General features: G+C 38.1%; 1 protein-coding gene across 1 annotated transcript; it reads right to left on the bottom strand.

Moving 5' to 3' along the window:
- Positions 1 to 3,564: 3,564 nt before the first annotated feature.
- SPRED1 (sprouty related EVH1 domain containing 1) lies at positions 3,565 to 124,306 on the bottom strand. Its single transcript, XM_047737637.1, has 7 exons — positions 123,107 to 124,306; positions 58,559 to 58,733; positions 44,295 to 44,463; positions 40,933 to 40,982; positions 25,695 to 25,847; positions 12,246 to 12,347; positions 3,565 to 9,042 (listed from the first exon to the last, which is right to left on the bottom strand). The coding sequence occupies exons 1-7, from the start codon at positions 123,136 to 123,138 to the stop codon at positions 8,392 to 8,394; spliced, it is 1,332 nt and encodes a 443-aa protein (XP_047593593.1). The 5' UTR covers positions 123,139 to 124,306; the 3' UTR covers positions 3,565 to 8,391.
- Between the last annotated feature and the right edge of the window lie 119,487 nt (positions 124,307 to 243,793).

Raw genomic sequence — 243,793 nt, 5'->3', positions numbered from 1 at the left:
TTAGAAATGTAGAGTTGGCAGGGACTTTATTGGGAGCGTATCAGTGAAATGGTCAGGACAAAACGAGGTAATACATGAAAGCCCAACATCTGAAGCCAGTATTGGGTTTTCTATTAAAAAAAAAAATTCATTGGGGTGCCTGGGTGGCTCAGTCAGTTAAGCGTCTGCCTTTGGCTCAGGTCATGATCCCAAGGTCCTGGGATCAAACCCCACATCTGGTTCCTTGCTCAGTAGGGAGTCTGTTTCTCCCTCTTCTCCTCCCACCTACCCCACTCACCCCCCGCCCACCTCTCTTCCCCCACTCCTGCACGCTCAAAAAAAAATCTTAAAAAAAAAGTCACAGCAGATCATTAAGTTTCCCTTACAAAAGCTTCCAGTGGATTTCTGTCATCCACAGAATAAAATCTGAAATCCTTTCCATGAGCTTCAGGTTCCCAGAAGATCTGGCACTTGCTATCTCTGTGACTTTATCTCCTTTCATGAGCTCCTGCAGGCTGCCCACTCTAGTCATACCAACCTTGCTGTTCCTTCCACAGGCCAAGCTCCTTTCTATGGAGAGCCTTTGCATTTGCTCTTCCTTTAACCGGGATGGCTCCATTCCAATGATCTTTTAAGTAATCAGCTTTGCCTGGAGACATGACCTTGTGACCTTCGAAAGGGAAATCTGTACCAGGTAGGCTACTTTTGATGTTTCTTTAGGAAAAAACAGGTTGTAAAAAGCAAAGAAACCTTTTGAATATGGGCTCACCTGATTATGGAGCTACTGATTTACTTACAATGCTAACAGCAACAGGATCTCATAGGTTTCCAGCAATGGATTCTTCTTTTACCTAAGCTCTTAGAAAACAACCACCACTACCACAATTAGACAAGCTTGTATTAATGGGAATTGGGACTGGGGAAGAGGGGAGGAATGGCTTTAAGGAAAGGTGAACATACAGTTTAAAGCCCATCATTTTTTGTAAGTTTGTACCATACATTTCAAGTTGCTTTTAATTCCATAACCGGTCCTAAGTGCTGAACTATTCTTCAAAGTCACTATCATTTGACCCCTCAATCCCACCATAAACCATTCCTTTTGTTTGTATCTGGGTATATATCAGTCTGAAGATGTCTACTTTTTATCATCACCCTGTTGTAGTCTAAAGTGCTTTCACCTTTCAATCATATTTAAAATATAGACCATCCTTTGGTAAATACAAAAATGTACAAGTGACTCAATGCCTAATCCCCAGCATTAGTACTGAGATTACTTGTAGTAGGATAGCAGCAGTGAGGATAAAGGAACACAGATTTAAGGGACATGCAGGAAAGAGAACTGTAAAAAACTGGGAATTAATGGTGAAAAGTAAGAGAAAAAGAGAAACTGATGATGACCAGGTTTCTGAGACTACTGCATAGACTGTGGTATCACTATCCATCAAGATAGAGGCGAAAAAAAGGTTTGAGGAATGGTGGGGGGACGGGAGGAATTAGTTTGGCACTTACTGAATTTGAGGTGCCTGCAAGAGATGTATGCATTTAAAAATGCAGGCTGTGTTATCAAATGAATGACCCCGCATTAGTATCTTAACCTCCTTAGGACTGTTTCTAAATTTGCAAAATAAGGGTGGTGTGTAAATCTCTAAAGAGAGGTTAGGATAGACCCAGTCCTAAAACTTTAGTTTTATCGACTTTATCGGCAATCTTAATTTGGCTTGGATCCTTATTTCTTTCTTAGAAGTTTAGAGTATCATCCTATCTGTGTGCATTTCACTTAGAAAATTTAACAAGAACTTTCATAAGAACTGTTAACTAGCTAGGAATTCACAAATTCATGCAACTTGTTTTCTCTTAAATTTTAAGTGATAGTCAAACAGTAGTTTCCCTTACTGATGAAAGACACACATTTAAGCTTGTTGTTCATTCCTGGGAATAATGCAGGCACTTTTAAAAGAATTATAATACACTGATGAAATTTCTTCTCCATGTATTTTTCACCTAATGGATTTGGAGAGATTGGAGACATTCCTCTAACAGGGAAAAGGAGGGAGGAAAATACAAAGGAGGCAAAAGGGGCTTAAGTTGGACAAGTAATATCCATAAGATCTACACCACATTTTAAAAAGAAAGAAATCACTTAAATTACTATCTTGCAATTTCACAATACAAAATTAAGAATTAGTAAGAAATGGAAATTAAACAGGTCTCCTTAAGTTTTATCATCTAGAATGATCTTATTTCAATATTAGGAATTCTGGAATTCTTCCTTTTTCAAATTGCACATAACCTCTTGGTTATTGTAAATTACTTCTAGGTTAAAATTAAGTTTGAGGGAAGGGGGACACCAACCTCATTGTGACATGGGTATAAGGTGCCCTGACACTAAATGCAACTCGGTTCAAATACAGACTTTGTGGAATAGCTGACATACAAATGGCTAACTATTTTAAATAAAGAGTCCAGAATCCAGGAGAAGACTCATTTGAGAATATTGTTTCCTACTGCCTCAACAGGAAGTATCACTGCTTTGGTGATAAAGAATCCCTCATAATCTTCAAGGAAATGACATCCAATTGGGCAAAATGAACAATACCACACACTGGACAGCATGTATGTCTTCAGTACTTTCTGTTGGATCAGCACCAACTGATAAATCTTGGTACGTTGAAGTATTACCACAATCTTATTCTCCCAGTTTTAAGGACCCCCACAAGCCAGACAGTGCATCACAACTTAGTAAGACAGATGAATAGGGGAACCAGAATTGAAACAAAAAGGAGTGGGAATTAAGAAGTTATTCCCTTATATAATTTTCCAGCTTAAATAAAATTTCATTTTAACAGAATAGTATTATTCTGTTAAGTACATCCATAACCCATGTAATAAAACATAAAATTGTATTGTGACTAAAAGCATAGATTTTGAAGTAAGGCAATTTGGTTCAAATCCTGGTGCTTCTAATGCGATGTTGGGAATATTTTTTAATCTCTTGAAGCCTAAACCTCCTCTTTAATTAAAAAAAAAAAAAAGGAAGGCAATACTTCATTATGGTGTTGAGAACTGAAAGTGATCATTTAAAATATATTACATAACAAAAATAAAACCTGAGAGACAAAAGAAAACACCATTTCAACTATGATTTTGTTAGACTTTTATTGTTAATATATTTTTTGAGCCATCATTTCAAAGGATCCCTATAAAACTGCAAATCTTAAAGCAGTTAATTTTAAAGGAGTCAACTCCAGTTTTTATTAATACCAGTGTTTTTTTCTTTTAGGACCACTGTGAGCATGACACTATACTGATGGCCAAGCAGAAACCCTAGTTTGAATTCTCGATGTAAAAACTATTCTACTTACTTGTGGATATTAACTTGACTGTGAAGAATATAAAGCAAATTTCTGAAAACCTGTAAATAAGCACATAAAACTACATTTCATAATCCATGGCAAACAGTTAATTCTCGATTCTTCAAGTAAATGTAACTGTAATACAGTAATCTAAAAGTTACTCTGGTGTTGAAATATGCTATCATTTTTGAGTACTGTCCTATTAATTTTTCATCCAGAATAGTTCTTTTTGTTTATATTACAGATGAAACTCTGAAACCAAGTAGGACACACAAAAAATCAGTAGTAGTCTTGGGTTAAAAATATCCCACATATCATTCAATCCAGATTTAGTGGTAACATGTTCCCAAACCAATAAATATAACATGTTTATATTTATTGTATTTACCTACTTATAAGTAACAGACCATTAAAAAAATCTGGATACAATCAAGGGTGAATAAAATGTCAATAAGATGAACTATACACATGAACTTTCAGTTTTTACCTTAAAAAATTACCCAAAAAGTCCATTTCTACTGCTTTCTCCTTGAGAAATTACTCTCTTATGTGAGTTTGTTATCCTCTAGAAGATTAAGAAAAAGTCCTTTTGTATTTCATGATAGGTTTAATCAGGTAATTAAAAACAAATTCTTATATCATCTGATATGTCCAATTACATGGGTATGATGTAACAAAAACAGTTACAAACTTATATATGCATATTTACATTATATATCCAAACTATCAAGCTAATCAACTATATCTAAAGAGATACATTAGGACATGAGTTAAACAATTTTTCATTGCTTATTAGGAAGAATGCAGTCAAGCTTTTAATGGAATATACAAGTGAGGCACTTTTGAGGTCAAGAATAGAAAGCAAATGACACTACATACTGGCAATGTTCACAAAAATCTATGTGAATCTTTAATACAAAGGTTTTTCAACTAGATTATTCTTGAAAAGTTTCAAAACTAGCAACTTACGCAATTTAAGGAGCTTTCAGGAACAATGGCTAACATCAGTGTATCAAAGCATATGAAAGTTTTATAACCACCTGGCTGCTAGGCAAACAGTACCTTAATACCTTAAAGCCCTTTTTAGGTTGTTGTTTTTTGGTTTATATAAATCACCTCAGGTTGTGATTTCTTAATGTTTTGAGTCACTGCAAAACACCTTAAGGTACTATTATTATCATGGTTTATAGACCAATTTTTTTTTAAGTGCAACAACAATGCAAGTTTCTAGTGCTTTCCGTTCTACTTAGAAATGTGATCCTGGAGGTCAAATTAAGAATGAGAATATTTAGTGAAGAATCTGTTTTCTAGGTAACTGAAGTTTTCAAAGTTTTATATTGAAAAATGTTACACTTACTTAATGCATCTTTGGGCTAAAATTAGAAACTCAGTCTTACCCACATATTCCAAAGAGTAATCACAAAGCCTAAAGTTTCAACAAAAATTTCAACAAAAGAAAAAAATTTCAACAAAAGAAACATCCTTTAAATTGCCCATCTGGAGGAAAGGACATGTTTCCTGTACTTTGAAGACATGTGGATATTAGAAAACATTTCTGTGGCATTCAGTTAAGGGGGTGGGGTGGGGAATAAAAGAAAAAATGCAAGACTTACCCAAGATATCAGATGGCACTCTACACATGAATTGAAAGTGCATTTGTATTACTTCAAAAGTTCTTTTTAGGCACTGCTGAATAACCAATGAAAATAGGTAGTTTCAAGTTTTCCCCTTTAAATTTTAACCCCTGTCCCAACATCATCCCAGAGACATACACACATTCTCTGAAGTTGTCATGATCAAATATAGGTGCTGTTTATTTATTTATTTTTTTAAAAAACTCCCTGGTTGGTAATGGGAGGAAAATCAGAATACCATTTTGGTAATGGCTTTTGCACGTTAAAAGAATTAGTTTTATAAATGCTTCGGCACATCCATTAAGTTTGATTGCCAGTTCCAAATATCAAGAAATATTTTAAGACAGGATATGTAAGAAAAAAGTGCTTAAAATCTTTCAGTGACCAAAAGACACATTAGAGAAAACGTTCGTTTTACAGTTCCTTTAAGGTATTTCTTACTCTTGCTTTCTCTGTTTGGAGGTGACCACTACTTAAATAGCCCTTTTTATTGGTAGTAGTGATGAACCCTATTAGATCCTGATTGCCACCTCATGTCTCTGGTCTATAAATCATCCAGTAGGTGGTGCTGAAGTTCCATACCGTGTATTTCTTCAGCCTCAAATGATTCCCCTGTCAAGGCAGGAGAAAAATCACTTAATTAGCAGTTCTGAACACAACGAGCCATCAGACCAAAGTCTTTCTTGTTATGCCATCTAGAGGATTTCATTTTCAATATTTACTATAACTTAAGCTGGTTTAGCCATTTGCTTATACTGCCAGATTAAAAAGCAGAGAAAGGTTTCAGAGGAAAAGCCAGTTGGCAGTGCCAAGTCTGTACGCAGAAGAAAATGTTCCTGAACATACCTATACACATTTTAAAAATGAGAAATTTAAACTATCCTTCCCCCCCACCCCCACATAGTCCTAATTTACTCAAAAGAACATTTCCACATAGGGATTCAGATAACATTATATTATCAGTCTTCTAGACTGGGTTGGAATTTGAGTGTATTATCTATAAAGATCCAAGGTGAAATAAAAACCATTTCATCACCATAGTTTTTAATGAAGAAACTTGTTTAAAATTGTAAAGGAAAAAATGGGAATGGGATGGCAAAATCTTAGCAGCAAAGTGGTTAAACAAATTGAAAATATTAATGCACAAACATTAAAATATTAAAGCATATATGTTGCATATAAAATACAGTACAGAACCAGGAGTTGCACTATACTGATTAGTGCTTAACAGAAGAAATGATTAAATTTGTTCTTCCCAGAAGTATATACACAGTTCATTTCCACAGCATTTTCCTATAGAGCCAGCAAGTTATTTTCTTCAGTTATTCACACCTTGCTCAAACCTGAATTATGAACTCAGCACTTACAAATATGAAAATTCACTCACAAGGAAAACCAATATTTCCATTTTACCAGTAAAAAGTAATTTTGAAAGTTAACAGTCTATTCTAGGAAACCAAGTTTAGCTGAAAACTTCAAGGATGAAGATCATCTGGTGTAGCAGTGTTCAATTATATAAACAGTAAAAATAAGTCTTAAAACTGCTGCTACAGTGTCATATTTTGGATTTAGTTCATCCAATTGATTTTTAGTACAAAACTAGAAATAACCTCTTCTTCATAACATCTATAGTTATCAATATATTTTTCTTCTTTTCAATGTGAAATAATACTTCAAGATGATCTATATACACAATGTTGTCAGTTCAAGCTGTCATATAAATATAAATGCTTTCTTTAAAAAAAGTATTTTACAGACAGATAGTGTTATATACATTGTTCAGTTTGATCTGGGGCAAAAGAAGAAAGCTAACACAAGCTTAAGTGTGATATGTAAAAAGAATGATACATAAATGACATTTTAAAACCTGCATAGAAATGAGCTTCAAATGGTAGTGTGATTTTAATTTTACCACTTCTGAAACTTCAAGCCATTAAAAAAAAGGCACACTTCTCAACTTTATCCCTCTAAGGGAATGTTCTTAAAGAACCCTTTACTTGTTAGAGTTTTAATGTAACACTTAAAAAGACAAAGAAAACAAAAAACAGAAAACAACAAAAAAACAAACCAACCAGACAAATTGACCCCAACTACTTTAAACCATTTGTTGGAACATTTATCCAACTACTTAGTAAATAAAACATCCAGTAATACAATGCTCTGCAAAAGAAATAAAATTATATGTACAAGACATTTCATTCACAATGTTGGATTAAATACGTTCCTGGGGCAGTTTAGTATATACTTTAACATAAATTTTGCTTTTGGCAAGTTTAAATAAAGTAAAATGCAACTGGGAAAAGTTATTGTTATGTGAATAATAAGCACTGAAAATTAAGCTTAAAAATTATTAATTACAGCTGAACATATTCTAGTTTAGCAGAATGATAAATGGAGATCTCAGGAGGAAACTTTTACATGAACTATCCAGTTACACTTTTTGCCTTGTAAAACATTTGTAAATGCAATATGATTTTTTTGAAGGAGGAAACTCTGAAAGAAAACAACTTGCTGGTTGAATACCACAAAAAAACAAAAGAACCCAAAACCTCACTTTTTTCTATAATGTTTACTCAGTCTCTTTTTATATAAAAATAAGTGTTACGTTCCCATCAGAACATTAGGCAATTACATCTGTGCTTTAAAAAAAAATTGGTCACTCAAGGCTATTAGGATATTTTTTAAAGATTTTAGATTACCAGAATGTACAGACAGAACTCAATATAAACTGTAGCCAAAGGGAAATGAGGATGAAAATAGCAAATCATTCACATGGAATAAAAACATGATTAACTAGATGAGTAAAATATTCAAAACATAATGGAATGTGACAGTAGATATATGTACATCTACTTGAGAACTAGGAAGGGGAAGAAAAGTTTAATATGTGATAATTCGTACCTTATATTTAGTTAAATATAAACATTTGTTATTTATACATAAAACCACTTTCAAAAAACAACTAATAAATGATTTAGTTGTACTTGTTTTATTTCTTGTAATTCCCAAGTGTTAACTTTCTTAGATTGATATCAACTGTCCCTTAGTGCACTTTTAGTTTATGTCTTAATGAATTCAAAACTTTAAAAGTCCCATCACCTAATGCATAAATATACAAAAAAGCCAAAAATTAATCCCTTTTAGGTTGGATATTTTATGCTCACTTTTTATAGCCAATAACCAGAAATGGTTTCCTTTTGCAAATACTCTTTACAACCTGTAACAAAACATGCCATGCACTGAAGGGAAAAAGTTAGGCATGGCTAGCATTTGTGAAATGCCAAGAACTAACAAGTTCTGCTTCCTCCACGTGTGGCCCCAGACACCAGGCAAGATTTCATATTGCTTGCCAAAAGCTTCCACAAATCCAAGTTAGCTAATTCCTGGAAACAAAGAATTTAAGCTCATTTTGGCACTGGATCCTTTCATCCAGCAGCTTTATGTTTCCCACCACAGCACCCACATGCCTCACCACAACGATGGCACATTCTCAAGGGGACATAGCAGCACATACATGGTACAATGAAAGACAAAGCTACTAGGGCTAACCATCGTAAGCAGAACTTGTCATCACTAGTGTCACATGAACAGGGATCAGAAAAATCTCCCTCTGAGTCTGACATACAATGATATAACATGCTCTCTGCACAGAGCATGCAACTAACTTGATATATGCATCTTTTAATAGGGTCTGGAGCATCCTGACATTTTCCCCTGCCATTTTCTTCATGATTAAACCTTTCTTGGCAGTATACACAGCGGGAACGTTCACCATCTTCTTTTCTTCGTTTTGACTTCTTAAATTTTAATGAGGAAGGCTGTGTCTTAAATACCACAGAGTCTTTGAGTGAACTTAACTTAGTCTCATCTCCACAAGAGTACAGATAGTCTGATTTTTTACTGTCTGGTTTAGAAAATTGAATATTGGAATCAGTATCATCTCTCTCTAAGTCATTTTTCCACATGTCAGGATGTCTGTAGTCTGCATACCGACGTATTAAGATATCTCGAGGGTTTATTCTGACAATCTCATCCTCATCTTGAAAGCTGACGTGACGGATTGATTTCAAAGGGACCTAAAAAGGAAAAAGATGAAGACGGCAATAAGAACAGTGAAGGTTAATTTTGTATGTCAATTTGGCTAGGCTGTAGTGCCCAAATATTTGATCAAACGTTATTCTGGATGTTTAAGTGAAGATGTTTCTTGGATGAGATTAATCTTTAAGATGGTGAATTATGAATGAAACAGATTATCTTCCACAACACAGACTGATTTCATCAATTAGCTGAAGGCCTTAATAGTATAAAGACTGAGCACCCCAAGGCAAGACAGAATTCTGCTAGCAGACCGCCTCTGGATGGGACTGCAACTCTTCCCTGGGTCTCAAGCCTGATAGCCTACTTCATATTTTGCCTATGTATCTTCATTATTCCATGAACCAATTCCTTAAAATAAATCTCTCTCTGTGTATATATATATATATACACAACTAGTTGGTTCTGTTTCTCAGGAGAACCCTGACTCATACAGATTCTAGTACCAAGAATTGGAGTATTGCTGTTAGTAAGTACCTAAAAAAGTGGAAATGCCTGTAGAAATGGGTAGAGGCAAACAGAGTTTTGAAGTGCATGTTACAAAAAGCCTTGAAGAGACTATTGTTAGAAATACATTAGGGACGCCTGGGTGGCTCAGTCAGTTGAGCCGATGCCTTCAGCTCAGGTCATGATCCCAGGGTCCTGGGATGGAGTCCCACATCTGGCTCCTTGCTCGGCAGGGAGCCTGCTTCCTTCTCAGCCTCTGCCTGCCACTCTGCCTGCTTGTGCGAATGCATGCTCTCTCTCTCTCTCTCTGACAAATAAATAAATAAAATCTTAAAAAAAAAAAAAAAGAAATACAGACATTAAAAGTGCTTCTGGTGAAGGCTCAGATGGAAATGAAGAACACACTAGAAAATGGAGGAAAGGTGATACTTGTTATGAAATGGTAAAGAATGTGGATGAACTGTATGTTAGTGTTTTGTGGAAGACAGAACCTATGAATGACGGACTTGGATATTCGGCAGAGATTTTAAGCAAAGTGTTGAAGGTGCCCAGTTTCTTCTTGTGGCGAACACTAAAATGTGAGAGGAAAGGGATAACTGAAGTAGAAAATTTCAGTCAGAAAGGAAAGAGATCTTAAAGAATTGGAAAATTCTCCAGGGATGGGTAGTGCAAAAATTGAGAAAGCAAGTTCTAGAGAGAATATCAAAGGTATGGCTGACCAATCATATAATAAAGAGATTATGATGTGCTTCCTGAATCCAATCAACTATCTTAGCTACAGCACTGCCACAATGGACTACAGGGAACAGAGGTAGCATGGAACCAAGAAAGGCTTTTTTGGACTTCTCGGATTTATAGGACTAGCAAATAAAGCTTTCTGAATGAAAACATGTGTTATCTTTTAAGAAAAGGAAAAATGATCCCAAGGGTGAGACTCTCTCCTCAGTTTCATAGGGCAATTCCTCAGTTTCAGTGGGCCAGAACACCTGCAACCTAGGTGTGAGGCTATCATCCACTGCTAAAGATTTAAAGATTTGGGGTCACCAAATTGGGGATTTAAAGATTTGGGGTCACCACTCTGCTGGGCCCATAGGACAAAACACTGAGCCAAAGCCAGAGGATTATTCCCAGGCCTTAAAATTTCAAAGAATTTGCCCTGCTAAGGTTTTAGACTTGCTTAGGACTCATAACTGCTTTCTTCTTTCTAAGATTTCTCCCTTTTCAAAATGAAGTATCTCCTCTATGCCTTTCCCATCACGGTATTTTGGAAGCAGGTAATTTATCTCCCTTAACAGGTTCCCAGATAGAGAGGAATTTTGCTTTTAGGATGAATCACACCTTGCAACTCACCCACACTCAACTTAGAGGATACTGAGATAAGATGCAGGACTTAGAACTGATGCTAGAATGGGTTAAGATGTTTGGGCTGTTGTGATGGGATAAATTTATTTTGCATGTAAGAAGGGATGAATGTGAGGAAGCAGAGGGCGGAATGTCAGGGGCTGAACCATGTACTCCCAAATTCATGTGTTGAGACCAATACTTCAGAATGTGACATTTACATATAAGGCCTTTAAAGGGTGATTACATTAAAGTAAGGTCGTTAGCATGGGTCTTAATCCAATCTGGTATACTTTTAAGAAAAGGAAATTTGGGGGGCTTGGGTGGCTTAGTCAGTTAAGCTTCTGACTCTTGATTTTAGCTCAGATTATGATCTTGGGATCGTAGGATCTCCGTCCAGCCAAGAGTCTGCTGGAGATTCTCTCCCTCTCCCTTTGCCACTCCCCCTGATTACACGCGTTCTCTCTCACTCTCTAAAATATAAATAAATAAAATTTTTTTTAGAAGGAGGTAGGGGAGCAGAAGTGAAGGGAGGGGAAGGGAAAAGGAAAGGAAATTTGGACATACAGAGAGGCACCAGGGGTGTGGATGTACAAAAGAAAGACCATGTGAGGACACGGCCAAGAAGCAGACATTTACAAGCCAGGAAGAGAAGGCTCAGAAGAAACCAAATGTGCCAACATCTTGATTTTGTGACAAAATAATTTTGTTTTATTAAGCCACTTGATCTGATACTTTGCTATGACAGCCCTAGCAAACTAACACACAGATACACATATATATAGCTTGGCTATATGAGTCTCTGAAAATGACTTAAAACACATTACACCCACTTATTCTCATTCTCTCCCCTTCTAACCTTCTCCCACCCCCTTTCTGGGTATATTGTCTTCCTAGGCCCAGGAGCAAATTAAATCTTTCTGGAGATAAACCAAATGGGGTCTAAATCAAAATGACCTTTTCCCCTTTACCTATACAAGTGGGCTTCTTGTAGTCACATTTCCTAGTCCTAGCCCTTGGACACAGTGATCGGTCTACAGGAAAGCACCTGATCCAGGTTGAGGCAAACTTCCATTCTCAAGATATTATGGAAATGGGGCTAAAAAAAACCCTCCAGATCTGGGCTACAGGAATGGTGGATACAGTCTATTAAATTACCAATATATAATTCCTATCAGCTTTATCCAGTGATAAACACACAGGGGCAATCCCCAGACTCAAACCAGAAACTTGGATTGAGTTTAAATAATGTTTATAATCATAAATGTAGCAAATGTACACATGAAAAAAATTTTCTAGTATAATTCAGCTACATGGAAAATGAGAAGGACTAAAAAATTTCACCTATTTGTTAATTAGTTATATTCTATATCAGAAGATAAAACTAAGAACTTACCCTATTTTGGGACTTCAGACTTCCACATTCCTTGGATATTTGCCGTTGTACATATTCTATACTTCTGCTCTGAATGTCTAGGCCTGGATGACTGAACGTTATCTAAAAAATAAACAATTTCTACTTAAGTGATAAGAGAATGTATTTATTTTTAATAAAACCATGTGCAGTATGTATTCCAAAACTTCATAGCCTATTAGTAGTGAAGCTTTTCAAAACAGTTTTAAGAAAAAAACATCACTTGAATTATCCTATTTTTTAAACTTAGGTCATTCCTCACACATTTATTTTTATTTTATTTTTATTTTTACTTTTTTTAAGATTTTATTTATTTATTTGGAGAGAGACAGTGAGAGAGAGAGCATGAGCAAGGAGAAGGTCAGAGGGAGAAGCAGACTCCCCATGGAGCTGGGAGCCCGATGTGGGACTCGATCCTGGAACCCCGGGATCATGACCTGAGCCGAAGACAGTCGTCCAACCAACTGAGCCACCCAGGCATCCCTATTTTTTATTTTTAAGATTTTATTTTTTATTTGAAAGAGAGAGCAAGAGTGAGCACGAGAAGGGGGAGGGTCAGAGAAGCAGACTCCCTGCTCAGCAGGGAACTCAATGGGGGACTCAATCCTGGGATTCCAGGATCATGACCGGGGCTGAAGGCAGTCACTTAACCAACTGAGCCACTGAGGCACCCTTCCTTACACATTAAAATTTTAATTTCCAAAGTAACACGAACTTCTGGTTTCTGATTCTGCATGTGAGGAACTTAGTAATTGCCATTCTGTCCTAACAAGCAAAAAACCTAAACAGAAAAAATATCACCAACTCTTCTCAGATCTGTGAGAGAGAGGATGACACAGTATGAACCACTGCCTCCAAGATTGGAAACAGACAGGAAAATAAAGGGAGTCACAGCTCACCAGAGTAGGTTCATGAGCAGAAACTGCAACAGAAACCAGTGCTGAGGTAGGAAAACCTGAACTATAATAGATGAGGTTCCAGAGCTCAGTGTACATACTGAGTTAAAAACTCCAAGTGAAGCTCCCGAAGTTTTGTTGGGGGTTTACCTCCAAGAGCTCAACCAGGTTCTTGCAGTAAATACCAGAGAAATCCCTGCATGCTTTCAGAAGGAGGAGGGGAAAATGAACCTTTTGTAACTATGTCGTAATACTCCTTTTTTGTTTGTTTTTTAACAAGGTCTGCCCTCAGGAGAAACTAGTTAACCAGAGCCTGACCTAGGATATTATCAGAGCCTACTTGACCTAGGAAAAGTGAAAGAGCCAACTTTAGTCAACTCTAACCATGTGACCCAACTAAAAAGTTAGAAAAAAACTGTGAAATACTTGTGGAGTTCACAGTCCAGAAGCATAGGCTCATTCTAAAAGACAGACTTAATCAAAGGACTATGGAATGCTTCCCCTCCCCAACACATACTAAAGGCCTATTTATAGCAGTTCCTTTTACCCAGTACATCATATGTCTAGCTTTAAGAAAAAAAAAAAATTGTAAAACATACTGAAAGGCAAAAACACAATTTGAAAAGATAGAATAAGCATCAGAACCAGACATAGCAGGGCTGTTGGGATTAGCAGACTAGGAATGTAAAACAACTATGATTAATATGTTAAAAGCTCTAATGGATAGACAGCATGCAAAAATAAATGAGCAATACAAGGAAAGAGACAGAAACTAATAAGGAATCAAAAGAAATGCTAGAAGTCACAAACATTAAGAGAAATGGAGAACGCCTTTGCTGAACTTATTAGACTGGACATGACTGAGGAAAAAAAAAAATCTCTGAGCTATTTAAAATAGTAGCGACTGAGAATTCACAACTAAATTAATGTCGGACATCAAACCACAGACCCAGGAAACTCAAAGAACACCAAGCAGAATAAATGCCAAAAAACACACTACACTCAAGAATATCATTTTCAAACTATAAAAACTCAAAGATAAAAAATCCTGAAAAATGAACAAAAACAAAAGTTCCTCACAGAAGAGCAAAGAATTATATCTGACTTATCCTCAGAAACCATGTATGTCAGAAGACAGTGGAGTGAAATACTTAAAGTGGTGAAAGAAAAAAATCTGTCAGACTAGAATTCTGTACCTTGCCAAAAAACAAACTTCAGAAAAGATAAAGACTTTCTCAGGCAAATAAAAACTAAAGAAATTTGTTGTCAGTAGACCTGCTTTGTAAGAAATGTTATGAGGTTATGAAGAAATGTTATGAAGGAAAATGATACAGATCAGAAACTCAGATCTATGTAAGAGTAAAGGAGCACTGAGGAAAAAAAAATAATTTATTTTCGCAATAAAATACAATTTCATTTTCTTATTCTTAACTGAGCTGCAAATAGGTTATTTAAAAACAGTAACAATGTGTTCAATCATTTATGATTATATGTATATATATATACATACACACACACTCACACATATAAAATGAAATAAATGAAAGCAATGATGTAAGACATGGGAAGGAGGAGTTAGGGTTATTTTGTTATAAGATAATCCCAGTATCTGTAAAGTGATTTAGTGTTCTTTGAAAATGGACACAGATGCAAACCACAGGGTGACAATAAAAAGTAAAAACAAACAAATAAATATAATTTATATGCTAAAAAGGAGAGAAAATGAAACCATATAAAATGTTGAATTAAACCACAATAGAGGGACGCCTGGGTGGCTCAGTTGGTTAAGCGGCTGCCTTCGGCTCAGGTCATGATCCCGGCGTCCTGGGATCGAGTCCCACATCAGGCTCCTTGCTCGGCAGGAAGCCTGCTTCTCCCTCTGCCTCTGCCTACCACTCTGTCTACCTGTGCTTGCTTTCTCCCTCTCTCTCTCTGACAAAAAAAAAAAAAGAAAAACTAAACCACAATAGACAGAAAACAAGTGAAAGACAAAAAAGAGAAACAGAAAACAAGGGCAACAAATAGAAAACTAAAAAATATATAGATATTAATTCCACTGTATCAATAATCACTTTGAATGTTAATGCCCTAAAGTTACCAATTAAAAAATACAGACTGTTAGAATGAATAAAAAAGTTAAAACCCAATTACAAGAAACCTGCTGTAAGTGTAAAGATACATACAGAGTAAAAAAGTAAACAGAAGGGGAATAATACACTATGCTAATAACACTAATCAAAGAAAGCAAATTTAATTCATTTCAGACAAGGCATACTTCAAAGCAAACAAAGTTACTGGTCATAAAGAGGGGCACTAAGGAAACCCTGGGTGGGTCGGACGGTTAAGCATCTGCCTTTGGCTCAGGTCACGATCCTGGGGTCCTGGGATCGAAGCCCACATTGAGCAGGGAGCCTGCTTCTTTGTCTCCCTCTGCCTCTTCCCCTGCTTGTGCACACTCTCTCTCTCAAAGGATTACATTAAATCTTAAAATAAAGAGGGCATTACATAATGTTATGAGATTAATTTTCTAAGACCTGTAATCCTTAATGTGTACGTGCTTAAGAAGAGAGCATTAACTTACACAAGGCAAAACCTGATAGAACTGCAAAGAGAAATATAGGTACCTATTACCACAGCTGGAGACTTCAACACCCTTCTATCATAAAAGAACAGATCCAACAGGCAGAAAATCAGTAAGGACATAGTGAATTCAACACAATCAATCAAGTGAATATAAATGACATCTACAGACTACTTAATAGCAGAATACATATTTTCTCAAGCTCACATGAACATTAACCAAGACAGACCACATTCTGGGCCATAAAACAGACTGCTAAATTTAGAAGAATAGAAATTACACAGTGCCTGCTCTTACACCACAAAGGAATTAAACTAGAACTCAGCAACAGAAGGGTAAGCGAAAAATCCCCCCAAATACAGAGATTAAACAAAACAACACACTTTTAAATAACATATAGATCAAAGAAGAAAGCAACAGAAAATAAGTAGTATTTTGAACATAACAGAAATGAAAATTGTTGGACAGAGTGAAGGAAGTCCAAATCCAAATATATTAGAAAAGAATCAGTAATCTAAGTTTTCACCACTGGAAATTAGAAAAAGAAGATTAAATCCAAAGGTAGAGTTCTAGCTAATGCAATAAGACAAGAAAAGGAAATAAAAGGCATATAGATTGAGAAGGGAGAAATAAAACTGTCCTTGTTCACAGATGACATAATCATCTATGTAGAAAATCTGAAAGAACTGATAAAGTAACTCCTAGAATAAGCAATTATAAGGCCATAGGATACAAGATTTATATATAAAAGACAATCACTTTCCTATATATGAACAATAAACATACAGCGTTTGACATTAAAAACATAGTACTATTCACATTAGCACTCCACAAAATGAAATACTTGGGCACACATCTAACAAAATATGTATGTAACATCTGTATGAGGAAAACGATAAAATGCTGATGAACAAAATAAAAGAAAATAAATGCAGAGATATTCCACATTCAAGGATTGGGAGACTCAATACCATCAAGACCTCAATTCTTTCCAAATTGGTCTACAGAGTCAATGCAATCCTAATTAAACCCCAGCATATTCTTTTGTGGATACTGACAAACTGATTCTAAAGTTTACAGAAAGAGGTAAAAGACCCAATATACCCAATACAATACTGAAGGAGAATTAAAGCCGGTAGAGTGACATTACCTGACTTCCAGGCATATTAATCAAGACAGTGTGGTATCAGCAAAAGAACAAATAGATCAGTGGAACAGAAGATATGACCCTGGTAATGGTGATAACTTCTTAGATACAACACTAAAGGCACAACCCATGAAAGAAAGAACTGACAATGTGGACTTCATTAAAAATTAAAAACTTCTGTTCTGCAAAATACAATGTCAAAATAATAATAAGACAAGCCACAGACTGGAGAAAATATTTGTAAAAGATATCTGATAAAGGACTGTTATCGAAAATATACAAAGAACTGTTAAAAACCAACAATAAAAAAACCAAACAACCCAATTTTAAAAATGGGCCAAGATCTCAAAAGGTATTTCACCAAGGAAGGTACACAAATGGAAAGTAAGCAAATGAGAAGATGCTGCATACCTTAAGTCATCAAGGAAATGCAAATTAAAATAATGAGATACCGCTACACAACTAGTAGAATGGCCAGTATTCAGAACACTTAGAATGCCAAATGCTGGGGAGGACATGGAGCAAGAGGAGCCCTTACCGACTGCTGGTGGGAATTCAAAATGGTACGGCTACTTTGGAAGACAATTTACTAATTTCTTACAACACTAAACATACTCTTCCCACATGATCCAGCAATTGTGCTCCTTGATATTTACTTGAAAGATTCAAAATCTTATGTCCAGGCAAAAATCTGCACAGCAATGTTTATAGCAGCTTTGAAGGGATAAAGTGTAGTATACCCAGACAATAGAGAGTATTATTCAGTATTTAAAAAAAAAAAAAGAAAAAGTCTTGGAAGAATTTTACATGTATATTACTAACTGAAAGAAACCAATCTGAAAAGGCTATACACGTTATGAGCCCAACTATATGACTTTCTGATCCAGGCAAACTATTAATATAGTAAAAAGATAAGTGTTTGCCAGGAGTTGTGTTTTGGTGGGGTGGAGTAGAGGTGAATAGAAGGAACACAGAGAATTTTTAGGGCAATAAAAAAACTCCATGATACCATAATAATGGATACACATCATACATTTGTACTTGTAGTATAGGGAGAAAATCTTTTGAGGAAATAATAAGGAGGAATTTGTAGAAACACCATCAGGAAAAGAATGATAAATTCAGTTGCATTAAAATTTAGAGTATCTATTCATCAAAACACCCTTTAAGAGAGTGAAAAACTACCAGAAACTAAGAGATATTGACCATAAATAAAACTAAAAATGGAGAAATGCTACTGAAAATTTTATTATTCAGATTACTCATAAACAAGGTCATAGAAGACCACTTAGTTAAAATCATTTTATAAAGGAAAAATCACAGCTATTTCTATAATCTCACAAATGCTCAATATCTCTTATTCCTAGAACACGTGAATCCTATGGACTAATTTGTCTAATTTGTTCAGAGTCTTCTGTACACATCAATGTCAATGTTTCCTATACATGCTAAAGAAAGTCTTGCATATGAATAGTTAGAACAGGAAAGTTTGTATTAGCAGTACGCCTAATAACAACAAAAACATGCAAACAACTGAAATACCCACTGGCTAGAGAAGAAGTAAGTGATTGAGCTACCAAGAAAAGCACAGGAATGCAAAGCAAATAAAACCCAAGGTAATGGTTACCTCTAGAATGAAAAGCAAGGAGATGGGACTGGGGGTGCTCTTTAAGTTGTTTGCTGTTTTCTCAGGTGTTCATTATATATATTGTTTTCTATGTATTAAATATGTCATAAATCTTCCATCAGAAGCTCACTGATACATGTTGCCTTTATTTGTCCACAATGAAATGACCTTCAGGAACTTGAAAGTAAGCAAAATTGAGTACAAGAGCTATAATGGCTTCTAGGCCTATTAGATCTTACTGACCTAATACCTGACTGAGAGCATTAACATTTTGAAAGAATGTACCTATCCATCAAAAGGATTTAAATAGCCTATAGAAGCACAGAAAATGAGTCAAAGACAAATACTTACAATGCCTATCTATGCATATCTTGAGGAAAAACCTAGTGTTTTTTTCAGCTAGTGTTAAGTAACAATTCTTCAGAGGTCTCATATCTGCAGATCTGGTGAGGAGAGGCACTGTTTGCCTTTGTTTCAGACTATTTCTATGCCAAGATGTGTGTAAAGTGAAACCACTGAAGTATATAGTGTCTTCCCAGTTTTCAGTTAGGTTTGTTTAGTATCCAGTATGACTACAAGACTGTCTCCCTCCCTGGCGAAAGTCAGGCAAAACTTACTGTCCTTTAAAAAAGACTTGGGTTCCTTAAGCCCAGGGTTCCAATGCTGTGATGCAAACTCACTGAGTATGCAACATCTACCGAGCATCTCAGCACCAACCCAAGGGGGCCTAGAAGGCCAGGGGACCAACGCAATCATGAAGCTCATGCTACTTTAATGTGCTGTTAGTAATAATGCCCTTTGTCTCTCATCTACCAGTCTTATCTTCTGTCAGCATCCATAGAAACGGCAGGTTAACCTATTAGCCAGGATGAAAATCTCAGACTCTTTGTACTTTTTGTCTAGTCCTTATGGCAAGATCATTCTGTTGCAGGGAAAGATCCATCAAGCTATCCAGTCAAAGGCAATTAAACATCCAAAGCATGTAAGTACTCTGTTGAGCATGTGTGCATGAAGCTAGATTCTGGCAATCATCTAGTATCTCACGAAGATCTATTTTCTGTAGACAATGTACTAAAACAAGCTACCACTAGTACTACAGTCCACATGATAGCTTAAATTAAATTTTCCATTCTAATTTTTATTAAACATTTTTCTTAAATTTGATTATTTTATGCCATGGAAGATGACGCATGTCTTAACATCCTGACAAAATATGGTTTCTGACCTTCAAGTTTAAGGCCAGACTCTGTAATATGGGTAATTCATTCTGTGAGGCCTATTGGGGGACATCCAAATGGACAAGTGGTATACCACTATAACAGGACTGTGCCAAATCTAAGTGTGCATTATTCCTGTTAAGAAACTCTGTAATTACTTATTAAATGCATAGTTAATATCTACTGTAGCTTTAAAGGAGGATACCTACTCCACTCTAATCCCTAATAAACCGAGTTCACTTATTTTAACATCAGCAAATGTGTAATTAAATGTCTAGTTATACAAACTCATAAAACATAACCCTCGTTTCTCTATGTCACATCAATCTTAGAGATAAGGAAAAGCTGTAAAGAAGCTGGAATTTAGATCCTAACAGTCTGGCTCCAGAAGCCATGTTCAAAATCCCCATGCTAAGAGCTGCCTGGCAAATGTTGTTAACTTCCCTCTCTGCAGTGACGTAGCATTATTTTGTAGTTTTCTGCAAGGCCACTATATTCTTCAACCAGTCCACTACTACCATCATTGCCATGCTGGGAGAAGGGCTCAGTTCTTTTCTCTTCCATCAGGCAAAAGAGTATCTTAAAGTTTATAGTTCTCCCAGCCAAAAAAGGTAGGCCAGATAAGTTCCCAGGGTCTGGAATGATATTAGTATTGTAACTTTGTGTCAGAGTCACCAAGTTTTTTCCCACTGCTCAACTATATGAATCACAGGTCTACTTCAGAATGTTTGTATATCCCACTCTCCTCCACTAGTGAGTTTTTCTGCCCATCACTCAAGATATTGGAACATATTTTGTATTTAATAGTATTAAACTGGATACCCCCAATCTTAACTATCTTATTTCCTAGGATGCCTAGATGCTAATGAGCAAATAAGGACTCCAGATGGATTGTTTTGATTCCAAAATCCCTGGAGAAGGTATGCAAACTATTTTCAGCCTCTATTTTTGCTATTATTTTTCTCAAAGTGAAACTGGCTTAAAATTACTTTTTCCTTCTTGTACCAATTAATTTTTCTTGCATTTCTTATAAAATTTCATAGTAAACTTAGACAAAAACATGCATAAACTATAGATAATTTCTATCCCCCATGAGGCAGTTTGTCATGGAGGTTGCTGTGAAGAGAAATATGAGTTATAGAAGTGCTTTCAATAGTACTCAGCATACAGTAGAGACCAGCTATGATAAGGTTCAAGGGGCCCATACTTAATCAGATTTAATGAAATATAAAGCTGCCTGGTTACCATAAAAGGAAATACTTTAATCTAAGTTAGAATAAAAAAGGAAGAGAAGGAGAAGAGGAAGAAGGTAGAAGGAAGAAACATTTAACATTTGTAAATAACCTCAGAATTCTTACAGTCAACAAGTATCAATCTAATGACATTCAGAGTTACTTAATGATTCTATGCATGAATTTCTTCACTGACAAAAACTAAAGATATTGTTTCTGCTCAAGTGTAATATTGGAATCAAAAGCACTTGATGAAAGACCAAAAGACTATAAAAATCTCATTTTAAATAGTCTTCTTGATTTCCTAAGACAATTACAGAGGTCAGATAAAATTATTAAACATGAAAACACATATAATACTTCTAACAACTAATCTGAAAATAATTAAATATGAGAATGAAAGTCATCCTCCAAAGTAAAAGCAGAACGATTCTCTGAAATTAGTGTGTTGCTTTCAGTAATTTTTTAATTTATGATAAACACCAGGAAGAAATACTACCAGGTTTCTTTATGCCACCTTCATATACCATGATATTAGAGGGGAAAACATGAAGAATATCAATATAAACTGCAGTTCTAGGTACTGGGGGAACACTCATATGTTTGACAGAACAAATCAAGACAATCAAACACTATCAAAGAAAAGAGTCTCATCTTCTGAGAAGGAGGGAAAAAAAGCCTTGCAATAGATGACAATACCAATGTGTTTGAAAAATGGCCAACATGAAAATGAAAGGGGCTATAAATTCTGAGGACAGTGGGGAAAGTGGAACTTCAGTTAAGTAAACAATTAAAAACTATCTGATCCCAAGAAAGATTAGAGATTCATCTTTTTCACCATGAAATAATCACGAGTTTATTTAATGATGATATACATCATTCAGAACAGAAGAGACCACATGTCCTAACATACAACCTCTGGATATTAGGTAAGTCTTTCACTCTGTGCTAATAGGAGTGGGAAGTGGGAGTGGTCCTATATTGGTGGTGACAGAGGTAACTGTCTTAGTCTTGCCCATCTCAGATAATGGCATCGTTACTCATTCTCTTGCTTAGACCTCAAACTTAGAAGGCATCCTGGGCTCTATTATCCAGACTCCTTTGGCTCTTCCTTCCAGAATTTACTCCTTATCTAACCATTTCTCATCATTTCTATCTAGTCCAAATCACCAAAATCTTTCACCTGGATGAAAACAGTAGCTTCAAAATTGGTCTTAATTCCACTCATGACCACATCCTAACCATCCATTCTCCACACAGAAGCCATAATAATGCTTTAAAAATGCAACTGGGACCTTAATTGGAGATTTAAAACCTTCCAATTGCTTCTCATTGAAACTAGAACAAAATTCCTATTCCTCCCAATAGCCTACTCTATCCAAACTCTACTAAATTCTCTAACTATAACTTGCAGTATATTACCACCTTTACTCACTAAACTGCAGGTCTATCAGACTGTTTCTCTGACATAACAAGCTGCTGCTCGGATACCCGTCCCTCACCCCTGGATTTTCACATGACTATTATGTTTTGTTTTGATATTATTCATATCTTCATATAAATAGCTCCCCAGAGGACTTTCCCTATCACCTTATAGCTCTATGTAAGTCCCCCTCTATATTCCTACTATTCTATTTCCCATTACTTTGTTTCATAACACCATTACTATCTGAAATATTATTGCTTTAACTTATTTATTGTCTATCTCCCTTACTAGCATTTATATCCTTCATGAGGCTAGGGATCTTATTTTTCTTGTTCACAGCTACTGTCAGGACTTAGAATAGGGCCTGGCACATAGTAGGTGCTCTAGCATTTATCGCATGTATATATTTCAAAAGCATATCAATGTCTGCATGAATGAATTATCTTCCTTAATCCCTAAAATAACACTATGGGAGTAAGTTTTATTATCATTGATATTTACATATGAGGAAACAGTAAGACGGAGAGCATTAGTTTTGTAATCTGAAGTAAATTAAAAGGACAGGATTTAAAACTAGATCTGCCTTTGTCTGAAGTCCAAGATCTCACCCACTGGTGGAAAAATTTCCATCCAGGGAATAATTTTTCTCCCAGTGCCTAGCTTGGTTCTATTAAGCAAACAAGACCTTATGAAAAACAGCAAAGTAACAAGTTTAGGCAGGAAATATAAAACATACAGATTAAATTTACACAAGGCAAAAAGAAACATCTCTTTGCTCAAGGGTTGCCATGATTAGCCTTGCCACTCTCTTGTCAATCAGCCATAAGTATGATTAAACCAGGATCTGGCACGTGACACAAAGGCAAGCCATATACTTAAAAGACAGCCTAGAACAGGAGCTCTGCCCAAAAGTGGCAATGTTGGATAGTGTGCAACATTTTATTTCTTCTTTGCCTAACTGGCCCATCCTGTAACCTTGGAATGGAGAGCTATGTAGCATATATAAATAAACCTTCCCTGAGCTGAACCAATCGGCTTCCTTCTTATAAGAATATGGAATTGGTTTGGGACTATAGGGATCCAGGATGGAATGTCATGTTGACTGAAGAGCTAAGCCTGACATTCTAATAGTCATAATGCACTACTAATCAATGAGGAAACAAAGAACCTAGACCCCAGAAAAAAAGAATGAAATGGATATGTAAAGAGAAACAGAGATAAAGGGTCATGCTGAGTTTGTATGAATAAGACAGAGGGAAAGAGTGGGAATGGGGAAAGAGAGAAGCTACTTAACGCCTAGCATCTCAAAAGTCCTAGCTGTATTTATTCTCAAAATGAATTCTGAGGAATGCCACTGAGTCATTAAAATAAAGTCACACACCGCGCTGCCCTCCCCCCACCCCCATTGGGTAAATATATACAATGAAACATTATGCACCCAACAAAAATATGAAATCTTGCCATTTGCAAGGACAAGGATGGAACTAGAGGGTATTACGCTAAGTGAAAAAAGTCAGGAGAAAGACAATTATCTTAAAATCTTTCTGATACGTGGAATTTAAGAAACAAGGCAGAGGATCATAGGGGAAGAGAGGAAAAAATGAAACAAGACAAAACCAGAGAGGGAGACAAACTATAAGAGACTTATAGGAAACAAGGGTTGCTGGATGGGGAGAGGGGGTGGAGGGATGGGGTAACTGGGTGATGGATACTGGGGAGGGTGTTGTACTGAGCACTGGTTATTATATAAGATGGATGAACCACACACCCTGTACCTCTGAAGCAAATACATTGTGTGTAAAATTAAAAAATTATAATATAATGAAGTAAAGTCACCAAGTGATCCTAAATTAATCAAGTTCCCAGCACTGAATAAGACCAGGAATAAACCGAACCAAAACATCATTTGCTTCCAAGCTGATGCTGTTAGCATTTACCCATTCTCTCATTCAATAAATGTTAACTAGAGGCTCATTTTATTCAGAAACTTCTAGGTTTCTGAAGATATCAGGGAACAAACTAAAATAGAAAAATTAAATACATTAAAGTTAGGAAGTGATAAATGTTATGAAGAAAAATAAAGCAGAATAAAGATATAGTAGTGATAGAAAAGTTGTTATTTTATTTAGAGTACCCAGGGAAGGGTTCATAGAAAAGGTGACCTCAAATGAGGGGTAAACCGCATGAAAATCTAGGAGAAAAATGTTCCAGATAGAAGGAAGAGCAAATGCAAAGCAAATTTCTTCCCTAACATGTTTGAGATCCTCAGGTTAAAATGAGAATCATGAAATGAGAAGCTGCATGTTTGAGATCCTCAGGTTAAAATGAGAATCATGAAATGAGAATCAGGTGGGCTTTAGTCATAGCCACAATCCCAACAGACAGTAATACATCTTATAAATAACATCTATCAAGAAGAGTATTTTAAAACGTTTTTAATTTTTTTTTTTTTAAGATTTTATTTACTTATTTGACAGAGATCACAAATAGGCAGAGAGGCAGGCAGAGAGAGAGAGGAAGAAGCACGCTCCCCGCTGAGGAGAAAGCCCAACAGTGGGCTCGATCCCAGAACCCTGAGATCATGACCTGAGCAGAGGCTTAACCTAAAGGTGCCCCTAAAACGTTTTTTAAAAAAGCACTTTGATTGGCTTCTGATTTTGTAGACATATACTGGGTATGGTTTAAACCACATGACTTCATATTGAAACAGTTAAAATGCTTATTTAACAATGAAAGCATTTGTTTCTATCACTAAGACAAATGGGGTCATGAATGGTCTAACAGATTTGATAACATTTGTGAGTGACAGAAAAACAGGGTTACAGCCTACTATTAAGGTCTCATTTTTAGACCAACTGGAACAATTAGAAGATTGTATACTGAGTACCCAAAGGAAACACTTTCACTAAGTTGATTTAGGAGTACATTACTAGTATCTGAGGTAAGCTACAAGAAAGAACTCAATGAAATTTATCAGTCTAGTTGCCAAAACAGGTATGTTTGCTCAGGATATTTTTCATAATATCTCTAATCTGAGAAGCTTCATGTAAAGTTAGGGAAACTTTTGGTTCCTAAGAGGCTAAAATGGCTTTTCCTCCCAGATAATAAAACCATAACATACTTTCCCTTTTCACCTTTGTAATAAAAAAATGTAAAGTCAAATTTATGGTTTAATTTAATCACATTCTCCTAGATTTCTGTTGTTTATTTTGTCTGACAAAGGCAGATAGTCTTAATGTTCTTCTCCAATATATCCAATTTCTATACATATGAATAACACACTGAAAAATATTTAATCTTCTCACCTGATTGGCTTGGCTTTGCAAGTAAACTCTTCTGGCATTCAGATCTTCAAAGGCAGAAGGTCTTGAGCTTCTATAAGGCTCACTGGTAACAACTGTCTCTTGCTGGAAAAGATGATCTTTCACTAGGGAACTGGAAGTGTCCTCTTCAGTTGCCTAATGGGAATAATCCCCCAAATTCATTAGTTGCCAGAATATAAACAAAAACAAAGTAAGAGAGTTTCAGTCTAGCAAGTATTTAGCAAATCATTAAGTACCACTACCATCACTATAAATGGCAATTCCCCAAACTCAAATAATTATGATTAGGGAGCCAGGTCAAAATAAAATAACAATAATATTAATAATAAACCAATTTTATGAGCAAAATGGGCTTCCTTCTAGACACAACTTAGGAAGAATCAAAAGCGTAATCATGCCACGTGAGAGAGATAATCTAATTAAAATGAAGCTTTAAATTTAAATGAGAAGTGACATACATACATAGAAATGAAGAAATTATTACAGAGAAGAAACATATCAATATAAGTGTGTCTTGTAAGTTTAAAAAGCATGTACCAAGGACAGTGCTGTGCTATATGATACAGGGGATCAAAAGAAATCCACAGTCCATGATCTTACTGAATGAATGAAAGAATTAATTAGCCTGAACATGCTGATTCAACTCAGGCACACGAGACTTAGGTAGGGGATAGGCTCAATGATAGGCCCTAATGACATGTTTTTGAAATTTCATAATTTGTTTAAAGAAATGCAGTAATTATTTGCCATTACTTTTCCTGTTACTGTGTAATTATTTGAAAAGATTGTGAAAGCCAAATAAAAATGACAGAAATACTTTCACTGCCTTAACTTAAAATAATACTTTGGAATAATCACTACAGGGCTAAAAATCTTAAAGGTGCAAACCTTTATGAACTTAAAAAAAAAACAAACCATTTAAAAATTTGGTGCTCTAAAACTAAGTAATAAGATTAATAAAATAGCTACCATATTTTAGTTTATAAATGCAGGTTCTAGTCCTTGCCCTGGAACAAAGTAGTCTTGTGACATTTAATTTCTGTGGAATTGGTTTCTTCAATTATCAAATACTTTTAATACCTATGCTATTTTATCACATGGATTTTCTTAAGGATTTAGTGAGATGATAATATATGTGAAAATGCCCTGAAAACTAAAAGCAACTGAACTTTAAAAAAAATATTTGAGGGGTGCCTGAGTGGCTCAGTCGTTAAGGGTCTGTCTTTGGCTCAGTTTGTGATCCTGGGATCCAGCCCGGAGTCAGGGTCCCTACTTGGCAGGGAGCCTGCTTCTCCCTCTCCCACTCCCCGCTTGTATCCCTCTTTTGCCTTCTCTCTTTCTGTCAAATAAATCAATGAAATTGTTAAAAAATAATAAATAAAAATATATTTGAGAATGTAATATCACTTAAAACTAAATGTCAAGGGATGCCTGGGTGGCTCAGTTGGTTAAGTAGCTGCCTTCGGCTCAGGTCATGATCCCAGCATCCTGGGATGGAGTCCCACATCGGGCTCCTTGTTCTGTGGGGAGCCTGCTTCTCCCTCTGCCTCTGCCTGCCACTCTGCCTGTGCTCGCTCTCTCTCTCGAAAAAGAAAAAGAAAAAAAAAAAAAAAAGGAAAAGAAAAGAAAAAAAACTAAATGTCAAACTCAGTTAATTGTTCTTTTTAGCTAATTTCCATTACAATTATTCCAGTGAGTTATGATAGTTAATGCTAAATTAATTACTAGAAATAAGTTAGTTAAATACTAGTAACCAGCAAACATTCTTTCAAAATGTAAGATGAAAATTGGAAAGAGTTAAAAGTTTCAAGAGAGGTATTAAAATGTTCTAGACAGTTTTTAAAATAAAATAATTCAAGTAACTATCAAAAATCATAAGCAGGGACGCCTGGGTGGCTCAGTTGGTTAAGCAGCTGCCTTCGGCTCAGGTCATGATCCCGGCATCCTGGGATCGAGTCCCACATCGGGCTCCTTGCTTGGCAGGGAGCCTGCTTCTCCCTCTGCCTCTGCCTGCCACTCTGTCTGCCTGTGCTCACTCTCGCTTCTCTCTCTATGACAAATAAATAAATAAAAAAAAATCTAAAAAAAAAAAAAAAAATCATAAGCAGACTGAATAGAAGAAAACATGGGGGACTGGGAGGAGGTTTAGAGAAAGGGCCTAAGTTAAAAACTTGTCTCATCCAACTCAGGTATAAAATTTAAGCAATTCACTTCTCTAAATTATGGTTTTATTATAAACTGGATATATTTGCACCAATAACTTTGGGGTTAATTGGAATACTCAAAATATTAAAATTTGTAAACAAGCATGAATTGCTCCAGTAGCAGCAGTAGTGGTGGCAGAAGTAGTACTAATACCAGCAGTAACTACAAAGTAATTATCCTTATAATGGTGACAACTATCCTTATAATGGTGACAACTATTTGGACCAGGTTGTTTTTACTGAATTCCAATCTAATTGAAAAGTATTTTAAGATTTAAGATAAGCCTACTGAAAAATTTGTATCTGAACAAACATAAACTTGTTATATAATACAAGTATTTTACTCTACTGACTTGGGTTTATTCTATTTATATTCTGTACATGATGCAAAAACACATTTCATTTTGATTAAGAACACATTTATTTTTACTTTTTGTTAAGATTTTATTTATTTATTTGACAGACAGAGATCACAAGTAGGCAGAGAGGCAGGCAGAGAGGAAGGGAAGCAGGCTCCCTGCTGAGCAGAGAGCCCAATGTGGGGCTCGTTCCCAGGACCCCGGGATCATGACCTGAGCCAAAGGCAGAGGCTTAACTCACTGAGCCACCCAGGTGCCCCAAGAACAAGCATTTCTTTTTTATTTTTTTTTTATTTTTTATTTTTTTTTTTAAAGATTTTTATTTATTTATTTGACAGAGAGATCACAAGCAGGCAGAGAGGCAGGTAGAGAGAGAGGAGAAAGCAGGCTCCCTGCTGAGCAGAGAGCCCGATGCGGGACTCGATCCCAGGACCCTGAGATCATGACCTGAGCCGAAGGCAGCGGCTTAACCCACTGAGCCACCCAGGCGCCCCAAGCATTTCTTTTTTAAAGGGAACTATCTTTTTTAAAGGGAACTATCAAGAGTGTTGATTATTTCATTATTAAATAAAAATGTGTTTATTATTTGGGTAACAAATAATTTAGTTCTACTTAAAAATGTTTACCAAAACAGCTAGAATTAACCTAATAACTGTAGTTACTGTATACTATAATTACTATAGTAAATTACTGAATTTATAACTACACCTAAATGGGTCTCAGCTAGTAAAATAAGGAAAACATTCTTCAGGTGTCTTATATGGTAAGAACAATCAACTCCCCTCCCCCATCTATTACAGAGTCTACAATCTACAATAAGGCCAATTATCCCTGAACTGTGAGAAACAAACTAACATTTTTATAGAATCACAAACTAGGAGAGTATTTTCCTACTACTTAATTATATCTCCTTCAGCAAGTTATAAATTTTGATGTATATTGGAAGAGTTTTTAAAAAAGCAGTAATAAGTAAAAATGCCATTCTTATTCACTGCTAATTCTATATACATGAGTAAAATCTCGAACAACCATTTGTGAAAAGTAGAATGTATAAAAGTTTTTAAAATATTCAAACATTTTGACAAATTCTTGAATCTTACAAAGAAAAAAGGACGAAGCTTTAGGCAAAAGTATTTTTTTCAGAATTACTTTTAATAGTAAAAGTAAAAATGAAGAAATAACCCTAATATCCCAAAATATGGCAATCATTACATAAATTATGGTATCTCCACTTAATGGAATATTGAGCAGTTATTTGAAATTAGGCTTATGACTAATATCCACTATATGGGGAAACACTTAGTTTTTAGAAGCCAGTATATAAAATTTTATTTATAGTATTATCATGACCATAAAAAAATAATAGAAAGGATATAAAAGGAATGTTAACACTTATCTTTGATGGTTTGATTGAGTAATTTTCCAATTTTTCTAGAGCTTTACTTTTATGCTGGCCACAAACAATATCACAATTGTTTGTGATACAGAATTACAATATCATATATATATATGTGTACACACACACACACACACACACACACACACACACACACATATGCGATTAAAACACTCAAGTAATTTAACTAGGGAATTAGTCATATGCTATTTGGTTTAAATACATTTTCCCCCTACTCTGTATGTGAAATAATGAAATAAGACATTCTTTAACCTTTGCCCCAAACCCATCTGCATTCATGCAAAATATCTTTCTGTCGATTAAAAAAAACTATTTTCTAAACAAGTTCACCTTCTGAGTATCTTTCAAATCCACTTTCTCTCATTATCCTTTTTTGCATATGTTATATCAGCAGGCCTTTAACTGATCTCCTTGTTTCTAGCCTTGGGGAAGGCTATTCATGCAAATCTATTTGTCTTTCTGCTCAGAGCCCTTCTAAGATTTCCAATTATCAAAGCTCTTTTGGGGAATCCTGAACATACTGGAGAGTGGAAGGGAAGAAAATCAGTATTGCCTGAGGAACACCTTCATAAGAAATATAATTTACACAAATCCACAGAAATGGGCCCTCTTCCCCCAGTTAATCTTTTTTTTGTTTTGTTTTGTTTTGCTATTTCAAACAATGTCGCTAAGAACAGTCTTTTACAGACTTTATGGTATTTATGCACATGAGGTTTTTCTGGTAAATATCCAGGAATAAAAATGGTGGATTACAGGATATACCTATGTATGACCCAGTTTACATAATAAAAATTCGTTTCAAAGGTGGTTCTAACAATTCACATATCCATATTCTCACCAAGCCCAGGCATTATCATCACTTGCACTTATATGTACCTATCCGCTATTTAATTTTTACAATAATTAATTTCTATTTAATTTCTTACTGAAAGTTACATAATATTTTCTTTCTGGAAACAAGTAACTCTGAGAATGAACAAAAGAACTAACGAATGGATAGGTTCGTTATTTTACCATGTCTCCTAATACTAATTCATCCTCAAATCTTTTGGTTTCAGAAATACTGATGTGCTTGTTTCTTACCATTCTACACTTCACACTTCTGATTCTTCATACATGTCATTTCCACTGCCCACAATGACTATCTTCAATTTATCCACAAGAAAAACTCTTGACAATGTCAGCTATAAACTCTTTAAAAAGTCTTTGGTGATCCACTCCCCAATTTAATCATTCCCTCCTCTAAAGCTCCTCAAAAACACTTTTATCTATCACCCTATATTCTAAGTGTTCTTTTATTTATATTTCTGCTAAGAGCCAGTAATGCGAGACTTTGCCTACATTTTATCCCTAGGGCTTATAATTATGCCTGTCGTATAGTATCATGTAAATAACCTTTAACATGCAATCATCCACAAATCAGATCACATTATAGTAATATAGACTCTTGGGAGTAAATCTGGTGTAACGGGAACTAAAATGTAGAAAAAAAGACTTTAACAAAAAAATTTTCACCCACAAAAGAAATAATTCTAATAAATGTAAAAGTTCAAATTACACAGAAAAATTCTGCTCATTATCCCAACCCCATGGAATAACACCTACTATAATTTGACAAAGAGCTTTCCAGAGTTCTTAATGCATGTGTATTAGTTCATATCCTACAAAGAATATGGTTTCATTTATACTATAGACAGTCTATCCATGTGGTGCTTTTTCTCACTTCAAAATATATCATGGACCTTTCACCACATCAGTTTATAAAGATGTACCTTGTGTTTTGAAATGGTTGCAAAAAAGTTCAGTATTTGTGTCATCTGTTCTATAAGCAATACTCTAATTGTGTACCTTTAGATTCCTTCCAACTTTCTATTATATATGTTGCAATGCACATCCTTATACACACAACCTGGTGCAGTGCTAATATTATTTCCTTATGATTCATTCCCATAAATACAATCACTGAATAAAGAATATACATATATTTCCATTATATTACCAAGCTATCTTCTAGTAAGCTTATGTATCATTCGAAAACCCCTCAATAGTACATGTCAGAGAGACCATTTCCTCACATCTCTGTTCACACTGGGCTTTACCACTTACCGACCTTTGCCAATCTTATTTGTCAAATAAGAAAAATACTTTATTTTCCAAGAACATATCTGCACTATTTCCATAATTTAAATTAATAAAAACCAAAACTTTAAGTTTTGGTAAAAACTTAAGTTTTTTGAGTAAAAAAGTATTCAGCTTAGTCAAATTTGAATGTTTTTAACAGAATTACAAACCCTTAAAAGTAACAATTACTATGGGAACATGGACATATTCTAAAGTTAGGTGTTGGGAAAAGCCAAAAATCTTTCACAAGAGCAGAAAATTTAACACATGATATACATAAAGACTGTACATACATTTGCATGCTCTCTGGCTTTAAAAAAATTATCTATAGAAGTCCTATACACCCACATTCAATGCTCTTAGGATTGTGCTGGCATAGGCTCATCTGTATTATCTATATAGTAACCGATGCCAATATTTAATGTACAATGGAAATCTGTTTCACTCTCAGAGGCTGGTATAATAATTATTCTCCTATGGTTGCTAAGAGATTGTGTAGCTTTTTCTTTTTCTAAGACTACTAGAGCAATTTAATGTGTAGAGGCAAAAGGATGCTGGGTAAAACAATAAAATAATTCCAGCTGTAGCTCTCTATCAGAACATAAGGCTAGATGACAGCTGCGGAGAAAATAGAAACAGACTTTGCTCCTCTTCTCCCTTTATCCCTTCTTACTGTGTAATTCTGAGTACAGACAACTTAGCGTTGTTCTGCAAACCTTTTAAAAGATGATTCCGAATGAATAATCACATGTGGAAAAAGTGTTATTGGCCTACTTGCTGCTCAAGAACTCTTGTTTTTGTGTATCACAAAACAAAGGTTTGAAAATGTGTGTCTGGGTTATAACCAACAAGAGAAGATTTTAGTAATTATATTATTAGTTAATTTTAGCATGATGGAAGAATTTTAAAATGTTCTTTGATGAAGGAGTCTTACATTTTAGCATTGCATATGTTAAAAATGTTACAAAAACTGTTTTTCTTTTGGCATTTAAAATCATATACTCAAATTATGCAAACTTGGGAAGCATAGAAAAAATTACAATTCCACAAGCCCAGCAAAATCATCATTAATATTTTGGTGTAGCACCCAGTAGCAATTCATTTTAGATTTGACCACAATTATCTCCTATTCTGCTCATTAGATTTCTTTAGTTCCTTTGATTAGTTTAAGAGTAAGAATACACTAACCTGTGAGTTTTTAATCTTGCATTTGTCTGTGAGCTTTGTCTAAAAACATTAATAGCACATAACGAATTTTAAGCAATCTGAACACAGTAATCAGTGATGAAACAATATGGAAGGAATGAGAAATGTACCAAGACATAATGTCCCACAAAAACAGAAAAAAGAAAACAAGTCTTCCACCCTAGGTTAATCAACAAACAAACCAAACTACTTTTCTAATAAAGTCAGTTTGACTTAAATGTGGTGTTAGATTTTCAGGAATTGTTTATTGTCTGTTAATTTATTTTTTAGTTATTTTGTTCCTGGTAACAATATAAATTTATACAATCTTGTAACTGGTAAATCTATTTTTAGGATTTTATCCTAAGGTCACACCTGGAAAAATACCAACAAAAATTAATGTAAGAGGCTGTGGAAAATAAAGGTTCAATAAAACATGAATGGTTAAATAAATTGTCTGGCACAGTTACGTGATTAGAATGGCTAAATGCAAAAACTCATGTCAGACTTTGGGGGTTCACATTTTAGGGTTTATACTACTTAAATTTCAACTACCACCATCACTACCACCACCAATACAAACAGGAATCCTTTCAAAACACAATCAAGGAGTGCCCAGCTGGCTCAGTCCACAGAGCATGACACTCTTGATCTCAGGGCTATAGGTCTGAGCTCCACACTAGGTACAGACATTACTTAAAAATAAAATGTTTAAAACACGCACACAATCATGGTACTTTAAATAAATAAATATGTATTTGAATACAAGCAAAAGAACAAAGAAAAACCTAGGCAGAACTACCTAAATTTTTCCCAGCAGATATGTCTGGGTAGGAATAAATGATTCCTGATTTCTTCTTTATAATTTTCTCACTGCCCAAATATTCTGCTTAAAGATGTATTAGTCGGGGTGCCTGGGTGGCTCAGTGGGTTAAGCCGCTGCCTTCGGCTCAGGTCGTGATCTCAGGGTCCTGGGATCGAGTCCCACGTCGGGCTCTCTGCTCAGCAGGGAGCCTGCTTCCCTCTCTCTCTCTCTCTCTGCCTGCCTCTCTGTCTACTTGTGATCTCTCTCTGTCAAATAAATAAATAAATAATCTTAAAAAAAAAAAAAAAAAGATGTATTAGTCTAAGAGTCAAGAACAAAATGTAGGGGCGCCTGGGTGGCTCAGTGGGTTAAAGCCTCTGCCTTCAGCTCAGGTCATGATTCCAGGGTCCTGGGATCGAGCCCCACATCGGGCTCTCTGCTCGGCAGGGAGCCCGCTTCCTCCTCTCTCTCTCTGCCTGCCTCGCTGCCTACCTGTGATCTCTGTCAAATAAAAGAAAAAAAATCTTAAAAAAAAAAAAAAAAAAGAACAAAATGTAAATGACAAACCATTATGCAAAAAGGTTATATAGTTCTTTTGCTCCCTTGTTAGATAACAAAAACTCAATGTGAAATATACTAAAGTTTTGGGAACTCAACTATGGAACAGTACTTAATGTAGGATGGTGACAGTCAGAGTAACATAGCATCCATTTGCTAGCTAAAGAATATCTTTCCATGGAGGTGCCTTGGTGGCTCTGCTAGTTGGGCATCTGACTCTTGACTCTGGCTTGGGTCATGATCTCTGGGTTGTGAGACTGAGTCCCCCAAGTGTGGCTCTGCACTCAGTGGGTCTGTTGGAGATTCCTTCCCTCTGCCCCACGCTCTGCTCCCATGCTCACACTGTCCCTCCCTCCAAGCACACAAATCTTTAAAAAAGGATAAAAATGCCTATCCACTTAGTTTTCAGAAACAGAGCCTTATTAAAATGTTACCACCTTTGAAAGTTATTGCATGAACACTTCATATCCCCCTTCCTAAACCAAAGTTACATTAAACAATCAATAACTAACTATAAGTCATTATCTCTTAAATGATTTTGGCTAAGAAACGACACTATCAAAAGAGTAAGTTAGTCAAGTATTTCTCAGTGGCCAAAAGGAAAAATAAGACAACCTTCCCCTTGGATCAACTGAGTGTCAACTTTTTTTCTCCCAAAAACATGAAATCTGAGATCTTTTCCTCTTAGAACCACAGCCTCTTGTGAGGTAAGTTTTATGGATTTTGTTACCAATCCAGCATATTTCAACAAGAGCTGTTCTCTGGTCAGAGAAACACTGTAAAAATGATCTTAATAACAAATACGAGATAGCATTTTGAAAAAAAAAAAAAAAAAAAAAAACCACCTTAACTGGCTCATCCCCCCCACCCCCCAACTGGCTCATTATAACCGTCAAAGAAAGAAACCAATGAAAACAACATTCATACTTTTTTACAGCTAGGTTAAAAATCCTAAGTGTGAAGGTTTTTCTTTAAAAAACCTTTCTTGGGTACCACCTAGGTATGTCATCAGCACCGTACTAAAAACATCAGGGATAAAAGATGAGCAAAATGCGATTTTAAATCCAAATGATGATGTATTTTATATAACCCTTCAAAGACAGAAAAATAAAAAGGGAGACATCTTCCTGTTGATTTATGATGACTGATAAAGACACCAAAATTACTGAAAGCAGAAAGGGCCCACCAGCAAATAACCAAATGCCTCGTATAACTTTAGAACAGAAAAGGTGCTCAAATAACTGGTGAATAAATTGTTGAATAAATAATTAAAATGGAGAGGATTTCCACTCTGATATTTTTTTTAAAGATTTTATTTATTTATTTCACAGAGAGAGATCACAAGTAGGCAGAGAGGCAGGCAGAGAGAGAGAGAGAGGAGGAGGAAGCAGGCTCTCCCCTGAGCAGAGAGCCCGATGCGGGACTCGATCCCAGGACCCTGAGATCATGACCTGAGCCGAAGGCAGCGGCTTAACCCACTGAGCCACCCAGGCGCCCTCCACTCTGATATTTTAATGTCTTCAAGACATTTAATGATCTAAATAAAACACAATCATTACCTCTTCTGGTTTAAAAAAAAAAAAAAAAAGATAATGGGTTATTCTTTAAAACCCATTTTCGGGGGCGCCTGGGTGGCTCAGGGGGTTAAGCCTCTGCCTTCGGCTCAGGTCCTGGTCTCAGGGTCCTGGGATCAAGCCCCGCATCAGGCTTTCTGCTCAGCAGGGAGCCTGCTTCCTCCTCTCTCTCTGCCTGCCTCTCTGTCTACTTGTGATCTCTTTCTCTGTGTCAAACAAATAAATAAAATCTTTAAAAAAAGAAACAAAAAACCATTTTCGTTGCCTTTGCTAATAATCACCAATGAAGTAAACCTGACATAACTACTACTACGAATCACAACCAAGTTGTATTTGAAAAAATTTCAAAATGTTTAGTTATGCCAAGCTCAAAGGTGAATTACAAAACAATGATATAGTTTATTTCTGATACAGTGATTAAATTAAAATATTTTATAATCTCTAATATATTATGAAGTAAGAATGACAGTAAAAACTTTGGCCTATCATGAAATCAATGGCACTAAGGTATATTTATGAGTTTTCTTCTATAGTTCTAATTCTGGATATCGATTCTTTAAAAATTTTTCAAACAGGAAGTTCAGAAAAATTTATCTCACATATTTGCTAGCATCTCAGTATCCCCCACTCCTTTCTTGATATAATTAAGGTTAATGTATATATAATCAGGTTAGACTTTTTTAAACAATAAAGATGATTTTTTTCCTACCTGAACATATTCTCTGTTACAAAAGGGCTATAAAACTAAGATATAATACACTCTTCTACTGAAAGACAGAATTTACCCTAAGCTAGACATCATCTGAAAAACTGAGAACTGATGAATATTAGGGATTAAAGGAACAGGACTACAGGTGTTAACTTTCATTCTCATCATATTCCCTCCTGCTCGTGTACTGGTTAGCTATCCCTGCACAATAAATTACCAGAAAACAGCAGCTTCAAAGAACATACATTTATTATCCCCCAGTTTCTGTGAGTGAGAAATTTTGAAGCACCTTAGCTGAATGGCTGTGGCTTACAGTCCTTTAGGACATCACAGTAAAGATACTAGCCATGGCTGCAGTTATCTGAAGGCTTGTTTCAGGCAGGAAGACTTTTGTCTAAGATCAACCCATTTCCTTGCTGGCTGCTGAAAAAGGGTCTTAGTTCCTCACCACATGGATCTCCTCACAGAACCTCTCAAGTATCCTTGCACACAGCAGCAAGCTTCTCCCAAAGTGAGTAATCCAAGAAAAAGAGCAAGATGGAAGCCACAAATTTTCTTAGGACCTACTCTCACTTCCTCCACATTCTATTTGTTAGAAGTGAGTCATAAGCACAGTGACACTCCAAGAGAGGGGAATTAGACTAGAATGAAGTCAGGAGTATGAAAGAATTTGTGGACATATTTTAAAATCACTACTGTTCACCACTTTTTGGACAAATAATTTACAGTTTTCTCATATACAAAATACACACACTCATCCCCCTCCCAAGGCTCCCCAGAAGTCTCATCTCTTTAGAGCAACAACTTCACATCCAGGATGATGTGATCGAAATAGATCCATGTACAGATGAAACTTCTCAGGTATAGTTCCTTAAGTACAGTCATCTGAGTATAATTTCTCCCAACGTGAAGACCTGGGAACTAAAGTGACAAATTATCTGCCCTACACATACCCAAAATACAAGGGCAGGATAGGGAGGAAAACTGTTTTAACACCATCGTGTACAGAAGAAAATAGGGAGGCACAATGGAGTCAGATCCAAAGTAATTCTGAAATCAAGGTGGACACATCTTACAAGTTGCATGAAGAGAACTTAGGACCTAGGAAGAATTCTCCATGGCTCCTGGCTCTGGCCTTGGAGATTTGGTCTCTGATTTCTGAGTCACCCTTCCATTTTTTGAAAGGTAGCCCATGTTTACCTTCATGTGTATAGAATGTTTTAACCTGACTCCTACCAGAATTTTGGGAACCTATATTGGCCACTCTTCGGTCCAAGGTGGTGATACTTCTGCCAAAATAACTCTTTTGAAAACACTGTGGGTCTCTTGTGATTCTTATCGGGGTCCACACCATTAGACATAAAGCAGAGTCACAAATCCAAGATAAAACGCTTCTCTACTTTAAATTTTTGCTAACGGACACCCTAATCTGATAATAAGCCCCATCAGTTTGATTGAAAGGTTCTTGGAGGCATACCTTAGATCTTTCTGAGGTCTTAAGAATGGATTTTATAAATCACACACTTGGCTTCATCTTTAGACAAAGCTATTCTGAGAGTGGCCTGGATCTGATCTTTGCCTAGAAGCCATTTCCTAATTTTGGCATAGTCTGATATACTAAGAGGATGAGAATTTTCAAACCAGCAGGTCCTGGCTCCATTTTGTTTAGGAGCCCTTCCTTACCCCATTTCCTATAAGCAGAAAGAAGAAACCAAGCAACACTTTTTACCTTCTGCTTGAAAAATCTTCTTAGCTAGGTCACCTAGCTCCTTACTCTCTCTTTTTCTTTTTTTAAAGATTTTTATTTATTTATTTGACAGATGGAGATCACAAGTAGGCAGAGAAGCAGGCAGAGAGGAGGAAGCAGGCTCCCTGCTGAGCAGAGAGCTCAATGCGGGGCATGGACCCGGGATCATGACCTGAGTCAAAGGCAGAGGCTTTAACCCACTGAACCACCCATGCGTCCCCTTGGATACATTTTCTAAGGCCCATATTACTGCAAGTGACAGTGTTGCTAACCCTTCTGTGCCACTACGTAGCAACTCCCTTTCTCCCAGCTTCCAATATGGTTTTCTTCATGAAAATGTAAAATGTAAGCCTTTACTGGCTTTTAAAGTATGTGTTACAGTAGCACCCCATTTATGGGTACCTAAATCTGTATTAGTTACAAATTACCCCCAAACTTAACAGCTTCAATTGACACTTAACATAAACGATTTCTGTAGGTCAGAAATTAAGAATTTTGACTGTTAACTGAAAGGGTTCTGGCTCACAGTCTCCAGTGAGTTACAATCAAAACATCAACTATGGCTACAGTCATCTAAAGGCTTGTTTGGGAGTAAATGACTGGCTTCCCAGATGGCTCACTAACACTGTATATTGTCACAAGACTTCAGTTCCTTACCACATGGACATCTCCACTGGGTTGAGTATCCTAATCCTGTGAGAATTGTCATTTTTAGTACAAGCAATCCAAGAGCATCAGAAAGAAGCTGCAATGTCTTTTATGATCAACCCTTGGAATTCACATTTTGTCACTTCTACCATAAGTCTCTTTGGTAAGAAAGAACTAAGTATAATGTATACTCAGGGAGAGGAGAATTAGGTTCTATCAAAAGGAATATAATTTAATAATCTATTTTAAAAACACCAAAGAATATAAAGCCAAAAGTTAAAACTTGATATGAAAATCGCTTAGTAAAATTGCATTTAAATGGAAGCCTACTACTATAATCTCTAGTGACATTGCATATTTTTTATTTTATTATGAAAATAAAAAAAAACAAGCAAGTGCTTTAGTGTCTAATGAAGCTAAAGTATAAATAACTCTTTAAGGGTTTGAGTGTGTGTGTGTAACATTTTGGACTGAGGGCACTGGAGATACCTTACTATGAAGTTGCCATCCTAAGGAGCTAACAGAATAACTACTCTTGCTGCTCTTTATACTACAGTAATTCTCTTCACTAGCCTCCTCCTAATTCTAACTTTTCATTCTTTTGTCTGCTCCTGAAATAAATTTATTATTCTTCGTTAATATCATCCCCATTTTTAACTCTATACCAAAGCCTTGATATAAACAGTACTAATAGCAAATACAATGATGGAAACAACAGTTTTTTACAAAATCCACTGACTTTTTTTTTTTTAAGAAATGCACCTTTTATTTATTTTTTTTAAAAGATTTTGTTTATTTGACAGAGATAGATCACAAGTAGGCAGAGAGGCAGGCAGAGAGAGAGAGAGAGAGGGAAGCAGGCTCCCCGCTGAGCTGAGAGCCCGATGCGGAACTGGATCCCAGGACCCTGAGATCATGACCTGAGCTGAAATCAAGAGTTGGACACTTAACCATCTGAGTCACCCAGACACCCTGGGGTGTGGGGGGGGGGGGTGTTGTCAATTTTTAAACCTTTCTTCCTTTGATAACTAAAAAATGTTAATTTATACTACCTGCTGCTTACCACTGTTCATATACGCTTACTAACAATATGCAATTCTTTTTTTGTGAATTCTTTATACAAGTACCTTGCCTATATTTGATGGTTAATTTTATCTGTCAACTTGGCTAGGCTATAGTGCCAAGCTGTTCAGTCAAACACCAGTCCAAACATTGTGGAGGCACTTTCAGATGTGACTAACATTTAAATCAGTATATTTTAAGTAAAGGAGATTACCCTCCATAAAGCAGACAGGTCTCATTATGAAAAGACTTAAAAAAAAAAAAAAAAAAAAAGACTTAGGTCCCCCAAAGAGGAAGTCTGCCATGAGACAGCATTCCAACTCAAAACTGAGACATCAAAGTGTGTCAAAACTGCCATACATGCCTGCCTACCTACCCTGTGCATTTCTGACTTGTCAGTCCCCACAATGACTAAGCCCATTCCTTTAAAAAAACAAACCAAAAAAACGAACCACCACCACCAACAAACCAATCCAAGGAAACCAAACAAAAACAAACTCTCTATAACACATGCATACCTATATCATGCCCACACATCCTACTGCTTCTGTTTCTCTGTGTTTGTTAATAAATACAGTGTTGAGGGGGCGGGGGTTGGGTGAGTCTGGTGGTGGGTATTAAGGAGGGCACATATTGCATGGAGCACTGGGTGAGGTGCATAAACAATGAATTCTGGAACACACACACACACACAATTAAATTAAATTAAATTTAAAAAAAAATACAGTGTCAAGAAATTTTCTTAGACATTTATGTAAGTTTGTTTCTTAAGGTTAGTGATTTCCTCCCTATCCTTACATTCAGAAATTCCTTTCAAGGCAAACTACTTACTTGTAAGTCATCTTCTGTTCCTTCAGCTTCATTTTTAAATGTTGGGCATCCTAAGAAAACAGGTAGATGTTACTTACGCAAAGAATTTTTGTCTTAGGTTTTAATAATTGACTAACTGATTAAATCATTACAATACTATGGAACTGATCAGAGATCATTCTGGGCTGCCTGGCAACAAGTCAGATGTTGGCCACTCATACCTGCCTCTTTGTTAGGAGAATAAAGTGAATGTTTTCCTCTTTTATGGGTATATTTCCAGTAATTTTCTAACGAGATGTTCTCTGTGAAAGTGTACTATCTCTAGTAAGCCGTACTCTTTCTAAAATGCTCTTTCTAAAATGCTCAAACTGCTAGGCAGGGTATATGCGTTAAAATTTCTCTGGTGTTACCCACATGTGATTTATTCAATTTTCTAAATATTCTTACCCAGAAAACAATATTTAATACCCCAAACAAAGATTTTAGTTGCTTTTGCAAGAAAGAAAACAAATAAGCCTTAAACCACTGTTTACAGCCAATAGCCAGTTGTTGCTATTGATCTTTGTGTATCAATGTCTCTCTGTATATTTTCCTAGTGTTCAAGAGGCTCTTTAGTTTTAATAAATTAATAAGGAAGGATGTCTTAGCAAAGTATTCTTAGTTTATGCTACCCTTGAGAGATATAGCTGACATGGAGATGAGCAGAAATTTGTCCTTCCGAAAGGGTTGCATATTTTATTCTTATTGTCATGGAAGACTAAGTAAAAGAAATATAATGGGACTGGTGGAAGTCTATACAGTGGCTGGTAATAACACTAACCAGTATGTTTTAAAAAATGCTCAAAAATAACAAGATAGATTAGTACTGTAGTCTATTCTACCTGGCAAGGAGTTTGTAGGCTTCTCTACATATATAAACTGTCCTTTAAAACATGAAATTTAATCCTAATCTATTTGATCCCAGTTAAAGAAGTATCCTTTTATGGAGCCATGAGTGTGGCTTCAAAGTAATAACACTTTAGGGAATGCAACTGGTGCACAGCCACTGTGGAAAACAGTATGGAAGTTCCTCAGAAAGTAATCACATTACTATTTACACAAAAAAATACAAGAACACTAATTCAAAGGGATACATACACCTCTATGTTTATTGCAGCATTATTTACAATAGTCAAATATGGAAGCAGCCCAAGTGTCCACTGATAGATGAATGGATAAAGAAGAGGTGGTATATATATACAGTGGAATACTATCCAGCCATAAAGAATGAAACCTTGCCATTTGCAACACCATGGACAGAATCAGAGAGTATAATGCTAAGCAAAGTCAGAGAATGACAGATACCATATGATTTCATTCACATGAGGAATTTAAGAAACAAAACAAAAGAGCAAATGAAAAAGAGAGACAGAAATCAAGAATGAGACTCTTAACTATAAAGAATAAACTGATGGTTATGACAGGGGAGGTGCTTGGGGGTGGGTGAAATATGTGAGGGGAATAAGAATACACTTATGATGAACACTGAGTAATGTATAGTATTGCTGAATCATTGTATCATACACCTGAAACTAATGTAACACTATATGTGCTATATATACATATACTGGAATGAAGATAAAAAGCTTAATAAAAAAAGGAAAAAGTAAAAATAAATTAAAAATTCTAGCAGCCATAGATAATGATTATCTTTTTAAAGTAGCAGTACTTGAGCAATAGCTAAATATCAGAATCAACTGGGGAAATTTCAGAAAAGATGCTGGTACCACAGTATATTCTCAAACCAGTATTGCCAGAATCTATGGGATGAGGCATAGGGCTTCATGTCTTTTTTATTTCTTGCAGTGGTTTGAGAGCCACAGCCACTACCACAGGACCTCAGGGACTTTTTTCCCCCTCTAAATTCATAATAGAATCATTTCACAATTCTTCATCACATTTGAAATAGGAGGAACTTCAAAAACAAACAAACAAACAAAAAATGGATGCCTCAGCTCCTGTCCCTAGGCAGACAGATTCAAATAGTCAGAGTAGGGACCAGTTATTCTATTTTGCAAAGTATCCCAGGTGACTAAAATGTGCAGCCAACATTGAGAACAATGATCTAGAAAGAACTTACAGGTTCTTGTAATAAAGATAAAATGAATGTTATCATTCCACAAAAATTTTTCTGAACTGGAAATCACTGTTTATCAATCTCTCATCTTTTAAAATAGCTAAATAAATTACTTAAGCACAGTTTCATGGACTATCAGTACAGATCTGTACTAAGCATTTCCAGGTTCTTGCCTATGGTCAGTCTCATTCATTTTTTCTAATTTTCCTAGTAAGATGTTATTTTCAAAATACAACAAATCACAATGCTGCTAATATATTTTGATTCAGTTACTTTATATAGAAGTTGATTTCTATTTATAGAGACAATTTTCCTTCTTAGAAAAACAAATCAAGTCTTAATTATAACTTCATTTTGGGGATGAAATGGGCTTTAAAGTGGTTTCTTTTTCCTTAATTAAGCAGAGGCCAGTCTTACATCTAAATATATTCTTTTTCCCTTTAAAACCTGCAGGCTTTAGAGTTAACAATCTTAACAGACTGGCAACATATACAAAGAGATGCATGGGACTCTGGTCTCTACCAACCCTCAATAATGAAATCAGGTGAAGAGTTTCAAGAAAAGGTTTGGCATAGGAAAAATAGAGTCTACATATGAAATAATAACCAAATACAGTGGAACCATGAACAACACAGGGGTCAGGGACATTAACCCCTGCCCCACCCCAATGCTGTTAAAAATCCACATACCACTTTTCATTCCCCAAACACTTAACTACCATTGCTGACTGAAGCATTACCAATAATATAAATAGTTTCAACATATACTTTGTATGTTATATGTATTGTATTCTTAGAATAAAATAGAGAAAAGAAAACATTAGCAAGCAAATTATAAGGAAGAGAAAAATATATTCATGGTACTGTATTGTAAAATAATCCACATCTAGTAGACTGGCACAGTTCAAGCCCATGTTGTTCAAGGGTCAACTATATTTGATTATTAGGAATGTTCTTTTTTATGACCAAAACAAGGATATGACTGATAATAATAACACACAAGGATTTTGAAAGTTCTGCCTATTCCCTCTTCACACTCCTACTTAAAAACATTTGCATTATCTGATGGCTGCTATTAATGGGTTCAAGAAAACACATGTAAGTAGCATATGTGACAAATATAAAACAGATTTAAAAACCTATTATTTTATCTTTGCCTACAGTGAGCTTTCAAAACTAATCACATATATCACAAAAGATGACCTCCTTAAAGTCACTCTACTCTACTACATATACGATAAATTAAGAAAATAGTCAAGAAAACCTACCTTGAGAAATATCTTCTATAGCTCTTCGAATGCCTCTATCAAAAGCCCTAGCATCAGCAGGACTTTGAAAGGTAAGGCCAAATTTCTTGTCATCAATCTTCCAGTGGTGAAATGTTGGAGTGACCTTATTGTAAATGAGGTCTTTTTTAAGCATACATTCCAAAACCACCTGCCAAAAGTTAAATGCCAAAGATTACTATACATATATCAAATAATCTAATGTAGCTCTTAAATACAAACTGAGGTGAGAATAAGAGCTATTATATTTCAGTAAATGCATTTCCTCCCCTCTATTACCCCCCTAATAATGTAGAGGTCTTGCTATTTAATCTATTTCATAAAGTCACTCAATACAGAAATTTTTTTTTTAAGATTTTATTTATTTATTTGACAGAGAGAGAGAGATCACAAGTAGGCAGAAAGGCAGGCAGAGAGAGGGGGTAAGTAGGATCCCTGCTGAGCGGAGAGCCCGATGCAGGGCTTGATCCCAGGACCCTGGGATCATGACCCGAGCTGAAGGCAGAGGCTTTAACCCACTGAGCCACCCAGGCGCCCCTCAATACAGAAATTTTTAAATGCGATTAAAGAGGATTTTGGGAAGATGACAAAGTAAGAAGGAAACTTTCTCCCCACCTAAACAACAATTACACTGGCAGAATCTGTCTGACAGAACTATGTTGGAACTCTGAAGTCTGTTAGGTTTGCAATTCCCAAAGGAAGACACAGACAGTAAATTGAGGTTAATTGGTCAATTTCAGCATTAGTACAGTAGCAGCTACCCAAACCCCATGGCAGGGAGGTATATACAACATGTTCCTTAGAGCAGCTCACACAAATCACAGAAGCCAGGGTGGGTAAAAAGGACCGTGTCCTCCAAGTATCAGCAATCCGTGTGCTCTGATTACTGATAGCTGAGAGATGCAGATGAAGGAGAGGACAGCCATAGTTGTTATACCTTCCCTTACTGTTGCAAGTCCCTCCTCGACAAATGGAAGAGATGTCCAGGTTATTTAAAGGATCAGCATCCTTTTTTAGCTATCTTTTTTTTTTTTTTAAACTTTTTCCCATTTTGGGTGCCAAACACTAAAAGAGGAGGACATTCAAAAACAATTACATTCATGGGGAAAATCAGAAAGTGACTATTCATATCCAAGGAAATACTCAGAAAAGACATGAGAAGACCTAAATTTACACTTCAGGCAGATCCTCAGCAGAGACAACCTACAACAATTTAAAAGGGGAAAAAAAGCGCAAATCTTATGGAAGGGGGACAATGTGATTTCCAGAGTTACCACATAATTAGACTCAATGTTCAACAAAAAAGCTCAAGGTACACAAACGGTAAATTCATTTTTTTCATTTTCCCACTGTAAGTAAAAAGAAAACCAACAGAAACTGTCCCTAAAAAAGGCAGAGCACATCTATTAGACAAAGGCTTTAAAAAAAACCCCACAAAACTGTTTTAAGGAAAAAGTCAAGAAAATGACCTACAAACAAAATGAAAGTATTAATAAAGAGAAAATCTAAAAAGAAATGAAACTCTGGAGCTGTAAAGTACAACAAATAAAACAAAAAATTCACTACAGAGATTCAAAAGCAGATTTGAACAGGCAGAAAAAGATCTATGAACTTAAAAATAGACAATGGACATTATTGAGTCTGAAGAATAGAAAGAAAAAAGATTAAAGAAAAGCAAACAGCTTAAAGGACCTGTGGGACAGCATCAAGAGGACTAACGTGGGGGTGTTTTAGTTGGTTAAGCGTTAGAGCCTTGATTTTGGCTCTATGATCTTAGGGTCATGAGCTCGAGCCTGCGTAGGGCTCTGCTCTCAGGATGAAGTCTGCTTGGGATTCTCTCTCCTTCTCCCTTTGCCCCTCTGCATTGCTCCACCCCCCACCTCACTCTCAAAATAAATCAATCAATCTTTAAAAGAAAAAAAAAAAGAACCAATATACATTGTGGGAGCTTTAGAAAGAGAAAAGGAAAAGGGGCAAAGAGAATATGTGAAGAAACAATAATTTAAAACTTCATAAATTTGATGAAAGACATCAATATAAACATCAAAGAAGCTCAACGAACTCCAAATAAGATGAATTCAAAAGACAGCCACACATCAGACAGAGAGAGAATCTTGAAAGCAGCAAGATACACATGAACCACCACATTCAAGGGATCCTAAAAAAAAGTATTAGCAGATTTATCTTTAGAAACTTTGGGGGCCAGAAGACAGTGGGCACATATATTCAAAGTACTAAAAGAAAAAACAAAGTCAATCCTTTATTCTGGGCAAAACTGCCCCTTGAAAGTAGGATAGAAATTAAGACATTCTCAGATAAACAAAAGCTGAGAGAATGTTCCCACTAGATCTATCCTGCAAAAAAAAAAAAGCTCAAAGAAATCCTACAAAGTGAAATGAAATGAGACTAGACAGTAACTTGAAGCTGTATGGAGAAATAAAGATCTCAATAAAGGTAAGTGCGTGAGCATTTTAAGAAGCAGTAGAATTTTAACACTGTTTTGAAACTGACACATAGTAAACCTTCAATAAACAGTAGTAGTAATGGTGATGTTGGTCATGAGGTGACAGCACTAATCCATAATACAATAACTGCTATGAAAAACTAGATCAGCATTTGTGAGAAGACTTTTTTTTTAATAAAGAAGGAGGAGAAATTTGAATGATAAATAAAAAGCACTCAGGAGCTCAAAGAGCTTATGGATAGATTCTGAGAAGCTAAAGTTAATGGATTCTAAAGGCAGTGAAAAATTTCAATCTCCAATGTTTTTCTTCCTTCTGAAAGAAATTCTAGGGTATTTTATAAAAGGGGGAAGAGGAAAATGCCACAGTCACTAAATAACTAAAACTTCTGAAGATATATTCCAAGTTATTTTGGGAAATATAGAGCAAAACTCTCATTATAAAATTACTGGACTGTTTGCCAGAAGTACTTAAAATAGACCAAGTCAAAAATGGGTACAAGTGCATTTCTGTTTTCATTAATAACAACTAACAATTTGGGAGAGCAGAGTAAAATTAAATATGTACTTTCAAACTACTATGTACTTTATTATAGCTGCTACCTTACAAAGAGCTAATTACAGGTTTACAAATTGTATTATCTAAGAAGTAGTACAGCTGGCAACCAGGCTTAAGTTTTTTCACGAGTAACTTTATGAACTATCTTTGACTCCGAGGAAAAATCATTTCATTTTTGAAATAAAAATGCCAAATTCAAATTAGATTACTTCTAACCAAAATCAATAATTATTATCTCAAACAGTTGCTTCATTTCTAGTTTTCTGGAGGATATAAAATCCTTTATAAAAACACCAAGAAATATCAAATACTGTATTATCAAATACAGTATTTTACTAATTATCTATTAATAAAAATTTGTCTTTCATGGCATGTTCTGAGCTGAGTGGAATTTAGACATTTTTAAAAAGGAACAGGAGAAACAATGACAGTGTTTCTGACATAACAGCAGTTCAGCTACAACAGAAGGGAGGGAGTCAATATTCTTTAAATACATGTATGTCATAAAGAAAAGACTGAGGATCTGCTCTAGATTAAAGGAGAATAAAGTCGTTACATCTAAGTACTATGTAATCTCATACTGAAGGAACAAAAATGTTCTAAGAACATTTTTAGGACAGTTGACAAAACTGGAAAATGGATGGTAGATTCAAGTACCATATTTATGTTAAACTTCCTAAATAGGATAATTAAACTGTGACTAAGAAAATATCCCTGTTCTCAGGAAAAATACACTGAGGTACTAAGAGGTAAAGGGCAGAATATATGCAACCTACTTCAAATAGTTCAGAAACTGTGTGTGTGTGTGTGTGTGTGTGTGTGTCCTGGGGGAGGGAGAGAGAGTAACAAAACCAACAGGCCAAAATGTTAAAGAATTGGTATATGGAAGGGGGGGTGGATTTCATGAATTTGGGTAAAAGATGTACAGGAGATCTTATCCTATTCTTGCTAAAAGTTGACTCTTTGCAAAGAAATGAAATAGACAAACAAAAAAAGGCATAAAAGCACAAATAAATGGGGGCACTTGAGTAGCACAGTCAGTTAAGTGTCAGACTCTTGGTTTCAGCTCAGGTCATGATCTCAGGGTTGTGAGACTGAGCCCCACCTTGGGTCCCCACTCAGTGTGGAGTCTGCTTAAGATTCTCTCTCCCCCTCCCTCTGTCTGGCCCTCCCCTCTCCCCTGCACATTCTCTTTAAATAAAATCTTTTTTTTTAAAGTATAAATAAACAGAATTAGGAATCAAAGTGGAACAAAACTGAAACCACGGCAAAACTTTAGAAAGTAACAAAGAATACAGTGTAAGGTTTTATAAACCCAAATTTTAAAAAGTGAAATAGCCAATTTCCTAGAAAAACTTAATCAAAACTGACTGAAAACAGAAAACCACCAGAGACTTGTAACCATCAGAGAAACTGAATCAGTAGGAAGAGTAAAAGGGGATGAGGAAATGGAAAATGAGATACATTGTCATTCCTTCAGCACCTGAGAGATATGAAGACCACCAGCAAGAAGATTATCCCCTGTAGAGAATTTAGAAGAGACTGCTACCAGCAGAAATTGGAGAAAACTGGTCACTGACTTCTAATTAAGACACTGTTCTAACTCCTGGTGGCTGCACAAACAACCACCTAAAATTCTTGGGAACAGGCAATAACCCCTGCTTCTTTACTTGGCTCTTTCCCAAGCTCCCATAGGCTGTTAGATCTCCGAATTGCCAAACTAAAACAAAACAACCTTAAAGGAAATGTAACATGGCAGAGCCATTCTGGGAAAAAGTCTGGCAGTTTCTTATGAAACTATCATACATTCAACAACTGCACTCTTGGTCATTTATTCCAGAGAAATAAAACTTGGATTCAAAAAAAAAAAAAAAAAAACTAGTACATGAATGTTCAGAGCAGCTTTATTTGCAATAGCCCAAAATTGCAAACAGCCTGCATGTCCTTCAATGAATCAACGGTTAAACAAATTTGGTACAAAGACATCACAGAACACTAGCCAGTAATAAGAAGGAACAAACTACTGGTATACAACCTGAATGAACCCTCAGGGAACAACAGTCAATGAAAAAAGCCAATCCTGAAAGGTTACTTACTTATGATTCCAATTATATAACATTTTTGAAATTACAGAAGTAGCGAAGTGGAGAACAGATGGGTGGTTGCCAGGGGAAAGAGGAAGAGGATGTAGTTATAAAGGAGTAACAGGAGGGAGGATTCTCGTGATTACTGAATTGTTCTGTATCTTTTCTGTGGATGGTAAAACTGTATAGTTCTACACCCAAATAAGTACTAGTAAAAGTAGGGAAACCTAAAGATCATGGTTTTTACCAATGTGAATATATATTCTGACTGTAATACTATAGTTTTGAAAATGTTACCTAAGTAACAGGATCTCTTCATATTATTCCTTACAGTAACAACTAGTAATCTATAATTTTCACAATAAAAATATTAATTAAAAAGTCTACAGAACATCTGCACAACTAGATTTCAGAAAAATGAGCATCAACTTCTGGAAGGGGAACCTAAGAGACATTAAGGACACTTTCTTATAATAAAGGACATCTCAAAGCAATAGCTAAATTATACTTGTGTCTGCAACACCAGAAATCCCATTAAATTCACAAAGAAGCCAACATTAGCACCAACATTTAATATTATTCTGAAGTTCTAGCTAATGCTATACAAAAGAAAGGTAAGTTTCATGAATGAGCTTTAAAGGATACCAGAAATGACTCCCCCTGCTCCCCAAAATAGCATTTACAGTCAAACATTTTTGATGTGCCTAGGGAAAAAAAATGAGTGTACCTATACAAAAAAAAAAAAAGACAAATTGTTCAGTGTTTTTGAATGAGCAGAGATATACCAATAAAAAAGGGTAAAAACTGCTAACAAGGGGAAAACTAGTATTAGCAGATATTAAACTACATAAAACTAAAACTAAAAAGTGAAATATTCACTTAGCAATCAACAGACAAACCAGTGGAACTGAATAGGAACTGTAATGGATTGAACTGCATCGTTCTGAAATCTAGGAAGAAAAGTTCTCATCAGAAAATGAACCAGTTAGCACCTAGATCTTGGACTTCACAATGAATTTCCACTGTTTAAAGCAGCCAATCTGTGGCATTTTCTTATGGCTGCCCAAGCAGACTATTGTAAGAAGTCTAAATCAAACCATCATACTATATTATAAACTTAAAAAGTCTAGCACACAGAAGGCACTCAAATATCTGTTGATCAATTAAAGGAATAATATCAATCAACTAATCTATTAAAGACATGCCACATTCTATTTAGATTCTAATAAAGCAAAAGTAGTGAAAAAATATAAAGTTAAAAAAAATAATTTGGGGTCAAAGAGTTTGGGCTTTAATTTAGCTATCAGGGAGACTACTAACTATCATTAGCAGTTTAATGGCAGTTGGAATGTAATGTGCAATATATCACAATGAGATATGGATGTGCAATATATCACAATGAGATATAAAACAGAAACATCAAGGGGCGCCTGGGTGGCTCAGTGGGATAAGCCTCTGCCTTCGGCTCAGGTCATGATCTCAGGGTCCTAGGATTAAGCCCCGCATCGGGCTCTCTGCTTGCTGGGGAGCCTGCTTCCTCCTCTCTCTGCCTACTTGTGATCTCTGTCAAGTAAATAAATAAAATCTTAAAAGAAAACCACACAAAACAGAAACATCAAGCCAAGACAATTCTGATGAGCCTGATAGACCAAATCAGCCAGTATAAATCAATCATTAAACAAATATTACTTTAAAATTAATAATTAAATATTAAAGAGGAAGTATAATATAATAAAGAGAGTGCTGAAGCAAGTGTTATGCTGGTTTTCTAAAAAGACAAAATAAAAGTAACCAGAAAGGTAACATGGGACATATTCCAGGTATTAAATTTCAAGAAACAGCTATTGCATGGCTCTAGAAGAAAGAGCATAGTCACAAAATTTACAGCTATCCAGAAAGCCATTCATAGTATAATTTATTACAGTCTAAAGATAATAACAAATTGGTAATTTTGGACTAGATGAATGTTATTAATTAGTATTTCTTCCATTCTAGGAATACTGGTTTGCCCAAGGTGCCTTCTCTAACTCAGTTTTCCTATTTTTCCCTGTTACTTACCAGTGACAGGCAACTGTTCCTTCCATTCTCATTTCCTCATGAGTAGCAAGAGCAAGCTGTCTGCCTACATTCGCTATTCCACATAAACTTTCAACATGCAATCTTTACAGTTATTTCGTTAATGTAAAAGAGGGGAAGCCATTTCCATAAGTTCAACACATGCTTTTGGTGAATCACGAATGAATAATTCACTAAGGCAACATCATGGAAAGCACTGCTTTGGTAAACATTCAAGACAAATAAAAAGAGCAGTGACCAGACTGTAAGTTTTTCGTGTTGAGATAAGAAGACAGCACTGTCTTAAGGAAATTTCTGGAAACTACTAAAGAAATATTAGATCCAGGTTTTAGAAAGTTCAGTACGATAAGCACTATAGAAGCCAGAGAAAGTTAGGTAAAACTGGGCCATGAAAAATATTAGGAGACTTATCTGCAGTAATACAGGCAAGAAAGGAGAGATGTACAGAAGAAAGGAATGAAACAATCAAAAACAAAGAGCACTTGTTTGAAGAAATGGAAGAATCACAAATTCCTAGGTCTATGACTATTATCGTTGCACTATTTGATACCATTCACCACGTCCACAAAAAGTTCAAGATCTTACATAGTGTAGCATAAAATCTTAGCCAAAATTACAGATTAGCTCTACTTTAAGGATACTCAAGATTTAAAAGTCCAAACATATAAACTAAAAGGCCTTATCCAAATAGAAATCTTAACTCAAATGTTACCTACTTCTCCTCAGTAAAACCTTCCTTGGCTATCCAATCTAGTTTTAACAAACCTCCCTACAAAAAACTCCCTACCTCTTTTTCCCTGACTTGTTTTTTTCCCCTTAGCACTTAGAACTGTCTAGCATTTTATTGCATTTATTCTATTTCTTCGTCCCTCACCAGAATGTTGCCTTACAAACTGGGACTTATTTATTTACATATCCCCAGTGTGTAGAACAATGTCTAGCACACAGTAGCTACTCAATAAATACTTGTGACATGAAAGACTCACCTTTAAAAAGGGAGTATTCCCTTTTGATAATGTGGGATTCAATGAATTTCCTTTAGTGCAAGGTAAGTCAAAAACTCATCACATACTGGCAACTGAAATATGAATGAGAGTGGTATGAATGACTGACAAGAAAAATTCAGACTGGATTAAAAAAGAAAACAATAGGAAAGATACTGAAGCCCGAAGGAGTCTAGTGAAATTGGGAGAAAATTGGAGGTACAAAGTGATAGATTAAGCAGGACACTCTAAGAGCAAGAAAAGGGGAATAAAATAGTAATGACATATGCAAAGAAAAGCAGCCAAAAATGATGATGAGGCTCAGAGGTGTAAAGGTTGGCTACAGGAAGGAACTGCTACGGAACAGATGAAAATGAAAGCTAGAGGATGGTGATCTAAATGGCACAGTGTCAACAGAGGGATGTATATACATGGGTGATAGAGGAATATCCTGTAAGAGGAGTAAGGACAAGAAAAATCCTGAACTATCTCTACTCCCACTGCCACTTTTCCCCCAACTCTGTGGTATTATGGTGACAGAACCATTATCTTCCAAGAGACAGAGCTGCTGAATCCTAAGCAGAAAGTTAGTTAATGCAATTGGTTTTCAGTGGAGGAAGAGTTCTGTAGGACTGAAGTTTCACAAAGGAATAATTCACTGAGGTACAGTGGGAAAGGCTAAGCAGAAAACTGTTGTTCTGTACTTTTATAAAGTTCAATCCAAGACAGAAAGATGATCCCTGATCTTCTAAGGTTTCCAATGGTGGAGAGTGGGTAAGTTTCATTTTTTAAAAAGTCACTGCTATATTTTAACTATTTTATTTTCTTCCTAGAAATAAATATTCTAATTTTGTTTTAGGTTCTGGCAACTTAACTGGAAAGAAGTCCCATTTTTAAAATGTGCCTTTTTAAACAACAGAACTATTATCTTACAGGCATTTTAACTTTTATAACCATTTTTATCCACAACCCAATTACTTATTAATCCAAAAAACAATTCCTTTAATATCTGGCAAATTCTTAAAACTTAAAATGCTTCTTATTTTTCCTTTCTTCATTTTAATATTACTTTGTCACTTTAAGCTTTTAGTTATATCTATAACTTTGCTTTGACATAGCAGTGTCTTTTTCTTGATTTCACAGTGTTTTTAAGTAATCTAGATGTTGTAAGAATCCTACGTTATCTTTCTATATAGCCTACCCCATTTCTTGTTATCTCATAGTATATAAGCTTTTAATAGCATAATACATTTAAATTAAATTTGTAGTATTTTTATTGTATACTACATAAAATATTCTAAATAGTTGTTTCAGAATCCATAACTTAAAACTGTGTTGAGTAATATTTGAGCAAAATTTTAAATACTACTGATAGTTTGTCCAAGTACTCATAAAGACTAAAGGTATATATAATTTAGTGTTCAAATTTATATATCACATGCAATTTAGCTAAAATGGTCAAATAATACAATCTATACATATGGTAAATACTTTAATAAAATGTTTGCCTATAAAATAGGACTGTCATATTAACAGAGAAGGGTCACTATATCCAGTGAAAACTGTGAATGCAAAAGAGAAAGTTTCTATCATGGGAAATGTGAAGCTCGACAGTTAAGTTAAGCCAAATTAACAGTTAAATTTTAGTTAGCATTTTTTAAAATGTGATCCAAGATAACACTAACTTTTACTGAAGAAACCAAGGCTATAAAGATTTAGAAGGAAATGGAGGCTACAATTCATATTAAAAGAAAAAAAAAAAAAGCAGTTCTGAGAATCCATCCTTGTCAAAAACTATTCCACCCATCCCCAAGTGTCATTATTACCTAATTAAAGGTAGTATTTCATTACCTTAGGCTGTAACACCAAAGCCTGGTGTTTCTTTTGAGTTCCTTCTCAATCATCAATAAAGTATAAAAGTCGATATAGAGCAGAACTTTCCAACTTTTTCCTCATGCACACTTAGAAAAAGAACATTTGTACGGCAACAAGGAAAGAGGAGGAACTGCTAGTGGTGAAGAGGCAAGCAGTTTGGGAGCTCCAGCCACTTTTACTTATTCATGAGCTCTAATTTACAGTATGAAAGGGTAGGCTGAGAAATAAATTCAACCTTTGTAAGCATCATAAAAACAGGCAAGTTATAGGTAAGAATCAGAGGAAATAACTTCTAATCTCTCTGAATGAATGAATGAATGAGCACTGACCTAATTATACAAAAGGCCATCTTCCTGAAAAAAATCCCAGGGAGCCTGCTCTTTATCTGAGCTCCCTTTCTTGTAAAAGAAGAAGAGGAAGACAAAGAAGAAGAAGAAGAAGAAGAAGAAGAAGAAGAAGTAGGAGCAGCAGCAGCAGTCGTAGTGAAATATAACCCTTTGGGAAATGTAACAAGACATTTTTAGTATAGTAACTGTAAATCAAAGACTAGAAAAAGTCTTCTACCTAAGTGCCTATATTTTACCTTTGAGAAAAGCCACCTTTCTTCTTCACTATTGTTAACCAGTATTCTGACTAACATACACTCTTTAAAGTATTATCTAGTATTTCTTTTTTAGCTACCCAAGTATTTCTTTATTATTTCTTTATTAGCTATCAGATTACTAACTACTGATCATTTCTTAGAGGGCACAAGTTTTCTCGTAGGTATGAAAGGCAGGTATCTCACTTCATTTCTAGAATTCATCTAAGGTAGAAAATTCTAAGATGTGACTCACATTAAAAAAATGGGTACAGAACACAGTTTTTACCAAGTATCTTTTACATGAATTGCATGGAGATAAGTTAGTTGCAGTTTACTCACCAAGGATTTTAAAGAAAACCATCATTAACTTGGGAAGACCTTTGTAAACTTACAGGCAGTCATAAGTTACTTCTTTTTTTAGATAAATCATGAAACTCAAATCCAGAAAAATGGATTAAAATAAAAACCAATTAATGAAAACATCAATAGATAAGGACATTAATGATCTCAAAATGCAGTGATAATGAAAAACGTATACACTTCAATTCTGTTATTGCTTCAGAATTATCTTGGTCAGATGTGCATTACCCAAGAAAGGGGGCCAAATAATGTGCTTATTTCAATGTCCCTGTCCCATTTATCTTGAGATTCCATAAGACTGCTATTTTCAATTCATCTCCAGGTATTACTGCCACTGCCTTTGATCACAGAAGTCCCCATCACCTAAACTCTTCACTATTGCTAATCCCTACAAGAAAAATGGCAACCTTTCAACTGAAAGTAATTTTCCTTTTATGTCTACACAGAGATATACTTATCATCCTTGTTCACAAAGAAGATTCCTCTAGGCAAAATGGTCAGGTGAAACAAGAGATGTTCTGATTCCTAGGTCAGTGCTTCTATCAGGAAAACCTATCTTCTTGTTAATCTATTATGATTCTATACCCTAGGATTAGGTTATGGGCTCAAATTAAGTCCTGACAAGGAAATAAGTTTTTGTGTGCTCCTTCTGAATCCCAGTTTTATTCTCACTAGCTTTATGTCAAAGCCACACTATAAGCAACCACCTAATCCATCAATCTGAGCTTTCTCTGACCAGCTTCACTCCTAGTTAATGCAGATTTGGTCCTGTATTTAATTATCCTAAAGTACCCTGTCCACCATCATTAATATAACTAATATTCTGTTTCACTCTGATATTCCTTTTCTCTCCTTCACATCTAGGTCATCCTTTCCTTGTTTTTATGCTTTTTCTAGCAACTATTTTCTCCAACTCTTTCTCCACCTTTGACTTGCTTTTTTCCTATTTTTACGAAATTAAAACATGCCTTAAATCTTCACTCTTTCATTCAGTTCCTAAAATCTACAACCTCTCCTCCAACATTTCCATTATTATTTGCTCAGAAAGAAGCATAAAATTCCAGGACAGGTCACCATATGCTCTTTCTTAGAAGTTTACAAGTTTTATTTAAATAAGCATTAGTATGCCATCCACCATCTTATGCAAACTCAAAACCACCTTTAAATATTTAAACTTTTAGACACAGTATGTTAAATTTATTATATACACTTATGACTTCAACTGGGGTTTCCTACAATCCTAAAACCACATTCTGGTTAACTGAGATACCTTGTCAGGAATGAATCATAAACTCAAAAAACAGAGTTGGGGGGCGCCTGGGTGGCTCAGTGGGTTAAAGCCTCTGCCTTCAGCTCAGGTCATGATCTCAGGGTCCTGGGATCGAGCCCCGCATCAGGCTCTCTGCTCCGTGGGGAGTCTGCTTCCTCCTCTCTCTGCCTGCCTCTCTGCCTACTTGTGATTTCTGTCAAATAAATAAATAAAACTAAAAAACAAACAAACAAACAAACAAACAGAGTTGGAAAGCTTTCAAGAAGATTTAGGGTAACTCCATTTAACTGAGGCAAAAACTGGGGCATAATTTGGGCAACTTTCTAAATTACTAAAAATAACGCAGTAATAAAAATACCCAGAAACCAAACCAGAATTAAAAGTAGATTTAATCAAAATGTTCGTGTATTGAAAGAATTATTTGGAACTTAAAACACATTTTCAATAGAAATAACATTACTAAGTAAATGGGCTTACAAACTAGTCCACAATTACATATTTGAAGGGAATTCTAGCTACTTTCAAGAATCTTGGAAATTTTTGGCATTTTATTCTCCTTTTGCTTCTAAGTGTGTGCTTTCCTTTTGCTTGATGCAGAAATGACATTAACAACACTCAGCTTCTCAGGTATGACTGCACTTGTTTTTTGGCTCACAAATGAAATAAAAAAGAGCTTTACATACCAATTAAAAGAGAGTAAATATCTAACATTATCAAAGTTTAGATTCAAATTTTAAAATATATAGATGGAAGGAAACTCATCTGGGTAAAAAATAGTAGTGTTAAAAACTAGTCTGGCAAACAGGTAGACTTAGGAGCCCAAAATAACTAGATTCATAGAGAATGAAGAGAAAGAACCTGAGAAAAGAACCTGCAGAATAGGAGCCAGTAAAATTTTCTGTAAGGTTCCAGATACTTATGGTCTCTACAGCAACTACTCAGCTCGGTCACTGTAGTATGAAAGGGACCATAGAAAAAATTAAATGAACAAGCTAGGCTGTATTTCAAGAAAACTTATTTATGGACACTGAAATTTGAATTTTACGTAATTTTCATGTGTCACAAAATTATTCTTCTTTTTTTTTTATTTTTTTTTAAATTTTTTTTTTTTAAGATTTTATTTATTTATTTGTCAGGGACAGAGGGAGAGAGAGCCAGCGAGCACAGGCAGACAGAGAGGCAGGCAGAGGCAGAGGGAGAAGCAGGTTCCCTGCCAAGCAAGGAGCCTGATGTGGGACTCGATCCCAGGACACTGGGATCATGACCTGAGCCGAAGGCAGCCGCTTAACCAACTGAGCCACCCAGGCGTCCCAAAATTATTCTTCTTTAGCTTTTTTTTTTCAATCATTAAAAAAATGTAAAAACCATTCCTCTTTTTTTAAACTTGAAGTTGTTGTTTTGGTGTTTTTTTTTTTTTTTTAAAGTTTAATTTATTTGTCAGAGAGAGAGAGAGAGAGCATGAGAGTGAGCATAAACAGGGGGGAGTGGCAGGCAGAGGGGAAAGTAGGTTCTCTGCTGAGAAAGGAGCCCGAGGTGGAACTTCATCCCAGGACCCTGGGATCATGACTTGAGCCCAAGGCAGGTGGTTAACAGATCGAGCCACACAGCTGTCCCTATAAAAATGATTAACTCGTAGGTCTTAAAAAAACAACATGGTAGGCTCGGGTATTCCCTGTGGATTATAGTTTGTCAACCACTAGTCTAGGGGAGAGTGAGAAAGAAGGCAGGCAGATTATACTTGGTTTAATAAATGGGGGGACTATTCATGATTAAACCTAATAAAAAATGCAGCTCCTTTCTAACACAATACATTAATGAGTCCCAGCTGCAAAGAAACAGGCATATTTCACTGTCCTAACATTAAAAAAGCTTAGAAATATAATCACTGATCCTGGGCAAAAATCATTCTCCTAATGGTACGCTAATGAAAACTTTAAGTAGATAATTCATTCTACAGAATCTTAAAATTATAGCAGTAGATAAATTACTCATTACCATTTTGTCCCTGAGTCGCTCTCCACGGATAAAAAAGTCAGCACAGCCATTCTCTTCCTGGTGAGGGACTTTGAAGACAGTGACGCAGCTCAGTCCACTCCCTCCAAGTGGTAGCCATCCACCACTTGAGTCATCCCGGGTCATCACCACAGCTCGCACTCGTGCATAACTATTACTAAAACAGATGCAAAGATTAGAAATTAGGTTTTCCATAAACAAGAAACAGCCAAGCTGTCAGTCTTATTTGAAGAAATAAAAAACCACATTAGTTAATGTGTGGTAACTAAAATGTTTCCTATTTCCATGACAATCCACAAAGTAACCTACTTGAAGAGAGGTAAAAAACCACAAACTAACTTAAAAGATCAACCTTTATCTTGAAGACTAACCTTACAATAAAAGACTGCAAATACTGTATTTCAATTCATCATCTGAGTAGTTCAAGCACATCTGATTGCTGTGGAACAAGTCATAAAGGACCCCAGAGACAAATATTGTCAATCTACACAGACCACCATCAAACTTGTCTATTTATGTCCACCTGTTGCAATATAACCAGGACAAATTAATGCTATATTTTAGCACATTTCATTGTGATATCTCTAAGTTTCTAACATTTCTAGATTATAAAAAAAAGAGCTGAAACAAACACAGTACAGATACCACATTTTTTATTTCCGCTTTAAATCACACAAATCATATAAAGACAAATGTTCTGTTTCAAGAACTTATCAAGAAAACTCATCTATAGAAACTTTTCATGCTCTCTTTTTAGCAGTCTCTAAAGAGACCACATTCTAGTTCTATCCAGAATCATTTCCCAACATTAACCACAACTGTTCTTTACATAAAATCTAAGAAATGTGTCACATAAGCTAATATTCTAGATTATTGATATCTAAGCATTTTAGTTCCAAACTTTCAATATAATAATTAATAACTCCTTTTTAAAAGTAGCACACCTTGATAACTTCTTAAAAATTGTATTAAATAAAACTTAAACTTGTCTTGGTTACTATGACGATCAATTGAGGTTCTACGTAACAGTTCTGTGCTACTTAGTATCTTTACATGTTCCAAGTGTTAGGCTGCCAGTTGTCATTTCTGTTGTCCTAGTGCTTGTCTGAAATCCCCCCAGTTGGGTTTTTTTCTCACTTTGCATATTTATTTTGTTGAGGTATACTTTATATATAATATGTTGATCTTAAATATAAAATTCAACAAATTCTGACAAACGTACACATCTGCATAACCAACATGATCATCAAGATATGAAACATTTTCATAACTCCAGAAAATTCCTTTAAGCCTGCTTCCTATCCAACAAATAGGTAACCACTGTTGTGTTTCTAAACAAATAATTAGCTTTGACTGTTATGGGGTTTCAATACCCATGGAATCAACAGAATCACCATTTGTACCCTTTTCTTTCTTTCTTTTTTTTTTTTTTTTTTACTTATTTCACTCATTATGCTGTTATATTAGAAGTTCACGCTTTTTTACTGCTAAGTAGTCCTTTCACTGAATAAATACATCACAATTCACTTATTCTTTCTTGCGTTGATGGGCAATTTGGATTGTTCCTAGTTACTAGCTATTATGAATAAAGCTGTTATATAAATATTCTTGTACAAGCCCTTCTGTAGACATATTGCTTTCATTTCTCTTAATATAGAAGAATGGAATTGATGGTTTACAGGATAGTATGTTTAACTATAAAAGAAATTAACAAACTGTTTTCCAGAGTGGTTTTATCATTACACATTCCCATCAGTAATATATGATAATTTCAGTTGCTCCATATCCTTGCTAAAATTTGGTGTTTCCAGTCTTTTAAATTCTACTCATTATACTGAATTTACAGTGGCAACCCATTATGATTTTAGTATCAATTTCCCTGATGACTCATGGCGTTGAACAACTTTTCATGTGGCAATGGGCCATTTATATGCCATCCTCTTTTTAAGTCTTTGGTCATTTTTTTTATTATGCTTTTATTATTGATTTTTAGACATTCTTTATATATTCCTGGCCCAAGTCTTTTGTCAGAAAGCTGTATTTTTTTTTAATATTTTTTATTTATTTAACAGACAAAGATCACAAGTAGGTGGAGAGGCAGGCAGAGAGAGAGGGGGGAAGCAGGCTCCCTGCTGAGCAGAGAGTCTGATGTGGGGCTCGATCCCAGGACCCCGAGACCATGACCCAAGCCAAAGGCAGAGGCTTAACCCACTGAGCAACCCAGGCGCCCTGAAAGCTGTATACTTTTAAGGATCACTGTGTTGTGGTTGAGGAGTTTAAAGTCATATTTTCACAAGTTGGATCCTGGCTCAGCAACTTACTAGCTGTGCGTCCTTGAGAAAGTTACGGTATATACCTTTAATAATTGTAAACAATGCCTGACACATAATAAACAATATTTAAGCATGAATTATTATTATTACTAAGACAAAGAACTAAAATTGTAGTAATCATCCTGGTAATTCAAAGCCAAGAAGGACCTGGGAAAAGATAAAATTTACACAACCATAATTCTCTATTATTGGTGTCAAAATGAATTCTTTAAGGGAAGCACTATAACTTTTTAGCTTTACAGGTTACTGTTCTAAGCTTTTTATTACTCAGTTACTCTGAGGCTCTGATTCTTGTCTGGACCCCATTTTTATCAATCTTCATCTCAGAGAACTGGTCAGAAGAAGTATGAGTGCATAGCATAGAAGTTGGTATAACGCACGTATCAAATTGGAGTCTTCCTCTTAGGACAGGCTGGAACAAGTACCTCTACTATAAACATGACATGTATACCCAGAAGCCAGGGAAGCTTGTTACACTGAGAACCAGCTTGGAGGTAAAGAATCAATACTAGACAAAGGTCATTTGGTTAGTCAAGAATTTATTAGGATACCCCAAAAGCACAGCACATAACTTGGACATATTAGGTTCAGATTAAATGTTTGTGAACTGAACTCCTTCATTTAAAGGTCAATATTTGAAGTTCAATGAAGTCACAAAGGTAGAACTTGGATTAAAACCAAAAATTCAAGTTCCCAACAAGCACTTAAGTATTTATTTTACTGTAAGATCCTGACTCTTCGTTCTCATCTAATGTTGTAGTAAACTGGGAAGTTTAAGAACTTTATCCTAGGTTCTACAAGACTTAGAAACCCCAAAGAGTAAAATAACCCGTATGTAGAAAGAAGCTCAGGTACATTTTGACTTCAGAGTGTAAGAGTAGTTAAACTCTTTAAGGCATAAACTCTTATTTTTTCATCTTTGAACTTTATTAATTCTCATTTACAATTTGTGTAATGCTTCTCAGCATTATTTTATACTTTAAAAATATAAAAATATCCATAAATAACAGTATGAGAAAGCATATTAAAAACCCTAAGTAGTTATTTTAGGATGGTGAAGTTTGGCATTTTCCCTTAATTTCTGTTTCTTCAAGATAATTTTATAATTAATATTTACAAGATGAGTGATTTAAATATAGAACTTACATTTTAACTACATCTTGGCTTTATTCAAGATACTGTAAAAATAGAATGTCCTGTGTATGAACGCTTTTTCAAAAAAAGCATCCCTAACATAATTCTCTTTGTTAACCCAATTACTTTGTTTTCTATTTTATAAAGTGCCACCTAGAAGAGACATATTGTCCTCTCTAGAAAAATCAGATAAAACAAAGATCTCTTTAGGAGAAGAGTAATAAGGCTGCCTGATTCACTGTTCACTTTAATACAATAAAAGAAGTTTTCAGCTGACCAGTAATTTATATACTTTTTTAATCTCACTATACCAAATACGTCATTGTCTCCCTTATTCAAGCTGATCCTTCAAGCTTTAAACTATCCCAGAAGCTTATGTAAGTAAATCTGTATTCCCCCTACCAGAGCCTTCATTAGTTTATAATTTAATAACTCAGCTTCCAACTTTAAGACCTAAGACTAGAATCTGTACCATAAAATGTTTCAAGTCGTTCCATAAATGTGTGGGGTGGGGCTTTGGTGTTTGTTTTTAAAGACAGACCTTCCTTCCTGCCAAAGTTAATCTTCTCACCTGTGCTCTCAATTATTATAATCTCTTTACCTTCAAATGTCTTCTTTTCCCAAATGAAAGTAGTTAACTTTTATCTAAAACATGCGACCTCATCTAAAGACTGACCTCATCTAAAGACTAATGGCAGTTCTTACAAATTGTCATATCTGCCTTTCAGTATAATAAAATTTATACTCGTAATCCCCTCTTTCTTTAGATAAAAGTAATTTTAGAGCAAGGAACCAAAGTGTATTGTTCTATTTAAAATAATAATAAACATTTCCCCCTGATCCTGTAAACAACAGAAGCCCATTTTAGTAAATGGGGAAAATAAAGAAAAATAATACTCGCCATCATACAATTAAAATCTTTTTTTTTTAAGATTTTTTATTTATTTATTTGACAGACAGATCACAAGTAGGCAGAGAGGCAGGCAGAGAGAGGAGGAAGCAGAGTCCCTGCTGAGCAGAGAGCCCGATGTAGGGCTCGATCCCAGGACACTGGGATCACAACCTGAGTCGGAGGCAGAGGCTTTAACCCACTGAGCCACCCAGGTGCCCCCATACAATTAAAATCTCAAGAACTTGTTGGATTTTACTCTGTGTCTCATATTTGTAATCTATTAGTCTATTAGTGTAAGACAACAGCTATTTATGATGACAATTTGTTGTTACTGCTAAGAATCCAACAATTTCCCTCTTGAGCTGCTTTAAATATTTAGTTGAAAGGCACTTGTTCTCAGTGATTTATTTAAAAAAGTCAAATTTGACAATAACTACTTCTATAATTTTCTGAAATAGTTCAAACTAAAGCTCTATTCTTCCCTGTGGTAGTGGACTACACAATAACCACTTTTCATCCTAGCTTTTATTCTAGTAAAACGAAGAGGCTCTTATTGTAAAACCTAGCTGGGTTTCATTTATCTTATTCAAAATCTAAATCGTATCTCAACTGCTAATCTCTGATCTCATCTGAACAACTGTTATCAAATATATCCTTTCACCTATAGTCAGCAAATTAGAAAACAAATGAACAGGGGCGCCTGGGTGGCTCAGTGGGTTAAGCCGCTGCCTTCGGCTCAGGTCATGATCCCAGAGTCCTGGGATCGAGTCCTGGGATCGAGTCCCGGGATCGAGTCCCGCATCGGGCTCGCTGCTCAGCGGGAAGCCTGCTTCCCTTCCTCTCTCTCTGCCTGCCTCTCTGCCTACTTGTGATCTCTCTCTGTCAAATAAATAAATAAAAAACCTTTAAAAAAAAAAAAGAAAAGAAAACAAATGAACAAGTACAGGTGAGAGGTAATGTTGGATTGGCCTTGGGTGATAATAATACACACAAGAGGAAAGAATTGATTTGGGTCTGTTTTGGTGGAAGAGCCAGGAGATTTATTGATGGGATTAAGCAAGTGTTCTAAATTACCTAAAATTCTTAGTCACCATGACCTTTATTTTCTAAAATTTTCAACTGGTACTTCAGTAAAGTTAAAGGGAAAAGAAGAGGACCAAACATGAAGATAAATTTTGCCTCTCTTATATTGTTCCATGTAGTTTCTTTTGAAATAGCAGTACTCTATTATACATAATCCAGAATAACTCTAAAGCTGTACATTATTGTATTTTGTGGCAAATGCCTATTTTGGTTGCATTTTCAAATGTGCACATTGGTAAAACATTTCTTATCAAATCAGAGTACAGTTACAGAAAATTCTACAAGCCCCAATACTCTAATATGTAAAATGTCCTTGGCCTAAATATGGCTGTCATTTTGTTTCTTTTCTCCCTTATACCATACTCTTGCCCCGTTATTACCAAGCCTATTATATACATCTACCCAAATACCTACTTGCTCTCTTCATTCTTTCTATATTATCTAATTTTCAACTGAGTTGTCCTTCTATTGATTTGCATAAAGTCTTTATATTAGCGATGTTAATCCTCTGCCAGTTATGTGAATTATAAGCATCTTCTGATCTGTGGCTGCTTTTATTTTTGTAAGGTCTTTCGAAGAACAGAGCTTTTCTTTCACCATGGTGAAATGTATTTCTTTTCCTTTATGATTTGTGCTGGGGACTTTCTATAAGATCTCGTACAAACTTATTTTAAACCTTTTACATTCTATTAAGAGATAAAACTTCTTTTTCTTATATTTTGCTTATTTATTTGACAGAGAGAGGGAGAGAGATCACAAGTAGGCAGAGAGGCAGGCAGAGAGAGAGAGGGAAGCAGGCTCCCCGCTGAGCAGAGAGTCCCACATGGGACTCGATCCTAGGACCCTGAGATCATGACCTGAGCTGAAGGCAGAGGCTTAACCCACTGAGCCACCCAGGCGCCCCAAAACTTCTATTTCTTTTAAAAATCATTTCAGCAAACAGAATTCTCTACTTTCTCTGAAAGTAAAAAAGTCCTTAATATCACCATGTCTGGCAGAACAAATACTCATGCACCTACTGAATTATACCCTATGATCACTCACGAGAAATTAAATCCAGTTTGGTCTTTGTTTCTCAGCTCTACATGATTCGGTTTCCCCTGGGCATGGCAATCAAGTCTGCTATACATACTGCTGGTGAACTGAGACCCATTTTCATTAACTTCTTTTTCTATTTAGGGTACACTATGGTCCAGTATGGATTTATACCAGAAAACATCCCTATCCCATTCCAAAGCCTAACCCAACCTCTAAACCTTCCTACCCTTCCATGCTTTAACACTTCTAGGTGTATCTTTTTTTTTTTTTAATTTCACAAAATATTGAATATTACTTCAAACAGACCTCAATTATATTTTCACCAAAACACTGCCAAATTATTACAGCGATGTTGCCAATACACCTCATTTACGCTCTTACCTAAGAAGTTCCCTACCTAAAGAGGATTTTTTTGTGTGTTGTGCGCTGATCTTTATTTTTTTAAATTAACATATATTAATTGTTTTAGGGGTACAGGTCTGATTCATCAGTCCTATATAATACCCAAAACTCATTACAACACATACCCTCTCCAATCTCCATCACCCCGTTACCCCATTCCCACCCACCTCCCCTTCAGCAACCTAAGAGTATTTTTAATATAGATTTACAAAGCTTGGAAGTACAGACAATTTTATAACAAGGAGAGAGTGGTCAGAAATTACTTAGAAAGTCATAACAAATTTAAAATATATTTATACAGACAATTCTGATTATCACTACGTCACAATACCACAACTATCTGTAATGGAAGCTGGGAAATACAGCCTATATTTCCAGGCAACCATGTGCCCATCTAAAAACTGGGAACACTATTACTAGTAAAACAGAAAAGATACTCAGGACTAATTAGCAGTCTCTGGCAAATAGGTAAAAGGAAAAAATTACAAATAAAAACTTAAGACCTTGGAACCAAACTGCTCTCAGAATGAAGTACAGAGGTATGCTGGGATAGGACCATTATTTAATGACCAGTAGGCAATGAGAAATGTATACATTTAGGAAACAGATTCAAGAAAAAACCAGAACTGTACAAGTCATTTTGTTGTTTTGTACAGTAATGGTTCTTAAATTGGAGGCTCAGGATAATCATTGATACTACTGAAATTGTGATTAAAGCTACAAACTATCTCCCCTGAAGAAAATACACATAAGACTTAGAAAAAAAAATCACATTTGAATACAATTTTGGGGATTCACAGTCCTTGCAAATGAGTTACCTGAACACTGGCTGGAGTGGAGTTACATCATCCTCTCTTAAATAAAAAAATTATTACATTTCCAAGGAAATGAAATATACTAATATCCAGAAAACAAAAATAAAGCTAATAGAAGATCAATTAAAGAGGATAAGGGAGGCAGGCAAGGAGGTCAGAATCAGAGACTTGATGCTATACTGCTTGGCTTTGAAGATGCAAAAAGGGGTCATGAGCCAATGAATGCAGGCCTCTAGAAGCTGGAGAAGGCAAGAAAACGATTCCCTAGATCCTCCAAAAGGAGTGCAGTCTTATCACCACCTTGATTTCAGCCCAACAAGATCTAGTTGGATATCTGACCTCCAGACTACAATATAACAAAACTGTGTTATTTTAAGCCACCAAGTCTGTAGTAATTTGTTATAGTAGCATCAGGAAAGATGAGGGCAGACTTTCCTGAGGATATGAAAGCAATCCAGATACAGGAGGCAAAGATAACTATTTTTCATTTCTAACTACAATAGTACCAAACAAAATTGCTAGAAATACTAAAACAAAACAAAACTTAGAATCCCTTAAGGTTTGTTCAGTACAATAAGAATTTATATTTTTCCATAAGGAGATATTTACTGTGACAAAACATTCCATGTCCTCAACAGTATATTTAAGGTAAGTATTACCATCCAGGTATTAAATATTATTACAGAGAGTGGGTAAAGAGAAAAAGGAAGCATTAAACAGAAGTAAATCGGAACGATATAGCATTTCACAGTATAAGTACTTATTTTCTCACCCATAAAAAATACAGATGGTATTCAGAAGATAACCGCATTACTACCCATTCATCTATTCAATTATCCAGGGAACATTTATTTATATGCTTCATACAGAGACAAAATTTAGAAGTTATGGTCTCTTCCTCAAAGCTCATAATTTAGTGAGAAATATAAATAGTGGGATATGTTAACACAAAATGGGGAGTATAGGAGATGACTAAAATTTACATTTGATGTGGGTTCTGAACAGCATTATATCAGGTGGAAGAAAAGCTAAGAACACTCCATGGAGGGAGCATGACACAACAAGTACACCACATTTAAGGACAAACATCAAGTTAACTTACTGGATCTTATTTATCAGGTCTTTCATACCATGGTCTAAGTTAGTACTCTATTTTATCACAATAAAGAGACCACAAGATAAAAATCTATCAAGGGAGTAGAATACTCTGATTTGTATTTTTAAAAATCTCTCTATGTACGACCAAGTGCAGTAACAGAACTTGACTGCATCAACACTAATGAGACAGATTATTTCAAAATTTTACAGATAGGAGCACCTGGGTTGCTCAGTGGGTTAAGCAGCTGCTTTTGGCTCAGGTCATGATCCCAGGGTCCTGGGATAGAGCCCTACGTTGAGCTCTCTGCTCAGCAGGAAGCCTGCTTTTCCCTTTTCCTCTGCCTGCCACTCTGCCTACTTGTGCTCTCTATCTCTCTGTCAAATAAATAAATAAAATCTTTTTAAAAAATTTTACAGATAAAGATATAAAAGACTGAGTTTGATTATAAAAGTAAAGGTCTTAAATTTCTCATTTTGTATTGGCAACTATAAACTTGGAGCAAATATTATTTCCCACACAGTAATCGCCAAAGCATCATATGGCATTGGGTTTAACAGCAAGTCAGACTTCCTAGATTCCAAAGGCAGGTGCATCATTTAAAAGTTATAATCTTGGGCAAATTAAATTACTTTGCTCTCTGTACCCCCATTCTCCTACTCTGTAAATGGGGATAATAACTATCTAACTGCAGTGTTTGAATGAAAAGTGAATGAGGAAATGCAAGTAAAGTGCTGAATATTGTACCTGGCTCACAGTTTGGTACCCAATGAATGTTACTATTATAATGCCTTCATATATTAAATCAACTTTATGATATTATAATATCTGCATTCTGAAATTGTCTAAATTTATCTCTATCTGTCTTTATGATGGCTTTGTATAATAAACCCAGGAGACAGCTTTTTACTTTCAGTAAGAATTGTTAGCCACACCTAAGTATCAAATATCAGTTCTCTAACTCTTCCACATACTGCTTACATGATGAAGACCCTTCTAACCAAGTCATAAGCATCTGGAAAGTCTTCCAAAAGAAGGAGGAATAAAACTAAAATCTAAAAAGAATAAATAAAGAGGTAGTCACAAACTATCCCTTAAGAGTCAACAAATCTAGGTTCTGCTAGGCAGTATCATCAACCAACCAAAGTCTGGTTTAAAACTCTACAACTTTGTATGTCCCATGCCATCTGGCCCCATTACTGTTAATTCCCCGATTCCTTAATTACCAGCACTGATTACATGATTTCATCTTTGGAAGTACTCTTGGTCTATGTTAGAAAAGCTGAAGTATAAAAATATTCATTGTCAATAAGAAACCAGAACGTAGAAGACAGGGAACCAACATTAATATCAGAGTTTGTAATGAGATAAAAGCATCAGATGAAATATAGTAGTTTCAAAATAATCCCACAGTAGGAAAGGCCTAAGATCCAGGCCTTTAAAAAATAAAGGCAATTAAAAAATAAGAGGCAATTAAAAAATAAAGGGATAGGGGCGCCTGGGTGGCTCAGTAGGTTAAAGCCTCTGCCTTCAGCTCAGGTCATGATCCCAGGGTCCTGGGATCGAGCTGAGCCCCACATCGGGCTCTCTGCTCAGTGGGGAGCCTGCTTCCCCCTCTCTCTCTGCCTGCCTCTCTGCCTACCTGTGATTTCTGTCTGTCAAATAAATAAATAAAATCTTAAAAAAAATAAAATAAAATAAAGGGATAAATTCAACTATATGAAACACATTCCTGTATAGCAAAAATACCATAAACAATACTGTAAAAAAGGAGTAACAAATTGAGAAAAAGAATGTACAGCATATATCTATTAGTTTTCTATTGTTGCCATAACAAATTACTGAAAACAGCCGATTAAAACAACAGAAATTTATACGGTTCTGTGCACTGGAAGTCCAAAGGGCTTCCCTGGGCTACAATTAAGGTGCAAGCAGTGTTGCATTCTTTTCAGGGTAATACAGAAGAGAATACGTTTCTTTGTCTTTTCCAATTTCTAAAAGTCATCCACTTCTTGGACTGTGGCCTTCTTCCATTCTGAAAGCCAAGGACATTGCTTCCCTCTCACCCTTTTGTAGCACATCTCTTTCTTACCAGAGTCCCACCATCAGGAAAAGTTCTCCACTTCTAAGAATGCAATGCTGTGTAGCCAGGATAAATATGAAGAAGTTCTTTATAGTGTCAAGTGAGCAGATCTCCAGGTTTTATTAGGTTTTAATTTTTTTTTTAAGGTACATGAAATATGTCTAGTATGCTATCATTTGTGGGGAAAACACACCACACACACAGATAAATGCATACGAATAGAATCTTTATGCAACAGATTAACTTTCTTTAGCAAGAGAGAAAGAGAGGTACAAGAGTAATTTTCCTTTCATTAAATGCTCTTATGTTTTTTTTTAATTTTGTACCATATGTATGTATTACCCTTTATTCAAAAATGTATTTACCAAACTCTTACACACACACTTCTTGATGGGCTATGATCTCAAAATGGTACCTGTCTCTGTAACAAGAGCTAGCAGTTTTTGTACACTTGTCATTTATACTACAACAATGAATTTTAAGTGGAATGCAGATTGATTTTAACAGCCTTCTTGCCCTCCCTGATGTTAAAACCTGCCCCATCCTGCACACTGAATCCCTCCCAAGAACCTGAAAGGACCAGTATCACTGCTCCCACCTATTTACAATGTGTAATTCTCCCTAATAACAGAGACTTGTTTAAATATAGCCTAGCATGGAGCGCCTGGGTGGCTCAGTGGGTTAAGCCGCTGCCTTCGGCTCAGGTCATGATCTCAGGGTCCTGGGATCGAGCCCCGCGTCGGGCTCTCTGCTAGGCAGGGAGCCTGCTTCCTCCTCTCTCTCTGCCTGCCTCTCTGCCTGCTTGTGATCTCTCTCTGTCAAATAAATAAATAAAATCTTTAAAAAAAAAATATAGCCTAGCATCTTAGCCCTCTCTACATTCCATAGAACATCCCACAAACTACATCATATGCATGTATTTCTTCTAAAGATACCTGGCTCGTTAAGGAAATAACGACATGCCTGAAGAAAGTTGGATATTCTCATGTTCGAAGTACAAATAATGAGTTTTATAAAGACATACAACCAGAGAAGATGAAAGGCAAGGAGGGAATTTCTTAGTCTTCCTAAGTCTTACACCTCAGATCAAGGTTTTGAAGAGGGAAGGCCTGAGAGGGATTCCTGCGTGGTAGAAGAAAAATGATTTCTATCCTTTGAAAGCAGACATAGGTTTAGCAGAGAGGTATTCTTATAGAATCCAAAGTGAACATGGATTATCTCTAAATTATAATACATTATCTAGTTTTATTTCTTACTTTCCAGAAAGTCTCCCCTGATGCCTATCATTGGGTTAAGTTTCTCTTATAAATGCTTCCATCATGTAAAGTGTGAGTAGAAGACTCAAAATAATTCATACTTGATAGTTAGCTGTGGTTAATAATTCCTCTTTAAAACAAAAAAGGGACACTGATTTAGGTAAGGTACTTGATATCCTTGTGTATACCACTATGTAATTACATGATTAGTTCCTTTGTACCAGGTTGGAAGGCATAGTAATCTGTATCTCTTGTTTCTTGGCATCTTTAGTAAAATTTTATTGCCTGATCTTATCAGTGCTACCAGAAATACTAATGAAAAATTTGTGGGTTTATGACAAAGATGAAGTAATTCTCATCTAAGTGTATCAGGTCAATACCAAGAACATTTGATGAGAGATTATCCATCTCTCCGGTCAGAGAACAGATGCATGGAGATTCAAATGACACTCATGAGGAAGTAATTCTTTCACTGTCAACACAAATAATATGTTTTCACTAAGAAATCCAGCAGAATCCTTTATATTTAGTACCCCCAACCTTTGAATATGTTGCCAACTCCTTCTATATGGTTTTATACATGTAACCTCACTTAGTAGAGATGATGAGCATTTACTTTTTCAAATACACCAGGAAGCAAGAATTGAGAGTAAAGCTTTTACCCATGCTGAGAAGGTATACAGTGCCTTGGCACTGAAGGGCAAGGAACAGAGGAATAATGAGGGTAAGCTGACAAGCCTGCATATCTAGGATGCCAATTTTTTACTGATTAGGCAAACAAGCTGAGGATGCTGAAAAGATATGGAGTCAGTGGCAGAGACCAAAACTAATCAGCAGATTAATCTCCTGAGAAAAAGGAAATATCTCTCCATACAGTATTTAAGAAAATCACCAACATGAGTATCTGGTAGTCCTGGATATGCCCAACACTTGAAAGTCCAGGAGTACCTCCATAAAATATGTATTTAATAAATGCTTGTAAAATTGAATCCAGAAATAGAAAAGAAAATCAGATGAAGAAGCATGAAGAATGCTCAACAATTCTTACAAATATATATGAAGAGTGCTTTGGGAAAAAAAAGCTCAAAGCCCAAGATGATTTAAACACTTAATCATATGAGAATCTAGTCAAAATTTAGGAGTCTTCAATGATGTAGGTACATAATTACACAATGTTAGTAATACTTCATCCTATAGAAGGATGTTTAGAGATTCTCTAAAGATGCCACACTAATCTGAAAATAAAAAGTATAATGGCAAATAGCTATTCCTAATTGTGCAACTGCAGGATCTTTGAGGATTTCAGGTATTATTCCTTCCAAATGCAACATAAAGGAACTCAATTTCTACTGAAAATGCAATACCCTACAACAGTGTGGTCTAATAGAAATATAATCCAAGCCATGTATGTAATTATTAATTTTCTGGTAGTTAGTTACATTAAAAAAGTAGAAAAGTAGGCCAACAGTGAAAATACGAGAGAAGGTTAGCTTCAAAGGCCCATCCCTCAACAGAAATACTAAAAAGCAGAGCAAACAGAATCAACTTTGTCAGAACTCTAGAAAATAGTCAAAGATTTACAGTGACCAAGCAAATTTTAAATCTAAGGGCAACTTGAGAATGGTAGGAAAGCTTTGTGGCACTTGTCCTTGGCCTAAACCCACTCCTCAACCCCACCCTCAGAGGTAATCTTAAACAGGGCAACCTGTGTTCTCAGCATGAGATCCTGGTCCCTGGTTCTGGAGAAAGCAGAGCCAGACTGCAGCATCAAAGAACTGTATCAGGCGCTCTCTGAAGGACTGACATAAGGTGCCTGCATTCCTCGAACACATCATAAGACAAACAAACAGCCAGCTGCTGCGAAGGGCAAAATATTACAGATGGCCAGCAAAATATGTACCAAGAGTCTGGGAGGAAAAGTTGGGAGAGTTTCTTTAAGGAATTAGAACAATCAAAAACAGTTATAGACTGGGAGATATAGAAAGCCCCATGCATAGCCAGGACAAAGTTCCAAAAGACTCTCTGGGGCTGACCTCTAAGCTCAGCACAAGTGGGAAGGAAAGGGTAAGGCAGCTATAAATAGCTTGGCTAAGCACTGAAGGAGTGCTGTGATACAGAGATGATCTGTTAAGACTGGGAGAGTTTTCCTTTGTTTCTTTCTTTCTTTTTAGCTCCTGGAGTTCAAGGAAATCTCTGTCAAAACATGAGATGACCCCAGGTTATAAGAAGAGAGACTACAGAGACCACACATGGCAAAGAATAAAGACTTCAGAGTTCAGAAAATTAAAATACAGCCCATGACCAGCCACAAACCTTGAAGAGTGGGAAGAATCTGATTTCCAGAGTTATTTCATTCTAATATTCAAACTCTTCAGTTTTCACCAAAAGAATTTACAAAGCATATAAAAAACAAGAAAGTCTGGGCCATTCACAGATGAAATTAACAAAAACGGTCCCTGAAGCAGTAAAGACATTGGAGTTACTTATGGACTTACATAAACTGTCACATACTCAGAGTAAAGAAAACCATGAAAATGATGTTTAAGCAAAGAGAAAGTATTAATAAGGAAACAAATTATAAGGGGTGCCTGTGTAGCTCAGTCAGTTAAGCGTCTGACAGTTGGCTTCAGCTAACTTCATAATCTCAGGATCCTGGGATCAAGCCCCATATCAGGCTCCACACTCAGGAGAGTCTGCTTGACTCCCACTCTCTCTCTAAAATAAATAAATAAACCTTAAAAAAAAAAAAAAAAGGAAAGAAAGAAAGAAAAGAAAAATTACAGGAATGAACCCAATAGAAATTCTGGAATTGTTAAGAATAGTAACTGAAGGGGCGCCTGGGTGGCTCAGTGGGTTAAAGCCTCTGCCTTCGGCTCAGGTCATGATCCCAGGGTCCTGGGATCGAGCCCCGCATCGGGCTCTCTGCTCAGCGGGGAGCCTGCTTCCTCCTCTCTCTGCCTGCCTCTCAGCCTATCTCTATCTGTCAAATAAATAAATAAAATCTTAAAAAAAAAAAAAAAAGAATAGTAACTGAAATGAAAAAATTCTAATACCAGGTTTGATCAGGAGTAAGAATCAGTGAGATTCAACCAAAATGATCCAGTCAGAGTTGTAGAAAGAAAAATAAAGAAAAATGAACAGAGCTTAAGAAATCTGTGAGGCAGTATCAAATGTACCAACACACATGCATCAGAGAACCTCAGAAAGACAAAAGGGAAACAGGCAGAAAGAGTATTTGGAGAAATGGAAAAAAAAGATAAAAAAGAAAAACCTTTACAAATTTGATAAAAGACATAAATCTACACATCCAAGAAGTTAAACTCCAAAAAAAAGATAAATAGTTTTGAAACTGAGACACATTATAATCAAGTTGTTAAGAGACAAAAAGTCTTGAAAAGCAGCAAGAGAAAAACTACTCATCATATTCAAGGGATTCCCAATAGGATTAGCAGTCCATTTCTCATAGAAAACAATGGAGGCCAGAGGTAGTAGAATGAAGTAAAGTGCTGGGGGGAAAATGTCAAATTAAGAACTCTATATATAAACTATCCTTCAAAAATGAAGAAGAAATTAAGATAACTAAAAGTTGAGGTGGTTGCCACTAGTAGATCAGTTGTACAAGAAGTGCTAAAAAGAATCCTTCAGGATGAAATAAAGGACACTAGACAATAATTCAAAGCCATATGAAGAAATAAAGAATTGTGGTAGGGTTAAAGAGGGAAATACAAAGCCATTATTATTCTATTTTTTGGTTTGTAGATTTTTCTTGTTTCCAATAATTATAAATCTGTATTAATGGGCACATTAATGTATGAAGATGTAAACTGTGACAATAACAACATACAGTGGACCTGTATAGGAGTACAGCTTTTGTGTGCTATTAGAGCTAAGCTAGTATCAATTTAAACTAAGTTGTTATAAATTTAAGGTATTAACTGTAATTTCCACGATAACCAATAAGGAAGTATCACACACACACACACACACAGATATATACAAAAGAGAATTGAAAATACACTATAAAAAATGCACAAAAGAGGGGAAAAAAAGAGAAATGAGAAACAGAAAAGGTGTAAAGTATACAGAAAACAAATGGCAAACAGGCAGAAGTACTTCATTAACAGTAATCACATGTAAATGAATGAAGTGCTGCTGACCAACTGGCACAAAGGATTTTAAAAAAACATCATCCAACCGTATACGGTCTACAGAAGACTCGCTTCACATCAAAAACTACCAACAGGTTGAAAAGAACAGATGGGAAAAAATATTCCATGAAACAATAACCAAAAGAGAGCTGGAATGGATGTATTAATATCAGAGAAAATAGTCTTAAAGTAAAAAAAAAAAAAAGTTACAAGAGAAAAAGAAGGTCATTATATATTGATAAAAGGGTCATTAATATGGTGTATGGACCAGAGTCCCAAACTATACAAAGTAAACCCTGAAAAAAATGAAGAGAGAAGTAGATCTGCAGTAATAGTTGGGGACCTGAATACCACACTTTAAATAATGACTATAACATTATCTATAAAAAACGATTAAGCACTGATATGCAATAACACGCAACCTTACAAATATTACTCATACAAGTTAAAGAAGCTATACACAGGTGGCCACATATTATTTGATTCCATTTATATAAAATAACTACAATAGGTAAATCTATAAACAGAAAATAGGCTGTTGGTCTGCAGGTTGGGGAGTAACTCTTTAATGTATATGAGGTATGTTTTTAGGATGATGAAACTATTCTGAACTAGATAGAGATGGTGGTTGCACAACACTGTGACTGCACTAAATACCATTATATTGTACAATTTAAAATGGTTAAATATGTTATGTGACTTTTGCCTCAATTAAAAAAAAAGGAAAAGGAGGTAAAATAATAGCATATTTTAATTAATCCAATTTTAATTATCCAACATAATGTCATTTTAATAGATGCTCAATATAAAATAATGGGAATCTTCCACTTGTTTCATACTAAGTCTTTGAAATTTGGTGCACATTTTATACACAGCACATATCAATTCTGATTGGTGCTCTATAGTCATATGTAGCTAACAGCTACCATGTTGGAAAGGAAATCTAACAAAAAGATTACAAAAATAACTTGTCAGGTGAGCATATATTGAAAGAAAACATTCTTAAAATCTGGAATGCTCACTTTCTCTCATATAATACTTGGAGCTAATCCCTGATACCTTCTACTTATTATAAACTGAAGTAGCCACCAAAGAAATAAATATATGTATATTCCTACCTTTCATTTCATTTCCTCTTCTGGAATGCTCTTTACACCAATATAAAAGACCCATAGCTAATACTTGTCTTACCTTTTAGAGGCTATAAAGGCTTCTCCTTCTGGTGAATTCAGTGTATTTATAATCTCTTTCATTATGCAGTTACTAGTTATGATTCCTCTAGCATTGCCTTGTATCATCTAGTTTTAACCTTCTCCCATTTACATCTTAAATTTCCTATACCATCCATAGCACCTTGAATAGACCAAGAACTTGATTTGACATTAAACATTGTATTGTTCCATCACAATTCTCTTCTACTACAACTAATGAGCACTATCACATCTGCATGTCATAATAAAAGCAAAAGAACATCTGTAACATCTACCCTCTAATCAAAATCCACACAATGTGAATTAGCTACCTAGCATCTTTAACTCAAGAAAACACAGCACAGGACACCCAGCAGAGCAACTTCAAGACTCCTCTTCAGCAGGTGTCCTCATAGCAATTCACAGGCTATTCTTTAGCTCCTTAACTGATAGTTCAGTTGTGAGGGAATAAAACCCTACGGTATGAAATCATGAGTGTATAGAATCATTCCTGGCTTAAAAGCCCCAAACGGGAACCAAAATATCTGATACTACTACCATGGACATAGCTTCTTGAAGTCCTGGAAAGGGATACACGCAGGTAAAAGAATACACCACGCTCAGGACAGGGTAAAGCTCTGGCTTTCCACCCAATATATAGCTCATTCACAATTGTCCCAGTCCACATGCTGTTAACCAATTAGCAATGCTGCCTAATAACACACTCACATTCCACTTTTATCAGGATTCCAAAGAACCAGAGCTTAAAAAATTAACCCCAAATCATTTTCCATAAAAAAGGAGAATGGAGGGGGCACCTGGCTGGCTAAGTCAGAAAAGCGTGCAACTCCTGATCTTGAGGTCATGAGTTCCAGCCCTACATTGGGTGTGGAGATTACTTAAATAAATAAAACTTAAAAAAAAAAAAGAAGAAGAAGAATGGATTTGGTTAAGTTTTTACTATTATCTAAAACAGATTAACTGCCAATTAGATGGGACACATTTACATAAATATTTTATTTAAAGAAGTGTTCAGTCATTATAATTCATTCTATTACTTTCAGCTATCAGAATATGAATATTGCCTCATTATATGTAACTTATTCATTACAACTAAGAATAAAATCAATAAAAAAATGACCTTAGTATTTCTAACACATATACTTTTTAACAATGTGGGTTGTAAATCTGAAAAGTATTGCTGCCTTTAACAAATAAGATATATTCCAACAATACATCCTCTAAAATCTCATTCATAAAGGCAGAAAAAATTCTAGTAGTATCTTATTTAAAAAGTGGACTATGGTTCAGCAGGTGAAGCATTTGCCTTCAGCTAAGCTTATGGTTCCAGGGTCCTGGGATCGAGTGTGGCATTGGGCTCCCTGCTCAACTGGCAGACTCCTTCTCCCTCTTCCTCTGCCTGCCTCTCTGCTTACTTATGCTCTCTCCCTCTGTGTCAAATAAATAATAATATCTTTAAAAAAATTAAAATAATATAAAATAAAAAGTGGACTGTGAAGGAACATTTTGAAATAACATCAAAAATGTACCTGGAGTTGTGGGGAGAGAAAGCAGGAGAGGAAGTTTCCAAGACCTGTCAGTCAATTTGTACTGGCACTAAGTAGATTTTAAAAGTGGAAAGGCAGGACATATGCTCCTCTGAATCAAGCATTCTGAGGAGAAAGTCTGGCAGCTGACAATGAATCAAAAGAACAGGGATCCCTTTGGGGATCAAAACAAAGACATTTGATAACATTTCTCCAAATAAGATTAAAATTAAAATAACTGAGATTCAGTTGCAGAGCTAGTTTTTCTTTCAGTGAGATTTCCTCAAACCCTCATTTTTTTCATACCTAATTACATAGATAATAAGTGATAGAGCAAGTGTTCAAATAAAGGTCTGAATAGAAAGCCTACTGTTTATCATCATTTACAACCAAGCCAATGCATGGTTGATATAACTCACTGAAAAAAAATAGTATTCACATTTTAAGTATACATCTACTGAATAATAAATTTTTATCTCAAGGTTCCAAGAAGCTTTAGGATTCTCACAGAATAAGTTAAGATGCTATCTATACCTCTTGCACATTTCCATGTATACACAACCCCTGCCTGCATGTGGACACAATATACAACTGCCGATATGGGAAATTTAGCAGGATTCCTGCTATTATGCTGTTTGAAGTGTACTGACAATGCTTCAAACTAAAAGCATTTTAATTTTAAATACAGTTAACTTCATTGTAAAGTTGGCTCTAAAGGTGCCTGGGTGGCACAGTTGGTAAAGCGTCCAACTCTTGGTTTCTGTTCAAGTCGTGATCTCAAAGTCGTGAGATGGAACCTTGCATTGGGCTCCGTACCCAGCGCTTTGTCTAAGACTCTCTCCCTCTCCTTCTGCCCCTCCCCAACCATGCTCATTTGCTCGTGCTCTAAAATAAATAAATAAATCTTTAAAAAAAAAAAAAAAAACATAAAGATGGCTCTGGTTAAGATTCCTTACTTATCTCATTCACCCCATTAGCTCCAAATGCACAAAATCCTCTTGTTACAGCAGAAACAGCCTCTTCTCAGAGTTCAAAAGTCCTGGAATTGAGTCTCACTGTCTCTGATTTGTCTAGCTTGGGTTATTGGATAATTCCTAAACAAATCACACCTATGAAGGGTCGGTCATGCGACTCAAACCAAAGGCCTCAAAGTGAAGAAGGGGTGATTCTCCCCAAACAGTAAGCAGAGCTCTTCTTTTAAAAGAAAAAGAATCAAGCTATGGTTGGCATACTGAAACAAAAGACAGACATTACAATGTTGAGGGAGGAAACACAGGCATGGATTCAAGGTAAAAAAGTCATTTAAAGTAGGCGGAATACAATGAAAGACTAAGAGTATGCAATGTGTATGTTATTCCTGTGTAAGTTGGAAGGTTACTGAGGATAACAAAAATCAGACTCAACAGGAATCCTACTGGTCAACACTTTGCATACTCAAAAGGGAACTATTCTAGGCTTCTGTGCCAGGGGCATATCATTAAATTGGCAGGTAAGAATAATTTTATTAAAAAGTAGGATCAGGAAAGCTTGAAAGAGTCAGGAAGCAATCTTGGCAGCTAAGAAAATGCTATATGAATCCAAGTACTATTTCAGTAATGAACCCTGGGAATATAGCAATGTCTTTACAGAGAGACGTACAAGGCATAGAACAAATACTATGAAATAAATAGGGAATACAAAAAATACAAAGATAATCTCCAGGACTGTAAACTTGTAAAGATTCAGTCTAGTGGTGCTGCACGCAGTGTAAGGGATGTAGAAAAGTCGTCAATCTAAGATAAGAGTTCCGTTGTCAAGTGTAGTAAGAACATTCAAGGGGAATAACTAAAAAGCCATGGAGAGCCAAAGTAATTCAACAGTTCATAGCACATAACAGATTAAAAAAAATTAAATGGATGGATGGACTGGATGCCTTTCACAAGTCAAATAATATACTGAACAAAAAATATCCAAAGATGAATAAAAACACAGTCCTTGTTCTCAAAGAATTTACAATCCAACTAATGAACAGATAATAAGGGAAATGTTTGTTTTAAACAGCCATTAGGGTTCAGAGGAACAACTGGTTAATTCTGGAAATGGAGTTTTGAAAGTGAATTCGAAGCCTTCATAAAAGATAAGTAGAATATGCTACTGAGACTGAGCTTTGGGAGAAATACTACTCCTTTTACAGAAGAGAGGAGTCAGGGATTGGGGTCACAGTACTAAAGGGAGGTAGGAAATGTTGTGGCATAAAGTATAATGAAAGCCAAGAAAATGGTTTCTGTCTTAAAATGTGAAAGAGAAGCCTAGTTTATCCAAAGTACAATATGAATGCAAAAGTACTAATGGACTGATACAATAACTGTCAAACACTCATTTCTCCAGTAACAGAGATTAATTAAAGTAGTAATTTAGATTCTATTTATTATCTATCTTGTTAAACCATATCATTTTAAGATAATCTGCCTTTTATAAAGGAATAGCTGTAAAATAAATGCTTGAATTTTCTATCTCTTCTCCTTTCACAAATGAGACTCAGGTTCAGCCTATACTGATAACCATAACACAGGTCTTGAGCAGATATCAAAAATAAGCCTAAATGAGCAAAGATTACTGCTTTTAAGTGTGTATAATACTTGCAGTGAATGGAGACTATAGCCATCTACTCCAGCAACTACCATACAGGAATGCAGGCTCAATATCATGAGAATGTTCTGATCTTTTTTTAGAGAAGCTGGAAATCATGCCTATAGGAAATCTGAATTCTTAAGTACTGGTTTATTTTGTGTGGACTAATTCTACCTAGTTTGCATCCTCTGTCTTAGACAAATAACTAGTCTTGAGTTCAACAGAAATATAAATTATTTTTATCTATTTTTACCACTACACTTTTCTTTCTTTTTTAAACCAGAAAACTATACAAAACACAGCATGTTTTGGGATCTCCTCAACAGTGTGAGCAACAAGAGTGATTAGCCAATAAGTACTTTATTCTTCATTCCTTAAACTGTCACTTAATATATTTTTTATTTTAAAGCACTGAATACCCTTTGCTCTTAAATATGAAATAAGAAATTTGTATAATCTCAACAACTCATTTAATAAGTTTGTTTATAATGAACAAACTTATACTAGGTAAAAATTTCATTGGTAAAAGATTCCCAAACTCACATCTGAGTACTGGCTCTGAGTATTATCTGGGGAACTTTTAGAAAGAGATTCCCAAGGTCCATTCCCTGATTCCTAAGGGATGAGGCTTAGGAAATCTGTATTTTAAATTTCTAAAGTAGTTCTGCTATGTAGCTGTATTGGGGAATAACTACTTATTCAAAATATTAAACTATAAAACCTTAATTTTGAATAAATTAACTGCAAACATGACACCATAAGATTTTTATCCAGAATTTTTTCTTTCCTATCACTTCAGGCAATATAGACAATTACTCTAATCTTATTTTAATCTTAAAGATTAAATTTCAAAGGAAAGCATTAACAGAGGAACTCAATAGTCAAAGCAAAATCATTCATTTAAGATAGCTTGGCAATCTAAACTCTTTTAGTAGCTCCTTACCATAGTTTCTAAGACTATAACTCTTGATTTCTCTCCTAGCTCACTATCTCCAACAACACCAGCCTTCTTTCCAGTCTTAAACAGCTTCCTTCCACCCCAGAGTCTCTGTATTTATTGCTTCCTTTACTTGGATGCTCCCCTGAGACATTCAGAGACATTAAGCCTTCCCCCCTAAGTACAACTATAAGCTAACATGAATCCTCAAAGCTGATTCACCCAATCTAAAAAGGTCCCAATATCTAGCTTCCCTTCATCCTATTCTATAAATTTTTTTAATGATTTTTTTAATCCATTTATTTGAGAGAGAGAGAGAGAGAAATGCACAGAGCATGCAAGAGAAAACAAGAGTGGAAGGAAGGGGTAAAGGGAGGGGGAGAAACAAATTCCCTGCTGAGCAGGGAGACCAAAATCTCCAGGATGAGAGGCTGACATGCAGGGGCTTGATCCCAGCACCCTGGGATTCTCACCTGAGCACAAGGCAGAAGCTTAACCAACTGAGCCACCCAGATGCCGCCTCCCTTCATCCTATTTTATTACACTCTTATTTCTTTTCCTGGTTTCATTTCCCTCATAATGCTTATGACTATCCGAAATTATCATATTTACTTACTTCTCTAGGTATTTATTGTCTCCCTATTAACAGAGTTTATGTTCCACAAAAGCTGGGATTTGTCTTCCTTACTCCATTTTTATTATATTCTATTATATCGAATAGAGTATTACTGGAAATATAATAAGTACTCAATATGTATGTTATTGTTGAGTAAATGAACAAAAAAATATACAAACTCCTAATCTTGCTCTCAATTTACTGATGTCCCATATCAATGAGCCTCTATGAAAACAAAAAATGTTTTATAAAATTTTAGCCCTAAGCAAGATTAAATGTTCTACCTTCCTCCTCTGAGCTCCCTTCCAACAGAAACAGTCATTCCCCTGTATCCTTCTGGTCAAGTAATTTTGACCTGGGCTAGGTAAACATAAGAGACTCCAGAAGCAGCAACTCTAGTGAAATAGAGAGCTATAAGCAAGTACATTGTTAAAATCTAAGCAAACCCTCCAAAATATAGAACTTTTCTCAATTATGCATCATTCAAAGACGACTACCTGAGATTTCAGAATGATGGGTCTTTCCAGAAACCAGGTGTACTATGGATCGTAGGAGAGTGAAGGATGAGTAAAGGTTAATTAGAGATGGTCGGGGGCAGTGGGGTGGGGGGGGGGGGGGTGGGGGGGGGAGAGACCTGGGGGGTGTAGAGGAAGGGAATGAATGGTTTTCCTGAAAGAAGACTACTTTATGCAAGTGGCACTGCTTTCCTCAAGAAGTTCGCCATCTAAATAGCATTATTAAATAGCATTACAGACAACACAAGGAGCAAAATGACAATGCGCATATGAATGAAAACACACATAGAAACATAGGAAGATGGGGCGCCTGGGTGGCTCAGTGGGTTAAGCCTCTGCCTTCGGCTCAGGTCATGATCTCAGGGTCCTGGGATCGAGCCCCGCAATCGGCTCTCTGCTCAGCACTGAGCCTGCTTCCTCCTCTCTCTGCCTGCCTCTCTGCCTACTTGTGATCTCTCTCTCTCTGTCAAATAAATAAACTCTTAAAAAAAAAAAAAAAAGAAACATAGGAAGAGCTGAATCTTAAATATAAATTTGATAAATTTAAAAAAGTGGAACAATATTATTTTTAAATGGATATTTACCTATTGTTTTATATGCCAAGAGTCAAACACTGAAAAAAGAAACTGAACTGGAAATAAAGGGCCAGTTCCAGAAAAACTTTATTACCTTTACCAATGCTTAGGAAAAAAACTGAAAAACTCCACAGCAGTTCTCAAAAATACACTTGGTAAAGACCTATTAGAAAGGTACTTCCTGGGGCACATGAGTGGTTTGGTCTGTTTAACTGTCTGCCTTCCACTCAGGTGACGATCCCAGTGGGATAGAGCCCTGCCTCTGGCTCCCTGCTCAGCAGGGGAGTCTACTTCTTCCTCTACCAACTTGAGCACTGGTGTGCATGCTCTCTCTCTCTCTCTCAAACAAAATCTTAAAAAAAAGAAGAAAGGTGTTCCCTTTAAAAAATAAATAAATAAAGGTATTTCCTTAACATGGGAAAGGCTATTAAAAACTAATAAGAGTGGAGGGTGGGGGAAAAAAACCTCAATAATTACTACCATACCACAATGAAACACCTAAGGCATTTCTAATATAGCCAGATAAGGGACATTACTGGGGATATTTAAAAAAAATTAAAGTTACAATAATATGATTAAAGAGGAGGGTAGAAAAATAGTGTTGATTAAAAATTAACATTATCTGCAGATTATATGATTGCTCACCTAAAAAATACAAACCAAAATTTTTATTAGAAAAATCAGAAGACTTCTGGTTTCTACCCCAGCCTGAAAGAAGCTTGAAATCCAACGGTGTGTGCATTCGGAAAAGTCAACAACTTTTCTTAGAGCTGTGAAAGAAATGAAGTCACAGAGCAAACCACTGCCCCCAAAATTAGAGACAGGCAGATGAACACAAGGAATCACAACTTACTGGAGCAGAAAACCAAGAGCAGAGAGACAGTCCTCTGCAGGAAAACAGTGGTGGGGTCAGGAAACCTGACCTGAGCTATGACCGACAAATTTCTGGAGGCTCAGTGTGGACAACTCTTGAGATTAAAAACTCCAAAGCGGGGGTACCTGAGTGGCTCAGTGAGTTAAGCCTCTGCCTTCAGCTCAGGTCATGGTCTCATGGTCTCATGGTCTCAGGGTCCTGGGATCGAGCCCCGCATCGGGCTCTCTGCTCAGCGGGGAGCCTGCTTCCTCCCCCCTCTCTCTGCCTACTTGTGATCTCTGTCTGTCAAATAAATAAAATTAAAAAAAAAAAAAAAAAAACTTCAAAGGGAACCAGTCACTGAAGTTCCCCACACTTTTTTGTTTCACCTCTTGGAGCTCTACCGAGTCCTCATGGTGAGTAACAGAGAAAAATCCCCTGATGTGTCCAGAAGAGAAAGAGAAAAGGAAGCAATCTGAAATACACCAGAGCATTCTGTTCTTCCTAATAAAATCTGCTCTCAGGAGAAATTATTTAAGCAGAGCCTACCCTGAAGTTTTATCAGAACCAAAGTAACCTAGGGAAAGGGAAATAACTGACTACAGGTCCCTCCAGTCATTGCCCTACCTAAAAGGGGTGAAGGGTAAAAATCACTTGAGAAGTTCAAGTACACAGAGGACCACAAAAAGATTAAGACCTAAATAAGTTCTGAGGTCAAAGGTATAGCAATGTGATAATTAACAATAATGTATATTATACACCTGAAATTTGCTAAGAGGATATAGCTTTTCTTACCACCAAAAAAAAAAAAAAAAAAAAGTGGTGGGAGAGGAGACCTATATGTAGTGATAGATATGTTAATTAGATTAATTGTAGGGATTATTTCACAATGTATATGTATACCGAAACATTAAACTGCACACTTTAAGTATAAATAATTTTGTCAATTTATACTTTAATAAAGCTGAAGGAAGAAAAGACTGAGCCCTAACAGCTGGACTATAAAACACTTCCCTGACACACACTTCACCACATAACTGAAGGCCTATTTACAGCAGTTCATTTTAGCAAGTACAACATGTCTGGCTATCAAGAAAAAATTACAAGGCATACTAAAAGGCAAGAAAAAATTTTAAGACACAGAACATCAAAACCAGACTCAGCTCTGACAGAAATGTTACAAGTATCAAACCAAGAATTTAAAACAACTATAATACACGAAGTGTTCTAATGGGTAAACAGTATGCAAAACAGATGCGCCAATGAAAGCAGAGATGGAAATCCTAAGAAGGAACTAAAAAGAAATGGTGGGAATCAAAAACACTGAAACAGAAACAAAATATGCCTTTGACAGACTCAAAGACATTAATAGACTAGATGTAGCTAACAAATCTCTAAGTTTGATGATATCTCAGTAGAAATCTCCATAACTAAAAGCAGAGATAAAAGACTGAAACACAAGTTTAAGAACAGTGAGACAACCAAAAACTGTGTAATGAGAATAACAGAAAGAGAAAAGAAAAACAGAAGAAATATTTGAAACACTAATGACTAAGCCTTTACCCAAAATAGTATCAGACACCAAATACAGGTCCAAGAAGCTCAAAGAACACCAAGCAGGACAAATGTGAAAAAAACTATACCTAGGCACATCATTTTCAAACTACAGAAAATCAAAAATAAAGAAAAATAATCCCAAAAGAAGTGAGAGGAAAAAAAAAATTACCTCTTCTACCTCTACAGAAGTGAAGATAAGAACTATGTCTGACTTCTCAGAAACCATGCAAGCAAGAAGAGACTGGAGTGAAATATATATAATGTTGAGAGAAAAGAAATAACTGGCCTAAAATTCTGTACCCTGTGAAATTACCCTTCCAAAGTGAAGGAGATATAAAGACTCTTAGGCAAGGAAAAATTGAGAGAATTTGTTGCCAGAAGACCTGTTTACAAGAAATGTTAAAAAGTTCTTCAGAAAGAAGAAAATTAATAAAGGTCAGGAAAACATAGATCCACATAAAAAAAGAGAACTGAGATAGAATAAATGAAGGTAAACTAAAAACTTTTATTATTATTCTTAACTGATCTAACACTGTTTGTTCAAAACAACATTGTATCCAATTATGTATGTTTATGACTCAGTGAATATGTATATACATGTGTATAGTGTACATACAAAACACAATATACGTCAAAAAAATCTCGACATTTGATCTCAAGATCAAGATAAAAAATTTCAAGACAAAATATTCTGAATTAAATGAATATGAAAATGAATTTGTCAAAACTTAAGAGATGCAGTGAAATCAGTGCCTGAAGGGAAACATACAGCACCAAAGGCATCTCTAAGGAAGTAAATATCTAAAATCAATTACCTAGAAGAGTAACTGAAATCCAGAAAGAGCAGAGGAAAAGAAATTAAGAAAAAAAATTAGGGCAGAAATCAACTAAATTGGATACAGAAAATCATTAGAGAAAAATCTATAATACCAAAAGCTGGTTCTTTGAAAAGATCAATAAAACTGGTAAGTCTCTAGCCAGGCTAACTAAGAAAAAAGAGAAAAAATACAAATGGCCAATAACAGAAATGAAAGGAAAGATGTTACTACAGATTCTATAGACATTAAAAGGATGATAAAGGAACAATATGAACACCTCTATGCCCACAAATCTGACAACCTACATGAGACAGATCTATTCACAGACAGACACAATCTGCCAAAATTCACATCAAAAAGTCCGAAAAGGCCTAGATTTATTTTAAAAATTGAGTCAATAATCAATGACCTTCCAAAACAGAAAGTACCAGGCTTGCTTGGGTTTACTGATGAATTTTCCCTAAAATAAAGGAAACTTTAAGAAAGTATACCAATTTTCTAGTCTCTTTAAGAAAACAGAAAGAAAATTCTTCCTAACTCAACCTTTTTTTTTTAAAAGATTTTATTTATTTATTTAACAGAGATCACAAGTAGGCAGAGAGGCAGAGGCAGGCGGGGGGAAGCAGGCTCCCCACAGAGCAGAAGAGCCGGATGTGGGGCTTGATCCCAGGACCCTGAAATCATGACCTGAGCCAAGGCAGAGGCTTAACCCACTGAGCCACCCAGGCACCCCCTTCCTAACTCAATCTATGACACCAGTGTTACCCTAACATCAACTAATACCTCTCATGAACGTATATGCAATGTGTGTTTAAAAAAAAAAAAAAGTAAAAATTTATATTGTGTGAAAAAAATATTATATACCACCACCAAGGGATTTATTCCAAGTATACAAAGCTGGTTTACCATTTTAAAAAACTCAATTAATATACTATATCATATCAAAGGCTAAAGAAGAAAAATCATGTAATTTTATCAATAGCTACAAAGCATCTGATAAAGTCCAACAGCCATTCATAATAAAAACTGTTAGTAACCTAGAAGTAGATATGGAATATCTTAATAAAGAGTATCTACAAAATACTACAGCTAACATTGTACTTAATGGTACTAGAAACTAGAAACTAGAAGCTTGTGATCTAAGATCAGGAACAGGGCAAGGAAGTCCCCTCTCACCACCCTTTTTCAACAATGCATTTGAGGCCCAAGCCAATGAAGTAAGACAAGAAAATTAAAAAAAAAAAAAAAATGTATACAGATTTCCCAACACTGCACTTGAATTTCTAGCTAATGTAGTAAGCCAAAAAAAAGGAAATAAAAGGCATACAAACTGAGAAGAAAGAAATAAAACCATTTCTATTCACAGATGATATCATATATGTAGAAAATCTGAGAGAATCAACAACTTAAAAACTTCTGGACTAATAAGCAATCATAGCGAAGTCACAGGATACAAGATTAAGCACAAAAGCCAATCACTTATCTATATAATATTAATAAACAATTTGAAAATTAAAAACAGTGCTTTCCACATTAGCACCCCCACCAAATGAAATACTTAGGTGCAAATCTAACAAAACATGTATAAGATCTGTAGGAGAAAAACTACAAATCTCTAATGAAAGAAATCAAAGAATGAAATACATGCAGAAATACTCCATGTTCTTGGGTAGGAAGAATCAACACTGTCAAGATGTCAGCTCTTCCCAATTTGATCTATGAATTGAATGTAATCCCAATCAAAATCCAGCAAATTATTTCACAGTTATCAACCAACTGATTCTAAAGCTTATAACGGAGAGGCAAAAAAACCCAGAAAAGCCAACCCAATACTGAAGGAGAACAAAGTTAAAGGACTGACACTCCTCGATTTCAAGACTTATAAGTTACAATCATCAAGGTATCAGTGAAAGAACAAACAGACCAATGGAACAGAATAGACAACCCCAAAATAGACTCATATAAATAGACTCAACTGATCTATCCTTTGACAAAGATACAAAAGCAATACAATGGAGCAAAGATGGTCTTTTCAACAAATGGTGCTGGAACAACTGGGCATCCACATGCCAAAAAAAGAATCTAGACACATTGCTCAGATCCTTCACAAAAATTAACTGGAAATGGATCACAGACTCAAATATAAAACATAAACTACTAAATTCCTAGAAAAATAATATAGGAGAAAAACCTATGACATGGGTGTGGCAAGAACATTTTAGATACAATACAAAAGGCATGATCCATGAACAGAACAATTAATAAGGTGGGTTTAACTGAAAGTACAATTTTCTGCTTTGCAAAAAGCACTGTCAAAAGAATGAACAGCCCACAGTCTATGAAAAATAATTTGTAAAAGAAATAGCTCATAAAGGACTCTTGTCCTAAATATACATAGAATTATGAAATATACATAGAATTCTTAAAACTCAGTAATAACAAACAATGATTAAATATCAGACCAAAGACTCTGACATCACACCAAAGATACACAGATGGCAAATAAGCACACAATAAGGTTCTCCACATCTTATGTCATCTCATCAAAACAGTAAGACTCAACTACACACCTACTAGAATAACAAAAATAAAAAACACTAACACCACCAAATGCTGGTGAGGATGTGGATCAACAGAACCTCTTTTTTTATTGTTTGTGAGAATGCAGAATGCTACAGCCACTTTGGAAGGCAGTTTGGTGATTTCTTATAAAACTAAACCTACTCCTATCACACAACCAGCAATAGTACTCCTTGGTATTTAACCAAAGGATCTGAAAACTTATGTCCACAATGAAAATCTGCAAATGGATGTTAATAACAGGTTTATGCATAACTGCCAAAACTTGGAAGCAACCAAGATAAACTGTGATACATTCAGACAATGCAATACTCTTCAATGCTGAAAAGAAATGTGCTATCAAGCCATGAAAAGACATGGAAGAACTTTAAAAGCATATTGCTAAGTGAAAGAAGTCAGTCTAAAGAGCTATATACTGTATGATTCCAACTCTGTGACATTCTGGAAAAGCAAAACTATGGAGACAATAAAAAAAGGTCAGTGGTCACTGGGGTTGGCACAGACAAGAGAGAGGAGTAGGCAGAGAAGATTTTTTAAAAAAGTAAAACTACTCTCCATGATACTATAATCGTGAATATATATCATTGTACATTTGTCCAAACCCAAAGTAGACTCTGGGTGATAAGGCTGTATCAACGTAGATTCATCAATGTAGATCTATCAATGTAGATTCATCAGTTTTAACAAAGGTGCCACTCTGATAGGGGATATTGACAATGGTAGAGGTTAGGCATGTGTGAGAGGAGCAGGAGATATAAGAGAAATCTATACCTTCCCTCAATTTTACTGTGAATCTAACATTGCTTTAAAAAATAAAGTCTATTTTTAAAAAAGAGCACAGTAGATGAATATAAGAAATAATTTAAAAAGAAATAATAAAAAAATTAACTGGCTTTCCTAATTACCATGAGTTAGGAAACTGCAATATAAAAAGCCAATTCACAATAAAATATAAAATTACTAGAATAAATGTGCAGATCAACATGAAATCTGTAAAACTTTAATGAAGGGTATATAAAGGACTTGAATGAATAAAGACTTCTGTTTTCCTTTTTTTTTTTTTTTAAGATTTTTATTTGAGAGAGAGAGAAAACAAGCAGGAAGGGAAGAGAGAGAGAAAGAGAGAGGATCTCAAGCCAGCTCAATGGTGAGCACAGAGCCTGACATGGGGCAGATCTCTTGACTATGAGATTAGGACCTGAACAGAAAGGGACCAATGTTTAACCGACTGCACTACCCAGGCACCCCACCTTTTTGTTTTCCAAAAGCAAAACTCAGTATCATAAAGATGACAACTCTCTGAATTCTGTTTATTGGAAATTCAGTTTAAAACACCAAAGGACTTTCTTGGGGAAGAAGAAGTTAGCTTAAAAAAAGAAGTCCTAAGGACACCTAGAAGCCAAGAACTTCTGAATGATCTTTTAAAAACGGAAGTCAGAGGGGCACCTGGGTGACTCAATCGATTAAGCATCAGACTCAGTTTCAGCTAGGGTTGTGATCTCAGGTTTGCGAGACTGAGCCTCATGTCAGGCTAGACAGCACAGAGTTGGCTTCAGATTCTTTCCTTCTTCCTCTGCCCCTCCCCCGACTCCCTTGTGAGTACTCTCTCATAAATAAATAAATTAATTAATAATTAATTAATTAAAATCATTTTTTAAAACACAGTGTAAGTCAGGTCATACAATTCTTGTTCAAAACCCTACAAAAGCTACATATTTCATTCATGGTAACAGGACAAACCCTAAAGACCCAGTTTTGAAGAAATAAAAAGATAAAATGTGTACAATATGCCTTAAACAATGCAGAAAAATTTACAAGCAGTAGAGTTAGAGGTTACCTTTATTTTCCCCTCATAATCACAAAAACAACCAAACCACCTAAAATGAAACAAAGCAATCCAGGCTCTAACAATAAACATTTAACAGTAAACATTTATCTAGCTCTTATTATCTGTGTAGCCTATTGGGTATTTGTTTAAAGATATTTTCCTTAATTCTGAAACTAGCTCTGCAAAATGGTGTTATTCCACATTACAGCTGAGATAACTGAAGTTTCAAAATCTTAAGTGACTTGCACCACTTAAGTGACTGAGCAAGGAATTAAAGCAACTCAGCAAGGAATTAAAACCCATGCTGTCGTGGGCGCCTGGGTGGCTCAGTGGGTTAAGCTGCTGCCTTCGGCTCAGGTCATGATCTCGGGGTCCTGGGATGGAGTCCCGCATCGGGCTCTCTGCTCAGCAGGGAGCCTGCTTCCCTTCCTCTCTCTCTGCCTGCCTCTCTGCCTACTTGTGATCTCTGTCTGTCAAATAAATAAATAAAATCTTAAAAAAAAAAAAACCATGCTGTCATAGTTCTGCTTAGAAACTTAAGTAGCTGTGTCTATAAAGGAAAAAAAAGTCACTCTTTATCCCCAGTTTCATTTATGTAAAAGTAAAAAATACCTGGAGTAAATACTCTTTATCAGTTATGTTTTTCATTTTTCTACAGTTTCGTAAGCCTACATGTAAGCTCACAGCCTCTACTCAAAAAACAGGATTCCATAATGATGACTCCCCCCTTCTGCAGAGGAGCAAATCTCAAAGCCTATAATCCCATTACACAAAGTAAACATCTCCACCTTGACAACGCCTCTTTTATATAATGCTCATTACTCCTTCATCCCCAGCCCAAAAATGTTTAGTAACTAGTACACTCCATGGAAATACACTAAAACTTAGAAAACACTCTTTAACTGTGAGCAATATTGGACTTAAACTGGTATCATGGTCCTCATAGACAACAGTTTAAGAAAACTAACAAAAATAGCAAGCCAGTAATGCCCTTATAAACTTACAGACCATGGTTCCCACACAGAAGAAAAACAGGCAATGGTGAAATAAAAACCATCATCAGACAAATTTTAATCATCAGATAAGTTATAATCTATGAGCTTTCATTTCAAAAGTTGTAATAAGGGGCGCCTGGTGCTAAATGGGTTAATTCTTCATTTCAGCTCAAGCCATGATCTCAGGGTTGTGAGACTGAGCCCTTTCTTACAAGGCTCCATGCTGGCCATGGAGCCTGCTTAAGATTCTCTCTCTCCCTCTTGGCCCTCCCAACAACAACAAACATTCAATGAGTCAAAGACTACAGTGAAGAAGTATAGAACACATTTCCCACAGGCATCAGGAAGGAGGTAAACATAAAAATTTTCAAGTGGTTCCAAAATCTGAAAACGCAAAGCATTAACATCACTTATCAACTTAGTAGCTTTTATATCAGACACAGCTGGAATGAATCACAAATACTATCTATGGCTCCTTGGGCAGAGTAAGGAATGCTTAAAATCTATATAGTAAACCCACACCCTTTCACAAAAAGACCTTATTTATAGACCATGGATGAATATTATAGACCATGGATGATTTCAGCAATGTTGGTGTCCACTGGAACATGACAATTCAGAAAATATCAAGGGTCAATCACTTAAATCAAGAAGTGAAAGCTTTTTATTCCTATAGATAAATTTCACATAGATATGATATGGGTTTCATATAGATACAATAAATTTAAAACAATCACAAAAATGTTCTATTAGTGGGGACTGACAAATTTTACTTCATAAATCTCAAACTATAAGGTTCTTTTTTTTAGTATATGTGCTGCCAAAGTGAGCACTATAAGGTTTTTTTTAAGCTATGCATGTTATGTTTATACAATAAATATGCATTTTTCAGAAGGTGGACTTCAAAAACAGGGTGGTGTATTAAGTGTATAAAAATTAAAACCATGGACCTTAGGAAGTTATAAGGCATCTGAAAGATCTAGACTACCCTGACACACAACATAGCACTCCTTTTTAAGAGATCCACACAGATGGATCCTTTCTGTCTTGGTTTGAAAATAACAAGAAACTCCAGACTTCATGAGACAGTCCATTTCATTATTTATCAAATTACATCATTTAGGAAATTTCTTTTCTGTAAAACAAAAATTTACATCACCCTTTAACTTTCATCCACTGCTTCTAGTTTTACTCAGAGGAACAAGAGTCCAAGTACACTCCTAATATTTTATGAGGTTTACCAATTACTTGGAGACAGCTAATATTTTTCATTGAACAACTCTTCTCCAAGCTCTACCTGGCAAGTACCTACAACTTTTTTTCACCTAACCTAGTTCCTAAATACTTCATCATACTGGTAAATTATGAAGTTATCACAATGGTTATGTGTGTATAGGAAAAAAATAATAACGTTTTAGATATAGATGATAGTGATGGGCTAAGTTCACTCACTAGGCAAAGCATTTCACCTACAACACAGAGAAGAGATCTTGATCCCTCCAGGAGATAGATAACATCTGCTGAAGGATGAGGAGGAGCTTCCTGGGTGAAGGGATTGAGAGGCTTTGGCTGAGCTCGAGAGCCTGGGACCTGATATCAAACAATTTAGTTTTTAAAAACAAGGTACCTACAACTTTCATTGCTTGTTTTGTTCCTTATTATTATTTGTGCCTCATGACATGGCAACAAACTTCTCCAAGAATAAATTATTTGAGAGAGAGAGAGGGAGATCAAGATCACACTTCTAAAACAGAAGCTGAGTATCATTTACAACTTAATCTTAGCAGTGATTTACCATCACTTCTACTGTATTTTTTTTTAAGATTTTATTTATTTATTTGACACAGAGAGAGATCACAAGTAGGCACAGAGAGGCAGGCAGAGAGAGAGAGAGGGAAGCAGGCTCCCCACCGAGCAGAGAGCCCTATGCGGGGCTCGATCCCAGGACCCTGAGACCATGACCTGAGCTGAAGGCAGAGGCTTTAACCCACTGAGCCACCCAGGCACCCCTCTACTATATTTTATTAGCCTCACAGACCAGCCCTGGTCCACTGTGTAAGGGACTACACAAGGGTGTTAATATCAAGAGGTAGGAAGCATTGGGAGCCATTTTGGAGGATGGGCTAAGTTCACTCACTAGGCAAAGCATTTAATGTGTCATCCATTCTATAATTATATTTCTGAATGATGGTCAAGAGATCACAATTTAAGTAGTTCTTTTAGCTTAACAGATACTAAATAGTTTGTACTCGTTTTAACTCATTTGGTTTTGCAAACAATTGTTTTTTCTTATAAAAGAAAATGTAGTTTGCTGGTCCACATACTCATTAACTTCTTAAATAGTGTCCAACCAAATGTCCTAAATAACCAAAGTGAGAAAACAACATCTTTGTCTTTAGACAAAATAGATCTAATAGTGTAACTCAATTATAATTACTATCACAAAAACAATAATGGGTTAAAAAGAAAAAACTGGGACAAAGATGATAATAGTGATTTTGGATAATAAGAATCACATGTATGTTATGTACTCTGTACTTCTGTATTTGACATTTCTTTAAAAAAATAAACAAATAGCATTCACCCAAAAGCTGAATAAACTATTTCTTGCTGAGACCCTATTAGACTAACATGAGGCTCTAAACAGTGCTTTTAGAAAAGTTTTTTCATTGACCTGTTGCTCAAAGGGATTCTTCTGATTGAAAGCATTATTATGCTACCACAGACCCTTAAAAAGGCAAATTAGGTATTTCTCTTCAAACTTACATTGGCTGTATTTTAGCAATCAGTGTTCATTACTAGTATCAATGATTCCTAAGAATAAAGAAAAAAGTTACATCCCCAATAAATTATTTCCTTAACAGAGATTGGGGTTTCCACGGACATTGAGGAAAAACATCAAGAGGGGAAAAAACACTGAACAGTCCCAAAGCCAGAGTTCAACACACTGCAGCTACAATATTTGAGCAAGTTAGTTTATCATTTCAGCCCTTAGTGCCCTAATCCAAGAAACAAACAAACAAACAAAAACAAAAACAAAAACAACAACAAAAAAAACCCAGAGAGACAAGATGCTGTTTAATTAAAATTTTTTCTCATTCTTAATTTCTTGGACTCCATTAACTACCCAAGGCTTGTAACATTTCCCAAGTAGTCCACTATAAATATTTGTCATGTATTGGTGTTTATTCTCTCTTATGAACTTTTAATGTTCCTCGCAATTAATTAATTACTACTTTTCCTGCTAATAATAGTACTAATAGAAGCTAACACTTCAGTATTTGCTATGTACAGACACAGTGCAATGCTTTATATGGGTTACATTTAATCATCCGAGTACCCCTTCAAAACAGGTATGATTATAACAGGGCACCTGGGTGGCTCAGTGGGTTAAAGCCTCTGCCTTCGGCTCAGGTCATGGTCCCAGGGTCCTGGGATTGAGCCCCACATCGGGCTCTCTGCTCCACAGGGAGCCTGCTTCCTCCCCTCTCTCTCTGCCGGCCTCTCTGCCTACTTGCGATCTCGCTCTCTGTCAAATAAATAAATAAATAAATTTAAAAAAAAAAAAAAGAAAAACAGGTATGATTATTATCCTTTTACAGATGTTCACAATCCCAAAGCTGATAAGTGACAGAATTGGGTCATCATCCTTGGCAGAAAGAACTCAAAAGCCCCTGAAGAGGGATACAGAATAGACTTGTTCACCAAATACTCAACATCAGAACAAAGGGACACTCTGAAACCCTGAACAAACCACATATATAACAGAAACAGTACTTCACATAGTAAGCTGAGTAAAAACTGGATTTAAATCCATCTTACTTTTATTAAGCTTTATAATCTCAGGCAAGTCACTCCATTTAAGACTCTCCGCTCACTTGGAATATGAGAGAAAAATAATCCCAATGTAAGATGCTACTTTGAGAATTAAAAGCAACAGCATAAAGTGCTTATGTGTAATTAGCAAGCATGTCATTTAATAGTTGCATATTTTTAAAATTATGAAGTGACAGTACATTAAAAGACACATAAATCTAAATACTACATATTTATGTCATATATATTTATATATAATATACAAATCCCTAAGCCATTTGGAGTCATTGATAATTAATTTACAATAGCCACACCACCTGTCTCTCTCTACCCCTTAACTATAAATTGAGGGGGGGAGGGCGCCTGGGTGGCTCAGTGGGTTAAAGCCTCTGCCTTCGGCTCAGGTCATGGTCCCAGGGTCCTGGGATCGAGGCCCGCATCGGGCTCTCTGCTCAGCGGGGAGCCTGCTTCCTCCTCTCTCTCTCTGACTGCCTCTCTGCCTACTTGTGATCTCTCTGTCAAATAAATAAATAAAATCTTTTTTTTTTTTTTTTTTTTAGAGATTTTATTTATTTATTTGACAGAGAGAGATCACAAGTAGACGGAGAGGAAGGCAGAGAGAGAGAGAGAGAGGGAAGCAGGCTTCTTGCTGAGCAGAGAGCCCGATGCGGGACTCGATCCCAGGACCCTGAGATCATGACCTGAGCCAAAGGCAGCGGCTTAACCCACTGAGCCACCCAGGCGCCCCAAATAAAATCTTTAAAAAAAAAAAAAATTGAGGGGGGGAAATTCACAGTAAACAAACAAAAAGCATTCTCAGCACAATGTCCCCCCAAAACAAGTACACACATACTCAAATACTACCAATGTCTTTGATTGACATTGACTTACTCATACCAAGCATATATTTTTTTTTATTTTTAAAGATTTTATTTATTTATTTGACAGACAGAGATCACAAGTAGGCAGAGAGGCAGGCAGAGAGAGAGAAAGGGAAGCAAGCTCCCTGCTGAGCAGAGAGCCCAATGCGGGGCTCAATCCCAGGACCCTGGGATCATGACCTGAGCCGAAGGCCGAGGCTTTAACCCACTGAGCCACCCAGGCGCCCCAAATAATAAATATTTCTGAAATTATGACGACTATTTTCTGTTTTGAAATAGTTTTACCTATTGCTGGAAAATAATTTTCTTGAATATTAGAATCAGATTGTGCCCTGTCCTTGCCAAGAAAGACAAATAACAAAATTAATGGAAAAGACCAATGTATAAAAGGAATATTATAGTAATAAAAGAGACCAAGTAGAAAGAATCTGAAATCTAGACTGAGAAGGCCTGAGTTTATGTCCCAACTCCATCACTTTTGTCTGGGAGTTATGAACAAAACTTTTAACTTTCATCTTAAGTTTTCTTCATCTGCAAAATGCGTAGCACCAGCCCCATCCTAATGCCAATGAGCACACCTAGCAGTGGGATATTAGTTCCTAAATACAATTCTCCAATAAAAGGAACCAGAGTTCCTTGCATAAATGGAATGACTCTAAAGCTGGAGTGAAGAAAATGTAGATGAGCCTGGACCATTTTGTGAAGCCAAAAAGAAAGTGCTCGAAAAATGAAGAAACATGTCAAAAGGGCACAGAAGCCAACCTCATGGGGCTCCAGTGGCCAAATATGGGCCAAAAAAGCATCAAAATAATGACAGCAATGGATTATTTCCCATATTTATAGAAATATTTAAATAAATGCAAAGAGAAGAGAAAGCTTCTCTACAGAATTCCAATTAATAGTAGCAGAAGGAATGATGGAAATAGAAAATCACCTTTGGCAATCATCACAATTAATTGTTGCAAGCAAAAAACAATGGCTATTTAAAAAAAAAAAAGTAGGCAAGTGTGGGGTAAGAAATAGAATATTTATACAGTCTTAAAGTATCTCTTCCCAGAAGATGCTTATTATAAAAAGAATTTACCAGCTGAGAAACCTTGCAGACCCCACCTTAACCAAATGATCAAAGTTCATTATCATCAATATGGGTTATATCAACATCATGGACCTTCTGATGTGAAGCATGAGGACATCACCACTCTATAAGCATTGTTGTCAGAAATGCTTACCTTGAATTAATAACAAGTGAACATCAGACAAACCTAAACTGAAAAACTCTATAAAATACCTGGCCAGTACTCTTCAAAAATTTCAAAGTTAAAGAAAAACTGAAGAACTGTTCTAGATTAAAAGGGACATAAATACTTAATAAAATACGTGATGTGAGATTGTACCCTTAACTAGAAAAAGGACATCAGTGGCACTAATGAAACTTGAATAATATTATATCAATGTTCATTTCCTGATTTGGCTATGTAAGATGTTAACATCTCGGAAAGCTGACTGAGGAATGTATTTTTGTGTATTTTTTCCTACTTGTAAGTCTAACATTTCAGAGTGAGAGACATACATACATATATATGCATGCGTCAGAATTTTCTGAAAGAACACAGCAATATGAGGACTAGCTTATACTTAATTTACCAGTAGTTGCCACATCTTTGAATGATAGCTCTTCAGTATATAATACTGAAAAACTTCTCAAGATTATATAGGATGGGTCGCCTGGGTGGCTCTGTGGGTTAAAGCCTCTGCCTTCGGCTCAGGTCATGATCTCAGGGTCTTGGGATCAAGCCCTGCATCGGGCTCTCTGCTCAGCAGGGAGCCTTCCCCGCGCACCCCCCCCCCCCCCCCCCCCCCCCCGCCGCCTCTGTGCCTACTTGTGATCTCTGTCAAAATAAATAAATAAAATCTTAAAAAAAAAAAAAGATTATATAGGATGGTAAGAGACAATGACACACCAGCATGTTTATACAATCCTTTCAATGCTCCTACCTTGACGTCTCACCCATAAAATCTCCAATTTTTAGCACAAACAATTGGGAGGAAAGAAAGAAAAATTATAGTTCAGTAGGTTAAGGACAAGTTATTTGAGGAGTTTGGAACCACAACCCTGTACTTCACCTAAAATACCCCTTACTCTTTTAATCAGAAATGAGGGCTTATTTGGACCATTTATCTGATTTAGAATGACACATCTTGTGCTCTTCTTACATTAAAGCCTGACCCAAGAGAGCTAAATAGTTACAAATTACTCATTTCAAAGCTCTTCCTCGTCAAAGAAATTATTTTCTATAAAAAGGTTAAAGTCCTACACATTCTATAAATAATAAAGTATCATTCACATATAAAATTTTATTTATAATAAAGGCTAAAGTTATAAAAACAGTACGTTCACAATATTCATCTGATGCTTAGCTCTAAATTAACCGACACTGTATCTTTTACCTTTCTTACAAAATCTATCCTGCCATACAAACTTCAAAGTTAATCAGTTAAGACTGTAGCTACTTTGTCACATTACAAGACTATTATAGTATATATAAAGTTAAGCATAACACATAAAAATGCCTCTCAAAATGAATAATTTTTACTTCGAGTGGTTTTTCTCACTCTTCTGGGAAAACTATTTTCTCCTAGCAGAAAAATCAGTATTTCTAAGTCCTTCATTACCAAAAAAACACTTACACTACTAGTATCAGATTGAGAAGTCAGTGAGGGCAAAAAATTCAGCGTTTACTCCTCTATTTCCCCAAAGCCTACTGTCTTAACACCTGGAACACACTAAAACTCAAAAATGTTAGTTCCAATCCTTTCTTTGGCACAATATTCAGTAAATGTTTGTTGTAACTACTTCACTCAGTATCAACATTAATGACTGCGCCAAACCTAAGAGCAATGTAAACTTCAGGAGAGGGACTAAATTTGACTAATAAGAAACACTGCAACATCCTGATTTCCATCTCTTTGGTGCTTCTATCAGCCTACTATTCCAAGGCACATGTGTGATTGATCCTCTTGGGCCCACTGCAGTAAAACATTTAACTACCACTCATATATGCAGTATACACATAATGGATTTGAATTAAAAGATTTTTCCTTATTGAAAAAGGCCTAACCACTGTTTTTACAGAACGTAAACATGTTAACATCTGAATAAATAATACCTTACTTTGGCAATATACACGAGTAATTGGGTGTTTATTATGATGTTTGGCACTTTGTCATTCAATAATTATTAAGCCAGTAAATTCTCATCTATCACTAGAATTATAATTTTAAAATAATATTTTATTTTAAAAAACTCAGTACCTAAAAGGTGAAACAAACAAAAAAAAAAACCCAAAACATCTATTAAGCGTGTAAACAGATGATGAAAATGATTGGCTTAATAAAGAACTATCTCAAGGACATTACCTAGAAATGTTAAAGGAAAACATTTCAATCTGTTCAAGGGATATATGTACAAAAGCTTATGTGGAGATCGGTATACAATTCAAGTCCACTCCAGAATTTTTTTAGCTGCTTAATACATTAAAAATAGTCTATGAAAAAAAGTTAATATGGAATTATACAATGATATAAAGCATACCAAATTGTTTCATATTTTAATACTACAAAGACATATAAATTACAGATTATTCTAAAACTAAAATGAACTATACAAAAGAGGGAGTCAAATTATAAAATATTAGAGCCAAAAATGCTATAAATCATCTGAACCATCCTACTCATTCTAGCAATGAGGAAGCTGAGCTTTTGTAGGAAACTGCTTTTTAAAGGAAGACCACATGATAGTGCTAACACAACAGTATAAGGATAGAATACACAATACTCACTATCACAAGCACACATAGGCCAAGAGACTGATGGGAACAGAGGAAAAGGGAAAAAAGAATATAAATGCACAAATATGAGTTTCTGAAGAGGTACAATATCACATCAGTTAAAAGGCTGGGTTCTGCAGCCTGACCTGACCAATCTGAATCTCAACTCTTTTACTAGCTTAACCTCACCATGCCTCAGTTTTTTCATTGGACCTAACAATACCTTCCCAATAGGGATGTTGTGGGATTAAAAGAACTTATCAATTCATGTGTTTAGAACAATATCTGGTACACAGTAAGCACTGAAAAACATTTCAGCAAAAATCATTAAATCACAATAAAGTACAATTTTTTATCTGGTCTCTTCAACTGCTGGTGGGGAGTATAAATTAGAATATGTTGGGACAGGGGTGCCTGGGTGGCTCAGTGGGTTAAAGCCTCTGCCTTCAGCTCAGGTCATGATCCCGGAGTCCTGGGATCGAGCCCCACATCGGGCTATCTGCTCAGCGGGGAGCCTGCTTCCCTTCCTCTCTCTCTGCCTGCCTCTCTGCCTACTTGTGATCTCTCTCTCTGTCAAATAAACAACAACAACAAAAAAATCTTTACAGTTAGAATTTGTATTAGAGAATATATAATATAAAAGGCTAAAAAAAAAAAAAAAAAAAAAAAAAAAGAATATGTTGGGACACAATTTGACATTACCTTGTAAATTTAAAATCCACAACACAACAACAATCCATAATCCAACTATTTTACTCCTAAGTATATACTCAGGAGAACTTTTAGCATATATGTATCCGAAGCATATAACAAAAATGTTCACAGTAGTAATATTCATGATTACAAATATCTGGAAACAGCTCAAATACCCTTAAGAGTATCTAAACTGTGGTCACGTCATTCAAACTATACTACAAAGCTGTAGTCAGCAAGACAGTATGGTTCTGGCACAAAAAATCAGATACACAGATCAACGAAAGAGAATAGAAAACCTAGAAATGGAACCACACACCTCTCTGGTCAACTAATCTTCAACAAAGCAGGAAAGAATATCCAATGGAAAAAAAGACAGTCTCTTCATCAAATGGTGTTGGGAAAACTGGACAGCAACATGCAGAAGAATGAAACTGGACCACCTTCTTATACCATACACAAAAACTCAAAATGGATCAAAGAACTAAATGTGAGAAAAGAATTCATCAAAATCCTAGAGGAGAACACAGGCAACAACCTGTTGGACCTTAGCCAGAGCAACTTCTTCTACACACGTCACTGGAGGAAAGGGAAACAAAAGCAAAAATGACGTATTGGGACTTCATCAAGATAAAAAGCCTCTGCACAGCAAAGGACACAATCAACAAAACTAAAAGGCAGCCTTCGGAATGGGAGAAGGTATTTGCAAATGACATATCTCATAAAAGGTTAGTATCCAATACCCTGTAAAGAACTTAACAAATTCAACACCCAAAATACAAACAATCCAGTTAGGAAATGGGTAGGTATAGAAATGTTTCCAAAGACATACAGATAGCTAATAGACACATGAAAAGATGCTCAGTATCACTCATTATCAGGGAAATACAAACCAAAACCACGAAGAGATATCACATCACACCTGTCAGATGGCTAAAATTAGCACAGGAAACAAGAGATACAGGTGATGTGGAGAATGGGTAATCCTCTTATACTACTATAGTATGCAAACTGGTGCAGCCACTCTGGAGAACAGTATGGAGGTTCCTCAAAAAGGTAAAAATAGAACCACCCTATGACCCAGCATTTGAATATTATCTATTTACCCAAAGGACACAGAACTAAAGATTCAAAGGGGTACATGCATCCTTATGTTTCCAGCAACATTATCAACAACAGCCAAACGAATGTCCATCAACTGATGAATGGATAATGATGTGGTATATATACACAGTGGAATATTACTCAGCCATCAAAAGAATGGCATCTTGCCATTTACAATGACATGAACAGCTAGGAATAAGTCAGAGAAAGACAAAAACCATATGATTTCACTCATGTGGAATTTAAGAAACAAAACAGATGAACATAAGGGATGGTGGGAAAAAAAGAGAGGGAAACAAATCATAAGAAACTCAACAACAGAGAACAAGCTGAAGATTGATGGGAGGGATGTGGATGGGGAATGGGCTACATAGGTAAAAGGCATTAAAGAGAGCACTTGTTATGATAAGCACTGGGTATTATATGTAAGGATGAATCACTCAGCTCTACTCCTGAAACCAAAATTACACTATATATTAACTAACTAGAATTTAAATAAAAATTTGGAAAAGAAAAAAAAAAAAAACTAAAAAAAAAAAAAATTTTCCAGTGTGTGCTAGAGAAGACTAAAAACCAAAAATGACTAAACTTCCTGATCAATAACAATCCTACTAACTTTACTGTCTATGATTCTCATCTTTATTAGCTTCAGTGGATACTGATTCTAATATTTAATTTTAATATTATGATCAAGAAAGTACCTCAAGTTGTAGGTTATGGAGGGGTATAAATATAAAATCTGATGGGATGCATTTTAGTGATATACTTTTCCTGTTTTCTTAGATTTCATTTTATTTATTTGTCAGAGAGAGAGCACGCACACAAGCAGGGGAACAACAAGCAGAGGGAGAAGCAGGATACCTGCTGATGAAGAAAACTGATGCAGGACTTGATTCTAGAACTCTTGGATCACAACCAAAGCCAAAGGCAGATGCTTAACGGACTGAGCCACCCAGGTGTTCCTGGTGTAACTCTTTTCTCCATGTTATACTACTAAACAGACAACTATTTTGACACTTCTCAAAATAGTACGCAGAGAGGATACAGATAGAAAAACTACAATTTAAGGGTCACCTGGGTGGCTCAGCTGGTTAAGCATCTGGTTCTTGGTTTTGGCTCATTCATGATCTCAGGATCCTGAGATCAAGGTCCAGTAGGGCTCTGTGCTCAGTGTGGAGCCTGCTTAAGATTCTCTTCTCTCTCTCTCCCTCTGCCCCTCCAGCATGCACAGGAGCTCTCTTCCTATCTCTCTAAATTAAATGAATAAATCACCTTTTGAAACCCTACAACTTAACAAATTTAAAAATTGCAAAGGTGCATTCTGTACTTTGATCACTATAAGTAACATCACTAAAATTAACATTCACAAAGCATTTTAAAGCTATACTGTAAGTTATTAAACTGTCACTTTTTGTTCTTATACTCATTTGTTCTGTAGATCATCATGGAATCATTTGATTAATCGCCACTAGAATCATCATGCTAAGGTGCTAAAATGAATTATAATCATGATATTTATGATCGTTTCCTTTAAATCAAATATATTCAGTATTCCAAATGCATTTTGTCATTTGACTGCATCAAGCCATCTATTAAAAGCAGTAAAATGTCATCTATTTAAATGGATTTTTCTTTGGGGTGTCTGGGTGGCTCAGTGGGTTAAAGCCTCTGCCTTCAGCTCAGGTCTGATCTCAGGGTCCTGGGATCAAGCCCCACATTGGGCTCTCTGCTCAGCAGGGTGCCTGCTTCCCCTCTCTTTCTGCCTGCTGCTCTGCCTACTGTGATCTCTCTCTCTGTCAAATAAATCAATAAAAATCTTTGAAAAAATAAATAAATGGATTATTCTTTGATATAAAACCTTGTATAAAATGCCTTTGTGCATTTGCATTTACTTTAATTTTTTTAAAGATTTTTATTTATTTATTTGACAGAGAGAGATCACAAGTAGGCAGAGAGGCAGGCGGAGAGTGAGGAGGAAGCAGACTCCCTACTGAGCAGAGAGCCTGATGCCTGGCTCAACCCCAGGACCCTGGGATCATGACTGAGCCAAAGGCAGAGGCCTCAACTCACTGAGCCACCCAGGTTACTTTAAATTTTCATCAGTGAGAAAGCTTCATCTTATTTCTTCCTCACATTCAAAGACCACCTATTGCTGTTAATGTTGTATTATCTTTTATAATTTGGTTATAGAGAAATCAAGAGATAGTATATCACATTTATAAAAGCCAAATATATTAAATTATCTATTGGCCCCTTAAAATGTCCTTTTCTTGTTTTGACCTTTATTCTAGATGTCTTTTATTTCTGTCACTAAAAATTCTTACCTATCTCAGTACTGTTGCCATTCACAGGAGATATGAAATCATGATTCTCACTGTTAGTCAATCTAAATAAAGACTTCCTCACCCTAAACTTTTTTAGAAATGGAAAAGGAATTGGATACTAGTTTTTGGATACTAGTTTTTATTTACTGATTTTATTCCAAATTATGCACTTTTACTTTTCTTAAATCATTTCTGTAATTTTTATGAGATAAATTGTATTTCATTTCCCTATTCCCCAAACTGATCTTATACTGAGTGTTAATAAAAAGCTAGGGCTTGACGTAGAAGACAGAGCTGGGGAAGAAGAATAGAAAGGATTCCTAAAGATTAAAGTTGACGGAGGGGGGAAGGAATCTAGTTGTTCTGGGTTTCATTATTTCTCCTCACTCACCAATTTGAAACATCTACATTTTTAAAATGTCCCCTTTATTCCTCAATTAAATACAAAGACTGAGTGGGGGGTTAAGGTGTGCTAAGTATTTATCACAACCAAGGAAAAGCAGGGGAAATAAATTCAGGTATCTTCAGCTATGTGTAGTTACACATACAAAATTTAGAGATGGTTAAATTTAACTATCACTGATTCTGAAAACAAGAAAACTGATACATAAGAAGATGAATTGATTTCATCATGAGCTACAGACCATCAATGATATCCCCCTGAGTGTTAAATTAAAACTCAGGTGTTATGAGATATGCTAAATATTTGATTATCTTTCAGTCTGGAAAATAAATTTACATTTTAAATAAATAAGTAATTGTGGTCACTTTGCACAATGGAATATTATACAGCAGTACAAATGAATAAAAACCCATGCCAAAAAAATGGATATATCTTAGTATTATTAAGTATAAATAAAGAGTTTAAAATATCAAGTTCCAGGAGTTGATATATAAGTAAATATATTCCCTTTGTTTAAGCATACATATATATGACAACTCTTTTTCTTAAATAGGAAGGGAACAGGAAACACATAACTCAGGATAGAGTAACTTCTGAGAAGAAAGAAGTCAAGAGATTATGACAGAAGCACATTATTAGGTAAATGTTAGTTATCATTAATGTCCTGATCCTTGGATTATACTGTGAGAGGGTATGTCAAGTAAATGAAAAATTAAAATAACAGGTTACAAAGGTTCATACATAAACCAATGATGACAGTATGAAGTAAGATAATGATTAGACCAATTCTGTGCACCAAAGGACTTTTTAAAAAGGAGTGACAGTTATGTGTAAACGGCTTTGGAGTGAAGGATTAACTGAGGTAATTCACGTTTGACATACAGCAAAGTGTTTAATACATCTTAGCTTCTGTCCAAAATGGTATGCTTTATCAGTTACTACAGTATAAAGTATACTTAAAAATGTAAGTCTCTGGAACTAATATAACACTGTATATTAACTATACAAGAAAATTTTAAAAATTTTAAATCTCTTCTCACTCAAAACCAACCTCTTTCCCATTCTGCCAAAGCAGAAGAAACCACACCTAAAAAAGACAGACTGCCTCAGCAAACTAGTGTCACATCAGGACTTCTGATTCTCTACCACTCCAATTCTCCTTCCACTAAATCAGTATGTCACAAATTTGTTGTTTTGACATTCACTACCACCATCAATTTTTTACCTTAAATGTGGTACCACATTTTCAACCAAAAAATACTCCTGAAAGGTTTTTATCACTACAGCCAATTTAAAACAACAACAACAACAAATCACAAGACATAAATAGATGGTAACTATAACATTTAATACAGTTTGGCTTTTACTATATTGGCTGTCTACCAGAGACTAAGGCTGATATTACTCCTTCCTTATTAAACACACACACACACACACACACACACACACACACACACACACACACCTTTTATCTTAATTAAGATGTAGAAAGGAATAGCTTGTCAATTTAATGTCATGTTTATAAAACAGCTAAAATATCTTACATAACACACTTTGGAAGAAGCTTATCTACTACCTTAGCTACCTCCCTATTTAAAAAAATTAGAAATTTCTTCAATAAACTGGCTAAGATTGAACAGAGAACATGTTATTGTTTTCAAAAATTTGCTGGGATTGAAAGATTAGAAATTCTCAGGATCTGTGCTATCTAATACCGGAATTACTAGTTATATGTGGCTATTTAAATTAAAATTTTAGTTCCTCAGTCCCATAAGCCACACTTTAAGTATTCATTAGCCAAAGAGGCATAGAGTGGCTCCCATATTGGACAGGATTTACAAATAAAATCTTTCTACCAGTACAGGAAATTTCACTGGAAATGATGGATGGGTTAGATTCTTAAAAATTCTAGTAAGGGTGAAATGGTAGCAAATGGAAATAAGGAAAATTTTAGGGGAGAAAAAAGTATCTTTGAGTGAAGTAATAGAACCATTTGGAAAGAACTGTGAGACAATGGATTAAAAGCTGGTGGTAAAAATATATTTTCCTTTTCTACAATTCCTTTATAGTCGGATGATTTCAAAGGCTGGAGATGTATTAAAGCAGGCAGGAATCACTCCACAACTAAGAGTTGTTACTGCAAATGAGGAATGAATTTAAAAACTTAAAAAATAAAGTTGAGAATGAGGACATACCTGAATGCATACTGCCAAACACTTAGTGCTTACTGTGTACCAAATACTGTTTTAACATATGAGCCTATGAAAACTCTTAAAATTACCTCAACTTCATGAAAATAGAGCTACTCTATGACCCAGCAATTGCACTACTGGTTATTTACCCTAAAGATACAAATGTAGTGATCCGAAAGGGCATGTGCTCCACAATGTTTATAGCAGCAATGTCCACAACAGCCAAACTATGAAGAGTCTAGATGTCCATCAACAGATGAATGGATAAAGAAGATGTGGTGTGTGTGTGTATATATATATATATATACACACACACATATATATACATACATACAATGGAATATTATATATCCATCAAAAATGGAAATCTTACCATTTGCAAAGTCCATTTGCAAAGACATGGATGGAACTAGAGTGTATTATGCTAAGCAAAATAAGTCAATCAGAGAAAGGCAATTATCGTATGATCTCACTGATACGAGGAATTTGAGAAACAAGACAGAGGATCATAGGGGAAGGAAGAGAAAAATGAAACTAGATGAAACCAGAGAGGGAGACAAACCATAAGAGACAACATCTCAGGAAACAAACAAAGGGTTGCTGGAGGGGTGGAGGGTGGGAGGCATAGTGTATCTGGGTGATGGACACTGGAAAGCATATATACTATGGTAAGAGCTGTGAATTGGGTAAGACTGATGAATCACAGACCTGAACCCCTGAAACAAATACTACATTATATTTAATTTAAAAATTAACTCAACTTCATTAATAAAGCAATAAGGCAAACATGCTCAAATAATAGAATATCGGTATCTTTTAACATAATGAGTCTTGTATAATGAACTCTCATTTACCATCCCCTGATCAACTTAAAAATGTTTAGGAACTCTCCCCTTTCCCTATATGATCTCAAAATCCTTGTGAATTCATTGTTTTGCTGCAAACAGTATCTTAAAAAGCAATTTTCCTAAATCATTTGGTATACCATTCAAATGTTCATAGTCCAATTTTAACTATGCAGATATTTTACAAAGCTTCCCAATATATAGATTATATAATAACATAGCTAACACACTACTTACATAGATTTCATGGGGTTTCCCAAACAGGGCCAGGCTCATTTTCCCCTAGGTTTCTTCCTTTCCCTAAGGTTTTGCTAAAAACCTCTTATTTTTCTGTGTGCCTTCTGCTTTACCTCCCTTTTTTTATTCCAATCCTCTAGAAAACCCTCCTTTTCCCAAGTAAATCAAAACTCATCTATTTATTTACATTTTTCATGAAAAAGTATTTATGGACAGGGAAAGATAACTGTGCTCATTAGCAGAGACACTAAAACATCTAAGTCACATAAGTAAATAGTAAAACTGAGAACAGAATCTGAGTTTTCTTTTCTTTCTATGCAGCTTTGCATATTTTCTAGAGTGCCAGTTAGCACAATTCTGTTCTTCCTAATACAGGTAATTCACTGTCTATATAAACTGTATAATCTACCTAACGTTTTTATAGAAACATTTTTTTTAATTTAAGATCACTTCTATATATTGTTGCCTTTATAATACTTTTACTATAAATAAGTGCAGAAAAGAAAATTTTTCAATGGGTAATTTCCCATTGTCTTCCCAGTTTCCCACAGTGTATATTGTTTTTGTATTTCAGAAAGTTTATATTAATTTCTCCTGGATCCAAAGGTTCCCTACTCATTTGAAAATGGCAGCCACTATAATTACAGGATACCATAATGCCCTCCACTCGGGGGCAAGACGCTGACATACCTCCAATGCTGCCTCCCATCAGAACACACTTCCTCCCAGGAACGTGCCACACGAGCTAGACACACATAATGGCACGGGATATAAATATGCAAAGATCTGATAGTTCAAAAGCTTTCCATTTTTCCATCAAATATAAATAATTAGAAGCATTTCATACAGGAAATACAACTATAGTACTGATTAAAATGTAAGATTTACATAAATCTTTGAGACTGATTACTAGATTTCAAAATAATTTTATACCTTTTTAAGACTGCTGTGGGATGCATTCCCTTATCATCTGGAACCCTTCAGTGAAGAAATGTGAGAAGCAAGGATGTAACACATATTATCTATAATTGACCTACAGCAATTTAAATCTGAATTCCCCTGAAATTCCTCACAACTCGACCTTGAAATACACTCCCCTGAGGATTCTATGCCTTTCAATTTTATCTCTTACTTTCATGAAATAATAAACTGAACATAAATGTAAATCTTTAGTACCAATAGAAGCATCCTTGGAGTACAACATCCCTTACACGCTGTAGTTCAGAAGAGGGGATTTTTAAACTACAAAGTCTTGACCAGCATTATGCTTTTATACAGAATGGGAGTGGGCCCAAAGGGATAAAGGGGAGTGGGAGGTACGGGCTTCCAGTTTCAGAATGACTAAGTCACAGGGATGATAGGTACAGTATAGGGAATCTAGTCAGTGGTATTGTAATAGCAGAGCAGGATGACAGACAGTCACTCCACTTGTGGTGAGCATGACATAACATACAGAATTGTTAAATCACTATGCTGTACACCTGAAATTAATGTATTAACAAAGTTTGTCAACTATACCTCAATTTAAAAAAAAAAATACAAAAATCCTCTTGTGCCATCACAGTATGTCTAAGTTGATCTATGAAATGATGTTTACATATGAATGCATGTATTATGTACTTATGACGGTCACAGTCAAAAGTTTAAAAGCCTGTTTCAGGGGCACATGCTCTAGAGTCTTTACCAGCTATATAATCTTTGTCAAGTTCTTTAACTTTTTGCTAAGCCTCCATTTCCTCATCTTTGTAAATGGAAGCACAGTAATTATAACAATGCTGAAATAGTTGCTATGAAGACTAAATCCACAAGATAATTTTAAGATGATGCTGGTAATCACTCAAATATTAGCTGTCACTTAATTATGGGCTGGGAGCTATATAAAAAAAACTGCAAGATACTAAAAAAAAAAAGGAATCTAAGAAGTCTGAGAATGAATTTCATTTATAAATAATCTACAATAGTAAAAAAAATATGAATTTTTGGAAGCAACAATTCATAAAAAAATTTTTTAAAAACTTAATATTCTTTGACATAGTTATTGGTCTCCTGTAAATTCATCCTAAGAAATTAATTGAAAAGAAAAAAGCAATCACATGTTAAAAAAAAAAAAAAAGAAAAAAAAAGCTCATTACAATGTTATTTACTTATTAAGGCTAAGAGTTGGAAACCAAGTTTTCATGAATAAGGTAATAGCTGTGTAAACTTACAGTACAACTTGATGAACTATTACAAACATTAAAATTATATTACTAAAAAAACTATGCATAAGCATGAAAATTCTCTTAGTATATTAGGTGAAAATGAATAAGCATTTGTACATAAACTGTTAAAACAAGTAAAAATTGTATGTATGGAACTAAAAGCAACTGAAAATTGTGCTGAGTTTTTTTTCTTTCTTTCATTCTTTGAGGTAATTATTGTTCCTTGTCCACCCCCAAACAAAGAAAAGTCAGTATCTTAGTCCATTCAGGCTTCTACAACGAAACTCCACAGACTGGATAGCTTACAAACAAGAGAAATTTGCTTAAGAGTTCTGGAGCCTGGGAAGTCCTAGATCAAGGCGCCAGCATGGTTGGCTCAGGGCCTTCTTCCTGGTTCATAGCAGAAGCCTTTTTGCTTGTGCCCTGAAACGGCAGAAGGGTCTAGGATCTCTCCAAAGCCTCTCTATGGAGTCTTGGAACTGGGAAGGCACAAGGGCTCCAAGCTCAAGATTTAAGCTCCTGGGTGGCTCAGTGGGTTGGGCCTCTGCCTTCGGCTCAGGTCATGATCTCGGGGTCCTGGGATCTAGCGCCGCATCAGGCTCTCTGCTGGGCGGGGAGCCTGCTTCCCCCTCTGTCTCTGCCTGCCTCTCTGCCTACTTGTGATCTCTCTCTCTGTGTCAAATAAATAAATAAAATATTAAAAAAAAAAAAAAAAAGATTTAAGCTCCTGCCAAAGGCCCCACCTCCTAATATCATCTTTGAGGGTTAGGATGTCAATGTGGACTCCCAGGAAGATGAATATTCAGACCATACCAGTCAATTACAAGGATTCAGCTCGGTTTCACTGTTTTCTTCCTACTATCTAGTTACATCTATTTGAGACAGGGTAAATGCAAAAATGGGACTCAAAGTTATCCAGTAATTATAAGTCAAACTATTTTTATGCAGTGTATGTTGTACGCATGATACAGGTTCAGACTCGAAAGCAGTAGGGTCTATATAACTTCAGATTAAATTCTTTTTCTTTTTGGCTCACTTAGAAGCTAAGTTTGCTCTCTCCTAAAGCAGCAAAATGAGGAAAAACTGCTAAGGAAAACTAAGGTGATCAGAGGCTAGCTTGTCTCATTGATCTGTCTCTCCCCTTCCTTTTTAAAGTGATCAAAATAGGGAGTTGAAGAATATCTTAATTTGATATACTTATTAAAGTTATCTGGTATATGTTCTCAACTTTTACTAAGTTAATGAAGTTTGGGTTTTTGGATTAAATAATTCTCAAGAGAAAAAGTACATATAATTTTCATCATATTTTTAGGTTCCTGATTTATGTTCATTTAAGACTTTGATTCATAGACAACTTCAAATTCATTTCTAAATCAAGCTTCAGTAATTATGTATCTAAAGCAACTATTTTTATTAACAAATTAGTTTCAAATTAATAAGCTAATAAGGCTACATGAAAATATAAACAGATTTTTGCTTTAGTTGTTGGTGACTAAAATGAACATTATGTTTACAGACCTTTAGCTGCCCAAATTAAAGTTTACAGACTAAATCCAGAGCAATGAACTGCTAACAGATTTAGCCCATCTCACCTATTAGGTAGAAATCTTAAGTTTGATTACAGCTGCAAAAAAGTAAATGTCTACATCTTTAATAAGCCGAAAAAATCTTCCTCTCTACCTTCTCTCTCACAAAAGTAGATTTTATGTCTTCCATAGGATGCTATTTTTCTGAGAAAGATAACTTTTTCCACTGAAATTGACAGAGAGATGTCAAGCTATTTATACTTCCAAAATATACTCACGTATTAAAATTGCTTTAATTAACAAGCTCTAGAAATACACTCCTTATGTAATTAGTTGTATTAAGTATCAAATAAAAAACTGGCTGGAGTCAGGTCTTTGCCTTATATCTTGTCCAACACTAGTTACTAATCTAGCTACCTCTTCTCTCATTCTTTGATCAGAACATAAAAGAAGGGGTGCCTGGGTGGCTCAGTGGGTTGGGCCGCTGCCTTCGGCTCGGGTCATGATCTCAGGGTCCTGGGATCGAGTCCCACATCGGGCTCTCTGCTCGGCGGGAGGCCTGCTTCCCTCTCTCTCTCTCTCTCTCTGCCTGCCTCTCCATCTACTTGCGATTTCTCTCTGTCAAATAAATAAATAAAAAATCTTAAAAAAAAAAAAAAAAAGAACATAAAAGAAAATACAACATAGATTTGTTATTTTTTGCTTGTTGGAATTTTTAGATTTTAAGTTCTTTCAAAAAGCTCCTTCTTTAACATTTAATTTGAAATACAATTTTTCGGGGTCCCTGGGCTCAGTGGGTTAAAGCCTCTGTCTTCGGCTCAGGTCATGATCTCAGGGTCCTGGGATGGAGCCCCACATTGGGCTCTCTGCTCAGCAGGGAGCCTGCTTCCCTTCCTCTCTGCCTGCCTCTCTGCCTACTTGTGATCTCTGTCAAATCAATAAATAAAATTAAAAAAAAAATTAAAAGGATTATTGACCTCCTGGAAAAATTGTTTCCTCCTGGAAAAAACTATATTCTTTTTTAAGATTTTATTTATTGATTTGACAGACAGAGATTACAAGTAGGCAGAGAGATAGGAGGAAGCAGGCTCCCTGCTGAGCAGAGAGCCCAATGTGGGGCTCTGGGGCTTGATCCCAGGACCCTGGGATCATGACCCCAGCCGAAGGCAGAGGCTTTAACCCACTGAGCCACCCAGGCGCCCCAATAATCCCTTTTTAAAAGTAACCCTACCTTAGGCTAAATGAAATTAAGCACTGATTATTTCATGAACATAGTACCTTTCTTCTCAAGAACCAGAAGTTCTTTTTAATATCCTCTTATCTCTAATCAAAAAATGTTGGGGGGAGGAGGAGGTTTACTTTAACATCCCTTGAAGTAGTGACATATTATCCTGGTTTTACAGATGGAGAATCAAGCACAAAGACATGTTATGTGATTTGCCAAAGTCTTAATGTGGCAGTCACCAGTAACTGCAGGACCCAAGTTAATCACAGAATTGTAATTAGCGAATTTTGTTTTAAAAAGGACTTTCTGATTATAAAAATACAAAACCTTCTCCCAAAGACAGTATAAGGTATCTGGATAAAACCCTACAGTATCAGTCAATATCTTGGTTAGCCTCTCAGAAAACCTTAACGTTCTCTCATTAAAATCCAAATCTGGTTAATTTATTCACATGTCTATCTTCCTTTCTCTAACTCCCAATATCCCTAGTTCCCAACGTCCTTATTCAGGATAAGACCCTTACTAATGAGATCCTATCATTTCCAATACTCTCAACTCTTCCCACAGCTAAACCCTTCCCTCTCTTGTCCTCCCTCCACTGGCATCCTCTATCTTCAACTTCCAATTCCAAAACCCTTATTCCAGTCTCTTCAAATAGTAGAGGCAGACGTCAGCATTCATACTTCCACTCTAAGTCACTCAATCCACATACACATTAAATACATTGGTGCTGGCTCAAGATTCCTTTCCACCTCAACTCCTGATATCATCCAACCTAACAACTTAAACAGCCATATTAACCTTTTTCTATAAATATCCTAGCAGCTCCTGGCTCCTCTATTGCAACAACCTTTTCTACCTTAATATTCTCTCATCTGTCATTACTCTGGAGTCCATCTTTTCTGATCAATATCTATTTTTCAATTTTTCCCCACTTCTACATGCTCTTTAACTTTACCAAAACTTCCAGTCCCTTAAAACAGCCACCAGTTCTATGTGTCTATGTATCACTCCAACCTCACTTTTTTCTTTAAAATCAAGTCTGATTGGTAAACATACTGGCATACGGTATGGTACAAATACAATGCATCTGGATCTCAGTTCTACCACTTACTCCCTTTTGTGGCTGTGGGCAAGTTACTAAACCACTCTTAAGTCTCAGGTATCTCCTCTGTAAACTATGGATAATACTTAGCTCACATGGTCATGAGGATTAAATCTAGCACAGCATATGACAAACAATAAAAGAGTCTGACAGACTTGTCTTTCCTAGACTTTGTTCTACCTTTTACCCAACCCCTCTGTAAATGTTTTTTCTCTTCCTCGCCACTATTAACATCACCTCAACAATAATCTCAACTCCCAATTTTCCCCTGAATGTGTATAACCTTACTCTTTTCTGTCTCTACTTCATTACTTCCTATTTTGTCTTTAATACTTTTCCTCCAAACTCTCCTACCTATCGAGCATTTTCTGTCTTGGGATGCCTGGGTGGCTCAGTTGGTTAAGCCTCTGCCTTCGGTTCAGGTCATGATCCTGGAGTTCCAGGATCGGGTCCCACATCTCCTAGCTCCTTGGGGAGTCTGCTTCTCCCCGCTCATGCTCTCTTTCCCTCTCTCAAATAAGTAAATAAAATCTTTAAAAAAGGAAAAAAAAAGAATTTTCTGTCTTTTGTCTCTCAAAAACATTGCTCTTTCTCACCATTCATCTTCCCACTACTAAATATTCTTCTTGGGCAATTTACCCCTGGTTCAACTATTACATATGTCAAAGACATCGCCTCTAATTCTACCCTCTCAACCTTCTTTGGAATACCAAACCTATATTTAATACACCTTATGAGACATCTTCTACCTTGATGCTTAGAGGAAGGCAAGTTTTAAAAGGCCAAAACTGAGATGTTCTCCCAATAAAAACCTCTGCCTCTTCCCACTTCATTTAAAAGCATCAAGAGGCCCAAATTTAAAATGCTGAAGTCATCCCACACTCTTCCTACTCATCCCTTCACATCCAGTCAAGTAATCATCTGGCCATCTGAACTGCCCCACAAACTCATCCTCAACAGCTTCAAATGCACTATTTCTACCTGTTCTGACTTGGTTATTACATCTTCCTCGTCAACTGTAGTTCATCTTCTCCCTCCAATCAACTGCCCAAATGAATCCCAGCATTCAGCTTTTTACACAAATCTGGGATCACTGCCTCACTTAAATTAGTAGTTCTGCATTGCCTACATGAAAAGACTTAAACTGGTACTTCTCATTAAGTATCCTTACTGACCTAAGACTTGTAGTTGGGAGTGAGGGAGGGTAGCTCAAAGAACAACTTTTCTTTGAACTCAGTGCATTATCTGAAGTATTAATGAGGACCCTGTTCAAAATTATTATCGCTGACCAATTAAAATAAATTTTTTCATCTTGTCAAGACTGACTGACTTTCAGGGCACCTGTGTGGCTCAGTTGGTTGAGCACCCTACTCTTGATCTCAGCTCAGGTTTTGTTTTTTTGGGTTTTTTTTGACAGAGAAAGTGAGAACACATGCACAATCACAAGCACAAACACAGACGGGGAGGAGCAGGCCAAGGGAAGAGAGAGGGAGAAGCAGGCTCCAGAGAGCTGATGTGGGACAGATGTGGGGCTCGATCCCAGAACCCTGGGATCATGATGTGAGCCCCAGACGCTTAACCCTCTGAGCCACCCAGGTGCGCGGTTGGCTCAGGTCTTGATCTCAAGGTGGTGAGTTTGAGCCCCATATTGGGCTCCTGCCTGGGTATGGAGCTTACTAAGGACATGACAAGACAGGAGAGGGGAGGATAGGAGAAGAGAGGGGAGGGGAGAAGAGGAGAAAACAAAAACTGAATTTCAGCAGCTTCTTTCACATTCATCTTGTGGGGGTCATGCTCCAGGGCTAGCCATCACCCTTGCCCCAAGGTTGCTGATAAAACTTAAGCATAAATCTAGACTTCTCACAATTGCCTCCAACAGTCTTTTTTTTTTTAAATTTAAATTCAATCAACCAAAGCACAGTACATCATTAGTTTTTTATATAATGTTCTCCCCCACCACTCCTGCAAATAAGTATATCCAAAAAATTATTACTTTTCTCCTTTTCTCCTTTTCATTTCCCCTTTCATGCTTGTTCTTGTTTTGTTTTCCCCTCCTTTCTTGAAATGCCCTTTCCCTTTCCATCATCCTTATCTCTGGACAGCTCCTAAAATTTGACCTTTTCTGAAGCCTTCCTTCACACAACTCCCACACTGCCATCCGCAGCCAGGAATAATCACTTTCTCCTTGAGCCTTGAAGAACTTCGTATACAGAACACACATCACTTTTCAGAAGGATCTAGTTCCCTTGCTGGACAGTGAAAGCAGTTATCAGGTTTTACCCATCTTTGTATCTCCAGGGCTAAGGAAAAGTGGGAAGTACCTAGAAGACACTCAAATGTCACTGCACTGAAATTCTTGAAGAGAAAGTTACTAATGGTATCTGTCCTGAAAAAAAAAACTAAAAAATCCATATAATTCAAGCAACCAAAATTCTGAGATGCTTTTACATATCATTAAGAGTGCAAACCCAATATTGACCCCTAACTCCAAACTCACAAAGTCAATGTAATTCACAACAACAAAAAAAGTTTGGTGACTTTATACCAGAGCTCTTGTACTAAAAGCTATCCTAAAGTTGACCAAACCCAATACCATCTTTTTAAATGAGAAATATTAAGTCTAAAACTCTAGGAAGTAGAAAAGTAATATAAATCTACATTTATGAACATATACTATAAATCTATAAATTATAAACATTTAGTTCCATATTATGGACAGAGACTGAATGACAATACTGCACTTCTGGCATTTAAGACTGTATTATTTCTCTTCCTTAATCTTTATATGCGATAAAAATACATCAATTTTCTTATGTTGATCCATTAATGCAGTTTCAAGATAAACCCAGTCTGACTATAAAGCTTTGTTTCGTATTTAGTTCACTGAATTGGGTTTGATTTGCTACTTCTTGAAAATTCTCAGCCATTATCTCTTAGTATTTCCTCTCCTCCATGATCTGTTTTGGAACTGTGAGCTGTTACATTGGACTTGTTCCTTTAACCATTCATGTTTCTTAATCTTCCAATTTTATAAACTCTATCTTTGAGTTCAGTCTCTTGTCTATAGCAGAAGATTTTAACCTTTTGTGCCAACAGACTTCTTTGGCTGACTGAAGGCTATGGCCCCCTTCTCAGAATAATTTTAAAGGCCTAAAACAAAATACATAGGATTACAAAAGAATCAATTATACTGAAATAGCTATCAAAATATTTTTAATTTTGACACAGCAATAGCCATGCTTTATTAAGATACATATAAGCTCTACCAATGGCTTAATAACCATAACTTCATTTTTTAATTAATTTATTTATTTTAAAGTAAGCTTTACACCCAAATGGGGGCTTAAACTCACAACCCTGAGATCAAGAGTCACATGTTCTTCTGAATGACCCAGCAAGCCGTCCACTATAACTTCAAAGTAGTAATGACTCAAAGCACTATCTCAATAAATCTGTAACAAATGAACAGCAACTGAACCATAAGAAAAAAAATCTCACTTATTGGTGTTACAGGTTGAATAGTATCCCTCTAAAAAAATATATGTTGTGTTCAAACCCTCTACCTCAAAACGACCTTACTTGGAAATAGGGTCACTACAAGTGTAATTTATTTAGAGGGGGTCATACTGGAGTAGAGGCGGCTCCTAATCCAATAAGACTGGTATCACACGGCCACTTGAAGACACAGAGACACACAGGCAGAACATCATGTGATGATGAAGGCAGGAAATGCAATCAGGCAGCTGCAAGCCAAAAAATGCCAGACTGCCATCAACCACCAAAAGCCAGAATAAGGAAGGATTCCCCTACTGGTTTAATAGGAACATGGCTCTGCCAACACCTTGATTTTCAACTTTCAGCCTCCAAAATTGAAACAACAGATTTCTGTTGTTTTAAGCTATCCAGTTTGTGGTACTTTGTTACATTACAGCAGCCTTAGGAAACTAACTGGGTCACAAGTACCTCTAATGATTCTATGGTTTGTTGGAAATTCTGTCAATTATGAATGTAAACAAATTTCAATTAGAGATTAGTAAAAATACTCTTAATTCTAAGAACCCTATGTCTGAAGCAATTTAATAACTCGGTCTAAGATCCATTACTAATGAACTATGTTTTAACAAAAATAATGAACTACATTTAAACAGAAATACATGAACAGCTCTTTTTCATCTCAAACCATACTGAGTACCACAAAAACATCTCAGGGATCTGTAATGACTTTGGCTCTCAACTCTAAAATGAGATGCAGGGGTGCCTGAGTGGCTCAGTGGGTTAAACCTGTACCTTTGGCTCAGGTCATGATTCCTGGGTTCTGGGATAGAGCCCGCATCGGGCTCTCTGCTCGGCAGGGAGCCTGCTTCCTCCTCTCTCTCTCTGCCTGCCTCTGTCTACTTGTGATCTCTGTCAAATAAATAAATAAAATCTTTAAATAAAATAAAATATAAAATAAAATAAGATGCAGCTAAGACATAAAACTTGTCATAAATAGTGAATTAAATCTAACTATCAAAGAATGAAAAAATTCATTATCTGTGTTAACTTCTTAAACTAATTGCATGTAAAATTATCCCTTAGTCTTAGGTTAATATGATAATTATGAATGACCAAATGAAAAGACTTTTGACACTTCTTAGCCAGTAAATAAAGCATGAGAGAGCTGGTCTCTTGTTATTCCTTTTAGAATACATTCTTTTTAGAACTACTAAAAGTAGTATATTCCTTTTAGAACTACTCAAGTTGGTTTAAGCCCAATAGTCTTTTGCTCACTTATTCATCCAGGGGCCATATTTTTTAAAAGGAAAAAAAAAAAAAAAGAACAGTACAAAGTTCTCTACCTGTGAGGTATATACATTATCAAAGACATGTGGCTATTAAGCCCAAAATAATAAAGTCTTAAAAGATTATGAATGTACTGTCTCCAAATTTTTTTACCTCGGCCCTTCAAAATTCATGCTTTTACTTCAGTATCCTACCAGATCTCTAATGGAAGTCTTTCATTTCCTTAAATATGTCAAAAACAACAACATAATAAAATTAATCAAAAAAATTATTAACAAATACATATGTTTGCCTATCACTGAATTATTTCAGGGTAATTTAGTACAAGAAGGACCTATAATGATGCTTAGTTCAAATTGCCCAAATGAAATGAGCAAACTGAGACCCACAGAAGCTGCACTTGTCCAGAATTACAGATTAGTGACAGCTAGGACAGAAAGGTATCTCCCAATCCCAAGTCCAATGCTCTTTATGTTACACCATACTACATAAAAACTAGTTAAAAGTTAAGTAAATTATCTGCAAAAGCCTTTTGTATGATCACTTTAATTCTATTCATAACATGATATTTAAAAACAGTCTGGTTGCCCAAAACCTAACAAGTTTTGGGGTTTGGGTTTTTTTGTTTTTTGGGTTTTTTTAGTTTGGGGGTTTTTTAAATCAATTTTATTTTACCACCCAGGGCATTTTAAAAATAGGAAAAGGATTTCATTTCCACCTTCAAATTTGGCAAAAATGTTTTCAAAGAGAACTGGACACATATTTCAAGACATAAGCACTCTCATATGAATTTTTCTTTTCTAGAGAGCAATATAGCAGAAAAAACTTAAAATTTACATCCCTTTTAACTCCATTCCTAGACTATCTTAAGGAAAGAGTAAGATTTGGATGATGACAGAGCTAAGGATCAAATGCAGCACTGTTCAGGAATAACAGAATATCCAACGACAGTAGCCTGGTTAAAAATAATGTATGTTATATACTGAACATAAAAACTATGCCATTAAAAACTATGTTCTGAGCCTGAGTGGCTCAGTCATTCGTTAAGCATCTGCCTTCTGCCTTCCACTCAGGTCACCATCCCAGGGTCCTGGGATCTAGCCTTGCATTGTCTGCTTCTATCTCTACCACTCCCCTGATTCTCCCTCTCCCACTCCCGTTGCTTGTGTTACCTCTCTCACTTTGTCAGATAAATAAATGAAATCTTAAAAAAAAAAAGTATACATGTGTGTACATAAAATAATACAGAAAAAAGCCATCATAGTGCATGGTACATAGTAAAAACCCAATAAGTAAAAAGGATTCATCATCAACATCATTGGAAAGGTTTGATTACAGTGTATCAAATGTTAAGACTTGTTATCTGAGAAACAAATAAACAAATAAATTATTATTACTTACTCCCTTTAAGAACTATTTAGTACATTATCGTAAATTACTACTTTTGCAAGAAGGAATTTTTTTTAATTGACTCTTTAAGTTAGTTTCAGTTATTACTAAAGGATGGAAAAGAAAAGCAGACTTTTACAAACCTTTCCCCAAATTTGGCACTGCATAAGATAAAGTCTTACATATAATAGATCCTTCATTAATTATTGATTAAATATACACTCACAATGAACTTTTGAGAGCTATCTCTCCACACCAAACTCTAATTTCAAGTAATACAGTATGTATTAGAGGATTTCAAAATGAGGCCTCTAAAGGCCTTACTGGATTTTTCCACAATGGTTACCTAGAAAAAGTTACTGGTTTCCCAAAATAGTGGTGATTTTCAGTCTTTAAAAAGTTGAAATCAGGTGAATAACATTTAAGTGTTAACAACAGTCTCTAATGTAATTAAATTCCTACTGATTATGGCTTCTAAAAAAGGAAAAAAGGTAAAAAAATATATATATGAAAGGCCCAGATAAAATCCATATTATGGGGGAATTTTACTATGCTGAGGCTTTAAGAATGTCTGCCATAACATATATATATCTTTTGTTGTTTCTTACTATATACAACTATAAGTAATAAATTACCTTTATTAAAGTAATAAATTACCATTTATATATTAAAGATAAGATAAATTATTAGAATAAAAACTACATTCCAAATTAGTTCACACTTTGTGGCTTAGCTAATGAACAATGTTGGCTCTAATAAAACTGATTACCAGATGAACACATCGCTTCCTAAAATTAAAAAATATATATATTTTAAATAAAACCTCTAAGAGTTTGTCCCCATTAACTGTTAACATCTCATTAAAAAATACATATGCTAAAATATTTTTTACTGTTCTACCAAAACTAACATAACAAAGCCCTAGGGAATAACTTTTTAATAATGCAGGAGAAATTGTGAAAACAGAATTCTAAAGGTCTCGGTGAATGAGGTAATCTCCAAGGTGTCCTATATCAAAAACTTTTTATTTTTTTAAGTTAAAAAAAAAAAAGGCAACCCTCTCAACTTGCCTTTTGGTGTCTCAAATATCAACATCTTTGGGATTAAAAGTACTGGGAATTGTTTAGTGATTTTCAGTGTAACAGCAGTATCACCCACCAATATCACTACATGAAAAACCTGCATTCTTAATCTGCCCACAAGTATTAGAAAAAGAGTCCATTTAGAAACAATCTATTTTATGCATGTGTCAATTCACCTTCCCTCATTTTTCTATTAGATGCATCCAGAGAGGAAATATTAACATTTTACTTTAAATATGGTAATTTGTCTTTTCCCATCTCTAAAACAGAATTTGACATTTTGATCCAGGCTACTTTCTTAAAAGATACCAGTAAAAATTATCGTCCTTCCGTTCAGGATTTTTAGCAGTTTTTCCCCTAACTAAGTGTTATCTGAGATACTTCTTGATCTCTCTCAAAGTAGGTCTAATCTGCGGAAGGCAGTGAGACAGTGCACTGCACTGTGAATGGACAGCCAGGTATTTTATGAATGGAGGCGATCACGTGATCCCAGCACCTCCCCGAACTGATATTTCCCACATAACTGTGTCAACATTCTGAGAACAGAGGTAGTTGTTTGTGTGTGCGTATGTTTTTGAATTTAACCTATAACTTCTAATTCTCCTTACTTCCTGATCTCGAAAATCTACATGAAGACAGACAGTCAGGCTTTGAATCTTTGTCCTGGGAAATCCTTTCAAGATGTCCAAGGTGATGGATGTTTAATTATTTTTTTATGAATGAAGAGTGTGCTATGCAAATGAGGGCGATTCACAAAAAGAGAGAGAACATGGCGGCCACTTCTGCTTCTAGACTGCACTGACACTGCAGCAATCTACCTTCTCCCACACCCGCACATCAGAAGAGTGTGTTGGGGGGGGGGGGGTGGAGGTTTGAGGAGAAAAGCTGTTTGGCATTTTCTCAAGCTATTTTACGTTAAACAGGCCTAGGCTTTGGATTTTAAAGTTCTCTCAAAAAGGTCTGACTCGAGGAATGCACTTTATTTAAAGGAATGCATCCAGGACTAGTCCTAACTCTCTTAACTCTTTCCAACCCTCCAAAGATAAACAAAACTTGAGCTTAATTACAAGAGAACGAACGCAAATATTCTGCACGGAATTAAATCCGGTCTCCGTAAAAACTGTTACCGCACCATTATTCTTGCAGGCAGCCGTTACCTTGAAGCAAAATATTTAAAAGGCAACATATTTCGTTTGGAAAGCAAGCCGCCCAAATAAACACAAACTTAAACCATGACACTCTAGAAGTTAATGAATGAAGTCATCAACACATTCAGCAATGTAAATACTGTTAAACCAACGTAAACGGTGTTTCTCAATACAGCCGAAGGATAAAAATTAACATTCAATATTCTTCTATGCCCCTGATAAAGGTATGCCCAGCATTCGCAAAGGTAAAACGTAACAGTTCAACGTCCCCCACACTCCAGATGTCCTTCGTTATTAAATTCTAAAAATGTTTCCCTAGTTCCATTTTCTACATGAAGCTTACAGGTCATAAGTTTAAAAGGGGGGAGGGGGGAGGTTTAATCGGTATTTAAGAGTCACTGACTCATCGAATTAAGATTCAAGAGCAGTTTGCTGCAGGAGGTGCTCCCACACATTAGTTTCCAAGTAAAATAGCTATAAAAGAAGCAGGATGGATATTCAGGGTATGTGGACTGGTATGCTAAAGTGAAAAAGGGCAGGCCAGGGGTCTTCGAGGCAAACAAGTAATTTCTACCCCGCCACCATCCGTCCACGTTAGTCCATCTCATAGGCGTACAATTGCCATCCCACCCCAACACTCAATACCCTCCCCCAGAAGTAAGCAACTAAACGCGGGGGGGGGGGGGGGCGGGGGGGCTGCCATTAAATGGCTAAAGAAATCAAATGTTATCTCCAGAACAAGATGCACCGAGCTCTCCAAGCTTGCAAGCTTTCCGGCACCCAAGTCTCAGAGGGGTCGGAAGGATGGGTGGGGGGGGAGCTACTAATCAAGATCAATGAGGCGCTTACTCGTTGTCAGAAGTCGCCGTCTCCTCGCTCATCTTTCCCTCACCGCGATCCGATCTGGAGATGGAGGAGCAACAGCAGGCGGAGGAGCAGCAGCAGCACCGAGGGGCAGGAGGCAGCGGCGGCCGGGGGGGCGCGGGTGCAGCGGCTCAGGGGCCACACCATGGTGGATGCCTCACCCGGAACGGTGCCCCCCTAGCCGGGAACCCCGGCCACCCCCGCAGGGGGGTGGCGGCAACAACCTCCGCCGTGGCGACCCCAGCCTCTTCCTCCGCCTCAGCGCCCAGCCAAGGGATCCGAGGAGGCCAGGGAGGGTGGGTGGAAAAGAAAAAGAGCAGAGGGGCTGCGAACGCTGACTGGAGAGCTGCTCCTCCCGCCACCGGGGTGGAGCGCGGCGGGGTCCGGCCAGGAAGGAGCGGGCGGGCGGAGAACCCGGGAGCAGAGGCGGCGCTTCCCTCAGGGATGCGGCGAAGAGGAAGCAGAGATCCGTTCGGTGGGGGCCGGCGGGAGGGTGCCGAGCCCAGGCTCCAGGCGGCGGCGGCGCGGTCCTGCCGGAGCCCACCCCACCATCTCCCACCTCGCCGCCGGCTGCCCGCTTAGCGCCGAGAGGCGGCCGGGGTGGTCCTCAGCCACGAGCAGGACCGGGCGAGGGGCCTCGCGGCGGCGGATTCCTCCAGACACGCTCCAGCCGGGACGCCTCCAGGAGGGGGAGGAGGGGGCGGCGGGGAGCGTGTGAGGCCAGGGCAGGCAAGCCGATCTCCCCCACCCGGGTCGGAGAAGAGCAGGCGCACCCAGGAGACAGGGTCCCGGGAAGCAGCGGGATAGCGAGGAGAGCGGACGCAGACCCCCCACCAGCCGGTGCCACCAGCAGCTCGGCGGGCCAGCTCCTCACACCCGCCAGAGGGGAGCCGTGAGGGGGGCGGCGGAAGCGCTCACGCCGCCCGCTCCTTCCGCCGCCGCCGCCGCTGCCCGAACCGGGGGCGCCCAAGGGAGAAGGAGGCGAAGTAGTCCCTGGCGACTTCTCCCGGCCGCCTGCCTCCCCCGGGGGCCAGAGCGGACGCGGGATGCGGTTGCCGAGCGCAGTACCCGGGCTGTGAGGGCGTGTGAGTAGGGCTAAAAGCTGCGGCCTCCGGGCGAATCACTGCAACTCGAAGTCGTGTGCAGCATAGCAAGTTTCAGGAAAGTAGTTCCCTCCTCCCTTCATTTCCCAAATCGTTGTCGAGCCACAGAGCGGGGAAAGGAGGAGGGAGGCGGAGGGATACGCCAGGCACCGTGTTCGGTGTGCGTGCGCGCGCTCCAAACTCTTGGCACGCCGAGAAAGGGGGCGGGGGTGTGAGCTGCACGGGGAGCTGCTTGGGAGGTTGCATTGTTGCGCCGCGTTACTCCCCGTTACACCCCGTTACTCGCTTTGGAATATCCGGGTTGTTAGAACGAGGAGGCTAGAATGACAGTGTGGTCAAGGAGGAAATTGGAGGCTGTTCTGTTTTGCCGTGTGTGTGTGTGTGTGTGTGTTGGAGGCTGCTCTGTTTTGCTGTGTGTGTGTGTGTGTGTGTGTGTGTGTTTTCCTTGCAGAGCAAAGAATGGAGCTGGCATGAGTTCATTTTTAGTTGGTGGGGGTTAGAGGGAGGGACCGTACAAAGAGAGCTCCGCCTGCTGTCCCTCTGGTTGCACTGCTGCAGTCCCCTAGCTGCATGTACAGCGGGAGTGCGTGTGTGTGTGTGTGTGTTAGAGTTAGTTTTAATACCTTGGATTTTTAATGCGCGAGGGGTATGCTGTGCAGGGCATTCATCTCCGAAAGCTAGAGTGGTTGTTAATGGAGAACGACTTCCATTGAAGCCCAGAGTAGGCGTGTTACATGAATCTGGCGCAGCCAGAAGCACAGGAAATAACTCCCGCTGCGAGTGAGGTTGCATAACTATAGCGCAGAAGATGCCTCTGTGGCACGAACTGCTCTAAACGGAGGCGGAATGATTATTGAATAGGCAGCTGTCACTTTTGCATTGTTAGAGGACAATGTATGCATTCATCTCGAAAGGTTTTTGCTCAGAAACCTGCTGGGGTTTCAGCCGGCAGTCTAGGGTCTGCGGGACTAGAGAACTCACGGCCCCTGGCCTCTGCAAATTCTATCATCCCTTCTACCTAGACAGCCAGCCTTACGCCATCCGGCCTGGGGGCTGAGTCCTAAGTTTCTGACGCATCTCTCTAGATATCATCTAGTTTTGTGTGCGGTGTTTTTCTCCTCATTTTCAGGTTTGTGTGGCCTGAGAGTAAATGCTGCTTCTGCCACCTTGAGGGGTAAAACAATTCCTGAGGATGAGGAAAGTGGGGAAAACTCCCAAACCAGCCAGCGCTCCTCACCTGGCATCTGTCTCCAGGAGGTTTCAGGATTGCTGCTTTCTAGAGCGCATACACTAGCCTGTTATTAAACAGTGTTTTGCACATAGTAGGTGCTTAATAAATGAAGAGTAAAGGAGCTAAGCCTCTCAGGCGGCCCCCAAAACCAGCCCACTGATTTCTGAGGTTTCTTTAATGTAATTCTTGCCTCTTCTGGGCAGCAGCATTTCCTTACTCAGAGTGAGGAAGGGGCAGTGTTGGTGGCTGGAAGAGGTGACCTCTCTTACCTCTGAACATGCGTTTTATTGTTGTTGTTGTTGTTGTTTGTTTTGTTTTGTTTTGATCTTGTTCCTGGGAAGACCCTGTTCCGGGAGTGTTGGTACTGGCCTGCTCTCCTTCCTACTACTGCTACCCAGTTTACCTTCTCAGATTTGAATCAAGTCCCATCAGTTATCATTTGTGTGTTCTAGACAGGTTACGTAAACATTGCCTGTGGAAAATGGGGAGAATAGTACCTAATTCATAGAGCTGCTGTGCTGATTCATGAAGTAATAGTATACGTGAAACCCTTAGAACAGATGAAGAGATCAATAAATTCTAGCTCTTCCTCTGATTTTGTAAAATGGATATGATGGTACACTCCATGACAAGGTGGTGGCAGTGACTTGGAAGGTTAAACAGCCTTGCTTGTTCATTCGACAAATAACTATGGGCTTTCTTCTGTTACTGCTCTTGCTAGACACATGGCCTGGCCCTTAGCAAGCCTTATCCATAAATGATTGCTCTCAGTCATTATGGTTAAGTAAGTACAAGGAAAGTTGGGTCATTGGCAAAGGCCTTTTCTTTTGAAGAAGTTTGCATCTGCTTGAGGTTCACCTGCATCAGGGAAAGGACCAATGACAGGCTTTGGGAGATCTGAAAACCATCTTGGCTGTGCTGTGCAAGGCACTGTGCTGGCCACTTTCACACACATTACTTACCGAAAGGGGCAATATATGATCAATAGCCCAACTTCACACTTTTTAGATTGTTCCCAGTCCTATAACCAAGACACAATCACCAAACTGTTCCTCACCTCCAGTGTTCCCCATACCCCTCTCAGGACACATTTGTGCCCTTCTTTTTAAGGGTACATTTCTAGTCCTCCCCTCTCACCCAGTTATTGAAGATCTTACCAGCATTTTAGTAAGCTATCTTGGTCTGAAGAGAGAATTCTACTCTGAAGCAATCAGAAATGATCCTACGTTCAGGTTCAAGGGTCAGGGGTCTTTCAGTCTAACTCACTGTCAGTAGCTACCTTAAACTCAAGAGGCCTCACTGCTCTATCCCAGTGTCTGTACCTTTGCCAGTACAAGAGACAGAATGACCAAATGCAGTATGGGAGACCTTATTTGGATCCTGATTTGAACAAATACTTTTAAATTTGAGATCATCGGGGAAGCAAACACTAACTAGAGATTGATGATAATAAGGGATTTTAAAAAAAAAGTATTAGTGTTATGATTGTGTTTTTTTTAAGTCCTCATCTTCTATAAAAACATACTGAAATATCTATAGATGATATATCTGAGATTTGTTTCAAAATAATTCAGTAGGGTGAGGAGTGGGAAGAAGTAGGTAGGGATAGAGATGAAACAAGATTGGCTACAGAATGATAATGAGCACATTCTCTTTATTATTTCACACATTTGAAATTTTCTATAATAATTTTTTTTTTTTAATATGCTGGAAGTACTGCTTGAAAGCAGATTCCTTAGCCCCACTCCCAAGATTGGGATCAGCAGATCTGTAATGGAACTGACAAATCTGCTTTTCCAGAACGATGCCAGGTTCTTGGTCCTTCTTAACCCTTCACAGTCTTCTACCTTTTTCCCTACAACTACTTTTCATCCCATCTCCAAACACATCCCTACCTAAGAATCTCGATTTCAGCAGCACCCAAAAAAGGGTGGCCCAACATCTATCATAAACTAAGGCAGGTCAAGGCCAAAGGGCTAGTTCAGTCAGGGAAGCTGGATCTAATAAGACTTGAAAAATGGGTGCCTGTGTGGCTCAGTGGGTTAAAACCTGCCTTTGGCTCAGGTCATGATCCCACGGTCCTGGGATTGAGTCCCGCATCAGGCTCTCTGTTCAGCAGGGAGCCTGCTTCCTCCTGCCTCTCTGCCTGCTTGTGATCTCTGTCTGTCAAATAAATAAATAAAATCTTTAAAAAGAAAAGAAAAAAGACTTGAAAAGCTATGTGAAAAGGTAAATACAGATGCAGATCACAGTTTCACCTGAAGTTCCAGATCCATTTAGTTGGCACAGCTATCAATGAGTGCTAGTCAAAGATTCTGTGGCCATGCCAGAGGTCATCCGGGCAGGGGCATGCTTGTATTTACTTGGGTGTGTTTTCTCAGGTGGGTCTGTGGGGGAAAGGCTGGTCACATTCACTGCTGCTCACAGGTCGCTCACATTACTGTTGTCCTCAGTTTTAGGAATTAACCATGGCCACTTACAAAGTTGTTATAGATGATTAGTTATCAAAAGCATTTATGCACCAACAGCACAAGTGCCAAGTGACTCCCACTATAGGACATCATCACAGTTAGGAAGGTACTAGTGGTTTCTGGGTTCCAGGTGGATATCAGACCACAGTTCACAAGGTCGGCAAAGGTGGCCTATCCTCATGGAAGCCCTGGCAGATGGCATGTAGCACTCCGACTCAAGGCCTTCTCCCTCTTTCCAGACCACTCAGTCCCTAGTGATCATCTTTCTGATGAACTCAGACTTTATCTCCTCAAATTCTTTTCTTTTTGCCTTTACTGTTTTACCTTTGTATTGATAATTCTCGCTCTCTGATCCACCTCTTCCTGAGTTTATATTTGTTTTCCCAGTTAAATGTTAAGTGGCTTGAAGGCAGAGGCTGCATTTCGTGTATTTTTGGTGCACTCTTCAGCAATCCTTTTGAATAACAGAGGTTTTTCTAGTGAAATATGATAGCCAAGCCAGTGTATGTATAAAAACAAAGCTTTCATGGGGGCGCCTGGGCGGCTCAGTGGGTTAAAGCCTCTGCCTTGGTCTCAGGTTGTGATCCCAGGGTCCTGGGATCGAGCCCCGTATCAAGCTCTCTGCCTGACTCTCTGCCTACTTGTGATCTCTGTCTGTCAAATAAATAAATAAAATCTTAAAAAAAAAAAAATGAAGCTGTATTGACCAACACTGTGATGGAAATTCAGAGCCCCCTCCAGCTTCTTATTGCAACCTGAACACTACAGCAGCTCAGCATTTCACACATGCTGTCCCTTGCACTAATAAGCTCTCAGCAGAGATTTGTATACTTGAAAAGCCAAAAGAGGAGATAATCATGCCAACATGTGAGGTTCTAGCAATGCATAAAATACATATTCAAATTTCTATTTCTAAACATTACCCCTGAGCACATGTTTCAAAATTTCAAATTTTAAAACTGTAACTAGAGTGTGCCTAGATCAAAGGGGATTGATTCTATTTTCATGCTGTACTTTGTTTAATGAATAATCTTTTTTTCTTTCTTTCTTTCTTTTGTGTGTGTGTGTGTGTGTGTGTGTGTGTGTGTGTGTGTGTAACCAGTCTCTTGGCTAATGAGCTCTGCCTCTCAGAGGAATTACTAAATGGTAACCATGTTTCTAAATAGTTTCCTTGCCTCTGGCACGAGTCTGTTTCTCCATCGCTAGGGTTTCCATGTTCTTCCAAACTAATACAAAGTATAAAGGATAAGTATGCTATTTTATTTTTCTCCCAAAGGACTGCAATTGTTGGTCTGGTAGTATCCGGTGAGTGTGAAATCAGTTTACTTTTAATGCTATAACTACCTTTTACAGGAAGTTTCCACAAGATTACAACCAGTACAAGGGAAATGAGCAGTCTGTGATTTCCTTTATTTTCAGCATAATCTTAGCAGGGAAGATGCTTACCAGGCCCACACTGCTAAATAAAGCACTTCTCCTTACCATCATTCTCCCAAATGGATTTGGCATGCTTGTTCCTTGAAGGTTAGATCCCAACAGTAAATGTGAAGAATTGAAATATCTGTGACATAAAATTTCCAAGGGTGTGTGCATGCAACAAATGCACCACAACGAGAGTCTAGATGATTCCTTGGATTTTGTTTCAAATATGGCGTTTGACTTCCCTTTTAGTGAGTAATACTCGGCCATCGTATACAACTACCAAACTTGGAATGTCTTTTAGAAACTTAACCTTCCTAACCCCCTTGCCCACTAGGTATTATCATCAGTTCCAATTTATAGAAAGAATTAGGAACTGACCAGCAGAGAGGTTAGGTGACTTGCCAAAGTTCACACATTAGCAGGCCTGTGGCTGGAGCTCAAACTAAAATTTTTCTCCTCTACAAACCCGTGTGTGTTTATGTGTGTGCATGCACTTGTGTGTGTGTGTGTGTGTGTGTGTTTTGGTAGTATATATAACTTCTCCAAGATGAGCTCCTTGGTGGCATATACTTTCTATTTCAAATCATTATTGCTGTGGATGATGACTTGGCAGGAGAACTGTACTTTGGAAAAAGGGAGGAGGAGTCATCAGCTGCCTCCTGTGATGCCCAGGTACATAAATGCCCTTATACCATCAGTTCCAGAGGCAACAACATCTGGTTAGTTCTCATGATCATAGTAGCCACTAGCCATGTGTGGCTAAATTAAAATTAAATTAAAATCAATTAAATTTGATAAGATTAAAAATTTATTCTGTAGTCTTACTAGCTACATTTCAGGGGCTTAACTGCCATGGATGGTTGGTGGCTACCATTCTGGACAGTTCAGATATAGAACACTTCTATCACAGAACGTCCTTTTGGGTACTTTCGTGTGCAGATATGTTGCCATAAACAACACAGATAACTATCTTGTTATTAATATAGACATCTAACAATGGTTGTGCTTTCGAATATGTTATTATTGATTTGAACTGAGCATTGTATTCCCTCTTTTTATCTTAGATATGTCTTCATTGCCATCAACTAAGGGTAAAAAAGAGATGAATTTCATAATTAGAGTCTTTGATAAAGCCACAGAAGAGATCTACCTTAGAAGCACTAATGCATTTATTTATTTATGTGTTTATTTATTTGATAAAAATGTTTTAAACGCTCATGTTGCATATTGTAATTCCTTGCTACTCAAAGCAGCATAGCTTCGCCTGGGAGCTTGCTACAAACTCTTGCAGAAATGCAAACTCTTGGGCTCCACGCAAGTCCTACTGAATTATAATCTGCATTTTAACAAGATCCCTAAGTGACTCAACTGTGCATTGAAGTTTAAGAAGCCCTGCTGTAAATAATCTCTGTCTCTGGTAGGTGGCCTTTCCTAACCTTGATTAGGGGTATCATCCTTCAGGCTTGCCTATCCTCCAAGTATATAAAAGTCAGATATTCCCACCATCATTTTCAGCCCTTTTCCTGCCCCCCGCCCCCGACAAAAGGATTTTTGTTCCTATTTCCTTTTATCCTCTTCTTTCTGGTCTAGGATTTAGACCATTCAGCATCTTGACTCTGCTCCTCCTTCCATCAAGTCTACTACACTCAGCTCCATGAAGTCCCAGGTCTCTCCACCAGGGCACTGTGCCCGTAAGGGCTGCCCCTTTCCTCCCACCTCCCCATTTCCCCCTTTTCTCTCAAATCTTCCTACTTCCCTAAAAAGCATTCCTTCTTTTCCCAACTCTCTTTTTCTGACTTACCTGAAAGTTTCCTGCTCTTTCTACTCAACAATATCACACTTTCAGTTGGGCTTCATTACACTCTGTTGGGCATGTGTAAAGCCTGGCAGTTCTCACAAGCCACTCAGGGGACCTTAAAACATTACATTCTTGCTATAACTTCTATTTGCTCTACTTTAATTTAAAAACAAAACTTAAGAGCTTGCATTACATACAGAGTTGGCTCTTCCAGCCCTCTACCTGTGTTGGCAATGTAGATGTGCGATATATATTATTGATATATATATTGATATATATATATATGAGATATATATTGATGATATATATATAATATATATATATAATTTATATAGTTTAGCAGTTATAATTCCAAGAATGTAGAAGTTTAGGTGATGGGGCAGAAGGAGAGCTATAAAGGAATTGTGAGTATTAGAGGGAAAAGGTAGTAATTATTTTTATTATCTGTTTTGTATACCATCTTGTATAGATATAGATATAGATAGATATAGATATAGATACAGATATATTGCAAAATTTTGGAGACCAGTAAAAAGGCTGTTGCAATGGTCTACATGAGAGAAAATTAGGGCGTTGGTCAGGGCCTAGAGAGAGAGGATGGATAAAAGACATGTAGATATGGGGCACGTGGGTGGCTCAGTGGGTTAAAGCCTCTGCCTTTGGCTCAGGTCATGATCCTGGGGTCCTGGGATCGAGTCCCGCATCGGGCTCTCTGCTTGGCAGGGAGCCTGCTTCCTCCTGTCTCTCTGCCTGCCTCTCTGCCTACTTGTGATCTCTCTCTGTCAAATAAATAAATAAAATCTTTAAAAAAAAAAAAAGACATGTAGATAAGAGAATATTCAGGACTACTTTAGGTGCTGGGAGGAAGCCTGCTTTCCAACAATCTACAATCTAGCTAGGAAGACATGGAAAACCAAAAGGAAACATTTAGAAAATACAAGATGTTATCTGAATAAATGCCATGACAAGTAATAAAAATAACTGCTGTTGTTTTCCTCTAATGACACTAATCTTCTTAGCATCCCCAAATACGTCCATTTTGGAATTCTGTGACAGTATCTTCAATAGGTTTGCATAAGAAAATCTAAATATAGGGGCGCCTGGGTGGCTCAGTGGGTTAAGCCGCTGCCTTCGGCTCAGGTCATGATCTCGGAGTCCTGGGATCGAGCCCCGCATGGGGCTCTCTGCTCAGCGGGGAGCCTGCTTCCTCCTCTCTCTCTGCCTGCCTCTCTGCCTGCTTGTGATCTCTCTCTGTCAAATAAATAAATAAAATCTTTAAAAAAAAAAAAAAGAAAATCTAAATATACACTATATTGAAGAATTCTGTGTTTAGAAATTATTAGATGCTGAAAACTTCACTTTCAGTGACTCCTGGCCAGTCCTTACCTTATCAGACAGAGATGTTTTCTTTCTCCGTAAGATTTTTAAATCCTAAGAAGACATTGACCCGTCCTTCATACTAGAGAATGCCACCCTCAGCTCTAAAGCTTTTTATCAGGAAGCTAAAACACTTCACGCCCTTATTGTCTTCTGGGTCTTAGCCAATCTTTGTTTATTTCAAATTTCCTTCCTTTGTTGGATCATCCTAGTCTTCCTTCTGGAGACCCGGCCAAGCTGTGCTAAAGACTTAGGACAGTTTCTCTTAACCTGCCTTATTGTCCCTGCTTAAGTATGTCTCCTAATATTTTCCATAGAGCTTTCTAGAATCGATTTAGGAAAATAAAATTGTTTGCTACACCCTACACTATTTGGTCTAATCTACATCCTAGAAATGTGGTTATTCTTGATACATCCCATGATACTATTCTTAACTGTGTATTTGTTTAATGTCTATATTTAGTCATCCATTGTTTCTAAGTTTTTCTAAAACCCCAGCTTCCATAGGTGTCAAATTATTTTTGTATCATAACTTATAAAGTGAGATGTCTAGTAGGTGCTTAATAAATGCTATTTTATATGGTACTGGTAATTTATGTCTCTCCAAAAAGACAACTTTTATTTATTTGTCAGAGAGAAAGGGAGAACGCAAGCAGGCAGAGTGGCAGGCAGAGGCAGAGGGAGAAGCAGGCTCCCTGCCGAGCAAGGAGCCCAAAGTGGGACTCTATCCCAGCACTCTGGGATCATGACCTGAGCCAAAGGCAGCCACTTAACCAACTGAGCCACCCAGGTGCCCTCACCAAAAGGACAATTTATATTTAATTTATATTTTGAATTTATATCTGTGAAGCTTTTACTCATTCAATTATATAAATGACATGAGATATCTGGCCAAACTTCCATTCAAATTCATAAATTCTATTTATGTATGATCCCAGTTTATCCTTTACTTTTCATTCATTCATTTGAATGTAACTCATTTAATTCTAACAATAATCATCTCTTGGTTTTTTTTAAATTCTTTTTTCAAGGTGTTTACTTCTAATACTGATCTTCTTTTACAAAACCAAAAGTGCTTAGTGAAGGATAAAGAGAACTTTCAGAAAACTGTCATTAGGATTTATTAGAGAGTGGTCCTTAGGGGCAACTCTCAAATGATCCATCTTTGACAAAGTCACAGACAATAACTGTATCAGAAGAATTCATTAACTAATTAGTTACTTAAATATACCAGGCTCAGTAGTAGAGATGAACTGAAAGCAGCACTTGACTGCAAGGAACTTACATCTAGTGAAGATGTAAATAGGTAAATTCCCTTTCCTGTGGTAAGTGCTAGAAGTGTTACAAGTGACATGCTATCGGAGCAACTCACTTGCTTCACATAAAATGGAGGATTAATCATAGGAGAGCATTTAGGAAGAAACTCAGTTTTCCCCCTTTTGTGCAGAGAAACCTCCAGGTCTTTCCTACTGTGTTTCTCCCCTGCGTGTCTCCTTTACTTTTAAAACAGCACACTTCACTTTTGGATACCGAATAGGTGGAGGTTTTTCCCCACATGAAGTATTTCCCTGAAACACCAGCTGGGCATCCTACAATTTAACTCGCTTCTGATACTGTCTATCCGGAGATGGCATCAGATTCCACAAGTTAAGGCCTCAGTCCCATAAAATTGCTCCCCCGTCCCCCGCGCTGCCCCCACTTCTGCCCCAACTTCAGAAGCGGTCACAAGCCCAGTGCTTCTAACCAGCACGCTATAGATCAGAGGTTCCAACGGCCCCTTTCTCAGGTTTAATTAATTTGCTGCAGTGGTTCAGAGAACACAGGGAAACATTACTTAGAGTTACCAATTTATCGTAAAAGGATATATGATAAAGGATACAGGTGAACATCCAGATGGAAGATTTGAGTAGGGCAAGGTATGTGGGAGGGGGCACGGAGCTTCCACGCCCTTTCCAGGCACATCGCTCTCCCAGCTCCCATGTGTGTTCACCAACCTGGGTGCTTCCTGAACCCCCTACTGTTGGGATTTTTTGGAGGCTTCCTCACGTAGACATGATCAATTATTAACTCCGTTTCTAGCCCCTCTCCCGTCTGTGGAGACGAAGGGGTAGGGCTGAAAATTCCAAGCTTCTAATCATGGCTTGGTCTTTCTGATGACCAGACCCCCATCCAGAAGCCATCTAGGAAGCCGCTCTGAGTCACCTCATTAGACCAAAAGATGCTCTTAATGCTCTTATCACTTAGGAATTTACAAGGGTTTTAGGAGGTCGGTGTCAGGGATGGGGTCAAAGACAAATATTAGAGCAAGAGATGCTCCTAGTGTTCTTATCACTTAGGAAATGACAAGGGTTTTAGGAGTTCTGTGCCAAGAACTGGAGGCAGAGGCCAATATATATATATTTTCTACTTTTTCACAGTGAGTTGCCATAAAACATTATTGTGAAACATAAACAAGAACAGTGAAATGGAAAACCATCCTTGAAAATGGCTTCACCCATGTGTTCAAGGAGAGTGTGAATAGGAAAAACAAAATGCTGATGACTGTATATTTGTATAACTTCAGCCTCCAAAGGCACAATTGGAGCTAAGAGAGATTTGATCAATGTCTGGTTCTTTTCTGCACACTTACATAACAACAAGGTCAGCATACTGAAGATGAAGCCGGTGAGGGGGAAGTGCTCACAGCCGCTCCCCAGCACTCAGCCCACTTAAATATGTTACCCCTTTCACCAATACCTATCATCATCTTCCCCAGGAGAGGGTCTGATACTGCACAGTGATCTGATGGATGTTTATGTGGCTGGCTTATTTATATTCACTTGTATTGTCTGACAGTTCTTTACTGTACAGGCCCTGTTGGTTTATTTCCACAATCTACTAATTAATACCAAAATGCTCTGAGAAAATACTCTTTTACATGATGTGCTTTGTTTTGATGCCCAGTTCAAGAACTGTCCACGGTTGCTTGTTGTATACTAAATGCCCAAAGCCACCTGTCCTGCTTCTTATCTCATCCATCCCAGTGTCATTCCCACTGGGCTTTCCACTTCTCTTGTCTCCTCTGAATGCATGTAAAAATGTAAAAAATTCTATACTGGACGTTTTTCCTGTGTTTATTTTAATCTACGAGGTATTCTTAGGTTCCTAATGTGTGTTCTGAATGTTCTGAATATCAAATTAAGAAGACAGGAGTTCTGCTTTCTAAGATTTATTTTGTTTTCCCAAAATGTCTAGTGTTGTACCCTCAACGATGTTGACAGATAGAAGTTGCCTATTGCCTTCCCAAAATATGAAGGGAGCTCATGTGAACCTGGGTCATCATGTGTAATTAAAAGCAGCAATATTAAAAGGCACAAAATAATTAATATCAAGATGAAGAAATCCCAAGACGTAATCAGCTACCTCAAACCAGATACACTGGAGTTGAACTTTAGCACAGACATATGGATAGGTAGATAGGTATGTCATCACAGTAATCCCCCAAGTGCAAAGACAAATATACCAAACTGCGTTTTTTGTTGACTTTTAAAATTAAAACAAGTGCTTCCTGCAAAAACTTAGAACTCTATAATAAAGCAGTACAGAGTAAGAGAACTTCAATTTTACTTGTCTCAAAGGTGACTACTGTTAATAGTTAAGAATACGTAATTTTAGATCCTTTTCTATGTATTTACACACATACATAATAAAAACAAATTTTATATATTATTTTACTTCCTTTTTAACATGCTTTTTAACATATTAGTATTCATTCTTTTAAATGTATTTTATAACATGGGTATATTATAATTTACATACCTATTTCTCTCTATAAATGGATATCAATCATTGATTGTTTCCAGATTTGGGTTTTTTTAGTAGAAACAATGCTTCAGTGAGCACCCTTGTTATTTACCTTTGGCCTTAAGGGTGAAGATTTCTCACAGAAAGATTTGTATAAGTGAAATGGCGAGGTCAAAAAGAATGAACATTTTAAATAATGGAAGATAATGCCAAATTGTCTTCCAAAAACACTCTTCCATTTTTTTAAATCAATTATCTTCCCACCAGTAGTATATGCTGTATATATATATATATATATATATATACCCTTTTCTCTATACCCTCACTCAAAGTGGATATTGACAATCTCTTAATTTTGGCCGGTGTAAGGCCACCCAGTATGGTGCCTTTTTGTTGTTTGTTTTGCATTTCCCTAACCACTAAGTTTCATTTCATTCATGTTTCTTCTTCAGTGAATTCCATAATCCATCTGTTTTTCATTAATTTCTGTCTCAATTTCCTTAGCTGTACCCTTAGCTGAATATTGTTGTGAAGTAACTGTTATGAATGTACTCATTTCTTACACATGGCTTTCCATGGGCCACTTTCTTTTCTAGCAAAAATAATAAAAAGGAAAAGTATAGTTTATAAAGGCTTTTTAAAATTTTCTTTCCTATATTCAATATTCTATTTTTATTTATGTACTTTTAAAGTTTGTCTTTTTTCCAGTCACACAGAAATACTGTACCCGTTGTATTCAGACTAGCAATAGTAATGCATATGCTTTAGGGAGAAATTCAGGGGAAGTGCATATATTCTATGCACTAAAATGTCCATTTGTCCATAATGATCCCCCAGCACAGCTTCCCCAGCACAAAGGTGTTAAACAAAACCAACATTATTCTTAAAAGTGTTATGAGACAGATGCCTAACTTTCTCCTCTCCCAGATCAATAACATACAATAGCCCTCTCGATAAATACAGGTGGCCAAATGTTGCTGCACATTTTTCTTCCCTGGTGGAGGACATGAAGATAATCATAATAGCTAAAATTGGGTGCTTACTGAATGCTAGGCTCTGTTCCATGTGCTTACATATGTTAATACTAATCTCATCATGAGATAGGCGTGATTAGTATCATCTCTGTTTTAGGGATAAAGAAATAAAAGCACATAGTGTTAAATAACTTTAGTTCTCGCAACAAGAACACAGCAGAGGCCTGATTCGAACTCGGGCCTTCTGATTCCAGAGCCCCAGTCATAGCCAGTATGCTTGATTTGGACGACCAGTGTTTGCCTAGAAAAGTAACAGAGGGAAAGAACCAGAAGAAAAAAGGCAGGGACAAGGAGAGAAAACAAAGAAATGATGGATAAGAAAAGAAAGGAAAAGAGAAAAAGAAAGAAGAAAGAGAAATAGAGAAAGAGGGAAGGAGGGTGGGAGAAAGGAAGGAAAAGAAAGAAGCTGAAGCAAAAAGAAGGAAAGGAGATAGATAAGGACCAGGGGAAATCACCACACTCTCGCTGCCAGTTCAATGGCCAACAGAACGGGGTTTGGTCACAGCGAAATGCCCTGCATTGTGGGTCCAGTGTTCCTCCTGCTCCCTGGCCCTTAACCCAGTAACCCGTTCTCCCCCAAATGCAGACTTATTTCTTCTAACTTGGGAGCTTATCCTGGCGTTTTCCCTTTTTGTACTAAACGGATTCACAAAAATTGTAGAGATGGCAGCACTCACAAAGGAAGGTGGGAGGCATCTGCACTGGTTGTCTTACTTGGGCTTTTAGGCATAATACAAGCCAGTGATCAAATGTTGACAAAGTTGCACCCTGAAAAAATCCTAGAAGAAACATTGTAAAAATTGGGTTTGGATTTCAACTTCTCCCTAATTCTTTAGACTCACTTTTTCTTGAACACAATAGAAAAGATCCTGGGGATTATTCTAGGATAGTGGTTCTCAACTGTGGGCGATTTTGCCCCCCAGGGCACATTTAGTGGTGTCTGGAGACATTTTTAGGTCACAGTGTCACAACTGGGGCCGGGGGGTGGGGTGAGGAAGGGAATAGCTCTGGCATCTATGGGTAGAGGCTGTGGATTCTACTAAGAACAACCCGTCACACCAAAGAACAATCCAGCTCAAATAGGTCAACAGCACCATGATTAAGAACCCCTGTTCTGAAAGGCAATGCTACCCAGGTCAGATTACAGCTTCTCTTCAGTGGCATGGGAATTTGTTCTCTAACAGAAATACAAAGACAACTGCAACTTTTCCTTCTAGCCAAACTCTACTTTTTCCTTACAACTCCTTCCTGTCTGGCCTAAGGCCAAGCCATTCATGGAAAAACAAAATGGTGCAAAACAGAAATCGTATAAAGGTCCAATCCAAAATAGTTGAGTACAATTTCTTGCTAGAGTTTTCTACCTCTGGCCATGAAATATTTTGTAGAAGGATTTTATGAATGATGTTATTTGGGTATTTCTTTATAAAGCCATGGATTGAAATGAAACTGAGCATGTGTTTTGGGGACAAGAGTAATAGAAGAAAAGAAAGGGAAACCTTTATTCTAGCGAAACTGCCTAAGGAATAATTATTATTCAATAAGTACACTAGGATATTTGTTGTTTTTTTATTGGTGCATTTTTTATTTTTTTATTTAAATTCAATTAATTAACATATAATGTATTATTAGTTTCAGAGGTAGAATTTATTGATTCATCAGTCTTATATATATGGCCCAGTGCTCATTGTATCACGTGCCCTCCTTAATGTCCATCACCCAGTTACCCCATTCCTCCACCCCTCTCACCTCCAGCAACCCTCTGTTTGTTTTCTATGATTAAGTCTCTATGATGGTTTGTCTCCCGCTCTGATTTTCTCTTGTTTTATTTCTCCCTTCCCTCCCCAACAGTTTCTTAAATTCCATGTATGAGTGGGATCATATGATAATTGTCTTTAACTGACTGACTTATCTCACTTAGCCTAATACCTTTAGACTAGGATAGTTGGATGAATAATCTTTATCTAAAGTGAACTTACTTAACAGATTTGAGTATTGCCTTTTTATGTGTCATTAATAATGTGATATATTTGAAAAGCCCAAGAAAATCAGTGTTTAATAATAAATTTGAGATTTATATGCTATATTTATATAAATAAAATCTTAAAATTTTATGTGCCAGATACTCTGCTCAGTCCTATGTTCATTATCTCCTGCGGCCTCACATACCCAGTTAGCAGATGTGAAAGTGAAAGCTCAAGAAGGTGAACTTATTTGCCTAAGCTTACAAAGCTAGTAAGAAGCAAACCAGGATTTGAATTCATGTTCTCTAGCTCCAACCAAGTCTAGAATTAGTTGCACAATATGATTCTGCTTATCTCATCATCCCTGTTCCTAAGAGCATTCAAGGAATGGATTGTAGTCCTATTGTTGGTTTTTTAAATACAGCCCCAAATAAAATCAATACATCAATTATATACATATGCTGCCATATTAATATATTATGTTCATCATAAAACATTCTAAGATAAAATTTTTAAAATGAATAAGATACAGAACAAGTAAGAATAAAAGTTCTAATATTTTGCTCCTACACCTCCATAGGTCATCATCTTTAACACTTCCTGGGATTCTCCCCCACCCTTTGGAGGCCCCTGGAGTAATGGGGTCAGTTCTTTGCTGTCTGTGTCAAACTAGGAGACCTGGCCTATCAGTGCCTTTTCTGAGATTTCATGAGAAATGGCTTTTGTCAGATCAATATTAGATACCAATTCCAATTCAGATGCACACTTAAAACCAAATAACACAACAGTGACGGGAGAATACAGCTTTTATCCATGAGAAAAGTGCATGCAGAATGTGGCAGGAAGGGGACTTCTGCCCCTTTATCATCACCAAAATCAAAACACTGTATGACAAGGCAGACGGGTCTACGGCACAATAAGATAGAAAGCTTCCCAGCATTGGATCACGAAACCCTTTAATTCAGGGTCCCAAGGAAATATGCTTATAGTTCTTCTCCAGTCCTTCTTGCATAGTAATCATTCAATAAAACATGTACTGGGGTCACTCGGTGAAAATGAAACCTGTTCTACTGTAAAGAAATCTCCGGGATGTGAATTATATGCAGAAAGGCAAATTCTAAACATGCCACTTCGTTACTTGATTTAATTTGACTTAATTTTTTTTTAAGATTTTATTTATTTATTTGACAGAGAGAGAGCACAAGCAGGCAGAGCGGCAGGCTGAGGGAGAGAGAGAGGCTGGTTCCCCACCAAGCAAGGAGCCCAATGTGGGACTCGATCCCAGGACCCTGGGATCATGACTCCAGCCGAAGCCAGACGCTTAACCGACCGAGCCACCCAGGTGTCCCTTAATTTGACTTAAGATGCTACTAAAGCTTCTTGAATTTTCTCCTGTTTTACTCCCTACCAATACCCTCCCTTCTATCATTTGTGCCAATGGAGCTCTATCTCAAGGCTGGGACTGAGGCAAGGTGAACAAAATTCCAAAATTTTTAATGACAGAGGAGTCTGTCATTTAGCTTTCCTGGGATTGTGGAAATAATCCATTTTGTCTTGTTTCTCCAAGACTTAACTTCCCATTTAGGCAAGAAGCTCTTTCATTTAAAATCTGATGTCCTGAGTGAAGGTACTCCTTTGTCCCCACCCCAGGAAGTGCTGTAACAGCCCATCTCGTTTTCCAGGCAGCTCCAATGAAAAACGCTTCCTGTCAAAACACAATGCTCCTATCTGACCACCTCGCAGGCTCCATAATCCTTAAAATCTTCGACTTTTAGAAATGAAAGAGATGGGGCGCCTGGGTGGCTCAGTGGGTTAAGCCGCTGCCTTCGGCTCAGGTCATGATCTCAGGGTCCTGGGATCGAGGCCCGCATCGGGCTCTCTGTGAAGCAGGGAGCCTGCTTCCTCCTCTCTCTCTGCCTGCCTCTCTGCCTGCTTATGATCTCTCTGTCAAATAAATAAATAAAATCTTTAAAAAAAAAAAGAAATGAAAGAGATATTGCACATATTAGATGTAAACATTTTCATCTTGGTTCCTAGATGATTTAATGGCTAAGGGGCTAATTTCGTTTTGTTTTTTTTTTTTTAATGGGGAATATAAGGTGAGGATTCTAAGGTATCTACTTACACAAAGGACAAGAGTGCACTGGGCCTAAGGATGGTGGATTTAAAAATTGTCTTTGTCATTCTGCTCTACTTCTGTGCTGCTTCTTTTCTCTATCTACTGATAGAGAAAATATTTTTTATAGAAAGAGAATAGATATATATAGATAGAGAAATTATTTTCTCTATCTATCTTTTCTCTATTATTTTTTTAAAGATTTTTAAAATTTATTTATTGGACAGACAGAGATCACTACTTTTTTTTTTTTTTAAAGATTTTATTTATTTATTTGACAGAGAGAGATCACAAGTAGACAGAGAGGCAGGCAGAGAGAGAGAGAGAGAGGGAAGCAGGCTCCCTGCTGAGCAGAGAGCCCGATGCGGGACTCGATCCCAGGACCCTGAGATCACGACCTGAGCCGAAGGCAGCGGTTCAACCCACTGAGCCACCCAGGCGCCCAAGAGATCACTACTTTTTAATGGCTGCCCTAAAAGGCAGAGAAGCAGGCAGGGGTGGGGGGGGGGGGGGCGGGAAGCAGGCTCCCCGCCAAGCAGAGAGCCCACTGCAGGGCTCTATCCCAGGAACCTGGGATCATGACCTGAGCTGAAGGCAGAGGCTTTAACCCACTGAGCCACCCAGGTGCCCCTCTATCTGTTATTTCTACCACTCAGATCAAATTCGGGGAATGTGACCAGCAACCAATTGCAGGTTTGTATATTCTCTGTTTCAGCCACCAGAAGGCTGATACTAATGCTTTGTTTCTAATTCTGAAATTCCTTGAGGGGAAAAATCCCTGATATTGGCCCAGCTTGGAAGTTCCTATGCCTGGGCCAATCAATACTGGTTCCCAGATAAGGTTAGATTTTTTTATGGTCCCATTGTAATCTCACAGATGATGGAGTCGAAAGGGGGAAGGTCCCCTACTAAGTGGGAGCTTGGCGGGAAAAAAACTGCCTGTATCTACACAGAAATAATTTAGCCCAAGTCTTTCATGTAATAGATGATGAAAATCTGAGGCTCAGACAGGTGCATTGACCAAGGCTAGTGAGAAAGCCGGAACGGGATCCCAGGCCTTCAGAGTGCCAGACTCATGTTATTTTATTCAACAGAACTTTCCTGAGCATTCAGTGGTGCCAGGCCTGGTTTCAGGTGCTCAGTTTGGTTACAAGAGTCAACAATGGCCATGAAAGTCCTTGTCCTCACTCTACTGCTTGTTAGACGCATCAGATTCTCTCCAGATCTTCCTCCTTCTAAACAGCTTCTTTTTTTAACCACTGCCCCAAACCTTCCTTATCAAAAACTCCAGAAAATATCTCATTCTCTCTGCCTCTTCATTGCTTTCCCACATGCCATTTGCTTCCAACTTTAGTTTTTTTCTAGAATCCACACGAAGAGTGATTGCTTTGACTGACACCCAGACACGAGGTGCACATTTAACATGCACAAGGTCCTTGAAAGGATAGGGATGTTTTCACCATATAGGAAGCTTATTGTAGGTGGGAAGGAAAAAATAAGCACCTTTAGTTAGTAGTTATGATACCTCATTTACTACTTTCCCCCAAAGAAGGAATATGTAAAATGTAACAGTTGCAGATTCTTTGGGAATTTTTTGGCAACTTCAAGAAGAAAAGAAGATTAAGGGATGGACATTATTGAGTCTTGGTTTATAGTCAGACTTCACACCTTCCATTTGCTAGTTATGTGACTTTCAGGAGTTTACTTAACTTCTCTGTGCCTTAGTTTTCTAGTTTATAAGAGTGGGGACTAGACAGTTTATTGAAATTATTTATACTTTGTGCTCTCAGTTTGTTCTTAAAAAGATTGGAGAAGCCAGTGAACTATAAAATCCAATTCCAGTGTTAAAATTCCACATTTTAATGAAAGCCAGTCTTTTAGCTCTACTTTGCAAAGGTGAATAGCCCTTGGACATTTGTAGACAGATCCTAAATAATCTAGTTATGTTCACTGAATCAACCAGATTTCTTTGAAGACAAGACAAGATGGCTTTGTCTCCTAATGCTAGAGTTAGAATGGGTTTCTGCTGTGATTTTAAAAATATCTATTTTGGTAGCCAAGAACATCTCATACTGACTGGTCTTAAAAAGAAAAATACCACCTTTCCAAATAATTTCTTCTCTTCCTCCCTATATTAAAAAGGTAAGATACCACATAAGCAAGTAATTGATATTATTCAGAGTTGTCCACATAGTTCATTCTACAAAAACCTAAGAAAAGAGCAATGGGGAGGAAAGGCATTTCATTTTTACTCATTGGATGACTCCAGGATGCCTACCTGATTAATTTCTTTTAGGTCTGCTTTAATTTTTTTAACCTAATCAATGCATATTATTTTTCATCTAGTATCAAAACATTTTCCTATTGAATTCTACAAAAAATAATCTTGGATCCAGCATTTCCACCCTGCCTTGTGTTCCTTTGACTACCAAAGATAGCTATGCCTTGATGGCCCTAGAAGGGACAGCATGTGAAATGTGCCAGTTCCCAGAAACTGTAGAGCCCCTGTGGCTGGATCCTGGATAGGCATTCCTGGAAGCAACCACTCAGGAGTGCTACTTTTAGCAACAATAGCAGCTAAGATATGATGCACGAGTCAGGACATTGTGCCTTATCTTTTCTAAGTATCTTGAATGAGCCACTGTTTGTGGGTGCCTACTGAGCTGAGAGCTGAATGCTAGTCTTCATATAACATAGCCCTCAGTGTTTTCCCACTCAAAAGTAGCAACAGAGAAAACTTTTGGAGTGACATCTTGGCAACAAGCACCAAAAATCTTAAAAATACACAAAATTTATCTCAGTAATTCTACCACTGAAGAATTTGTCCTAAGGAAATAAATGTATAGTATAGTGGCCAGCACATAGGAAACATGCAATAAATGTTAGATATGATTATAAAGGTAGTCATCACAGCCTGGTTTATGATAATGAAAACTGGATTGAACCTAAACACCCCAGAAAAGGAGATTGATTAAATAAATGGCATCATGTCTACATAATATACTTTTAGGGCAGCCATTAAAAAGTAGGTCAGTGGTTTCCAGATTTGGGTGTGCATCAGAATTGGCCAAGGAACTTGTAAAAAATGAAATTTCCCAGGCCCCATTCAAAATACTCTAAGAACGGGAAATATCTATAGGTAAGAGAGAAATCAGGTTTCATATGAACTCAGTATATATAATTATATAACATATAGTATTAGGAATATAAATTTTGCTTAAAGGATTATTATTTATGTCAAAGACTTGATGACTTTTCTTAATCAGTTTCCCTCACAAAAAAATCCATCTATTTTAAAAGAAGCCATTTAGGGGCACCTGGGTGGCTCAGCGGGTTAAAGCCTCTGCCTTCGGCTCAGGTCATGATCCCAGGGTCCTGGGATCGAGCCCCACATCGGGCTCTCTGTGAAGCAGGGAGCCTGCTTCCCTTCCTCTCTCTCTGCCTGCCTCTCTGTCTACTTGTGATCTCTGTCTGTCAAATAAATAAAATAAAATCTTAAAAAAAAAATCTTAAAAAAAAAACTTAAAAAAATAAAACGTTTGCTTTATTAAAAAATAAATAAATAAATAAAAAATAAAAGAAGCCATTTAAATCCTTCGGGTCATGGAAAATAGCCTTGGCTTGAAGTTCTATCTCATTCAACAAATTTTTCTTTAAATGGGCATTACCATAAAATATTTATTCCCCAATCCTCCAAATTATGTAATCCTCTCTCTATAGATAGGTAGATAAACAGATACCTCTTTAATGAAATAATAAAATTTCCTCCAAGAGCAGAGTCCATTTGGGGTAATATTTCATATTTGGGGCTATCTTTCAATCTGCCTCCTCTGTGTGTGTTTTCATAACATTTGTATTACAATGAAAGGTAGCTGGAAGGCTGTGATTGAGTATAGTGAAAGCATTTAACTGTCAACTCTGAAGGTCATTCCAGCCCTAAGATAAATAACTATTTATCTATAGTGTCTATTGTGCTCAAAGAAAAGTGCACACTAAGAATATGACCAAAACAGTGTTAAATTAATTAAACAAAGAGGCCATTAGACTGAAGTGATTCCAGTGCCGTATAGTAGTAGCCTGCTGAAGCAAACCAAAACCTTAGCCTGAAATGCCTCAAGGTTAAAAAAATCAAAAGCTAAGGACAAACAACTACAAATAGCCAAATCAGCTTTCCCAAATAAAGCAAACACTTAAGCTATAGCCAATCAAACAATTTTCTGGCTTTGCTTTTGCCTCTTCTCTTTAAAGCCTTTCCTCTAGCTCTTGTTGGTAAAGCACTCCTTAACCACTTCCAGTTTGTCTCTGCCCAATCTGAATTGATTTTTTGCTCAAATAAACTCTTAAAAATTTAATATGCTTCAGTTTACCTTTTAACAACAAGAATTGTTTTCTTTCAGATGAACCATTACTCCAAAGATTAATATAATGATTTTATTATCATTGGAAATTCCAGGATATTCCTTTTTTTTTCCTGGGTATTTCTTGCCTGCTTATCGTTACTGTCCCAAAACAGTGAGTTGACCCAACAGCAGCAGAGTGACTCAGTGAGTACTGATTTTTCACGTTTTAAGAAGAGTGTTAAAGTCCTAATTTCTTATTCTTTCCCACACAACAACTTCTGTAATAATGGCAGCTGACGATTACACAATGTTTATTTATGCCAGGCACTGCTCTAATCATTTCACCTAGGTATGTATGATCTAGTTCTCACCCTGTAAGGCAGCATTCCCATTTTACAGATGAGGAAATGTCACCCCAGGAAGGTTAAGGTATTTGCGTAAGATCACACAGTTACACACACATGATCCATAAGTCTTCGAACTCAACCACTTTGACAGTCTACATGCGTAACCTCTAATCCCCAATCTTAGCTATATCACTTTTGGGCTGACTTTTGTTTCAGCTACTGCTGGAGCTATAGATATAGGAGAGATGAGGGACTAAGTGATAGAGGGAAGTGCCTCAGGATGAAAAAGGAGAGCATTCTTAAGGTCACAAAGTGGAACTCTGGGAGAAGCTTGGTTGCAAATGCTGCTCATCTCTGCCTGACTGGCTAAGGACACTTGGAAAAGGTATTTCATTTTTCTGAACTCCGTTTCCTGTTCTGTAAAAAGCTGATAATAATCCCACTCTCATATGTCCTCATAATGAAATAAGAAAATATATGTGCAACAGACACAGAGAAACCTTAGCTGTCATCTATCCCCAATCCCACTCAGAGGAAAGACAGTTGAGATCTTTGAATTAACCAAATTGGAAATCAGGTCTCTGAGTAGACTTTCCTTAGGACTAGAAAAAGCAAAACAAAACAAAGCAACAAAACAAAAAGCAAAAACCTAAAAAGAAGATGGCATTTATTAACAATACTTTTAAATGTGCTTTGACTACTCTTATTATTATTATTATTTTTACTTTCTCCCTTCTCCTTTTCTTCTTCCACCTCCGTCCATGTTCATTTTCCCCTTCATTTCTCAGTGGAATACTTTTTGAAAACCTGCAGCTTTGACTCCATTAAGAGGGAAGAAGTTTTAACTGAGGCCAGAAATCTATGGAAAGCAGAGTGCCCTGGGGGACATCCCAGCTGCAAAACAAAAACACAAATGCTGGCTGAGCTGGGAGATGAATATTCTAGAGGGAGGAAGTGTTGGGGATGACCAAAAATTGCTGATTCTTTCCAGCCTGGGCCTGACTTCCCAAGGTCTACTTTGCGTAGACAGTTGGTTTACTTTATTGGAAAGTGGCCCTCTGCCTAGGCCATCTTACATTTCCTTTTGTATTCCCTTAGAATCATTTCTATTGTTTCAGGCACATGTGGCTCATTTGCCATCCAAATTGCTGGTTAGAATAAGAAAATGCATCTTTTCCTTTAGTTCTATCTTTGCATGTGAACAGGAAATAACTGTGCTTTGGGGTCAAAGAGCCCCGGGCTGAACTTCAGCTCACTGCACAGGCTGGTGAATTTGGGCAAATTCCTTGGCCCTCTAATTTCATTTGTAAGACAGATATAGGAATAGTAACAGCCAGAGGCACCTGGCTGACTCTTGATTTCAGCTCAGGTCATGATATCAGGATCCTGGGATCAAGCCCCATACTGGGCTCTGACACTCAGCCTGGAGTCTGCTTGAGAATTTCTCTCCCTCTTCCCCTCCCCCTCTTTTTTTCCTCTCTCTCAAATAAGGAAGTACATCTTAAAAAGGAAAAAGGATAGTGACAGCCATAGAAGTTTGTTTGATTGAGCTAGTATGTGTAAAACAGTAGAAGAATGGAGCCTGAGAAGTGTTTATTGGATGGTAGCTATATTTTTTTAGTCCATTTTTCTCTATCTTAGGGTACCTAACTATGTACTCAGTTTAATACGAGTTTGTCAGGTGAACTATGTGAATGAAATGAGGATCAGTCAGGGCAAAAGATATAGCAAAAGATATAGCAAAAGAATTTTGATGTTCTAGGCTATGTTTTAGACAAAGGAAGGAGGGCGCCTGGGTAGCTCAGTGGGTTAAGCCTCTGCCTTCCGCTCAGGTCATGATCTCAGGGTCCTGGGATCAAGTCTGGCATGGGGCTCTCTGCACAGCAAGGAGCCTGCTTCCCTCTCTCTCTGCCTGCCTCTCTGCCTACTTGTGATCTCTGTCAAATAAATAAAATAAAAATCTTAAAAAAAAAAAAAAGAAAAAGAAAGGAAACATAGAAACCTGAAAATAAATACAGAGATATCCTGAACAGTTGCCATTGTGGTTAGGACATCTTATTTACATAAATAATTTTTGATTGTCTTAATTACATTAGTAGAATACCATATTATTTGATAGTTAAAACAAACAAAAAACACAGTTCTTGGCTTCCACGAAACTAAAACAAGTAATTTGAAACAGAACTATTCTGTTTTAAAAGATTGAAAGAATACTTAGATTCCTCCCCTTGAATTAGTAGCTTTTTGGATAAATGAGGCTACCTAACAGGTACATTGCTGCCTCTAGGTAACTTGTTATTTTCATTCTAAGTGACTTGTTATTTCATAATATTTAAAATACTAAATAAATATTTTATGCATGCATCATGTACTAGGCACCTGAGATTGAAAAACAAGCCAGCCATAGTCGTAACTCTGGAAAATAAAAATAAGATTGCAATGTATCGAGTACATGGAAATTGCTACTCGAGGAATGTAGATGTGCTCAGTTGTGCTTATTATAATTCTAGAGTGTGATCAGTCTGATCATTCCTACTGTGTCCTCGTTATGGAATCCTGCATCCATATGTACTTTCCAGGTTGTTGGTTCACTAGGTTAGGCGGATATTTATTCTCCAACTTGTGAATGACAGTAAAAATTTATGCCCCAGAGTCAAAAGCTTGGGTGAGCCATTTGCTAGGGCCCTGAAAACCACCTTTCTCTGTCACACAAGCAGTTGTTGTAATCAAATTGGCTCCATGCCTAGAGCAGGCTGTGTGACTCAGTGACAGTTGCAATCAGAGCATGGAGTTGGAGACAAAGAAGTCATAGATCAGGAAATCACAGTGACGATGGCCAATTGGGATTGGATGGTTTTATATGAGTGGAGGGTTTTTTTTTTTTAGGAATTTTTTTTCTTTATATATCATTCATCTAAGACACATTTAATCCTGTTTTGCATGAAATTGAAGCAACTTTTTGTCCTACTAATACTCTGTTCAAGTGATTCTGTGCTAAGGGAGAGTTCCAAATATTATAACAACCATTCAGCATTTCCAGTGATTTCAGATCTGTGCTTGGTAAGGGCATATATGCCTACTCTCATTTGGATTAGATCCACTTTTTAAAGTCACTTTGATTTTAACATCCGCCTCAGGCTAGATCCAACTCATTTTAGTGAAAATATAATTCATTTCCAAGAGAAATCTTAAATCAGAAGTTCTCAAGTATTTTGAAGTCCACAACATGTATATTTTGTTAGAAAATGATCAAGCACGTGACTTTCATCTATCTATCTAGTTATTGTAGTTATAAATGTATATGGCAAGTGAAAATAAAGGTACAGATTTGTAACTATTGATTAACTTAAAGGGGAAGGTGTAAAAAATTAGGGAAAAATGATAAGAGTGGGAAGTTGTGGTGGTTCTAATACAATTTATTTCTTCTCCTCTATAATATCAGTTATATGGTCAAACAATGTGGAACTACTCTGGTGATACCAGAGGCATCATCCTTATGCGGTTGGGTAGAATTGCTACACTATAGGGTAAGGATGAGTGTAACCTGGAGACAATCACAAAGAGACGGCTAGATTCTGAAATAGTCAAATGCTCTCACAGCCCCTTATCATGGAATGCTAAGGTTCTGTAGGGGGTAGATTGAACAAGCCATTGAACAAGGCCAGAAGAATTGTAATACAGTCCAAGACAGATGTAATTGTGTGAAGATTAGAGCACATCACCCCAAAATGAAGAGATATTACTTGGGGAAAGAAATTGGAGTGATCACTGCATGTGATTCCATTGACCAGGTGCTTGAAAAGCCTTGTATGACTGGATCACTATGTTACCATCTCCCAGCCCATGGGATGTATACAATAATAAATTTTATTTTCCATTCCTCCCTCCCAAAGAAATTTGATTTTGTAATGGTTCATTGTTTGAGGATGGAGATTCTGTATTTTATTAGGAACATACCTGTGTGCATTGAGCATGTCTCAATATCATCTGCAGAAGCATCATTTGATGAATATTTACTGAGCACCTATTATGTTCTAGATACTTCTTTAGGGTTTTGGAATACAATGATGAATAAAATGGACAAAGATGCATTTTTCCATTGAATTTACATTTCTGTGTGGATGATTGGCAGTAAATACTAAGTCTAATAAATAAGTAAATTGAATAGTATGGAAAAATAAAACAGTATAGCAGTATAAAGACTGGCACAATGTGCCTTACTGTAAAAGCAACGTGAGCAAAGACTTGAAGGAAGTGAGAGTTAGATATGTAGCTATCTATAAGAAGGGCATTTCTAGAGAGAGGGAATAGTCAATGCGGTCCTTATTTTCACATGGCTCACCATTTTATTTAAGGAGTAGTGTATGCTACTCCCAGGGAGATTATTTTATTCTACGTTATGGGGTTGGAAGAGAGATACACCTTTTCTTAGTTTCCTAACTAGGGTTCATAACCCCTAATGCCTTAAATATCCATAATTTTTGGCTTGGAAAGTAATTGTGACTACTCTTGGCCATACTTTATGGAGCTTGCCTGCCTCTTTCAAATGTATAGCATAGGGAATGAATTCAATTGTGGGGTATTATTATTTTTTTTCTGTTAGAACAATTTGGGAAGGAACAATTGTTGCACACTATCTATATTTATCAACTATAAGATGGATATAGCTTAAGGATAATTCGATCCCCAGAAATTTAACTGAACTTGGCAGCATCATAACTTCATAGTAAATGAATGATATGGAACACACACACACACCCACACACACACATGTACACACACACCCCACACATTTTCTCTATGTGACATTTTGTTACAAGATCTATTCTTTTTGGGGTGCCTGGGTGGCTCAGTGGGTTAAAGCCTCTGCCTTCGGCTCGGGTCATGATCTCAGGGTTCTGGGATCGAGCCCCACATTGGGATCTCTGCTCAGCAGGGAGCCTGCTTCCTCCTCTCTCTCTGCCTGCCTCTCTGCCTGCTTGTGATCTCTTGTCTGTCAAATAAATAAATAAAATCTTTAAAAAAAATCTATTCTTCTTAATCTTCAAAGTACATGTGATGTATTGGTAATATATTTTTTAAAATTTTGTTTATTTATTTGAGAGAGAAAGAATGAGCAGGGGTGGGGAGAGGGAGAGAAGGAGAAGCAGACTCTCCACTGAGCAGGGAGCCTGACACAGGGCTCATGGAGTCCTGGGATTATGACCTGAGCCAAAGGCAGATGCTTAACTGACTGAGCCACCCAGGTGTATTTAATATTAAGTAGTTAATAAGCAATTAATATAATTATTTACATATATTTACAATATAAATTAAGTAATAAGCAATTTCAGATGCAGAAATGCTTTTTCATGCCATATGATATTATGGCATCTTTGATATAAATGAATGAATAATAAAATTATTGACATAAATGATTGAACATACATACATACTATGCATGAGCACACACACGTACAGGGGAAAAAAGAGACTCATTCCAATTTTGGAAATATAAATAAAAATAAAAACACCCATATCACTTGCCCGGACAGAAAATGCATTATTAGGCAAACCACAGAGATCATTAACAAACATTTAGTGGACTGTTGTTGGATCTGTTGGTGGATCCTGTGGCAAGGGTCCTTGTTCTACTGCAGAATTTGAAATGATTCTGCTTCCAGGGGGAGCACAATATAACCCCCACCACCCCCACTCCCACCACATACCGAGTGCATATTACTTGTCAAGGAATGTGCTCAGTGCAGGTACTTGCAAAATTGTATTATTGCAATATTGCATCATTTCACTCCGTGCAGTAAGCACTACTATTATCAACAGGTGAGAAAATAATGATTCAAAGAACCTAAGAAACTTGTGTAAGACCTCAGAACTCATCGATTCTAGAGCAGGGATTTGAAAGCTGGTATTATTTCTAGGGCTTGCAGTCTTAACCACTGCAGTGTGTTGCTTGAGAAGGATCTCAGAAGTAGTGTGAGAAGACTGAAGTCAGATGAAACCCAAGTTTAAATTTTATTTCTGTGTCTTATGTGGCCATTGACAAGTTTCTAATCTTCGAGACTCAGAGATTAACAGTATGCATACTAACGACTAATATAAACTATTTGTAGTGCTATAATATATAGCATTATATATATATAAACATATATAAATATATATAGATGTGGAGATCTATAGCACAGTATTTAATATGATAGATAATATTTACCTTGCCCAAATTGTCCTAAGATTGGAGATAATGGGCGTGCCTGCTGCATAGTTGCTACTCCATAAATGACAATTGTGATTTAACTGTTATCTCTGAGTCTGAACAGAGTCCTAGAAGAAGAAAACCACGCCAAATTCAGAGTGCTCCTACCATTTCCTTTTCTCACTAACCAGAGCGACGACTGGTGATTTACTTGATAATTTGTTTCTAGAATCAAGTGTAACCATTGCCAGAGGGAAGACCAGGGAGTGCATGCTCCTTCTGCATTTTGTACAGCTTAGAAAATGAAGCCCATTAATTTAATTTACACCAGAGTTTTGGCACCATGAAAAGTCTTTCTCTGGAGGAAAGAGACAACAAGCTAATGTCCCAAGGAGGGAGAAACAATTAGCTAATTCATGAACTAAGGTTGTAGTTAGAGTATACGCTTTTAGCCAAAGATAGTCATTTGTTAGCTTAAATAACACCAAACCAAGATTACCAATGTTACTAGAGAAAGTGCTCCTTAATGATGGGTCAAGCCCTAAATAATAAAATTGAAATCCAGAGATGTTTGGGATGCTCAAGGATGTTAGGATTTAAATAGATGATTTTGCAATAAAGATGGGAAATTAAGCCCCAAACAAGTCATTTTCCTGAACAATAGAAGTATAAACAGAATCCTAATTAATGAGTAGTCTAGTAATTTTTGAGGAGATAATATGATGTCAGAGCTGGAAGAGGTTTCAGAGCTCTTTTACACACACACACACCCTTTTTTTTAGGTGCAGAAACTAAAAACCAGAGAAAGGAAATGCTGTAGCCAGTTCCATACGATACAGTAAAATATTTCTCCTCTTGATTTGCTCCTGGGTGAGGTGACAGGGCTTAGTAAGAAGCATAGTTTATAAGGACTCATGAAGCCAGGGGCCTTGCTAAATTTAGATTTGGTTCCTGCTTATGTAATTTTCCTTGTGTTTTCAATTATTTATACAAATACATTATTTATATATGTCTGGAACTTGTGCTTTTAGCACTCAATAAACAGGAATAATTTATAGGATTATGGAGTGCTTCCTGTTCTTACCTTTCAGAATGTGTTCTTTTGCATTGTTAATTAATTGTTGTATTCGGTTGTATGCAACTTCCTTTCCCAGCAGCAGTCTTGTGGTGACATTTAAGTAGAGAGAGCTGTGCTAGAATCCACCTTTACCTTCATACTCCAAAACCCAGGTTAATTATCCTATCAGCCATTTCCCAAACATAGCTATTTGTGGGGGGTGGGGGGTGCTAAGTGACCCCTAGCAGATCACATTCCCTAAGAAGAGAGACCATACTGACAGAGAAAGCAGATTTCCAGTCTTAAATAGAGGTTATTTCTGCTTCGAGTTTCTGCTTCGCCTCTCCCCCCCCCCTTTTTTTTTTAAGTCAAGTTCTTGACATCCTCCTTCCTCTTTCTTCTCTTATCACCTTTTTAAATTCTTGCTGCCTTGCCGTGACTCCAGGTGCTGATACCATCCTGGCTTGTGGACTTGGGTCTAGATTGTCTTCCCAAAAAGGATTCCTGATTTTTGCCTCTTTCCCTGCACTTCCAAGTGTCCTCCTTGACTGACCCCCACCCCCCAACCCCCATCCTCGGTTCTCACCTTGTTTTGGATTTCTGAGGGTTTTGCCCCGTAGTCCACACGGCTGAATGACAGCTGCCAGGAAGAACTTGTATGGAAAGAGGCCTGACAGGGCTGGGTGAGGTGCCAGTGCATGGCCCCCGCTTCGGCCCTTTTTCTTCATTGCCTCCTCAGCGTCTCTAAGAGCCATGTGGGAAGAGGTCCTCAGGTGTTTCTTCCTGAGCCTGGAGGGATATAGGTTTGTAATCCATTTTTAGAAGAGTAAATGGGAGCTACCTAATCTTTCCTCTGTGGAAAGGGAGGACAAAGTGAGATGGGCTGTCTCTTTTGCTACAGACTCTTTAGGGCATGAGGTCTTCAGCTCTGGCTTGGGCCTGGGACCATGGTCTTTCCTGGGTTCCTTCCATCTCTCTCTCTCTCTCTCTCTCTCTCTCTCTTTTTAAAAAAAGATTTTATTTATTTATTTATTTGACAGACAGAGATCACAAGTAGGCAGAGAGGCAGGCAGAGAGAGAGGAGGAAGCAGACTCCCCGGTGAGCAGAGAGCCCGATGCGGGGCTCGATCCCAGGTCCCTGAGATCATGACCTGAGCCAAAGGCAGCCGCTTAACCGACTGAGCCACCCAGGTGCCCCCTGGTCTCTCTCTTTGATGGAGCCACCAGGTGAGCAGCCCACTGTCATACCATTTAATCTGTAGACAAGAAGCAACCTTCCCAGAGTCATGAGTGTTTATGAGGATAGAGAGCAAGTACATCATTGACATGAAAGACTACTGCGATATAAACAAAATAATTCTTAGGAAAAGAGCTATTGAGGGAAATTCCTCTTTCTCTCTCTCTCTCTTTTAAAGATTTATTTATTCATTTTAGAGAGAAGGGGAGGAGGGGCAGGGAGGAGGGAAAGAGAAACATAAGCAGACTCTGCGCTGAGTACAGAACCCAACGAGAGGTTTGATCTCACAACCCTGAGGTCATGACCTGACCAAAACCAAGAGCTGGACGCTCAACCGGCTACGCCACCCAGGTACCCCTCTCTTTTCTAAGCATTGCCAACAATTGGTTTTCTACCTCGTGATGTAAAACATAGTTGTCAGTCATAATACTAGGTGTCCAAATGTATTGAATGAAAGATGGATGGGGAGATGAAAGAGCATCTCATTGAAGATGTGGAACTCTCCAGACCTGAGCTTGTTCACGCTAGGAACTCCCTGTAATACTTCGTATCCGTAGAAGGAGCCCTGAAAGCAGTTTTAAAGCCTTAAGGGACACACCTGGGGATGCCTAGTTGCGTGGGACTGACTGGCCAAGGCGCCGGCTGTTGGGAGCCTACCTCTCCGGACTATTTGTTTTCCAGCGTACTTCAATGGGATAAATGACAGAAGGTTCTGGTGCCCTTTGCGGCCAACTAGGTGGCTGGGGAACTCCACCCAACCTAGTGGATTAGGCCAAGGAGGTGGTAGGTAACTGTGTTAAAGGGGGAGGAGAGGATTCTGAAAAGGATCCTTCAAAAGCCTTGGGGCAAAGAGTTTTCATAAATTAATCTGGCTACACAATGTGTTTTAGCTCCATATTTAAATTTTAAGAGTGATTTATGTTTATCATAAAAGATGCCCAAAAAAAGGGCTGAGTAAAAGCAAAGTCCCCCGCCCCTCCACGTGTGTGAAGCCCCCTCCGCTGACAGTTTCTTGCTGGTCGTTTCAAAAATGTGTAATGTAGGGCACCTGGGTGGCTCATGGGTTAAAGCCTCTACCTTCGGCTCAGGTCATGATCTCAGGGTCCTGGGATCAAGCCCCGCATTGGGCTCTCTGCTCAGCGGGGAGCCTGTTTCCTCCTCTCTCTCTGCCTGCCTGTCTACTTGTGATCTCTGTCTGTCAAATAAATAAATAAAATATTTTTTTAAAAATGTGTAATGTATATAGAACTGGTGTATCCAAGGGGCTGAACTGAATGGGGGTGAAATCAGAAAAGTTCAAAGCATGCTATGAACCCTCTCGGACATTACCTTGGACAGATCCTGTAGCTTTTCCAAACATGTAGAGTTAAAAACAGTCTTTCATTTTCAAAGAGATTGAAAAGGTCAATTTGATCAAAGTCAAAGTTGCCTCTTGGGGCACCTGGGTGTCTCGGTCAGTTAGGCATCTGCCTTCAGCTCAAGTCGTGATCCCAGGGTCCTGGGATCGAGGCCTGAGTCGGACTCCCCACTGAGCCGGGCATTGATTATTGCTTATCCCCCTCCCTCTGGCCCAGTCCCCTGATCTTTCTCACTCGTTCTATCAAATAAATAAATTTTTTTTTTTAAAGTTGCTTCTTTATCCAGTTAGACATTTCTTTCCTTCCCCTGAGTTTAGACCTGGTCCTGGTTCAGAAGCCTCCAGGGAGACAGAGGAATGTGGGATGTGGCTTTTTCCCTTCCTTCACGTTGCTTTTTCACACCCCTGGGCCCCTTGCTGAACCCTGCTGCCCCTGGCCGCTCAGAACTGGGCTGTGGAGGCCAGATGAGAGGTAAAAGGACAGGCCTTGCTTACCGGGTGCTTCGTAATCAGACATCTATGCCCTCTGGGTGGTGGAGAGCTAGTGCCGGCTGCTTCACGCATGGGCTGGTTCTAAGGGCTTTATTCGGACACTCTCTCTGCCCTGTCAGGGACTCTGCTCTTTGTTCTCTGACCTGTTCTCTGTTGTGGAGATGCTCTCTTCGCCTCTTCTCTCGTGACTCCCCCAAATCTCAGATTTCAGCTTGTTCACACTGGGAATGTGGGCAGCAGTGCAATCTTGTGGTTCCTCTCCTCTCCCAGAATGTTTCTGTTAGGGTTATCTTGCCCCAGCAGATAGGGCTCTGGGGCAAGATCTTTTTAAGATGGCATAGCCTGGCTGCCTTCCAGAGCGATCTCTGAGCCTCTGGGTAAAACTGGCATTGTTGCCCTATCGAGCCCTACAAGAATGGCGGCCACTCCCACTGCGGCCCTCTTTCTTTGCTCTGCTGTTCCGTGTTGTTCTAGACAACCTCTGGCCTTTAGCCTTTTCTAGGAAAGAGGCAGGCCCCTCATTCTGTGCCCCTAAGTTCTGGGGGACACAGATTCAGCTCACCCAAGGGCTCTCTCACATTCTATCAAAAGAGAAGCATGGAGGGACCTTCTGAATTTTTGCAGCTTGGCAAGCAAAGAGACGGGAGTGAGAGATTTTGGTTTTTTTCTCCATCTGCCAAGCCCTTTCCACTCTCCAGGGGTTTCTCTTTCTTTCTCCCTCTCTTGGCACTTCATTCAGCCTCCCTCATGAGAAAGGGAATCCATGGAACTAAGTGCTATTAGGCCAAAAACACTTCTCCGAGCTCTCCTTTTCTTTCTCACTCTAACATCCCTTTTTTTTTTTTAAGATTTTATTTATTTATTTGACAGAGAGAGATCACAAGTAGGCAGAGAGGCAGGCAGAGAGAGAGGGGGATGCAGGATCCCTGCTGAGCAGAGAGCCCGATTCGGGGCTCTATCCCAGGACCCTGAGATCATGACCTGACTCGAAGGCGGAGGCTTTAACCCACTGAGCCACCCAGGCGCCCCTCACTCTAACATCCTTGTAGATAGAGATTGAAGATGGGTGATGAGCTAAGAGTCACAATATAGGGTTTTGTTTACCTTTTAGTAAGTTCTGAATGGATAATTCAGATAATAGAGTATCTCTAATTAGAATATGGGGAATATGTCCCTTACTATTATTAATGTTGAAACCTCAGCCCAGATGCTGATAGAATAGGAAGTCAATTTAAGCAACACACACACACACACACACACAACTTCTAGGTATTAGAGATCTTTTCTTAACCTCAAATGGGAGTTGAAATATGTTTATTGTTATACAATGTTTCTTAAGAACATGTCTCAGACAACTTGAATTATCAGTACTTATGGGTCTCCTGAAGGATTGCATTAGATAGCTGTTTCTAGATTTCTGTTACGACAAACAATGCTGGAGTGAAGAGTCTTTGTATACTTTAAGAGCATATCTGCAGAAAAAATTCCTAGAAAAAGAATCCCTTTGAATTCACAAATTAAATTTTAATATATGTTGCCAGTTGCCAACTTTTTATGTTTTCATTCTCACCATTAGAATGTAGAAAGTCCATTTCTCCATACCTCCACTAATCAGGGGGTTTAAGAAGCATTTAAATATGTCAATTAGATAGGTAAAAAAAAAAAAATGGGCATATCAACATTATTTCAGTTTATAATTCTTCAGTTATGAGTGTGGTGGAACATCTTTCTATATATTTGTTGGTCTTTTCAGTCTTTTTTCTGGGTTGCTTATTTATTTCCTTTGCTCGTTTTTGAATTCATGATTTTCATATTGATTTTTAAAGAGTACCTTGTATGTTAAAGACAGTTGCTTCTTTCTGATAAGTGAAATGAAACATTCATTGTTCTTCTTTGACATGTTTATTTTGTGTGTATCTTTTATTTTTTTCTTGTAAAGAAGTTTTACAATTTTATGTAGATAAATCATTCAGTTTTTCCTTTGTAGCATCTGGACCTGATGACATCGTTGAGAAAGTCTCCAAGTTTCTAAAAACATTCCCATTTTCTTCTAGTGTTTTCATGCATCTTTTTTTTTCTTCTTCTTCTTTTTTTAAGATTTTATTTCTTTGACAGAGAGAGATCACAAGTAGGCAGAGAGGCAGGCAGAGAGAGAGGGAAGCAGGCTCCCCACTGAGCAGAGAACCCGACGCAGGACTCAATCCCAGGACCCCGAGACCATGACCCGAGCCAAAGGCAGAGGCTCAACCCACTGAGCCACCCAGGCGCCCCCCCCCCTTTTTTTTAACATTTAAGTCATTGATCCTTGTGGAATATGTCTTAGGCTAAGTCTAAGCTTCTTTTGTATTTAACAAAGCAAACTTTACTTCCTAGATTTCTCTAACTTCTTTTTCTCTTCCTCATATCACTGAATGAAAATTGAAGTTATACTCAAGAATCTCTCTTCAGATGCATAACTTCTCACATAGTTAAACACAAAGACAAATAAAACAGGCAAAAAAAATTTTTTTGTTTGAAAATATGCCCACTGCCCACTTGCCAGGATTCTTAGCCTGTCTTTTTTTCTGGGCATTGGTCCCTTGTACCGGTGTGTATTTTCACAGCAGTTCTAATATATTTTCAAACTCAGTGGTGAAAGAGGTGAACTATTGGCTCCTCCCCATTTTTACAGTGGAAGCCAGGAGAGGGGAAGTAAAAGGCCCAAGGTCACAGAGCAATTTAGGGTGTCGAAATCCAAGGTTCTGAGCCACCTAGCCAGTTGCACTAACCATCAGGCAACATCATGTACAAAGCACAGGTAGAAAGCATTCCTGTTCTGATTGCATCACTCACTAAATTACATAATCCACAACAAAAACAGCTAGAGGGCATTGGATGGGGTAGAGCTTAGCCCATTAAAATGCACAGATGTTTCAGTGAATTGGGAAAATGGCCTGCTCATAGAGATCATATATAATACTTGACAACGTGAGTCAGACTTGGGCATCATTCAAGATTAATCTTGTGCCCTTCATGAAATAGCTGATTGTTTTGACTTGTTCCTCTCTGCCTGTTCCAAGTTGCCTGACAGTGTGTTATAGAGACAGTCTTGCTGTTCTGAAGCTCGATTCTCAAATGCTGAATTATGGAGTCCATTTAGAAGTTCAGAAGTTGTGTTTGGAGAGGCAGGAATCCAGCAAAGCTTCTAATTTTTCCATGATGATTGATGGATTTGGAGCAGTCTTCAGGGGCGGCTGTCTAATGCTAAGTGTTCAGCGTGTGCCAGCTTTGTCACCTTACACGAACCCTGTAACCACCTTTTCTCCCAACCTCATCTTCACAGGCTGCCTCTGAGGGAAGGAGAATGTCTGACTTTGGAAGCTGGGAGAGACCAGAAGGAGGAGGGTGGGCAGGGGCGGTAAGGAGGCACCAAAGAAAACTGGCCTGTGTCTTAATTACCTGGCAGCCTCCCTGCTTCAGTTTCATAGGTCATGGGATTTGTCCCAGAAAAGTTGTTTTGCAAAGGGTGTGTGGAGTAGTGTGGGCCCTCTGGTGAATAGGATACTCCTTCCCAGCAACAGGATATGAGAGAGTTCAGCACCAGGAAGATCCCCGTGTCCAAAATGGTGGGGAGAAGTCGGAAATGGTCTCTGTCTGACCAGCTGCTATTTTCTCTAAACTCAAGTGGCTCTGGGGATTGGCTCCAGCACCTCATCATACTGGGAGACTGTGTTTAATCCTAGGTGCCTGAAGTTCTTCAGTTAGTCTGTGGTTTATGTGGTCAGTGCTGACAGCACCAGCTAAGTTGGTGTTACAAGCAGGGATTGTGTTTGTCATAGAAATGGTTCATTCCTTGATGTGCTTTCAAGCGCTGTGTCCTATGAATCCTGTTGGCAAGAAAACCGTCCTCCACCCTAGCACTTAGTTAATAAATATGGCTTGAAAAGCAGCCAAAAATGCATATGTTTGCTGTGCTGTTAGATTCCTTCTGGAAAGGGAAGAGCTCTTCTGAATGTGATGCACAAAAGATTCTATTAATTAGGAGAACTTTGAATGCCTCCCTATAGAATAAAACAAAAAGAATCGCCTACATTGCTACTCTCCCAGTTTCTTTGGTGGATGAAGTTTATTGCTCTTGCTTTGAGCAGAAAAACCTCCTCTCTGACCCCGGTTGTCTCTCTTGTCCTCGCGCTGTGCACACATAACTATTCATTAATGTCAACAAGACTTATGACTGCATATCCGGTGGGGTGGAGGCGAGGGGACTAGATCCCAAAGTCAACATCTTCGCAATACATCCCAAGATGAAAGCGATCGGAATCCCATTACTCTTTAGTGACTAACAGAAAACAAAGTAGAGCATTCAGGACACAGGTTAAAGACGAAGAAGAAGACTGTCATTTTCTCCGCCTGCATTGTGTTCTATATACGCCAGACTCCAAAGCACTTCAAGTCGAACTTGTCCCTAGGTATAGTTGGATAGGATCATCAGAGCTCACTTGGAAATAGAATTTCTCCAAAGAAGGGTAAGCTCCCGGGAAGCCCAAGGTGAAAAGATCAGCCACCCAGGCAGGAACCAGGTGCTGAAAATTCGGAAGCGCCCATGAGAGAGAATATAATCAGAGAAGGAGATGTGTGTTGGATGAAGGTGCCAGGGAGGGATCTTGATGCCTCTGAGGAGAGAGAGGGATTTCTTAGCTGCTTTCTGCCTTGATGAGTTTGTAGTATACCCAGGAGGGCTCCTAAGAAAACCTAGTCTCAACTCTAAGAACAGTGCCTTCAGCCTCCCATCTTCATTAGAGGGATAGTACACTCCTTTATCCTTTGTTCATTGCACTGTCTATTCTACCTTAAAGGGTACTCTCCACCTTCCTCCACTCTGAGCTCTATGTGGCGGACGTCTGTGGACTAAATCACCTGGGCTCCCTTGCCTCTGGCTTCCGTGTGGGTTTGGCTGACGAGAGAGACTGGCAGGAAGTCAGAGGGCGGCAGGAGAGAGAGGTGGATCTACTTTTTCCCCATGGCCCTTCCTGCCAGGCCTCAGGTGATTCGTGGCTGCGTTCTTCTAGAAAAGGTCACAGCTCCTGTCGAGACCCTTTCCTACCATGTGGGTCTCACTGGGATTCAGCAACCACTTCCTCCCAGTGCCCTTCAGGCCAAGGATGGCTGGTGGTGTTCCTCTCTTGCCAGCCCAGGGATGTTTCACTATCCTCTGTCAATCTTCTTTAACCATAATTATTCTGTGTTACATCCTCAGTGAGTGGGCCATCTGTTTTGTGCAAGCACAATGACATGGACGTCTATCCATATCAGCAAGGCTGCTTAGAATAGGGAGCAAGCTGCCAGCCCCTGACCTGCATCCAGCAGTCATATTCTATAGGAACTGTGGGCTCCTGGTAGTTGCTCTACCTTTGGAGATGTTCCCAGGCCCCCATTTTTGAATCGTCACTTTGTGCGATGCTCTGCTTCTGTCCTCTGGCCACGTTAACTGCTCAGTGGCAGCCTCTCCACTCTCTTCCTTGCTTTTGATGATTAAGTAAGTGATTCCTATGAGGCAGGTGCTGTGCTGAGCTCTTTACCTATGCAGTTTAATCCTCACGATACAGAGTTACTACCTGTATCCTCATTTTGCAAATGAGAAAACTGAAACTCAGGAAAAGTTGCTGAAGATCACCGAGCTGGGAATAACAGGGATTCAAATCCTGTTCTGCTCTCAGCTACAGGCTAGCTGGTCCTTTGACTTGGTTCTCAGAGCCCAGGGTAATTGCATGCCACGTTTCTCTATATACCGGTGCTTTCTCCATGTTTTGCAAACCATGGGGACATTCTAGTGGTTCAGGTTTCTCACTGGGCTTCTAGTCCTGGCCCGTGTCCTGCTCCTCCCGATCTGGAACTTGACCCCTGTTTTAGTCTGCTGGGGCTGTCATAACAAAATACAGCAGACTGGATGGCTTCAACAACAGAAGCTTATCTTCCATAGTTCTTAGAAGTCTAAGATCCAGGTGTTGGCGAGACAGGTTTCACTCCGAGTCCCTCTCTATCAGTGTGCGGGTGGCCGCCAGCTTGCTGTGTGCTCGCATGACCTCTTCTTGATGTGCATGAAGAGAAAGAGTGAGCTCTGTTGCTTGCTCCTCTTCTTATAAGGACATAGATTCTTTAGGATTAGAATGACCTTACATAAACTTTACTACTTCCCTAAAGGCCACATCTACAGATATAATTACATCATGGGGGTTAGGGGTTCAATGTATGAATTTGGGGGTTGCAGCAGGGACCCAAATCAGATCATTATGGCCTCTCTTCCCGGGAACCTGGATTTAACATTCATTCCTGACTCATTGTGTCAAAAATGAAAATCAGACCCTCTTGGGTAGGAAAAAAAATTCCCTATCCCTCATACCTAGAAGGAAATGAATCTTTCCAAATTTTTATAAATGAGCATAAATATTTTTTTAAATGCCAGGATTTGGAAATACCACTTAAATCAAACTCAGTTTAAAGTACACACATATGAGGAGTTTGACAGAATATTCATAGTTAGAGCATTCTACCCCAACTTCAGACAGACCAGCATTACATCATCTTGGGAAGATGTGTTCTATACCATATTTAACCATTCTGTGTTGAATTTATACACTTCTGAAGAATCCAGGGTTTCCTTCTACAAGATGAGAAGGGCATGGAGACAAGAGCTGATAGTCATGCATACAATGGATTGGGGGTGCTCAATTAGGAAAGGAAAACAGTGGAGAGATGGGGTGGATGAAAGGTTTTGTCCTTTGAAAAACCTTTTTTGTGATAAATCATAAGATGAAAAGTGTGGTCATATAAGTTACCTTACATAAGTTTACCTCCCTTTCCCTACTATCGTTCTATTCCTGTAAATCTGGTCAGCTATTTTGTTTGTGCTCAGTTCTACCTCTATAGAAGGAAGTGGATTTGCTATCCACAGTGGACTAGGTTGGAGTGAACTAGTTCCCCAAGTAAAGTAGGCATTTCATGATTAGGAATCTTCAAACTTCAGGTTGTCTTAACTCTAAATAACTGGCTAATCTAGTAGAAATTCTGAGCTTTCCAGAAGAGCAATTTATCACTTGGTTTGGAGAAAGAAAATCAGTATGTTTTTATACATAGAGAAAAGGGGTATAGAACATTTTTTAGAATGATTTGCCATATATGTGTGTGTATGTGTGTGTGTGTGTGTGTGTGTGTGTGTGCACGCTTAAGTCAGCATGTGTGGTTACATGGTATATATCAACACAGATGAGTCCTTATGCTTTGTTTTGCTACAATATACACTGTAGAAAGGAAATTAATTAATACTTAAGGTACTGGCCATTGATATGGGGGCACATTTAAGAGCAGGCCGTCCAAAACATTGGTTTCCCCAAAGTGTTGCATATATTTTGAACCGAGAAAATAATAGAAAGAAGGAAAAAGTTTGAGGTCCCTGGATAGTTACAGGTCTGAGGCAACTGGCTTCCGGGATATGTGAGGCAAAAATCCTTCCTGAGACACATAGATAAGATGTTATCACACTGGTGTGTCCTGGTATTATTACTGGTGTGGAAAATCCTGGTCTGCTATTACTCCAGTTTTTTCAGAAAGCAGAGCCCACGGTCTGTCTCAGACACCCCATTCAGTTTATACTTCTCTCAATCACAGAGCTCACTGTACGTTCTATCACCAATGCTAAGGCGAAGCCATTGTGTCTTGTTCCAACTACAGTGAAGCTAAAAATCAGCTAGTTTGCACAATGACTCTCATCACTGAAAATGTTCTCTTCACTTTTCAAATATGCTGCCTCTCTCCAAGCTATAAAAAGACAAGGAAAAAAAAGAAAACAAAACATGGGTGTGGCCTTAGTTTGAATATCTTTAGAAAGCCTCTGACTTTTACCTTTTGCTCACTTTCTCAAATAAGGGGAAACATGGACACAACATCAGAGCATGTTATCCCCCCCCCCTCATGAGCAGAAGGGAAAGGTTTTGTGAATTAAAAAGTCAAATGCTAATGTTGTGGGGGAAATCATGGCTCATCTCACCAACGCAGCTGGTATGGTTAAACTGTAATACAAAATTCCTATTTCTTCACAGAGGCACAAAAGTATCACGGGGAGGTTGCTTACATGAGATGTCCTTTTTTCCTTTTTTTTTTTCTTTTCTTTTTTAAAAAATGAGTGTGGGAGAAGACTTTCAGTTCTTAGATGTTGGCCTTTATAACTTCCTCGTTGAAATGGTGAAGTTTCAAAGTCAGAGGTTCCCTCGGGGAATTTCCTTGACAAACTAAACAGCTCTTGCCTTATTCTTCTAAGGCAGGAAGTTTTCAAGGGGGGAGGTCTCTCAGCCACACCTCTTCCCAGAACATCTCATCTCTCCACTCTGGAATGTGGGACCTATGGGGCCTGTGATAGGTGGGAATCCTAGAGAACACAAAGCCCATTGTACCTCTTCTGAAACTATTTTGTCTGTTCAGACACTGTCTAGATTGAGCTCGTGTCCCAACAAAGATGCCATGATCTATGGGAGCAAGTGCATTTGGGAGTAGATTCCAAGTATATTTGGATTAAACAATTTGCTATTCAAAACCTGGAAGGGTCAAAACCTCACTTTTTTACCTGTACCAATAGGTGCTTGTGACAGTTAATTTTATGTATCAACTTGACTAGGCTATAGTACCCAGGTATTTGCTTGAACATCATGCTAGATGTTTCTGTGAAGGTGCTTTTTAGATGAGATCAACATTTAAGTCTGTAGATGTTGATTAAACCAGATCACCCTCCTTAACATGGGTGGGCCTCATCTAATCAGTTGAGGGTCTCAGAGGAAAAGAAGATGGACCTCTCCCAAAGAAGAGAAAATTCTGCCAGCAATTGCTTTTGGACTCAAATAGCAACTCTTCCCTGGGTCTCCAGTCTGCCAGCATTCCCTGCAGATTTTGGATTTGCCAAACTTCTATAATCATATGAGCCAATTCCTTAAAAATGTCTATGCCACACACACACACACACACACACACACACACACACACACACACACATATCCTATTGGTTTTGTCTTTCAGGAGAATCCTAATATGGCACTCTATATACCTGAAAACTTGACACCTGTTTGTGGAATGCTTGCATTATACCTTGGTAAATGTAGAATACTGTTTTTTTCAGGCTGTGGTTCCTTATGAGGCTGCTATGAAACATGCAGTCATAGGAGAGACTGCAGGTATTGTGATCAACTCTCACATCTTTCTTGACTTTCTAAAACTGTTATGTTATTCCCAGGCTTAAAATTCTTTACTGCTTTCAAGATAAAGGTCAAAATGAATACGTGGCCCATGAGTAATGTGATCATATGGTTACCCAAAGGGGGGCAGTTTTGAGGATTAAGGAGAGTGAGTCAGTAGGATCACAGTTTCTATAAGACCTTGTTCTGGCTCCTACCTCATCTCCTCTAGCTCCACATAACCCTCCATTCACGCTGCTTGGGCGCCATGCTTCTTCCTGTGACGAGGCCTGTGCACCCGCTGATCTCTCTGCCTGAATTCAACCCCTGCCAAGTACCCCCAACTGTGCCCAGCTAATGCTTCCTCATCCTTCAGATTCAGCTCCACACCATCCGCTTAAGGAGGCCTCCTCGGTTCCCTGAATGAGGCTGATATGATCTCAGAGCAGCATGCACCTTTCTTTGGTGGCACTTTCCATTTTGTAACTACCTTTTAATTTTTATTTAGGTCATTGTTGGATTCAAGTCTGTCTACCTGACTTGGCTATAGACTTCATCAGGACAGGGATTTATTTTATCTGTGGTTCCAATGCTTAGGTGCTGGCACATGGGAAATGTGCCAAATGTTTCTTGAATAAATGAAATAGTAAATCCTAACCCCTTATGAATGAAATGTTATTTTCACAGGCTATAGTTGAGGAGACACAACATCATTAACATGCCTTTGGTCACATGGTGGTAAAAACGGATCTAGGTTCCGTAGACTCAGACTGTGCACTTTCCACTATACCAATCTGCCTTTCTCTGCGGCCTGCAGAAACCAAAGGCAAAATGATTTAAAGGAAACCTTTCAATCCATGGTCTTCTCTCTCTGCTTTATCTCGAAAAACACATCCCAAGTCTCGACACTACTATGAGAAATAAGAAATCTATGTGTGTGGTTTAGTTTGGAACCAAACTTAGAGTAATTTTATGGCAATCGTGGTACCTATTGTCTCTGAATAATCAAGCTTCGTAGTGAAGCATATCACTTGAAGGTGAAAATAAGCATGTGAAAAATTTCCTTCGGCCCAGATTTGAGGAGGCGAAAAACTCGCACAAAGGAAAAAATCAGACAGAACGTATAACACCTTCAGGGGAGCCTGGGTGGCTCCGTGGGTTAAGCCTCTGCCTTTGGCCCAGGTCATGATCCCGGGGTCCTGGGATCGAGCCCCACGTCTGGCTCTCTGCTCAGCGGGGAGCCTGCTTCCCTTCCTCTCTCTCTGCCTGCCTCTCTGCCTACTTGTGATTTCTGTCTGTCAAATAAATGAATAAAATCTTAAAAAAAAAAAAAAGAACGTATAACACCTTCACATTTCATAAAAATAGAGATTGAAAATCACATCTCTCCAAGTTTTATACAACTCCAAGTTGTTACAGATACAATTCCAACAGATCAGAGCAATTGATTTTAATCGATTCCTAAGCAACAATACCAAACGTGTCCAGGGTGGCAGGTGGGTAATTCCATTTCGTTTTAGAAACACAACAGCTTAAGCATTGTGCAAGCTTCCCTGGGTGTCGTGTCCTGAGCAGACAGCTCAGACGGGGAAACGTGCAGAAATCGAATCAAAACCGCCTTATAAGACAGTCTCCTGAATTTCAGACCCACAAGGCGGTCTCACAGCCAAGTCTGAAAGACTTGAAAAAACAGGATAAGATTGGAAGTGCTGACACAAGCCCAGCAGAGAGAACGGCCTCACTTTATTGCGGCAACAATCGGAGCCACAGATGAATAATTTGGGGGCTGCGCATGAATCCTCAAGCCGCTTGTACGTGACTTGAGACTGAGCCACCGAAACCAACAGAACTCGGCCATGTACATCGTGTGTACATTCCTCCTGAACAGGGCCCATGATCACATTCCTAACAATTACACTGTTCTCCAAAAGATCTCAACTAAGTCCTAACATGTTAAGAATGCTCAGGGGGAAAAAAAACAACAACCGTGGAGAATTTTGCTTCTCTGTTACAAAAATAGAAGGAGGGGCTTAGGGCAACAGCAAGTTAAGACTTTTTCAAGCATCTGCTACTGAGGTGAAGGAAACGGGTAAATATGTTATTCTCAGGTGTGTTTAGGGTCAGCATGATGGCAGAGAAGTGCCAGTACTTTAGGAAAAATCGTTTTGGTAATATCCACGCTTCCGCAGGTTATCTCTCTCGAGGCATGTATCTTACCGTGGGCTGAATAACAGACTTTTGTATTTTTGTTTTACTTTCCACGTCTGCACTCCTGCCCCCCAGCCCCCGAGACTCGAGTTGCCTGAGTTGCTTTAGCTCAGGAGATATGTTTTATTATTCTTTCGATCCCATAAAGCACTCAGTAAACAGCAGTGAGCACAGCAAATGCAAAATACTCATTGACTGACCTCAATTCGACTTCGTAACTGGCGACCTATGCAATGTGAGATGTGGGCAGAGGAAATGTATTCTGGCGGATAACATAATGACAACTCTCGAAATTGATAGAGTCACCTGGAGCTGAGATTCTTCGTGTGTTTTATTATTAGCCTCTTGAACGCGAGTGCTCTTAGCCTAGCCCAGGTCACCCGTCACACCAAATCAGCAGCAGTGTTTTTCCCTTTGAAGGAGCACTGAGAGCCTAGAGTTAACAACACGCTCCCCAGAGCGCAGCCTCTGCTGTTCGGGAAACGGAGATTTGAATCCCGGTGTTGCCAGTTCCTGATTGTGTGACCTTGGGCAGATTTCTTCATCTCTCTAAGGGAAACGTCTAGACGAATTCCAAATTTCTATGGCCAGCGGGTGTTTCATGGGCTTGCAACATGAGTTTGCGTGGGTGAGCTGGATTCATTTAAAGGCACCAGGACAGGACCGATTAGAAGCCCTAATCCATCTTTTGGCCACAACAGGGAATTCTCCAGAGGAGTGGGACTTGGAGCTGGGTCTGTGACTTCAGCATTATCTGTTATTCTAATTTTATGTGGGGAAGTAGGGTAGTGACTAGCAGTCAGCCACCGCGCCTGGATTCGGAAATTGTTTCTTGTACATGTAAGGTTCGTGGCCATCCCTATGAAATCCCAAACCTTTGCTGTGGAGGTTGCTGCTGGGAACCGCAGTTTACCTCCACACCCTTGAACTGTGAAAGAACGGTGGAAACCCCCAGATGCTGCTTCTGCTGTAGTGACCCATCCTAGGAAATCACCATGCTCTCTGCCCTTTTAGGCTCTTTAGGATTGGGGAAATGGCATTCACTGACATTTCTGAGAAGTTCCTGTGAATCATTCTAGAAATTCCAGGTTATAGGTTAGATTAGCACCTCACCGTACTAATGCTTTTAAGCTCTAGCCTACACAGTTTGACACTCCGTATACATTTATGCAGTTGACGAAATGTCACCAGTGGTACATAGTTACGGGGGCTGCTCCTGGGAAGAGGTTATCCTTATTTTAGAGACAGTTTGAAAAGGACACCTTGAAGGGAAGCTTCTTGCCGCAGCCCATGTAGTGCGCACACAGTGGGGCAGTGGGATCAGGATTTTAAGTCCTATTTATCTGATGTCCCAGAAAAGTCTTTTCAGGATTAGAAAGTGAGGGAGCAACAACATGGCACAGCCTTCCCGCGGTCACTCTCGCGGAAAGGGGTTGCATCATCTGACTCTCTGGAAGTAAATTTCCTTAAAAAAAAAAAAAAATAGTGGGAATTCTTATGACAAAGGATGCAGCATTTTAACAACACTGCATGATTCGGTGAATCCTTTCAGAGATTACTTACATCACAGGGATTTTCCCTCAGGCCATGCCAGTCATGGGATAGAGCAGGGATATCCTACTGTAACAAACTGATTCTTCTGCTCCCCTTGCCCATCCCCTGTGGGAACTTCGAACTCAGTCCAGTCCTTCCCTCTGCTCAGAAGGGGAGGAGAGTCCTTGAGGGGTACGTGTCTTAGGAACGGCAGTCTTTCCTACACACTTCGTCTCTGGGCCTGGTAATGCCAGCGTTTCCTGACCTGGTCACAGGGCCATGGGCCATTCTTGTCTGCCCTGTCTTGGATGCCTCAAAATTCCACCTGTCAATGTACACTGCTTTTCTCGTTTTTATTTCCAGCAGATGTGGCCGTTGTCTCTACTACAGAAAACGAGGAGGATAACCACCCCATGAGCAAGAATCTTGGTCAGAGATTCTTCTCTTCTCACATCCCGTATCAGCCAGTCCCACGTAGTTTTCCTTTTGAGGAGTGAGGACCCTGAGAGCCATGCTGATGTGTCCTCCTTTCCTCCCTTCAAGACAGACTCAAGACCTCTTCTTCTGGCTATTTCTTCCCACCTCTATTAGTAGGTTCCTTCCAAAATAGAACAAGTGCTTTTGGGGGGTTGGGGGGATGGATGGGACAGGTGGCTTTGGTTATACTTGCTTGAAAAGTTATCAGTACACAAAACAAGGAAATTTTCATATCTATTTGTAACCTTAGCTCCAGTTCCCTATGAGGTTTTTGCTGCGTTTCAATTAGCAGACTTTATTTTTTAGAAAAGTTTTGAGTTTATAGAAAATTGGGCAGATAGTACAGAGAGTTCCCATGTACATCCTCTTCCCACTCTATGAGGTTTTAAGCACTTGGTTTTGGAACTCATGAACTGCTTGAAGAATAAATGCAATCTTGCTAGTAAGCACAACATTTCTAACTTGCTGAACCACTGTGAGACATGAAGAAAAATTAATAAAATCAGCGTTCTAAGTAGATCACTTATCATCTTGACCCATAGTCTATTTGTAAAGGCAAAATACTAAATATGTAATTGCAGAGCATTTTCAATTATTCAGATATGAAGCACAAATAGGGAAGAATGTTTATTTTACAGTTTAACATACTTTTTTTTTTTTAATTTAAAAGAGGTATAATACAATTGAGTAGTATTCTCAAAATACCTAGAATTTTCTAACTGCTTATCTCCTTTTTCAGTTGCTTCTGTTCTGGGTTCCCATCCTAGTCCAGCCCATTTGTCCAGAACCACAAATTGATTCTTAAAAGCTACCTGTGGTTGAAGTATGGGCGCAGAGTGGGAGCTCTCTTAACTGTGTGTGGTTTCATCTTTCTGCAGCTAAATCCCTAAAGCCTTTAAAAGGGCAGGGAGTTCGCAGTCTTCTCTAATGATCTACTAATGGTCGAAAAAGCTTGTTGAAAAGGTTGTAAATATTTGTTGATTGATTGTCAACAGAGAAAAAGGCTTTTACTCCTCCATAGCTGTGCGGAGAGGGAAGGAGGAAGCTTTTACACCTCCATTTGAATTCAGCTTTTTTATTTCTCTGCTTTGAGGTCCTAGACATGCATTTTGAGCACAGACCTTTCCTTTCACCTTCAAAATGAACATTTAGCATAAAACAGGTTTCTTAGGTTCCGTTTTATAACACAGGAAAAATGTACGAATTGTGTTACCAAGTTGGACAAGGCTAAGCACAGCTCTTCATGAATAAGAACAAACTTTGTTTCAATCCACCAAAGGGAGATGGAGTAGGTGGAGTAGGCAGCTGCCGATGTCGTGAGATGTGAACATTACCAAAAGACTCGCCTGCACAAAAATATCTTTCCTCTGGGTCTATCCTAGTTACTGAAAGACAGCTGGCTATTGGAACTGCTCTTCTGGATAAAGACGCTGTCTCCATTAGGCGCCATTATAACATACATCTATTCCTTGGGAAAGGTAAATGGTACACATCAGGAAAGAGCAAGCGTGTGTGTGTGTCAGTGTGTGCGTGCGAACTTTTTATTTTTATTTTTATTTTTTTTAAAGATTTTATTTATTTATTTGACAGACAGAGATCACAGGTAGGCAGAGAGGCAGGCCGAGAGAGAGGAAGGGAAGCAGCATTCCCGCCGAGCAGAGAGCCCGACGTGGGTCTCGATCCCAGGATCCGGAGCCGAAGGCAGAAGCTTTAACCCACTGAGCCACCCAGGCGCCCCGTGAACTTTTTATTTTGAGATCATTGTAGATTTCCACGCAGCCGGAAGAAGTCATACAGAGAGAGATCCCTTTACCCTTCCCCCAGTTTCCCCCCTTGCGTAACTAGAAGACAGTAGCACAACCAGGAAACTGCTCTCCGTACAATCTGCGGATCTTGCTCAGATTTCTCCAGTTTCATGGGCACTTCTGTGTGTGTGTGTGTAGTTCTAGCAGTTTTGTCATAGGTGTCATACATATAATGGGGTAGCTGCCACCAGAGCCAAGATACAGAAGACCCAAGATCCAAGATCCATCACCAGGTCCATGGGGAGCCCCAGAGCAAAGTTTTCCTTTTAGCAGAGGAGCAGAGTTCTGCTACAGGCAGAAAGAGCCCTGCTGTAGTTCTCTTTCTGAGCATAGTCACCGGTTGGGAGCAGCCTGAGGGGAGTGTGGTCTCAGCATAAACACAGCAGCGGCCAATTCAAAGATATGGCAGCTGGAGGCTATTGGCCAACTGCATTCCTTGAAGCAGGTTCGTTCTTGACAGATAGGACAGGCACATGGCCAGGACTGCCATTTCTTTGTCTTTTATGGCATTTATATTCTTGAAGAATATGTTCCTTCTATTTTTAATAGAACAGTCTTCATTTGGGGTTTGTCTCATGCTTACCCAAGTATGCGACAAACATTTTCTCACAGACTCTTTTCCTGCTAATTAGCTGTTAGCATCCATTTGAACTGGTACTCTACGGAACAAACTTTGGGAAACACTGTTGCTGTAGGAAATGATCGTTCTCCCTCTTTTGTCTAGTGATTTTCCCCCTTCTTCAAAATTCACACGTTCCAACATTGTAGGTGGGCATGCTCCGTTCCCACAACACACTGTGCCTCTCTCTGCTGTCGTACCTATCAAGACAAGCTGTCATCGATGGACTTCTCCAACTGCTTGAAGCTCATCCCGAACTTATTCAATAAATCAATGTCTGGAGTAATGCGCTATTTCCGAAGGACAACATTTCTAGAGATGCTAACATGTTACCTAAATTTTATCTAGACCCAAAAATATAAAGTGCAAATAATTTGGACAACTCACAAGAAATAAGAAAGGAGACGGGTGCCATGGTATCTCAGTTTGGTTAAGCATCTGACTCTTGGTTTCAGCTCAGATCACCATCTCAGAGTCATGAGACTGAGCTGCCCATGGGGCTCTGTGCTCAGCAGGAAGCCCGCTTGAGATTCTTTCCCCTTTTTCCTCCCTCCCCCTTTGCTCCTCGCTCTACTCAGGATCTTGCTCCCTCTCTCAAATAAATAAATAAATAAATAAATAAAAATATTTTTTTAAAAAAGGAAACAAGAAAGGAGAATATAGTATAAGAGGAGAGAATACAGCATATCCCCTTACACTCCAGTATCAAAATCTTCTTAATGGGAAATCTTAGGGCATTTTTATAGTAGGCCACTTACGGCTATAAATACAGTCCTATGAAGATGCCACGTGGTGGCAAAAGTCCCAGTCCTAATACCGCTGGTGAGACTTGGAGCCCTGAGAGTTTCTGTGTTGGATTCAGAGCTGGAACGAAGCCTGTGAGTGGCCTGGGCAGGCTAAAAATTGGGCATGCTCACAACTCTATTTTCTTTAAATATTTACATATTTATGTAGAGGAGGGGCTGAGCCCTGCAGGGAAAAGTATCGGAGAAAGGTCACCAGAAGCAGAGCTCTGCTTATTCTTTTTAGGTCCAAGCGTTTTAGTGCTGTCCCCAAATTCATGAACACCATGCAGCAAATCAGAAGAAACCTTGAAGTTAACTTGACCCATCTCTTTAGAAAATGGGGCCTTCAGAATGCTCCTTTGAAGGTCTCATTCCCTATCCCAATACTTGCTTTACCCAGGTATTTCTTTAAGCCGTATTTTACCCTTCCTGAGAAAATTTCTGGTAACTACAATGTTCTCCAATTCAATACATTAGCAGCAACCTTTGCTGCTCCCTAGTGTGTTGACTTCCCATAAAGTAGCCCTCCTGGCCGTCCCTTAATCTGACTCTGAACTTGGAGAACAGAGAGATATTATCTTGGCATCTAAATTTCTACTTTTTATTTATCCTTTGTGTAGGTCCCAATATTCACTTCCATTTTCATTTTAAAATAATTACCCACTGAATACGTGGATTGAGTTGTAAGATTTGTGCACTTGTTATACTTCAATAAAATGATTACCTTCTGCACCTTAATAGTTAGACTACCCAGAGATAGAATGGGTAGCTGATTAGGGATGAAATGTGAGGAGAAATGGAAAATCCTATCTTGGTTAAAACATATTTTCTACTGACTTACTATTAATTTTTAAGTTATTCAACTAAAAAAGAAATACAAAGAATACTCATCATTAGGTAAAAATAGAAAATTCAAATGAGCAAGAATAATAAAAATTAAATAATCCTGGGCACCTGGCTGGCTCAGTCAGTTGAATATGCAGTACTTGAGTTTGAGTCTTACATTGGGTGTACTAAAAAAGCAAATAAATAAACTTTAAAAAATTTAAAATAATCCCCAAACACCTGCCAGAGGTTTTACAACACAATATTTTGGTGTATATCCTTCTAGGGTTTTCCTAGAAGGTTATGTTTATGAAAAAAATATATACATATGAAAAATATATTTATAAAAACCATATGATTTTCTATATTATGTTATATAATCTACTTATAATATTTTATAATATACTATCAAATAATTTCTATGCTAATGAATATATTTTTAATGTATTCTTTTAATGATTTGCATATTATCCTATGAAGTAGATTCTTAGCCATTACCAAATAACTCTATTCCCTTACTTTTGGATAGTCAGATTATTTCCAAATATTTATTATGATAACTGGCATGTTGGTAAACATCTACATTACACAAATCTTTGGGTTCAGTTGTTATCTGGTCTATACTCTCAGAAGTCTAACTGGTAGGTCAAAAGGTGTTCACTTTTTTTAAGGCCTTTGCTAAGTATTACTGATTCTTGCTACTGATTTTGAAAAGTCCAAAGATCTAGGTCCCCAGGAAATCCTAATAGCTCTTTGTTATTGGGAAGGATACCTGGAAGGAATACCTGGAAGGAATAATTAATTAAGCAATTAACCACGACCAGTGGAGCAGACTGGCTTCGGGACTCTAAGAAGATAAGTGAGCACAGGGTTTTTTTCTATGGAGAGGGCTGAAGAGAACAGAAGGGTGAGTGAGCAGATGTCATGGAAGCCTATGGTGTGTGGACAGACCAGAAAAGAGCACTAATAGGAAGGGTGTGTGTGTGTGTGTGCGTGTGTGTGTACGTGTGTGTGTGAGAGGAAGGGTGGTGCATAGACTTCACTGTTTCACAGTTTTGCCTGCTGTGTGTCTTGGAAGAGAACAAGTATTTTGTACTAAAATGACCCTATAAAACTAGTAGTGTGTTCCTTCCTTTGAGAAACTTGCTTCTGTGTGACAATCATACATGTCTGCAGGGTATTTTTTTCAAACTTTGTGGTCTGTATAATACCTTTATTTTCTACCTTATCCATTTTTGTTTGTTTATCTCTTTGTTTTTTGGTGGTTAGGGCTAGGTATTGATAAGAGGGAGTCTTGAACCTCTCACAGAAAAGTAAAGAACACATAAACTTGAGAAATCCTCTTCTACTCTCCCTTAACCATGCAAACATCAGCAAGCTGGAGCACGAGAGTGTCCAGAACTGATTGTTATTTGAGCTAAGGAAAGAGTCAGCTCAGGCAGGGAAACCAACCAGGGAGTGAACTTTGTGGCATCATCGGGGATAAAGCACCTTTGGGGGATCAAAAGAAGCTCCAACCAAATGCCAACTATGGGATCACTCACTGATTCCCTAAATAGTAACTGATGGTCTATTTAGGAAATAGACATTCTCTGCCCTGAAGGTGAAGTGGACCACTCACTAGAGTGGGGTGTTTGGACTATACTCATTATGCCATATCTTTTCCATGCTTCTCTTTCTCATCTGTAGAACAGATGCCCTCTAGATTTCAGATCATCTACTTAGAGACTTAAGAGAAAGATAGCCCCTAAATTTAAAACATAGAAAAACTTGGTGTTATTTTATTAGAACAATAAGGCTTATGTCAGAGTATATTTTCTAAAAATGGCCACATCAGTATTTCCACAGCTCCATGCTCCTTCAGAACCACTTTGCCATCAAGAGCTAGAGTTTATTACCCCTTGCCTCTGAATCTCAGTGGACTCATGACATCTCTGACCAGTAGAATAAGGCAAAAGTGATGCTTTGTGACCTCTAAGGCTAGGACATATTAAGGACACAGCTTATACCTGGCTATCCTTTTTTTTTTTTTTTTTTTGCAGCCACAATAATCCAGAGAAGCCCAGGCCACACAAATAGGCCATGTATATATGTTCTAGTCAACAGCTCTTTTTTTTTTTTTTTTTTAAGATTTATGTATTTGAGAGAGAGAAAGAATGAGCAGGAGGAGGAGCAGAGGGAGAGGGAGAAGCAGACTTCCCACTGAGCAGGGAGCCAGACATGGGGCTCTATCCCAGGGCCCTGAGATCATGACCTGAGCCAAAGTCAGAGGCTTAGCAGACTGAGGCACCCAGGTGCCCTCCAGTCAACAGCTCTTATTGAGATACCAGATGGCAGCTAGAATTCATTGTGAGCAAATGAGCCTTCACATGGTTCCAGCCTCTGCCTTCAAGCGTTTCAGCATCAGCCATCCAGCAACTGATATAAACTGTTCCTTCTGTGCCCTGTGCAAATTCCTGGCCTGCAAAATAATGGCTGTTTTAGTTTACTACTGGGTTTCCTGGTAATCTTTCATGGAAGCAGAGTAACTAAGGCAAAACTATTGGCCAACTTCGATACTGTAATCGGGCAATAACTCAACAAACAGAGAGGTAACATGAGCCTGCTCTGATCGATGTACTCTAGCTGAGTTAGTAAAACAAACAAACAAACAATAAACAACAAAAACACAACATTCTTTGTTCTTGAGTTGTATCATCTAGTAGAGGAATCCACATATGTAACTGCAAAATGGTGGCTAACAATATGTAGCAAGTGCCAAATGAGGTACTAAACACACGCTTTAAAGGACATGGGTGGTGGGAGGCTCCGGGCGGAGCAGAGAGCCTGGGCTTCCGTGGTAGCCCTGCAGCTTCCCAGCACACAGCAAACACTAAGGAACTGGTCACGTGACCAGAGAAGACGCCAAGTTGTTGAAGGAAGAGTGTCAGGTACTTGGAGAGGGAAGACGAAGGTATTTTTAAAGTAGATTGGAACATGAACTGTCCAGTGTGGAGTATGAGGGTTTGGATAATAACAATAACACCATTATTCCTTTCAGTGTGTAACAGTGCCCACACTACCAAGCACTACCACAGATTTCACAATGAAGTTGGGTATCTTACCTCTATTTTATGGATAAAGAAACTTGAGCCCAGTGGTGTAAAAACCACTTTGATTTTATTAGAACTTTCTGGAAGTGGCAGTGGTAACTGAAAAGGAGCATAAAGGGAGCTGACATCTAGGCATTTTGTTTCATTATTTTCCTAATTTACTTAGCAAGTTGAAATCTACTTTTATAACAACCTTGGAAGTAATTGTTAGTATCCTGATTATATAGATGAGGAAATCAAGGCTCAGAGACATCAAGTAACTTTCTTAAGGTCATACAAGTGGTAAGTTAGGACCTAGAGACAGACATTTTCAAATGCGATGGCCAGTTCAGCAAATCTCCTACATTCCTGTGGGACAGAGGCTCTCTACTCCCCTCTGCATAGTTTCAAACAAACCTCCCTTTCACATCTGCACAGAAATATCTCGACATTGCCTGTCTAAAGCACTCAAGGCATTAATATGGGAACGACCAATGGGTTTAGCACCTCCAAAAAAAAAAAAAAAAGCTAGTGTTAACCTCAAAGAATTTCCAATTAGTAGACTCTGAAAGGGAAATCTGTCTCTGTTTCTCTCGAATAAGGGGGACACTGATGATATACCCAGAAGTTCGTTCATTAGTGAGCTAGGAATATTGCCTTGAGCTAGCCACTTAAGTCCTCTGGGTCTGGGTTTCCTCACCTGTGAAATGAAGGGCTTGCTGGATGGTCTTCAAGGTCCCTTCCAGATGGACTGTTTTATGATTCATAAACCCAGAACTAAGATGTAAAATAAGGAATTCACTTAAAAAAAAAAAAAGGTTACATCACTTAGCCTTTTGCCTTTCTTCACCTTTGCAAAGTGAGCCTGTTCCACTCACTGAGAACAAAGAATCAAAATTTACGAAGACAGAGTCTTGGCACAGTGATGTTCTGAAGCAGTTAATGCACAGCCGATCCTCTACCTAGCAGCGGCACTCCAGACCTCCAACATTTGACAGATCCCTGCAAGCCTGTGGTCTCAAAGGTATTTGTATAAAACTGTTCTACCTACTGAGGAGATTTCCCATAACTTGCTATTCTAAGTTTTCCTCTGCTAAGTACGTGACCTTTTTTTAGCTGATGCTTTTGAGATGTTTCTATGCAGTGAGATTGCTCCGAGAGTAAGTTCCAACCATTTGTTCTCCTCAAATGACAATAGGCTCTGATGGCATAAAACTAACCACTAAAAAACTCTGTTGCCATCCCGATTTGATAAAGCAATTGAAATTATGATGTTAATTGCTGTCTTCCACTTTCACTCTGTGCTAATTGCCACCGATAATTGCAACTTCCCAGGGAATCATAGACTATGGGGATGTTAGGTAGGTAGCCCTCCCTGTCTATATTAAACCATTTGTAATAACAAATGAATATGCAGGGGCTGGTAGGCAAATAAATTTATGGCCTTCATTTTATTGCTTGGATTGAGTTTATGTGTTCTCAAGCTTTTTTTTTTAATTGCTGTCTCCTTGTCTATTTTTGAAAGCCTGGACAGTTATAAGTTGTTACATAAGATCTAATGATAGGTAAAACTTCTATCTCCAGAAGTTGACTTATCATTTATACTTAGGAAATGTCAAAGGACTCAACACCAGTACATTTCTTGGTGATTTTCAATTGTTCATGAAACAACAGATTAGCATGGGGCTTCAAATAGGCCACAATCAAGAAAATGATTGACAGATGCCCTACAAAGCTTATGAAGCCTAATTTCAGTTTGCCTTCTACTTAGTGGCTCGGTCCTTAAGGAAGATAAAAGAATGCTGTTTTCTTTCTAGGTCTCATTTCACATAGATAGCCCTTGAGTGCTGGTCTTTTGCCTTAAATGAAAGAAAATTTCGTTAAGAATAGTTGTTTCAGGGACGCCTGGGTGGCTCAGTTGGTTAAGCAGCTGCCTTCGGCTTGGGTCATGATCCCGGTATCCTGGGATCAAGTCCCACATCGGGCTCCTTGCTTGGCAGGGAGCCTGCTTCTCCCTCTGCCTCTGCCTGCCACTCTGTCTGCCTGTGCTCACTCTCGCTCCTCTCTCTCTGACAAATAAATAAATAAAATCTTAAAAAAAAAAAAGAATAGTTGTTTCAGAATGATCCTCTGAATAACGTGAATATTAATTGCTACCCTGCACAAGTATAAAGGACTGACCCAGACTTACCTATCCTACTGTATCTCCCAGCGTTCTAAAGAGCCCCTTCTGGCTCTCCCAGCCCTCCATGGTTACCCTCAAACCCCTTCGCCTACAACAATCACATACTGGTTGTAAAAACAAAGCTGTTGAGATCATTATTAACAAGACTGTCTTTCTTTGAGGATGCCCAAATATTTTCCAAAGCACGTTTTCTGTAGTGGTGTTGAGCATCTGACTTCTATGAGTACTGACTTCAATCATTTTTGAGAAGGGGGAACACTGGTACTAACACAACTAAAGCCGGCAACTGGGTTCATTTCAGACAGGCTTCTTCTACAAAAGCACATTTGCAAACCACAAACAATAGGGTTGGTGTAATAGGTTTTAATACTTTTGGGAGAACGCAACAATGCCATCAACCGCTGCTGACTAGAAACGGTGATGTTTTGTAAGTTCCCCAGATTTGGGATTGGTTGAGCTCCTCCAAGTCAGAGACAGTGTCCTATCAAACTTACGTCTATTGGTTATCATTATCACTGTTTTCCTCCTCATGGTTGTTTCCAGCAGTTTCGATAGGAAAGTGCTACACTTATTTCTAGGTGGAGAGCCCTGAGCAGAGCTGCATAGAAACACAGGAAGTAGCATTTAGGCCACACAAACGTTTCCCAGCTCTTGCTGCTGAGCAGGACTGTTATTCTCCATCTAGGCTGTGCATTATTATCACCTGTGGTGCTTAGAAAATATTATAGATTTCCAGTCTCCATAGTTGTTCTTATTCAGTAGTTCTGAGGTGGGATCCAAGCTTCTATAGCTTAAGAGTACCCCAGGTGGTTCTGCTGTACAGAGATCATGAGATCTTAGGTGTAATAAAGTAATATCAAGAACCTTAATTTCTTCTGTTATAAAATTTGCAAAAGACAATACCTACAAGTTAAACTTTGGAATAAAGTAGACTTGGGTCAAAGTCCAGGCTCTACCACTTACTATGTGACTTGCTTGCATTCTATGCACTTCATAGTTTTCATCTGAAAAAATGGAGATGGGCTTATTTGGTTAAGTGTCTGACTTGTGATTTCGGCTTAGGTTGTAATCTTGTGGGTGGTGAGATCCAGCCCCATGGCAGGCTCCCCGCTCAGCGACGAGTCTGCTTGAGATTCTCTCTCTCTCCCTCTTCCTCTGCCCCATTATCTCTCTCTCTCAAATAAATGGATAAATCTTTTTAAAAAATGGGGATAACTGTTTCCTAATGAAATGGTGTAAAAATTAAATGAGATAATGTATGCACAGTACTTCCCACAGTGCCTGGTATAAATCCATCCTAAAATATAGCTGTGATTTAGTTTCTCTTTAGGTGTTAAATCTGGAGAAACTTGTACCTGAGTGACCAAAATATACCATTAAAATTTGAAAAACTATTTTATCTCTCTGTGACAGTAAGACTGGAAGACCTTTGAGGAACTAAAAATTGTAAAACCTGGCAGTTGACATCAAAGCATTCAGAAATCAAAGCTTCATTCCTTTTCTGATAGAGCAAAATGGAAAAAAAAGTCAAGTCTTCTTCACTACGAGGGGAGATGCCTAAAAAGATTGGTTCTCTGAAGAACAGAATGTGATGATGGCTGTTGGTTGTTGGCCAACTTCAACTGGAGAGAAAGCTGATCTCTTCCTACTCCAAACTCCCACTCTGAGGGCAGGAAGGCAGGTTTCTTTCCTGTTCTCTTTTTTCTTCCATGGTTATTCTTACTCCCTTGCCTGGCCTCATTCCTTCTCCTTTTTCCAAGATCATTTAGGTCCCATGTCTTTTTGTCTATTTGATCTGCCAATCTTTTCTCCCATCTTTTGAACTGCTGTTGTCTCAGCTAACACCTGGAACTGTTCCATTTGATTATTTTGTGGATGTTAGTTCTGTCTTTCTGAATGGACTTCAAATTTTCTGAGGGATGAGATATTCTTAACCTACCTTGACATCTTTTGTGCTGACACAAAATCCTTGGCATAAAGGGTTAGCCCATAAAAATGGGGTGCCTGGGTGGCTCAGTGGATTAAGCGTCTGCTTTCGGCTCAGATCATGATCCCGGGGTTTTGGGATTGAGCCCTGCATCTGGCTCCCTGCTCAGTGGGAGGCCTGCTTCTCCCTCGCCCACTCCCCCTGCTTGTGTTCCCTCTCTCACTGTGTCTCTCTCTGTCAAATAAATAAATAAAATCTTTTAAAAAATGGATCAAGGGCAGAGAAAGTTATTTATTATGTGAAGTAGAAAGCCAGTGAGGCTGTCATTAGTGTTTGGTGTGCTAGTGACTTTAGGTTCAATTTTACTGGCTATTCTTTGCTTTCTAACAGAGATATGCAAAGCATACAGATTATCTTAACTGTTCATTGACTTTCCTTGCTTATCAATTCAGACTTTGTTTGTTTGTTTCTCCTTTAAATAATGATTCTCAAAATTGTTTACATGTTCAAATCATCTGGGAGCTTTAGAAAATCCTCATGTCCAGACTACACCCCAGACAATTAAATCAGAATTTCTAGGAGTGAGGCCAGCCCATCAGGAGTTTTTGTTAAAAGGTCCCCAGGAGATTCCAGTGTATAGCCAAGATTGAGAACCACTGTTTTAGATCAAATTATGTAAAATCTGATTACTAGAGCCCCAGATTGGAAACAGATAATAAATAAATAAGCTTCTAAGAATGGGATTTCTTAATGGAGCCCCCCAGTCCAACAGACTCCTTTCTGAGTCAGAGTATTCTTTTCCTAAGCTGCTTTGAGGCACACTGCTCGGTGGACCTGAAACTACATTGGAGAACAAGGGTGTGTAAGAAGTGAAACTCATTGCTGCAGCAGGGTTCATGGACCCCCTGTTAATAGCTCTTGGATTGTCCATATGGCCAATTGGTACCCATTATTCAAATCTCGGATGGAATGTCATTTCCTAACAGAGGTCTTCTCTGCCCACGTTCATGCTTCATGAATATATGAAGCACTAATAATACTTTCTCAAATGCCCTGTTTTCCTTTATACCCACAATATATTAGTGATTATTTACTTAATGTACCACTGCCCCTCCTCCTAGCAAAGGACTTTAAGCCCAGTGATGGAAGAGATCCTATCTGCTTTATTCTTTGCTCAGAGCTGACACCCATCACAGTGCATGTGGTAGGAGCTTAGGAAATACTTGCTGAAGGAATGAAAACCAAAGTACTAGTTTTTGATGGGTATTCATTTGTGTGGGAGAATGGCTGAATCCTGTGCCTTGCTGTGGAATATTCCGTCAACAGCAAGATAAGGCACAGCGGTGGGCACGCTTGGTCAGCCGATTTTGACCAGTGAGTCTTGCACATGACCTGTTCGTGAGAGTCACTTGGATGTTTTGCTGAAAGTACAAATACCTATGCCTCCTCTTTAAGAGATCTGACTTCTGTTGAAGTCAGAAGTATGAAGTCAGAGTGAGCAGTAAGTTTGCCAGCTGATTCTGATGCCCTGGGCCAAGGTCCAGTGTTTAGAAACTTCTGCCTTAGGCATTGCGCTGAAATGACACTGTCCAATTTGAAGACTGGAGCCACCATAGCTCAGTTGTTCCTATTGTTCTGTGATGAAATGGTGGAAGTGAGGTTCAAGGTTTTCTCTAGAGGAGACACATGTTGCTCTACACAGCAGCTCTAGAGAGCTAATGCTCCGCTGCCCCCCAGTCTTCCACTCTGTTTAGTAATGTGCCTCGCCAAACTTATGGTTTTTCAGAAATTTATGTAGTAAGGCCTGATGATAATACCAGAAATGCATCAAAGTAGCACTTTCCCCAGATGCTTGGGAAATCTAACCATGTTAGCCAGGGTCATCAGTGGTGCCCTCTCTGTGTTCATCAGTGTTGGTTATATTTTTATATACCTGTATCTATTTTGAGAAACAACTAACATGGGGACTATTATATTAAGTAAAGTATTCATAGCTTTTGCATTTATGCTTAGAAAGATACACAGATTATAAGACTGGAAAGGACCTATAGAGATCTTTCATCTAGAAAACTCAACCAGCCAGATAGAGCAAAGAAGGAAAAAATAAGCAAAAAGAACTCCATATACTAAAAATGGGTATTACAAAAACCATATAACTAAAAGTAATTTTTTTCCATAGGAGAGTCCATTACTCAAAATCTATTTACTGTAATGTCAAACATAATCTAATTGCTTTGGGAAATCATGATTCATATATAACAAACACAAAAACATTAAAATCATAGCTGCCTAACATTTCTTGGGCTAAAACCATCCTTTATTTTAGTATCTGCATTCTTATATCCAATAGCTGATCGATAACATGTTACATGTTATATAATTTAGTATTTATCATAAATAATGAAAATTCAGGGAAGATATTGTACCCATTTTACAAATGGAAAAACTGTGTGCCAGGGAGGTTGAAGAACTTGATGAGGTAATTGTGATTCCTAATCTAATAACCTTTCTGTTGCAGTAGGTTACCTTGTAAAATACAGAACTATCTTTAATAATCATAAAGTTAACCTGGAACCATTAAGCAACAGTTAAAGTTTAGCACACTTAGTTAAAAAATGTGGAACAACCTATAGTATTTTACAAAATGTCCATTACCAGAAGTTGAATTAAAATAACAATGTTTGAACTCAACACCCCAAATCAAATAATCCGATTAAAAATGGGCAAAGGGGTGCCTGGATGACTCACTCATTAAGCATCTGCCTTTGGCACAAGTCATGATCCCAGGGTGCTGGGATCAAGCCCTACGTCGGGCTCTCTGCTCAGCCGGAAGCCTGCTTCTCCATCTCCCACTCACCCTGCTTGTATTCCCTTTCTCGCTGTGTTGCTTTCTGTCAAATAAATAAATAAATAATTTTTTTAAAAAAATGGGCAGAAGACATGAACAGACATTTCTCCAAAGAAGACGTACAGATGGCCAACAGACATATGAAAAAATGCTCAACATCTCTAATCAGCAAAATGCAAATCAAAATCACAATGAGATATCACATTTAACAACTCAGAATGGCTAGAATTAAAGACAAAAAGTAACAAGTGTTGGCGAGGATGTGGGGAAAAAGGAACACTCATACACTATTGGTGGGAATGTAAATTGGTACAGCCACTGTGGAAAATAGTATGGAGTTTCCTCAAAAAATTAAAAATATGTCACCATATGATACAGTAATACTACTACTGGGTATTTACTCAAAACAAAAACAAAAACAAAAACACTAATTTGAAAAGATATATGTACCCCTACATTTATTTACAATATTATTTACAATAGCTAAGACATGGAAGCAACCCAAGTGTTCACTGGTAGATTAATGGATAAAGAAGATGTGGTATGTGTATAGATATATAATGAAATATTACTCAGGCATAAAAAGTAATGAAATCTTGCCATTTGCAACAACATGGATGGACCTAGAGGGTGTTATGCTAAGTGAAATAAGTCAGAGAGAGAAGACAAAAGTAAGAGCACTTGATGGCTTGGCTGATTAAGTGTTTGACTTAATTTCAGCTCAGGTCGATCTCAGGGTTGTGAGATTGAGCCCCATGTGGGCTCTGTGCTGGGCATGGAGCCTGCTGAAGATTCTCTCTCTCCCTCTCCTTCTGCCCCTCTCTTCAAAAATATATAAATAAGTAAAATATTTTGAAAAGTCACTTCTATGGAATCTTCATTTGGGAGGAATTCAGATGAAAAATACACATGCACACACACACATGTATTTTTTAAACATTTTTTTAATCCACTATGAATTACCACCATTTCTTATGTGCACATACTCCTTATGTGGTTTTGGCCATGTATTATTTATGTGATCTGCAAACCATTCTTCCGTTCTCAAAATGGCCCAGGAAAGGAAGGGAGGAAGACAGCACAGTCAATTAAAACTAAAGAGGGATTTTTAGCAGACAGATATTATATACCTGAACTGGAAAAGAACTAAGACACTGAGATTCATTTCTCCATAGAAAACGGTTTAGAGATCTTGGTTTGTGCTAAAGTTCTGCCTGGCAATATATACAATAATGCTATTACAGTAGATTATGTAATTTATACCTTTTCAAATTCTAACCTCGTACTTTATCTGCTTAATTCTCTAGTCCTAGGATCAGATATTTGGCTGATATGAATTGGCAAAGAAGGTAATGCTATGTGTTCCTGGCCCTCCACTCAAAAACCCAACAATGCATGGATAGACTGAAGATTTTCTTTTCAGACATTTATAGTTATTGTAATCCCTGCAAGGATGGAAGGTGCTATTATTTTGCTACTATTTCATTTGTTACCTTATCCATTGATTATATGTACGTATTTTGCAGTGCTGCGCTGGCTGTTGGCCTTTTAACCTTTTAGGATTTGGTAACTTTTCCTAACATATTTGCAGGTAGAGAAACATTTATAAACATTACACCTCTGTATCTATGTTGATATTAAGTAATCTCTCCAGTTATTAATGCACTGTTTGATTCTTTATTACATTGCTCTTAAACTGCTGCAGTTATTTTTCCTTCTCTATCCTAAAACTAGGAAAAGAGCCACTAGAGCCACTACGTCAAATTTTTCCTCATCCTCTTATCCATTAATTTGTTCTTTGGTTACATGCTGGTTTTAAAATATGTCCACAAATTCTGTGACGCAATTCCTTGGAAAGGTGGAGAGTCTAAGTCTCAGTCACTTACATGTGGGCCATAGGTAGGGACTTCCTTGGAACAACAGAATGTGGCAGAAGTCATAATTTGGGACTTCAAGGCTAGATCATTAAAAAAATAGTACCATTTCAATTTGCTCTGTCTTGGATGGTCCACTCTGGGGAGATTAGTTGTCATGATGTGAGAATATCCAAGTAACCTTGCAAGAGGCCCCCATGGGGAAGGGCCAAGACTGCCTACCTACAGCCAGCACGAACTTGCCAGCCACGGGATCCAACATGGAAGTGTATTCTCCTGCCCCACCCAAGCCTTCGGATAGCTGTGGCCCTGGCTGATGTCTTGACTGTGATCTCATGAATGACCCCCAACCAGACCACTTGGCTAAGCCACTCCCAAATTCCTGACCATAGAAACTGTGATAGAAAATATATGAGTATTGTTGTCTTTAAGGCACCAAGTTTTGGGGCAATTTGTTAAGTAGCAGTGATACAGTTATCTTGTCAAGACAAATGCTACTAAGCACTTTTGAAATTTAAATTCAATTAACTAACATACAATGTATTATTTGTTTCAGGGGTACAGGTCTGTGATTCATCAGTCTATACAACACCCAGCGCTCGGTACAACACATACCCTCCCCACTGTCCATCACCCAGTTACCCCATCCCTCCACCCCTCCTCCCCACCAGCAACCCTCAGTTTGTTTCCTATGATTAAGAGTCTTATGGTTTGCCTCCCTCTCTGGTTTCATCTTGTTTCATTTTTTCCTTTCTTCCCCTATGATCCTCTGCCTTGTTTTTTTAAATTCCACATATCAGTGAGATCATATGATAATTGTCTTTCTCTGATCGACTTACTTTGCTTAGCATAATACCTTATTTTCCATCCATGTCATTGCAAATGGCAAGATTCCAATTTTTTGAGGGCTGAGTAGTATTCCATTGTATATATACACCACATCTTCTTTATCCATTCATCTGTCAGTGGACATCTGGGCTCTTTCCATAGTTTGGCTATTTTGGACATTGCTGCTATAAACATTAGGGTACAGGTGCCTCTTCAGATCACTACATTAGTATCTTCGGAATAAGTACCCAGTAGGGCAATTGCTGGGTCACAGGGTAGCTCTATTTTCAATGTTTTGAGGAACCTCCATACTATTTTTCAGGGTCCGTTGCCTTTATTCTTATAACAATTAGTGACTACACATCTGATTTGTGTCGAACAGTCTGTTGGGTATCAATTATATTCAAGTAAGTAGAAGAGACATAGTTCCTTCCTTTAAAGAACTTATAATCTTGTAATGGATACAAATATGAAATAGATGATTATATAATTATTTAATTACTGTAAGTGTGAGAGGGAATAGCAGGGTTATGAGCGCCTATGATCCTCAACCTGAATGAAGGTCGGGAAAGTTTTTCCTGAGCAACTGACATTGAAACTGACACTTTAATGTGTAGGAGTTAACCAGGCAAAAAGGAAAGTGGAGGATGGAAAAAAGCTTTCCAGGCAGAGGGATGTATCGGTTAAAGCCCTTGTGCCATAATCCCAAATAAGAAATTTCTGTGCTAGAAACTACTGGGACTACTATGTGTCAGGTACTGTTCTAAGCACTGAGGTTACAGCAACAAATCAGTGAACAAATCAAGCATAAATCCCTGCGGGTATAGAACTTACACTCTAGTAGGCGAGGACAATAAATACAAATAAATGAATAAAATACATAATATGGAGTTCCGGTTTCCGTTCCAGCATGTAAAGAGCTTGGGAGCTATCTCTCTCCTCCTCATAAGGAAAAAGCTGAACAAATTAAAAAAACAGCAAATCTTCATAGAGTGGTCAGAGAATTGAGGTCATAGGGCAAACCTTTATTCCCAGAATCCTAGAGGCAAACAGGCAGATACAAAGAATCAGAAGCCCAGGAATGGTAAACTCCTCCGGAGCCATGCCAGGGTAGGAAATCCGATCTGTAATCGACAAATAGCTGGAGGCTCAGTGTGGACAAGACTGAGAGAGAAAAACTTCACTGGGGCTCAGTCTTCGGTAAGGCCCTCCACCCCACTTCTGTGACTTTTCCCTCCAGGAGCCCTATCAGGTCCTCACAGAGAAGATCAGAAAAATCCCCTTGTGTTTCCCCAAGAGGGAGGGAGAAAGTAGCCATTCTGAAATATGCCCAGGGCATTCTGTTTTTCTTAACAAGCCTTGCCCCCAGAGAAACTATGTTACCAGAGTCTGATTTACTGGAGTTTTACAACCTAGTGGAAAAGAAATAACCAATTCTAACACCCTTCCTATCTGACCTAAGGGGGAAAAACAAAACAAAGGGCAGCACTTGTGAAGGTCACAGCCCAGGGGCATGATCTCACTCAAGACCCAGGGCTAATAAGAGGACTACAGAATGCTTTCCCCATACTTCTACACCACATCAGTGGGGTTCCTTTATAATAACAACTGCAAGAACTGTGCATCTCAGATGATATTCAAGAAGCCCCTAGGGAAGCCTGAAGACAGCAAGAGAGACAAAAGCAAGGACACCAGAGGAAAATTTAACATGCGGCATCTACAGCTACGGTGAAGATGAGTACAGTCTAATCCCTAGTCAGATAAACAAAATATATGATATGGCTGATGGTGATAAGTGCTGAGATGAAACGTAAGGCAGGTAAAAGGGATCAGGTGCGTTGCTAGAGAGGGCAGGTTGCAATTTTAAGGAGGATGGTCAGGAAATGTCTCATGAACAGGTGACATCTGTGCAGAGATCTGAGAGACAGGGGAATGAGTCCTGGAGATAGCTGGGGAAGAGCAGAGGGAACAAGTGAAAGGTCTTTAGGAGGGAATGTGCCTGGTGTGTTGCACAAACCACAGGAAAACCATGTGACTAGAGCAGGAGTGAGGAGAGTCATAGGAAATGAGGTCAGAGGGCTAGGTAGATTGTGCATGACCCTGTGGGCTGACGTAAAGACTGAGGTCTCTGGCTCCTATGAAAATAGACTACAGGAGAGCAAGGGAGCCCACTCAGGAGGTTTCTGAAACAATTCAGGAGAACAATTGGGTTGGGGAGGAAGCAGTAGCAAAGGTGAGACGTCATCAGATTCTGAATACACTTTGGAGATAGACATGACAGATGCTGCTTTTGGACCAAGCTGTAAGACAAGAAGAGGGATCAAGGTTGACTCCTTCTTCTGAGCAAAAAGAGGAAAGCTGAATGGGGAGTTAAGTCTTTTATGAGGGAGATCAAACATTAAATTAGAGATGCCCATTAGACATCCAAGTGAAGATGTTGAGTAGGCAGTTGGGCAATCCAGTACTAGAAGGCGGGGGAGAGATCTGGGCTGAAGATAGACACTTAAGAGTCATCAATATATGGATAGAGTTCTAAGCCATGAGGACAAATGAAATTACTAAGAGTGAATCTATATGAAAAGAGGGCTGAATCCTAAGGGACCCAATGTCAACAGGTTGAGAAATCAGAAGAAATGTGCAAAGAAGGCTTGGATGTGGGAGGAAAACCATGAGAGTGTGAGGTCCTGAAGACAATGAAGTATTCCCAGAAGGAGAAAGTGAACAATGGTGTTAAACATTACGGAGGAGTCAAATTAAGAAATGGACTATTGGATTAACAATGAGGACACCACTGATGCAGAGCAGTTTTGGTGCTTGGAAGACGCAAAAGCTTGATTAAAGGGGGTTCTAGAGAGAATGGTAGAATAAGGTTTAGAGATATAAGTGTAGATAATTCTTCAGAGGAATGGCTATAAAGAAGAATGGAAATATGAACTAGTAGCTGGAGGGCAACCCAGATGAGAGAAAAAACGTGTCATAAAAGGACTGGGATCTAGTGATCAAGTGAAGGGTTCAGCCTTGGATGGGAACATGGACAGTTCATCCCTGGTAACAGGAGAAAAAGCAGCATATAGGGTCCAGATGCTAGTGGGCGGGTGGAGGTGTTGGTGGGAACTTGTGGATTGTTTCTATTTTCTCAGTGAAATAGAAATCAAGGTCATGAGCTGAGAGTGAAGATGGGGGAGGAGGCGCTGGAAGTACGAGGAAAGAGAACAGCATATGGAATCCTAGCCCTAGGACTGTGAATGGACTAGGGAAATGCACAGTGGCTGCCGGGCAGCGTGATGGCTGTGCTTGAAATTAATAGTTGCCCTGAATTGAAAGGGAGACCGGTCAGCGTGGACAGTGTTTTCCTCTAGCTCCACTCAGCTGCATGTTTCTCCAAATAAGGATAACATAGTTATTTGTTCATATCTAACAATCAGCTACTAAAGTAATTATGATGAATTTGGGTAAAATCTTCCTCATTATAACTGTGAGAGAATGGTGGGGGGGCAGTCTCTGGTTATTTGGATATTTTAGATAATTAAGTCCATGGTATCACATATGAACTAATTTTTTTTTTTTTTATAGAATTAGAAGATGGGGGAAAACTACTCTGAACATGACATAGAAGTTTTCTGGTCTGAAAATCAAATAGCACTTCAGTGTCACGGTGATGACAAGTAACAATCACTATACATCCTAGGAAAAATTCTGATTATTTGAATTTTCTGGTAGTTTGGAATCTGGATACATTATATTGATAATTTTTAAAAAGGATAGAAAAATGAAAAGAGATGTCATTAACTGTAATAAGAATAGCTTCATAGAAATTTCACTTATTGTGTCTTGGTTGTGCCTACGATAGCATTGGAGTCACTTTTTTATTTTTCCTCTTCTCAACTGCCTTTTTCTTGGCTAGTGAAGCCACAAAGATAACATAATTAGATTCTGAATCTTTGGTAATGGCAATAGCAATGCCAGTGTCAGGGATTATGATTATCTAGACTTGCCTCATCTTTGCTGCAAGACAAACTTATTTCTCTCTCTGCTACCTGTGTTTTCTAGTAGCTCAAGCTGTTCTTGCGAATCTGCTTTCCATTATTCACTACTTTTTTAGAAGATTTTATTTATTTATTTGACAGAGAGAGAGCAAGTACAAGAGGGAGAGGGAGAAGCAGGCTCCCCATGGATCCCTGGGATCATGACCTGAGCTGAAGGCAGATGCTTAACCGACTGAGCCACCCAGGTGCTCCCATTGTCCACTTATTTTTAAAAATAACTGACTGATTATAAAAGCAACACATATTCACTGAATTTTATTTGGATAATAAAGAAAGATAGGGAGAAAAAAATAAAAATTATTATCTCGCTACTTAGAGATGAATACAATTAACATTTGGGTGAGTTTTAATCTAATATTTTAATTCATACATGTGTTTGTTTAGAAAATTTATATCAAGCTCTGTATCATTTTATATACTTTTTAACTTAATATTTTTTTGAGAGCTTCTCCCATACCATCACATAGTCTTTGAAAACACAACTTCAAGTGACTGTATAGTAGTCTAGTGTATGAATATACTGTAATTTATTTAATAATTCTCCCATTATTGTGCATTTAGGATGTTTTAAAATTTATACCACTAGATGAGCATGCTTGATCATAAGCCTTTTTTTTTTGTAGTACTAATTATTTTCCGAGGGTAGGTTCCTAGAAATGGAATTATGAGGTCAAAGGGTACAAATATTTTACAAGTTATATGTAAACGGGTGCCTGGTGGCTCAGTCAGTTAAGCATCTGACCTCAGCTTAGGTCACGATCCCAGGATTCTGGGATCAAGTCCTACATCGTCTGTTGTAAGCTCCTTACTCAGTGGGGAGTCTGCTTCTCCCTCTGCCCCTTCCTTGTCTCTCTCTTTCAAATAAATAAATAAAATTAAAAAAAAATACAAGTTATGTGTACATCTTGCAGCTACCCTCCTGAAGATCCCACTTTCTGTAGTCCCCCGAAGTGAACAGAGGCAGCCCATTTCTCTGTACCCTTGACCATTCCATCATCTACAGCACGTGTCTGCACACCCTACTTGTGCTCACATCACTTCAGTTGAGTTCTCAAATGAGCTATTCCATGATGCTCCTAGGGGATTTTCCTGACTACATCCTTTCTTACCACTAAGATATTCTCCATGCTCCTGTCAGAGCATTTTCCACACCACTGGCCTTGACACTTCCCTGATAAAAACCTCCGCTCCCCCTCCGTCCGGGTAGATTACATGGCAGCACAGGAGGCCCTTTCCAGTGGGTTTCAACCTCCCTTTTCAGCCTGCTGGACTGTTCATCTCTACGTCCTCTGACCAAGCCACACAGAATGTCTTTTTATTTACACAACATACAATGCTTTTCAGTGCCTCCAAGGCTTCATACAATTTCGCTCTGTCACCTTTCCTCCCTGAAACTGAATTCATCTTTTATGACACAAAGCAAAGGTCCCCTTTGGCAATTCCTCCCTGACCTCGCAGGGTGAGGGGTTTGATCATGGTATCATGTTGTGGTCCCACAGCACTGTCCCCATGTCCACACGACAGTACTCATCACCCTGCCCTGCAATTACTCGCCTACCTTGAGTTCCCCACTGCATCCCTCAAGGACCTTCTCGTATTTATTTTTATCCTCAGTTCTTAGCCTGCTGCATAGTTGATGATCAAGGAATCTTTATTGACTCAGTGGCTAAAAGCACAGAATTGGTTTGAATATTCTGTCATTAGCTTGGAAGTGTTGGATTTCCGGGTAGAGTGTGCCATTGCTAACGAGTCCACAACAGTCTTGAAAGTGGACTTCCCTTAGCTAGCATCTAAGCAGACGGTCCCTCCCAGGCTGTCTTTGATCGCTAGCTTCTGTTCATTCTTCCCTCTCTTCCTATTATTTGTCTTAATTGCATTCTGTGGTCTACTCTCCCAATTCTTTCATTCTAACCATCCTGTTTTGATTTCACATATCTGATAAGGCTCGGTGCTATAAGCAGCACTGGCTTTGCTTCATACTTGCTTCTTCGTTCTTGCTATTAACATTCTCTGATCCGAACATTCTCTGATCCGTTCTATAGGTGGCTGAGGGTTGGTTGGAGAAACACAGAATTGTGTTGCCTAGAGCATCCTGCTTGTGGATTCTTTTCTATATTTATATATTTTCTCTGCATCTCATTTATTTTTTATGGTACTGTTCTCATGTATGCCCTGCAAGCAACCTCTATCCTTTATGAACAAGGCAGAATAGAAGTACATACGTAAATCAATGCATAAATACGTAAGCACATGCTGATTTCTATTACTGCCCACTGCATGCTCTCAAAAGCCATTGGGTGCTCCTTGCTGCTCACTCATATGTATGTTGGTTTGTCTTTTCATACAACGCCTCGGGACTGCTGTTCCAGACCTTTTCGTGACTTGGCTGCAAAGTTTACTTCAAAAATAGAAGCTATGCAAGGAGGCTTTCCTTAAGGTCTCTCTCTCTCACACTGAGTTGGCTTTTTCAGGGCGGGCCAGATGGGCATCTCCAGAGTACTGCCTGTGTCAGGGTGTGTGTGCATGGTGCTTCTTTTTAATTTTTTTAAATTTTTTAATTAAAATTTTTTATTTAAATGCAATTAATTAACATATAATGGATTATTGGTTTCAGAGGTACAGGCCTGTGATTCTTCAGTCTTATATAACACCCAGTGCTCATTACGTCACATGCCCTCCTTAATACCCATCACCCAGTTACCCCATCCCTCAACCCCTCCCCCCTCCAGCAACCCTCAGTTTGCTTTCTGTGATTAAGAGTCTCTTATGGTTTGCCTCCCTCTCTAGCTTTGCCTTTTATTTTTTCCTCTCTTCCCCTATGATCCTGTTTTGTTTCTTAAATTCCACATAGGGGTGAAATCATACGATAATTGTCTTTCTCTGATTAACTTATTTCACTTAGCATAATACCCTCTAGTCCCATCCACATTGTTGTAGATGGCAAGATATATATATGTATTTTTTTGGCTGTGTAATATTATAGGCTCAGGTTTTAAACATCTAAAGCTGGTTGGTAATTCAGGGTGTGTTTTTTTCTAATCTGCACTTTTTAATTTTTACAGTTACTTATTTTACTTCTCTGTCACAACTGTGTCTGTTACAAATCACTTTACAATATGGGATCATTCATTCATTCATTCATTTTTTAAATTTATATATGTATGTTACATGCACAATGCGTCTGACTGCACATAGCCGTCTCTGAAGTCCCTGCTCTTCCGTCTACAAACCTTCTCCAGCAGAGCTCAGTCAACAAGTTCAGCTAACAACCTTCCTCTCTGTCCTTTCTCTACTACCACATAATGTCTGACTCAGCCCCATTTATGGATGTGGATAAAGGAAATATCAACATCCTTCATTCTTAGGGTTTACTCCCCCCCCCCCCGCCCCCATGGAACTTCTGCAGTAGGAAGACTTGTGAGTGGGGGTGGGGGCGTGAATGAAGAAGGGGAGTGATGGGTCTCCTGTTCCTTAGCCCACTGGGTCATGATGCTTGGCCTTTTTCCACACTCTTTGGTGCGTGGGCATCTCTGCTGAGTCTGCCCAGGTCTTGAATCCCTCGACAGGTCACCCAGTGTTTTGTCTCTCAGGTCCTGTCTCTTAGGCTTCTGGGAGGCAGGCCCCCCCCCCTTCCCCCATCTCTGCCTTGGAAATCTGTGGATGGCTTTGTCCCTATTTCCTCCTCCCACCCTGGCAATGGAAAACCCAGGTCTAGGGGAAATATGTCTCTCTTCATTTTCCCTCAAGAACTGGTTCTTTAACCACAAACTGGCTTATTTTTCCTAAGCGTTTAAGAGTTTGGGAGAACAACAAAAGCCAAGAAAACTTTTGAGTCAAGACTGACCTGACTGAATGCTTGAAATATCAGAAGGAAAAACTCATAGATTAATATCTCAAATAGTAGTCCCATCACAACAAACAAAATAAAAGCAAGCAAACAAACAAGAAAGTCCTTCAGTTTTCTCTACTCACTCCCATTCTCTTCACCACTAGTCTTTCTGTCTTTCCACTGTCTTCATTCTGTTAGCCACACCTTCCACTGCTCGAAATCTAGCTCTTCCTTCCCCTATTGAAAACGCTCCTCTAATCACCAATCTTGACTGTTTTTAGCTTATTCCTTTTCTTACTTTTAACTCCCTTTTTTGCCTTCCCCTCTCCGGCTCTCCCTCTGTGTTAGGACTATTCAGCTGCAGGCATTGTACTATGCAGTGGAAACAAAAATGAATTAGACTCTTTGTGTTTTTAAGGAGTTTCGGATCAGGTGAGGCAAATAGGTAACAATGGAGTACTTCACAAAAATGTGTTGCTTCTCTGTTTGATCCCAGAAAGACCCTGGCCTCTTCCTGCTGCTATTTGTTCCCGTTTCTGACTTTCCTCCTTACGTTCCCCCCCACCACCCTTTTTTCCCACTGGCGCCTCTTAAATTTTCCACTCAGCAAAGTCTTTCTGAGTCTTTCTGGTCTCTCCTATTGGCCAGAAATTCCAATGACCCCTTCCTTGCGTGTGACTAATTTGCTAGAGCTGTCACAGAAACATTCTACATACTAGATACAGGTTTGTAACAAAAGGATAGAACTCAGCAACAGCCCAGTGGAAGAAACGTGAAATGGTGAAAAGGTACAGAGCTTCCGTGACCTCTCCAGGAACACCAACCTCCCTGAATCTCCCAGCATTCACCAACACAGAAGCTCTCCAAACCCTGTCCTTCAGGTTTTTATGGAGGCTCCATTATTTAGGCATAATTGGTTAAATCACTGGTGGTTGGTGGTTGACACGACCTCCAGCTCCTCTGCCTTCCCGAGGAGCTTGAGGGGTGGGATGGAAAGTTCCAACCTCTAATCATGTGGTTGGTTCTCCAGGCAACCAGCCCCAACCCTTAGGTGCAGCTTAAAAGTCACCTCATTAGCATAACGAAAGACACCTTTGTCATTCCCAGCTCTCATCCCTTAGGGAATTTCCAAGGGTTTAGGAACTCCATGCCATAAACTAGGACAAAGACCACCTGAATACTTCTTACTATAAATCACAGTGCAACACAATTATAGATCAATAAAACGGGGGGGGGGGGGAGGATTAAAGTACTACATCTATCTTATCATTTCCTTGCTCCAGATTCTCCTCTATCAATTGGATTGTTTGAATTCTTTACCCAGCACTCAGTGCTTCTAGGATATACTCCAAATTTGTCTCTAGCTTATCTCCAAGTAGACCCTTATGAATATCTGATACTGCAACATACTTGTATTGTTCCTCAGGTACCAGATATATTGCCTAATTGCCTTTGCTGGTATTTTTATAGCTAGAATATACTACTGCCCATTGCTACCTGTGGGTCTCTTAGTCATCTTTTAAACTTCTCGAAAGTTTTATTTTAGGGGTGCTTGGGTGGTACAATTGGTTAAGTGGTAGACTCTTGGTTTGAGCTCAGGTCATGATCTTAGGGTCCTCGGATCAAGCAAGCCCACTGTCACCTTCACGCAGAGCAGCAGAGCGTGGAGTCTGCTTAGGATCCCTCCTCCCTCTGCCCCTCCCTCCCATGAGTGAGCACGTGCAGGCGTGTGCGCTCACTCGCTCGCTCTCTCTTTCCTCTCTAAAATAAATACATACAATCTAAAGAAGAAAAAAAAAAAGCTTTTTTCTATGAAACTGTTCAGGTCTCCCTAACAGATGTTGTCTTTTCTGGCTTTGATTTTCCAGAGCACTTTGTTTGAACTTCCTGCACGGTCGTTATCTTACTCTTCCCTGTATTATGGTTATTTTCTACTTCTCTTATCTCCTTGTTAGACTTCAGTCTCCTTAGAGGTGGTGTCTTTTCTCACTCGTGTTGCAGATTTAACTGTACTTATCATTGCATGGTCTTCATAGAGCGACCCAACACCTAGTCTCTCTTTGTCTTGAGTAACAGAATTCTTGGGATTTTTTTGTTCTGTTTTTTGTTTGCTTGTTTGTTTGTTTGTTTGTTTGTTTCCAGGGCAATAATGTGTGCAACTAAAAATACTACTTACTCTCCAAATTCTCTTGCAGTCAGGTGGCCAAATGAGTCAGTTTTACACAAGGAGATGAAAGCTGAGGGTTTCTGGCTTTCTGGGTACAGGCATCACACTCCTTTCCGCTTTGTTCTTCGTGCCTGGAACATGGCCGTTAGGCTAGTCTTATGGTCATTAGGTAATAAGCTTCAGGGTAGAGATGAGCACATTGATTCTTTCATTCAACAAATGTTTACCGAGTGCCTACTATCGTGCCAAGCACTATTATAGATGCTTCAGAAAGTGGCAGAGCAGAAGGATAGAAAGGAGTCTGGATCCCAGATGGCATCATTAAACATTGAAACAGCTTTAACTGCCTACCTCTAGACTTCATGAACCTCCTTTACTTTAAGCTTTTACTCAGTTTTGTTATTTTCTGTTATTTTTAGCTAGATGCATTTCTTATTCATACGATGCTGTTCAATTACTTTTTTAAAGCCTAGAATTTTAGGTGAGACTGACTCAATTATTTTTCTATTGAAATAATCATCTGGATTTTCCCCTTTACTCTATTAACTATTACTGATTTTCAAATCTTGCATTCTTGAAATAAGCCCTACATAATCGAGATATAGTTATTATCCTTATTATTTATCCATAACTTAAATTTACTACTGTTTTGATTGGGATTTTTTTTGCATTATGTCCATGAGAGATACTGGCCTGCAATTTTCCTTCTTGTAATATTCATGTCAAGTTTGACCATGGTACTGTTGTCCTTATAAGAAGTAGTCCTTTTTGATTACCTGAAAGAGTTTGCTGAAGATTGTTCTTATTCTTTAAATGTTTGGAAGAGGGACGCCTGGGTGGCTCAGTTGGTTGGACGACTGCCTTCAGCTCAGGTCATGATCCCGGAGTCCTGGGATCGAGTCCCGCATCGGGCTCCCAGCTCCATGGGGAGTCTGCTTCTCCCTCTGACCTTCTCGCTCATGCTCTCTCTCACTGTCTCTCTCTCAAATAAATGAATAAAATCTTAAAAAAAAAATAAAAAAAATAAATGTTTGGAAGAATTTACTGGTGAAGCATCTGGGCCTGGGGTTTTCATTGTTTTAATTATGAATTCAATTTCTTTCTTAGATATAGGCTTGCTAAGATTTTCTGTATATATTTTAGTCATTTTTGATAAAATGTGTTTTTCAAAGCTTTTGTCCATTTCATCTAAACTCAGATGTATTTATCTATTATCTTTTAAATGTCTATGGAAATTACAGAGAAGTCCCTTTTTTTAATATGATATTAGCAAGTTTTATTTTCTGCTTTTATTGATTAATTTTTCTTGGGGTTTATTAATCTTAAAATTTGTTTTCAAAGAGTGATCTTTTGCCTTTATTAATTTTCTCTAGTGTAAGTTTGCTTTCTGTTTTATTGATTTCTGCTATTATTTCCTTTGGGTTTAATTCGCTATATTTTTCACCCTAGCTTCTTGAAGTGGAAGCTTATATCCTTAATATTTAACCTTTCTTTTTAATATGTGCACTTAAAGATATATATATATTTCTCTGTCAGCATTGTTTTAGCTATATGCCACATGTATTGATATGTCAAGTCTTTATTATAATATAATATAATATAATTATAATTATAATTTAAAACATCTTCAATTTTCACTGTGACTTCTTCTTTAACCCATGAGTCATTTAGAAATAGATTGCTTAATTTTAAAATATTTTGGTATATTTTCGTTACTTTTCTGTTATTTATTTTAAGGTTAATTCTACTGCAGTCCAAGAATTTGTGTGAGTGTATCCTTTGAAATTTATTTTGACTTTATGGCCCAGTATTAGATCTACTTTAGTAAATGTTCCATGCACATTTGTAAAGAATGTGTATTACAAAGTTATTGGGTAGATTGTTATATATGTATTAAGTACGTTGTTTTTAGCCATATTGTTAAAATCTCATATATCTCAACTGATTTTTTAAAAAAATTTATTTATTTATTTTAGAGAGCGAGAGTGCACTCAGGTGTGAGCGGGGGAGAGGGAAGGGAGGGAAAAGGAGAGAATCTCAAGCTGACTCTCCACTGATCATGGAGCCTGATGTGGGGCTCCATCCCAGGATCCTGAGATCATGACCTGACTTGAATTCAAGAGTTGTTTGCTTGGGGACGTCTGGATGGCTGTTGGTTAAGGGTCTGCCTTTGGCTTAGGTCATGATCCCAGGGTTCTGGGTTCAAGTCCCATATCAGGCTCCTTGTTCAGTGCAGAGCCTGTTTCTCCCTCTGCCCCTATTCCCCCCCGCTTGTGCTCTTTCACTCCCCATCTCTTTGATGAATAAATAAATAAAATCTTTAAAAAAAAAAAGAGTCGTTTGCTTAACCGAATGAGTCACCCAGCTGTCTCTCTTTACTGATTTTTGTTTGACTGTTCTATTAGCTACTGCAAGAGGTATGGTTAACATTTTCAGTTATTATTATGAATTTACTATTTTGCTTTATACATTGGAAACTCTGTTATTAAAAACAGACATTTATGACTTCTATTGAATTGACATTTCTGTCAACATAAAATATTTCTCTATTACTAGTCATAGTTCTTTCCTTAGAGTCTTTTTAATCTGATATTGTTATGGCTACACCAGTTTTCTTTTGGATAAATCTGGCATGGTATATAATTTCCATCCTTTTACCTTTAATTTTCCTGTGTCTTCATATTTAAAGCTTGTCTCTTGTCAGAGTCAGGTTTGAATCCCAGTTCTGATCCTTATTAGATAAAGCTCAATTTCCTGACTGTATGTAAAATAGACACACACACATACACACACGCACACACACACACACACAGAGGCAACAATTGCTATTAACTTTTATAGTTAATAGAATCACAACCTATCTTTTTAGATACAGGTTTTTTTCTTATTTTTATTCCAATTGAGCACTATTCAGGTATAGTCCTTATTATGTGGTACTATCATTTATATTAAAATAGGAGGCTGGGGCGCCTGGGTGGCTCAGTGGGTTAAGCCGCTGCCTTCGGCTCAGGTCATGATCTCAGGGTCCTGGGATCGAGTCCCGCATCGGGCTCTCTGCTCGTCAAGAGGCCTGCTTCCCTCTCTCTCTCTGCTTGCCTCTCTGTCTACTTGTAATCTCTCTCTGTCAAATAAATAAATAAAATCTTTAAAAAAAAATAGGAGGAAAACACATCTCTTCTTTTGTTTGAGTTTCTGGTCCCTCATTATGAAGCTAAATCTGGGGAAAATATTCATGCAATTGTATATTTGTTTCTTTCTAACACTGCTTCAGAAAGGCAAGTTAAGAAAAATCTAGTATTTGACTTCCATGACTTAGTAGGAGATTATCTAAAAATTTTCTTGTTATGAAGACCCAAAACAAAACAAAACAAAACAAAAACAATTATAAGCTATGTATAAACAAAAAAGAAGTGATTCACTAAAGATCATCTGCTTTACTTTGAGGGTCTGTTTATACTCTTACCATATATTCATCCTTGCATCCATCTAATCATTAACTTATTTCACACATATTGGGGATTTTGTCATGTACTTGGGACTGTACTAGGAGAGCGGGGTACAAAAATGAGTATGACAAAGTCTCTCCTTCTAGAAGAGAAGTAGGGAATTCTAGTAAGAAGGAAAGGTAGCTATTAGGAAAACCTTATATTCTGTGATATGTACAGTGATAGCAATATACAGAGTGCCATGAAAGTATATAGAAGAAAATGTAAATCTGAATTTGGAATACCCCTTGCTTTTGTCTATCTTGTGGATAACTCAGATTTCCTGGATGAAGGGACATTTGAATTGGGGTCATAGAGTGACTTAGAGGATGAACCAGACAAGTTCTGCGTAGGAAAAAATAAGGCACTCTATATAATTTAAGCAACAAGGATTAAATATAGGAATATTTGTGCCTAGGAAATTATTGGAAGAGCTAGAAGAATGTGCTTTATCCTGAGCCTTCAGTAATGACTCACAGAATGCCACCTATTCTGGGAGCTCCTGTCTTGTCACATTCAGGAAGTGGGAATCAAGAGGTCCACTGGTGTGGTGTCTGGGTGGCTCAGTCAGTTGAACATCTGACTCCTGGTTTCAGCTCAGGTTGTGATCTTAGGGTTGTGGGATGGAGCCCCCCATCGAACAGTGGGGAGTCTGCCTGGAATTCTCCCTCTCCCTCTGCTTCTCCCCCTGCTCATGCTTTCTCTTTCTCTCTCCCTCTCTCTCTTGTGAATAAAGAAATCTTAAAAAAAAAAAAAAAGACAGAAAAAATTCAAAAGAAGTCCACTGGACCTACTGATTTAAAGAACATGATACTGTAATTGAGACCCAGGAGTCAAAAACGCTGGAATCAGGAAACTATTGCTACCAATACCCATGAAGCTGGAAACTTGTAATAAATGTAGAATAGAAATATCCTTATCCTCACATCTTTTCTTGTCCATAGGAAATAAACACAGCTGGAATATGGTTTCTCCTTCATTTCTATTTGCTGATCTTTTTTTTTTTTAAGATTTTATTTATTTATTTGAGAGAGAAAGAGAGAGAGAGATCATGAGAGCTGAGAAGGTTAGAGGGAGAAGCGGGCTCCCCATGGAGCTGGGAGCCCAGTGCAGGACTCGATCCCGAGACTCCAGGATCATGACCCGAGCTGAAGGCAGCCGCTTAACCAACTGAGCCACCCAGGCGCCCCTATTTGCTGATCTTTGAATGACTTCATCCAACTGATGAAGCCCAGTTCAAAGCAGAATTCTAGTGTAAGAGAATTCTGGGAAATGTGATTTTTTAGCTTTCTCTGTTTTTCTATACAAAGGAAGGCACAGTAGGAGGAGATAGGAATAGATGCAGAATGCAGATCAGTCATCAAACATACCAGGTGAAGATGAGGAGGGAGTCAGAGACTCAGATGGAGGGAATGAGATATAAAATGGAAGCAGACAGATTTGTGGGAAATCGAGATGGCTGGAAAGGAGAAACAACAAAAGACGATTCTGGAGACAACCATCCAGATGATGAGAATGGACTGGGAGAAGCTGGCAGGGAGGAGGACTATTTAACTTAGGTAGACCACCCAGGAGGTTATTGCCTTAATCAAGCTGAGTGGCCTTGGTGGCCTGAACTAAGGCTACAGTGATAGAAAAAGAGAGATGTGACAATTGGGGATCTAGAGAAAATACCGTGATCATTGTGGAATTTAAGGGAAAAAAAAGAACAGATGAACATAGGGGAAGGGAAGGAAAAATAAGATGAAAACAGAGAGGGAGACAAACCATAATGGACTCTTTAGTACTATAGGAGACAAACTGAGGGTTGCTGAAGGGGAGGGTTGGAAGGATGGGGTATCTGGGAGACGGGCATTAAGGAAGGCCCTTACTGTGATGAGCACTGGGTGTTGTATGCAACTGACCTCTACCTCTGAAACTAATAATATACTATATGTTAATTAAATTGAATTTAAATTGAAAAAAGTTAAGAAACATGATCATTTTTATCACATGTATTTCTATTTTAATGCTGACTTTTCTCTCTGGAAAGCCTGCTTTGTTCTGGTTTTTCACCTTTTTAAAAAAGATTTATTTATTTATTTGAGAAAGAGAGAGAGAGAGAAAGCAGGGGGAGGGGCAAAGAGAGAGCAAGAGAATCCTAAGCAGACTCCTTGCTAAATGTGAAGACCCACCCGGGGCTTGATCCCAGGACCCCAAGATCATGACCTGAACTGAAATCAAGAGCCAGCCGCTTAACTGACTGAGCCACCCGGCACCCCTTGTCTCAATATAAAGCTTATAGAATGTATTATTGTAGCCCACGGTGATTCTCTGCTTACTGAGCACCCACCGTACTTGCGGTTAATGCTGGTCTGATCCTCGTGTAGTTTCATTTGTTGGTTGCCTTCCCAGTTAGAAATGGAACTTTTAAAGAGCAGAGATCATGTTCTACTCACTTGATTTAAAGGATGTAACATTTGAAAACAGAGGACATGGCACATAGCTAAGGCACAAAGAGTTACTAGATACATTTCCTGGAGAGGTCCAGATCAAGATGTAAAGTTCCAAAAGATGTCTCAAAACCAATCGCAGGACTTATGACTTATACTTGCATTGAGGGTCTAAAAGAATAGTATTGAGGAAGGATTTTAAAGAGGATTTCTTTGGAGAGAGCCGGGCTGGGATTTCAACTTACCCCAAGGGGGCAACCTGAGATACAATCACCTTATTTTAAGGCCAGCACAAGGGACTTACTAGAAGTACTTACTGAAGTTGTGAAATTAGGATACAGAGAAGACCAGAGATTTCCTCCTATTTGAAAAATCAAAAAGGCACCCAACAGGCAGGTTTGCTTTAGATGGATGAACTGGAGGGGGGTGCATGACTCACATCAAGGGAATCTCAGATGAGAAGGCCTCACTGATGGGGCTCTTTCTAAGAATTCACAAAATAGCTCATAAGAGTCCATGTTATTTACAGGGAGTACAGGACCATTTTATGATAGTATTAATTTGGTAAGAGTTTTCCCGTGTATGCTAGCTTTTCCTTTCTCTTTTCTACACATTCTGACTTTGGCAGAAAGGATCACGACCAAATTAGCAAAATGGAGAAGGGGAGGTACAAGGAGAAGGATTCCCCCTCCCTTCATCCAACCCCCTTCCTGAACTCCTACCCAACAAAGTCTTGCAGGAGGGGAGCAGGGAGGAAATTCAATTCTAGATCAAGTTTGAAATTTTGATTATTGCATATAATTAGATACTCTGAAGTATGAATTTGAAACAGTGTTTGCAACTTGAAAAGACAATTGGATTTTTTATTACCTGGACGATTAGAACAATCCTGGGGCTTTGGAGTTTTCATCCATGTCAAAGGAACAATGTTCCCCATTGATTAATGTTTAAAGGGAGAGTGTGAGACAACATAAAGATGGTTGGTGATTATACCACACAAATCCCACGTGGTAAACTAACTGGTTAAACTTTGTCATTTCCAGAGGGTCTGTTGGCGCAATACTAGGCAGTAAGTGGAAATGCAATGTGGTTTGGTATGAAGGGCCTTCTGCTGCATCATAGCTCTGTGACCCTGTGAAACACACCTAATTGCTACAAATCCTGGTTTTCTAATTTACAAACTAAAGTGACTACATAATATCCACCCTTTTTACTCCACAGTATTGTGGAACAGATCAAATAAGATTGCACACTTAAAGGGTGGCTGGGTGGCTCAGTCGGTTAAGCATCTGACTCTTGATTTCAACTCAGATCATGATCTCAGGATTGTGAGATGGAGCCCTGTGTCTGGCTCTGTGCTGGCTGTGGAGCCTGCTTAAGATTCTTTCTGTATCCTTCTGTCCACCTCCCGACTTCTCAAAAGAAAAAAAAAAAAGATTGCATACTTGAAAATGTTTCTAAATTCCAATAGGTACTCAAAATCAATTAAGTATTTGGTGATTAGTATCCTCTGACCAGATGGTACTTTGAAAACTCATAAAATCCTAACCTCTTGCCCGTGGTCTGAGCCATCCTAAACCCGTAGCCAAATAAGAACAGTAAAAAAGAAAAAGGAAGCTCCAGAGAAGGATATTCCACAGAACCCTCAGCGGCCCCTTTCTATCCGTAACCCTGCTAGGATCATCTGTTCTGCCTGGATATTCTTAATGTTTTATCACCACTTATAAAAACCACTGACAACTTAGCACTAATGAAAGTTTTCTTCCCTCATCAGTTTTTCAGCACCTTCTCCAACATGAGTGTCAAATTACTGACCAATTATCTGAAACTAAACTGAGCCCAAGAGAGTCAGCGAATTACTAAGAAAAGCATTTACAGAGGGAGGTAGCATTGCCAGAGAAGTTTGATTGAAAAAGCATCTTTGTGTGTCCCAGAGAAGAGCTGGGAAAGTAGAAGAGGGCATGAGGAGGAGCCTGAGGGACAGCTTTACTCATCAACAACAAGAGAGGAGTGTGAACATCACACGGACAATACACTATCTGTCCGTGGTTATGGCATGGGATCTCCCTGACAAAGCCACTAGGAAACTGGCTGCCACTAATTAAAAATGGTTCTCGCAGTGCTTGAATGTCACAATGTTCTGTTGTATTGTGTAGAATAACAAAAATAGAGGCATTTGTGAAGGAAAATGGACCATGAAATCTAAGTGATGCTGGAGTTTCTGCAGGAAACCTTTCCTCTTCTTCCTCTCCCCAGAGGGTTTCCAATTTAGATTTTTCAGCTTCTTGAATCAAGGAGGATGGTTTCCACCACCTCCACTGCCACACCCTATCTGTCTGCTTTTTCTCCTGTGAGCGGTGCCGTTTAAAAGAATATAAACCACTGCTCCCATTGCTTCTTTGGAGCTGGTGTTCTAAAATGAACTTTGCATTCATAGACCAGGGAGGGCAAAAGTACACTATGTAACAGAGTGGATCAAGGAATGGAAATGACAGAAAGCCTATTAATTATCTTGTGTTCAGATGTTAAAAGTGGTATATTTATATATACGTATGGGAATGGGGGAGAAGTAGAGGGCAATATAAGTATGCTATTTTAGTTGGTGAAGAGATGGGAATCTAAAGTCAAAAGAGAAAAAATACAATTTAAGTATAATATTTAAAGTTCTAACAGTGATGAAGAAAAGAACTAAAAATAAATGAACTCTCCAAACTAGGAAGGGAGGGGGAGGAAGTAGAATTGAGTTAAAGTGTTTCATCTTTACTGTCTAAAGTTAACAAGTCAAGAAAGAGAATTGCAACATATTTTTTTAATAGTAATGGAAGTGACTGTCTTTGGTTATACACACAAGAACAATGGCTTTCCTAGGGAGCTGAAGCAAGGTTTCAAGGGGCACCATGGAGCAAAATGTATGTAGGAGTTGGGCTTTGCTTTCTCCCCTCCCCTGTTCCACCAGAACAACTTTGCTATTTATCTATTTTACATCTTAGGTTACAGTGAACTATTTAGCTGGGGGAAAAAAGTTTCTTTGCTTTCAAAATGTTTGGAAAACATCATCCTGGGACAAGATACATCTGTTACAAAGATCTGGATTAAAATCCCAAATTCTGGAGGGCCAAAGAAATTATAGATAAAAGTGAGTAGCTTTTATAATACAAAGCTCCTTGACGTACAAATGAGCTTACATCCCGAGAAACTATCCTAAGTTGAAAATGCATTTCATACACCTAACCTACCCAACATCACAGCTTAGCCTAGTCCACCTTAAGCATGCCCAGAACTTAACATTAGCCGATAGCTGGGCAAAATCATCTGATGCAAAGTCTATCTTATATTTACATGTTGAATAGCTCACGTAATTTACCAGATACCATACTGAAAGTGAAAAACAGAATGGTGATACGAATGCAGAATGACTGTAAGCATATCATCAGTTTGCACTCTTGATCGATGGCTGACTGGGAGCTGCAGCTTGCTGCCCAGCGTTACCAGGGATTATCACACCATGAATTGCTAGTCCAGGAAAAGATCCAAATTCAAAAACCGAAGCTCAGTTTCTACTGAATGTATATTGCCTTTGCACTGTTGCAAAATTGAAAAATTTTAAGTCAGACCATTGCAATTGGAGATCCTCTGTTTAATCCATATCCATATAATCTCTCCTTTGAAAATGGATTCTCTTCTACCCACTAGATTCTCCAGAAACCCCGATTTCCTACCTAATTGGGCCATAGCGTATTGAAACAAGAGTGAAGCTCATTGAAGTTTGGAGGTTTTAAATTTAGGCTCTTAGGTCCTAGACTCTGGGATTTGAAGTGAGTTGATACATAACTTGGGAGCTGTGGTGTGGCTGTCTTCGCCTTTTTGCAGGTAGATAATAAGGAAAGGAAGCAAAGAGGAGGTGAGGAGGTTTTAAGGAGCCCCAGAGAGAAAAGAGCTTCTCTCCTTTGCATTTCCCCCATCCTTCATGAAACCATGAGATTCCATTATCCTAGATCTTTCTAATAAAGCTTCCATTATGTTTCTTAAGTGTGCCTGGGTTTTGCTTTCTTGAATCTGGAAAGAAAGAAGGCTTTGTATAAGATATAGAAGAGAATGTACAGAACTTTAGGGAGAGAACTTAGAATGATCTGGAGGTGATAAGAACAGTTACTAAAATTAGTCCAAGAGAAAATCATTAGAATTCAGAGAAGTTCAGAGGACAGAGATTAAAAGAGCGCAGCCCATGAGCACCTGTAAGGTGAATGGATAAAGAAGAGGTGGAATGGAATATTCCAATGGAACATTACTCAGACATTAAAAAAAACTGAAATCTTGCCATTTGTAACAACATGGATGGAGCGCTAGAGAGTATGATACTAAGTGTAACTAGTCAGGGAAAGACAAATACCATATGATTTCAGTCATACATGGAACTTAAGAAACAAAATAAACAACAAAAAAAGAGAGAAATAAAGGGACTCTTAACTATACAGAATAAAGATGGTTACCAGAGGAGAGGAGGTGTGGGGGATGGGTGAGATGGGTGAGGGGGATTAAAGAGTACACACTTAATCATGATGAGCACTGAATAATGTATAGAATTGTTGAATCACTGTATTGTACACCTAAAAATAATATAACACTATATGTTAACTCTGCTGGAATTAAAGTAAAAAATGTACTCATCTCAAAATTTCTGGGTATAGGAAAAGGTGTTGTTATACCATACCATGTACCTCTGAGAAATTTTCTTTTGCCTTCCTGGACTCTTTTCTCTAATGATAGAGAAGACACTAGAAGGTTTGACGTGCCACTTCTGAAAGGATCTGAACCCTAGCCCGAATTCTTGAGATAATCATCTGCAGTGCAGCTTTGTTAATCAAGTGCCAAATATTACCAGTTCATGAATATATTCAGGAAGACCACTGCCCTTAAAGATGTAGATATATAGTAAAACAACATCTTTATTTTCTTTTTAAAATTACAAACAGAATACATGCTCCTCTTAATTAATTAAAACCGAATGCTGCTTTTCTAATCTATGAGTTTGTGGAATTCTGTAAATATCCTTCACTATTATCAATTACATGAGCCCTATTCAAGAAACATGTGATTTAATCTGCAAAAAGTTTTCCCCTTTCTGATTAAGAGAAAAGAGACTCTTTGTATTTCTTGTTTGACGGTTACAAGCATATATGCACACACCTATTTACTTAACAGCATTTTCCTTTTGCCGTAAAGATACATTTTCTTTTGAAATCAGTAAGGTTCCCTGCCCCCCCCCCCCACACACTTTTATTATTTTGGCTAATACGGGCTGTTGTTCGGCAAAACTTTCAGGAGTGTAGGTGGTGTTGGAGCAATCAGAGGATTTAATGGACAAGCAATCTGGAAAACTGCACCCATGTGCTATATCATATTTTGTACTCCATGTTCCTACACAGTGTCATGGCTCTTCTCAGAAGGAAATTTGCATTATTGTCCTTGGGAATAAGAATAGATCAGAATTTGCTGTTATGTAACCATGATCCATTATTAGATGGTGTCTTTCATGCATGGTAACCAAGCTCCAAATGGACTTTCTCTCCATGGTCCTTACTCCACAGCTGACAGAGGCCAATCTGTTCCACCAGGTTTTCTCTGGTGTGATCTGCAGCCAACATGCTTGAGAATCACCTCACCCTACGTCTCCTGAAGGCTACTTACCAGTTTTTCCTTTCTGTGGGCAGCAGTTCTTAAACTTCACTGCACATTAGAATCACCCAAGGAGCTTTAAAGAATAATGATGCCTAATTCCATCTCCAGAGATTCTCAATCAATGGGTCAGTGGTGTGGCTTGAACATTAGGGTATTTGGAAAACTCCCTAAGTGATCCTAATATGCAGACAAGGTTTAGAACCACTGCTCTAGGGGCGCCTGGGTGACTCAGTGGGTTAAGCCTCTGCCTTCAGCTCAGGTCATGATCTCAGGGTCCTGGGATCGAGTCCCGCATCGGGCTCTCTGCTTGGCGGGGAGCCTGCCTCCTCCTCTCTCTCTACCTGCCTCTCTGCCTACTTGTGATCTCGCTCTGTCAAATAAATAAATAAAATCTTAAAAAAAAAAAAAAAAAGAACCACTGCTCTAGGGCTGCTTAGACTGTGGGAGGGGAGTCTGATTATTCCTGTGTCACTTCCCCTCATTGTGGTTGGCCTTGGTGTCCTGAAAGAACTGGTTTGGGGATATGTTGATGTGCAGATATTACAGAAAGCACTTCATTTCTCATTCTTTGTAGGTGGAGATGATCTCTATCTTCCAGAAACTTTTCCTCACTGTTGATGATCTTTGCCCTATAGGATGCTCAACTACACTTTCCCCTAAAGTCCTACAAATAGCATTAGAAGTGAACCATCTAAGAGGACCTACTATTCATAACCATACTCCAGGCTTCATGGCCTCTGGATGACAACTATACCTTAAATGATACACTAAGCACAAAATGTAAAGAAATAAATAGGTACACTTAGATATTGTTGAGAAGAATTCTTTTTTTTTTTTTTAAGATTTTATTTATTTATTTGACAGAGAGAGATCACAAGTAGGCAGAGAGGCAGGCAGAGAGAGAGGAAGGGAAGCAGGCTTCCTGCTGAGCAGCGAGCCCGATGCGGAACTCGATCCCAGGACTCTGGGATCATGACCTGAGCCGAAGGCAGCGGCTTAACCCACTGAGCCACCCAGGCGCCCTGTTGAGAAGAATTCTTAACTCTTAACTTTTGTTCCTTTTCTTCTACCCTCAAAAGTTCGGGAAGATAATCCATGAGTCCCTCTTCCAGCTTCTTGCCATTCCTTTCTGACTTCTTGCCTTTGCTTAAGCTTCTGTATTTTTGAAATACCTTTCTTCTTATTCCTTCTCTACCTGGTGAACTCATTCCATTGTGCAATTTTCCCAAAAGATGTTCCTCTAAATAGAATAAATTGTCTTTACATGCTTAAATGGGATCTTGAGCCTATTTTAAAGATTTATTTATTGTAGAAAGAGAGAGATAGAGAGACGGAGAGAGAGAAAACGAGCGTGAATGGGAGGGTCAGGGAGGGGCAACTCTCAAGCAGGCTCCATCGTGAGTATGGACCCTGACACAGGGCTTGATCCAGAGACCCTGTGATCACACCTGAGCAGAAATCAAGAGTCAGACACTTCACTGACTGTATAACCCAGGTGCCCCTTGAACTTATTTTAATGGAAATTCTCATCAAATTGCATTATAACTGGTAGTTTTCACAACTGTGGTCTTTTTTAGATTAATACAACAAAATTTAATGAGTAGCCATGAATGCTGGAACTTGGTTAAGCAATACAAAAATGACTGATACAGTCTCTGCCCCCTCTGCCCCTTAGGAGTTCATATTGTAGTGAGGCAGATAAACAAATCATTACAGTATCCCTTGATAGATACTATAAAATATGGATATACAATGGTAAGGAAATTCTAAGGGCTTAGTGTTGTTGTTTAAGGTGGTCATATTTAATTTCTGCACGCCAGAATAATCCTCAAGTGTTAAGGGAAGTTGGATTATTTGGGTAAATTCTCTTTTGGGAAAATTTTACTATATCAGTACAGTTAGAAACATTATTCTGGCTAGGATCAACTATTGGTCACCTACAGAATGGCTATTATTATGACATGAGTGGCGTTTTTAGATTTTGTGCTACCTCCAAAAAGTTAGATTCATTTCTATGATTTCAAGATACAAATCCCCAGTGCAGGAGGGGAAAAAAAAAATACTGGGATTTGAAGTCTTTAGATTTGGGTTTGAACCAGGATCTATTATTATTAATTAAGTGGCTAAGTTACTTCTTTCCTTGAGCATCAATTTCTTTGTGACATGAGGATAAAAATGGAGAGTTCATGTGGTTGTTTGGATGATTAAATAAGATAATGCAACTAAGGCACTAAACATAATGCCTGACACATAAAGAAAATTTAGCAAATGTTGATTTCCTGTTAAACACCTTCAAAAATTAAAAAAAGAACAGGTTGCTCCAAAGCCAAAGGGGAAATGCCAGAGGACTTGTGGAATAGATATCAACTGCTTGCTCCCTCTTTTATCTGGGGAGTATCATTCCATAGCTTGTGGAGCTTGTCAGCAGCTAAAGAATTAATTCCACCCCCACCCCCCAGTTCCCTCTCCCAGTTTAGACTCAGGTGACTTAGGTTCAGAGTGTCCTGTGCCCAGGGTGAGCAGAATTCATGGCCCTCCTTCTTCTGAGCTAACCTCTCAAGGCTGGCTGCTGGAGTCGTGCTCATGATTTCTTTCACTCTTCAACACCACACAAGGCCACCTGGAGAAGAGAAAGAAGGTTATTTCATCTGTAGTTCAGTAAATATCTCAGGGCTGGGCAGAGAGCAAGGACTTGTAAAATGAAAGAGGAAGGGCTTCCTGATTTGTGTCTGTCTCCCCCAACCCCTGAGCAATCTGTTCCTGTTTAAAACAAAAAGCAAAACATGTTTCCTCAAACCAGTTTAAGAGAATAGTGATGACTAAGGCAGTATATTTATTTCAGTTGTCACAGGAGGCGTGGATTCCTGGATTCGTATTTTTAAAAAATTCTCCTGTAGTTCTGAAAATACTGGTTTCCTTCCTAGAGACTCTTGAAATTCTTTTTTGGACATTAAGATGCCAGGGGAGCAGGTTCTCCATTCTGAAATACTTCCTTATTCAGAAAGATAGAAAAGTTGGTTGAGAAGACCACAGACCTAAAGATGGTTGAACAAGGTTAGAAAAAATTAATAAAGGGACAAATGGAAATTACACTCATTCATTCCATAAATAACCATTAAGCACCTGCTGTGCACCAGAGCCCATCGATATAATTCTGGGCGAACAAAGCTGAACAACAGGTACCTGCCTCCTCATGGTTCTTAACAGCCTAGGATGTTAACAAAAAACACATCATTACAATCCAGTGTGATAAAAGCACTGATAGCAGAAGTGCAAGAAGGTATAAGAGAAGATGCAGAGACCCAGAGGATGAGCAAAACTGAGCCAGATAAAGAGAGCTGTAGATAGAAAAGTTATTCTAGGGAGAGGGAACAACATATCTTAAGGCTTAGAAATACAAGAGAGTAGAGTGGGTTTGAGGAATGAAATTCATTTTGGTGTATGTGGTTCACGAATGTAGCAGGAGGAGTAGCTAGAGATGGAGTTAGTGGGATACCCATTGTCTTCCTTTCACCAGCTTGATGCTGGTAAAATGTGGATTTAGGATTGAGAGGAAGATACAATTCCTTGGAGATGTTGGCTGCAAGCCACGTGCTCCCAATGAATCTTGCCAAGAGAGATGTGTAATGTGGTTCCTTGTTTCCCATTTTGTGATTTTGTTTCATGCTACGTCTTGACTCCTCTTGGGGTGCTTACCCTCAGACAGGTCCATGAATATTGGCACTCCCTCTGATCAGACTCGAGTGTTTGATCTCCCTTGGGATAATACAGTTGGCACCACCTTCACCTTCCTTTGGAGTTAGCCCTAATGTTGGCTTAGTTGCTCTTGCCCGAGCACCAGTAGTTCTGGCCTCTTACGCTTTCCTTGCCAAGTCACTGCAAGTTCTAACTGTCAGTATTGACAGTTCATTTCTCCTGGCTGTGATACACTTCCTCCTCACCAAGGACTAAATGTTCAACAACCTCAGGGTGATCCTTTCAACCTGTTTGACTTTTCTGGTCTCGTAAATCAGATTCTCCTGTCCTCCAAGGCACCTCTTTTGTCTACCCCTCCTAACCACGGAGAGTTGCTAAGTAAAGATTCATGGTTAAACCCAAAGGGCCCACAAAATACCTATATTTCTTCCTTGGTCATTGTACACCAACTCTATTGTTCCTCCTCTATTACCTTCCTACCCTCATCCTCTCAAAGTTGTTTTGGATACACTTCTTTCTCTAAAATCCCCAAGGCTTTATTTACTTGCCACTGCAGAAATACTGACAATCATACTTCTCTTCTGTAGGATCAAGGTTATTTTTGATCTTCCCCTAAACATATCTATGTTTCTATATCTGCATTTGATTTTTCCTTCCAGGATCAGCTAAGAAGTACTCTTTCTCTTCTCTTGCTTATGGATTGTTCTTTTTGGGACTCCTTAACCAGGCTGAAGGTCTGTATTTGTTTGGCTTAGCATTGTTTCTGTATATACTTGTGGGCAAATCCAATTACATCCTGCTTCACCTCATGTGGTGTTGACAAAATGAGATCTCTTCCCTTCTACACACTCCCCCCTCCCCCATTTTGCAGGAGGAAAGAAAACACAATGTATTTTATTTATTAACTCAGCTGCTAATCATTTTCTGGCCTTTTTCCCATGATACCCCTAATAGAGTGCTGGGCATATAGAACAAACTGAAATACTGAAATAACTGATCAGTTGATAGATTAAAGTAGCGCGTGACTCCTCTTCAGCTCCACTTATCTCCTCCTTTCAAAGAACAACCATGTTCCTGGATTAGTTCATCTTGTCTGGCTAATTACCTCCATGCCTGATTTACCTTTTTGTTTTTTCTTGAATCAGTCACCAGTTTTCTCTGGTACTTATGATTAGGAACTCTTTAGCCCACGAATGGGCTCTCCTAGTTAAATCAGTTTCTACCAATGAGCTCTTATAATACAGTTTTTAAGAAATTGATAGAAACTTTATTTTTGCAGCCACCCACAGAAAATCATTGGCAAATATTCCATACCTCAACTGAACAGGTTTTTGTTGTTGTTGTTTAGATTTATTATTTGAGAGAGAGAGAATGAGCAACAATCCCAAGCAACAACCCCTCCCATCCGATCCCCAGCCAAGCATGGAGCTTGATGTGGGGCTCAATCAGATGACCCTGAGATCATGACCTGAGCCAAACTCAAGAGTCCAATGCTTAACCAACTGAGCCACCCAGGTGCCCCTGAACAAGTCTTTTAATTCACATTTCCAGTAGTTTTTCTTTGAGTGAATCTCTCTTGTTCGGCAGCTTAGGCAGGGCTCAACATTGGAGGGCTAATTTATCCATGTTGCTGGGTGACTCAGTTAACCCCTCATTATTCCTGTGCTGTTTTTGATAGATTCCCCACTGCCTCCCTGTATTCAAGATTCTCCACTGTTGGATTAGAGCTGAACATGGGTTTTGATGTAATAGCTAAGATATATTTAATGTCTTGGGAAGGTAATGTGGAATCGCATTAAGAGTACTTGGTTGAAATTGAGGAAATTTTGGGTTTAGTCCTAAATCTGACAATCACTTGAAAATAAATCATCCTTAATCTTTCTGTGTCTCAAGTTCAATCTCCTAAAAAAATGAAGTTTCCTTTAAATTAAACATTTTGTGGGTCCAGAACTACTGCAAAAGGAATATCTTAGGGAATTTTCTTTATCCCCATTACTCCATAATTTCACTGTGGTGGACATTGCTATGGGTCTTTGTAAGGTCATTTTTAGGCAATCTATTGGCACTATCAATTTGGAGAAATGTCTCAGAATTTTTCTCATATTACCCGAGACTGAGAATTTTAAAGGAAATTCTCAAAATTTAGCCAAAGTCATATACCCTAGAAGTATAAATGTAGAGAATCTAGTTTATAAAGAAAATGAGATTAGAGGCAGTCGTGGAGAGGCAATATTCGAAGGGAAATTGGCTGAGAATTTTTCTGAGGTAAAAGAGATATGAGATATGAATCCTTAGATGGAGAGTGCATTTCATGTTTCAGGTAACATAAGTAAAATAAATTTATATCAGAGTGAAACTGCAGAATATCAAGGGTGACGAGAAAAATCTCAAAGGCCAGCTAATCCAAAGAAAGGCTACCTACCAAGAAAATTAGATTTCTAGTAGACTTCCCATTTGTAATTATTGATTTTAGAGGACAATGAAGTAAACACCTTCAAAGTTCTGAGGGAGAAAAACTGACAACTTACAATTCTATTCCCAGCTAAATGGTTATTCAAAGATAAGGGAAAACTGAAGGCATTTTCAGGCATACATTCCACCCACCTATCCTTCCTAAAAGAGTAACTATACCATAAAGGCAAGAATATTCAGAGGGGATGGGGCGATGTAATAAACAACAGTGAGCCCTGAAGTTGAAAGATGCTGGTAAATTTAGGAAGAACAATTGGATGATTAAAAATAGGGGCACTGGGTGGCCTAGATCGTTAAGTGTCTGCCCTCAGCTCAGGTCATGATCTCCAGGTTGTGGGATCAAGCCCCATGTCGGGCTCCCAGATCAGTGGGGAGCCCACTTCTCCCTCTCCCACTTACCTCTCCCACTGCTTGTGCTCTCTCTTTCTCTCTCTCTCTCTCTCAAATGAATAAATAAAATCTTTAAAAATAATAATAATAATACTGCTTGTGTTAAATAATAAGAACCCAAATCTATATAGTAATAACTTAATGGGTATGGGATATGTTCTCGGGTTCTAAGGTCATTGTCTTGTTCAGCTGGAGGAGACACTGAATAATGTAGATTTTGTTAGAAAAACATACATCTAACTACATGTTTTGGGAAAACCACTAGAAGAACAGAAATATAACCTATAGCTTCCACACCAACATAGAAAAACCTTATATTCCAACTGAACACAGGAACAAGGTGGGGAGCCACTCAACAAAAACAAAAACAAAACAGATGAATAAATCTAAATGTATAACAAATAATGATTGCTGAACATATATTATTTTAATCATGGGTCTTATCTTACAGAGTTTCGAATTACTCTAGATTTCCTGTGGGGTTTGGGAGGAGGGAGGGAGTGGCAAGGGGGTGGAAACCATCTAAAATAACAGGATTTTCAGAGCTGGTTTACTCTCATAACCAATTGTTAGCACAAAGTTGAAACTTTATTTATTTATGAAATAATTTCAGAGAGATTTCCAGCTATTTTCTAGCTTATATGAAAACCATTTTCATTCAATACGAAAAAGAAAATACCTTTGCATTGCCTCTCAAACACCTGGAATCTGGTGTTTGATTCCATTTCCCAGATGCCCTTTTAATCTATCTCTTTTTTTTTTAAGATTTTATTTATTTATTTGACAGACAGATATCACAAGTAGGCAGAGAGGCAGGCAGAGAGAGAGAGAGGAGGAAGCAGGCCCCCCGCTGAGCAGAGAGCCCGATGCGGGGCTCGATCCCAGGACCCTGGGATCATGACCTGAGCCGAAGGTAGAGGCTTTAACCCACTGAGCCACTCAGGTGCCCCTCAATCTATCTCTTTATAGATAACCCATAGGTTAGGAATGTCAAATAGTATTCTACAATTTTAGAAATTGTTGTCTATGTTTACTACAATTATATCAAAGTATTTAAAACTTTTGCATTTTGCCACTGGGAGAAAAAAATAGGATTTGGAGTAACCAGTTATTATGGGCACATTATGAAGTTAAATCAAAGCTTTGTTTAGTTTGCTTATAACACAATCTGATTTCAAAAACAGCCTGAGTTTTTGAAAGTTGGATATTTGTAAATATTCTAAACGCAATTGCTTAAGTTCCTCAACCAGCTACTGACCTTCAAAAGCCAGGAAATCATTAGACTATGCTTTGTAGTTACAGTGAGGCTTACATTCTCAATCTAATCACCTATTTTGTTCATTGCATCGGTAGCTATTCTAGTCTTGGTATATCAAAAAACCTTTTTTTTTTTTTGCTTGAGCTTTGGGTGCTTGAGCTTAAGTTTACTTTTTTTTGTTGTTCTCAAGGCAAACTGTAGGTCACTGAGTTACAAGTATTAGTGCTCTTAGGAACTCCTTGGTCCAAACTTTCATTGCATGGAAGATGACACTGAGGGTCAAAGAGGAAATGTAACTTCCCCAAATTCTTAGGTCTCATTAGTGACAATAAGAAAGGACCTAAAACCTAGATAATTTGTGGGTTTTTTTTTTCAGAGCTCTTTATAACATGACCACCATTTGAGGAAAACTGTTGTTTTATTATTTCAACATTTAACAAATATTATTTCAATCAATGACACACCCTAATTAAACAAAAGACTGTCAGTAGAAATTCAGCGAAGCGATTTATTGAAACTTATTGAGAAATGTTGTGGCTGTGGTCTACACTGGCTAATTCACAAGTAGAAACTCATTTTAGAAATTCCTGGATTCAGCCTATCTGATTAATATTGTGTGAAATAGTAATTTATTATTATTTAAAAATTATAGAGTATTTCATATATACAAACAAGGATTAAAGGGTCTTTGCAAGTCACTATAGCAAGTTTGTTCCATACTTTAAAAACACCTGTTGGGACGCCTGGGTGGCTCAGTTGGTTAAGCCGCTGCCTTCGGCTCAGGTCATGATCCCAGCGTCCTGGGATCGAGTCCCACATCAGGCTCCTTGTTCTGTGGGGAGCCTGCTTCTCCCTCTGCCTCTGCCTGCCACTCTGTCTGCCTGTGCTCGCTCTCTCTCTCTCTCTCTGACAAATAAATAAATAAAATCTTTAAAAAAAAAAAAAACCAAAAAAACCACCTGTTAAGAAGACCCTTGACACCAAATCAGTTAAATTCTACAAATGTTTATTGACAACCCAATTTGTCAAATGTATTGTGTGAGTCATCATGTAACATATGAAGATGAAAGACTTCCCAGAGCCTTTACAATTTAATTTTAACAGGGAGCCAGTGGAGCCCAAGTCTGAAAATTTTGAACATAGAGTACCGCTATTTTGAAGTTGAATTCAGTTTGGGTTCGTAAAGTGAGGGGGAAGAATTAGTCTTCAGGGGAACTTCCTTCTTTGTCTTGGGAAGGATTATTGTGCTTTTAGGACTGTGATTTAAATCATGGACCTCTCTACCTATTGCTCAGGGAGGTCTGAGTGCAATGGAGTACTGTAAATGTACTTGCTTCAGACTGATTTGTAAAATAATCTATTAAATAAATTGAGTGTATGAGCACAATTATAGTCCAGCAGAATTTGATAATTTTTCCCTTGGAATTTGAATGGAGGTAACCTATGGACAGAAATGGATTGTTCCTTGATTATTTGTGTGTCAGTCTATTTGTGAAAAACTGCTTGCTGTTTATGAGCTTTTTTTCTTTTTCTAGCACAGAGCTAGACTTATTTCTTAGTTTTCCTTATAATTCATTGTGACCATGTGATTGCTTCTTGCAAAAAAATATATAAGTTGGACTGTTGTGTGTCATTTCCAGGCCAAGGCTATTAAGAAGTGGGTAGGCCTTCCCTATGCACAGTTTCTCCTTTCCCTTGATGAATGCAGTTGACAGAGTCTAGAAGAGGGCAGGGCCCCAGGATGAAAGAAGCCTGGGTCCCCAAATTGCCTCAAAGAGAAACACTGCCTATAGACCTGGGACACTATCTTTGATCATTAAATAAAAGGAAAATAAACTCTTTTGTTGAAATTTGCCGTATTTGTTACAGCAGCTCACATTACCTGAACTCATACAGTGTTCTTGACTATGTGCTTTTTTTTTTTATTTGTCAGAGAGAGAGAGGGAGAGAGAGCGAGCACAGGCAGACAGAATGGCAGGCAGAGGCAGAGGGAGAAGCAGGCTCCCTGATGAGCAAGGAGCCCGATGTGGGACTCGATCCCAGGACGCTGGGATCATGACCTGAGCCGAAGGCAGCTGCTTAACCAACTGAGCCACCCAGGCATCCCGGCTATGTGCTTCTTCATAGCAAACTGCGGAAGTGGACTTCCATCACATAAGCAGATAGGCTCATCTCTCTACTTAACATGTGGGGCTAGACTGTGAAAAGTAACAGCAGTCACTTGGTGGGGCAATACATTGAACCACTGATATCTTACACATGGTAATTTTTTGAGACAGAATAATTCAGACATTAGGAAATTATTGAATTAGGATTAAGATTAAGAAATAGACAAGATTTCAGAATATTATCATTGATTAGCTTCTCTGCTCTCAGAAGATGAGACATACCTAGTGGGTATAGAATAGAATCTTCCTAAAGTGAGTTCATGGTTCTATCCATCATTCAGGAGTGAGAAAGAAAGGGAATCTAGGAGAGTTGGGGTTTATTTAGGCTTGTGTTTGTAGGGTGGAAGGCCCAAAGAATTTTCTTTGTGGTTGTGGAGTTTGACCCAACCACATGAAAGCCTGAGATTTTAGACTGACTTTAGCCTTTTGAGTTCCATGTCTAGATTTTTTTTTAATTGTGCTAAGAACACGTAACATGAAATTTATTATCTCAACAGATTTTAAAGTATATAATATAGTATTATTATCTGTTGTACAACAGATCTCTAGAACTTATTCATCTTGTGTAACTGAAATTTTACACCTTTTGATTACCAGGTGTAATCTCCTGGTAAGCTCCCTTTTTCCCTTTCTCCAGCCCCTGATAGCCACTACCATGTTCTTTGCTTCTATGAATTTGACTATTTTAGGTACCTCACACAAGTGGAATCATGCACTGTCTTTCTGTGATTGGCTTATTTCACTTAGCAAATGTCCTCAGGTCATGTTGTCACATATTGTAGGATTTTCCTCTTCTTTAAGACTAGTATTCCATTGTATGTCTATACCATGATTTATAATCCATTAATCCATCAGTGGACATTTAGGGTGTTTCTACATCTTAGCTGTTATGAGTAGTGCTATAATGAACATGGAAGTGCTAATCTTTTTAAGATCTTAATTTCAATTTTGTTGGTTAAATGCATAGAAGTGGGAGTGCTGGGTCATATGGTAGTTCTATTTTTAATTTTGGTGGGAACCTCCATATTGTTTTCAATAGTGGCTGCTCTTTTTGTCATTCCCACCAACAGTGTATGGATTTTTATTTTTCCACATCCTTGCCAATATTTGCTTTCTTTTGTTTTTTGATAATTGCTATCCTAACAGGTATGAGGTAGTATCTCATTGTGGGGTTGATTCACATCTCCCTGATGATTAACAATGTTGAACATCTTTCCATATACCTGTTAGCCATTTGTATATCTTTGGAAATGGTTAGTTTTAATGGCCCCATTGTGGTATGGTAACATTATTCTTTAAGCCTTCAGTGAAATATTGCTAAAAGTTACAAACTCATCTCAAGTGTTCTGTGGGCAAGAGAAGCTGGATGTGAAGAGGTAGAAAGCAAAAACAATTTGCAGCACCTATGGGGATGGACTGAAGACCCTGTCAGGTCTTTTGGTCTCTGTTATTGGTGGTATGAATGTGCTGAAGATGCCAGGGTCTTTTGTCACAGAGCTAAACATACACAAATGGCCCAGGAGTCCTTCAGAGAAGATAAAGGAAGATCTAGGAGGAACTAAGGGGGAGCTGTTGGTGTAGTTGTTTCCTCAAACCAATAGCGTAAGCCAGCAAATCAACATGTATGAGTTACAGAATGTTTACTGCCTCACTTCCTCTCTCCAAATCTCTCTTGTGGTCCACCCCTAACTAGAATCACACAGGAAAGGGAATTCTGGAAAATATAGGTCAGCCTAGTCAAGTTGACATATTACAAAATCACTACAATACGTCTTAAATATTTTATGGGGTTTTGTCAGATGTTATACAGGGGAAGAGTTTCAGGCTCTCTAGTTTACCTTGTTGCTTGATAAAGAATTCTTGACTGTAAGATTTGCAAGGATAGGGCAATTGCCTTCTTTTGCACTCCAATGACTAAAACACTCACTTTTCCATACTAACTTCTTAATCAACATTTGCTGAATAAATGAATGTGTATGTTCTAGATACCCTACTATGTGCCAGAGGTAAAAACTAAAACATGTTCTTTTCTTCCTTCATGGAATTTGGAATCTAGTTGGGTAAGATGATAGATAGATAGATAGATAGATAGATAAATTAAAACTTTTATAGATATGTACAGTCTTTGCCAACACATATGACAAACAATGAAAAAATTGGTATAAAAATTTATTATTCTCTTATTTTTCAAAAATGCATAAAGGATGACTAAAAGAATCTTGAATCTAAAATTCTAGTTTTCTAAAATTAGGACAAGAGACTAGAGATTTGATAAAAGATATTAGGCATTCACTTTAGGGGAAGAAGTTTTAGAACAGAAATTTCTGATGCTGCAAATGTCTCAGAGGAGAATGATAATTGTGGCAGAGATGGGAAGGATGGTTACCAAACCTGTTTCTTCTTTTTCCTGGGCCTACAATGAGATTGCAGTTCTCAACTTTGCTTGCAATGAAGCATTGTCATATGTCTGGCAATAGAATTTAAGGAGATATGACGTGCATCACTTAAAGATCTGGTCTATATAAACCTCCCACATGTGATCTTTTATACTCCTTCTCCTTTTATAGTGTCATAGAGATGAACATGACACTTTTGCAAGTTGTATATTGAGGATGTTTTGGAAACCATGTGTTGATGATGGTAGAATTCAAAGATGGAAGAGGTCTGGGTGCTCGATCTACCATATAGAGTGGATCTGGCATCCAATCAGGAAGACTTGCCACCCATACTAGATCATTTGGTGAGCAAAACACATAAATTTTTACTTTTGAAGCTATTAATATTTGGGGGTCAGTTATTATAGTCATCCATGTCACTCTATGTAATATAATGATTTATGGTAAGAAATTTAGCTTACAGCCTAATTATTTATATATATGTACAAATAAATATAAATGTATATACTTACAACACACACTCATCCCTTTCTGCTGCTTTCCCATGATCCAGCTGTGTAATTTCTGGTCAGTGATTCCAGGTTTTGAATAATTTGTAAGCGTTCAGTTTCCACACAGCTTTTTTTATCTGCTAAGAATTTAAAAATCACATTCTTTGTTCAGCTGTTAATGTTGGGATCCACATTTAGTTTCATAAGCTCTCCCATGCTTTTAGTTTAGTTTTGTTTTTTTTTAACTAATGAATTTTATTTCTGTTTGTAGATAAGGAATGTAAGAGTGGAATGTTAATAAAATTTAGGTTAGTCCTGTAATGTCAAGAATTTAAAAAATGGATTGATTAAATATATATATGTATATGTATATGTAGAGAGAGATATAGATATAGATATGAAATTAAATAACTTTGGCTATTAAAATAAAAAGCTAAGTGGGATAGCTTGCCATGGTATATTGATATTCAAGTAAATAGCAAAGTTGATAATCCAATATTCATCATGAATAGCCTAATTGGATTTAATCTGTTTTGTGGAGTCTTCTTTAAATATAACACAAGGAATTGGAAAACCTCTAAAAGTGTGTTGATTCCTAAGCCTGTGAACTTCACTGGACTGGGAGTCAAAAAACCAAGAATCTGAAGATGATTGTGTTAATTTTGAATCATGTGATCTCAGATAATCACTTTTCACTTATTAAATACACACACACAAACACACACACACAGACATATAAGTCCACCATGAATAGAATTCATACATAAATGCATGTGCATATACACCCTCATACACATTAATCCTATGCACAGTGAAATTGGGACAGGACAGGGGATTTACACCGTCCAACTTTGAATCTTTCTCACTGTTTGAGGTTTTTTTCCCAGGGATTTCCATACTTTAAAAATAATAAGCTATCTATGAGTCCTGAAATCAAAACCAGAAAAAGACATTACAGGAAAAGAAAACTATAGATCATAGCTTTTATGAATATAGATGCAAAAATCCTCAAAAAAATGTTAGCAAAGCAAATATAGCAACATATAAAAAGAATTATATGCTATGATCAAGTGGAGTTTATCTCAGAATGCAAGGTTGGCTTACCATCTGAAAAACAGTGAATGTGATACATCATATAAATAGAATAAAGGAGAAAAACCACATGATCATGGTGATAGATGCAGAAAAAACATTTGACAAAATTCAACACCACTTCATGGAAAAACACTCAATATATCAGGAATAGAAGCTATCTTCCTCAACTTGACAAAGAGCAGCTAGGAAAAACCTACAGCTAACATCATACTTAATGATGAAAGATTGAATATTTCTCTTTAAAGTCAGGAAAAAGACAGGCAGTCTGTTCTGCCACTTATATCCAACATTGCACCAAGTTTCTAGGCCAGGAAATTAGGAAAGGAAGAGATGCAATAAGGTACCTAGATTGAAAAGAAGAAAGAATTTTCTCTCTTTTTAGATGACATGATCTTATATATAGAAAATTCTAAAGAAACTCTTAGAACTAATAAATGAGCTTGGCCAATGGCAGCATATAAGATTAATATACAAAAAACAATTGTATATCAATATACAGTGATGAAAAATCAAAAAATGAGATCAAAGAAACAATTCCATTTTTAATAGCATTTAAGAAAACAAAATACTTAGGAATAAACTTAACAAAGTAGTTCAAAACATAGCCACTGAATTCTACAAAACATAGTTGAAAGAAATTAAAGACCTATGTAAAAAAGAAGAAAGAAGACCTAAATAAATGGAAAGCTAAGTCCTGTTCATGGACTGAAGGATTTAATATTGCTAAAATAACAATAGTATTCAAAGCAATCTACAGGTTCACTTAAATCTCTAACAAAACTCTAGCTGTTACAGAAATTGACAAGCTGATACTAAATTTGCAGAGACATAAATGATCCAGAATAGCCAAAACAGTCTTGAAAAAGAGCACAGTTGGAGTTCTCACACTTCTTAATGTCAAAATTTACTACAAAGTTACATGGCATAAAGATAGATATATAAATCAATTGACTGAAATCCAGAAATAACTGTGATATTTAAAATCAATTGATGTTTGACTGGGTTGCTAAGATTATATTAAGGGAAAGAATAGGGGTTTTTTTGTTTGTTTTTGTTATTATTATTACTTTTAAACAAATTGTGCTGGGACACCCGGTTGGCTCAGTTGGTTGAGTGTCTGCCTTCAGCTCAGGTCATGACCTCAGAGTCCTGGAATCGAGTCCCACATAGGGCTCCTTGTTCAGTGGGGAGCCTGCTTCTTCCTCTCCCTCTGCCCCTTCCCCTGCCCACGCTCTCTCATGTGCTCTCTCTCTCTCTCTATCAAATAAATACATAAACACAATCTTAAAAAAAAAATAAATAAACAAATGGTGCTCAGACAATTAGATATCCACATGCAAAAGAATGATGTTGGACCCCTACCTGATAGGATATACAAAGTTAAGCCAACGTAGGTCAATGACGTAAGCGTAAGAAACAAAACAATAGCTAAATATGAAAAATAAAGCTTTTATAAAAATATAAAAGAAAATAAAAGTTTTAGAAAAATTCTTGGAAGAAAACATAAGCATAAATCAATGTGATCTTGGATTAGAGTAATGGTCTCTTTTATATGATATCAAAATTGCAAGACACACACATACAAAACAGCTAGGAGTTTGGTACAATTAAAAATTATTGTGCTTCAAAGAACACTATCAAGAAAATGAAAAGACAACCAATGGACTAGGAAAAAATTTGTAAATCATACATATCATAAGGGACTTGTATCTAAAATATATAAAGGAACTTAATAACTCAGTAATAAAAGAAAAACCAATTTAAGAATGGGCAAAGAATCTGAACAGATAGGTCATCATAGATAATATATAAATGGTTAATAAGCACACGAGAAGATTCTCAACATCATTAGCCTTCAGGGAAATGCAAATTAGAACCAAGGTAAGATACTACGTCCCACCCAGTAGGATACCTAATATAATAATTTAAAAAGCAGGTAACGATAAATTTTGGTCAAAATATGGAGTAAGTATAACTCTGTTACACTACTGGCAGGAATGTAAAATGGTGTAGCTAGTTTGGAAAACTACAGTGCCTTTTAAGGTAACATATGTCAACACATGATCTCGTAATTGTATTACTGAGTATATACCTAAGGGAAATGAGAACTTATGCCCACATAAAAACTTATACACAAATTTTTATGGCAGCATTGTTCATAACAGCCAAAATGTGAAGGCAACCTAAATGTCCATCAACGGATGAATAGATACCCAAAGTGTGACAGAGCAATACAATGGAAAATTATGAAGCAGTTAAAAAGGAATGAAGTAATGGTGCATGCTACAATGTGGATGAATCTCAAAAACATTTGTTAAGTGAAAGAAGCCATTACAGAAGACCACATATTGCACATATTGCATGGGTCCATTTCGATGAAGTGTCTGGAATAAACAAATCATTATGGATAGCAGGTAGATCGGTGTTTGCCTAGGGCTAGGGGAATTAGGGGGAAATGGGTAGTGACTATTAATGGGTATGTGGGTGATGAAAGTGTTCCAAAACTGATTGTCACAGTGATTGTGTAACTTTTTGAATACACTGAAAACCATTGGATTATACACTTAAAATTGGCAAGTTATATAGTATATGTATTATATCTCAGTAAAGTTACAAGAAATAAAATATTTGTGTGTGTGTGTGTGTGTGTGTGTCCCAGTGTTTACTTCTCTGTCAAACAGGGAGCTGAGACATACAGTTGATAGTTTTCTTCCATTTCCACTCTTCTATAATTCCATGGTTTTGTGATTATAGACAGGCATCAGTACTGTCACACATATGGTGATTTGAGTGATGAATGATTTTTAATAGTGCTAAGATAATTTAGGACTATTATTTTAATTTAAATTATTTAAATTAGGACAAATAATTTTTAGAAGTTTCTAGAATACAAATGACAAGCCAGTGATCATCCCATTTATGAACTCACAGAGTAAAAGTCACTACTTTCTTGAACCATTTGAAGGGTCACCACTGCTGTATGTATTGAGTCTCAAGATAACTAGATTTCTATGTTATCTTGAGTAAGGAAAATGCTATATCTAATTTCAAAGTTTTCATCAGTTGACATTGTTAAAAACTTTCTCTTAGTTCCAGTGCCTGATCAGCACATTTAATACATTGATTGGTCAAGCACTATAAGCAAATTGAATCAAAATGTAATATCCTTCGGGGAACAGAGAGATAAAAAGTTTGCAGACCTTACAAATGAGATAGGTAGATAGAGCAGTGGCAGTGATTAGAACTAACAGGTTGTGATTTGACCCAGACCCTCAATCATGCTTCTTGAACAAATAATACTTTTTTTTTTTTTTACAAATATCTATAACTGCTAAATGACAAAAACCAGGCAACACAAGCCAATATGAAGTTCAAAATGTAATCAACTTCCAAGTATTAAAATGATGATGGGGGGCAGGAGCAAGATGGTAGAGGAGTAGGAGACCTAAATATCATCAGGTCCCAAGAGTCCAGCTAGATAGTTATCAAACCATTCTGAACAGCTACAAACTCAACAGGAGATAGAAGAGAAGAAGAGGAGTAATCCTAGGAATAGACAAGCAACCACTTTCTGGAAGGTAGGACGTGTGGAGAAGTGAATTGGAGGCAACATACAGGAAGATAGACCGCGGGGGAAGGGGCTGGCTCCCAGCAAGTGAGAGAGCTGCAAAGCACAAAATCAGAACTTTTAGAAGTCTGCTCCACTGAAGGACATCACTCCAGAGGCTAAGTGGGCGGTGGAACCCTTGTGGGGACAATGTGGTCTCAGGAACCATGGGATCACAAAAAGACCAGGGGTGTGTGAACCAAGGCACAGTTGGGCCATCACTCTTCAGGCAGGGATACAACAAGAGCAGATCTGGGGAGACTCACCTTCCTCCTCTGGGAGGAATGGCATGGGAACATGCTGCAGAAATCAGCTGGGTTTGGAGACTCCAAATGGGGCCGTGCACTAGAGATAGAAATACTTGGTCACAGGCCGGGTGAGGTTGGAGTGTGGCCAGAGACCAGCGCTTTTCTTTGAGGGCGCACTGAGGAATGGGGCTCTGAGCTCTCGACGCCTACCAGCCGGAGATTGGGAAGCCACCATCTGCATTCCCGTCCTCCAAAGATGTATGGAAAGCGTTCAGGGAACAAAAACTACCAAGAGCAAACCCGAGCAGATTACTTAGCCTGACCCCTGGTAAGGGCAGAGCAATTTCACCCTCGGGCAAAGACATTTGAAAATCACTGCAACAGGCCCCTTCCCCAGAACATCAGCAAGAACATCCAGTCATGACCAAGTTCACTGATAAATGAGAACTGCAGAACTCCAGAGGTAGGGGAAAGCAACACATAGAATTCATGGTTTTCCCCCATGATCCTTTAGTGTTTCAAAGTTAAAATTTTTTAATTTTATTTTTTTCTTATTCTATTTTTAAAATTTTTTCCTCTCTCCTGTTTTAATATTTTTAGCAATTTTATCTTATCGATACCTTTTTAAAAATCTTTTTAAATTTTCATTGTTATAGTCATATTTTATCCCTTCATTATATTTAACCTTATTTTTTGTATACACATAGGGTTTTTTTTTTTTCTTTAAAATTTTGGGATACAGTTTCTTCTAACAGATCAAAATACACCCAAAATAAAGTGTGTAGCACTGTTCTATTCACCAGTCCTATATATATATTTTTTTTCTTTTTTCCCCCCATTTTTCTTCCCCTGGTTTTGGGTCTCTTCTGATTTGGTTAGTGTATATTTTTCTGGGGTTGTTGTTACCCTTTCAGTATTTTGTTCTCTCATTCATCTACTCTTACCCGGATAAAATGACAAGGCAGAAAAACTCACCACAAAAAAAAAAAAAAAGAACAAGAGGAAATACTGATGACTAGGGACCTAATTAATATGGACATTAGTAATATGTCAGAACTAGAGTTCAGAATGATGATTATCAAGGTGCTAGCTGGGCTTGAAAAAAGCATAGGCGTTATTAGAGAATCCTTTCTGGAGAAATAAAAGAACTAAAATCTAACCAAGTTGAAATAAAAAAAGCTATTGATGAGGTACAATCAAAAATGAAGTCTCTTACTTCTAGGATGAATGAGGCAGAAGAGAGAATTACTGATATAGAAGACCAAATAATGGAGAATAAAGAAGCTGAGCAAAAGAGAGACAAACAACTACTGGACCACAAGGGGAAAATTCGAGAGATAAGTGATATCATAAGATGAAACAATATTAGAATAGTTGGGATCCCAGAAGAAGAAGAAAGAGAGTGGAAGAACAAATTATAATAGGGAATTTCCCTAATTTGGTGAAGGAAACAAACATCAAAATCCGGGAGGCACAGACAATGCCCCTCAAAATCAATAAAAATAAGTCCACACTCTGTCATTTAATAGTAAAACTTACACGTCTTAGCGACAAAGAGAAAATCCTAAAAGCAGCTCAGGGCAAGAGGTCTGTAACATACAACAGTAGAAATATTAGATTGGCAGTAGACCTATCCACAGAGACCTGGCAGGCCAGAAAGGACAGGCATGATATAGTCAGAGCCCTAAATGAGCAAAATATGTAGGCAAGAATACTATATCCAGCTAGGCTGTCACTGAAAATAGAAGGAGAGATAAAAAGCTTCCAGGACAAATAAAAAATTAAAAGAATTTGCAAACACCAAACCAGCCCTATAGGAAATATTGAAAGTGATCCTCTAAGCAAAGAGAGAGCCTAAAAGTAACAGACCAGAAAGGAACAGAGACAATATACAGTAACAGTCACCTTACAGGTAATACAAAGGCACCAAATTCATATCTTTCAATAGTTACCCTGAATGTAAATGGGCTAAATGCCCTAATCAAAAAACACAGAATATTAGAATGGATTAAAAAAACAAGACCTATCGATATGCTGTCTACAAGAAACTCATCTTAGACCCAAAGACACCTCCAGATTTAAAGAGAGGATGTGGAAAACAATTTACCATGCTAATGGACAGCAAAAGAAAGCTGGAGTGGTGATCCTTATATCAGATAAATTAGCTTTTAAGCCAAAGACCGTAATAAGAGATGAGGAAGGACACTATATCATACTTAAAGGATCTGTCCAACAAGATCTAACAATTTTAAATATCTATGCCCCTAACATGGGAGCAGCCAATTATATAAAACAATAATAAAATCAAAGATACACATCAACAATAATACAATAGTAGTAGGGGACTTTAACAGCCCCCTCACTGAAATGGACAGATCATCCAAGCAAAAGATCAACAGGGAAATAAAGGCCTTAAATGACACACAGGACCAGATGGACATCCACACATATATTCAGAACATTCCATCCCAAAGCAGCAGAATACACATTCTTCTCTAGTGCATATGGAGCATTCTCCAGAATAGATCTCATCCTGGGTCACAAAGCAGGTCTCAACTGTACCAAAAGATTGGGATCATTCCCTGCATATTTTCAGACCACAATGTACTGAAGCTAGAACTCAATCACAAGAGGGAAGTTGGAAAGAACTTAAATACATGGAGGCTAAAGAGCATCCTACTAAAGAATGAATGGGTCAACCAGGAAATTAAAGAAGAATTTTAAAAATTCATGGAAACAAATGAAAATGAAAACATAACTGTTCAAAATCTTTGGGGACACAACAAAGACAGTCCTGAGAGGAAAGTATATAGCAATACTAGCCTTTCTCAAGAAATAAGAAAGGTCTCCAGTTCACAGCCTAACCCTACATCTACAGGAGCTGGAGAAAGAACAGCATATATCTCTCTGATATGAGGAATTTGAGAGTCAGAGCAGGGGGTCATGAGGGGTGGGTAGGGAGGGAAAAAATGAGATAAGATAGGATCGGTGGGGAGATAAACCATAAGAGACTTAATTTCAGGAAACAAACTGAGGACTGCTGGGGAATGGGGGCTAGGGAAAAGGTGGTTGGGTTATGGCCACTGGGGAGGGTATGTGCTATGGCAAGTGCTGTGAAATATGTAAGCCTGATAATTCACATACCTGTACCCCTGGGGCAAATACTACATTATATGTTAATTTAAAAATAATTTTAGAAAAGCAAAAAAAAAAATAATGGTGGTATAGAAGTCTATAGGGAAATATAATAACTGAATATCATGATTATATCTAAACAATTATTTCTCTTAGGATATAGGAATTATTAGATTTAGTATTGACTAAATTCTTTAAAAAAAAAAGATTTATTTATTTTAGAGAGAGAGAGCAGGGGGTGGAGCAAAGGAGAGGGAGAGAGAGAATCTCAAACAGACTGCAATAAGCATGAGCCCAATGTAGGGCTCCATCTCACGACCCTGAGGTCATGACCTGAGCCAAAATCAAGAGGCAGGTGCTTAACTGACTGAGCCACCCAGGAACCCCAGTACTGACCAACTTCTTATTTTAAGTTTAGCAATTATAATAATAATTTGCAGTAATAAATTATTATGATTTATTATTTAATTCTTGTTTTATTTTATCCTGAAGAGCATGGGAAAATATATTCTTTGATAGAATCACAAATTTGTTTATATTGCCAGAGAAACACACTTTATTAAGCATTAAACATCTGTTTAATGTTTCTGCTTGTTTTTCACTTACAGTAAGCTTGTCAATAAAAAGAATCATTCAGAGAAACTATTTTTTAAATTTAAAATGGTGATTTTCATGATGTAGCTGTTCTGGGTTATGCTGAAGGTAGAAGTAAGCAGGCTCCTCTGGCTATTTGGGGCTTACAAAGGATTCATACTATGAGTGGGGTTGATAGAAGAGCTTTCTATAGCGCAATTTCTAAGAATATCTCTTCCTGGTGGATGTTGGGAACCAATAGGAGAAGTTGGCTGGTCTGACACAGAACAGTAAGAGAAGTGGCTTTCTTAAGCCAAGGACACAGGCTCATCACTGTTGGAAGTGGTGCTATTGATAGCAAACAAGTTTCTGCAGAAAATGTCATCTTTATGTGAGTAGTCTGCAAGCTGACGGTCACTAAAGTCTACTCAGAAAGGCACCGCAACCAGGCAGTTGCACTAACTGCCATGTCCTCTTTGGGTGTGAGAAGTATTCTATGAGGTTACCCAGAACTATGGCCGTAATTAAAATAAATATCTAAAAACAGGGATAGTTGGAAGGACAAAAACGTACACAAATTAATTAAATGGGACTTCTCTGGAGTTAGAAGACCAGAAGAAAGTATAGGTTAAAACTGAACAAGAAGGGGGCACCTGAGTGGCTTGGTTGTTTGAGTGACTGCCTTCAGCTCAGGTCATGATCCCGGAGTCCCTGGATGGAGGCCCGCATTGGACTCCCTGCTCAGCAAGGGGTCTGCTTCTCCTTCTGATCTTCCCCTTCTCATGCTCTCTCTCAAATAAATAGAATCTTTAAAAAAACAAAAACCAAAACAAGAAGGTAACAGACAAAAAAGAATGTAGAATTTTAGAGCTAGATGGAACTTGACTATCTTATCATGCTTTGTGTTCGTCAGGATAAGATAAGCTAAACTGAGATAACAAACTCAGAAATCTCTGTGGCTTAACACAACAAAAGTTTGTTTCTTAGTTTGGTTTAAGAGACACTTTCATTCATCTGATCAGTCAAGGTCTTTCCATATCATGATACCGCCATAGCCTCCAAAGTTGGGATGGCAAGAGAACAGAAAGATGGAAAGGGTACACTGGCTTTTCCTGGAAGCGACACATGACCTGTGTTCGCATTTCATTGGTCAGAATTCAGGCATATGACTCCCACCCAACATCAAGGAAAATGGGGAAATGCCGTTTTCCTGTGAAACAGTGAGGGAAAACATAACACTGCTTTCAGGCCACTACTCTGTACCCCCATTTTCCCAACTTTTGCCACATTCCATTACCTCTTGAATTGGCTTACTAATTTAAGTGAATTCTAAATCAATTCACTTTAAAAGACTTACTTACCATTAAATAATTAGACTATTAAACTAATTAGATTCAAATATAATTTCAGCTGGTTTGATGTAACAATTACGTATTCTTCTAGTGTGTGTTAAAATCAATCTGTACTTACTAACTATGTGTTATGGTAAGTCCCAAATCATCTCCTGTGTTAGCAATAGTAGGTAAAATGTTTTAGAAAGAACTAATCTAACCCTCCTATTTTAAGATGAGAAAACTGAGGCTCGGAAGATGACCCAAGTCCCCTCCCAACCCCATCACGTGGGAAGCTGAATGACAAAGCCAGAATTAGAGTCTAGGTTTCCTTTCCACTATACCATGTTTCCAATACTCAAAGTTTGTGGGAAAAGGATGTGGGCACTAGAAAAACAAACTGAGTCACTGCAATTAGGGGAATAAAAAAGAACACAGGCACAACGCACAAATACCTTAAAGTTAAAAAAAAAAATTATAGGAAGAGTTGTGAGGCTGTAAGGCAAGTTGGGTCTCAGAAAACATGACTCTCACACAGATCAGTAGGTTTGGGTGCATGACTATCTAAAGGCTTCTGAGAAGCCAGTTTTCTGAATTACTTAGACTCACCAATGAATAATTATAGGGGCCTTGAGAACCACCATGAGACTGGAGGGGAGCAGATACAGCTGGAGGGGCCACCAGGACAGCTGTTGGACTTTGCATATGAAAGCACAGGGCCTACTGTCTGTTCTGATCCTGGTCCTCTGTGTGGGGCCACAGACCCCCCAGGAGCACACTTCTGATACACACAGGGAAGAGCATCACTCTCATTTGAATCAAGATGAGATACCAAAAGGATCTGGGTAGGAACGTTCTGGAGGGTTACCAGGAGTTCCTTAATATTTTGTAAAACAACTTTGCCAACAATGCCTCCTCGTGAAGAATCACAACAGATGCTTGGTGGATTGAATCTCACTAATGAAGATCACAGTATTTTACACCTGAAGACATTTTGGAGGTCATCTACTGTAGTTGTACATTTTCTTTTGAAATCCATGAAAACTGGTTCTTCAAAATAAGCTTTGTGGACAAACTCATTACACAGAACTGGTAGAAGCAGAACCACTCTGGTTGGAGCAGTGTCTTAGTCAGCTTGGGTGGCTATAATAAAATACCATAGACCGCATGGGTGAAATGACAGACATTTATTTCTCACAGTTCCAGAGGCTGGGAAGTCCAAGATTTGGGTGCCACATGGCTGGGTTCTGGTGAGGACTCTCTTTCTGGCTTGAAGATGGCTGCCATCTTGCTGTGTTCTCACCTGGAAAGAAAGTGGACTCTGGTCTTCTTATCTCCTTATAAGGACTCTAATCCCCTCATCACTGGGTGGGAGGAGGGGGCCTCCATCCTCATGCCCATACTTAATTATCTCCCAAAGGTTCCACTTCCAAAAACCTTCACAGAGAGATCAAGGCTTTAACAAATGAATTGGGATGAGGAGCAGATATTCAATCCTAAGCAAGGAAAAGGGGTTTTGGAACTTTGCCAGTTTACCTCCTCTTACTCTCCTCCTCATTCCACCCACCCCCTGAACACAGATAGATAATACGATGCCCCTTCACCCATCCAACGCCTTCATGTTAGGATGCAGAAAACTAGGCTTAGAGGTATTGTGCTGATTTCTGAGGCCATCCAGTTAGGCAATATCAGTCAAAACTAGAATTATAGACTTTTGATTCATGGTGGACATTTCTGTGAGATTACTATGGTAAGAGATAATGATATTGTGATTTATAGACATAGGGCTATATTTTTCTTTATAAATAATGTCTAAAAATTGTATACTACTTGAAATAGATTGTAGAATAGAGCTCTGTCCTATCCTGTTCTAGAAACTGAAAGCATACAACACAGATAAATTCTAAAAAAAAAAAAAAAAAAAGACTTACTGAGGTATAACTGGCATAAAATAAAATTGGCATAAGATAAACAGTAAAATTTACATTTGATAGGTTTTCAAATAAGTATGTATCCATAAAATCATGATAAAAATCAAGATGCTGAACATAGATATTAGACCCCAAAATTTTCTTGTGCTCTTTGTAATTCCCTCTCAATTTTCCCCATGTCCTCCCTATTCCAAGGCAACAACTGTTCTGATTTCTATAACTATACATTAGTTTATAATTTAGGAATTTATATACATGGAATCATAGAATATGTACTGTTTTTCTTTTGTGGCTGCTTTCAGCATAATTATGTTGAGATTCATCCACGATGTTACATGTTCACTCAATTGTATTGCTGAGAATGATTGCATTACCTGCATTACATACCGCCCTTGGTTTGTCTACTCATATGTTGGTGAACATTTGAGTTATTTTCAGTTTTTGACTATAACAATGAGGCTGTTTTGAATGGTTGTGTACAAGTGGAGTCTGCTTCTCCCTCTTCCTCTGCCCCTTCCCGCTGCTCAGGCATGCTCTCTCTCTCTCTCTCTCAAATAAAGAAATAAACTCTTTAAAAAAATAAAGTGTCTGTTCAAACTTTTTGCCCAATTTTTAAATTGGATTGTTTTTATATTATTGAGTTTTGAGGATTCTTTATATATTTAGGATATAAGCCCTTTGGCTTCCATCAAAAAGCAGAAGTTCTTAATTTTGATGAAGTCTAATTTATCAAAATTTTTTTCTTTTATGAGTTGTGCTTCTTTTGTTGTACCTGAGAAATCTTTACCTAATCCAAGGTCAAAAAATTTTTTTCTGGAAGTTTTAGACTTTTAGGTTTTTGCAAATAGCTCTCTAATCCAGATTTAGTTAATTTTTGTATATAGTGGGGGGTATGAACGAAAGTTATTTAATTTTATCTGTGTATGGATATCCAGCCGTTCAAGTACCATTTGTCAAAAACACTGTCCTCTCTCTACTGAATTGCCTTCATTGTCAAAAGTCAGTTGTCCATACACGTATGGATCCATTTGTGTACTCTGTATTCTGTTGCACTGATGTATATGTTTACTTCTATATCAACATCACACAGTCTCGATTATGATTGCTTTAGGATCAATCTTGAAAGGTAATGTAAGCTTTTAAACTTTATTCTCCTTTTTCACAGTAATTTTGGTTATTCTAGATCAAATACATTTCCATATGAATTTTAGAAATTCATAACACCAAAAATGCCTGCTGGGATTTTAATTGAGATTGCATCAAAATTATAGATCGATTTGGGGAGAATTTACATGAATAAAAGTGAATCTTTTGATACGTGAACATGGTATTTCTCTCCATTTATTTAGGTCTTCTTTCTTTCACCATTGTTTTATCATTTTCAGTGTATAGGCCATATACATCTTCTGTCAGATTTATCCTCAAGTATTTTTGATATTGTTGTAAATTATATTTTTAAATTTAAATTTTCAATTTTCTATTGCTATTTTATAGAAATATAATGGACTTCCATAGAGCTTAGATGCTACAACTATGCTAAATTCATTTGTTAGTTTTAGCACCACTTTTGTAGATTTTGCAGGATTTTATTGATAGACAATTATACTCTCAATAGACAGTTTTATTTCTCCGGATACTTGTTTAATTTATTGACCTTTCCTCATTTCACTGACTGGATACTCTAGTACAATACTGAATAGAGGTCGTGGGAGTATACATCCCTGCCTTGTTCCTAATCTTAGAGGAAAAGCATTCAGCCTTTTCCATTTAAATAGGATGTTAGGTGTATATTTTACATAGCTGCCATTTCAAGTCTTTCTTCAAAGATAGAATCCAAACTCAAGGTCACATGTAAGACCTCCTCTGACATCCTGTAATTGCTTACACTCTAGTTATAACAAACTATGGATAATTTTCTTAATACCAAACCTGTAATATCTTTGTGTTTTATACATACTGTTTCCATCTTTCCTTCTTCTTTCCCTTACTCCTGGTCATTCTTTAAAATTTGGCTTAAGAATTACTTTTTTCCAGTTGTGCCTGGGTGGCTCAGTCAGTTAAGCGTCTGCCTTTGGCTCAGGTCATGATCCCAGGGTCTTGGGATTGAGCCCTGCATGGGGCTCCTTGTTCAGCAGGGAGTCTGTTTCTCCTTCTGCCTGCCACTCCCCCTGCTTAGTTTCTCACTCGCTCTCTCTGTCAAATGAATAAATAAAATCTAAAAAAAAAAAAATTTTTTTTTTAAATTAAAAATTTAAAAAAAGAATTACTTTTTGGGGTGCCTGGGTGGCTCAGTGGGTTAAGCCTCTACTTTCAGCTCAGGTCCTGATCTCAGGGTACTGGGATTGAGCTCCACATCTGCTCAGTGGGGACCCTGCTTTCCCCTCTATCTCTGTCTGCTGCTCTGCCTACTTGTGATCTCTCTCTCTTGCTCTCTGTCAAATAAATAAATAAAATCTTTTTTAAAAAATTACTTTTTTCCAGTATGCTTTCTTTAGCCACCCCCTGCGTCCCCAGCTGGTTGGGGTTTGCCACTCAGTGTTTCCCTAGCACTACATGCATATATAACTTTACAGAGCTTACCATATTTATATTATTGATGCTCTGTTTACTTATCCCTCTCCTCAGCTAGACTGTAAACTCCTAAATGAAAGAAGTGCCTCACTCATCTTTGAATCCTCACTGCTCAGGTCAATGATTGTCACAGACTTGGAACACAATAAGGAGCCAGTATTAGGCAGTGCTGTTCAGTTCAGTGGTTCTCAAAGTATGCTTGCTGGTTCAGCAACATCAGGATCACCCGGGAACTTGTTAGAGCTATAAAGACATTGTCCCATCCAGCTTTCCTCAATCACTCTGAATTACTCTGGAAGTGAGACCTACCACTCTATGGTTAATAAGACTTCCAGGAAATTGTTGCTAAGGTTTGAGAATCATCGGTTTAGTAAGCAGGAAATGATGGGGGAATCAGCAAGACCCAGTCTGAATCCTGACTATGTCAAATTCTTTGACCTGGAACAGCTTACTTAATCTTTTAAAAGTCTCAGTTCCCTCATATATAAAAGGGGCATAGTATGAGCTATTTTATAGGATTAAGATTTAATTGAGATGTAAAGTTTTAGAGTAATAAATGACCATGATATGTGTTCAATAAATAATTACAAACAGTAGTTAATAAAATAATAATACAATAATTTGTACCTGATGGAAACAGAAGACTTATGCTATGCTTCTCTCTGTATATTATTTTGATCCAAATGGAGAGAAAACCCTTTATAGGAAAGTAGAAAAAAATTATTCTTGGAATCAGAATAACCTAATAAACAACGGAATCAATGAGGGGGGGAAAAAAAGAAAAGAAAAAGGGAAAAGAATGAGGGAGATGGATTTATTGTCAGAGGAGAAAAATCTGATGGGATTATTATTTGAAAATGTGCTACCCATATTTTGCCATAAAATTCCACATTACAGTTTCTTGGTTGGTGAGAAGAGTCAGTCATATTCAAAGTCTGAGTGGAACTTAACTTGGAAATTATCATCTCCTTTCAGTCATAACACTCTTATTGTAAGCAGGCATGGGGCTAGATATTGGAATACAGAGAGAAGGCCTGAATATTCCCCACCTAGGCTAAGCTGTGTCTAGTGGTGATGTCTGAAACAGATTAAGCAGACAATTTATTTTGGATTTTAAATACTTTGTAATGGGAGGGATGTAAAGAGGAAAAGCTGTTTGGGCAGCAAAGATGGCCCTCATTGTATCTGCGAACAAAGACAAAGCGACTTTCTCCAGCATGAGCATTATTTAAGTCAGTATTTCTCCTGGGATTTGCGGCTCTGATTTTGTTGGTATCTTCACCGGCCCGGGTCTGTTATGTCCTTCCAGACACACACCAAGAAGACGGTGAAGAAACCAAACAAACTGTGGTTTGTTGTTTGGCATGGCAGAGGTTTAAATTCGATCCAACGCTCCAAACGTGTGTTGGTTACCTACACATTTGAGGCACGGTGCTAAGGGAACGCCAAAGATAAACAAAATGTAAACTCTGTCCTGGAAAAGTTCATTGTCTACTGAGATAGATGCGTGCTCATTTAATAGCCGTACATTTTTACAGCTCTTTATACTCGACAAACCACTTTCACATAAATGATCTTAATTGCGTTTCACAGTAGCCTCATGAAGTGAATGCCGTGAGTACCATCGGTCCATTCTACAGATAGACAATCCGAGTAAAAATAATGCCTCTCATCAGTCTGGAGACGTCCACAGCATTAACTCTATCCTCTATCTCCCTGCCGCAGTGCATCCATCATCCCGAAGTGGTATTGATTCTACCACCTAAATGTCTCTGAAATTTTTGCTTCCCTGACTATTTCCACCAGTGCTGCCTTAGTTGAAATAAGCTCATCTTTTCTTGCCTGGGCTATTTCAATAACCTCCTAATTGGTCTCCCTGCCTACGAGTTCTGCCCACTCCAATCTGCCACCAGAATTATCTTTCAAAAACAGAAATGATTATGCCACTCAGCTGAAAAGCCCTTGCTGGCTTCCCTATCCATCAAAATAAGTTTCAAATTCTGCAGCATGGCACAAAGCTGCTTCACCAGTTTACCCCAGCCAACCTTACAAACCTCACCCTTCATGTCCGTCAACTCTGACCTCTCGTCCTCTACACACAGGTCAGATGCTCCTACGCTGAACTTAGGCTCTTCCAAGCCTTCATATCTTTGTCGGATGAGCTACTTATCCTTTAAGATCAAGCTCAAATGTTACCAGCTCAGAAACCTTCATGATCACCATAGTCCCATTCGGTCATTCCTTGCCTTGTGATTCCGGACCTCTTTGCATTTTCTGTTTTAAAATTTATCACAGTGTAGTATGACCACTTTTTCCTCAGGCCCTACACTGTAAATCTGGTGGGAATGGTTACATTTTAATCACCCGTGAGGGAATCCTAAAGACTTTGTTGCTAATGGGGAGAACACTTGCTAGGGTTGCCAAATTAATCAACAGAATACCCAGTTAAATTTGAGTGTCCAATAAGTAGCGAATGTTTGGTATAAGTAATTCCCAAATATTGCATGAGATATGCTCATACTAATATTTTAAAAACATGAAATTCAAATTTAACTGACTATTCTGTAGTTTTCTTTGCTAAATCTGGGAATCCTAATTCCTGGGGACCTAAAATCCAGCTTCTACACCCCCTTCAAAGTTTACCATGGCTACAGTTGCAATGTCTAGGAAAAAATCGAAGCCGGAATTTCTGCCCCACCCTCACGGAGCTTCCTGTTTAGTAAAGAAGTCATAAAAACTATTTCTAGAATCAGTTACTTAACACCAAAAAGCTATGCACTTCTGACAAACACTGGCATGATAAACTACATGTTTAAGGGCACATCTAAGTATTCATCCTATGGGAGGAAATAAATCCATTTTTTTTTTCAGTTGTCTGATCCTAAGAACATATTGAAAGGGAGTCTGGAAAGCCTACTTGAAATGGCTTGGTTGCGCTCTGGATCAAACCACCACAATATTGAGATTAGTGTAACCGTGGTCAAATTGCTTAACTCTTCTTTACTTCCTTTTCAGAAGTGTGCATGGGGTGGGAGCTTGTGGGGCAAGGAGGGTAATCAAACTCTCTTGTGTAATGAAATGACTGTCAAGCCGAAAGTGTAACTTCATCATATGTATTCAGATAAGGGCAGAGGCAAAAGTCAGGTCAGGAGCATTACCAAGTTTTCCGTTCTTGTTGCAGAATGCACAAGCCCGGAATTGGAGCCAGGCGATTGCAAAAAGGATTCCAGATCTGCATGGTAACAATTTAGACTGACTTCCACTCCTGCCTGAAATTTAGCAGCGAAGGAAGTTCTTTTTCTGGCTGTCTGCCTTCTCCCCGCCTCCCCCATCCCTCAGTACCTCAGGCTGCTCCCTCGCCACATCTGTTTCCAAGCCTTAGAGAGCTGGGTCACAGCATGGAGCAATGAGCAACATTAGTAGGCGGCATGAATCAGTGGTAAACCTTTGATTTTAATTCCTCTCCTCTCCTCAAGAGGAAGTGTGGTCTAGTGGTTAACCCACTAAAAAGGCAGCTAGGAGGCAAAATTCCTAGTCTTTTCCATCTCTGTGTTCTGGCCGCGTTCGGACACCTTGCCCATCAACCAGATTTTTTCCTTTTTCCTCACTCTTGCTCGACCGCGTTTTTCCCTGAAATGACTTCATCGCGGGACTCACTTGGGAAACTCGTTAAATGATTCCTGAGACCCATCCCAGAATCTCCCAAGGAAAGTCCTCGGAATTTCTATTTTTAACCACGGCTGCTGATAAGTCTACATAATCAGACTCAGCTCCACGGTGCGCTGGCTAGCCATGACACAAATGACGAGAGAGGGCCCAAGGGAGCCACAGCAGGAGAGCTGAGGTGTAAAAGAGCAGGTCCGCTGTAGGGTTTGCTTGCACAAGCTCAAGTGCCCTAAAAAGGCAAAGGACGAGGAATAAAGAGACTCGAGTTCCAGTTCCGGCCCTGCGTAGCTCAAGTTGCGTGAGCCTGGGCAGGTCAGATAACCTCCTCTGATTGCATTTTCATGCTTTTAAAAATAAAAGTGATTAGATCATCTCTTTCAGTTCTGTGATTCAATGAAATATTTCTGCGATTTCGCAGAAATGCCAAGATGGACTCAGAAAAGCTCTTTTCCTGAAAATGACAGCCCGTACAGTCATAGAGGTGTGGGCTGGCTTGTTTGGGGTTGTGGGCAGACAATGGAAATAAGTGGCAGCCGGGAGGTTTGGGGCCTCGGCCACAAGTTTTCTTCCTGACTCCCCGCCTTGAGGCTCTGCAGCTGGCCTATTTATGCAAAGGCTTTGGCTCCTCTTTCCTTTTAAAAGCATCTCTGACTCGTAGATTCCCCCAGGAGCAGAGATTCATCCTTCCGGGGAGAACTTGCCCATGCTTTCCTGAAAGTAGGAAAGGAGGGAGGAAGTGGAGGGCTTGGAGGGATTAGCAAGTGGGCTAGGGATGCCAAAGAAGTGAGTCTCTCATGCATGGTTAACATAGACCGATCGCATCATTAGCTCGGAATATGCCCAGCAAAACCCTTTGCCCTACTTCCACGATGCCTAGAAGTGGGTTCTCGTTAGTGGACTGGACACCCGCCCACTCATCTGCCTCTGGAGCATCCAGGCATTCTTCCACCCAGAACAAGTTGGGGGGTGAGGTGGGAGGAGGTGGGGGGAACCTTGGAAGTCACAAGTGAGTCATGATGGTAGGAAAAGGATGTCTTACTGAGCCAACGCAGAACTAGCTTCCTAGAAACATCGTGACAGGCCCCATAAAGCCCACGGTTTGGTTCTAATTACAGCATGCCCACATTTGAGCATTTTCACAGTCTTCCCATGGCAACAACGGGGTTTCTGAGGAAGAGGACTTTGACTCAAATGTGCTCCCTACTTCTAATAGTGGGAACTAGTTGGACTTTCCAAAAAAAAAGTTATTTTTGCAATTTTACAAAGGAGATCTTATTGGCTCACCTGTGCCTATTAACACATCTGTAAACTGGAGTTGAGCACCTTGTACTTGACAAAAAGGGCAAAATGAGCTATATAAAATGAAAAAGATATTTTTTAAAGGGCAAGATGAGCAATGTGAAGAAAATTTTAAAAAATAGAAACCTCAAATAAGTGGAATTTGTTTCTCTGCTCAACTCGAGGTGAATAGCAAACTGAAAAAAAAAGACAAGGATTTAAAAAGCAACTTTAAAAGGATGCTATAAATGACTCATTTATGGTACGACTGCCTATACTTTATGATTCTATTAAACAATGACTGCTCTTCCTGGGGACAATCACAGAGCACAACATGGGTCTTTGAAAAATCAAGTTATGTTCAAGTGTGAAATTGGTATCATGGTATTTTCTTCTATTCAAAAATCTTTGAAAATAGCTAATTTTGGAAAACTTACTAAGGCCAACTTTTAATTACATCCGAGCTCTTGATCATTTTAGGGAAATAAAATTTTAATTTTGATCGATCCATTCTTTCCCACTTTTCATTATTTAGATACCAGAGATACTAGTCAGAACCTGGGAGGCTGAAGATAAAACTTTTTCGCTCTCCAGTAAAACGGATTCCAGGGCTGATTAACTAGCTCTAGGGGAGATCATGAGGAAAGAGGGATTTCCTAGGCTACCCTGGAGATAGAGCTGAGAAATAGCTTGTGCACCTGCTTGGAGCCAGCTTGGGGTTGGCTGGAAATTCTTTTCACATTTGTAAAAGCTGGCATATGTGGCATTTGGAAGAGGAAGAGAAGTACCGCCTATCATTTTTGCAAGATTATCAAATGAGGCTTCACTCTGTAAATCTCAGCAGTTATGAAAGTTGGCGTGGCCTTTAAACTCCACCACAGGAAGTAGGGATGATCAGAAAATATGTTGGCAGTGTTTTGCAATTTTCCTGAAGTAAAAGAGATTCTCTCCCTATATAAACAATAATGACCTCAGGCTTAGTAACTTCTTAGGAAACGATTAAGACCAAAGATAAACACTTTCCTCAGCACTACTTTCTTTTTTCAGATAAATTCTTGAAATTTTATATGATGAATTCAAGAAGTTATTTTATTTATTTATTTATTTATTTATTTATAGCTTATTTTATGATAAATGAAGTAATATTATATGTCCATTTTTAGGTTTTGGCATATTTGCTTATTTTTTATAATAAAGTATCTTTTACCAAAACTGGGCAAGATATCAAATATAGAAAGCAGTCATGCTTTGAGGAAGGACCCAAATATATTGTGGATCTTATGATTATTGATTAAAGTAATCAATGGTATCTGGCCAAGCATAAAACAACAGTAGCTAATTTTTACATAATTTATATGGCATATTATGTGCCAGGCACTGCTTTAAGTACTTTAAAAAGATTACCAGTAGTTGTAGTTAATTTTCTCAACAACCTTCATCCCCATTCACAGATGGTAAAATTGAGGCACAGAGAGGTAATGTACCTCGCTTTAGGTCACCAGATAATAAGTGGAGGAGCTGGAATACAGCTCTGGCAGTCTGCCTCGAGTCTGGGTTCTCGACTGCTATGCGATATTGCCTCTTTGAACAATGACCAAGGGCTCTTACAGAAAATAAAGCGACTAGGAACGTGTTCAAAAGATTCAAACCCTTGAAAGTTAGCTCCTAACTCAGCCAAGCACTTTCTGCAAAATCATCAGCCTGAGAAAGGTGCTTCTTGCATCATTGTGAGGAGTTCTTTTGGTGTGCCTGTAGAGTACCTGTCCCTGAGATATAACTTTAATGAGTTGTAAGAGAATAAAGGCCAGTAGATGAAAGGTTCATCTTCTTTGTCAACTGGAATATCGTGCCCATGAAGGGTCTATAAGGAACTTGTGGTTCGATAAGACAAAGAAAGGCAATTATTGACATTTGATAAGCCTTTATTGCAAAGCTGCTATCAAGAGGGTATATAACAATAAAGAAGCCATGACACTTACTGCAAGATGGTTGTAGCCTGGGTGAGTAGATGGCCCACCACCACGGGGTGTGTCTGATGCCTGGTAGGCGAAAGAGAAGGATGCCGTGAGAACAGGAAAGGGCTTCGAACCCAGGCAGAGAATTCCAGGATGGCTTCTCCTAGGACATGATGCCTGACGGAAATCCTTTAAATTTCTGTTTCCCGTTTCTACATTACTTCTCACCTTCTCGTGCACATTTGCATTAGACTAGCTTTGAGGATACCATCTGAAGGGGAGTGGGGCGTACGGGCTTCCAGTTATAGAATGAAGAAGTCACAGGGATGAAAGGTACAGCCTAGGAATAGAGTCAATGGTACTCTAATAGCACTGTATGGCGACAGAGGGTGGCTGCATGGACGAGTGTCGAGTGCAGCATAATGAACAGAGTTCTTGAATCACTGTGCGGGACACCTGAAGCTGATGTGACAATGTGGGTCCTTCAATTGTACTTCAATTAAAAAATTAAATTGTACTTCTGGGGCGCCTGGGTGGCTCAGTGGTTGGGGCCTTTGCCTTCGGCTAGGGTCATGATCTCGGGGTCCTGGGATCGAGTCCCGCATCGGGCTCTCTGCTCAGCAGGGAGCCTGCTTCCTCCTGTCTCTCTCTGCCTGCCTCTCTGCCTACTTGTGATCTGTCTGTCAAATAAAAAAAAAATATCTTAAAAAAAAATTAAATTGTACTTCAATTAAAAAAAAAGATAAGACTTGTTCTTATTCCCCAAACACATATCTTCCTTTCTATTACCGCTGCCCCCCACCGCTAAATGCTGGGATTATTCTCAATAGAATATGGCTAAGGAGTCTTAGACAGCTTCTGGGACAGTGGACAGGACCAGGACAGCTGATTGTCCAGAATGGATTCTTTTTGTGTCTGATGCTTCCCATGTGTTTTGAGACAGGGCTGCCTTAGCATCCCATGCAGGCAGACCTCCTGGTTGCTGACCACTTACCTGCACTCTGTCCTAGTGCTGAGGCTTTTACCTGTTACCTATTACCTTTTAATATTCCAATATTTCTCCCTCTCTTATTTCTTCTGCTTCAGTATTCCCTCCCTTCCTATGCTGTCCTCCATTGTTTATGTCCCACATATGAGTAAAAACATATGATGACTCCAGGAAACAAACTGAGGGTTGTGGAAAGGGAGGTGGGGGGAGAGAAAGGGTAACTCGGTGATGGGCAATATGGAGGGCACCTGATGTGATGAGCACTGGGTATGATACGCAACTGATGA

Source organism: Lutra lutra, chromosome 7, assembly GCF_902655055.1.
Source record: "Lutra lutra chromosome 7, mLutLut1.2, whole genome shotgun sequence".
NCBI classification, from domain to species: Eukaryota; Metazoa; Chordata; class Mammalia; order Carnivora; family Mustelidae; genus Lutra; species Lutra lutra.
This window is presented reverse-complemented; position numbering and strand designations above follow the sequence as displayed.

Excerpts from the sequence above, each read along its gene's own strand:
- SPRED1 (XM_047737637.1), bottom strand. The coding sequence starts at position 123,138 with ATGAGCGAGGAGACGGCGACTTCTGACAACGA. Across the intron at positions 40,983-44,294 it reads TATAGAAGATATTTCTCAAG|GATGCCCAACATTTAAAAAT; the intron begins GTAGGTTTTCTT and ends CTGTTTTCTTAG. Across the intron at positions 9,043-12,245 it reads GTCTGAAGTCCCAAAATAGG|GTCCCTTTGAAATCAATCCG; the intron begins GTAAGTTCTTAG and ends TTTCCTTTTTAG.